We start from the raw sequence: 282453 nt of genomic DNA, 5'->3' as shown, positions 1-282453 counted from the left end.
CCGGGAGCTTAAATTGTTGGGTTCTGTTGCAGAACCACTCAAAAGAGCCATATGTTGCAAAGCAGCCACTTAACTCGGCTGCTTCTAAATGAAACAAACACGCATTAAACAATTTCATAGCACTTTGAATCTTAATGCTTTGTGTCAAATTTTCCGTAGCCTACTTGAATGAGTGTAATAAGCAGCTGTTGGTGTCGCTGCTGCAGGCTGGTAACAGCATTACCATAATGTTCTCTTTTCAACTCAATGGCATGGTAATGCTGACCTTTAGAGGGAGAGAGAGGGGGAGAGAGGGATGTTTTAATAAATCATTATTTCTTGCTCCCTGCGTAAAGCTCGCATGTTATTTTGGCCTTGAAGATGAAAGCGCTTTGAAAAAGACACAATCTAACAGTCGTGAGCCTATCAAAACAAAAGCACGAGCAAACAAAATACAAAGTAAACCCACCACTTTGCAACAATATTGGCCATAACACATTCTCATCCCCCAGAGCCTCATTTAGCAATATTGAGTCAGAGACAGACAGAATGAAGTGGTGGAAAAGCTACAAACACACCGTTAGTGTCAGATAAGTGCAATTGCAAAATGTGTCTTTTGTTTTTCTGTGGCCAGGTTTGCACTAAAAGCATTGTGTGTTGCACATCTAACCAATTTGGCGTGTCTGTGCAGAGCTCAGTTCAATTTTTGAAACCCCGGCGGAGGACCAAAATTGCCCTTTTGCTTGTGGTTTCAGGAGCCACAGTGACCTATTTGGCGTTAGAATGACATAAAAAGGTAATCAGGTTTATAAATACTTTATTCTGGTTAATTATCCTGACATGCCCACATTGTTTTGAACAGGCGTTTTCTTCACTGAGGAGGCTGCGGGGGAATCGAGAGCTTACTAAAACTTTTATCAACTCATAACAGTTACATGCAGCCAAGGACACTGTAATTAACAAAAGCCCTGTGATGTGAGCTGTTGAGATGCTGAGATGTATGTGGAAAATATGGGTAGAATAATAAAGGTTTTGTTTGAGTGACGAATAAATTATGAAACATTTTTTGCCGTAATTTCATGCAAACATGACAAAACAGCAGCAACACATCAAGATTAAATCATTCGAATCATCGCAGCATGTTTTTAGACCTTAAAGCTTTGTTTTTCGTCCCAGAGACGGGGAACCTCTGGAGGAATTAAAGGGTACCTCTGTCAATTTTACACTTTAAGGTGTTTTTACAGGTATTGGGGAGTACTTCATGCATATGTGAAAAAAATGGCATGAAACCTTTTGTGCCTCCAGAGGAAGCTGCATGTTATCTCATAAACTGCCTCCACTGATGTCACTCAATGGCTAGGTTGCATTGTGGGTAATGTAGGCGCCAGTTTTCGAAAAGGTTCAAGAATATGTGTATCAATTTTGAATATTTGTTTTTAAGCTGTCCATAATGAGTCCAACAGTGTTAAAGGAGTGTAATGCTAGACAGTACTTTTAAAAACCTGGCAACTTACCCACAATGCAACTTAGCTACTAAGTGACTTCACTGGAGCAATTTAAAACGAGGCTTCATACTATTTTTTTCACATATGCAGCAGTATGGTCTGAGAGACCCGTAGACACGTTTTAATGTTTACATTTTGTGGAGTTGCCCTTTTAAGTTCCAGATACATTATATTACACTCCTGAAGTCCCTGCTCAGAGGGAAGTACTTTAAAAAAAATGTTCAAGAAGAAGGAGTGGGGCTTATGGGCCTGAACATTTATGATCAGTTGAGCACTCGCAGGATTTTATTCCTGCCATCATTTTTAGAAATCCGCAGCTACAAAACACAAAGTGTGTTTTGTTTATTGTGCTCCGGCACATCAACGTGGCATAAGAAAGACGGGCCGACATTCATCGTCGTTGAACAATATATCTGTTGACTAATTTGGCCTTTCTTTGTGGGACAACAATGTGCTGAAGGAACCTTTTAGTGTCATAAAAAGTAGTCCCTTGAACCAAAAGTTACCGGTGCGTTGGAAACGTGGCTGTAGATACTCTTTGAGAGAATACAGCCGCTGTATACACACAATGTAGAAACACCTCTGTAAAGCTTTGTGTGACATAACTAATGGAGTTATGGCTCTGTTGTCTGTTGTGCCCACCAATCCAGCATAAAGATATTTACTATTTATGTGGCTGAACCTCCCGAGGAGGTCTTTGTGTGAGGGCACATGAATACACACACACACACACAGTCTCACTTCATCTGGTCATGCGGTCTTGATATAAATACATCTGGTGTTATGTTTTTGTATTTTCTCTGTAGCTGTGTCATCATTTTCACATCTCAGCTGTGGTTGCTGAGGATGTTTCCTGCCGCTCACCTCACCAGTGGCCAATTAGTCAGCACATGCTTCCTAGCACTTAAGACTCTGTTACTGCACTGAGTCTACATGTGTGTGTGTACCTACCTGTGTGCTGTATTTGGAGGTCATCCTGCTTCTCTGCATGCCTTTTTGCCTGCAGGCTCCACTTTGCCACCAGCCTCTGTCACTCTCATTTTGGCTTTCCTACTGACTTGCACAAAACAAGTCCTGTCCGTTCAGACATGTCGGGAGTGGCTGTGCCCAGTCACTGAGAACGTACAGCTGTCTCGCTCATTTTTAAGAAGCAAAAAAAGCAGTGTAGCAGAAAACTCCTTTTCCATCCCTGATTTGTCTTAGAATCACACCATAATTAGAGACCATTTTCTTTCTCATTTAAACCTCTGTAATTCCTAATCCATTGTAATATGGCCATTACTGGCTCATTTTTTACACTTGCTAAAGTCATTAGTCATTGCTAATTACCATATCGAATAGAGGAGGCCAGCCAGGGGAATTCTAATGAGAGTTTAGTGCTACAGCAGATTCTCAGGGAGCTGTGGGTGGAGATCATATAGCAAAGGATGAAGATCTGACAGAGATGAGAGGGAGAGGTTGTCCAATTCGTTTTGCTGTCCATCACCGCTATGTGTGAGCGCACAAGCATGTACTACAGTAGTTATATATAGTGTACATACTGTACTCGTTCTTTTTCTATTTCAGCCCACAACTTCACTGTTCTGGTTCGGTCCCACCGCTCTCATCAACACCGTTTCTAAACACAACAGTTGGCCTGTTTTCTCTCATAGCTATTGTTTTGATGATGCTCTGTTGGATTGGATATGCTCCCCCATCGCACTCATGTTACTCAGAGAACCAGGGCTTCTTAAGTAACCTATAGGTTTCACCAAAGAACACTAATAGACCTACTGTGGACTGCCTGCCCAGTATTAAACGGCTGATAGACAAAGTTATTGACTAGCTGGTTAACATGGCGGAGTGTTTAGCAGCTTGAGAGACACATGTCCCTCAGGGGTTGGTAGAGACAGAAGGGAACTAAAACTTAACTCTCCTTCATATTTGCTGGATGTTTAAATAAGCACTTGTTTGCTAACATTTGACACATGTTGATGATATGTCAGCATTACCTTTTTGCACTGCCCCCAAGTGGCCAAAAGGTAAGCTAGTTCTGATGTCCTGATCTCTCTTTTTTTGTTAACAAAGGGTAATGTTCAGTACTTCTCAGACTGTCACTTTTGTGTTGCACATCTCAAGGTTCATCAGTTTATTTTGGGTTACTACTAGATTAGGGTTACATGCTTTAATGCTCAAAAAATAACGCGTGATGCTCCGTTTTAGCTCCTGTATCTTTAAGGCCCGCCTCCTGAATACCCAGTCTCCTCTGATTAGTCAGCTCACACACGCCTGCGCCCGCACTGCTCGCCGTGTCTCCGGTTAGCTCTGTTGTGTTTTCAGCTTCCAGTCGGCTTCACTTCTACCATGAATATAGGCTTCGTTCATGCAAATGTGTGACATGACGACGTAGCGTGATGTCAGGAAGTCACGGAATTAAAGACTACTGGCGAGGAGTTTCAGGAGCAGTGTTTTCTGTGGGAAAGAGGAGCTTCTGTTGGTGCGGTCTCAAGGCATTTTAACTTTCAAGACCTTTTAAGTGCTTAAGGACCGATATAACACACTTAAAGAAAGGAAGAAAATGAAAAAGCATAGTTATTTATACCTTACGTCACCTGAAATTGCGAACAGCTAAACCAAATGGATTCAACAACGGAGTTGAAATCATTTACATTTGATAAGCAGACTTGAACTACAGATATGACTCTTTTTTTATTAATCCCTCTTAATCTTAACTTGATCACTGAAATGATCCCAGAGCTGGGACTGATGTCTTAAAAATTTAATCCAATAGAAAAAGAGAAAAAGGGCAGATCTTTGAGCTTTAGAAGCTTTAGAAGCTTTAAGCGGCGTTCCTTTGGTGTGGTTATTTGTTACATCAGTGATGAAAATTCATCTCCGCTCCAGCGACGTGCGCACGCAGTTGCATCGCGTTCCTGCAGATACATCACTGCCGTTGAGCTGGAGCCTCTGCTGCTCCCATTACCATTCCTTTTCTTCCTAATGCAATAAAAGAGGCAGAGTGAATAATTGATTAATCATTGCCTTAACGAGACCTATTGAATTGAACACGACTACTTGAAATTACAGTGCTGCTTGGAAGATTTCCCTCACTGTAATAAGACAGCTTAGTTAATGTTTTACCGAGGCGCCGAGGTCGGCTGCTGTGCAATAATGTATGAGGAGCGGAAAGGGGGCTCAAAGGAAGCGAGTTCAAAAGGAAACAAACAGAGACAAACAGGTCTGTGTTTGCCAGTCGCTCTGCTCGACGAGGGAGGAGGACTGCTGCAGGAGAACCAACACACACCTACACACCCGTACAAACATCTCTCTCTCTCTCTCTCTCTCACACACACACACAGCACAGCAAATGGTGACCCGGTTGTTCTCTTGCACACATTCACACATTGTCCTCAGGAAGAAAAAGTATGCATGTACGTGTGTGTGTGTGTGTGTGTGTGTGTGTGTGTGTGTGTATGTGCATGCATACTTGAATGCATCAGTGTCAGTGCCGAGGTGTAGGCCATTGTTGTCTTGGCCCGAAACAAGCCTCTGTCAGCCCCCTACCCCCCAGCACACGAGGAGACAGGCAGGGAGCACAGCTGAGATGCAGGAAAAGGAGAGGAAGAGATGAGAGAGAGCGAGGGAAAGAGAAAAAAAAGGACGATTGAAGGAGAAGGATTAGACAGCTGTTTACTGCCATCTCTGGAGGCCAGCAGCAGTCAAAGCTAAGGAGTTTGTCAGCCTCTGGTGGTACTATCTAGTTTACTTTTCATCTCTGCCATGTCTCTCTCTCTCTCTCTCTCTCTCTCTCTCTCTCTCTTTCTCACCCTCTCCCTCTCTCTCACACTTGCATTGCTGTTCTAACCAAAACCAACACTCTGTCTCTCTTCCCTCACTCTTAGGAGAGTTCTTTGTTTGCAGCCCAATCGCCAGAAGAAATGTTGGCAATTTAAGTTTCTGCAAACCGCGGATATGTTGAAACTTTACATTTCTTTGTGTTGTAACTTGACGTTTCTTGGGGTTTAACATTCAGTTTTATGTTGTGACATTGCCAGGTTTCGGATCTGGTTAAGTTTAGACGCAAAAAACGCTTGGTTAGGGTTAGGAAAAGATTGTGGCTTACCTGGATCTGTTGCCACAAACATGGCTGGAAAATGCTCTGACATCTTGTGAAAAATATCCAGTGGTTAGTGTAGTTACTGCACAGCTTACAATGTCAGAAAGCTCGTGCACACAGAAAAGTGACCATAACGGTGAAAGAATCAAAAAGATCCTGCACACTGTCGATCAGTTGTACGTATTTTATTTGCAATGTTTCAGTCCTCAAACCACCTTCAGCTAAAAAATATGTTGGATCCGCTCCTGAAAAGACGAGAAGATGTCAGAAATGATCAATTATTCTTAAGCCAAAAGGTGTCAATTAGCACTTCTCTCTTGGTGTGATGCTGTTATCACACCAAAAGCCTAACCAGGGACAAGGACTGCAAATCAGCCGTGGCCAGAAGTCCTGTATACGTTGCATCGGTTGCATTTTAATAAGATGTAACAATGCCTATATGCATTATCCCTGTCTAATAAACTGGTAAATAAATTAATACCGTGTCAGGCTCGATGAATGATTGTTCTTTTTGACAAAAAATGAACAGGCAACTACTTTATTTTGATAATCGGCTGATAGTCATCGATTTGTTTTCGAGAAGAAATGCCCAAAATTCACTCAAGTGAAGGGCTTTTGGACTGTTGGTCGGGCAATCGAGAAATCTGAAGATGCTACCTTGGACTTGTTGCTGACGTGTAGACAAAACTATTAATCAGTTAACTGATAATTAAGTTGCAGCTTATTATAGTCTCGTTTAGGTAAATACATACTGTATGATACCAGTGTTCTTTGCCCATATGAGTCGGAGAGTGGATGAGTGGATTCTCGTTCTCTAACTGTAGGGAGCTCAGATGTCGAGTTTTGACGCAGGAGAATCAACCACTTGCTTGTGAATCGTTTGCTGCAGTACTAAATATGCACTGAGGTATTTAGAGAAGCATGTTGCTTTCCTCACGGCACAGAAGAAGCTTAACCTTACCCACACCCCTTTTGAACAGTGATCAGTGAACAAGTCAAACACACACACACACACACACACACATACACCCTACAGACAGCTCCGCATTCTCCCCACTGATTTTCAAAGGCTCGGCATCCATTCTGTGTTTGCTCTCCACTCGCTCCCCGGCTGCTCTTTCATCATCCACCCGTCATCTGAAAAGCATCTTAAATGATTATGTTTTAGCTTCTCCCCCCTTTTTTTTTTCATACTTAATCTCGCCTTCATGTTCACGCTCCATTTGGCTTGACGGCACAAAGGTGAATCATGAAAGCCTTTTTTGTTTCAGATTTGTGTCATTTTCATTGCGTAAGCTCCGCCGCTCTGTGCCTTGTGCGCTTTTCGGGGACCCGATATGTAACGCAACATGATTTCTGCTGTTGCTGCTCAAGCTGGCTTCTCTTGAGGTGAAGAGATGTACAGAGAGAGAGAGAGGGAGAGGAAAGACGGGGATTTGACTCATGGGGATTTTGCTCACAAATCATCCAGTTGTTGTTGTTTTTTTTTTATTTTAAGTGCAATTAGAGCAGTGGCTAAGTGTTCTCCTCTGCCTATTAATCCCCAACAATTAATGTGCGTGGTTCCATGAAACATATTGGCAACTTTCTTAAAGTGAGATTAATTTGGCAGGCAGGAAGCTGAGTGGGCCTTTGTGGAGCTGGTTATCTTTCCTTAGCACATTGGGCTAAGCTCTCCAAGCATGGTGGAACGAGAAGAGTGTGTGAGTGCAGAGGGAGTGTGATGCAATGTAGGTCATTTGGATGGTGTGAACATCACAAGGCTTTTAGATTCCTGTTCTTGATTGTCTGCAAAATTGGCCAGGAAGAAACAGAATGATGCTATTTATTTTTCCGAGTGCCTCTGTTAACATAAAATTGTTTCTGCTGGAATCAGCTGTCATTGGATTGAAGATATGCATGAACATGTATGCACTCTGCCGCTGTTTATCTATATTTCTGACCAAGCAAACATCCTGTCCTGTTTTTTTAGCTCTCTGTCTGGCCGCATCGTCGGAGGCGTCTGGTGGTTCTTCACCCTCATCATCATCTCATCCTACACTGCCAACTTGGCTGCCTTCCTGACTGTGGAGAGGATGGTGTCTCCTATAGAGAGTGCTGAGGATCTGGCCAAGCAGACAGAGATCGCCTATGGAACGCTGGATGCCGGTTCCACCAAAGAATTCTTCCGGGTGAGAAGCCGACTTGAGGACATTTGTGCGATCCATCGCTGAAAGCGCTTCACTCTGTGTGACAAATACTTTGCATTACCTTCGCAATAAAGTCCCGCTGCTTCACCAGCAGGATGCTTTTGTTGTGAGGAAGCAGGAGTATGGAAGTTTGGGTTTGCATTATCAGAAACTTAAAAGACCAAATAAACGTAACATTGCATTGACGACAACAACTGGCACTTCCAGGTAGACAACTGTTTACAGGTCTTGGGGAGTACTACTGCATGTGTGAAAAAGCAGTATAAAGCATTTTGTGGCACCAGAGGAAGCTGCAAGTAATCTGATAAATTGCCTCCAGTGATGTTATGCAGTGGCTATTTGCATTGTGGGTAATGTAGGTGCCAGGTTTATAAAAGGTGGTGCCTACGCTGTGAAATCTGACAACATAACTCAAGGAAATCAATGACCTCAAAGTTACCAAGTAGAGTATACTAATAATTTGAAGTTGTTAAAACTTTTTAGCTCATACAACTTACATTTAATATTGTACTTTACTTGGTAATTCTGAGTTCTGGTTTCCTGACATTTTCATAGTAAAATAAAATACTTTAAATACTTTAAACTACATTTTTTTTTTGTCTGTGGCCCAAGGTCTCCAATCATTAGTCAAAGTTAGTTATTGTAAACAAGCATTGTGATTGGTTCTTATCAGCTCTACTGCAGCATCAGGACAGTTCACAGTAAACAGTGAGGCTGATATCAGTGAGAGTCAGTTGCAAATAGTGATGCTAGATTACAACTACCGTATAGAGTTTATGACAGAATTGACATACATTAAAGCAACATTATGTAGAAATTGGCATTTTAAAGCAACATTATGTAACTTTTTTTACCTTAAAATAACCTTCAAAAATCATGTTGATCGTTCAGTGTCTTGTAACAGGGTGAATGGTGTCTCTGTCTCAGCCACTCCGCCCCCCTATCACTTGTTTCTGCACTGTGTAACTTCAGTGGGAGGGTAGGATCACAGTGTTACATACATGTTTACTTCAAGATACCAGCTTTAAACACATAACACTGTTATGATGTAATGAGTTTTGTTTGAAGTTAGCACCTACGTTTAATCTTACAAATCATAACTAACACAGTACGATACAGCATAAAGATAGATAAAGTATTCCCACTGACACCGTCTCTTTCTCTCTTGTTACCAATTCTGGCTGTCAGAGGTCCAAAATCGCTGTGTTTGAGAAGATGTGGTCCTACATGAAGGCGGCTGACCCGTCCGTGTTTGTCAAGACCACGGACGAAGGCGTAATGAGAGTCAGGAAGTCCAAGGGCAAGTATGCCTACCTGCTGGAGTCCACAATGAACGAGTACATAGAGCAGAGGAAACCGTGCGATACTATGAAGGTGGGAGGAAACCTCGACTCTAAAGGTTATGGCATCGCCACGCCCAAGGGCTCCCCTCTCAGGTAAGTCCCTGCCACTGCAGCGTGGCTCGATAAAAGCCTCCCAGTGCTTTTATTGGCAGCTTGTGCATGAGCATCATCTGATCATCTGTCACCTGTTGATTTTTCCATCGCGCTCAGTTCCTGCACCATGTTCATTTCGATCATTTTGATTCATTTATGGATCTTTTCATTACAATAACATCACATATCAGTAATTGTATTGTGTTCTGCATTGTTTGAATGCATTTTAATGAGACATAGAAGGCCCAGGGTTACTTTTACATAACGTCATTCATCTTTTAGTTTTTTTCAGTGTTTGCATGCTCTCACAAGGACATTTACAACTTCATCATGCCCATCATCAACACTGACGCTCGTTCATGTCTGCATGTTTACCCAATGTATGCAGCAAACCTATTCATAGCTGACTTGTGAGCGCTAGCAGAAGTGTAAAGTATGACTGTGAGATTTCCCAACCTCTTTAAGCAACACTTGTCTTCCCGCTGCCCTCTAATTACATCCTAAACCTGCTTGATGAGCATTTGTCATGGTCTCATGCGGCGTGCTTTCAAACTGAAGCACCCCCTCGAACGCACAGAAACACACATACAAAATGTAAATGCGCCTCTTACAAACCAACAGGGCCCTTGAAGCGGGATTACAGCTTCAAGGACCAAACCCATATGTCTACTTTTCCACTTACGCCAGGGCTCACACCTTGAATGTGAAGTCAGCTGAGTTGAATTTATATTTGCCACATTCAATGTGATAATTGACGTAATGAATGATTATTCATAGCGGATGTACTTTTCTGCCATCGGTGTCCAAGAGCAGCAGCTGTCTTTTCACATTACATTAACACCTTAACCAACTTCCCATTCGTGTTTCTCTTGCAACTGCAGAGAGAGAGAGAGAGAGAGAGAGCGCAGGAGCTGGTGGCATCTGAAGCTTTTAATCTATCTCTAATAGGCCTCATTCATTTTAATGAAACGAGCCATATGGGGAGATTTTATTCAAACTCGCTGAGGATTCATTCGGGGTTCCACCTTGGTTGACAGCCAAAGGTCAGAGCGCCTTGGCTAGAAATGCTGCCTATGTCTTACCCCGTTTACAGGCTTCATTTAAATTCCATCCAAATTACATTTTATACAGGGAGCAAGTGCTGTATTATTGACAAGACGAGTGGTGAAATGAATCTCATCCCAAAGTCGTAAAGACAAATGGGCCCAAACCTACAACAGTGGAATGGGATGCATTGCTGATTGCTGAGGATGGCCCCATTATCCCTCTCTCTTTCTGCTAATTGTGATCAGGATGATGTGTTATTCTCAGGTTGCCATTCACACATGTCTGATACTGAGCTTCACGAACAGAATAAAGAACATTCAGGACTTCAAGTGTCGGATTAAAGGATGGGAGTTTGAAACGCTTAAAGCATTTTTATTTGCTGATGCAGAAGGACTTGTTCACATTGAATCAGGCATGAGTGAATGTTCAATGACTTCAAAGAGTTGATTTTGATCATACCTGCAGTGCATTGTTGATGCATCAGTGTGCACAGATGAATATTAGTTTGCCAACGATTCGATTTTTCTCTCTATATTCCAATCCTCTATCCACAGGGTATCTTCTGATACCAGGCAAAGATCTGCTCACTCAAAAAAAAAAGAAAAAAGGAAATGTTCCTTTGCTGTGTGGAACTTACTGGATGATCTTATTTAAGTTAAAAAGAGGCTATAACTAAAACATAACTTCTTAACTTAAGTGTAAATACAGACGTTCTCACACCATCTGTCTTTTAAGAACTATTAATATTTGAATTATATTAAAGTGCGAATTATACCATGACAATCTGGAATTTCCAGGACCAAGCTAATCAAAATAAGGGCTTCGAAGCAAAATATGACCAAATATACTCCTCAAACAGAGGGAATTACAACAGTACAGCTAGGTAGCTATTCTGCCAACATTGGAAATGAAAAGGCAGCCAGGCAAATGTTAGCTTCAAACATTTATCCATAGACACTATCAGATTCAGACAACTCTGAGGGTAAGAAAGTAAAGTCTATTAAACAAGCTGACTAGCTACTTACATTACAGCGTCGCTTGCACCAGGCACTGGAGCGTAGTCATACGGATGGCTCGCAAGCCACTGATGGGCGTGGCATGAGGCTGGCAGACGAGACTTTCAACTCACGTCAAGGTTAAGAAATGGTGTACATATTACAAGATCCTTCCAGACATGAATATGGAAAATATAGATTTGAATAGTCAAGATTAAAGGTAAGAGGAATATATGAATGTTGTCCAATACGTTGTTTATGATCAATACCTACCTGTTCCTATCAGACCTAGCTGTACTTTATATTATTTCTAATTCACAAATTCTAGCATGCAGACACGCTATACTATGGTTGTGAACATGGTGAACTGCTTAATATACCTGCTGAACAACAGAATGTTAGCCTTGTCATTGCGAGCATGTTAGGTTACTGACGTTTAGATAAAAGCACTGCTGTGCCCAAAGCCTCAAGCAGGCTGCAGACTCCTGCAGACAGAGGACAGACACGCCAGCTCGTTCATCTTTTCTAATAGATATAACACGTGTAGTTCTTAAAATGACTGGTGATGTGATCAGATTCAACTGTGGGAGAACTGGAATTGATCTGTTCCCCCGCTGATATGTCTTTCCCAGGCTGCTAGTGGTAGCCATGTTGCTAACGCTGTCTTTGTGACAGCCGTGCCAAAAGTAATACCTCAGGGAAATGCTAGGAGGGAGGGATTTGAAAAGTTGAGTGTGTCCGCTTTAAGAAAAATATATCACTTTCTGGACACATTAGCAAACTGGGAATGACACTTCCAACACTTCTGCTTTCACAATAAAAGCTTACCACTGTCTTCACATAAAAATGCATTTATTGTGCTTCTCAAGTGGAACAGAAGTGAGTTCCCTGCAGCAAAAGAACAGAGCAGAACTGAGAATAATTCAGTAATTAATGTGACTTGTTAATTTCAGTGGGCCAGTACCAATCCAACAGATCTGCCCTACTGGATATATGAACATATGTGTATATTTAAATATTCAGTTTGTAGTGCAGGCTTGATTGAAAGTAGCACTTTGAAAAGAAAAAAAAAAAAGTAACTTAACTCTTCGTTTTACAGGATGTACTGACTGCCTGCTTTCAGACTCAGTCTATGAAATGTTCTGTATATATTCTCTGCCTCATTTCTTCCATGTATGATGTCCTGCCACCCCCATGCCTTCCTATTTACCCCATCCCACCTAACATACAGCACAGAAACCTCCCTGACATCTGCACAAACTAACTGACCAAACTAACCGATCACCTGCAGGTCGCCGGATCATCCATCTCCACACACTGTGACTTCTTTCTTTCTGTCTGACTCCACTGGGCCGAGAAAGAATTCAGAGGTTTTACCAGCTCCGAGGATACCTGTGTTCCCTACAGCTGTGTTGTGCACTTGAAGTTGCGGATAAAGGCTCTCCTGCTCCGCTGGTGAGAAAGGCAGAACGTCACCAAACTAAATTGTTGCTCCACAGAAGAATAGACGCTGATTCGGAGGAAAAAGACTGACAAAAGGCTGTAATCTTGACCCCTTTTCACGCAAATTCTGATTGCAGTTTCTGCCTTTCGGTGATTTGTGGATGGAGAGAGTCTTTGTCTGCAGCCAGTCAGCTATAGGAAATACACACACACACTCGCCAGAGAGAGAGAGCAGAGCTCGGGGAGATGCTTCGGGTGAGGTGGCTCACAGTCGGTGGCACGGCTTTCCTTTCAGAAAACAACTTGAGCAACCTGACAGTTAACATTCAAAGCTTCTGTCTGCATTTGTCTCCGCTGATAGTTGTAAATTAATCAGCGCAGGCTTCTATTCACCAGGATGCCGTTATGAGTTGAATATTGATAGGTTCGTTACCATAGCAATCTGTATGCTGGTGCCACTGAAAGGAAATTACCATCTGTAGACAGACTTCCGCATCCAAGGCATCTCCATTTATAGTGTCTGCTCTGCCTGCCTCTGAGGCCCCTGCTTGGTAAAACCTGACTCTGCTACTGTATGGGCGCTCAGCACTTCAGCCCCATCGCAGATATACAGCTAACATGTGCATCCAAAGCCAGTACTCCTGCTTCATATCAATAATCACGCAGGAGTTTCTAATTGTATAAGTCAGTGTGTCATAATCACCACCACCATGCGACCAATCTCTTTATATCTGTCCCATAGAGTGTCTCCTAATGGCTATCATTTTACGTTATTTTCAAGAAACCCAGTAAACCTGGCAGTGTTAAAACTGAACGAGCAGGGCCTCTTGGACAAATTGAAAAACAAGTGGTGGTACGACAAGGGAGAGTGCGGCAGCGGGGGCGGGGACTCCAAGGTCAGAGCCAGTTTGATAAACCCTGCGGGTAACCCGCTACCACTGGGAGTGGGGAGGGGGTAACCGGCAGGCCCACGCTGCACTACCACTCAAGCAACACTTAATCTTTCTGTGGTGTGGCGAAGGGCAAAGGAGAGGTGCCAAGGGGGGGTGATTATTTGGCCAGCGGTGGCCGAGTTTGAGAAGCACAGAGGGGGACATTTGTGTCGTCTCTCCTCCTTGAACAAAAGGAACAACGATAATTTAAAACTGATCGATGTGTGGTGTTAAATCAGGTCGCCCCCTCGTGCTCGATGATAAAAAACGCAATCAAAACATCCGTGTTGCATAAGTGAGGGTAAGCAGTGTGCCGGTTACCCCAAGTGATATAGTAATACACATCTACTGCCTTAGGGAGCCAGCCAAGCTAGATGGAGTATTAATGCATATCACTTTGACTCTGATGTTTCTAATGATGTTGATGTTTTATATAAACGTGTGTGTGTGTGTGTGTGTGTGTGTGTGTGCTGGTGTGCTAAGTCGTATGTGCATATGTATTTGCTGCTCTTGCTGTTTCTGAATGAATAACATAAAATAACATGGTATAATATGTTATTTATGTTATTTCCTTATGGTTGGAAGAATCCCAGTAAACCTAGCGGTGTTGAAACTCAATGAGCAAGCCGTCTTAGACAAACTGAAAAACAAATGGTGGTACGATAAAGGGGAGTGTGGCAGCAAGGACTCCGGAAGAAAGGTTAGTCTCCAACCCGAACCCTGTCACCTCACAGCACCTCCCAGCACAACCCCCCTCCGCCCTGATCCTAGACCAGCCCCAAGTCCAGCCCTCAGCCTCTGTCACACTGAGCAGTTCTCCCCATGTGGCTCTAGCGGTACTGCTGAACTGGCCCGAACATAAGACGAGCACGCTGAATGTAACAATGTAGGCAGATACACTGTGTTTAACATATTTTAAACGTATGGATGAATCTAAATAAAATTGCAGTAAATTATCATAAGTTATTAATGAAAAATACAATCATCTAAACTTTGGGGTTATTTTATTCATTAATTGAAAATGACGGAAAGCCAATTCATAAATCTACTGAAGCACGTATTTTGATTGAATCGCTTTGGCTTCGGCTTTAATTAAAAGCTTGTTTTTGGCCTGACAAGCGACTGTCCAATCCAAGTCTGCTGTAACATTAACGTGAGGCAGCAGAAAACCTCTATAGTTCAAAGTGAGCCCATGTAACTTTTGCTGAACAGCAGCCACTGTGGCCACGGGTCTGTTAGAAGACCACGCTGTGCAGTATGCAAAAGCATAGTGCAGAAAGGTCACTAAGGCCCACATCTCAACACTCTCCTCGCCCCGACCACTTAACCACTCTAGGGGAAGGGTGTCCTGATTCTTGTTTGGAGAGAGGGGTACGGTGAAGTGTCAGGGCTACATGATGAATGCTGATTTGTGCACGACAGTCCCTGATTCTGACTTATTTCAATGTTGCATTCACTTTTTAATGGTAGCCTACGTGATGCTGAAATTAAACTAAGGTCCAGCAGCGAGGTTGCTGCAGTCGGCTATGCTCCTCTGATATAAGTGCAGACTGGAGGGGTAGGAGAGCTGGTTGCTAATGTTAGGCTATAAAGCACATAGTAATATGAACTGTATCTGGGCTTTGCTAACATTAGCCCCCAAAAGCTACTGCTCATGTGTTGTGTCTTACTCTTAAAGCAACAATTCTGCAGCACGTGGGCCGTTGCAACAGTGGAACAAACATCTGCTGTTGTAAATGCAGAAACATGTCTGGTATTCTGATGCGATACGACTTCGAGAAGAGACGCTGTCTTACATTCGGGCCAGTGCTCTGGTGGTACTCTGGAGTCTATTTGTTCCCACTGATTAGCTTGTGTTGTCAGAGATTTAATGTTCGTTACCAGTGTGCCTACATAAATATCGTGTGGTGGATTTCGTTGGCTTGTTGTACACACAGTGACTACACTTACCATGCTGGTGGGATAACTCCTCTTAAAATAAATTGTCCAAACCCTCAAATGCACACAGACACAAACACACAGATCAAGTGTGATGATAACCTTGAGTCTGAATGTGAATCATTCTGAAACCAATTTGTTAGACTGCAACTCCTTCCCAAGGAGAAAGAGGAGGGAGAGACACAGGGACAGACGTGAGGGAGACAGATGATGACATTAGGCCGTTGGGACTTTGCTGAACCCTTCAAACATGTTGAGGAGTAACCTTTGTATTCTGGCCCCAGTAATAATCCTACCCCAACTGTCTCACTGTCGAGTGTGCATGTATGGATGCTAACCCCGTCAATCTGCCAGATCGACCCGAGCCATACCAAGTCTGACAATGTGGTTGCATGCATTCGCTCTCTATGTTATCCACTGGTAGCTCTTCCTGACAGGAAAGGGTTTGCTCTTTAGCTCAGGTATCTCTGTATTTGTTTAAAATGTCAGCTGGCCTTTTGATCCTGTCATTACAGGTGTCAAGATTTTTTCTTTCTCTCCGTTGCTTATTTTTTGAGACTTGGCCAGTAGATATTGTTAATGGATATCCAAGCCAAGACTTCTTCTTCCATGCGATGATCGTTGTTTACAGTCCAATTAGCAACGTGAGAACGGAGACTGGGGTTGGAGTTGATAGGGACAACTCTGAATTTATCTGCATTCAGATGCAGATTAGTGTTTTTTAAAAGCATTACCATACCAAAAGCTTGTCAGACCGTAGCCAGTGAGTTTTGAGACTGCATTTCTGGTGCGATCCATCTCTTTTGCTCTCCACACGGACTCGCCACCTGCATGCAACCAAAGTCAGCTCAGACGTGATTGGTCAATATTAGTCAAATGGAAACTACAACACATCTGATACCAAATGTTTCCCCTTTCCTACAGATTCTGCATTCATACGCAGATATCTGTTTATAGAGATTAGTGCAGGGGTGTCAAACCATGTGCGTAACGGGCTCAGTGTCCAGGGAATATACAGTACTTAATGTACACACACTACATACAAATATTATCTGAGAGCTCTTCATTCAACTTAATGCGAGGAGTCAAAATCATGTGAGCAGTAGTAACAAGTTTATCTAAGTCTGGATATACTATGATATTTTAAATCGGTGTAAAGTAAAAATGTATAGAAAGTTTATAATAAGTGTTTTGGAACATTAAAGGAATCATTTGAAACTTTGGAAAATTTGCTTTCTTGATGAAAGTTTAATGAGAGCCCTGCCCTGAGCTAACGGGCCGCTGGCTTGATATTCACCACAGAGGGATGGTATCAATGTCCTCATCTAACGCTCAGCCAGAAGCGAATGAGCTATCCTTTAAATATCTGAGCAGCGCTCGCAGCTTGAATATGTGGCACTTTATATTTTCAGCAATGTTATCATGCGCTTAGAAAAACTCCCCGACTCTCTTAAACAACTCCAACTCATTACTCTAAACATTTATTAGCTGCGAGAAGGGCCGAGACACTTCATTAGCTTTTTCCTTTGGTTGGTTTTAATTATATTTTTAAGGAGGAAGTTTTTAACACGCACACATTGACTCTAAAACATTTTAAAAGTGGGCCACTAGGACCAACTCTAGGAAGCTTTCTGAATACTGCTCCAGGGAATAAACATAAATTCAGCCAGAGTAGAAACCTGCAGACTCTCAGCCCTCCGAGGCACATAGTCTGTCACACATGCACTGTATAAAACCTTTTACATTACATAATGCTAGTGAGTGACGGGGATAAAATGCAGACTTAATAGACTTCAATGCAAATTTGCCCTCTGGGTTACATAGGTGCTATTTAAGTGATCAGAACAAATAAAAACCATCCTCACAGAACTATTGCTTTCCACGTGGCATTAATCTATTCCCTTATTCCCCGAACGTATATGAAATAACATCCTCATTAGACCCCATCGTTCCACGAGAGCCCTTTAGATTGACTGATTTAAGTGATTCCATTTCATTACAGACTATAAATAGGCATCAATGTCAGTGGGTGCCACTGTAATGGAGAACAATGACCCATAATAAGGAGCAATGTTAAACTCAAGACGTGTCTGTGTTGTTGCTGCATGAACGCATGTGTCGTGGGGTGTTTGTGCACTTTACCTGTACCTCTTCCCTCACAAAATGACATTTTGAGGAAACAGTCATGTGTATCTTAAAAGGGTTAATATAGGTATTGTGTGAAATGTTTAGACTTGCATAAAAAGTCATTAGAATTCTAGATAAGCATCTGTTTTCAACATCTGGGGCCTGTCTCACAAATGTAATACAGTCTTTGAATCAGCATCTGGTTTTACTGATCTAATGTAACGGTCTTGATTGACGATAACTAGCAACTAGCTTCACATGCAAAAGGTGATGCGTCCAACAAACAGCCAATTACACTGCGGTTTAAGAGCACTGACTTTAGTATAAGACCAGCACAAAGTAAGTAGAAGTGACATTGAACACACTCAAGTAGGATATAAAAAGCTGTAGAAGATAAAAGTAAAAAAGAGTAACAACAGATGAAAACCAATAATGTTATAAATAAGCCTTAACAATGTGGCTGACATTTTCATTTGTAGTCTGGAATAAGTAGGTTTGTCTCTTTCCGTTATCAAGAAGAAAGTTCAGGATGAATAAATGTATGAAAAAAACTGAACATTCAGATGTTTCATTAATGTTGCTGCAGTTGACGTGGAGAGGAGCACTGCAGGAGTACGATTTGTTAAATTAAAAAAAGTCCTGATAAAGGCCTGTGACCAAAATGTAGCTTGAATAAATCACTGGGAGCTCATTTTCAGCATGCAGACATTCTTCCCTTTTTAAATTAAAACGTCTGATGGCTGCTCGTCATTAAGGCGCCGTCAGAATACGTCTTATTTGGATGACAGTGTCATCACGAAGGCGCCTCATATCCTCTGTTCCTGCGGTGATGGACTACGAGTCCAACAGTCTACATTTAACCAGGCACTGAGAGAATTTCGATGCAATTAATATGCAAGAGTAGATTTTATTAATGGCTTTTCCAGCCACCCACTGTACTTTCTGTTTTGTGAGAAGCCCTGGTTTATAGCCAGAAAGGAAGACTAGCTGTACTACAGACGATTTATGATATCATTTTATCAATACACATGGTTTAATGTGGAAAAAAGTTAAGGGAGCAGTCCTATGGAAGCCTATTATTCATGTTAATAGATGTTTTGACCTATCATTGCGTATCAGGCGGTGCCATCATAAATCTGACGGATGACACCTTTCTCTACTGTACCGTCGCATCTCCATCGTTTCTACTTCAAACTTAATGTTTTCTTAGAAGCTCTGTTTTATAGCCAGAGAAGAACTCTGACTGTACTACAAACCTTTAATACGTATATTTCTGATGAAATAAATTATCCTCAGAGTAATACAGTAAAGAATCACTGTGCTCTTTAGTATGGAGGACTGAAACTGTCAGGAATGAATTGATATGCAATTACATTTTCAATTGTACTTATTCTTGTTCTGTAAATGTATGTATTTGTTTATTTCTGTATAATTGTTTAGTGGAAAATTAAATGGGAAAGTAAATATATTATTGAATTAATAAAAGGTAAATAAATAAATAAACTAATTAAAGCAGAAATATTTATTTATGGCACATTTTATAGATTAATTGATGCCTACATTTATTTTCTATTTTATTTTTGGTGCATTTAATGGCATATTAATTCATTTATTTAGCCATTTATATATCTATTTCTGACTTTAGCAGGTTCAGTCCTCCACACTTCAGTAACTGCTGGGAAAGTTTTTTCTCAAAGTTGATGTGTTTTTGATTCTTAGCCTGGACAAAAGATTTTTCTCGTTAGCGACACTGAAAAGCCAGAATTGGAACCATAATTCAAAAAAAGTTGGGACGCTGTGTGAAAACATGAATAAAACAGTCAGTGTGATAACTTGCTAATCTTTGTTGACGTATCCTCAATCGAAAACACTACTAAGACGATATATTTAATGTTTTACCAATCAGCTTAAAGGTGCAATATGTAAGAATTGATCCCTTGTCGAATTCAAAACAAACAGGACGCAGTGTATCATTGCAGTGACCACTAACTGCTGCTTACTGTAGCTGTCGTTGGCTAGTTAGCTCAGTTAGCCATGCAGCTAGCAGTCTGGACTGGGAGTTTAGAGGACTGGCAGAGGGTTGATCGGGATGGGTCAGGGCTAGCTGGTTAGCATGCTAACTTGCCATAACGTCAGAACTGTTAATCTGTTGTATGCTTACTCAGAATTTGATGATAGCAACATGTTTCAGACAAGTCTGGACAGGGAAAACAAAAGAAAGCTGTGTAAAGCTCCAAAAACACCTGTTTGGTTGGTTCATTGGTAACAGGTGATGGTATCCTGATTGGGTATGAAAGGGCTTTCTTGAAAGGCTCAGTCGTTCACAAGCACAGATGGAACGAGGTTCAGCACTTTGTGAAACAGTGTATAAAGGATATTACCACATGGGCTCAGGGACACTGAGCTGACGGTAAACACAGTTAAATGGAAAATGATTGCATTCTGTTTTCATTACGTTCTACGCAGCGTCCCAACTTTTGGATCCAAAGTTTCCCAGCTAACATATTAAATCCTACTTTGTGAGACAGGCCTCTAAAATATGTTTTATTGTTAATGTTTGTTTGTGTGGAGTTATGTGTGTGTCTTGTACCCTAGATTTGAGTGTGTGTGTGTGTGTGTGTGTGTGTGTGTGTGTGTGTGTGTGTGTGTGTGCGTGTGCGTGTGCGTGTGCTCTTGATTGTGTCTCTGATACTTTTAAGTCCTTGCACTTCCTGTTTGTAAAACCAACGTTAGTCTGTAAGTACGTGTGTGTGTGTGTGAGTGAGTGTGTGTCTGTCTTCAGTTTTTGGTCACATGTATGTAAAACTCGCTCCTCACCTCTTGGCTAACCATAATCCCCGTCCCTCCCTGTCCCTCCCTCCTTCCCTCCCATCCTCCAGGACAAGACGAGCGCTCTGAGCCTCAGCAATGTGGCGGGAGTCTTCTACATCCTGATCGGCGGGCTTGGCCTGGCCATGCTGGTGGCGCTGGTGGAGTTCTGCTACAAGTCCAGGACCGAGTCGCGCCGAATGAAGGTGTCCACCGCGCGAGCTGCTGCTGCCTCAGCCGCTCAGGCCTTTCACTGCTCAGCCTTAGACAGTGGTGCTAGCGCCCCCTACACAGAGCTGCAGAGCTACGGCCTGTACGCCAACAACACTGTTAAGATATAAGGGCAGAGCACAGCCACGGGGTAGGAAATGCTGTGATCAAGCCATGATGATGATGATGATGATGATGATGATGATGCTGATGACATCCGCCTCCTCACCCCCCCGCCCATCTAACCGTGATCACAGTAGGGCCTCTCACGGCTTCCACCGCAGTGCAAACGCTCTCCTGTACCTCTCTCCTCCTCTGCCACTCAGTCTTTACATCACTGATCTCCTGCAGTGTTGTTGAATCACTTGATTTTAAAATTGCCATTATGCCTGTTACTTATTTAAAGTTGACATTTTAAGCACAGTGGCTGAACAAACCTATCATTATCCTTGTGTTAGCATTTAGGGTTGTTAGCATATTGCTTTCTCTATCAGTTTGGCTTTCTAGGGAGAGTTAACCAGAAAAAATCTAAAATGCATATTTTTCTTTAGACCTCTAGATTGCTATAATTGTTGTAGATTGAATGTGATGGAAGCAGACGGCATTTGGCTTGTGGTGCTCGGAGCGTCCATGTAAAATACACTCGAAAACTCAAAGAACAGCAATGTCTCTTTCCAGAAATCCAGACCTTGTCGTGAGCAGTTTTCAACGGGAGGATTATTATAATACTAGTAACAATAATTTTTTGCACTGCAGCAGATGGCAAACCTGAACACCAGCACACTATAGGTCAAGCAGTCAGATCAACTCCAGTCAACAACAGCAAGGAGATGAAGAGGGAGAGAAATTCCCCAGACTCCTTTATAAAATCGCTAAATTTTGTGAGTTTTGCAATTCCCTGGTGATTGGATCACCTGTTAATGTCACATGTTAATACCAGGGGGTACACAGCCTCATAGTTAATAATAATGCAGCGCATCGAGGATACAGACATTTCATAGAGGAAACGAGTAAGTGTAACGCAGATCTGCCTGTGTCTGCGGTGTAGTTCATAAACTTGATTGATAAACCACAGAACTGTAGAGAAAATTTAGGCTTCAGAAAGATTCCTGCATGAAACTGCTCACAACGAGGTTTGTAGATTCTCTTGAGTATCCAGGCCAAGATTTCTGGAAAGACACGACGCTATCGAGTTCCTGAAATGCCAAGTGCCGTCAAGTCCCATTATATTAACAAGAAGGCAGACAGCTCTGTGGCCGACATGTCAAGAAAATGGATAGATAGAACTGCAGGTAAGAGGAAAAATATGTATTTTTGGTTTTGGGTTTGAACTGTCCCTTTAAAATGACCCTTAGATGTCACTTAAAGAACACTGTATTACAATGACTATATGCAACATAAATATTTCATGTATATCAGATCATTTTAATGGTAAATAATGTAGAATCTGAACTTTTAAGCAAAGTTGCTCTCAGTCTTCTAGTTCAGTCCCATCACGACACTCATTACAACGATCTCGTAGCTCACATTCACAAACGAAGAACTTTCCCTCCGCAGCACAGGTATAAAGGCAATTTAAATCACAGTGGTACATCTATCTACTCTGTCGCTCTGAGCAAACCTCTCCCCTGCTCCTTCCTCTCTGTTTGCTGACTGTCTCGCAAATGCAGGGCCCATTGTGGTGAACATCCTTTATATGTATACCATAAGGCAGGCCCGGTGCGGCTCACATGTGTTCCATCACTGCTTTAACCTAGAACAGTCTAACTCTAAGTTGTTGTGTGTTGGGAGATCTGAAGGCACGGACTTGTTGCTTGTAATACTTCGCTGGGAGATGTGAGGTTTAGTCATCCCGCTTCGTGGATCAATTTACAACAAACAACCCTTCGATTCATTCCTCCAACATCAAAGCCCCGCGCTGCTCCGCTCTTTGTGTAAACAGCGAAAGAAAAAGGCAGGACCGAGACGAGGAGTGATCTTCTACATGAATCTCTTATGTTTTAATCAGCCCACGAAGAGACACCTGATCCGTATGCTGATGAGATTGTTGAGGAGCCCTATTAGTCTTAGCCTTTTCACTGTTGGGCTTGAGGAAGAAACAACAACCCCGCTCCAATTAGAGGCCGGTGTAAATCTCCAATCCCCACGCACTCACCGGTTGCTCCAGATTGCGCTCGCTATGACCAATTTAATCAGCTATAGAAGAGGGGATGCGGGCGAGGCACCAAAAAGGCACATACACACAAACGAGCACACGTGCGCCACACATCATTACGTCGGCTTTCGGGCCCAGTGGCTTTTATTGCGCTAGACTGGAGAATGGAGCTATTAAAGCAGTGAGTGAAGCCTCAGCTCCCCTTCTTACTGCCCACACTACGCTCTGCTCCTCCTGTTACAAATTAGGACATTGATGCACATCAGCCAGCAGCACGGTTTACCACCCGCGGTTATCACTCAGGCCCAGATAAAGAGGGTGAAAAGCAGCACCCTAGGACTCCTAACAGCTCATTCTGCTCCTGAATTTCTTGGCGCGCCAGCACCACATTCACATAGTGACACAAACAGCTGCTTATGCGCATTCTGCAGATAAATCTGTGCGCTGCTACCTCTTAACTGTTGCGTAAGATCTCTTTGTCTTGATTAGGAGATAATGTGTGTATGAGACCGAAATCTGGCATGTAGACTAATTGCAATCTGTTTGCTCCCGACAGCAATCCATCAACGACGCCATGCGCTGCTCCACCCTGACCCGGATGAGCGGCAACGGGAGCGGCGGCGAGAACGGACGAATCCTCACCCACGACTTCCCCAAGACCGTTCAGACGCTGCCCTGCATGAGCCACACCGCCAGCATGGGACTGGGTGCCTCCGGCATGTGATCATCACGTGACTGTGCTGGCGGCGAGGAATAGGCAGGGTGGGGCAGGAGACGGAGCACAAGACTCTGAATGACCTCAAAAATCATGGCTGTCCGGTTTGACCCATCTGCTCTCCTGGCTGTCGACGCGCCCGACTTGAATAAGACTTAACTTACTGCCAAAATGCACTCTCGAAAAAAAAAAAAACGCTCCTTCAAACCACGAACAGAGACTCGCAACGTTTTTTTTAAATAAATGGATGTTTGACAAAGAGATATCGGGGGTGGGGGAGGGGGACAGAAGGGAAATGTGCTGCAATAAAGAAGCCGTCACCGGGGGGCGTGTTTTTGAATTTTTTACGGTGTTCATTTACGTGGGGGAAAAAAAGAACTTTAATCTTCGGTGTGACGCCTGCGCTGTGCCATTTCGATGGAGCTGTTGACGTTAGTCTGCGTGTGCAATATCTTCACTTCCACTGCTGACCTTGTACTACCTAGATGCTTTCTGACGGCGGACGGCACACGTCTTTGCACGGATGTGTGGCAGAGGAGGACGAACACTTGTGACGACGATTTGATATTGTTTCGGGACGTTCCCGCTCTCTTTCACTCTCACATCTACACGCCATTTTCGGAAAGGACAACGTGCTCTGCGTAGCATAGCCAGTTTTTATGATATAGTGAATGGTTTACACTGTTGTAATAGCGCAAAGAGCTTAGTCAAAAGTAGTCTGATTTGATTTACGCTCGACTGAAGGTTGACGCTGTTAACCAGGCTACAACAAACATGCATTGCTGCTACACCTCATTTAACACATCATGCCTTGTCTTTGTGCCATATGACCATTCTCTCTCTCTCTCACACACACACACACACACACACACACACACACACTGTACACATGTTGCTACTGGGTCGTTTGTTCTGCCAGCAGGGTTAGAGTTAGAGTTTTAGTATTTAATGATGACGAAAGACAGTCGGAGCGCAGATGTGCTCACTTTGACCTGTGTGAGGAGGGTTGTAAAGGTTATAGAGAAAACACACTGACACATTATGTACAGTACTGAGTGACCTTACACTGTATTCTACTGTTGTGACATTCATAGCATATCCATTGATATACTAGGGAGTCTCTTTGCAGCACATCTCAGAGAACAAAGGTTGACGAAAAATACTCCTCAAACTTTTGTTCGAGCTGATGGCTGCATAATTCACTTACCCCTGTGATGTACTTTCAGCTGTGTTCGGTTTTAATGAAATGGGCAGCGCAGCTATTCGCTCTCGAATCATTGAGAGTTGGCATATATCCCCTGCAGATCGTGCGTGGCCTATAAAAGGAAGGGAAAAAAAGGAAAACACTGGCCTCACGCTGTTGCTAGCTAGTTCAAGAAGGAGGAGGGGTTTGAAGTCAAGGTGACGGTGGTCGCTGCACCGCACGGCCGCTGACTTCTCCCTTTCAGATCATGTCGAGTAAACAGAGGTCAGAGTGGCAGGCACTGGATGGTAGAGGGCAGAGATGACAAAGGCCAGACAGCCGGGGTTTGGCCTTAAAGGAAGATTCCACCTGGACACAGCTTCACTCCTGCAAACACAAAATGACTATTGGTGATGCACTTCGCATTTCTTGGCCATTGCTGTCGATATTGGTGTATTTCATGTTGAGGGTTAGAATCAAAAGACAGTTTAATGGATAGAAGAAGAATTAGACGGGCATGATGATATATTTTTCTTATTGTCAACAAATCCCATTAAAGGGCAATGACAACAATGCATTTGTTCACTACTCAAAGGCCCCGTAAACCTGTTCTCAGCTTCTTACAGTGAACACACAGGTTTCTGACCTTTTCAAACAGTTTTGGTTATTTCACATGAAATATTCCTTATTGTTGGTCTCGTATGTGCTCTGCTCTCTTTTCTGTTGTTAGTGGGACTAAAGATGATGTCACGCATATCTGTGAAATAATAAAGAATTCAACTGACGTGTTCAACTCTTAACGAGTAACAATTAAAGATACAGTATGTAAGAATTTAGTTGAGGACATTCAAAAAGTTTTAATTATCAACAGATTGTGAATAACAATCCTCATGTTATGCAACTATTTTATCATGTTGCAAAGATTATCTCCTGAAGTTAGCATGCTAACCAGCTAGCCCCATCTGGTCCCAGTCTGAAGCTCCCATTCTATTGGAGTGAACACCAACGCTCCCCGGCTCTGGAGACTGCTAGCCATGTGGCTAACTGAGCTTACTAGCTAATGGCAGCTAGAGATATCAGCAGTTGGTGGTTACTCTAGTTTGAATTTGACAGGTGGTCAGTTCTTACATACTGCACCTTTAACAATGTTTTTTTCAGCATTTAAACACTGTACGTTTTGTAGTGAATATGTACTATAATTTAATGAATTAATACTTTGTTTGTGAGTCCCTTGATTCCTACCGAGGACGTACGTATTTAAAACAGCTCATAAGTATATAGTTTAATTTTAAAAGGCAATGTGGGATTTACTCAAAATAAACTACAGTACCCTTGTTCAGGTAATGAAGGAAAAATATCAGCCAGTGCAACAATGTGGCTCATCAATACTTTTTTTATTAGTTAATAGCACCAAAGAAAGTGTTGAAGTATTGATTACACAAGTGATACTTTCTCGTAAGGTCATGTTATTGTAGGTTTCAGTGTTTTCATGGGATTTGTTGACAGAAAGACAAGTACAGAATTGCATCAGCCTTTAAACTCGACAGTCTCACAGGTGAAAATTGTCAAAGCAGGAGATAAACTGATAACAGTTCTTCACGAAGCCTCGCAGCCTGAAGCTATGTGAAGGGTACGCTGTGTGCCTTCTCCAGCACGAACACCTTTCCCTCTTACCTATCCGTGTCTTTACCTCTCTCCGCCTACACAGCTATTCCACTGCAGAGTATGACTATTTCAGCAACCTGGATTATCAGACATAATTCAAAAAAAATAATAATACAGGAAAGCATAAGGTGAAGTCTGAGCAGGTGACGCGGGTTGAGGGAAACGTGGGTGCATCAAAACGGCAAATTACAGTCCTGAAATGTACTGAGCATCACCACGCATATCGGAAAAAATCAGACGGTGTCCAAGGGTGTGATTTTATTTGAAGGTGACTCAAAGGTTGTTGCTTGAAAAAGGGATTCTCGCTGCTGTCGGATGCCAGAGGTCGGCTTCAGATTATGTACCGCACACTCTCGCCGACCTCTCGTTTCGCAGCAGAGGCCAAGCGCCTGTACAAAGGCAGCACTCATCCTCTGCTTCCACAGCTGGTCGTGTATTATTTCTCTTCTCCTCTGAGTTTCTGCTTTAAAAAATACGGTACCAAATCTAATGTATGACCTCTCTCTTTCTCCACATCGTCATACAAGCGAGGAAAATGGGCAGTCAGTCAGAGTTTACTGAAATCATACATATCTCCACCTATTATGTATATAAAAAGGCTTTTCTCTCCCCCAGTGAAAATGTTTGTTCTCCCAATCATGCCTCAGTGTACCTGAATTAGTTACCTACTGCGTGAGTACTTTTCCTTTCTTCCCTCATCTATGCGTCTTCTTTTGCTGATGTTGTATTAATTAGGACACAGCACAGCACTCTTCAGTGGAGGCTTTACCCTCAGAAAGATGATTTTATATGCCATAACAGATTTGTAAAAAAAGAAAAAAAAAAAGACACTCAATGTTTGTATTATAAAGGAGAGTCGGGGTGCCGGGAAAGAAAAAAATAAAACACACACACACACACACACCGATGTTGAATAAACCGTAGACGCTAATGTTCTTTGAAGCCAGTTTTTGAGTTAATTCCATTTAATTTTGTTGCAGTTTCAAAAAGGATTTCCTGTTGGTGTTTTTTGAGTGTTTGAATTCAACATCATTTGAATATTTCTCTGTCGCTTTTCCTTTCGCACAGTATTTTACTACTGGAATCTAATCACCGGAGTTTTGTTCACTGGCGACATCATTATTATTGTTGGTTTTTTTTAAAAGCTATGGACAGGGTGTTGCTGAGTTTTTCAAATTAAAACAATGGTCAGTAAAAGTTTGAAAAAAAAAAACGTGTAAAAAGAATACATATATTAGGAATCAGACTTTTGAGAAATAAACTTTTTTTTCTAACCAAAGTGTCCTGGAAGGAAGTCATCATGCTTTTGTAACTGAATAAAGGAATAAACTACGTATACTTGTTCATTTTTATTCCCATGGGAGTTGTCCTGTACATCTTGCACCGTGCCAAGTGGAGTATGAATTTAGATTTTCACAAGAAAGGAGAGGAATAAAGTGTTGCCCAGGTCACAGAGGAGTGCAGCGATCCCGAAAATAATCACAGGCTTTCCGTCTCGCATGAAAAGAAGAGGAAGAAAAAGCTTCAGTTGCACGAGCTGCGAGGCAATTAAGAAAGAACCAACTTGTGTCGGTTTAATGGTCGACGTCAGGGTCACACAGATTAGGGAATACAGACAACACTTAATTAAGGAGGACTTCCACATGCATTCCACTCCAGCTAATTAGCATCTGTAGGTATACATCATTTGCACGTGTAAACGTAGTAAAAGGGCCTGCATAATTAGGATGACTGAAAAAGGAAAACAGGAGAATATTCGGTGCAGATGAAGACAGGAAATGTTGGAGAGCGATGACATACAAGAAAGGTCCTCAACTCAGCACGGGTTCAAATCGGGGACATTGTGGTTTGTGGTACTCGGCTACCACTGGCTGTCAGTTTAGTTTTGTTTTTAGGAGGCAACAGAGGTATCCGGTTAGTGTCCATGTTAGTCTGAACTCAAGTCTATTCTCTTTAATCTTTTTTCTCGGACATGTTTGAGTAATCCAGATGCAGTCCAGTTTCTGCCGCTTAAAGCAACACTATGTAGAAAATGTGCGTTTGTTCGACACAGCATGTCGTAAATACAAATCCCAGGTCTGTAACAGCTGGTCAGATGTTATTAACATGATTTTGTTATGTTATTTAAAGGTTAAAAAAAAGTAACATAATGTTGCTTTAAATTTGCATTTATTGATTTTTGGCCACATGGGGGCAGTGCAACAACCTTTAAACACAGCAAAAACACATTATCATCGTATCAATTTGATATAGTCGAAGTGTTAGCAAGCTATTGCCTAACTTGGAGTAATATTAGCGTTCATTTTGAGTTTTATATTTTATTTCTAGACACCTGATGAATTCTGTGGCTATTATGTAGCTAAATGCTCCACTTTGTTCACCAGCTGGTTGCGAACTTTGTCCGTCTGAATGCAGCTACCTACTGCGAAAGGAAACAAGACTTATGAGAACTGTGAGTAAAACCAAAACAGTAAATGTAAAACAATATTATACATTAGACTATACCAGTATATTATACTCCAAACTGTTGGCTGTGATGCGTGACTTCTTCATTTAATTCAGTACAGCAAGCGATGCAGCGTAGACTTAAAATACGTACATTATTATTGTTTTTTGGTTTGGCACTGCCTTCATCACTCCCCACAGCAAACAGCAAGCTCAGCGCAGCAGGGAGTTGAGTTGCCTGCCTGAACTCGCTGCACTTCATTGATGCAGAAACTCGAAACAAGCCGCACCTTTTTAATGTGATTTTTGATCAGTGATTTTCAGGGTTGTGCTTAAAACTCAGAAGTCCCCGGCGTACTTACTGCGCATTTACAACATCGATGACAACAATTTGATGCAGTCGCATCGACGGCCATTTTGAGTTTCATCAAAACAGCGCTTCTGCAAAGTTGATCAAATCTTCAACTTGTTCATTATGAAACTTCTGCTGCATGGCTTTTTTTTTTTTTTAATATTGATTCACTAGACTGTTATCACTCCAGACACAAACTGACTTTGACGTGACGCCGGCACACAAACCCTCAGTGCGCCTACGTGTCTGTCTGATTATTAATTTTTTTGTCTGTTCAGTTGTTTATTTATTTTCTTGCCTGTATTACACGCGCTCGGCTTTGGCAAATTCCGTCTGTGTGCACGAGGGCTGAAGCAAGAAATATCTTTCATTGCTTGGCAGAGAGACGTTTCACGCAACAGTCGTTTCTCATTTTATTGTGCAGCCCGGAAGAATCATTATTATGATGAAGATGCAAATATAGAATGTGGCATTGTGCGCTACGGTGCTCGTCGTGTACGTTTGTGTCGGTGTGTGCGTGCCTGTGCCTTACACAGAGATAGCAGGGTGTCATGCTGTGTCACACCCCATGATTAGTGACATCAGCTACCGGAGAGGCCCCACTCTCTCTCGCTCTGACAGCCAAGGACCCGCTGTATAATTAACATCTCTCTTCCTCTCTTTTTCTGTCACTCTCTTTGCTTCTGTTTTCCAACTGAGGTGTTCCTACATTTTTAACATCTCTCACCTAATTCTCAAGATTCTTGTTTATGACTTTGAAAACAAAGTGTTTGAAGAGAGATTTCCCACATCACTTAACATCCCATATACAGAACTTCCTGCTGTCCTCGGCACAGGTCTCAGGGTAGGACTTCAGGAGTCGCCACACACCGGCGCTCTATGCTTGCGCCTCTGACTAATTTTATCGTAAGGGAATTAAATTGTGTCCTCGCGTTTTAAGAGCCCGAGCAATCACTCTCTATCTAAAATTAAATCTGGATGCGTCACCTTTCCTTGATGTTTGAGGACCAGTGAATCACATCCTCAGATTACGATGTCCTTTGAAACTGTTGAATGTATTCAGGAGTGCACTAAGAAAAGGCACCTTTCAACAGCAAAATCGTGAAGATTCTCAAAAACACCTGCAGGTGTGCTAATGATAGTGAGAGCGTCAGAAATATTATGCAGGAGCAGAAGAAGAAGAAGGATTTTAATGAGAAAACAGAAAGCATGAAATAAAGAGACGGAAAAGAAAAGGAAGCACAGGGAGGGATCGTCCTCCAGCCCGGAGAGCCTTCAAAGTGAGTACTGGTTAATTGTGTCCAGGTGCAGATTGCTCACACAGTGTCTGTCCCTCATTAGAGACGTGTTATTGAGCTGCAGCTTCATACTTACATAAGTGGACACACGCATACTGTACGTGCACTAAACATGTTCACAGTTTCTCTAACAGAGCGGTGTAGCGATGACGTATTTGTAGGCTAACCCAGAAGTTAGCATCGCCCTGGTTCCCCTGGACAAAAGCACATGGGTGTTTTGAACTGAATTTTCAGAATATCTCCAAAAATAAGCTCTGTGGGTGAGTGCATCTACACCCGTGTTTGGCATGATGGCTGCATGATCAATTAACGCTGCTGCTTACGTATTTTTGGATATGCTTATGAAAAAAAACACCACTCTTCCATCTCTTTCTTTAAGAACTATCACACCTCAGGATGTGGAAATATCCAAACTTCGGCAGGCTTTTTCCATTCCTAGTTAAGCTTGCTACGCTCTATAGTTAGACCTGTGACAACTGGGGGAGGGGTTTAGCAAATCACCACCAGTAGACTGGAGATCACAACAGTGGTCGACTACCTCTTTGTGATTAAACAACAACAACAAAGAATTTGGAAATATTCATTTTAAGGATGCAGTGAGCGTGCAAGTGGATACACTGGACTGTTATTAAGCTGCACGAGGATGACTTGATATCATTATGCCCCGGTCAACGGATGCTGTTGGAGGCTTCAGTGTGTGTGTGTGTGTGTGTGTGTGCCTTGGTTCTAGTGCTTGCACAAAGTCATAATTCTGGCTGGTTTGACTTTAGCTGAAATATTGTTTGTGTATGTCACAACGGTGCTTGCTATTGATTTTTGCCGCGGGGCATTTTGTTTTCTAAATGAGGTCTCTTTCTCAAACTCTCCTCTCCTCTTCCTTTGCATTTCAATAACGCTGTTATGAAGAGAGGTAGTCTAACTTGGTTGTAGTGTCTCCTCGTGGCATGTGAGCCATGTTTTCCCAAATGGAGGAGGAAAGGAAATCAATAGTGGTGAAGGTGCTGCTGCCAGCTCGTATTGGAGGGACGGAGTAAAGCCTCGCAGCCATCAGGGAGGAAATGCTCGCTCCTCTTTAGAGCAGCTTGAGTAAACTGCCTCAGTCACACACAGCATCATGAATGTTGACTCCTCCTCATTATTTTTATCTTAGAAGTCACTTGCAATTCACCTGTCTCTCTTTCTGTCCTCTCTTGCGCCTGCCCCTCGTTCACTCCGTGTGTGTTGCATACACCCACATCCAGCTGCAGGCAGTGGCTGTACACATTTCTACGTGGGAGTTTTCTCCCGCTCACATATGAGCGGAGACATATACACACACACACACACATGGACATGGGTGCACATAAGCCCAAGAACGCACTCTCCGCCCACAGAGATGTTGCAAGACTGAAGCCCCCTTCAATAGCATGGAGCACCTCTTGTCTCTCATCCATCCAGCCCTCGGGCGGCTTCTCTCAGCCTGAGTGACGGGCACTCACAGCAGGATGAGATCCGAGGACAGCATTTTAACGACACATTGACAATACGCTGAAATTGCTTCAGGACAGTCTTAGTACTCGCTACGCACACACACACGCACGCACACATGTAGTTCAGCCAAACAGCGTTATTAGCAATGTTTAGTCTGCATCGACCAGCTGCAACATTAAAAAATACCGATTACGATTTAATGCATCAGCAGCAACGAATCAATGATATATAAATAAATGACGCCGACAGGCTCCAGTGCGTTTACGTTTGATACTTTAAAGAAATAGTTTGACTCTTTGAGAAACACATTTATCCATTTTCTTGCCAGGAGTGTCTGGTGCTGAGCAGGTAGTGGACAGAGGTTTTTTTTTTTTTTTTTTTTGAGCTTTCTGCAGAAAACCAACTCCCTGCAGTGACAAAGATGATGCGTTGAGAGTGGTCAGAGTGAACCAAAACAGTGAAGTCGCAGGCCGGAAAGCTAAATGACGAGCTGAAACTCACTCGGCTCAGTGAAGATTCTCCAACAGCTCATCTTCTTTTGACACATTGAGATGACAAAGATATTGATTAAAGCCAGATGAAATCATGTGTTGATGGTAATTGCTATTTTTACCTGAATAAAGCATCTAAATTCTTCTTAAAAAGTTAAAGTCACTCCCCTGACTTCTGTCAAAGAAGCTTTTTTGAGTGTTAGTAACGCAAAATCGTCTTTTTTTCTTTTTAGATTAAAATATTTTTGAAGTCTCATCCTGAAAAACGTTTAACCAGTCAAGTGTGTTTTAGGGCAACAAGTTAACCCCTCTCATCCTGACGCAGGTGTGTGTTTGTCCACGGTGTCTTTTTTTACATTTCCACCGTGGCCCAAGTTGGAATTTTGTTTAGATCCTATGCTGGCTTTACATTGAGAGCAGGGAAGGAGCTGTCAAATCATTACATCAGTTCCTTGTTATAACATGTTATTCTTCACAAACCAATACTGAAAAGGTGTTTTGCAGTATTAATCAAGTTTATACAAAAAGAAATACGTGCTGTTATGTTTTTCAGTTAATTTTACTTGTGAGAACAATCCAGCCTGTCTTGGGCTTAAACAAGTGCATTGAAATCTGGTTGAATGTCTGAGGTGGATATGTAAAGGTCAGCTGAGAGGCGATCACAAGTGATAGAGGATCTGTATCTGGATTTGTTGAACTTCATCACTGAGGATGTCTGTTCACATGTAGGTGGATCCAAAGAGCACTATAATCTGCCTCCTCCATGTGTGGAAAGTCAGGAATGACACTCAAAAATCCACATTTCTTACACTTGTCACCTTTAATGTCACCCAAGACAATTGTGATTGGTTTGAATAAATAAAAACAAGCCAGAGCGCTCAGGACTTCTGGCTATGCGAGACTATTACACACAGCCAACAAAACGAAAAGCACTGGTGGACAGATACTCTGGCCTGAGGCAGGCCCCTCTTAAATATTACCTTGCCACTTCAGTGGTCAGTACACACATCAAGGCTCACAGTTTGAAGCTTCACTTACCCCATTAGCTGTTGATTTATACCTGGTAATGCAGTTATATTGCTCTGTAAATGAAAACGTATGAGGGTTTGATAAGTTATTATCCAGTCGGAGCTTTATTGGTCCCCTCCCATCTCTGTGGTGTTGAGGGTCACCAAGGGACCGACCGAACACGACAGTCAATCACGAGACAGAGCCTGTTAGTCCGACGCTCTCAAGATTAACTGTCCCTGTTTGAGATATGTGCCTTCTCATTGTTGAGGGAACAGAAAAGTTGCTCTGCTGCCAGACCTCCTGAAGTTAAGGGAAAGCTGGCGCCCTGAACCCTACTCCTCTTCCTCTGTTCCCCATCTGTCCGTCTCGGTGGACAGCGGCAGACAACGGCCTTGAGGGGAAGATGGATGGCGGTAGTAAACGTGCGCTGGAGACACAAAGAACAGGACAGCAGGAGAGGGAGTGAGCGAGAGATGTATGGCAGCACACATCGCCTCGGACAGAATGACAGATGAGGGGATTATGGAGCAGGGCTACGTTCCACAGTGATCAAAGTTAGGGAGCCTCCCTGCAAAACCCAGGTAGACTCCCGGCCAATCACTCCGGCGGAGTGGGTCGAAATCCAAGGAGCAGGAAATACCCTCCGTTTCAATGCAACATTCCACTCAATAGGCCAGAATTCCCTGCTTACATCTCTTCGCTGCGAAGCAATGCTTCGGTTGTCATCTCCATTTGTTGAAAAGCAACTGTTTTTTTTGACAAAAGGAGGCATTTTTCATTCTACCGCTGGTGATGCATTCGCTTGAAGCCGCGAGCGGGCAATCTCTTCAGTTTTAGCAGACAGGTTTTTTTTTCGGTTCTCATTCTCGGTGTCAGAGTTCACGTGAAAGAAAGTCGCATCGCTATAGAAGCACTCTAAACTCTAAATTTCATCATTCTCCTTACCGCAGGCCCAATGCATATTTAGTAGGCACACAAATCAAATTTTGCAAAGACAGTCGCATTACCTGAAATGCTTTACCGCAGTAATGGCGCATTTAGACTAATGCATTTATCTGAATTCGCGTGTGACTGCGTGTGTGCTTGTGTGTGCGAGAGAGAGCATCTGGAGAGAGCATGCTCATGAGCGCACGTGCAGGTGCATATGCATCGGTGTGTGAAGCGTGCAGGTGTGATTTCAGTAAACACACGGCGAGAAGTAAACCCTGAATAATGGATTCAGCCCCAGTAAGAGTAATCAGTGAACCCTGAGCTCAGCCTATTGAAGTTTAATAACATTCTGAATGTCAGAACACATGACAGCAGAGAAACATAATCTCCTCTCCCTGTAGAGAGAGGCCTCAAACTAACTCTCCCTCTGCTCGCTCGCTCTGTCACAAAGTGTACACACACACATCAGCGCTGGTAAAGCCTTTCAGATTAGCGGGTGTGATTTAAACAGCATTTAAAGAGCAGTAAATAAGGGAGAGTTCCAGTTGAACAGAGTTCACATGTCCCCCTCGCCTGCAGGGTTTTGTCACATTATCACAAGGTTTCCTCTGTTTGATCATTGCAATGAAAGGGACACGATACCCTGCGTGGCATCTTTGTGTTTGTGTGACTGTTGTATCAATGCTAAACACCTTTCTACTGTGAAATCAAAACTAATTGATAACTGAAGCCTTGAAATCCGGACAAGAAAGGGGCAGTTTTCCTCCTGCCGTGGTGCTTCTCATCCATGTAGATTCACGCGGTGTAAGTCGCCAGGTTTTGGAGATACAGAGAATAGCGACCCAGTTGCTCGATAATCGAGTAGGCTAGCAAAGTGAGCTAGCTAACGTTACAGCTCTGCCGAGGAGGATGGCATTAATGTTTCCATCCCGCGCTTTCACAGGCCGCTCATCTATGAGCAGAAGCATGTTTCCTTCGCCATGAAGATACGGTTTATGTATGTGGTTCTGTAGAAAGTAAATAGTTCTCACCAGAGGTCTAACGATAAGCTGTACAGAAGTCACAGTGCGTACCTTGATAAAGGGGTTATGGCTTGATTTGTGTACGATGGGAAAAAAGTCTTTAAATATAATTATTATTATTATTGTTTATTTTCAACTGACAGCGGTGCAAGTTACAGTTTGTTCCACCTAGTGTCCACCTGAGATAGTTGGTACAGCCTGTAGCCGAAGTTTATTCATATAGCACCATTCATTCATTCAAGGCGATTCAAGTGCCCTGTGTCAAGTGCTCGAAATAAATCAAAAATAACACATTAGAACATTTTTTTGAATTGCATTTAAAAGAAAAAGTTAGAAATGAAAATAAATTGCATTTAACAGTGACCTCAGGTAATCAGGAAGCGTGTCGGACAGGTGGGGAGCGTAGAAACGTAAACAACATAAGCTCTCACAGAAGTCATATTTTTATGCAGCGCTGATGAAAAACAAATGAAAATGTGAGGTAAATGCCAACTGCTTCAACTCTCGTCTTTGACCCCGTCTGCGTTCACATCCCGAGGCTGCTGAAAAACAGCAGGGAGAAGTTGTCGGACTCAGTTTTTTGCCTCGCTCCGGTGATTGACACATCTGGGTGATGCTGTCTGATATGTGTTAGTGTGTTCGACGTGTTTCCACTCACACACCGTCCTCATCCGATCCACCATTTGCTTTTTGAAACTTCATCTTGTTTCATTGTCTTTTTTTCTTCTGCTTTTGTTGTTTTATGGCGTGTTGGGAAAAAAGCTTTGAGATACAGATGATAATGTAGATACTTAAATTGCTTAAATACACTTACACTTAAATTTGAAGTTAACATGGGACAACCATATTATTGACAAATCATAATTCTCTGCGTGGAAGCAAAGTCGGATTGAACTGGAAGAAGGACACGTGGTGATGGAGATGTTGCTATCTATAACAGAAGCTCTCAGACACCTCTTGAACTTCCACTCCCTCACAAGGTAACCTCACAATGATATTCACACGTTTCATCCCACACAAGCTCTTCAATTAAAGTGGTCAGCTGGGTTTTTTGGAGAAACTCTTGCACAGGTCCAGCCTCTCTTTGGGATTATTTTTCCGTGGCAGTGGCCTTTGGGGATCCAGAGACGTGCACCTTCACTGTGCTTTCAATCTCCAGCCCAGCTGGAGCTCCATCACGCCAAAGAAATCATGTTCCTCTCTGTGCCTTTATACCAACACAAATTTGTCAGAGAAGCATATCATCTATAATTTACAGGCTCTTGCAGTATGCAATTCATATATGAATATATGATACAGTATGCACACTTTCAGTCTGCCTCCGTTGTGTTCGACTCAGTTCAAGCTCAATTTTGCAGAGAGAATAAAAGACCGAAGGAAAGATGTGAAATTCTCAATTTTTCTAAACAAGTGCAGCAGTGCAGTCAATACGCTGATGTTACTCTAATCTTATTTTCTTCACAGACATTGATCTAATTATAAATGTTTCTCATTTATAATACGAACAGTTGGCAGAATAAGCTTAAACCCACTCTGGCCAGCACCCAATGGCAGAAAGACAAAGTTAGCTGCTGAGCACAGTGGAGCGTTTAGCAGTTAAAGCAACACATGAGTAGAAGGAATATTGGACTTACGTTTATCAGGTGGCCAAACACGACTTCAAATGATCGCTGAGTGTGCTGGATGTTTAAAAAAAGCAATTCTGCTAACTGTTGCCATTACAGCTTGTGTCTGTGGCCAAAAAACGAACAGTTTAACTGTGTACAGTTGTGTTTACCTTGTGCAAAATCAGAAGCTGATCTCTCCCTTACATGGGCTCTATTTAACAATGTATTGACCCTATGTGAGCAGATTGCAACGTGACATGAAAAATGAGCCTTCCCCCGTCTCTCTCGGTCGCCGATACAAGCCTGCAGACAGTTTGTTTAATGGTGCTGGACTGTGGATTTCTTTGTGAAAGACTCAAGGTCTGATTTTTTGTGACAGACTTTATGTACGTTCCTGAGTGCCTCTCTCCGCTCCGCTAACAGGGAACAACAGTAGCCAGCGTTAGTTTAGAAATGTAGTCCGCCAACATTAACAGACAACCGGCTTTCCAGCACAGCACAGACGTTCCACAAAGCCCCTTTTATGGATGTACTCTTTAATCCTGCACACAAAGTAGTATAAACAAGATTGTTTTATCCCAGTCTGTTGTCTGTGCATATGCATCGCTAAAAAGCAAATATATTGCAAGTCTTAATGTCGCATTAACATGTGACATTTACAGGTAACCTAAATGAAAAGCACGGTGATATTTATCCCGCTCGCGCTGCTGATTTCGATAATGCATCTCCGAGCCCGCCGCTGATTGTTGACATTAAATAGGGAACAGAGGAAGTCAGGAATACTGAAATCACCACGGCTAATGACGCCGCTTGTATCCGAATGCCTCATTATCATGAGTTTGCATTAATTCAGCGCTCGTGTTTCATCCTCTTCTCCATCTCTCTGTCTGTGCCCCATGACGCCTTCTCATCCATCTCATCTTCTCTCCACACTACCCCCATCTTCACGTTTTCTCACTGTCCTCTCTCTAATCTGCAAAACTGCACATTTGGCTCGGCACAAAGAGTGATGAGAGGAAATGTCACATTCCAGTGCAGGCAGTGGACCGTCACACTGGAATGTCAATTGGCCTGCTGGTGTAGGGATGGAGAGACGGAGGGATGAATGGGCGGGGGAGCGGAGGACGACAGGAGCGGACCTGTTCCATTGTGTGTTTTTTAAAGACATGGCGTTTTTTGATGATTATTCTAATCCCACCAAGGACCTCTCAGCCCGAACTGGGCGCCTTATCTCCCCTCCGCAGTCTTTCTCTCATTAAAACACAATCACAGGCCACCAACTCTAATAAACCTTCAACTTCCTCTTTGAAAGAGGGTCGGGGGGAGGGTGTGTGGGTGAAATGCAGATTACAGTAGGTCTGTCTGCCGGTCCCTCTGTACGTGACACAGGGAACAGGAATGCAGTTTCTAATCACCCCGAGTGCAAAAAAGCCATTTAAAAATCATTGGATTTGGTGATTTTTTTTTTTTAAATCCACGCTGGAAAAGGTCACTCTTCAATAAAGTCTATGGGGATTATAGAGTGCCTAGTGGGATTTAGGCCGCATGTACCTTGATTGTTTTTTGGAGAGGTGACTTAGATCGCACTTCTGAAGTCGCTGCTCTTGGGGCAAGTTGTCCAAAGTTAGCATCAAGCCAAACACTGTCAGGCATTGACGCTGCAGCCCGCAATCCTTTTTGACTACCATATTCCTCTCTCTCTCTGTCTGTGACAAACACACACACACACACACACACACACACACACACACAAACACACACTCCAGACAGGGTTTTAAACCCTCTTTAATCATGAGCTCAAGTGAATATATCAACCCCTGCAGCTCGACTTAAATCCAAACATGGCGCAGTGAAGTGGGCCGGTTTGTCGTCCGCCGAACAACTTAAACATTTGGGTTTATGTTATGAGTGGATGTACGAGGGCTGCGCAATTTATTTTTCTAAAAGATCAGAATTTCCTCTCAAACGGTGTCCAATAAACATTTAGTCTGTTGCTCATGTAAATGCCAAGGAAGTAGCTCAGCTAATGACAAGTCCCTGGACATTTAACCAACCAGTCATTCCAAAGTCCAGTCGAGAAATCTCTCATTTTGAAGTGTTCATGTTGTAATTAATCCAGATAGAGGAAAGTAAGCCAGCAAGGGAAAAGAAAAGTCACTGATGTTAAAAAGTAACTTATCGTGAAGTTTTTGTAAATTTACTTCAAAAGTTTGAGTCCTCCATTCAAAAATTTACTTAAGTAAAAGTATCAATACTATAATGTGGTGTATATGTACTCTGTTACAGGCATCAAATATGGGATATCAAACCAGAGGTCGGAAGTAAAGAAGTACAAATACAAATACATAAATATATACTATATAAATACGAGTATTTATATTTCTGACAAGTTTTTACTTTCGCTCCTTACGTTGTACCGCACGTCTGTACTTCTGCTCAGATGCTGCTCGAGTTGCATCTCCTTATAAACTGCTTCTGCCTTTCAAAAATTGAAAAAAAGACACGATAAACAAAGCTTTTGTTTCAGAGTTGTGATTGTTAGAGAGAAAAGATTCTACATCAGTGACAGCAACAAGCTGTTTCTTCTTTCTGCTGATGACCTCTGCTGTTTCAAAGCTTAACACCAGTGATGTAGCTTGTTTCTGACTGATACTGGACCTCTGCAATGCACCAACCAGTTTTTAAGCATTCTTCACCAGCTCTCATTTATTCGTTCTCTCCTTCAGTCCTCTTCTCCTTCTCCGGAAATCAACAAGTCCACTAATCACCATCGGCCAATTATATCTGACAGAAAACTGAAAATCAATAGCGATGGTCCGCTATCCTTTACAGAATGCTGATGATCTAAGTGTGAAACCATTTTCTAATGTCACATTAATCATCTAAGGTAACTCTGGAAAATATTATGTGTCTCCAGTCCTTCGCCTCGGCACATTCGCCATATAAATTTAGCCAAAGACGTACGCCACTTCGGGCTTATCGTCTTCAAGTAAAACAATGAGTGCTTCTGTTGTTCTCTAAAAGTCATTGTCCCTAAGGCCGTAGCCTCTGCTTGCATGTCGGAGATCCAGCACTACGCTCTTAGGGTAGCGTCCGGACACAGCTTAGAGATGTAAGGAGAGGAATTTATGGAAATAATATGCATTAAAAAAGATGAGAGAGAAGCCAAAGTCAGAGCAGGCAGCTGTCATTGGTGGTGATTCAGAGGTCTATGAGGCCTCTCACTTTGTTCCTAAATTATTCATGCAATCTGTCAATGCTGCTGTCTAGGCAGACTCCTCTCCCCATGTGTTCAATGACGACTGAAATCCTGCGTTATGTTCACCGCTATCCTCTGCAAATCCCTCACGGGAGACACACACCGAACCCACAAAGCTCCAGCACATGCTTTTGTGTGTGCGAATGTGTGTGTGTGTGTGTGTGAGTGTGTGCATACTCCCACTCATACACAGTAATGATATGGCTACATATGTGCTTGAATGTGTGCTCAGTCGCTTCAGAAGCATTTTTCATCTTTGCTTTTAAGTCTTTGCGTATGTTGTCATATGTCTCTGTGAGTGTTCCCTCATGCAAAACAGATACAAAACTCACAGTAGCGTATGAATATTCACACACAAATGTGCACAAAGAGGAAGACGGACAGAGTGCTTCCACTTTCTCTCATCCCAGTTGAGCACTAGCTTTGCTGCATTCTCGCTGCTCTTTGTGGGGGACTATAAAAGACAGATATTCCTCAGATGTTGGAAAGCATGTATTATTGAAGCTCTCCCCTCAACAAGCCCTCAAAAGTTCCCTCCACCACACGATAAAACTACTAATATACAGAAAGAAACTTGAAGATAAACTTCCTCAAACAAATATTCACACTGAGTGCACTGTGGTCACCTGTGGGTCCAGGTAGATCTCATAGACCATACTCACACGGCGGCCATTTTTCTCTGACATCGTATTCAGGGTGGAAAGCTCAAATGCAAGATGTACAAACACAGGAAACGTGAATCGTTGTTATCACTACACCACTTCCTGATTAATCAAGATCTGGAGGGACATCAAGCGATATTTCAAGGCAAACCAACAAATCTGGTAACCCGTTAGCTAAAGTTAGCATTCAACCACTTTGTTCGCTAACATTACTGTTTGCTTACAAACATGTGTAGGCCACACGTACACAATATGTGCATTATTTTAGAGTTAGTTCCAGCCATTCCTATTGTATTGTGTAACCTGTTGTGTTTAGCGGTAATGTGAGCAAGGAAGTGGCTGAATGCTAACATAAGCTGTTGTCTAACTGAAGCTAATGGGTCAACAGTGAAATTATAACAAAATGAAAGCGATAAATTATAATTTTTTTAAGCCTGGAGGTGAAAAGCACTGGATGTTATCAAACAGTTAGAAGTGGCTGAATGCTAACAACATATCTGAGCTAGCTTCCGTGAGCTCAGAACCACTTCCTTGCTAATGTTACTACTGTATATAATACAATACAATACAATACAATACAATAGGAAAGGTGTAAATGAATTCTTAAAGTCAACACAAAACCTGGACATTTATTCTCTTATTTAAACATGGAAGTCCAACACACTGGATGTAATTCAACAGTAATGTTAGTTAGGAAGTGGTTGAATGCTAATGTTAGCTAGCGGGTTATCAAATAGGATGTTTTACCTTGAAATGTGGCCCGATGTCCTTCCATATTTTCAATAGCCATTGTCTTTTCACTTGCCAATCAGTGGGGAAGCTATGAAATGATAAAAATGTGTCAGGTTCCCTAGGTTTATACGACATGCATAACATTATCACAGCATTCGAGCTTCCCTTGGGCGAAGAGTCGGAGGAAAATGGCCGCCATATCCAGCCGTCTAACTCGCCTGCTGTGTTTTGAGTGGGACCATACAGCTCAGGCTGAGACAGATGTGACCGTGTGTCATGGTGATCCAGGCTACTGTCACTCAGCATTATGACGGATTGTGTCCCATCTATCGAGGATGACCACATTTTTTTGTTTTATCTTTATGCAGTCTTGAGTCTTGAGGACCTTCCATGAACTTGTGAATTTAGCAGAATACTTACGGAGCTCACATCGGAGCATTTACAGAATTTAAACACGTCGAAATATTGATAAATGAGTCTCATTGCGAGGGCTGAGTGCCTATTTAAGAAAAAGGGAGGACTGTTTGTTTCTATAGATGCTGACATCAGGTGTGTGTAGGCACAGCGAAGATAGACACACACACACTCTCATAGATGCATTTGTGCAGAGACACACCTTTGAATATTGTCCATGAGCACACAGGATGTCTGCGTCCAACAGTGATCTAATTAAGTAATGCCCAGTGAGCTGATTATCAGTGTTACCAAGGCCGACAGCTTCGCCTCCATGACAACCAAACTTCAAAATGAGAGAAACGTCCCCGCGCTCAGTGATGCCGAGATCCTTCAAATCAAAGGTGTTCGTCACTGTGCTGATGATGCTCATATTTCATGTTCTTTCTTTCTTTCTTCCATCCACGTCACATCTGACTTTTCATTTGTCTCTGTCGCTGTTGTACATTGTTCCTTTGTTACAGGACTTACTGTACTGATAAGACCCCGAAGCCTGAACAGTAAATATGATCTCATCCACAACATTTGGCTCCCGCTGTTTCTATTCAGACATCGCCTTATCTTCCGCACACACCTTTGCTTCGCAACAAACTTCAATCCCCAAACTCTCCCGAGGTGAGGCGCGCTCCCCCGTGAGAACGCTATGATGAGGTGCCGCTGGAAAATTACGACCACTGGGTGATGAGATGAAATAGACTGATATCACTGTATTTACTCAAATGTGCATATTTGTCAAATTGAACAGGCCTCTGAATCTCTCCATCCTCTTATCTCGCTTTCCTCCTTGGATCGCCTCTCCCCACTCCTTCTGCATCAGCTCCCCTTTCTTTAACAACTTATTTCGTTCTTTCATCATCTTTATCGCGATCGTTATCCACGCCGCAGTTTTGGAACTAGTAGATGCGATCTTTCACACAGTTTTTCATTATTCAGATGGTCGTTACTCAAAAGTTATCTCTCCCATATGTCTCCTGGCTTCCTGTCACCATGTCAGTTGAACAAAGTGTCTGTCTCTAGCCGAGTACGCTGAACTTTGAGAGTCTGGTCTGACCTGTTGTCTGCTGTCTCGTGTCACAGGAGTCAAAAGCTCTTGTCACTGGTTCCACCAAAGAGGTTGAAATCTTTTGAAAACAACATGGCTAGCAAATATAAAGGTAATGTGATTTTTAGTCTGGTCGAATTTAACCCTGAGCTGCCTAGTAATCTTTATTCTATATTATTTTGGCCGTTGACTGCAGCAGAACAAGTTGTAAACCCAACACTTACCTTAATAAAGTGGATACGGCTAACATGTTGCCTTTCTACACATCAAGCAGACACAGACCAAAAGCAGATGGGATTTTTACATTGGATTTTGGATTATTGCAGAAAATGTATACTACATGTTTTGTTCAGCAAGATAATCTTCACAGATGAACACTTTTATAGAGAACCAACCCTGAAAATTACACCACAGACGTTATTTCAGGCATCTTCCCAAAAACTCGCTAATAAAACCCAAACTTTTTTCCCAGGTTTTGGGGCCCACACTGCGCTCTATAAGCTAGTTGCTCCCTTTTCTGTTGATGCTGACCAGGTAGTATACAGTATTTTAGAGGTTTTACATTAAAGCAATGTTGCCTGTTGTCATGTTCATTTATTTGATCAGACTGAACCAAAACAATAGCAAGCAGTAAAAAGATGCTAAAATGCTCTAGCTAGCTTCAGGGGAACTGCAGAGTTGGGTTATAATTCCCAGTATCACATAGGTTATATATTCTGTATGAGCTTGTTCATTTCTGAACATCAGCGTGTCGCTAGCTAACGTCGCTAACAGCTAATTATCTATCTAAAGGATCAAAAATGCCTAAAACACTACATACAAAAATGATCTGTGAACTAATCACAACATATACAAAGCGAACTGTTAAAAGTGAAGCATTTGAACTAAGTTATGAATGAAAAAGCGGATATATAGTGGATATAAGTCATACTACATTGTGCAAATGGAGAATATGATATTGAGTAAAATACTCAACTCCAATACTCCAATACATAAAGTGAAAATATGTGAGCATCAGTTCATTTTCCCAACAATTCAGCCAGACGTATTTTGTATCTTTGAAATCTTTAGCATCTCTGCTCAGACCCAAAATAAACTTCTGTGGGCTTGAACAATGTTTAGCTGCAGGGCATGGGTTTGTAATGACTCACCCACGTTAGTGGGTCAGCGAGATTTAGGGGAATAATGATGTGCCTGGCAGATTGAGGACTTCGAGAGTCGAGTTTGAGGATAAAACGGGAAGGAGATAAATCATTCATCAATGAGCACAGCTAAGTTATATTTGATGTAACTGCTTACAAGTTGCTGGAGAAACTTCATCCTCGAGCGATGAAACCAAATTATGCTCGATTTCCTGTACATGCTGCTGCAGGTGAAGCAAAATGTGGCAATTTTGTTTGGTGGCAACAGCTTAGCCGTCTTTGCAAACACACTGAATGAATCACAGTTAGCTGGGAGCGGGCAGCCGGCCGTGGACACACACCTTAGAACGTTTATTGCTTGAACCTACAGATCGAGACTCAAGATGGCACACATCACACACACACTCGCATTGCTTTTTATGACCTCCCATTATAACATTTGGCTCTCTGTCTCTGTCCTTCAGATACACAGATGTACGCCAGCAACACCCCATGCACACAGACCACTCTACGCTGTGAGGACCATATGAAGGCAGCCCCTCAGCCAGGTGTGTGTCTCAGCAGGCAGCAACTCCACGAATCAGCGAGCCAGTAGCATGACATCATGTCTCCTGCGGCGGCCCCCTCACCGCTTTCTGTTTCTCCTGTCCTTCATCTCCCAGCAGGCGTTTCTGCTTCATTTGTGTTATGTTTTTTTTTCTTTCCACAAGAAATCACCAGAATATAAAAAGGACACTTTTTTTTCTCCCTCTAACCCACTCAAGCTGCTCCGGTGTTGCCTCAGAGAATTCTTCGTTGTAGGGTAAACGGATAACTCATCCATCTTTTTTTTTTCCATGACGTGTTGAACTGTCAATCACGCAGCAGCATGGAAGGTCAGAGTCTTCCGCTCGCCTCACAAATCACAAGTTTAAAGGGGCGCCATGTAGTTTTGACTCAGAATTTAAATATTTACAACATTAATGAAGTAGTAATATGTATGTTTCCATAACCGAATAAACAAGCTGTTCTCAGAGGAAAATAAGGTCCCCAGAACACTGTTTGAAGCTAGAAAGGTGGCAGGGTCCGCCACATATAAACAAAGTAAAACTGTATGAAGTCGTCCTTCAAGGTCAGCTTGTTTATTGAGTTTATTCAGTCATGAAAACAAAGAGAGTTTGTTTATTTACTTCGACTGAGCATAAACAATCTTCTGATTGAAATGTCGACCCTAAAACTACATAGTGCAGCTTTAAGGCTTGAATCATCAAGTGTCTTCTCCAGAGGAAGGAAGCAAAGAGTTTTGTAGTCTTATCCTGCGACACAATGCTCCTTCTCTCTCTCTTTTTCCTTGTCTCTGTTTCTTTATATCAGAGTATTTATGATGTGTCCCTCGGTGCTAACAGAGGCAGGTGGCCAATATGTTTACCTTGACTCTCAGAGGCACTGTCACACGAGAGCGTACTCACGGGTTTATCATCGTGTTGACACTCGAGGGGATTATACAAAGACAGAAACAAGCAAGGTTTATCAGCTTCAAACCCACGGGAGAACACAGCACACATAATGACACACACACACACACACACACACACTGAGAAAAACTCCAATCCTCCAAAGAAGGAAAACACACACACACACACGCTCAGATTTGGCGACTTGAGCTCTTTCCCACTATCTCCCCTCTCTCGCTTCAATTCACCACGCTTATATCAGCGGGAATTAGCCCTCTGCGCGTTGTCTTGCAGGCTGTAAGGTAAACAAAACGCTTTTCACTTCAAAGACAAAGTTTCTCAATTTCATAATTGATAATCCCGCTCTTGACACTGAGCTTTGCCAGGCTGGATTTGTGTTTCTCCGGCAACAGAGCCGCATTCATTCCCGCGATGCTCTCCGTGGCCCTCTCGCTGTTCTACATCGCAGCGAGAGCAAGGGGAGTCTATTTTAGTCGAGACCCCGGTGAGTCCCGCCATAATTATGAAGGATAATTATTAAAGACACACACTCATTTGTATTAATGTGCTTTCCAGGACTGAAGCGCTCGTCTTAATTCCAGTTCTCTCCGTTGCACTCTTCACCTTGACCCTTACCGAACATAAATTCCAACTTTAATCCCAAACCTGAAACTCTAAACTAGCCGAAATATCCTCTCTGCAGAGGATTTTCTTCAGCTTTCCATCCCTGTGAGGAAACGTGGTCCTCTTAAACAGCAGAAATACAAGAGCACACACACACATATACAAACACACACACACACACACACACACAGAGCCACAGCCGGTTCCCCCTTTGCGATAACTCCTACAAAACGCCTGTCATCCTTACTCAGTCATACACAAGCAGGGAGTCAGCGCAAGCCGATGGATCAATTTAGTACAGAAAAGCTGTGGCATTCTTCAAATGTAATGGGCTTTGATGTAGACGCTGAGCTGCATTACAGAACCCCGCTGAAGCCAGTGAAACCTCTTTTCATCTGCCTGCTTCCTATGCAGAGGAGGACGCTGGCAGGAAACGTGCCTCACTTCTGCTACGCTCCTTTTTTTCTTCTTCTTCTCCTTCTTCTTCTTCTTCTTCTTCTTCTCGTGCATAGAGGAGTGCGGCTCGTGGCACGCACACACCTACACTCACACATCCTCTTCTACTTTTGCTAATTTGTGTTCTTTTGAGCTGCATGGGAAATGACTACTTCCTCCCAGCTTGTTTCAGATGATTGGTTCACCCCGCCACCCGGAGTCTCACTTTTGACCCCATTTGTGACGCTGACATGCTCATTTGTAGCCTTTATGAGATGGAGAAGCCACACTCTTATGAGATTTCTCCTTGTTTATAAAGTATGATTCCATCTGTGCGACACTCTGCCATCTTTCCACAGCTACAGACTGTCCCCTGGTGGAAAGTTGGTTCACGACATGTGTTTGTGATGCGTTGTCTTCCTGTTTTCGACACTCTGTGGCAGTGGGTCTTGAAGTAGGGTCCTTGAGGAGGTTCCAGAGGGTCCCTAGCACTGAAAGGGAAGTAATTTATTTTCATTATAATGCCATCCAGAAGTATCACAATGACACAGTGTGTGAGGAATGGAGCCATGGGTTTCAACATTTCCAGTGATACAATATATAAAAGCAAAATTCTTCTCCGGTAAGGCCGAAGATATACTCGCTTTAGACAACAGGTGGGGGCACACTGGGCCATGGGCCATTTGTTCACATTTTTAAAAGCCTTAACAACATCAATGCCAGTAATGTCAAAATGTCATCGCCCGGAAGACATTTTTTTTGCAGGAACTACCACAGAAGCATTTTTTAGTGCTTCGACAGGTGTTTAAATGTCAGCATGATAATGTCACAACGGTGCAAAATGCAGTCATTAAAACTAAACAGGTGCACAGCAGAAACGAAGGGAGAGTTGGAGTTAGCGAAGATGGGTGAAGTCTGAGCATAACAGAACTAGGAAGGTAGAAGTTAACAGGGGCCATGGGCGCCCCATTTCATGCTAATGGCATGCATTCATGCTCCTGGAGTCACCTATTGTGGCGGGATCTACCACAGAAGCAGTTTTGAGTATTTTGCAAGGTGTTATTATGTCTGTGGACAGAGTTTGTCAACTGCAAGATGCAGTCATGACTTTACAGTTGTGTAGTTGGGATAAAAGCTATAAAATGTATGTGTTGCTGAAAATGCAGCGCGATACAAACTGGTGTTCTTGCAGCCCAGTGTGTGTTAGTGAGCTCTATGCTCTAACCTCTCGGCCACTGAGACAGACAGCAACATGTAAATGTATGTCAGACACTGTAAAAGTTAAATAAAAGTCATAATGTATGAACAATGGCCTGTGAATGAGACTCAACAATCAACTTTCATACACATTGCACCTTTAAATCTCAACAACTCAGCGTCAGAAAGGTGATATTCATTTCACAGATGTTACCTATGACAGAGCATAACAAATGTTATGATTTAAAATAAGGTAACTCTGATATCATTAGCCAGGCCATTTCTCTGTGGCTGCACAGTCGAAGCTCTTATCTAATCTAAATATATTATCCACTTGGACATTCACTGGGAATACCCATTTTCTCCAGGGCCAAAGCTGCCATTGAGGCCACTGAGGTCATGTCCTCAGTATTTTTTTCTGGGTCTTTGATATCTTAATACGTGTATATATATATTTGTTAAGACTTTATAATATCTATCATTAAAAGAAATAATTATATATTGTCAGTGGTTGTGTGTGTGGGTGTGGTCGCTCTCTTCTGTGTCCTCCAGGTGCTGCCCTCCCCCGCTGGAGCAGGGTAACTGGAGACAGCCATGCACAATCACCTGCTGGCTGTCTCCAGTTACTAATCAGGGAAAAGATTTAAGTTGGGCCGGCGTTGTGGCTGGTGCCAGTGGGTCATCCAGCAGCATCCATGCTGTGTGTGGTTTTTCTGAAGCGAGAGCAGACTGGGTCGTTTTCTGTGTTTTTCTGTTGGTAGAAACCTGTCGTGTAGTGCCACCGTCTTCCCAGTTTTTTTTAAAGGGAAGTTAGTTTTCAGTTTGCATTATCACTTTGTGTATTTGTAGAGGAAATCTTTGTTTGTGGTAATAAAACCTTAAGCTTGATTTGGGAGTTGTTTTATTTTGTAATGCGTTACTCCCCACAGTGCCTAGACCTCCCAGGGGACGTAACATATATAATTAGAAACGGCAAATTGAGTTATTTCACTGTTAACAAGCAATGAAATGCTTTATGAACAACTTATTAGAAATTGTTTATGGAAAGTTGCATTTGATATTCATAATAGGTGTATATATATGTGTATATATATGTGTGTGTGTGTGTGTGTGTATATATATATATATATATATATATATATATATATATATATATATATATATACACTATGGAAGCCCTAAAGGGCCATGCATTCATACATTTTATTTCCTCCATTTTCCCGTGATAACGAGTCAATTTCATTTGTTTTCTTGAGTTATTATCTCGAAATAACAACTGCCGTTTTCCCGAGATAACGGGATCATTTTCTCGAGATAACGAAACTTTGTTTTCCCCGAGATAACGATATAATTAATTCGAGATCTCAAGATAATGACTGTGATACTTTCCTCTCCTTCTTGGAGCTGCTGATGTCTTCCTCCAGTGTTGACAACGAGAAGTCAGTGTCCGCCATGTTGAAAACGTCGTTTTTGTGTTTGCAGTCGATATAGTTGACTCATTTGAAGAAAATGTGGGTGTCCTGCTCTTTCTTCAGCTTCTCTGTCTGTAGCTGACTTTAAAAAAAAGATTTGTCATGTGTGGATTAGTACGGAAGCCCCAAAGGGCCATGCATTCATACATTTTATTTCCTCCGTTTTCCCGTGATAACGAGTTAATTTCATTTGTTTTCTCGAGATCTCGATTTATTATCTCGAAATAACAACTGCCATTTTCCCGAGATAAGGGATCATTTTCTCGAGATCTCGAGATAACGAAACTTTGTTTTCCCGAGATAATGATATAATTAATTCGAGATCTTGAGATAATGACTGTGATATGATAGGCCTGAGATTATGGAGACGCCCGGGACCTCGTAGCTGGTCAGCTATATAGCTAATGACGACATCATAGTGTAGTATATTAAATCATTGCAGGAAATATCATGCAATGTCAGAGGAGCAGGAGCATATCGATCACCGCGTCACATATCTTTTCAATCAAGGCCTGACACAGGCTGAAATAGCATTATGCCTTGCTATTACAGATAATATACACATTAGTGTGCATAATCTAAAAAGGCTTCAGCTATATCGGCGGCACAACCTAAGTGAGCCTGATGTCGTCGTTAACTACATAGCTGACCAGCTACGAGGTCCCAGGCGTCTCCATAATCTCAGGCCTATCATATCACAGTCATTATCTTGAGATCTCGAATTAATTATATCGTTATCTCAGGAAAACAACGTTTCGTTATCTCTAGATCTCGCTAAAATTATCTGTTATCTCGGGAAAACGGCAGTTGTTATTTCGAGATAATAACTCGAGATCTCAAGAAAACAAATGAAATTAACTCGTTATCTCGAGTTATCATCTCGAAATAACAACTGCCGTTTCCCCGAGATAACGGATAATTTTGCGAGATCTCGAGATAATGAAACGTTGTTTTCCTGAGATAACGATATAATTAATTCGAGATCTCGAGATTATGACTGTGATATGATAGATCTCAAATTAATTATATCATTATCTCGGGAAAACAAAGCTTTGTTATCTCGAGATCTCGCGAAAATTATCCGTTATCTCGGAAAAAACAGCAGTTGTTATTTCGAGATAATAACTCGAGATCTCGAGAAAACAAATGAAATTAACTCGTTATCACAGGAAAAACGGAGGAAATAAAATGTATGAATGCATGGCCCTTTAGGGCTTCCGTAATATACCATTCTTGTGTCTGTTTTTATATTGTGTGTTTTGTGATTTAATGTGAATTGATGCTGCGACAGTGAAATTTCCCTTTGGATTAATAAAGTTATCTATCTATCTATTTTAATAAGTTCCTTTTAGCATATAAAGAAGTTTAAATACATCTGTTAATTTTAAGTCAAAATTGGCCATATTTGTCGCTTATCTTCATCTTCTGTTGGAATTTGAGTCCAGCTTTCATCTATGTGCCGGCACTCATATTATTTCCTAAGCGATTATTGGTCCTTTCAAAATGCAGAGAAATGCACAGATTTATGCCATAGTCTTCAAAATGTTCTGGATGTACGGGTGGGGGTATGAGAGAGGACCTCAGTATTTCTAAAATCCTGGCTATGACCCTGTTCATGACCTACAGTAAGCAGTTCTTGTTGTTCTTTGGTCTCTATGTAAAAGCCATCAAGGTCTTCCCTTCCCTTCTTATTTATTTATTTACCAGGGAAAGTGCCGTAATCAGTCCCATGCCGAGCTGATATGCAAATTATCATGCTCTTTGACTGGTATAGTTCCCCCCTTACCTTTGTTTGTGTGCATTGATATTAGATTGAGTAAAGCATGTTGTTAGATGTAAATTATGGTATCGTCCTCCTTTAAAAGGGGCTAAACACATTGTGTCGTGCTCATGTCAGCTCATGTTCAGTCTGTAGTAGATTAATTGTTACTAATTAAGGGCTGCATGGTCGGTGCTTAGCTGTGGTGCCTGTTAAAAGCCACCAGGTGACACTGCCTACTCCTCAGCTTGATTCAGTATTAGAGTACTGTGGTGATCTGTGTGTATGTTGTATTGAAAGAAAGGTTTTAGAGTATGTAGCTGTCAGGTTCAGTGTACATATTTATGTATATTGACTTCACTTTGGGTATATTATTATTATAAGTTCTACGTAATCATATCATATATATCATATCGTATATCATTTGATTAAAGTATTTCTATCATGTTAAGTTAATAAGCAAATAAATCAACAACTTTGTCTGCTCAGATTAAGTTGATGCATTTTTTTAAGTGTTGTATACAAGAGTAATTCACATGTAATGTATTACTTTGATGGACAATACTTGATAAATGGCTTTAAAGTACATCTAAAGCTCATGTTAGCTTCAGCAAACTACTATTCCACGTATCAAGAGCTCTGTATCTGTTCCTTTATAGGCCTGTGAAAAAGCGGCGTAGTGTACCTGTGAATGCTCTTTTTTGTTATTACTGTGTCCAGTTTGCTGATTTAATATACTTTTTTGCAGAAAAAACACATCAGACACATAATTTTTCCAAGCCAACTATTTGTATATGTCTCAACTATAGCCTTAGTGAAGTTTTTAATGTTGAATTTCTGATGAGAAAAAAATAAGGCTATAGCTTTTGAAATGTTTTCTCTAATGTAACGTATAGTAAGGTGTCCATGTTATTTTGTCCACCTCAGATGCCCTCCAAATAACCAATTGTTCTTATACTGATCTCATTTAGGGCTCAAACTAATCCTGTTGAGGATCTGGTTTTCTCACACAGCGAATTCATTCAAAAAGCTTGAGAAGCATTTCTCCATAGCGTATTAACTGAAGGCTCTTCAAAAAGATTTATAAGGCTAGATTATATGATAACCTATACTGTATATGAAGGACATAATACATTTCTAAAGTGCAGAGTGAGAAACTGCATAAATGTAGGATTACTGTGTTAGGCTTTCTTTCCAAAATGGTGTTGCAGCACAAACTGGGATGAGTAGATTGCATGTGATGATTTTAAAACTTTTATCTGCAGATTTTTTCATTTATTTTTATTTGTATTTTTTTTTTTTTTTTTTTACAATTTTCAAAGAACAAACATAGGTTTGGAGACTTCATACTTCATCTTTGGTTATCAGAGTTTAAAAGTTATTCACTGAATACATTTTAATGTATTAAATACATTCAGATTGTTTAAATGTTTTATTTAATAAAACTGTTAGAAAGGCCTGGACTGTAATGGGATTGTGATAACAGGAAGTTCAGAGTTTATTGTTGTAAAGTTGTTCTAACTGTATATTAGTTGTATTACCTGATTCCCACAGCTCTATGTGTATTTAGTACAAGGCCAATGCGCCACCTACTGGTCGACTGATTTAACACCCCTTGAAGACAACAGAGAAACTGAGGCTCAGCAGCTGAGGTGTGACTGGAGTTTTAGGAAGCTGATCCAGGTGGTGTTCAAGACCATATACATATATATATATATATATATATATATATATATATATATATATATACCATCTATCTATCTAGCATTTAAATAGTTAAAGTTTATAAATAAAGTTTAAATACGTTTGTTAATTTAAGTCAATATTGGCCATATTTGTCACTTATCTTCTTCTTCCGTCGGAATTTGAGTTCAACTTTCATCTGTGTGCTGTCACTAATACTATTTCTTAAGCGATTATTGATCCTGTGAAAATGTGGAGAAAAGCACAAGTCTTTAAAATGTTCTCAGTATTTCTAAAATCCTGGCTACAGCCCCCATTGTCTCTCTCCTAATTTTAATCTCTGAACCTCAAGAGCAAACCCAAGGCTTCTTTCACTCTGCTGCAGCTGCATCACTTCACACTTCTCCCAGTAATTATAACTGCTTTCATGCCAAAGTGTCTTGCTATCAGTATGTGAGGCACGTTTCCCTCTCATAACCCCTCTTCCCTACCAATTCCTGTCATGCTGTGAATTGCAACAGATCCCGTCACTTCCATTTGGCTTGTAATGTCACTTTAATGACCAAAAAATTGGTGGCATAACATTCAAATCACTCAGACACAGAACCAGCTGCATTAAATAAAGATAATGCAGACTTTGCCTTGGGAAGCTTTATTTATAATAACATTTAAAAAGTCATCCAGGGGGCAAGCAAATAAACAATAATCAGATCAAGATAATTTACTGCTCTCGGCTTGGAGGCGGAGGAATGAATACAAATGAGTCAGATAGAAATTGCTTAAGTTTCAGTGTCGCTTTAAATGTATCGAGGTATGTGAGCACAGGGTGTGAAGAATAACAACGCTATGTGTCGCTCATACAGCCCACAGACCGTTGACCGTCAGACCACATCAGCCAACGTTTCCTGCAAGCTGCAGCACATAGCAAGAACATGCCACCGTGCTGCCTTTCACAGCCTTTCCCAAGTACACAAGTGTAAGACTCATTCTCACGGGGGATCACTGCCAAAGATGGGTCATTCATTATGCTCATGTTCTGAGTTAGAAATGATGTGGATTCAGTGCTAATTGTTTTAACTGTGTTAATAGCCCAATTATAATGCAACTAATGGACATATGCTGGTTTAAGCAGGGGCAAGAGCTGCACTCTAAATTGGGTGAATCATGACTGTGCTACTATGCATTAGCAGTACCAAAGTTGAACCGGTTAAAAGATCATACGCTTGTGGTTTGATCTAAAATATGGGAGTGCAATCATTTGTTTCTTTAAACATATTTAGCATTTAATCATGAAGCAAATCACACACTGGTGCAGAGACTAAGTTCTGTTTTATACAGTGAATCAGTATGAAACCATTGGCATTGATCAACATGATGTTCAATGAAAGGCGGCGTCTTTAAAGGAGACATATTATGCTAATTTTCAGGTTCATAATTTTAGTTTGATTTACTAGTAGAATAAGTTTACATACTTCAGTGCTCAAAAAACACATCAGTTTCCTCATACTGTCCAGTGCTGCAGCTCTGTATTCCTCCTCTGTTTTAGCTCCTGTCTCTTTAAGGCCTGCCTCCTGAATACCCAGGCTGCTCTGATTGGTCAGCTCACACATGCCCGAGCCAGTGCTGCTAACAACAACAGAGCAGCTATGCTAAATCAATTCTTACATGTAGAACTAGTCACTAGGCCTTTATTATGCAAATGTATGACATGGTGACGTAGCGTGATGTCACAAAGTCACAGAACTAAAAGGAAACAATACTGACGAGGCGTTTCAGGAGCAGTGTTTTGTGTGGGAGAGAGGAGCTTCTGTTGGTGCGCACTTTGACCTTTTAAACTTTGGAGATTGTTTACATGCGCAAGAACATATAACAAACTACAGAAAAGGAAAAAACTGAAAAGGCATAATAGGTCTCCTTTAAGTAATAAAGTGAAAAACAGAAATAACCATGACTCAAGAAAGAATGAGAAACATCTCTGAGGATCAGAAAACAAAACCTGAAAAAGTGATTTAACTGTGCAAAAACATGAGGTCTTCTCTGACAAGAAGTAGGACGGGAGTGAAATCCACCTCGGTGAGCATAGACTATATGTCTTCCACTAAAGCTTATGAGGCAGGTCGTTAAAAAGTCCCATAAGAATCTCAATCCCTTTTGTTATGAGTGAGCTTTAATCGGAGTCCGGTAGCAAGAAACTGACCACTTTTAGTGAAATAGCTTTGGAGACATGCTGTGATAACTGGTACATTCAAACTCAATCCCAGATGGCCTCAGAAAACTTCACAATATTAACTGAGGTCTCAAGTAAAGGGTTAGTTCCCAGGTCTGAGTTCAGTGCCTGTTTATCAGGTAATCAATGCTGCCCCTGTATCCATCAGATCATCCATTGGTTTGTCCTTTAGCGGGACTTTTTTGTGCATATAAAGAGCTATATCTACAATATCACACTAGCAGGTTCAAACTGTATCTAGAAGTGTGTTTGCCAGGCCACTTCTCACTAAAGTTATATGTTGGCCATGAAGGGATGGTAGTTCACCATGCGTCATACAAAAGGCGTGAGGGTACTTCAGAGTCCACGATGCCAACAAACATAAACACAGTGACTATTTCCATAAAACACAGAACATAGAAAGATCTATGGCACATTTATCAAAGTAGAAAAACAAAAAAGCTCTTTTGTTTCACCCAGTCGAGCCCGTATTCGTTAGTAAATTAACTATACATTGCAGTTTTAACATTCCATGGAATGTAGCACTATATCAATAAAAATCAAAACACACACAATCCATCCTCTATGTAGTGTAGAGACTAAGACTTCTGTTGGTGGGCTGACCCAGGCACTCGAAGGCACCGACAACTAGTGGTAGAGACAGATGTAGGGGCCAGATGTAGGTGATAAGGCCTACACAGAGGCACCGCAGGAGGACTTAGCCCTAGTCAGACCCTAGATTAATTGTTTTACAGCATATCCCTGCTATGGAGATGTTAAATACTGGCGCCTGGGACTGATGCTTCACTGCACCTCGAGGGAGCGGACATGACCACACCAAAACAATCAGCTAATGACGAAAATGACTCCGTATTTACAGCTGGCACACATACATACAGTGCTGCATCCATGATTGTACATAATCACACAGATTCATAGTGTTATGTAAAGCTGGCCCACTTCCATCTCTCATTCAGTGGCAGAGTCTCCTCACTGTCAAAACTTCACAGAAAACCTTGTTTCTATCAGCTGATAGCAAACATGGACAGCTTTCATTCATTACAAAAAGAATCCTCCAGCTGCTGCCATTCCATGTGACACTATAAATTATTATTGCAATCATTAGCAACACTCAACAGGGATGTTGTTTAGATTATTCAATAGTATAAAATGAGCCATAGTTAACGGCTGCTAAGGCCAAAAGATGCAACAGAAATGCAAGCATTGCAAGTAGTGCCCTTCAGCTATTTCCAAATGATTACTTGTGACACACAAACTTTCTCTTATGTGCATAGTCCTGAAAACTCCAAATGTAGCTGTGTCAATGCAAACAGTCTGTTTGAACAGGCTTCTCATGAAAGTACAGTGAACTGTGCTAGTTTGGCTGCTGCTGCTGCTGCATGTTCTTCATGCTTTTAATAATTGGAGAAAAACAGTGACACCTAGTGTCTATTTTCAGCAATGCTATAAGGAGAAGAAGTTTAACCACAAATAAAAATTCACCACTTTCAATGGACCTAAATAAGAAGCATCTTTGGTCAGCCCTGTAGCTCTTGCTGCTGCAGAAAGTACAAAGAAACTACTCTGAAATTCCCGGGAAGAAAATGATGCGAGAGCGATAATGAAAACCCAAACAGCAAAAACTCTGTACATCTGCACTGTGTTTAGTCATAAAATCACTATCTTTCTGCTGTTGACCGGATGATTTGGCCTTGAGCTGTGACTTTTAAGACAGTCCCTTCGTGATTCACAGTCCAGAGCCAGACCTCTGTGGTGTGAGTCTTTATTTTCACTCCTTTCACAATATTTGACTCTGAGCTGATTGTGGCCACAATACCACTGTGACATGGGGTCTAACTCTGAGAGAAGTACTCCAGGACGAGGCGGAGGTGTCCCAAGCGGTCTTTGAGTGAGGCCAGGGACAGGACAGTGGTCTGATAGGCGGGGTCCAGCTGGAGGACAGAGAGCAGCCACCAGCACCAGGCTGGACCGTTGGAGGAGGCCTAGAGGACATATACGAAGGATTAGAAACAAATACCCTTGTTTTCACTTGGCAAAATTTACTGCTTGCATTTTTCAAGCATTCTGTAATGATTTGGATTTCAACATTGTGTCTTTAACACCTTCCAACTCAGCAATGTTTTTCTTTATCCCTGTGAATAAAATGTCTGTTTTATTGTTGTTAATGTTACCAATGTGCAGTAATAGAGCTGTCAGTCTAGTTAGATTGGAAAAATCTGCACTGCATTAGCATAAAACAACAACAGAATTTAAAAACAAAGCAGACATTGTCTTCACTGTGAATAATTACTTGTCAAAAGCTAGTCTGAAATCTCAGCAAGGTCATTTTCATTCCAAGCTGATATTGATAGATGAATGGTGCATGCATAAAACATATATTTTTAAAAAGTAAAAAAACAATGGTAGGCTTTGGTTGGAATGCAAGGAATGTTTAGCATACATGATTTGTAGGAAGAAGTGGACAACTTAAATCGTTACTGTCTTGGACTGTAATGTGTTGTTATGAAGTGTAAGAACTAGAAAACATCTCTGCCGAGACCCCAACCTGAATGTTTTCCTCCTTATCTGGCATGGTGCCGTACTGTCTGTTGATCTGCTCGCGAATGCGGCTGCCCAGACGCTGGTACCAGTCCTGAGCCTGCTGGTACACGCTGTCATGGAGATGCTGCAAAAGCTCCAGCTCAGTACCATCAACCTGGGAATGAGAGAAGAAGACAAGCAAAATGTCATGAGAGGAAGAGAATGAGGAGGTCCACTGATCAAGTTGTTGTACTATTTTCAGTGTGTATCTATAGTTTGTGATTTCTGTGACCCTGACCTTGAGGTCCTCCAGGTACTCAATGTCAGCGGTGTGGTATCCATCTCTCTGACCTCTCTTCAGCACCCTGAATCTGCTGCCACCCACTGTGTCCACATAGGACCGCCCATCAGGCAGCAGCTCCAGAGTGAGGATTTCCAACATGCAGCCATAGTCTGCAAACCTAAGGGACATGAGGCAAAACCATGAGGGACTTAAATTAACACAACTTAATTTATCACTTAATGCAATTTTTGTGACATTGTTCACTATAAACCTCGCTTTCAGTATGCTATTCAGGCTGCCACTGGGCTTGAGTTTTGCTGGAAAAACAAAGGTAACATGAAGCATGTCTGCCATTGTGTAACCAAAACAGGAAGAGGCATTGTTTTCCCTGGTCGCTATCCCCAGGTAACGCGGGAACAATTGTGGAAACTCTACACTGCAAAAGAAAATGAACCCTGAACCCCGCTGATGGAGGAGGCAAAGAAAGTGAAGGGGGAGATGAAAACCGAGGTAAAACAAGAGTGAATGGACGGGCATTTAATCGATGGAGAGCACCGGTGTCCTGTCAAAGTCTGTTCCCATGTTGATATGTGTTTCCTCTTACCAGCAGGTCTCAAAATGGTTCAAAAACCAGCTTTCCTTCCACTAGATCACAAGTAACAAAACCGGCCTACTTATGAATGCAACCCGGTTAAGGTTACGGTCCTAAATTAGGATTCTTACAGTTGTTTTTTGGACAGGCTACTTTGGACAGTAGCCAGGCTGCTAGTGGTAGCCATGTAGCTAACGCTGTCTCTGCGACAGTGGCGCCAACAGTAATACCACAGGGAAACGTTAAAGGGTTGTCTGTTTTCACTTTCAGGTTAGTATATTAATATGACAATTACATGGCTGCTACACTGATGTACATTCGCAATTAAAAGAGCATAAGGAACAGGAACACCGGAAAGTCAGAGGACTTCAGGCCTGATTTCCATTGTGCTCCTTGTTGTAGCTGGAATGCCGTGGAGAGGTGCACATGCACATGTGCATTAGCATTAGCAGTACATTAAAGCACACTTCACATTGGACATCAGCAGGCATTGTTCTGACAACAGGCTGAAGTACACACTTCAAATTATACAAAAATATGGTCCATTAAATGAGCTACATAAAACTCTGCCTACACACTTACAAGGGTACATTATCTACAAGCCTGTGTTTCAGTTTTGCCCTAAACATGGCTGGGTTTGTATCATGATTAATGCTCTTAGGAACATTATTCCAATCCTGGGCACTGGAGTATCTGACTACTCATTCTTACCAGAATTCGATTTGCTACAATGGACCTGATGTTGTGCCTGTGAGCCTCTCTGACCTTCAGGATGAAGCTAATAATAAGTCATAAGGGGCTATACCATTTACAAGTTGTGTGAACAAGGCAGAGTTTTAACTGTGTCACAGGAGCCAGCTCCATGAACTGGTTCCACACTATGTGCTCTCATGGACTGAGACCTCAGACAACTCTGATCAGTTTATTTTGGAAAGTTAAAGGGGGATCGGCTGCATTTTTCTAAATAAAGCAGTCTTTAGACAGAAGATGTATGAACTTGCAAAAACATTAACATAATTTGCTTATTTTAATATTATTTTGGATAACTGGATATACATCATTAATGATGGAGGGGAATTAAATACTATGACAACATTCAGTGGGACAAAGAACACAAATCTGGTGGGGGATGAAAATGCACAGCAGATCTCGCACCAGATTTGTGAACATGCTGCTATTTCCCACCCACTCAGGGTCACACATGACCGTTCTAAACTTTGCCCACTGTGCTGCCTGCTTGTGCTGCATCACCAGCGAACCCATCAGGCTCCACTGAGCCTGCTGTGAGCTTCACAGTGAGAGAAATGTCAAACATAGTCTCTCTATTCCCAGGCAGTCTGGTCAAAATAACTGTAAACACCTGTGTAAAAGGCCTGAACCTCACTTGGCTATATTTTTGTACCACTTAACTAAGCACAGCAGTATGCTAATTTCAAATAAACTTGCTTTGGATAAATGACAGAAGAATGTCAATTGCTTACCCCTTCCCATGCTCATAGCTGCACATGCCAAACTTCTTGGTGCCTGTTTCCATGCAGCGACGCATCATTAGCCGATATCGAGGCTCGAATATGTGCAGAGGGCAGGGCACTCCAGGGTACGCCACCGTGCAAACGAAAATAGGGATGTCCTTAGTAAGACTACAAGAGAAGAGACAGAGGAGAAGACAAAACAAGGAGAAAAGGAGAAAAAGATTAAAAGAAGAAAAAAAAAGATGGAGAATTGTGAGAATAAGGTGCGATGCTGACACACTGAATCACAAGTGTAGATTGTGTGAATTAGGTGCATACTTGGACAGCTCAGCCATCTCGGCCTCATGGACCTGCTTCCTCTCAGCCAACTGTGATGGAAAAAGTCGGGTCATAATGTCCTGAAGCAGAACTGTGGGGTTGTACTTCCTGTTTTTAAAGTACTGGGAAGGGAAAATTTAAAACAGTCAGTTAGAATAAAAACATTCTGATTCTTAGAAGCAGTTATCCACCACACCATTACTTTATGTTACACTAAAACAGTTCATTGTATTTCAACGTGAGCATTCAATCACTGTTACACGATAAGAGACGAAAGGCGTAAATTATTTCTTCAACACATAACTTGGACATGTTTATCTAAGCCTCTGAGTAAAATGTACTGGATGTAATCAAGCTTGCAACGTTACGTAAAGTTGTGTAATGAAGCAGGTTCGTCTTGCCAGTCTCTTCATGCCACACAAAGCACTCACTGTTACAGTGCTTGAAACGCGCTCCTGTGTTGGATGTAATCTGTATGAACATTACACAACAATATGTGTTACGGTGACCATAATGTCACTTAATGTTAAAGTTACTGACTTCACCAGGACATTTTTAAGTCAGCTGAAGAGACAGTTTAACAGGTAATGTTACGTTGCAAGCTTGACTGCATCCTGTGTGTTTTAATTCCTTGATAAAAAGAATTTGTCCAAGATGTACGTTTATATTTCAGAATTAATTTATGCTTTTTCCATCGCATTGTGTACTGCTATAAAACAGTGTTGTTAATGTTTGCTGGGAAGTGGTTGAACGCTAACAATAGCTGTTGTCTTACTGTAGCTAATGGGCTTCTGTGTTCCAAACATTTCCAAAATCCCAGTTTACCATTGTAAAGTTGAAAAGGTTCACATTAATTGAAAAAACACAGATGTAATTACTTCCAAAAAATAACATCATGTGTTTATCTAACTAAATATTCTGCTTCAATCCATATTTAATGCTGTTTAGCCTTTTAAACATCAAAAACATTTTTACTACATTAAAAAAAACAACCTGTTTGCCCTTCAGCTTGCCACACACAAAGGGAGGTATGCACCTGTGTTAAAGGTAGAAAGATAGTTGATTACTGAGTTTCATTCCCAGGTTGTCAAATACCAATGCTGGCTCGGAGCGAGCCATCAACCCAAAGTGACGGTAGCCTATTTGAGGACCTGGGAATAAGACTCAACAATCATCACTTTTCAAAATCATGCTCTACTTTAAAAGGTGTTTGAAAAGCCTCTGCAAAATGAACTCTTGTTTAGCTTCTTTTTACATCGCCTCTTTTCTCTCCCGCGGACGTGGTCACTTTGCACAAGCTGTTGTTTCAGAGGATGATAAAAGGCGTTTTTCTGGAGCTTTTGCATCTTTGTGTTTACTGAATAAATAAGTGAGACCGTTAACTTCTCTGTGGTAGTTCCCTCCAGCCGGCTCGACTCCTTCATATTCTCCCGCTGCACACTAGAGGCTACAGTGACTCACTATCGCCCTCAGGCCAGGAGGTATTATTACAAGAAGGGACAGCCTGAGAGGCTAGAGGGGCTACAGTGACTCACTATTGCCCCTCAGGCCGGGGGACTTATTACAAAAGAACGGCCCTGTCCCTGGCTGCTTAGCAGTGGAGATATCTGCAATACAATACATTGGCACTCCTTCACACTCTGTTGATAGGAAGAGTTCATTCCAGATCTTACAAAATGCACCTTTAATGAGGAGGTCTAGCAACAATCTAGATTGCGTTCAAATAGACAAACCAAAATAACAAAAAAAAGCTATTTCAGCTCTAATGCTACTATAGTAAATTACTTACATTGTAATAAAGACACAAAAAAAAAACATTTTATGTACCTGCTGGAAGCTCAGTGCTCAGTTTTATCCAATGACTCAATTTATTCAAATTGAGGATTTTGTTCGAGGACTTTTTATCATTTTTAGTATAATGATGATAAATGTGATGAAGTCCTAATGTTACAAAGCTAAAGCAGAGGAGCATTGGGCCTCAAGCTGCCTGAGCTAAATGTGGTGTAATTACAAAGAAAATTTGGCAGCTTTTTAAGTGGAGACTTTTTTGTGCTAAAAACAGGATCTAGCACCTTTTTTCCATTAGGTCTAAAATAGCTGTATGACAGTGTCTGTAGGTGGTTACCTCTTGTAGTGGCTGCTTGCAGAGTGGACAGCGAAGGTTGTGGTCCAGACTCCTCTCTATGCAGTTTTTACAGAAGGTATGACCACAGGGGGTAGTGACTGGCTCAAAAAACAACCTTCGAAGGACAGAGAAAAAGGCATTAGCTTTATTTAAACCCACCTAGCTGAGGGAGGATATCCATGCTATTTGCTGTGTGTCTGGTGAGTGTTTGTGTATGGGCTTTATGTGTGCTAAACATTAACCAGAGACGGAGAGGAGAGCGAGAATAGAAACAGCCTGTTATACGACTCTGCAGCAGACATGGTACAAGTAGCAATGCATTATTGATTAGAGCAAGTACTCTGGCACACTGACCTAATGCAGAGAGGGCACTCAAAGTCTGAGACAGTGAGAACACCTAGAGTCTTCTCTCTGCAGTGACTATTTTCACCTGAGAAAGGAGACAAACACAGTCACCTTTAAGCTGAAGACGAAGAAGTTGCGATTATTATGCAATTTCAAAACCATCTGGTGGGTGTCATGGTAAAGCTGTTTTTAGTGACAAATATGATTCATGATGAGGAGGTTGAAGATGTGCATACCTCTGCCATGCCCATCATCCTTCCTCATCATCATCTCCTCATCCTCCTCAGCAGCAGGAAGGAAGGAAACAGCTTGGCAGAGGCTGAGGCAGCACTCAGTGCCCAGGTCGTGCTTCACCTTGGAGCCCTAAAGACAGCTTCACCCGTCAGGATTTACATTCAACGAACATTAAAGAACAAATAAGAACAGTAAACTTTCTTACCTGGTGTGCCTCTCTCCTCCCTTTCCCCTCTTTCTCCCCCCCATGTGGATGTTTGAGGCCCTCAGTGTGAGTTGGCCCCTGGGAGCCACTGAGGCTGGTAATGGGGCAGGGCTCTTTCAGGTACTCGGACACCACTTGCAAGATGCAGGACACATCCTCCGGCACAGCCACGCCCTCTGCCTCCAGGATCTGCCATTTGAATGCAAGGTATGATATAAATGAGTCTCATGAAGGTCTTAAGTTAAATGTGTTTGTTCTCACCGGTGCTGTGAACTGAAATCTCACGAAATTAGTGATAAAAAGCTGCTACGGAAATGGAAAAGATGAAGTTAAATATGGCTGTAAACTTTGGATAAGTTTTGTAAACAAAGTTTAAAAGTGAGGATACTGCATTGTTTGATTTACTTTTAAAGGGGCAAGGAATTTATCCTCAAAGAGCCAAAACCCCACACGAACTCTTACTGTGACCAATAATGAAATATCACACAATTATGATACTGTTCAGATGGCGTCATCACACAATCATCCTTTATGCAAGCTAACAAATGCAATCGAATCATTTTCTACAAAGCTGTTTTTTATATTACATAATACATCTTCAAATTCCAATCTGTGTAGCTTTTCATGAAATTATCCTCTGAATCTCAGTCAATAAGATAAGCAAACCTTCTTGATCTGGGTCTTTGCAGGAACAAAGTCAGCTTGTAGATTTAGGCAACGGTGGAACTGGATGAGGGCTTCTGTCTGCTGACCCATTTCCAGCAGTACATTCCCTTTACGAAAGAAGCCCTGCAAAAGAGCAGAGGAGTCAGCACATCACTGCCTGTGGGAGTGAAAGACAAGGCTGCAGCGTCTCACTGCAGAGAATATAAATCTACTCAGTGTCATCAATAAGTTTATCTGAATTGTCTTGTAGTAACACTTCTTTCCTAATTTTGCACTGACTGTCATTTGCTACATGAATTGCTGGCAGCGAATCGCTGCAATAGTGGCATTGTGTGTGTGATATAACAATTGTCTAAGTGATATAACACATCTCTAAAAATACAATGGAACAATATAAATGATTGTATACCTGGAGGATTTCTGCTGCCACCCACTGGCACAAAATGGTTAAATGACATTGTGACATAAGTGGCTGTTTGCATAACTTTATGAATGACATAACATCAATAGAGCAGAGACAGAGGAGGTCAGCGCTGGTAAAATATAAAAAGATAAATAAATAAAAAAAACAGCACCTTCTCTTTGTGGTTACGTATGTGCCACTGCATGCATGTTACAAAACCAACCAGAGTGCATGTTAGGTTGAATCTTGTACAAAGGAGAACTGAAGTACAATGGGAGCTCTAAATTTGGTATTGTTGACGGATGACTACAACAGATTTGTTCATGCTGTGCAGAAAAAGACACAGTAAAAGCATGACATGATGTGTTTTGCCAACACTATCAACACCACACACGTCTCTCACCTCAGTCCAGTTTGGACGAAGGCAGCAGAGGTAGTCAAGGTCTGTCAGAGCGTCAGAGAAATGCATCATTCCCCAGTTAGCTTCAGCTCTGTACATCTTCAAACTCAGATCTTCTGGGACTGTGGACGGAAAACAAAAACAAAAAACAGAAGAGAGAGTAAGAAAAAAGAAAAAGAGGAGGGTTTTTTTTTTACACATACATATACTCAGCAGTCCCCTCCAATTCAATCAAGCCTAATCCAATATCAAATTAAGCATATTTGATTCTGATACATACAGATTTTGATTTGGATACACATCAAATTGTACTCACACATAGATACCAGCCACCTAAATTAACTTGAATTTTTGTCATCAAGATCCATGCATTACTTAAGAAATGAATGGAAATGCAAAAAACAAAAATAACGCTGTATCTCGCAAGATTAAAGAAAGTGAGGAAAAATTCCGGGATCCGTCCCTTCATTTGGATTCACACCAAAAGTTATGGGGTCTCTTCTGGGCTGAGACCAATCCTCCACCCAAGTTTCATGGAAATCTGTTCAGTAGTTTTTGTGTAATCCTGCCGACAAACCAACCAAGAACGAGACACGGTAAACCTAACCTCCTTGGTGGAGAAAATAACCAAGATTCTTCAAAAACCATGTCCAAACTACGCTCTCTCTTAATGTTGCAGACCGATGATGTGTCAAGACAAAGAAATACCTCAATCCACACCATGCTTCACCACTGGTGAACCAAGGCTCATAGAGACTGTATTACCTAGAGCTGTTGCTCCAGTCATGTTCATTGATGCTTCCGATTTGTTTTATTATCAATTTATCTGCAGATTATTTTTCACAATTAATCATTTAGTCTATGAAATGTAAATAAAATGTGAAAAATGCTCATCGTAATTTTCCAGAGTCCAAAGTAACGTCCTAAAATTGCATCTTTTGTCTATCCAACAGTCCAAAACCCAAAGACTCTTCATTTATGATCATTAATAATAAAAACCCTCACATTTAAGAAGCAATGTGGTTTTTTTCTTGATAATGACTCAAAACGATTAATCGATTATCAAAAGTTTGCAAACCTTTTTCTTTATGTTGACTAATTGATTAATCATTGCAGCTCTACTGTAAAGGCCTTGATTACAGACGGTGTGCTGGACATTGACAACATTACGTAATAACAAGAACAAAAGCTGCCAAGACACAACCACAAATCTCCAAAGACCAAAGAAACCTGACGAACACAAATCCCAACAAGTCATCATTACACAAGAACCGGGAGGGTGGAGAGGGCATTATTTAATTGGATTGCCAGGGATGGCAAACATGTAGGTAATTCAACATCATGCTGATTCACTTCAGCACAAATACTCCTACGAACCATCGGACGCCTACTGATCATATCAACTCATCTAGGGCACAAGTTGTCCCTTTTACTTCCTCGCTGCTGCTGCTGAACGCAGAAAATAAGGTCAACTGCACACACAGGCAAGTGCAGAGGATCAGGAGCTGTACCGATAAGATGGTGGATCTGATTGCAAAGGTGTTTTCTAGGAACCGAAGGCATAAGCTGTGAAAATATTACACCACATCCTCTTAACTATCCCCTGCCTTCCCATCCATGATTAGACAGCAGGAATACACAGAAAGCTTTCTGCGAAAACAGAAATGGCCTCATCCTGTGCCATTTTCTTTTCCAAACGACAGCTGTTATAGCTGGTGCTACTGCTTTGTAAACTGTGTGTTCATGACATAGACGGAGGGGAATTTTGTTAAAGCAGATGAACTTTTTCTATTGCATAACAAATGTTGGAGTGTTTGAGCTGTTTTTCCTAAAATGATCAATATGCACACACAGGACAACAAGACACTCGCCAAACAGGCTGGACGAAGGAGCATCTGGAGACTGTTTACTGACCCCGTTATACATTCAGGTCATGAACCGCCTCAGAACGTGGATGTCATGTTTGCTATGGTGTGTGCTTAAGACCCCAAATCCCCCTCTCCCTTCCGCCATCACTCCTCCTGTACTGCCATGCACCTTCAGACTGTGTCCTGGAGAGCAGGATAGGATGCACCACTACTGGGCACCTGCCAAAAACTGCAGGCAGTGCGTAAAAACGAACAAGTGTGACTCCAAACTGTCTCCTTACCAAAGTGTGATCTTAAGTAACTGTTTTCTTATCATACAAGCACAGGGCAACCAAACTTCTGTGTCTGTGTGTGCAGCGATGGTGGGGGTGGTGGTGGTGAGCCCCTTACCTAAGTCTAGCCCCTCGTTGGCGATGCGTAAAGCTTCCGTGAACTCCTCGGCCTTGAGCTTCTCCAGTATATGGCACTTCATCTTCGCCTCGTCCGGGCAGCACTTCTCCACGACGCTGATGAGCAGGACGTTGTTCTTCATGCACTTCACCTCCCTTTGTTTTAACCTCTCGCGGCACGACGGGCACTTGGACGGGAGGTAGCTCCCCACGCACCTCCGGCAGAACGTGTGGCCGCACGACATGGTCACCGGCTCGCACATCAGGAAGAGACAGAGCGGACACTCCAGCAGGTCCATGGTGGATGAGTTATGTCACCAGAGCAATGAGGAGAACTGTTTTTTTACGGAGTAGCTCTTCTGTGTAATAGTACTGCATGGACCATTTAAATAACACACTGACAGCTAGCCATACAGTACCCCCCACCCTCCTCCTCCCCCTCTATATCACAGCTACTCGAACCCGACCCGGTCCTGTTTAGCTAAACGCCTGCTAACAATTTAGCACTCAAGCGCTCTGCTCACAGACGACCATTTTGTATAAACTGTACACGCTGACATTATCAATTTTAAGCCCTAACTTAGTCTTTGGTTTGGGACACATTACGTCTTCCCTTCTGGCTGAATGAAGAAAAACTCAGCTTCCACTTCAACGCGACGCTCGCCCCGCCGCTCCGCACGCCACGAACCGCAACGCGAACCCCCCGCAGAATATTCACACATTAATACGATGCGTTTAAAGCGGTCCGTGTCCGTCTGTGACCCCCGTAACGACGTCTCCTCTCAGTCACAAAGCTGGGTTACTGTGTAACACCATTACATTACATAAATAAAGACCACGTGACGCGGCAGCGTGCCTTCCGATTGGATGAAAGGGTGGCTTTCCGCCCTGTTGTGAAACCCAAGGATGCTGAGTTTCATAACATAATTCCTGCGACAGAAGTTCATTCCCCCCCCTATTGCGGTTTAATTTAAACACCGGGTGTGAAATGAGTTGATAGTCTCGCATGTCTGGTTAAAAATAGACTCATAATAATTAATCTTAAGAGCACGGGCTGTAGATCACCTCGTCACAGTGTAGGGAATCCCAGCAGAGAATAGTAACAGCAGCCAGGGGGGCGGGGTGAAGGATCATGACATAAACCCGGATATGTTCATCTCCACCTTTTGCTTATATATATCATAAAATCTGGGCCACGTTTTGTAACACTAAACGAAAAAAGAAGCTAAAAAGTGTCGGTGGATGATGCAAACTGCACTTTAAGTCGCTGTTAATGTTTTCTGATGTGGCATAACAATGCTGCTGCTGCAGAGGTCAGTAAGGCAACACAACCACTACACATCTGTTACACAAGTCAGTGCATGTCAAGAGCAACCTGTCTCACAAAGCCACTCTTAACTAGAAAACCTCTGTAACATTGAGGTCTAAACTATTATTTGTATCAAAGGGGCTTTATATAACAATCTGTAGCAATTTACGTGTATTAATCACTTTATTATTGATCATATGTGAGCAGATTGGAAAGTGACTATCGGTTGCCTTCAACTACCATCTGTGGACTGTTTGTTGAAGTTGTTTAATGCTGCAGGATTATGGATTTCTCTTTGAGGGAAGCGATACAAACTAACGACCGGCTTCCAGCACAACACAGAAGCTCCACAGAGCCCCTTTAAAGATGCATTATGTAGTTTTGAGGAAGACATTTTGATCAGAAGAGAAAGATCTTCATTGAGTTTTTCTTTATGCCTAGACAAACTAAATAAACAAACTGTCTTCGCTTTCATAACTGAATGAACTGAATAAACAAACTGACCTTATAAGGACAACACAATTTCATACCATTTCATTTTGTTTATATGTGGCGGACCCTGCCACCTTTCTAACTTCAAACAGTGGTCTGGGGACCTTATTTTCCTCTGAGAACAGCTTGTTTATTCAGTTATGGAAAAAAATATGTTTATTACCTCATTATTATTGAAACTATTAAGGTCCTGAATTTGACCTACAAAACTACATAGTGCCCGTTTTTTTTTTTGTTTTTTTTTTACTGAATTAACAAATTGTAGACCTGGTATATTTCAATACAGATATTCCCCCGCCTAAGTATTCAGGTCTATGTTACAGTAAAACAAAATTAGGATTTTTCTATGGAGAAGTATACCTGGTAGAGTTTAAATAATAATAAAAAACAAACTGTTGCATGAACAAGGCAAGCATACACTAGTTATATTAAGTGCTTTCACAAAAACCCAATGCGAGAGGGCTTGAGCGACGGGTGCAGTGGCTCCGTAACTATGTAACTACGCTCTAAACATACCGACCTTTCTGTGACCACTTTCAGCAGAGTAGACAGGCATGCAGGTCGCAGTGCCAGAATACTTTGTGAACGTTAACAGAATGTAAACACATACAGTGGATTCAAAAACATGACGTTCACTTGCGATTAGATGCATTCCCTAAATTCGCTGCTAGGTTTAAATAACATCACTGTGCTACTTTGACACAATTTCACTCTTATTGCAATTGGAAAGTTCTTTAATTTGTTTTATTCCAAAAAACAAAAAGTTGGCGCCCCAGCTGATCCGTGTAATATTTACATTCTTCAAACATCTTCACAGGAACTGCTAAAAATATTTAAATGATAGCTTTTAAATAAAACACTGTTCAACTCCAGATGTGTCTTCAGGCCAAGCAAACATGTTCATATTTTATCCAAGTACAGCACCAAAAAAGACAAACCACCCCAGTTCGGATGTACAAAAAAGGAACACAACTACTCAACAGAAAACCTAAGCTATTTCATCAATAATACTGCACATGGCAGCGTCTTTGTCCCATATTTTGTCTCTCTTTGCAGAAGGGGCGCTCTTGTCCTGGTCACTTGCTGCCATACAGCTGGCACCTGCTTCTTCTACATCCATCGGTTCAGTTTTAAGTCTGGGGGCCTGCCCAGAGGAGCCACTAACACTAGCTACTGCTGACACACTCCTCGTCCCATCACCAGCACCATCCTGTCCCTCCATCTGTGGTAAGTCGTCAGGTAAGGAGGCGAGGCACCCCTGAATCATCTCCACCACCCTCTCCAAATGTTTCTGGAACCTCTCAGCTGTCTCTAGCCTCTGTCTCTTCTGCACCTCCATCATCACCCTCAGTGTCTCCCTGGCTTGATGTGGCCTGTATTCATTAATCAGATGGTGCAAATGAACAAACAGAAGCTTTAAATCCTCCAGCTTCTCCTCGCGCTTTATACTGCCAGGGCTCTTGATGAGGATGTCCAGCAGGTCCAGAAAGTTCACCAGAATGGACATGTTGAGCTTCTTAAGCTCCCGTTTGTGGTCAAACTGCACAGGATGGAGCCTCTCGATGCCTTGGCTCTCCAGAGGCCGGATGATGAGGTCATCGCACTGGAACTGGTTGCCAAACATCATGTAGCTGTCTCTGATAGGTGGTGGTGGCTTAGGAGCCAGACCCTTGCGGATGTTTTCATCTGTGTACTCTTTGATGTACTGCATAGGTGGAGGAGGCAGGGCACTAACTTGCTGTGGTTCACCCATGATGCTGACCTGTATCAGTGACAAAAATGTTAATTAGTCTGTTTTCATTACCAAGCAATGCTAAACAAGTTCTTCCTTGTAAAATAAGAAATAAGTTGATAAGAAATTGTACACTGGGTGTGCGTTTCAAATCCCACATAAGGCTTCCTTTTCATTTTAACAGCAGCATACACTCAAAGACGACCATTTTGTATTAAAAATGTACACACTGACATTATCAATTTTCAGCCCTAACTTTGTCTTTGGTTTGGGACACATTACATCTTCCCTTCTGGCTGAATGAAGAAAAACTCAGCTGGTTTGGAAGCATGTAATTGAAAACTGTCATAATAAAGTGTTTCTTTACATAGAGATGCAATACTGTCAAAACAAAATCCTGTTTTATAAGTGTGTAAGCATTACATGTCTCAAAGCAAATAGATGTTACACAAGTGCATGCACATTGTGCAACAGTCATGCACTTTTAGTCAAGCAAATACAATTTGAAGTATTAAGAGTACAAATTAGGGATACACCAAATTATCAGCCAAACATTGGTATCGGTCGTTATACAACTTGTTGAGTGCCTTCGGCCTATCAGCAAATAAGTTGACATTGACTAATAGCAGTAGCCAATGATTACTTGTTGTGTAACTTGTCACTTTGCGCTGGTACCTTCATGAGTTATTGGCTAGTCGCATTCCTCAGTTTTTGAGGCTACGTAAGTACTGGAAAAAATGTAACAGACGAAGAATAACAGCCAATATGATCACAGGAACAGAGGTGTGCTTACAGGGACAAGTGCTTTTCTTGCAAGACCCACCCTACTGATTGGTTGCCTTCGTGGCTTAAGTCATAATGATACAGAGACAGGATTTAAACATGCTGCCATCCAGATATTTTTGTCTATTTATTGTTTTATTTGTCGACATAATCCTTGACACTTTTAAACTTTGCAGTCCAAGCCTTCTTAGGTTACATCTGTACTCCTAATTCTTCTGGTATTTATTTAGCTGTTGGGAAAGGATTTTGGTTAAATTGTTACTTTAAACATTAGTACTTTTATCAACTCAGAATTTCACAATCTGTGCATTCCTAATAGAAGTATTCAAAAGAGGGCCACTTTCAAAGTATTGACCAAAATATTATTAATAATAAAAATAAAATACAAAAATATTAATGGAGCAATTTATAAATAAGCTTAGCTTTTATTGTTATGGTCAGTGTAGTGGTTAACCTTATGGTCTTCTTAGTTACAATAAGATATCAAAAACATCTTTCCACTCCACTCAAAATGAGTTGGGATATTTTAGTCTTTCACTTAATTGTTTATTCTGTGATATGAGTTTTTATTTTGTGTTCTGTGATTATAATGCGACACTTTCATTTGACTTTTACTGCATATCCATGCACATACATCTATGCACCCATATCTCAATATCCCTGACTAATTTTGAATAGTGTAAATATGTGGAGTAAATTCATTACATTGCACACGTTACTCAGCTAATGTACCAGTGACGTTACTTTAAAACTGTTTATCAAGGCAGCACCTGTGGTCAAGTAGTATTTCGTGAATCTAGTCAAGATCTGTGCTTTTGTTTTCAAAGAGGCAAAACTGGACTGCTTCTTACGTTACGGCGCAGACAGATCCTCCCCATGGAAAGTCTGCTAGGACGAGTTAACGTTAGCCTGCTAACCCAGATGTTGATAACGTAACAAGGGAGCGACGCTAATGACTTTAACGACTGCCTGCCAGAGCAACTGATGAACACATATTTGCATTTACCATATGAAACTTTTATTTACATCTCTGAATGCGTTGCTCTCCAGTCTACAACAACACGTAAACGTTTAAGAGACAAGCGTAGCTAGCGGACTTAGCTACGTGGCTAGTTTTGGGCTAGCAGCACTTAAGCTAACTAGTGTTAGTTACGTCGTTACCAAAAACCAACTAACAAATTACGGGAAGAAAAGAAGAGTGATGGTGCTTTTACAGACCTGTTAGTGACTCCTTAGATGCTGAATGTAGAAGTAAATACGAAATGTAGCAGAGGTAAGCTAATCGGACAATTAGCCCTAGCTCATGACTAGTTTGGCTCTTTCCAGACACTGACATGACGTTCCTGTCTGTCCCCACTCCATTGGCTGAACTGACCCCGTGACAAGTTTTGGTCGTTCTGATTGGACCGTATCTGATGAACAAAATAACGCTGATTGGTCGGAATATAATGAATGATTTGTCAGTGCTTGTCTTGTAGTATTTGATTTATGAGAGTGATTCTTAAAAAATAGTGGTGGTAGAGATACAAGTAAAGATTATTCATACTGCTAACTTCAGTTTAACTAAAATAACGATGACTTCTAACACATATTTTATCATTTTTAATTTATGATTTAAAAAACGCCTTCTTATGAACAAAAATCTACAACAGTGGACTGATATATAAAATAGGCTATATTACTATAATGTAATATAACAATATTTTATGATAATAATAATAATAATAATAATAACAACATAAAAATAGGATACTATATTAATTATAGTTTATTTTTTGAGCAGAAATACAGAAAATAGTCGTATAAATGGTCTTACATTAAAAAGCTACTGTTGTAAGTCATAATGTAAAAATTAGTATTAAGAGACAAAACTCAACATTTTGCACAAAAGCCCTGGTCCCAAACAGTGTGTAGGTATATGAAGGCCTTTTCCAGTTCACTTTAAAAATCAGATTTTGTTTTGAAATTTTTAAAGTCATTCATGTGTGCTTTAAATATTTCACCAAAATGTAGAAATCTACTGATTCTGTCAAATCTCCAAAACAATATCTAAACTTTACACATTTGTATTGTTTGTTGATGTGGAAACAGTTTTATACGTTCTTCTCCACTTTAATCCCTTCATTTGTCCCTACTAACATTATTTTAATCATACACTTGTATGATTAATTGTGATATTTTCCCCCACCTTATATTTCTCTTTGTGGATTGTGTTGTCGTTATTGTCTCACACATGCATGCACGCGTGCGTGCGCACACACACACACACACACACACACACACACACACACACACGCCACAAATACACATAGCACTCACACTCACACCTCAAAAAGTACTACACCACAAGGTCTTTTTTAAAATGCTCAAACAAATTTCATGTACCTTTCCCAATACTCAGCCTTCCATAATATACAGTACCTGAGTGAGTATATGTGGAATCAAACTTTTACACAGTTGTAAAAATTACAACAAATTATAGAAATGTGTTTATTTATGTATTTATTTTCAACCTCAGCTCTGATTTCCTTGTCTTTATTTTCTCTTCATTTAGACAAAAAAAAAACGCCTTACCCTAACTGAATATTGATTGAGACGCAGAAATTGTAGGGACAATATTCCTGATGGTGGTGCTATAGCATCCAATCAAATTTCCTCGCCTCATGTTGAAGCAACTCTATTGTTGCTTGGAGCTAAAAATCAACATTGTCTTTCCAACAATCCCAGCACAAATGTCTCTTCTTTGTTTGTCCGTGATTACTGTATGGAAAAGAGCGAGAGGGAACGACAAAAAAAAAAACAAGTAAGCTGAAGCCATCTCATGAGCAGGCCTGCTTTAAAAAAAAAACAGAGACAAAAGGATGACAGTGAGGCTAAATCAAAAAAGCAATAAGGGGAATTATACAGACAAGACAAAAAAAGACAAAATCTTCATTATGGCAGCGACAAATGTGGAAATGACCCTGCATTGCCTGTAACCGGTAATGTTGTTTTCAGGTAGTTTAAAGTATGTTCTTTTGACAGTGAAATTGAGTCTATGTTTGACTTAACACCGCTATCCACTCTTTACGTTTTTACCAAAACTAGCTCAGATACCTTCAAAGAGCACATTTTGGTTGAAAATGTCAAATGTGCACTACTGTATGCTTTATGCAATGGCGTATTGCAACATAGTCAGTGAAAGTATGAGAGTGAGAGAAAAAGAGTGTGTGTGTGTGTGTGTGTGTGTGTGTGTGTGTGTGTGTGTGTGTGTGTGTGTGTGTGTGTGTGTGTGTCTGTGTGTCTGTCTGTGTGTGTGCATGCACGGGTGTTTGTTTGCTTGTACAACCCATATCTTGCCGCAAGGATGTGGTTAACTGAGTGCAACAACTTCATTCCGGAAACTCATCGTCTTCAATCAAGTGATCATCCATTACTTTTTTTTTCTGTCGCTGTGAGGTGCTCAGTCTGTCTCAGTTAACCAAAGCCACCAGTGTTCCTCATAGTGTAGTTAACATGTTTCCCAGGGTGATTTTGAGGGGAACTATGATTAAGAAATCTCAACAAAAGAAAAGAACATCGCCGTGCAACTACAAGGAGAGGTTTTTTGTCTTGGACACCCAGAACCTGAAGTATTCTGAACGGCGTCCAGGGGTAAGTGTGCACTTGATCGATTCATATATCAGATTTAAACTTGAAATTATACAATCTGTACATTTAGCTTCCTGATAATAACCCACTATAATCTGAATCATATCCATGTGCCTTAGAAAAAGCCCATGGTGAAAGGTTGCATCGAACTGCACAGGATCAAGTGTGTGGAGATTGTGTGTAGTGAGGTCCCCATACCATGCAACTTTAAGTATCCTTTTCAGGTGAGCTTCGCTATTTCTCTTAAAAGTGCACAAAAAGTACATCTAATGTTTTATATAGTAAGTATAATATATGACTAAGTACGCAGTATGATAAAACATGAGAAAAAAAGTTGTATTCTTTTTTAATTCAAATGTCTCTACAGGTTTTTCATGACAGCCACTACCTCTACATTTTTGCCCCAGACAATGATTGCCGTCAGAGATGGGTCAGAGCTCTCAAAGAGGGTAAGCGCATTCAGACATTGCAACAGATTATTGTGAACCCTTGATTGTACATAATTCACACTGCGTCTTCTTTGATTCTGTCTGATATAGAGACAAAACATAACAATTTGGTTGCGAAATACCACCCAAACTTCTGGATGGATGGAAAATGGAGATGTTGCCAACAAACAGAGAAACTGGCAGCAGGCTGTCAAGTATATGACCCACTGGGCTGTGGTTTGTATTACTTCTTCTAATTGTTTCAAACACATTTCAATCATTGCGTAATGCAGTTATGGTTTTCTAACACGCAATTAGGGCAAATCTTGATCTGACGTGAGCGGTGTTGCATAACCTCTACGATGGTGGTAGTATAAAACTGCATTCACCACTTTCATTTTTCTAATTTCTCCACAGCTTCTAAAAAGCCGCTTCCTCAACTCCCAGATCCAGAGGTACCAGTTTGTAAAGCATAAATAAGATGTGCTGATGAAATATTTTGGGTGTGGTAGTCACTACCGTTCAAATTACAGGGGATAGACAAAATAACCTTTTAGATATTTAGTCTGTAGCTTGTTTGTCCAGAAGTTGTCAGAAGTTCTTTTCAAGACTATTTCGCATTTAAGCAACACTTTCAAGACTGATTCCCTCAACATTTTTAATCACCCGCAGTTTGGCACACATGATTTTGTGTCTTGTGCAACTCAGTTTGTTATTTTGCATATCTCATGTCTTACGATTGCTAGGCCTCCTCTATTATGTGATACCTGTTGGAAAATGTAACATGAATATTATCTAATCATGGTTGGGAGGGTTACTTTTAAAATATATTCCGAGTTACTAGTCACCTGTTAAAAAAAGTGTAGCCAGTTACGAAATCCAAGTGTCACAACATTAAAGTAACGTAACTTGATTTATTTCCGTTACATATACAAATAAAGACGAGCGACAAGAAATATTAACAAGATGACTTTAATTTAGTCGTAAAGAGATAGATCTTCATTGACTGATTTTGTTACGCCTAAACAAATTAAATAGACAAACTCTCTTCACTTTAACTGAATAAACAAACTGGCCTTAAAGGACAACACAATTTCATACTGTTTTACTTTGTTTTTATGTGGCGGACCCCGCCACCTTTCTAGCTTCAAACAGTGTTTTGGGGACCTTATTTCCTCTGAGAGCAGCTTGTTTACTCAGTCATGGAAACAATAAATGTTTCTGAGTTTGTATAATTACCTCATTAATGTCATAATATTAAAAATTCTGGGTTTTAATTTCTTCTCCAAAAACACATAGCACCCCTTTAACAAGTGTGTATTCTGTAGGAACACACTCCTGTGTATTTGATTTCACTCGAGACTAGATTGATGTTGTCATGTGTGCACGTGCATGGTTACAGAGTAGTATGCAATTCTTTATTTTAAAATTGTAGTCCTGTTGGTAATTGTCTTTTTTGTTGAATGTATGTGTAATCTAATTACATATTTTATTCTTTAACTTACCAGAATACAGTTACCGTTTTGCGTATCCTGATTACATAATCAGGTCACATGTACTCCGTTACTCCCCAAGCCTGTATCTGATGTAAACCAAATTGTATTATGATCTAATTCTCTGCCTGCGGTGTGTTTACATCTGTTTTGTGTTTTGTCTGCCGCTGTTTTGTTTTTGTTAAAGAAAATGTGAAATGTTTTTAGAAGTATTACAAATATGTTGCTAAAACAGACTGAGTGTGTAATTTTATAGCTCAATAATATTTATAACCAGGTTTTTTTTTGTTTTTTTGTTTTAAAAATCCCTGTTAGATGAGGCCGGAAGATGGACAACCGAGAATGGTCATCGCCCTGCAAGACTACACACCACTCAGAGACGATGACTTGCCTCTTAAGAAAGACCAGGAGTACGTCCTGATTAACAGCTCCCACTGTGAATGGTGGGCCGTAGAGAATGACAGGGGGTAAGGCACATAAAATGAAAGATCTCCAACAGCAACTTTCACCGTACCCGTAAGGTTGATTATGGTTCAATGATTAATTCCTATTTTTCCCCACCGACCCCTCATCAGAGACACAGGCTTTGTACCCAGTACTTACGTAGCTGAAAAATGTGGCAACAACTTTGAGAGATTTAAGTAAGTTTAATTTTGTCTTTCTCTGTGCATCTAACGGTTAACATGTCTGCAAATCCATTCTGTCATCTATAGAATGAATTCATTTGTGGTTGTTTTGTCTCGTCACAGGTGGTACAACAAAAACATAACCCGAGGGGAAGCAGAGGAATTGTTAATGAAAGAGGTAAAAGCAATGTCAGTGTTTAAGGATTCCATTATCATTTGTTTGTGCATCCAGCCGTCTTTTAAAAGAAAAAGAAAACCAAACAATATTTCAGATGATAATTAGCAGGATGTTGCTCGTGCATGCACTTCTGCTGCGACTGTGCCAGCCACAGCGATCTCACATTTGCAAAATTAATGCAAATGCACCTGCACACTCAGAATCCGACATGACATGGGACATGAAAAATGTTTCACAACCACAATGTTTCCTCCAATGTTGAATTTCCTGCAGCGGGGCGCTTTGTTAAGTTTTGCAAGTGGGAGGTTGAACAGTCATCCATCATGTATTGCTAAAACTGAAGAGTAGGCCGGTGCTGCTATTAGCTGCAGGTTAAACAAACCATCAGTAAACAGGTCTAACATGTTCATGTATTTATCTAATGTGGATGATCTGTCGTTGTTGGAACGCTCTACTTTTAGGGAAAAGAAGGTGCGTTCATGGTGCGTGACTCGAGACAGGCAGGAGTCTACACAGTGTCAGTCTTCACCAAAGCACCGGGGTAACTCTGACTCTTTTCTGACATACGCAACTGTTACAAATAATGCTATATATGTACATCAAATATATGTGATGGCATCCCTGGTGTCTACATTTGTATCACCTTATCTTTGAATGACTTGTTGAATAAAAGCATCACTTTATTCTCCTCAGGTCTAATGGGGAGAAGAATCCGAGAGTGAAACATTACCAAATCAGACAGACAGAAACAGGAGAGGCCATGTTTTACTTGGCAGAAAAGTACCTGTTCATCACCATTCCTGAGCTCATCCATTATCACCAGCACAATGCTGCCGGTAAGTGTGCTTTCTTTCCGCATGCAACAGATATTTATGCGAATCGCTGTAACAAATGGGATGATGAGATGCCTCATAAATGAATAAGTATTCATATGTTTGTGTGTTATGTGCGTGGCAGGCCTGATAACACGTTTGAGACGCCCAGTCTCTCAGGGCGGAGGCTGCTCCCAGGACATCACTGATCCCTCAAAAGGTTAGATGGTGGACTGTTGTATAAAATGTTGCATAAAATGGGTGAGGCTTGTTGTTGCCTCGAAGTGGGTCAAGTGAGTTGAAGTAGCGGTGAATGCAATCACAGCCTAATGCTGAAAATCTTGGTTTTGCTGACCTCTAGTGATTCTCACAGACGTATGCTCAGGATGTGTTCTGACTGGCGTTGTGCAACAACCCTGAGGCTTTCATAATTCTTTGACTGTAATCAGTAAAACCTGTTTCGTAATCTCATTGCCAACTATTTCAATAATTATGTTACTGAGTTACCGTCTAAACTTTCACATCTTTGTCATCCTCACCGCCTGTCTTCTGCTCCACAGATCAGTGGGAGGTGGACCCAGAGGAGCTGACCTTTGGCCAGGAGTTAGGCAGCGGCCAGTTTGGGCTGGTGCTGGAGGGAACATGGAACCAGAGGAGGGTGGCAGTGAAGATGGTACGAGAGGAGTGCATGTCTGACGAGGAATTTAAAGAAGAGGCTAAAGTCATGATGTAAGTGCAATTCATGACCTTACATCGTTCAGGCAGAGTTATCCAAAAACCACTCAGCTTATGTATGTGTGTGCTTTTAACAGGAGATTGTCTCATTGCAAGCTGGTTCAGCTCTACGGAGTGTGCACCCAGCGTTCTCCCATGTGTCTGGTGTTTGAGTTCATGGAGAACGGATGTCTGTCCGACTACCTGCGAGCCAACAAGGGGCGTTTGTCTCAGGACGTGATGTTGGGGATGTGTCTGGATGTCAGTGAGGGGATGGCTTACCTGGAGAGCTCCAACTTCATCCACAGAGATCTGGTACAGTGTAGACCAGCAAATGAGAAATATTTCATGATACACTTTTGTATCTCAGTAGTAATAGTTAATCCTGTGTTTCTGTCCCTTGCAGGCTGCCCGGAACTGTCTTGTCTCACAGAACAATGAGGTGAAGGTGTCTGACTTTGGTATGACCAGGTAATACTTTTCACAGTCTGCGTACTCTTTACTGAATCTTCTAACCGACGTATTGTGAAATATTTATTGTGTTTTTACAATGGTTAAACTGTTGTCTGTCTGCTCTCTGCACTGTAGATTTGTGCTTGATGATCAGTACACCAGCTCCCTATGCTCTAAGTTCCCTGTCAAGTGGTCGGCCCCAGAGGTCATCAAATTCTGCAAGTTCAGCAGCAAGTCCGACGTCTGGTCATTTGGTGCGTTCGTGTGTCTGTGCCGTCTGACTTGCTGTCTTTGTCATACAACATCCTTAATGTGTCTTATTTTTTAACCATTCATATCATTTGGAGGTTCCATGTATAGCTTTCACAGGAAAACATCAGATTGTGGGAGTTTTGCAATCATTTGGTACAATTTTGAATAGGACACATTTTATCTCAAACACACATTGCAAAAATCATGTTGTGGGAACCATAGTTACAGAAGCAATTTCAGGACACACATTTTTTTAACTTCTGAAAAAAATATTGCACTGCACCTTTTTAATTTACTATATTTAACTGATTTATTTATTTATACAAATGTGTACATGTGCCAGAGATGTAACTATTGGTAGCTAATTAATTTTCATGGAGTAATGCCAACTGGTGGATTTCCAGTAATCTCCAAGACGCTAATACTGCAAGGCCCATCGCTAAAACAGGAGTTTAAACAGGCAGCAACATATCAACATGGGCAAGAGTCAGTGTACAGAGGCTGTGATTTAATTGTATCCAACAGATGATTAAAATAAATCACAAAATACAACTTCTATTATCGATTTCAACCCATATAAGATCGAGTAGCAATCGGCTGGATTACACAATCTGATATTGCTGTGTTGGTGTTGTTCCTGGAACATCGTAATGAATGTTACTCCAGGACCATCGCTGAAACTGACAAATCATGTTATTGTAATGTCATAGCTTAGTGACATTACACCTGAAAAATACACACAGGGGAGAAGTTATTCTTTCAAACGTGTTTAACGTTGTGACAGGGTCTACTTTAACCCAAGCCCAATTTTCCTGAACCTTTTGTTGCCTTAACCTAACCAAGTATTTTTGTTTCCTAAACCTAACCAAGTATTTATATTTATATATTTACAGGATGTGTAAAATGTGCAACAAAAGAAAAAAAAGAAAAAAACTGTTTTTAAGTAGAAATAGTAATTTGGAGGGAAATACACAACTATATGTGGCTAAGAGTACTGCTAAATGGATGAATTTATTGCTCTAAAAGTAGTTTACAATCCAACAAAATCAGTCTGATCTCTTACTTTGGATGATGCATGTCATAATCCTTAAAAATAGCGCATGCATAAAAGCTAACATAGAACAAAGATGCAAATGATTAACCAGAGACACAACAACTTGATTTTGGTGTGTCCTCATCACATAAAAGATCAACTGACCTACAGCCAATCTTTCTATAGGTGTGTTTATTCTATAACTGTTCACCCCTGCTCAGGTGTGCTCATGTGGGAGGTGTATAACGAGGGGCGTCTTCCTTATGAGAACCGCTCGAATTCTGAAGTGGTAGAGTCCCTGAACACAGGCCTGAGGCTCCTCAAGCCCCGCTTGGCCCCAGATGCTGTCCACCTGCTCATGGAGTGGTGCTGGAAGGAGGTGGGCACAGGAGTTTAACATATTCTTAGAACAGCTGACATACAACATTACTAAGACAGCAAAACTTTTTGTAACAATGCTTTGTTTTTTCACGATTTCATCCTCAGAAACCAGAAGATCGTCCATCCTTTGCTCTTCTCTTGCATGAGCTGGCCTCTGTCTCAGATCTGTGAACCAAAAATTGTGGTTGATAACTATGAAAATATCTATATTTATTTTATTTATTGATTTATTGCTCATCAAATATCTGTAAAGTTGTTGGTATTAAGATGATTACAAAGCCTGGATTTTGCACTTTATCTGTTTCTTCTGTATACAGGCTCATTCACACAGTCCATTCATGCAGCTACTGCTGCTCACTGCAGGTTCATGTTAGCGTTTGAAATATTCTGTACATTAAACAGGTGAGATGGTTATGTTGTTTAATCCACTGTTAATTAAATGAATCCATGTGATTTGTGTTTTCTATATATTTTCAGCACCACAATAACTGTTATATTAGATATTTACAGAAGTAAGTAACACATTTGATTTTCAGAAATGATTCTTAAAGTTGACATAGATGTAATAATTGAGATTTAAAAACCAACTTGACCTCATATCTGTCTTTTGATAATCAGCCACCCCCTGTGAGCTTGAAAGGCAGCTGTAAAAAGCTTGTTATTTGCTATCTTGAATTCAGGTCAGATGCAATGAGTTCCAATGACAGAAACATCCTGAATGTGTCCATAAACAGAAACGTCTGCTGCAAGAACTCCTTGCTTTCAGCTCAGTACGTAAGCTTTGAATGGTCACAGTTTTGATGAATATACTACAACATTTTCTTCAAAGTTCCTGCAAAAGTGCAGTTTGGATATGGATACACATAAGTGGAAATGTAAAAAAAACAAAAACAATCATTACTTGGACCAATGTAGTGAGTATATGGGATCACAGTATAATAGATGAATCATTTTCTGTTCTGTCTACCAAGTCAGGTGTTCTGGTCTGTGGTTGTGGCCAAAAATGGCAGTAAAGGTTAGACAATGCTCTCTGGCCCAGAGAGACTTTGACACTCACACTGTCACAAAATATGTCAAAGTACAAAGTCAAAGCTGGATCTTTGCACTTGAGTGTAAAATACATTCTGTCATTTAGTCATCCACTTAATGATAATTTAATAATGCTAATAATTGAATATGTGGCTAGCCTGTAGGCCTACAATGCTGTATATAATATCCTTATGCATTATACATATATTTTTACAAGTTTGAAATGAATAAAAAACTGTTTCAAACACATATACACTGAACATACACTATGCTATACTGTCTCAATTTAATATTGATGTCCCAGGACCATCAGCGAGAAGATTGGCAATTTATGTATAGTTATTCTTAATGTCTGTCACTGGGTTGGATAAGTGTTAAAATTATATTTTATGGTGACTGCTAAGGATAAATTGAGGGGTCTCAGCCAGAGGAAGGAAACAGCCCTAGTCTGGTGATACAGGGCACTAAAACAAAGCTTGCTTTGTTTCTCCATCGTCATATTACAGTTATTAATCTTACATAGCCACATTTCCTCATCACCATGCATCCTCCAAACAACTGTGTTTCAAAAAAAGAAAAATAGAAATAAAAACACAATGGGTCTTTCTTTCATACGCTTTCAGAACAAATGCACACCCTAGCCTAGGGGTGACCAAACTTTTGTCCTTGGTGGGACAAAATTAGAAATTAATGTTGGAAAAGAAGAAGAAACCTACAGTATTGTATTGCAAAGATTAATAAGGTCACTAGGATCCTAAGTACCCCTAATGGCATGACTTCCTGAGCAATGTGTCACTCTGTCTGCCATGTTCAGATTATGAAAAATTATTAATAATTAGGATTTCCACATTTTTAAACAGCATTTTTACCTAAAAAAAAAAATAAACAAGCATAAATAGCAGTTAATCAACCCTTATGGTGACAGGCCACATTTTGGGCAGCTCTGTCCGATGGCCAGATCAAGATCCTTGGATGTGAAGCTGTGGACGCACTACCGCTTTTGTCCACAGGGGGCGCCAGAATCAACACATAAGTGAAGTCCCTTGTAGCTGCTTTAAAAAAATAAAAATGACAAGTAGGACAACATGGTGTCAATTTTGAATTATTATAATCAAATTTTGTCCTGCAACATTATGAGATGTTTACAGTTTGTTTCACTTCATTTAAAATGGTTTCGCCTCTAAAATCTATCACCATGAGCACCACAGATACACTATAATCCCAACAGAGCTATGCAAATATATAAAGTCTATTTATAATGTTTTATTTTTTTTCTCCCATATTAAAATGTACCAGTAAGAGGCTCAAAGGGGAGGGGGGGCCTCCTCCTTCTCCTCCTCATCGCCCATCGCTTCAGTGTGACTGTCCCTTTAAGAAAATGCACTTGCAGCCATTTTCTGCTCTTTGTGTGGGGTGGATTAGCACAGGGTAGGCACTGGGCGAAACTAGAGCATCTATCGGCACAGAAGACGAGGCTAAAAAAAAAAAAAAAGAAAAAAATCAGCAAACACTGGACCGCCGTCGCAGCCCGCGACACCGTCCGCCCGTCTTCGTGTCTCGCCGGACGGACATGCGATTTACAGGTATGTAGGCAGGAGCAGCGACGGATGGAGCCGCAGCGCTTCCAGATGAACGGGGCTGCTGATGTGCGGCGGGGTTAGTGATGATGGCTGGAGACCGGGGGGAGCTGTTTTTCTCTCTCTCTCTCTTCCTTCTGCTACTGTGCATCACTCGTTAATTCACAAACATGATAAGAAATAGATGCACGATAACGCCGAGTAATCTCTCGCTCTCTCTCCCTCGTGAGGCGGATCGAGCGACCCGGTTTTTTTTTTTCTTCTCGGGATTATTCTGACACATGAATGGGATCCCCGTTAGCCTACATCGGCACCGTAGCTCACGCTGAGATGGGTGGGGTGAGGAGAAGGGTGCCCGTTGGTGAGCAAGTGCACGCGGATGAAAGATGTGATCGCGGGGCGATTTTCTGGGCTGATAGAGAGGAGAGACGTCCGCTATGATCAGAGGAAGAGGAGGGAGGGGGGTTGATGCTTCTGATGGCTCCATTTCACATCGCTCTTTCATCATTTTATGGGCCTATTTTCTTTCTTTCTTTCTCTCTCCTCTCACACACATCACCGCCTTGACCCATCCGACCAGCAGGGCACGGCATGTAGATGAGAGCAGGCGGCGTTAGAGACGTTTTCAGGGCGGCCTGGAGCCGATCAACAGGCCTGTTCACTGATCCACCAACGACAGGTTCACCTACTTCCGTCTAAACGCTGCTGTTTGCTTTTTTTCACGATCATCATGTATCGTTGCGCTCCTCTACAACGCACGTATGGATGTGGATGCTTTTGCAGACTCACTGAGTTGTAAATGCCAGCCCCCTCACCAGCCAGCAGTGATGTAATGATGAGGCTGTGGGAGCTCTGCTGCTGCTAATACTCATCCAAACTGCATGGGGAGGATCACTGTCATATTCAAGTCATATATCTGGTCCATTTATATATATATTTTTATCTAAGATTGCCTAAACAGATGTGTCTCAATGGAAAAAAATGTAACTTTTAATTTGAAAGGAAGAGGACAGACATGCACAGGGTTCGTTATGTAAGAGATAGTGTCTAGATTAGTGGTTGATCACTGTGAATGTGTTGCTGAAAGATAAATCAGTGTGCAGACCAGCAGAAGATGAATGGCCACTATTTATTTTTTTTGATTAGGGATGCTCGACTTGACGAAAAATATATTTTAGGTTATCAATCGGTATCAGTGAAATTCTGGCTGATAAATCGAGCCCACAATGTGAGGCCACGTTGCTTTCATTGACTGAACGAGAGCAGCGTTTGCAGTACTCCAACACAGCAGATGGCTGTTTGCAGCGTGAAAGTTGGTTTACGATCCACCAGTAAGCAGTTGGATATTAAATTATCCGTCTGTGCTCACTACATCTTACCTTCTTACCCTCAGGTGTGCATAAACTATAGGTTAGCAGCTTATAGAAAATACAAACGTGGTGAAATGTTCACTTATCTTATCTGCATCGGCCACGAGAAGCAGGTGATGATTGGTTGTCGGCATCCGTATCACTCGTTTTGATCAGCAGTTAATTATTTAAATAGCAAATCCAGCCAACATGCCAAAGATTCACTCAGTCCACATCGCCAGAAGTGAGTTTTTTTCTATGTTCTCCATCTGATGTCATTGTAAAGTGAATGAATTACCAGAATAAACAAGCCTTTTGAATGGTAGAGCGCCAAGGATACTCACTCATACAGTAGATACCAGCCACATGAATACGCCAAACAACAATGAATTATTTCTTGAAAAACTGACAAAAATGTTGAAATTTTAAAGAAAATGAGAAAAAGATCCTGTAACCTATCTTGATCTGCAGCAATTGGGTCTACTCTGGGCCAAGACCCATCCTCCATCCTCCATGAAAATCTGTTTAGTAGTTTTTGTGTAAACCTGGTGACAAACCAACAAACCAACAAAAGACAGAGCTGAAAACGAAACCTTCTCTGTAGGGGTGATTGAAAGAACCTTTAGATTCTCCCCATAATGTGGCTGGAAGTAAGATGGTTTTGCTGTACAAGCTTTTTACTACTTTTATTTCTCAATCCAGTGATTTGAGAGGATAATAAGCACAATGCCTTTAAACAAACAGTAAATAACCAGAAGAACAAACAGCCAAGGAAAAAGGAAGTGGGGTTACGCAATGTTGAAAAACTGTGACCTTTTACTAAAACTTTACATAAGTTTCACACTTGCTCATGAAACTTTGTTTATGGACCTATAAAAGAATATCCTGTCTGTACAAAGGCTGGTGATGCAGGTTTTTGTGTACTATTCTCTACCTGTCAAGCTCGGTCACGTGAGCCAGGCTTATGTTGCATATTCATGTGACGGTCATTGTTGCGGGTCTAAAAGGGCAGCATGACATCATGGGGTATCATGAGACGACAGCAGTTTTGCGTTGTGGCTCTCTTAAAACGACAATCAGCCCGTCAAATACCTCCGTCAGCCGTCCTGCACATGATGACACACTGTAGACTGCACAGATGCTGCTGGAACACACATGTGACTGATGACTATGTGTGTGTGTTTGTGTGTGATCGTGTTGTAAACGATCATGTGTAAGTGCCTGTCCTAATGCTTTCCTCCACGCCGATCGGATCTCATCTTATTGTTCGGATGATGAATATATATTACAGAGCTAGCCTTGGGGGGAGATCCCTTTGAGTGGTGTGACCCTGGAGTTGACACACTTTCTCTCACTCTGTCTTCCTCTCAGGCGAGATGTATTACACAAACGGCCAGCAGCACATACCGGTCATGATATTCTTCTACAAATAATGTATCATGTGTTTCAATGCTGGTAATATATTGAGCACTTCCTCGATTCTTTGCTGGTTTAGTGTTGCCATGAGGAGATCTGACCACAGCTCTTAAAGGTGCAATATGTAACAACTTTATTCATAAACAAACATGGCAGCGTATCACCAGAGTAACCGCTTACTGCTGCCAATTCTAGCTACCGTTAGCTAGTTAGCTTTGTAAGCTGTGCATCTAGAGGTCTGGACTGGAGGTCATAGCACCAGGGGAGCGTTGGGGTTTGGAGCAGGCTAGCTTGTTAGCATGCTAACTTGAGTAGATACCTCTGCAACACAAGACATAGCAGTCCTTGACATAACAAAAACACTGTCATTTACTCGCTCTCAGTTCCAACTAAAATTCTTGCACATTGCTCCTTTAATGTAAGCTTTAGTTTCATCGTCAGAGTTGCCTGGGGGGAACTTTGCCGTGCATATCAATAAAGGTTCTGTGTTAAATTCTCCCAAGAGTCCAACTACTGTATGGGTTCTGTGAAGAGCTGTCACGTGTGGCCTACAGCTAGGTTACCAAGTGTCCAGAGGGGAATGAAGGGGCCCTTTGCTTTGTAAAGATGCACAGACACACCAACTGTTGAACAGAGTCGGGTACAGGGTGGGAAAGTTTATTCAGCCAATTCAGGCTTCAGTCTGTGTCTGTATTCCCAAGCACAGATGGGAGTTTAGTAGCTCTGAGCATGTTTATCTGCCTGACAGAACCCCTTGTAGCGAGCTGCATGTTTCCTTTTCTATAAGCTGAACAGTTAAAAATAACCAGTCGAGTCTTCAAAGAGGCAGAGAATGACTGAATCCAGGTTGTGAAGCCAACAGCAGTGGGAAGAATACAGGAAACAACATATTTATTTTAACATCGGCGTTACAGTGTTACAGCAGCACAGGGGCCTTCATTAGTGTACAAGAATAGAGTTTCAAATCTGCAGGCCTTTTAATCATTTTTATTCTGGCATCACGTCAACATTAGTGAGACCTCCATTGTTACTTGTACCCTTTTCACAGTGGACAAAAACCCCACTAACACAACACAACACCTAGGTGGACACGCTAATTTACTCCCCGTCCCAGAATGCGTGTTGAAGTTAAAGCCGCCGGATTGTTAATACTTTTCCATCCGTTTCCATCCAGGCAGCGCTCGAACATTGTTCAGTCGGCACTGAGTTTGAAAGAGAGACCGAAGTAAAACATATTGGAAAATAACTGCTGCTAACAATATCATTGGCTGATCCATACTGGGCATGTGCAACTAACAACAGAGAAAAGAAGTAAATAGGAAGAAGTGAGACGTGCCACTCCTTAGTCAAAACAATGTGTCTAATTTAGAATATTAAGACTAAAAGACAAAAGAATCCAGTAAACCTTGGTCTAGATGAGACTAGATTACATGTGAATACACTGACGTGTCACTCACTCAGGACCATTTGAATTTTGACGACTCACACACTGTTTGATTTTGGCCTCGAGGCACAGCTGGTGGTTCACCTGATGTAAATATAACTTCTGTGCATGTTAACTATGACAGTTTGATGTGACAGGAAACTCCACCCACCTCCTTTCTCACTTCATTTGTGATCATGTTAATGCGTCTGCACATTTGGGTATGAGCAACAACAATGTGAATGTATGATGTAGGCGTCCGTCTGCTTCTTTAAAGGTAACGTACAACCAATCTTACTACGACAGTTATTACAATGACTATCTCTAGTTTGAAAATCTATAATGATATGTCTTACTCTTGGGTAATTTAGTGAACACCTTGAAAAAGCAAATGCTTGATATTGTCACTCAGGGTCAGGGGTTGACATGTTGTCAGTATGCTGCTGCTTTGCTAGATGTATCGACTGCCAGTTGTGTGTAGACGTCTTACTGTGTTTTTCATCTGCTCATGCGATCATCAGTCTGTGGTTGACTTTCACTCTGTCTACCTGTGGCAAGGAGAAGAGAGACAGTCACGTTGTAGTTTTATCTGCCTCTTTTCTCTTTGCTGTTCGGCCTCTGGCCCTTTCAGCTCTAGTTGTGCTCTCTCTGGCTGTGAATATTAAGCTGATTATCGGGCCTGTCAGCCCTGTCTGCCAGGTCAGACGTAAAACACACATTTCTTAGAGGCACATGATATATGGGTGGGCGCGTACACACTGCTTTGGCTGGGCCGATGCTTAATAATGAGGGAAAGGACGATGCAATGACTGTGCTGTTTTAAGGGGGTCTAGTCATTTATTTCAAGGACGAATCAAATGTACAATGATAATGATAGCTGTGGATTTTTAAGCCTTATGCACGAGGTGCACGCACATTCTATGTTCATATACAGTATTTCACCATATTTTGATTTGAGTTAAAGAATATAAACTCACTTCTGTGATTTAACATCATTTAACGTCGACTGCCTTTGCAAGATCGCACATTTTGTGTTTGTCAGACGTCATTCACTGCCAGACCGTTCACTGCTGCTCTCAGATCGGTGAGATTTCCAGGTCTAGGCACTTCAAGAATTATACGCTTCAGATGGCCTCGAGCTAAATAAAAAGCTAGAACGGAAACAGTGTAGGAGCCTCTGCCCTTTACTTCCCCTGAGCTTAATCTGGTATTGACATATAGTGAAATGTGAGAGGATACAGGTGCAGGATGAACACACAAAAATACAGCAGAGCATAACTCAAACAGGGTTTCAGAAGAGGAAGTGGGGTCGCCTATACATTCAAAGAGAATAGATGGTGTATCTGTTTTTGGGTTTTTGAGAAAAATCATGTAACTATAGCATTTCAATTGTGATGTCACCTCTGTGTTGATCTATTGATTGTGCACCTTCTAACTATTTTACCATCCATCATGTTCCAGATGTATTAATCTGACCAGACTTTACGCTGCATATTAACTTTGGATTCTTCTCGGTTGAGTTTGTGTTCTTACTACTGTCACTTGAAGTTGAAGCAGTGGGACGTTTGAACCAATTATCCATTACTTTTACTTTTACTTTTACTTATTCAAGCATTTTCCCATTAATTTTAGCTAACAATTTAGCTAACTTTTTGAATGATTTCCCCCTTGCTTTAAACTAACTATTTAGCTAACTTATTGAACCATTTCCCCGTTATTATTATTATTATTATTATTATTATTATTATTATTATTTTTAGCTATTTTGCAAACATTTTCATTGATTTTCCCTTAACTTCGAGATAACTATTCAGCTAACTTATTCAACTGTTTCCCCAAATATTTAAGCTAACCTATTTAACCATTCTCCCATTATGTTTAGCTAACTACAAAGCTTACTTATTCAACCATGTTCCCATTACTATTAGCTAACCATTTCAACCTTTTATCGTACTGTAAGCTATATATTTTAACAGACTATCCATCACTTTTAGTTCTCTATTTTATCTATTTATCCATTGCCATTAGCGATCTATTTCTGTTTCAACTTCTCTGCTCACTTGCTAATTACATAATTTTCATACATTGTTAGTTGCAACACGTAATATTCAGTTGTTGTCACTCAATATGTGTATATTTACTTTACTTACCAAATTTCTGTTTTATCAAAGCTACTTTACAAGCTCTCCAAGTTCCCCCCTGGGGAACCAGTACCCCAGTTTGCATACTAAGTCCCATTATCTCATATCCTCGCTCTGTCTTCCTCTGTTTCTGTCAGACTGGGGTGTTGTGTGAGTGACGCCTTGTTACCATGACGACCCACGTGACCCTGGAGGATGCCCTGTCCAATGTGGACCTGCTGGAGGAGCTGCCCCTCCCGGACCAGCAGCCATGCATCGAACCCCCTCCTTCCTCCATCATGTACCAGGTACGCACCCACACACGCTGTCGCCGCCGCGTGCCACCATTACCCCCGAGTTGTTCATACTTTCTCAATGCACCCCTTTCACTCCGCTCTCCCTCCTTCCGCAGGCGAATTTTGACACCAACTTTGAAGACAGGAATGCGTTCGTGACCGGCATCGCTCGTTATATAGAGCAAGCCACGGTCCACTCCAGCATGGTGAGATCTGTGCTCCACTTTTTAAAACACACACATGCCGTCATGTTTATTTTTGCATCTGAGTAGCTGAATCAATTTTTTGTTGTCTATTTTAAATAGTTGCTGTTCCCCTTTCAATAAACACAAAGCTGGCTGTGGGAAGCGGCCTCACACCCTTAAAGAGAGCCTTGTTTTTCTGAATTGATTATCATTTGGCTCCTTTGTTGGGATTTGGCTCGGCCTGTGGCAGGACACACACACACACACACACACACACACACACACACACACACACACACAGACACACACACACACACACACACACACACACACACACACACTAGTACACTCATATAGATACACACTTCCCTCACACACTGGTGAATCAGGCAGGCAATGGACCAGTAAACCTCTTTCCCCTGATGGTGAATGAATGGAGAGTGTGATTGGACTGGCAACGAGGGGAAGTAGAGCTTTATTTAACCTTAGTTAATCAGGAAGTCCCATTGAAGCCAGTCTATTTGAGGACACTCCTCTCTCTGGCTAGTGATGGAGAAGTCTGTCTCACCTACTTCTGAATGAAAGAAATGTTCCCCTGCTGAAATATTCATCAAGCCCCATTCATCTGGAAGTTATGACTCGTCTGAGATATATTCCGTTTCACAATAATCCGATAATGCCTTGTTGTGTGTCTTTGCTAAAGTAAGAAATACAAAGAACTGAGGGATGTGCTCAAAGCATTGCTCCTTTTGAAATGTGCACATAACTGTGCATTAAGAATGAAGGTTGTCTCTTGTTGTGTTCTGTCCGTTTGTGCAGAATGAGATGCTGGAGGAAGGACATGAGTATGCCGTGATGCTTTACACTTGGAGAAGCTGCTCCAGAGCCATTCCCCAGGTAACACACACACACACACACACACACACACACACACACACACACACACACACACACACACACACTAAGCTTGAGCAGTATATCTGTTTTCTTATAGCTTCATACCTTCCTGACATTTCACCGGGGTATACGGTAGATGACGGGATCTGTTTTTCGCTATCAGCTAACAGCTTGCTAGGTCTCCTCCTGCTGATTTCAACATGGAGTTGTTGTCTCACAATGTAGTAGTTCAGTTTGTCATTTGCTAAGGGATGGTGAGTTATCCATACATCAAGACATACAGACATACATAATCCCCTTTCATCCTGGAGGCATCCTGGGGAGGATTTTTATTCATCCTAAACACATCGGTGGCACGTGCTGTGCACTGCAATTTGGGGATGCACGATATGGATCTTTTTTCAGCCAACATCGCTAACCGATAATTACCTGCTTGTCATGGCCGATACTGATAAGATAACAGATAATTTCACATGTTTGTGTTTTAAAAAGAAGTTTATAACCTGTAGTTTATGCACACCTGCGGGTAGGAAAGGCTCACATGTAACCTTTATCCCTTTTTTTCCTGAATGAATCATGTTGTCTTCCTTTGAAACTCTAAAAAATGTTTATACTGGTGACGACATGGCTCTCTTGTCTAAGTTTAAGTTACACACTGCCAACTACTGTATCAGAGTGTGCAGATGCCTCGTTGTTAAGTCAATGAAAGCAAAATTGCTTATTGGTTATAATTTTAGCGATACAGATAAATAGCTTCCCGACATCACTGGCCCGATATATATCATGCATCCCTAACTTCAGTACATCGTGTCTGTACCAGTTTAATGGTAAGAGGAATGTCTGTTTTTTTTTAATTGACAATGTTTAAAATCACATCTAAGGAACCTTGATACTGCCCATGCCTAACACATACACACTAATGCTTAATATGTCACCTTAGCTTCTTTTTTATTTCATCCATGACACATTTTCCATTCCTTCATGATTTGATCCTTCTCACAAGACTGAGACTCAACAAAGAAGAGATCTAGTATCAAACCAATCATGTCATTTCTCTGTTCAATGAAAAGTTTACTTGAATTTCTCTGGAAGTCCTCGACTGGCAAAAACACAGACAAGCATCTCGTAACTGTGGCAGCGGTTGCTAATGTGACATCTCTTACCACACCTGACATCATCGGCCGATGACTTAGAACCTGTCAGCATTTCGCTTCTACTCTGCATTTATTTGTTTGAACCAGCTACGTTTATCACACATTCGCCCTATCTTCATTATATGAAGTTCTAATCTAGTCATCGATGTGGAAAACATGTACCTCAACCGGTCTGCAGTGTTACCTGTGTGACCTCAAATTGGACAGTAACAGTTTGTACTGTACATACATGGAAACAAGACACTTTGGTGGTGAGAGAGAGAAAAAAACGCCTCATCACCAAGTCATTTTTTGCATCATGCTGCAAATAAACTATAATTTTGCATGAGCCAGCTGAACTCCTGTGTAACCACTTCTGCAAAATCAAGCTGTGTGATGGCACCCTCTTGTGCGTACTAGGTGAAATGCAATGAGCAGCCCAACAGAGTGGAGATCTATGAGAAAACGGTGGAGGTGTTGGAACCTGAAGTGACCAAGCTCATGAAGTTCATGTACTTCCAGGTAAGATTGATGGTTATATTTTTATAATAATATAATAACTGAACCTGACATGCCAGGAAAAACCTTAACTGGGCTCATATAATGCCATACAGGACATTTTCATTTAAGAGTTTGCATGTTGAAGAACGTTGTGTCTTTTTAAAATGTGTTCTTGAAAACCCATACATCCCTTTTCTTTGTCTTTACAGCGGAAAGCCATAGAACGTTTCTGTAGCGAGGTGAAGCGTCTGTGTCACGCTGAGAGAAGGAAGGACTTTGTGTCTGAGGCCTACCTGCTCACTCTGGGCAAATTTATTAACATGTTTGCAGTGCTGGACGAACTGAAGAACATGAAGTGTAGCGTTAAGAATGATCACTCTGCCTACAAAAGGTAGTGAACCACAAATAAAGGAGTCATTGTAGAGAGTCTTAGTCAGAGCCAAATTAACATTCGTCTCTTCCTCTGCCTCCAGGGCAGCTCAGTTCTTGAGGAAGATGGCCGACCCTCAGTCCATCCAGGAGTCCCAGAACCTCTCAATGTTTTTAGCCAACCACAACAGGATCACTCAGGTTGGTGTGCAGACTCTAGCCTGTCTTGTGTGTACAATCGTGTAACTATGTGAGGATATGGGGGATGGAAGTGGGACTGTGATTGAAATGACTTTTTGTACAGTGCAGCTGTAAGGTGCTTCAAGGGTATGTTTTCAAAAGGTGGCTATAGACATGTTCAGTCTGTAATAATACAGAAATACAGCAGCCTTCTTACCTAATACTCCAGGAAACCACTTTCTAGACAAGCTAAGAGGATGAATGACTCACATTTGTACTCTTCAAAGGTGACGTGACAAATTGTGCAATCTAATCGAAAGGGCCTTATGGAGCCATTTAGCTATTAACCTCAACATTAACATCTGAACTGCTGAACAAGCAGGATACAACTGGCCCATTTAAGTGTTCTGCTCTTCACAGCCAGATAGTGATGGCAGCGACAGAGGAAGATTGTTTTGTGTGTGACGGTGACCTGGCAGTTCATTTCAAACGTTGGTGAGCAAAGTCCAAAGGCAGACTAATTTAGTGTTGAAAAAGATTTTAGCTCGATTAAATTTTGCATGTTGTCATTATTATTCAGCATTTTTAATGACCCAAAGGCACATTAAAAGCCCATTAGAAACACAAATACAAAATTTAAGATTTTCATGCAATATTTTCACTGTTGATAATTATCCAGGGTTCAACATTGATGTTCCTTTTCATTTTCCCGGTCTGGCAAGTGGTCAGAAATCTACTTGCCCGATGTAAATTTTTACCTTTTTTGCCCTATGCAATTTGTCTTTTTATTAGCCGTTATCAAATAATAACAAAGACTAGTTAATTATCATGTTTAATCTTTGTTAGATTTAAAAGAACAAGAACACAGTGTGTCATAGATGCGAAGCAACAAACATAACCTAACTGAGCGGACCTTCCCGTTTCCATTTTCTTGCAAGTGCCCAATTGGTACCATTAACTCTCGCAGCTTACTGGCTCCGAACCATAGATGGGAGCACACTAGTTTATTTTATTAACTTAGCTGAGCTCGTACTTAGTTGGTACCTCACTTTTAGCATTCCAGCCCACTCTGCTGAAGGAACAATACGATACGATACGATACGATACAACACGATATAGTTTATTGTCCCCTTTGGCTAATTTCTTGGGCTCAGTGTAGATGCATTTAGGCAGCGAGGCATTCAAGTGCCTTGCACCAACAGTGACAACTTTGCAAGTGCAGCAAGGAACACATTACATGATGTGCTGATGTTATGCTTTAGCAATGAGCTTATCTGGACACTTTTGCACCAACTGTCACGTACAAGAGAGATCTGCTACCCACAGCTTACACTGATGAACTTTGTCACAATCATGTGTGTTACCCACAAGGCCGTCGCCCCCCAAAAGGCGGGGGAGGATTGCCTGGTAACTGTACTGTGCTCAACTTTAAACAGAAACAAGACGGAAGCTAAATGACTCACTCCTTAGCTACTTTCATCATCCATCATTCTTTTTTGCCTGATTTGCTTGCCAGACATGGCATTTTACTTAATCCTGAGCCCTGGTACTGTGTGTCTAGAGAAGGTGTAGAATGAGCCTTTTCTGTCTGTCAATGAATGTATCTGAAGGTGACCTGTTGTTCCATCTCTGTCTATGTGTAGTGCCTGCACCAACAGTTGGAGGTGATTCCTGGCTACGAGGAACTTTTGGCAGACATTGTCAACATCTGTGTAGACTATTACGAGAACAAGATGTATTTGACACCCAGTGAGAAACACATGCTGCTTAAGGTACCCGCATTTTAACATCTTTACCTGCCGCTGACCTATAACAGTCTGATGTTTAGCTGGCCAACTGTCCTGATGTAAAAACAAATCGCTCTCTCTCTCTGTGTCAGGTGATGGGCTTTGGTCTGTACCTGATGGATGGGAATGTGAGTAATATATACAAACTAGATGCCAAAAAGAGGATCAACCTGAGCAAGATTGACAAGTTCTTCAAAGTAAGCCTTTTGCTAATTTAGCATCTCTTAAATCCAGAGTTGTATTTGTATACGTGACGTGAGTTTGAACCATTCTTTGCCGTGTTTTTCAGCTTCAAGTGGTGCCACTGTTTGGAGACATGCAGATAGAGTTGTCGCGCTACATTGAGACGAGTGCTCATTACGAAGAAAACAAGTCCAAGTAAGAGGACCTACCTTGCGTATATATACAGTGTAGTTAACAATAATGCTCTTGATCCCAATCCAAAACAGCAATTCTTGACCACCACACCATCTGCTCCTGCCCACCCCCAACCCTCCATCTTCTCCATTCTGTGCCCAGGTGGACATGCACCCAGAGCAGCATCTCGCCACAGTACAACCTGTGTGAGCAGATGGTGCAGATCAGGGAGGACCACATTCGTTTCATCTCGGAGCTGGCACGCTACAGCAACAGCGAAGTGGTGACGGGCTCGGGCCTGGACAGCCAGAAGTCCGACGAGGAGTACAGAGAGCTGTTCGACCTGGCGCTGAGAGGTCTGCAGCTGCTGTCCAAGTGGAGCACGCACGTCATGGAAGTTGTGAGTAAGAGCGAGGGATCGCCTGTGTTAGTGTGTGGGCCCGGAGAATGTCTGTGTGGGTTTAGGTATGAAGCAGTTGGTGGTTTTGCCATTGATCATTTAGCTTTGATCTATTTATAACTCTCTTTGTCTCTTCCAGTACTCGTGGAAGCTGGTCCATCCCACGGATAAATTCTGTAACAAGGACTGTCCGGGCACAGCGGAGGAGTATGAACGGGCCACGAGATACAATTACACCAGTGAGGAGAAATTTGCCCTGGTGGAGGTCATCGCCATGATCAAAGGGCTGCAGGTAAAACACCAGTGACCCTGACAGGTGTCGAGCCGCTCTTTCATCAATGCTCTAAACAGTCGACGATTAAAGGATGTTTTAAAACCGTAAATTGTATCAAGCATGAAAAAATATCCACCAAACAGCTTTGATGTCATCCATTGTTAACCTCAGTGGAACGGTTACACATTTTGGGATCAAAAGATCAATCCCGCTTTCAACAAGGAGAAAATGTAATATAGGAATGTATATATAGGAATGATGGTAAAGTAATTGAGCTTTTTGTGGAAAACCACATTCAACACAAATTATTACTCGAGCTCCATATTTATATGTCTTAAAAACACAACTGGGGGACATCTTTAATGGACAGAGAGAGGTGTTGGGCTTCTCATCTAACTCTCCGCAAGAGAGCGAGTAAACATATTTCCCATGTGAAGTTACTCCTTTCATAGCGAGTTGATGGTCAGTAGCCCCTACGACCAAGATGACGACGATGATCATGTTGCTGTGCAATGAACGGTGCAGGTGCTGATGGGCAGAATGGAGTCGGTGTTTAACCAGGCCATTAGGAATACCATCTACGCAGCGCTGCAGGACTTTGCTCAGATGACCCTCAGAGAGCCTCTGCGCCAGGCTGTACGGAAGAAGAAGAACGTCCTCATCAGGTACACACCGACGGATGTGATCTGATCAAAAGCACATTAAACTTAATGTTATTGCTCTCGATCCTAAAAGATCTAAATCGCTTCTCTAATGCTGTTTTCATTATCTGTAGTGTTCTTCAGGCCATTCGAAAGACTGTCTGTGACTGGGAGGGGGCGAGGGAACCTCCAAATGACCCCTGTCTGAGGGGGGAGAAGGACCCGAAAGGTGGATTTGACATCAAAGTGCCCCGCAGGGCTGTAGGACCCTCCAGCACACAGGTAAGGCGCGGAACAGAAAAGGATTGTAGTGCTGTATTAGTGATAACATTACCAACATTTAGCTGCATTAACCTCTTTCTTGCAGTAGTTTGTAAGAACTGTCTGCCTCCTGACATTCAAACAGACTTAACAAGTGCTAAGGTTCATTATATTACAGCATAGTGAGGGCCACCACCATAGCCATTTTGTTGCCCCCTACTGGCCTGGAGTGCAAATGCCCAAATGAATTAACTTCCCACCCAAATAAACACCCACAGTGACTTAAATGTAACTCCCTAATGTGCTTTGGGAAAGACGCTGCAGTGCTGTTGGTTCTGAGCAAAGCTTATTTCTAAAGCAGGTCTAACGTGCCACAGAGACTCATCATATGACATGTGGTGTGCGAGCAGGGTGAGTGATAGTGGATGGTGTAACTAGGCAACGCTCTGCTACTTAGACCATGCAGGCACCAGAACGGAACAGAGAGGAAGCAGATTAGTGGACGTGAGAATGAATGAGACAGTAACATGTAACACAGTTTGGTGGCTGATGAATTGTTTCTCTGTTAGCGCTTTGAATTACAGCTGAATTATCTTTGAAATGTTCAAACTCTTTAAGGAAGGCTTTTATTCTGAAGGTCAGCAATTATTTTCCCGTTCCTTTTCCTCTCGAAATTCCACGCTACATGCAAAGAGTACACAGAAAATGACAGTAATAGGATGTTTTTCACTTTATATCTTCTTACCTTTGTCTTCCCTGTGCAGCTGTACATGGTGCGCACCATGCTGGAGTCACTGATAGCAGATAAGAGTGGGTCGAAGAAGACTCTCCGCAGCAGTTTGGATGGACCAATAGTGGTGGCCATTGAGGACTTCCACAAACAATCCTTCTTCTTCACACACCTGCTCAACTTCAGCGGTGAGTAGATCATATCGAAGCCGCTCTTGTGAAAATGATATGATGTGTTTGTAGACCCGTAGACATTCCTTCATTTTCTGATCCCTTCTTGTGTCCTTCCGCTGTTCAGAGGCCCTGCAGCAGTGCTGCGATCTGTCCCAGCTGTGGTTCAGAGAGTTCTTCCTGGAGCTGACCATGGGTCGCCGAATTCAGTTCCCCATCGAGATGTCAATGCCGTGGATCCTCACCGACCACATCCTGGAGACCAAGGAGCCCTCCATGATGGAGTAAGACACAACTCCCAGCGACAAACTCAGATTTTGTTTGTACATCAAGACTTTATTATAACCATTCTCCCTCCTGCAGATATGTGCTGTATCCTCTCGACTTGTATAACGACAGTGGCTACTACGCTCTCACCAAGTTCAAGAAACAGTTCCTTTACGATGAAATCGAGGCTGAGGTAAGGAATGAAATTCAAATGTGGCGACCTTTACCTCAGTGCTGCTCTTTTTAAAACAGCACCCTCATAGTGTTTTTCTTGGCCTTAGGTAAACCTCTGCTTTGACCAGTTTGTCTACAAGTTAGCAGATCAGATATTCGCCTACTACAAAGCAATGGCCGGAAGGTAGGAGAAGTGACTTCCTCTTCATTTTTCAGAGTTATTGTCAGATATTATTGCAGTCTGCAAAATTCCTCTTCCTCTTCCTTTTCACAGTGTCCTCCTAGACAAGCGCTTCAGAGCAGAGTGTAAAAACTATGGCGTGATCATCCCGTACCCTCCATCGAACCGCTACGAGACGCTGCTCAAACAGAGACATGTTCAGGTACTGGAAACATTAAAAAAAGTCCTCTATGGCTCATCTCAGGTGTCATTATTCCTGTTACCTTTTTATTTGCGTGCTGTATTGCATTGCATAACCGTTCCTTCTGTGTCTTGCAGCTGCTAGGTCGCTCCATTGACCTGAACCGCCTGATCACCCAGAGGATCTCGGCAGCAATGTACAAGTCTCTGGACCATGCAATCAGTCGCTTTGAGAGCGAGGACCTCACTTCCATAGTGGTGAGATCACCAGCGATACAAATATCAAAATGTAACAGGAGACACTATTGTCCTGTTACGTGGGTCTGCAACCCACTGATGCTTTGGGTTGGCTCGACCTACCAAGCTAAAGCGTCAGTATTTGACCTTTAATCAGCTTTCTAATACAAACTCTGTATCCCTCCGTGACAGGAGCTGGAGTGGCTGCTGGAGATCAACAGACTAACCCACCGACTCCTGTGCAAGCACATGACCCTGGACAGCTTTGATGCCATGTTCCGCGAGGCCAACCACAACGTCTCCGCTCCCTACGGACGGATCACGCTGCACGTCTTCTGGGAGCTGAACTTTGACTTCCTCCCCAACTACTGCTACAACGGATCCACAAACCGGTCAGTTTTGTTGGTGTTGTGTTTTTAGATATAAGTTCCTTAAATATCCTGGGCCTCCCTTTTGGGTTTTAAACATCCTTTTCTTTTCAGCTTTGTACGCACAGCCATTCCCTTCACCCAGGAGCCTCAAAGAGACAAGCCAGCCAATGTGCAGCCTTACTACCTGTATGGATCCAAGGTATGGTGCTGCTGATAACTTGTATTTGATATAGCAGGAAAGATTTAGCTAAAATCTTGCAGTAGCAGCGTGTGATTAACATTGTCTCTCTCTTTCTTTCTTTCTTTTCAGCCTCTGAACATTGCCTACTCCCACATATACAGCTCCTACAGAAACTTTGTTGGCCCGCCTCACTTCAAGACCATCTGCCGTCTCCTTGGTTACCAAGGCATTGCTGTCGTGATGGAGGAGCTGCTTAAGATTGTCAAGAGCCTGGTATTTATCTTCATTTTCCGTTCCCTAAAAACGTGTTTCCTTCCCCCTCAGTGTGCTAATTTCTTACAGTGAACTGTTTTGTTCCCACTTTGTGCCCCTTCTACCACGTTACCTGCTGTGTTCCATCCATCTTCTTTGTCACTTTGCAGCTACAGGGCACCATACTGCAGTACGTAAAAACACTGATAGAAGTCATGCCCAAGATCTGCCGCCTGCCGCGCCATGAGTATGGCTCCCCAGGTGAGTTTACAGTCCTCACAGTGAGTGCATGTGGGGTTATAATTGACATTTACAGCACCAATTCTCTCACTATTCAAGCTGTAATGAGTCACACATGGACACATAGAACAGTGGCAGCCTTCGAGAGTTGCAAATTTAGTGGATGACCGCCGTTGCACCTTTTGTGCCATCATGTCCTCGGTAAATAATATGATCACATGAGCTCAACCTGGTCGGTGGAAGATGTTTTTTTACTCGTACTCATGTCAGTGGTCCTCTGATTTTTCATCTCGTGCCATCATCGGGTCAAAACTTCAAAAGTACATTCCCATCAGCCTCTGCTGCATTTTGTGTTTTTAGCTTCTTAACAAATGTTAGCATGCACCTCAAAGCACCGCTGTGTCTGTAGGCTGTGGAGTTGTTTTTAACATTTTCCTCAAACAAAATAATAACTAATAATAAACTCATTTATCAGCTTTTGGAATCAGTTATGTCCTTTCCTCTTCTTTTATCCATTGCACTAAACATAAGACAGTCAAAGGTACAAAAACAAATTTAAAGTATGATTCCATGGTGCAACATGTAAGAATTGGCTCACTGTCAAATTTATACTCAAAACAAAAAGTGTAGCTGCCTTTAGCTAATTAGCTCAGTTAACCTTGCAGCTAGCAGTTCGGACTGGGTGCTCAGGGACCAGAGGAGTGTTCATTTTTACACTGCTTGCACAGGAGCTTTGGACTAGGACGGGCCGGGGCTAGTCATAATGTCAAAACTGTTATTTATTCACATTCTATTGATAATTTTAGTTGATTTTTGAATTATTTAAAGTAAAATTCCTACATATTGCCCCTTTAACCATGGCACAGTCTGTATATGTATACATGTACAAAACTGTCTTGTTGTTGCTACACTTCTGCACACGGTACCTCTTTGAGTGCATTCAGGGCTTTGAAACACTGCTGGAATAAAATATCACTTGGAGCAGCTGTTAAACATTTGCAGCACACAGCCAGCAGAGGAAAGTGCTGACGACATACAGTATGAACCATTACATCAGCGAGAATCAAACAGCAAGTTTTGTAAAACAGTTTGGGGGTGTGTAAATGAGCTGATTGGGGACACAGTGGGGAAAATAGCAACACTGCTACACTAGAAATCAGGTTTAATAAAGGGGGTTTAACCAACATGCAACACAGAGGTAACATTAAAATGAACATCTGAAAAGGACAGAAATGATCAGGTATACTTTTTAAAACAGGCTTTACTTTTCTACTTGCTTACTCTGCGTCTTTGTGTATTTACCGACACGCCTCCGAGCATTTTGGCCACAGATCTGTGTGCAGATTAGAGGCCAGTCAGATGGGATATCCCTATGAGTGGGGCTTAGTAATCTGTAGATTACTGATGTTCTGTACCCAGAGTTCTGTACCTGGCTTACCGCCTGTGATCTTACTGTCAGCAGTTAATGATCCTCCGCTGTGAAGGCCTCATGCTCGGCCAAATGCGGGTCAGGGCAGCTGGACAGACCCGCTGACACCATCCTGGCAGCAATAGATAATCAGTGACATAATGAGGTATTAGAGGGCGCTTACTGCTCGGTCTGTGCATTCGACTGTAGGAATAAAAGAGGTGGTTTAATGATCGATTTTTGAATGCGTTTCTGTCTTTGCTATCATGGCTGCATTTTTTCCCTTTCTGCCATTATCCAGGTATCCTGGAGTTCTTCCATCATCAGCTCAAGGACATCATTGAGTATGCTGAGCTGAAGACAGATGTCTTCCAGAGCTTAAGGGAGGTTGGAAATGCCATCCTGTTCTGCCTGCTCATCGAGCAAGCTCTGGTAGGACAGTTTCTTTACTAGTGTCAATTTCCCTTCAGACTGTTCTAGTGTTATACTCATGTTGCTATCTCTCTCTTCTGTCTTTGTAATTTTGACCACTTGTGTTTCTTTCTGTACCCTCCTCTCACCTTATTCCACTGTTAATGTGGTCCCTGAGCGTGCTCGGTGCTCAGGGGTCGGCTAATGTGTAGCTTTTCTCGACTGCCATGCTTTTGTGTCGCTGACCAATAAAAACCTGAGTGCCTGAAGGTTTCTGCCCAGTACATGATGTTGATGCTGTCGCGGACAGAAACTCTCAGGCCTACAACAGATGTTTGATCTTCTTTGATGTGTTTTTTTTCTGAAATACAACTCTATTTTTCATTTCACGCTGGCGTCTACCACAGGTGGTAAGGATTTAGGTCTTGTCGTTGGTATCAAAATAACACGCAGACCGAAAATGTCTTTTTCTCTTTTATCTCTTGTTGGTTTGGGCTGCTGTCTCTCTCTTTCTTCTTTTTCTTTACACACGGTTTGGCACACACGGTTTCACCTCCAATCAGCCATGGAAGCAGAAGGACTGACAGTTTTACTCAGAATTAAGTGAACGTATCGTTTTTTGGCATCAAAGCCCAAAGAAACTATTTGTATTTGGAGACACACATTCGATCGAAACAATGTCAAACACACATTCGGCTGCTATATTATAGAGTCTTTATGTCCTTGTCTTCCCTGGAAGAGGTGATGGTACATTTCTGGTTGGTTGTTGGTTCAGTCTTGTGCTTAACTCTGCACTTCTTCCTCCATACTCTCTTCTGGGTCTGGGCGCTTGTGATGCCTGTCTGCATAGCGCTGCTCAGCTGTCACTCTCTCCCATTTCCGTCTGACTGGTGTTTGTGTGTATGTTGGTTAGGACTGCCTGTAAGTGTGTGTGTGTGTGTGTGTGTGTGTGTGTGTGTGTGTGTGTCTTGCTTTTTTCATCATTGCATGGCTCTCTTTTCTCATCCATCACCTTTTAGTTCCAAGCTTCTTAGCGTTTAGTTTGACTCGTAGCTTGTTGTCTTGACTAGTAATCACCATGACTTCCATCTTGCTAAATAAGCTTGACAAGTCATTCTGTTAGCACGACTTCTCAAGACAAAAATACCACTAACACACTGACATTTTACCCAGAGGGATGAGAGGTTATTAGCAGGGTGTCTGCAGGTCCTTAAAAAGCCTTGATTCTACGTACAATTTTATAAATACAAGGCCTTAAAAGTCATTAAATAGTCTTAAAACTTAATTGCCCCAAATATTTTATTTAAATTCATTCATCCTATTTCTTTTTGTCAAAATGAGACAAGCTCAAAAAGTCTTTGTAAGATATGGCCAGAATTTTACTTTAAACTTACACACATGCATCAAAAATGAGCTGACATTATCATCAGAATGTAAAGAAACAATAGCGTGATTGCTGTGTAGAGAGGTCTGCCGAAGTTAGCATGCTAACCAGCTAGCCTAAGCCCGTTCTGTCTCGTAATACCACTTCGTACTAGCAGGAGGTGATAGCCCCGTAGTAAGCGTAATAATTGAAAAAAAAAAACCTTCCAAAATGTCAAGTTTCTCTCTTCTATCGAACTAAGACGAGCTGAATTTCCTCACTAATTCCTCATAAAACACACCTCAGTAGGTCCTGGTCCGGACAAGCTGTAGGGCCACTGTCCCCACGGCTAACTGAGCCATGAGCTAATTAGCTAACAGCAGCTAGATACAGCCAAGGATAGCTTCTATTGCCAAGCTATAGATCTGTCTAACTCACTATAATGACCATGTATCTACATAAAACCTACCACCGCACGGGGCTTCTACATATGTTTATACTAAGAGATAAGAAAAAGATGCAAAAAATATCTTTAAAAAGCATTAAATGTAAGTGTCGGCTGTCTGTGGTCAGTAGTCTGATTAAGACGGTTGTACAGTTGACCTCCTGCCGCTAAACCAGATTAGATGGGATGTTGTACCTAAGAGGGTGACAAATTATAATCCTGCTAATATTGGCCTGTCATCATGGCTTGATAAACATACACTCATTCAGTTATCCCATCTCCTTCTCTGCATAAGCTGAAGATAGTGGTGACTAATCCATCAGCATGCTCCTACTAGTTTAATCATATTTTATTATGCTTTAAAAGCTGTCGTTAGCTTTAGTATACAATCAGCATCACCTCATGGCTACCTGCATGTAAGGGTGTCTGAAGGTAGGCTGAATGCTGTTCCTTTACATCAAAATGACCCTTTCTCTTGATATGTTTGAATCCCAGTCCCAGGAGGAAGTGTGTGACCTGCTTCATGCCGCCCCCTTCCAGAACATTCTGCCCAGAGTTTACATCAAAGGTATTTAATAAAAAGGGTCACCGGCAGTACATTGAAGTCGTTTTTGTTCAGTATGTACAGCTCCCTGCTTGTGTTTGTGTGTTACACAGAGGGGGAGCGTCTGGAGGTGAGGATGAAAAGGCTGGAAGCAAAGTACGCCCCTCTCCACCTTGTGCCTCTGATTGAGAGGTTGGGAACCCCGCAGGTGAGTTCAACACCTCTCTGTCTCTACATCAGACAAATCTGATCTTTTACTCATCTTCTGTTTGTATCATACTTACTTAAACTTTCCTTTTCCCAGCAAATTGCCATTGCCCGCGAGGGGGACCTGCTGACCAAAGAGCGTCTCTGCTGCGGCCTTTCCATGTTCGAGGTCATCCTGACGCGCATCCGCAGCTTCCTGCACGACGGGGTGTGGCGCGGGCCTCCGCCCACCAACGGCGTGATGCACGTCGACGAGTGTATGGAGTTCCACCGCCTGTGGAGCGCCATGCAGTTCGTCTACTGCATTCCCGTGGGCACGCACGAGTTCACAGCAGAGTGAGTGAAACCTGTCCGGTGTTTGTGTTAACTGTTAACTGTAGCAGTGTGTTTTTTTTTTCTTGTCTCTTTAAGTTATCAACCGTACGTTCAGTCAAACATCAATTAAACTTAAAATACAACAATTCAAATTGAAATGCACATCAGAGCTCCAAATTAACTGTTCACGCCTGTTGCACTGGTGCGACTAAATTTTAATTTAATTTCTCAACAAATTATGTAGGTACACTTCTTATCACATCTTATTTATGTAATCTTGTCACATCTTCTGGAATATATTTGCATGAAAGTAGTTGTTGGAAATGTGCACTGAAATTCGATGGCTCCAACTTTAATGGAAACAACTTACGTGCCTTGCCTTCCAGGCAGTGCTTTGGGGACGGGCTGAACTGGGCCGGCTGTGCCATCATCGTGCTGTTGGGACAGCAGCGTCGCTTTGACCTTTTCGACTTCTGCTACCACCTGCTCAAAGTCCAAAGACAGGACGGCAAGGACGAGATCATCAAAAATGTGGTGGGTACACTGCATCTCACTGCTTTCAGTCACATGCACACACACACTTCTCTATATTATCAGACTCATTCCCTTTCTCTTCTGGTTTCTTTGACAGCCCTTGAAGAAGATGGCCGACCGCATTAGGAAGTACCAGATCCTCAACAACGAGATCTTCGCCATCCTCAACAAGTACATGAAAGCGGTGGAGACGGACAGTTCCACCGTGGAGCACGTTCGCTGTTTCCAGCCTCCTATACACCAATCCCTTGCTACCACCTGTTGAGATAGACCCTTCACACATAGTGCACACACACACACACTCACACACACACACGCATAGCTGTGATACTTATTTCTGCCTCCTCCTGGTCTCGTAGAGGTATAGATTACTACGATGGCTCCACGCTGGCTTCAAGAATCCAAAGACAAAACCCTCTAAAACTGTTGCTCTATCTAACGCGCGTCTGTCTTTGAGTTCTCGAAGCATTAAGTGGACCAGGCCGGAGGTGGAAGTGTATATTCACACCTTTTCTTTTCTTTTCTTTTTTTTTTATTCTACTCTCTGTGTGGCTCTCACTCAGACTCATGCATGCCTTCTCTTATTCCTCCCGCTGCACACCTGTGGGTCGGACCACCGACACAAATGCCAAAATCCCCGTCCTGTAATCTGAAGCCCCTCGTTTGAAGCCATCGGGGCTCGCAAACACCTTCCAGAATTTGCAATCAAAAGCTGAGGCGAAAGTAAATCTTAAATAAAATACTAAATAATGCAAGAAATAACTAATTTTTTCTAAGTTATATAAAGATCTTTTAAGTGAAACATGGTGCTCTTAAGTGCTACTACAGCGACACACAGTACTAGCACAGGCACCTGTGCTACCATTATGCGTGTCCTCTATTACGACCAGAACATGTTTATCGTGACACATCTCAAGCTCATCTGTATAATAATCTGGTCTGCCCGTGTTCATGATAAAGCAGTGTCTATCTATCACGATGCATTCAAATACTTCTTCCATATTCTTTCTTCACCTGCTTGCTTCCAAAGGAATGAAGGTACATCGCAGTTTTGATTTGCTTTTATTTATCTCCCCTCCCGTCTGGTTTTCTCGCTTCACTCCCTAAAACATTTTTTATTCGGTACCAGTTCCACTGTAAATCTCACTGTTGAACTAAGTGACGTGTCGAGTGTTGTAATTGTTCTTGTTTTTAATTATGAATATTTTTAATTTACACATCATTGGTATACTTGCCTCTCTACTACTACTGGCTGGAGACCTCATTACCTGTTTTATTTTTTTTATTTTTCTTTCTCTCTTCTGTCTGTTGGAAAGATTTTTATATTCTGTACATGAACACAGTGATATTATTTACAGTTTGGAAAAGACACATCTTCATCGGGGTAAATGTGTTTGCTTTTTCAAGAGTAAAGAAAAAAACAAGAGAAGAAAAACAAGATTAGAAAATACCTCTAGGCTGTATAAAGACAGTGCTGTACTAGATTAACCTGTTTTGAGTGTGAATGGATGATGTCGGTCTAGCAGACCTGTGAAATACTCTGCACATAAAGGAAAAAAAAAATCATAACTAATATGTCGGTTATAATTAAAGGGCAGTTTCCTAAATATAGTCAGTATTTACTATTGTTGGACTTTTGCTTTAGATTTAGCAGTGTTATCAAAATATGCAAAATTGGTCCCTATTTTTTTCATATGAAGGAAAACAAATGGATTATTAAGAAGTAACCCTCCCCAAACAGCTCTGTGACCTTTTTCTGCTCCGTTTTGAATGAACAAACTTTCTTTTGTAACTCCAGTGTCTTTTTATCATATTTATTCAACTCTGACGTATTGTTCATTTAAAGGTTAATCTAGTAACAATGAAGGTACCAATGTGTCATCTCAAAACCTTAGCATGGCAAGTGTAATTTATTGTCATCAATGGCTCCATTTGTGACATGAGGCTTTGTTTATGATATTGTTGTACAAGTGACCATGTTTTCAAGTACAAAAAAATGGAGAAAAAAAAAAAAGAGTATAAAATGTACAACAATGGTCCTGGAAAGGATTTGAAATTATGTTGTATTTCCATGAAATAAAAAATGTTTAACTGAAAAAAAAAAAAGAATCTGTGTATTTGATTTTGGTTACAGTATTGGATTCAATGGCTGTAAACAGACAGTTGCTTCTTCACTTGCTTCTGGTTTGTCGACCGACTGTTTTTAGACAGGACATGTTATGCTTTGGTTGTTTTTAGGCCCCGTAAATCGATAAATAGAAAATATTTAGTATTCCCCACCAGTTACACACCTGGCAATGTAGAGTTACATTCATTTATTTTTTACAAAGCATGACTGCACAGTTATAGAAATAAAATATTAATAGTGTTTTTTTTCTGATTCTTTTCAAATCCCTGGAAAAATCCACAGGGGTTTGGTCAGTGGCGAAAAGTTTTCAAAGTCAGTGACCTCAGTAACTTTGGCATACAGAGAGTCGACATTTCCACAAGGCAGAATATATTTCAAATACAGTATATGACCAAACGCCTCTGCATACATTTTTCTAGCTTTGACTGCAAATTATTTCCATGTATTTCAACACAGAATATATATTCAATTCAACAATTGATAGGAGCATAAGAAAGATAGTTGTAGATGGTAGTATAGGTAGCCCTACCTTGCACTGTTAAAGGAAGTGAGAAAATACTCCTGGATCCATCCCTTTATCTGGATCCAGACCAAAGGTTATCGGATTTATTCAGGGTCGATACCCAGCCTCATTAGGTCGTTTTTGTGTAATCCTGCAGACACACCAAACATTGCTGCTGGCTTTTTTCCATGTTGAATTGGTTTGATCTGTGCTTGGCATCACGGAAACTGGCACACAGCTGTTTTGACTGGGCTACTTGAACCTGTGTCACAGGGCAGGATCTAGGCACAGGCAATCTCACCACATGCCTGGGGCCTCCTTGCCAATAGGGACAGACAAAGGCAAGGGAGAAAAGAACATCAACTGCTGAGGTTAAATGATGTTTTACATTCATTTTCAAATATTTTTAAAAAGTACAAATATAAAAGAATCTCTAAACCTTTATTTTATTATTATATATTGTTTAAACCATACAACATTGGCTATACGTTGAATGGTGTGACCTAACTAAATGATTGTTGTTTATGGGACAGGCCCCGCCCCCGCCCCCGCCGGGACTGGTTGGGTGACGTATTCCAAAACTGGCTGTCTATTGGCCAGACGTACGTAAACGCACGCATGACGTTATTTTGAAATTTCAGCGGCGAAGCGTCTGTTGTTGTGTCAGACTCAACGACAGCTGCACTGCAGCCTCACCGATACTGCTGGAAACTCATTTTAAATTCAACATTTGCAACGAGCGGCGAATTTAAAAATGTCTTTCTCGAGAGCCCCTTTGAAAAGGTTCAACGACAATGTGGGTAAGTAACACGCAGAAGCTAGTAGCGAGCAACGGTTAGCATAGCACCACATTAAGTTATTCAACGGTAAGAAGCTTAACGTAAAGTCAGCGGAAATCCGCAACGTCACGGAACCTTAAATTGCTAAACAAACCTTATGTAGGTTTACACTTTAGTCGTGTTGGGAGTTAAAACAAAGCACGCTAAGCTAGTCTAACTTATTTAAATATGTAAACTTACAAAGTTTAGGGTCAGTAGTGTGGCTAACATTGTGCTGTTGCCCGAAGGTTGCGCCCCTCCACCGGGGTCCTATGAGATCAAGTCCGGGGAGCTGAAGGGAGCTGCTTCCTTCGATAAATCTGACCGATTCAGAGCCCTTAAAGCAGGTGGGTTCATTTGAGAAGCACAATGCAGCACGGAAAGAAATACAGTTATCTGACATGTAACGTTTTGTGCCACGTATTTTCATGATCTCTGTCTCTAGGTGAAATGCCACCACCATCGCCCTCCAGAAACGCCCTGGTGTCACCTGTCCGTAGGACCATGTCTGTGGATGGTCTTGTAAGTTGTCCTTTATGTCAGCATGTAATTACTTCACAAACAGATCTGCTAGTTCTTCAAATGCTCCTGGCAAAACTAACTCGTTTTGTGTTTTGCTAAAAACTAGGTTGAAGGGTCAAGTGTAAAGAGAGAGAAGAACGGCATGAGCCTGGAGAGGAAGCAGCAGAAACTCCTGGAGAAAGAGGTACGCCTCATCGAAGAAACATTCGTGCTATAGGCTTACCACGAGAAAGTTATTGTTAGTCGTCTGTAATCACTGGCTTGTGTTTAGTTATAACTGATCAGCAGATGTTCACATTGTTATTGTTTCTAAGTCCTAACCTTTTTGTGTCCTTCCAGATAAGGTCCCTGGTTCAGGAGCGAGGGGAGCAGGATCGTCGCCTGCAGGCTCTGGAAGAGGAGCTGAAGAAAGTGGAGGCCAAGATGCTGTCTGCAGTCAGGGAGAAGACGGGCCTCTCTTCCAGTGTTACCAGCCTTGAACGACAGCGGGCAGAGCTCAAGAAAGTCAACGAGTTTCTAAAAAACAAGGTCTGCTTTGTTTTTTGTATGATTATATACATGGTTTAGTATAGAAATCCTTCCTTGATTAAGCCTTGATGGGATGTGTCTTCGGTGCTTGAAAGTGTGTCTGAGTACTTTTCTTTTTTTTAGGTCTCTGCTGACACCACAAAAAAAAGAGTCAACTCTCTCACAATGGAGCTGATGGAAGCCAAGAACACTTTAGATGTTAAAAACAAGGTATAATGTACACACACCTATTATTTTGTATAACCCATCATTGGTTTAATCACAGCTGAATGTAAAGTCACAGCACATTTTCAGCCGCAGTAGATGCTGATGCTTATGCATTGTATGCGTATATGCGTGTATGTGTGTGTCCAGGAGTTAAAGGTACTACGGGTTAACACTGAAGGCCACCTGAAGGTGCTCGAAACTGACCTCCAAGCTGCCAGGGACACTATCACTGCTTTGAAGGACAGGAACACAGACTTGGGTAAGATTTAACAGCAGCGGATCGAACACGTTTAGATGTATAGAGGAGTAACAGTGGATTAACGGCAAGAGTTGGCTGATGATTTTTTTTTACTTTTTAAACCTTTTACAGAGGACCACCATCAAGTGACCCGAACTCTGAACGAAGAGTTGGAGAATGAGAATGCTAGACTGCATGGTGAGTCCTGTGTATTGCCTGCTTTTTCCTTGACACACATTTAGTTGTAAAAAAAAAAAAAGAGAAGATGACTTTTTGCTCTACTTAACACAATATAGGCAAAATTGTGTTGGGTGCTCTTGGGAAAACAGGAGAAAGTCCAGGCACTCTAAAAAAGAAAACGTCAAGAAACGAGGAAGGAAACACTAAAAAGCCTTTTATTCTCATGGCTTAATCCTTAAAAGGGCAATCGTTAAAAAAGCCCAAAGTGAATGATGAAGAAAAGCAGCAAATGTTTGACATTTTTGCTTGAAATATGACTGAATCAATTAATTAATTATCAAAATATTTGGAAATGAATTTTGTTTTGATCTACTAATGGTTGCAGCTCTAGTTAGTTTGCCTCCTGCAGCCACCCATAATCGTGTGTTATTTTCCAGCTGTGATAAGGGAGCTGAAGAAGGAAATCGGAGTCTTGCAGGGATACCTTGACGCGGCCAATGAACAGATCCAGGTATAAATTAGGGCTCTGTCCACATGTACATGGGTATTTCTTATTTGTGTTTTGGCCCTTCACACCATGTAAACTGGGTTTTAGGTCACCGAAAACAGAGCTTTTGGGAAACTCCTTCTTGGGTGAAGACATTCAGTCTGTTTTCACTTTTTACATTATCAGTTTATCAGTGCTTGTAGATCCACTGAGGGGATGTTATTGTTTAAAGTTGTACTTAGAAAGACACAAACGGACATTGATAATATAATGATGGAAAAGAGAGACAAAAACAGGTGTTTACGATGTTTTGTAGACACTATAGCATTATCCAGGAGGATATTTTCATATCCTCGTCAATCGTTCATAGTATTTTCTGTATCTAAGCAACCGACTGGAGTATACTCTCTGCTTCCTGTATACTCAACTGTTTCCCAAAATACCTGTGTATGTGTGGACTAGGCCTAGTTGTACTACAGAAAATCTTACAGAACTGGACATTTTTCCTTTATATTTAGTCATACTTTGTGAAAGTCATGCTTATCCTCTTCATGTGTTTGTAGGATCTCCGCTTAAAGCTCCAAGAGAAGACACAGGAGAGCACTGTTACTGGTTCTCAGGCTGAGAAAGTAAAGTAAGAAAATGCCTAATAGTTCCTTAAATGAAGTTGGATCCAGACTGTATACCATGACACTCATTTGTCGCTTTCTTCCGCAGGCAGCTTGAAACAGAACTAGAGCAGCACACTACTGAGCTACAAAGCACTCAAGAAGTGCTCAGACAAAAAGAGGAAGAGGAGCAGAAATTCCAACAAGAGCTGCAGGCATCAAAGGATGCTTTGGTGGAGGTGGAGAAGAGGTTGGAGAACCAAGAGCTGGAGCTAAAGTCTTCACAAAAGTCATTAAATGACATGGAGGAGCATGTGAAATTTGCCAACCAAGAAGTGGAAGACTCTCAGGCAACAGTTCGGCAGCATGAGGCAGAGCTCGCGAGACTGAGGGAGGTGCTCAGGAGGACGGAGAAGGAGCTGGATGAGAGAGTGGAACATCTGGAACAGAGGTATCTGTCCGCTGAGAAAGAGAGAAGTAAGTTCAACAAGGATATTTATCATGTTAATTTAAATCGCAAGAATACATTGACATGTTTTTGATGCATTTATTTGATATGTATTGTTTTTAGGCAAGACTCAGGAGGAGGGGCTGAGGAGAGTGGAGGAGTTGAAAGCGGAGATTGTCGTTCTAAAGGAGGCTAAAAGAGATGAGAAGAAGAGACAAATTGACCTCGAGCAAGAAAATGCTAGTCTTACTGAGGAACTGACGAAGGAAAAGGTCACAGATGGTTTTGTCTTACGTGGCACATTCTTTTTAGTTTTGAGCGCAGAATCACTGAAAGCAATGACTGACTCGTACCCTTTTTTTCTACAGGCGCTTGTTGACTCCTTGTCTGTGTTGGTGGAGCAGGAGAGAGAGGAGTCTGAGGAGAAGATGAGACAGTTAAAGGAGGAGATGGAGGAGGTGCTGGGTGAGCTCACTCTCCTGGAGGATCAGGAGAAGAAGAGGGAGGAGGAGGCGAATAGGAGTGAGGAGGCCCTCCAGAGGCTGCAGGAGGAGCAGAGCGAGCTGGAGAGACAGCTGAGTGATGCTAGGACTCTGACGGAGAGGTGACAACCGAAGGCCAAACATACTGATGAGAAGTGTTGACTGAGAGTATTAAAAGGACAGTTCAACCCAAAATCAGAAGTACATATTATTGTCTGGTTACTCAAGATAACTGTGATATGGTTGGCAGGTGTACATGTTCCCACATGAAACTGCTCACAACAAGGTCTGTGGATTATTTTGAGTAACCGGGTCATGATTCCTGGAAAGAGACTTTGCTGTTGAGTCTTTTTAAATAGATTTTTTTTATGTCGCTTAAGGTCAGGGTTCATCTTAACTGCCGATAGCTCAAAAACTCTGCAACTCGCACCAAAGCAAGAAATAGCACTACAAGTAAGAAGAAAAATATGTATTTTTGATTTTGGGTTGAACTGTCCCTTTCCGCTGAAGTCTTAAAGTTATACTTGGCATTGAATAGGTCCTGCCTGTGAGTTGCTATTTAGAGTCACAGCCAGCTGGGAGCATGTTCCAGGAATCACTGAGTATGAAGTAGAGGGAAATAATTGACAGGTAGCCAGTCCATTACAGGGTTGACACTGACAGTGGGTCACTGTCTATTTCTGTTTTGGACCAATTTCAAGTTTGTCTCACATCCTCATCCTCAGGGGAACTAGGACACTTGGAGGGGAAGTTGTTTTCTTGTTGCTTTTATTAGACAGTGAAAAATAATGCTGAGAAAATGTAGCATGCATGACAGTCAACAAACATGGCAGACTTTTTATTCGATTCTGATTAGCCTGTTAAATACTGTGAAGTTCACCGTCAAACATGACAGACAGAGCAGCAGATTATCACTTTTTAGAAGCTTGAAATCAGATGCAATGTTTGGCATTTTTCTTTGTAAAATTATGTAAATGAGTTATTGATCACCAGAATAGCTGCAGATTAAGTTTCTCTTTATCGACTACTTGATTAATCAGCTAATTGTTTCAGCTCTGCTTACAAAAGCATTGTTTTGTTGTTACAAAAAGCGGTATTCAATTATACTTTCAGATTTGATGGATTGACGGGGACCAGTGTTTCAGAAATGAGGTATTTTTAGAAAATATATGTTTTAAGGGACATTCCCACAAGCATTAGACGTCTTTAAAATGTTGAAAAAGACCACACAAAAAGAAATATGGATATAATAATCTTATGAAGATGCCTTGTATCTGTTGAATTATGTGTTTCAGGGCAGTAAAGTCATCCTACTTTTCTCGCATCAAAGCTGTGCTTGTGATTTCTTTTTTAGCACTGATGTGGCAGCTTTAAAAGAGCAGCATTCTGTGGCCATGAGAGAACTCCAAGAGGCACACACGAACTCATTGAACAAGATGGCAGACATTGTCGCAGAGCTGGGAAGGTGAGCGCTCGCCTGTCTGTATTTCTTGAAGTTTGCCCAGAATGTCAGTTTGATCCCTCTTGGCGTTTAGCTTCAAACTCTGTCAGCGTGTAGGGTTCACAGACTGCTTTTGTCTTACTTTTCAGCACCAAAGAGGCTCTGAAGGCAGCAGAGGAAAAACGGAAAACACTGGAAGCAGAGGTGGAGAGAGTGACCCAGCAGATGGAGGAGATGGACAAAGTGGTTCGACAGAAAGATGAGGAGATGAAAAGAGTGAAGGAGGCGTTGGAGGAGCACCAGGAGAGACAATTAGCTGAAGCGAAAGCCAGGGAGGAGAACTCAAGGTATGCTTTAAATTCACTCTGTCTGTGTTGAAATAACCGTCACTTTTCCACCCTTCTTTTAAATTCTCTTTTCTTCGACTTGATAGGATGTTGCTGGAGGTGCAGACTCGCTTTGCACAAAAAGATGAGGAGATGAAGGCCATGGAGGCGAGACACGCTGCCCTGATCAGTCAGCTACAGCAGCAGACAAAAGAGAGAGAAGAGGCACTGGGGCAACTGGAGGAACAGAGAGGTCAGAGTTCAACTCGGCTTCAAAATGAGAGGGAAAAAGCTCAGAAACTGCTAGAGCAGGTAAGAAAGGAAAAAGAGGAAATGATGGAACAGCTTCAACAAGAAAGATACGAGAAAGTTCAAATTCAGACAGCACTTCAGGAGGAAAGGGAGGCGTTGGAGGTTGAAAGGAAGGACCACCGGCAGGCCACGTCCGAGGTGCTCAGACTACAGGCCGAGCTAGAGAGAGTGGACGAGCAAAGCAAGAGTCTCCTGTCTCAAGTAGAACTGAAAGAGCAGTCCAGGCTTGCTCTTGAAAACCAGCTGGTCATTGCAGAGCAGGACAGAAATGCGCTTCAGTCTCGCTGGGTTGAGGTTGAACAAGGGACTTTGAACTACCAGGCCCAATTAGACCTCATAGAGGAGAAGACACAGGCATTGCAGCACGAGCTTGAAGACCAACGGCATGACAGACGGGCTCTGCAGGAGCAGGTTGAAGTACTGACGCAGGAAAAGGTTACACTGCAGTGGGAGATGGAGGAGCAGCGACAGGAACTCCAAAGACAATTAACTGAAGCACAGGAGAAAAGGTGAGCGAGGTGATTTCTTTTTGTGTTTGTTTTGTGTTCCAATTTGCACATCTTAACAACTCTTTCTTTTCTTCTTTGCACCCAAAGTTCAGACACAGACAACTGGAGGAAACAATATGAGGAGCTGTTTACAAAAGTCAGGCCCTTCCAGGTCAGTGACAGCAATTAAAAATAGCGCAGAATGTCTTTCATTAAAGCTGCATAATCAATCTTTTTTGTGTTAACAGAGGGAAAAAAATACTGTGTAATGTCAAAGGTATTACTTCTAGTTATGAAACTACAGATGATTTTAACCTGACTGAAGTGGCACCCAACTTTAAAGCAGAGCTGCAATGATTGTTGTCCATTTGAGTTAATCGCCAACTATATTGATAATCACTCAATCTGTTAGAGAACAAGTCAACATTCTCTGATTCTGGCTTCTTAAATGTGAATATTTTCTGATTTCTTCACTTCTCTAACGGTAAACTGAATTATCTTTGGGCTATCTTAGAGGTAAAACCCTCCCAATGTTCATGTGTTTGCCTACAGGAACAGCTCAACGCCTTCGCAGCAGAGCGAAAGGCACTACTCAATGAAAACGGAGCCAACCAGGAGGAGTTAAACAAGTTGTCCGACGCTTACGCTCGCCTGCTGGGCCACCAGAACCAGAAGCAGAAGATCAAACATGTGATGAAGCTGAAAGATGAGAATATCACCCTGAAACAGGTGAAACAGGAGAGCAACACTGCCTGCTGTCCGAACCACACACACTTTTTTCTCGAGCTACAGTGCCTAAATCTTACCCACGGGTTTCTTTTCTGTGTGTGTGTGTAGGAGGTTTCCAAGCTTCGGTCCCAGGTAAACCGACAGAAGAGTGACCTGGAGGAGCTCCGGTCGAAGCTCCCCGGTGCTCCTCACCGCAGATTTGATCCCAGCAAAGCTTTCCAACACAACAAGGAAAACAGGCGAAGTGAAACAAGTGAACCTCTTAAAGAAGGTGAGTACTAAACTGTCCTCTCGCTGCAGCATCTTGAACTTTTTGAGATATCAATAGATGTAATGAGAATTGAACAGTTGTCAGTTTTTTATTGATTATTTTCACCTCATGTAATTACAGAGATATTTGAGTGGAAACCTGATTCTTTGTTTGTTCTCTCAGGAAATCACTTTGTGTAATGGAGCTCCTCTACAAGACAAGAACTGACAACTAATTGGCTGCCAAATTTATATTTTGTTTTTAATACGACTTATCAACCCACGTTTTATAGTCTTCGTGTCAAATTCTTACATATAATGCAAGGATTAATGTCATTTGTTTAGATTTCAAAAAGAAGTGTTAGGGGCCGTGCGTGCGTGTGCGTGTGTGTGTGTGTGTGTACAGGATCAGTATGTGAAAATAATGAGGAAATAGATGCACACAATCCAGAGAACAAAAGTTTAAGTAAGCATTAAATTGTAAAATGCTCTTTATTGTGAAATCTGTTTTAGATTTGTATCTGTATAACTTTGCTGTAACTGCAGTGCTTATGGTAGAAGAACCAGCAGCTGCTTGGAGCAGGGTGGCTCTTCATGGATCTTAATTCTTTGCAAATAAATAGTTTTCTTAAACGACTGTTACTAAGATTTACTGACTTTTATCATGTACAATTTAAAGCCAATGCTCCCTAATACTACGTGTATGTAAACTTCTGACCCACTGAGAATGTGATAAGATGAAATAAATAAGCTGCTCTACTATTCTTAAAGTAGTGATCCTAATTGACCGTAGACGTGGAACGTTTACGAGGAAAATCGTGAAAAAAACGAGTTCATATGATTCTGCCGCCTCACCCTGCGTGTTTCAGATGTTTCCCTTCTCCTGACTCTTCTGACTCAAATGATCAGCTCGTCATCGAGCTCTGCTGACGCCTGATAACGACCCATTCATTTAAATCGGGTGTCATGGTGCAGGGAAACATCTACGACATGCAGGGCAGGGGGCCACCAGAGGTGTATGTAAACTTCCAACCTCAGCTGTATGTGATCTCAGCCATGTCCACCGTCAGCCAGTAGAGAGCACTCTAGGACTGCAGCCACATGTTGGAGCGCAGCAGAAAGCTATTACGACCCATGTTTCATCCACACTATGCACCAGCTACAAAGAACACAAATTCACATCTTTGCAGAGAGGAGCCCTGGGTTATGGGTCATGAAGCTTTATTTCCTTCGGTTGATAAGACATAGCCTGCAAGTATTGGGCCAGAAATTGACTTTATACAAGCTATGAGTGGTGCTGGTCGTGGAGTGACGAGTCAGTCGCAGTAGCCCTCCAGGTGGTAAATGCTGCATGGCTTATGGCAGCACTGCTCCACGATGCCTCTCTTCACCTTGGGCTCATCGTGGCCAGACAGGACCCTCCACACACGCTGCTCCTGTCTAGCTCTTTTAGTCAGGAACCCTTAGAAGTGGAGAAAGTTTTCCAAAGCCATTTGTTAAGTCCTGCAAACCTCCAGTTCATCAAACTACCGTTGAGACAGGTCACACTTAAATGGAGATTTAAAGGGAAGGTAATCTGATCTCGCCCAATCCATTTAGTCGTGTTAGTCTCTGCTTCAAGCAGAGATATGATGGTGCGCCGATGGATGCATATCATAGCTCAGACCTCTAACTTCAAAACATCAATACGTCCTTTGAGGCGAGTGTTCCAAATAATGCATTTTGGGAATAAAGTGATGAGGAATTTGGGGATTTTGCAAGATTTGTGATTATTGGATTTGTCACATCTTAGATGTTGAAAGCAACAATAAGAAACCAAAAGCCCGGCCACACCACTGAATTCAAAAGAGGCCAGAGACGGGCTTTGCACACTAATGATCGTTTGGATAAATTCATAGATTCAGTTCAGGGAAGTCTCCAGCGTGTTTTCACTATAAACATTTTTCCTCTAGCCAGGATCCAAATTGGTATTCTCATTAGACTGACTCTGGACTTTGAACATTGCAGGCAGTGACTGCAGTGACACAAAGCCTGCCCGGGGTCTCTGGGCAATGTCATGCTGTTCGCTTCTGAACTCCCACCATTAAAGACACAATTAGAAATTATTTCACACAGAAGTTAAACAGAAGAAGAGCCAACGTGGCCTTACCGAGCAGATGTTCCAGATCCCGTTTGTAGGGCCGGTTTGGCCGGTAGAAAAAGCCCCTTTCCCCGCATACGAAGTAGAGGGCGTCCACCAGGTGGGAGCCACACAAATGCTGGGTGGGGGCCGAGGACACCCCTGGGGAGTAGAGAACCAGCAGTAGCAGCATGGACACTGCCCATGGTATCCTGGCCATAGGAAGAAGACCTCTTGGATGGAGCACAAAAAGAAAAGCTCACACATAAAATAGCACACATCTGATCAAATTTTTATTCTGTTAGGTTTCAAAGACAGAGAAAAATGAATCCACCCATCAATAATTAACACCTCAAGGCAGATGCTTGAAAGCTTAAGGATGAAGCGATGTTCAAGTTTGATCAGACCTTTCTTGATGACACTCAGGCATTACAAAACCACTTTCTTTTAACAGCTTTCAATATAGATATTTTGCAATGTTCCTGCGCAATTCTGCCAGATATAGCTTCATGCTTTGGGAGTTTAATAGCTCAGAGACAACACTGTAGGCACGCAGCAATACCCCGACTCAGAACAAGGGCTTTGAAGTGAGCAGAAAACTGAACAATCCATTCAGTCATTGGAAATCAAAAGCTGGGATGAAAAGCCGCGGTGAAACGAGGTCTGCAGAAAAGCTATTGGGTGATATTTGGCTCAAATCTCTCAATCTTCCAAATTAGCGCGAGCCTAAGCAGAGAAAGTCAAAGATTAAGAAAAGTGATGAGTGCAGAAATTACATCTTGATGACCCAGGTGGTCTTCAAACTGTCTAAATGATACATCTAAATTCCAAGAAGTGAATGGTTTTTTAAAGTTAAAATCGACCCCAAACATCTGTTATCTTTTTGATGTTGGACATTTCATGGCTCACATTTACAAACAGCATTTTTTAGATGAGCCATCCAAGGTTATGTTTGTTATTTCTCGCTCCTATTGAAGTAAATTGAAAATTGATTTTATTTTGATTCCTTCTGCTTTCCTTTTATCCCCAGGTGAGCCTTATTTTATCAAAGCATCATCTATTACAAGCCAGAAAGAATGCACCTGTCCCTAAATCACCGCTGTGGATACTGTCAGTGTATCCTCAAGGTCAGCGCTGTCCAGCTTTAGCGGCTCTAGTGCTCAAGAGAGGGAATGCTCTGTCCAAGATTACCAAATTGTTATTAGTGTTATTAGTCAAATCCCATTTGTGATAGATAGTCTCCTGGGTTGGAAGTTCAGCTCCATTTTCAAGGTGAAAAACATATTTAGCAGTCATTTAGAAACTATATAGACCTTTTGTGGACATCTTATAGTGTACTGCAGATTATTGGATTGAAAATGAATCATTTTAACAGTGTCTTTAACAATGCACCCGTGCCAGGCATTACAAAATTGGCAGAGTGCTCTATCTGGCCTGCCACTCCTCTATCCCTCTTGGCTGTATGCCAGGCTCCTTGGCACACAAGATTGGTTGAGTTATAGATCCTGCCCGTGCTACTCTTTACTTTCATCCCTGGTTATTATACACATAAATTTTCAAAGTTGAAATCTGGAGGGAATACAGAGTCTTGCTTACCTGTGTTTGAGGCCTCAGTGCAGCAGAGCAGTTGAGAGTTGCAGATAAACAGGGCCTAGGCCTGTAGGACTATACAGCTACAGAGAACATCTCCAGTTGGCTACCTTTCCCCTCTAACTCCCCACATCCACCTGGCCTTTGTCAGGCTCAGCGGAAAACGCTAAGGTCCTCTCATTAACACCCTGACCCGTAAGCATGCTGATCTGTTCTTGCGTGGCACTAATTCATTTAACTGCAGTGTGGACCAACAGTAGAGTTGAGATGAAGTTGAGAAGGTCAGTCACCCGGAGATATACCCCGTACAACCCCTGCTGTGTGCCGGCCTGACTGGCACGGTTCACATGCTGACGGACAAACACCATATGCCATGTTCCGAACACAGTGTGTAGATTAGACAGCTTCCAGGCGCGTTGGTGTCAACAAGTGGTGTGTTTAAGGTCGAGCTGTGTGCAAGACTAGTGACTCATGGGAACTGAGTTAATTTTGATATCAATCTGTCTTAATAATCTGAAAATGTCATTAAATATGCAGTCTAAAATTATTATTAAATCAAATATAATTTCTTGAGACTACAACAATGACATGTTCAGACTCATGGTGAGTTTTCTCTGTGTGGCATAATGGGCTGTGGTGGAAAGCAACTTAGTACATTTATGCAAGTACTGTCCCTAAAGGGTAACTGCACCAATTTTACACTTTAAAGTGTGTTTACAGGTCTTGGGGAGTACTACTGCATATGTGAAAAAAGCAGTTTAAAGCCCTTTGTGGCTCCAGAGAAAGCTGCACGTAATCTTATAAATCACCTCCAGTGATGTCACTCAGTGGCTAAGTTGGATTGTGGGAAATATAGGCGCCATGTTCTGAGGTTAAGCTTTTCTGCAATATATCAATTGCAGTTTGCTGCAGTGTTACAGCAGTGTTACCTTGAAGTATATTTTGTAATAAAGGATTCCCACAGGTCCTTGAAATCCTTGAAATGTAATTTGAGGAAAGAAATCAAGGCTACGGACGTTTTTGAAAAAAGACATAAATAGGAATGGTTCATTGAAAGTGCTTGTGTGTATATCTATATATATATCTATATATATATATATATATATTTCGTGACAGAATTGTATTAGAGTTTAAACATTTTTTTATTAAATAGGCTACGTTAATTGTTGTTTGAGTGCTACACATTGTTGCTTGGTGCTCACACGCAGTTGAAGTTGATGAAGTTTCCCGGATGTTGAACTTTTTGATATGAAGATGCCGGCCACATTATCATCACTGTCTGCTGTTTACATACACCCTGAAGCTGATTCAAAAGATGCACTATGTGTTTATGTCTATTTGTATATAAATAACTGTATGTATGTTCTGTAATCTGTGCAGCATGAAGGTGTTACAATCTTTCATTTCGTTATGCAAGTCCGTGTTGCATAATGATGAGTAAATTACCTTGTGCCTTGTAGTAGATAATTACTGAAATTTCATTTTTGTGTGAACTTAACCTTTAACAGTCATCTGTGTCTCAAATGAGCTGTGCTGGGTCCTTAAATTCGAGGGAACTGAGCGTGAAAAGTCGTTGGAAATTCCTTGAATTTGATGTTAAAGCAAACCTAGCAATAGCTTTAGTGTTTTACTGCTAATTTACAGGATGTACTTTTTTCAATGTAGCATTATATCACTACATACAGATGTGACACATCAATACTAAAAAAAAATCTATTCTGCAAAAAGCCATGATGCTACTAAATTAAATATGATAAAAAATGATTTAGTTACTTGTGTCCTTGTTTTATTGCGTAGGTTTTGACTGGTGTCGTCTCGTGCAGCAGCTGTTCTTTATAATTTTAATGTGTCTACAGTATCTGAGGGTGGGCAGGACTTAGATGAGAGGTGACACTGTGTAATTTTATATCACATGATGACTCAATTGTCAGGCCCTGAGGACGCAGCACAGCTCTGTACTGTCAACTCTTTGTTTCTGTCGTTTAATTTCCCTTTTAATATTTATAATTGATGCTTTGTGCCACTCCATGGACACCGTGCTGTCAAATTAAAAGCCATGTAGAGGGACACCAAAAACAAAGTATATACAGGAGGTAAGAAAGGTAGACTATCAATATTTCTTGAGCAGATTTATATAAATAAACTAGTTTTTCTGGGGTAGCTTGATTTCTTTTCTTACTGAATACCATTTTCTTGGCATATAAAATACTTTGACACATTCACATAAGAGTTTGGTGAAATGTGGGGCTGATTTTGTAGAGCCATTTCTAAAAAATAGATTTTATAACATGTACAAACCATCTTAGAAATGAACAAACTCGGGACTCATTCATGTGTATGCAGCCGTGGCAGATATTACATCTTTCAGTGACTCTCCGGGGTCACTCCTTCAGTTTAAAGCTTCAGGTAATAGCGGTGCATGTTCCTGAGAATCAGGCCATCTGTCCTCGTAGCAGGACTAATGTGATTTCTAAAAATGTGTCACGTTCTCCTTTTAGCTGTCATTGCAGCATCGAATATTTAAATGTATTTACCGGCTTCGTGCTCACCTTGAAAAAGATCCAGCAGTGGTCATAAATCCAAACACATTTTAATAATAGATCATTAAAAGACAGATTTCTGTAATTTAACTGCAACCTGAAGAACTTTTAGAACCAAAAAGCCTCGAGACTGATGGAGCTATAACATGTAATAACTCCACTAATCAACTTCTGAAACTCCTGGATCACGTCACATGTTATCTGAGGTATTCTACTCTATTTGCATGCTGCAACGTTTGTCCTGTCTTACTGCAATGATCACATGGACTGGGCAGCTTTTGGTATGGGTATGTGACACAACAACAAAAGTGCTCCACAAATAATCTCATGCAGTCATGTCAGCAGGAGTATACTTTTTTGTGAAATGTTGTGTTTTTCACAGTGGCGTGCATCCTTTGAAATGGATAAAGTCAGTTGTTTATTCAGATCTGATGTTTGTCTTAAGTTCTGATCAAGAAGCTGCACTGTTCGATCAAAGCTGCTGCTTTTCGCTTTGGTTGTTCTTTCAGTTCTTTTCCTCTGAAGGATGACAGAGGGAGCCAAGCCTTGTGATTTTATGGTAATTACCAGAAATGTGGACCCGAGTCATTGCGACTCGAAGTCAGCTGGAGTCACTGTTTTAATGACTTCCAACTTGACCTGACAGAAACTAAACGACCTGAGACTCGACTTGGACTTGAATGTTAAAGAATCATAACTTGACTTGACTTGAGACACGACAACTCAAATGACTTCTTTGTTTTCATTTGATGTTTTCCGGTGTTCGGTTTTTTTTGTTGTTGTTTTTTCATGATTTCACACTTTAGAAGTGATGGGGTTTTTGATTGAGAAGAAATAAACAAGCTTTTGTAAAATATGTATCATTTGTCTGATTACATTAGCTTCACTGAATATCAAATATTATATACAACATAAAGAAAATCACTTCTTTGTCATAATCTTTGAACAGGCTGGATAAACTGGCAATTAAGACAATTACTACCACTTCATCTTTTCTCTTTATGAAGACTGGACTTAACTTGACACTTGATAACGCTAGCTGACATTAAAAGTTGCTGACGCTAGAAAACACTAGCTAACATTAAAGTTGCTTATCCTGGCTAGTATTTTTATGCTTTTTCCTCTATCTGGCAACCATGAAGATTCCTGATGCTGATGAAACACATCCGTATTCTGCATCTTTCTCCAAGCTCTGTAGATGTATTATTTTTGTAAAAATGCTTTGTCTTTAAAAGACGTCATAGATGCAGACCTGTTGTGTGATGTAAGCTGTGAGGTGAGGTGATGTGTTGGTAACAGGGTTGCAAAGCCTACATTTACATTCGCATTTACATTTAGGGCATCTAGCAGACTTTTGTCTAAAGCGACTTACATTAATTCATACATTCATACACTGATGGCGGTGGCTGCCGTGCAATGTGCCGACCAGCACCTTGCATGTTATTGGAAGGTCGCTGGTTCGACTCCCCTGGTCTGCATGTCGAAGTGTCCTTGGGCAAGATACTAAACCCCAAAACTGCTCATCGGGAGACGCTGGTTCTACCCCCTGAGCCACAGCCGCCCCTTACATACATTAGAAATATAATAGATGCTGTTAAATAGGATGAAACCTCTTAAATGACGTATCCTGATAGAATAAACAAGGCTGCAATTGCAACATACATTTTCACTCTGACAGACTGAGAATTCACAATTCATTTATAAATGTTTCTAACTGTGTATTTAATGATTGGCCTCTTTGTATATCCTGTAAGTGGCAATTTGATGCAGAAAAAAGCCAGTAAACCAGAGCCAATTAACCTACAGTTCAACTTGTTTCTCATTTATTTGCCACAAAGGGGATAAAAGCTGTTTCTAATGAGCTGACAGTGAAAAAAAAACCTGTTACTTTTTTGCATTTTTGATGTATAATAACGTTATCAAGCCGATGTGATCAAATATCCTTTTAAAATGTAAGACAAAGAACATCGGATAAGGGTCCAGGTGTGTTAAAGTGGCTTTTGGGCACTATAAAAATTAACACAAGCAGATGTTAATTCCCTTAAATGACAGGTTTCAGCTAAATGATAGCAGAGGGAAGGCAGCTCTCCCGAAACCTTACTAATAAAAGGAGGGTCTTTGGAGGAATGATAAAAGAGAAAGGTGGGAAGAAAGCTATCCAGCACCTTGGCACTGCGATTTGAGGATGTGTTAAATGTAGAACCAGGAAAGGTCCAACTTTGCCATGCTTTGAAAGTCATTCCTCGAGGGAACAGTGCAAAGCGTCAAGAGCTGTGAACAACAGGCACATCCTCCTCTCCCCGGTTGCATGGCAGCTTCAAACACACACATCAAATAGCAGAGGACTAGCAGACGCCCTAGACATGCAGAGACAGACAGAAGTTGGGTGGAAAGTCGGCTGGGTCCCTAAGGTGGGAGTTGCGTAACTCGTCTTCTCTTCTACTGCGTTTGAGAAGATAAAAGGGAGTGAGGAGTTCAGCCGAGTGAGATGTTGTTAATCTGCTCTTATAGTGAGCCTTTTTACTCCCATAATTATCCCCAACTTTGTGAGGATGGAAACTGAAGAGACTTAGAACATCAAAAAAATATATATATAAAAAAATAAAAGACTGGTTGACTCACGCAGCAGACAACAGAAACAGCTTGGATCATTATGTTTTTATGTGAGAGTCTGAACCGTAAGGAGGCAGAAGTAATGAGACAGATTTCCATAAGTCAACTTTGAGAACTGGATACTGATACAAAGGCTCCGCGCAGATTCATCTGTGCTTAGACTGAGCAAATCTTTGAATATTGAATGAATTCCATTAAAAATCACTGTGCGCCGGAAAGAGAAGGCATCAAAAAAGTGTCAAAAAGAAGTTGGGAACCTCTTTTTTTCCCCCCTCTTTCCTTTTTCTTTTTTAAAAACCTTGGCAAGGGCAAACAATTTGGATTCTGGCAGGTCAAGCAGCCCTGTCATATGCAAACATTGTCTCATGCATGTGTGCGCATACACACAAAAGACAGACTGAACACGTCCGCCTGTTCCAGACACTGGCCTCCATGTGTGTCACGGCCTGCTGGCTCAGATCCATGACAGAACGCCACGGACTCATCAGAAAACGTCGGTGCGTGTGTGTGAGAGAGACCGTGAGTGAGAGAGAGAGGGCCGCCCTGGTGTCTGCACTCTCCTGTCCTGCCAGTGACAGTCGCTAATGCAGTACTAACCTCTGTCATGACCTACTTTGCTATGCCACCACTGTGTGGACCCCTACAGATCACACACACACACACACACACACACACATTAATAATGAATAATAGGAATCTCTTTGTAATTCTGAAGACATTTTTATCTTTTTTTTTACTGTACTTGATTCATAGCACACACACGTGCGCACACGCAGAGACACTTGAGCAGATTAGAATTAGAAGTTGACAGGTTGAGTTGGGGAACAGAGCTTGGTAACGGCATGGTTTGACAGCTGAGAAAATGACTACTTGTTATAAATGTGACAAGTCCCCAAGAGAGAGGTGAGGCAGGACAGAATGATGGCCAGTTTGATTTTCAGGCCAGAAAAATAGATTTCTATTTAAACCCTCGTGTGACCGGCCTTTTCAAGTCGAGCTCGCGGCGCGAGAGACAAGAGAATTCAATTTGCAATTGGCACTTTTCTAGTTTGCGCGTGCCGTCCTTTGGTTTGATGGATTGATTTGAGAGCGCCTGGCTTCCTCTCTGAAGGGATTTTGTTTTCACATCTGAAGGGAGAGGGTTGTTGTGTCTCTTTGTAACGTGACCCTCCCACCTGGATATTATAACCCTTCAATGCCCCAATGAGAAGTGGTGTCAGCTTGAAATGTGCTTGATCTCTTACGTCTGTCATTGGAAGAGGGTGTTCATTCACTTCACCTGAGGATTGGCGTGACACAGTCTCCGTCTTGTTGATGCCGACAGCATTCGAAATCAGTTTTGTGGTTGCATTCGTCTTAAGGCTAAGAGACAGTCGTGCTAGCAGCTCGCTGAGGCTGCATTCATGTGCTCCTTGGATGGTCCCACCTCCCCGAGGTTGAAAGTAGTTCTTCCGACTTTGATTTGTTAAAGTTGCATCAAAGTTGGAATGCGGGAGGCACATGGACGATGTTTTGCATTTGGTTGCTCAGAGCATTTAAACAACACATTGACAGTTGTTTCCAGTATTTGAGTGACAAGGAAGAGCAAAGGAAACAGATCATGTGAACCATGAAATATATTCCACCAGTATGCAAGTTACCATCAACTCAAAGTTTACTTTCATGCGCCACGGCAAATGATGTCAACCCGGCGCTCAAAAGCCGGCAAAGTTTTCTCAGACTTTCTAAGTGGTTGCTCCAACTTGAGGTGGGCGTTTCACGTGAATTTTCTTGTACTGCCACCACATGATCAACACAACAGTGCTTTGGGCTAAATACTCACATCTGCATGCTAACATGCTCACAACGACAGTGCTATGTGACCTTGCTGGATCCTCCGCTCATCAACACCTGTTGTTTTTTGTAAACGCTGCTGTGCCGGGGGTATCTTCAATTTAGAAAGTTATTCACTTAGAGTTTGCCAAAAGGGACCCGAACGCAAGACGCTGGCTGGCTGTGCGTTTCTTATTTTCATCTTATTTTCATTATTGATTTAATGCAATTAAATAGAACCTAATGCTACATATCAGCGGACCGTGGACATGAATGTCTGTACCAATTTTAATGGCAATCCATCAAATAGTTGTTGAGATATTTCAGTCTGGACCCACCGACCGGCTGACATTGCCCTCCGCCATGCTGATAGTGTAGCTCAAATCCAGTATCTCTCTAGGTAAGAGCATTACATGGTCGAGTATCGCTAGTTATTTTGATGTCAGTGTGTGTATATATTGATAATAAGAACTTGTTTTCATTTTATTTATCACAAATAAGCTAGTAACGGTGTAGGATGGATGGAGTTAAATCTGGTGGATTATTGCCGAGCTGTGCACAGCCACCTGCTTAAAGGAATGCCTTTGTGTGTGTGTGTGTGTGTGTGTGTGTGTGTGTGTGTGTGTGTGTGTGTCTGTGTGTGCGCGTGTGCGTTTGTGTGCGTGCGCATGTTTGCACAGATCGATACGGCTGGTATCACCCCCCTGAGCCTGTCTCCCCCGTGCTCTTAGAGATAAAGTAGAGAAGGCAGACCTACAGCCAGACATATGAGTGGGATTAACAAGAGGCGCTTATTTGGGAGAAGAAAAGAGGCAAAAGCTAAAGATTGAGGGATTTCAACACTTTTCATTATTTGGTGCAGAATGTGTACAGCAGGTACTGTCAGGGAAAAGGTCAGAATCAATCAATCCAATGTTGTCTGCCAACCGGCCTCAAATTGCATATTGACTCAGTGTAACGGCCTCCGAAACCAGTGGATTGGATGCATGTTGACAACTTTAATGCTACAGTGGGGCCTCTCTGGAGAAGTATCTGTGTGTTGTTATTGGGTATCTCAGGGAGCTTGAGTTGATGTTACTAAGCCAGAGCTGTTCGTCTCACTCCTGTCTGCGATATCTCTTCCTCGAAAAACTTTCCTTCATACATTGTGCTCGTGTAAATGTGAGCCAGAGAGGTGCTGGTGGTTATGGAGCTGAATGCCAAATATGTCCGTGTTTGTGTGTGCGTGTAAACCTGACACCCGAGAGTTATCTCGATCTGTAACTGTCTGCTATCTGCAGGAGCTGTCAGCGCGATATATATAGGCAGTGTGTACTCGCAGAGAAGGATTGCATGTTGCCTTCGCGGCTTCCACTGACTTGGCATAAAGCATGTTGAACAGGAGGAACTACAGCTTTGATATGTTGATGAGGACCTTTTATGTTGTGCGTGCGTGTGTTGGTATGTGTGTCAGCCGGCGCATGTGCTTTAGTCTTTTGCTCGAGAGCAGGAGGGAGATGCTTCAGATGTGTTGTCCTTTCATTCCAGAGTCCTCCTTTGAGGTAAGAGGATCCCATGGAAACTTAACATTTCATTGTGGCTTGCCGCAGATAAAGATTGAATTATCTGTGTGTTCTCCTTAAATCCCCATTCAATTTTTTTTTAACAGGGATGAAAGATTTTGTCTGTGGCGCCCGAGGAGTTGTGTACCCCTCGCTGTTTGGTAATATCTGAAATTAATTCCTCCACCCGTCCCTGTTGTGCCTAAACAATTCAAGGGCAGTGTTAGATCCTCAAATTGAGAATTTACTGAAAGGCCTTTGTACCACAGCCAGTGATAGCTTTTTTGTTAAGCATAATTCCATTTATCATTACTGTGTCCTCGCGCAAACTGGTTTGTATTGGCCGAGCAACAAACTATATGTGACGCTCAATCACAGGGGTTGTTACCCATTAATGGAGGTAAATTTTCGCCCGGCGTTAGAGAAAAATAAAGGAGAAGACAATTCTTTGAAGTGAACTCCCCTCTGAGTCGCCTAGAAAGGAGAATTTCAAGGAACAGAAGGCCGGGTGGGAAAGGAGAAAGGGAAAGGCAGAGGAGAGCTTTCTGATACTGTGCAACAATACTTCATTCTGTCCAGGTAGGGCTCGCTCCATAATTCAACAGTATCTACGCTTGAGCTTCTCATCCACTTTATATTTCCACCACACACACACACACACACACACACACACACACACATTCACTCAGTGTACTGTGTGACTGACCTTTGCCCTCGCCCAGTGGATGGCTGCCTTGTGATGAGAATCCTTATGAATGCAGATTGTAAGTGGTGTTTTTCTGTTTAATCTGCAAATATAACTAAACGTAGACATGGTTAACAGAGTTGCAGGTTAAACCTTTGGATGAGGTTAAAATGGCTTCAACACGTTCTCACTCCAGCCCGGTCAGTGGCCTAAAGCTTCAAACTTTTGCACTGAACTGGTCCCCCTAGTGTGAGTTTCGCATGTTAATGGTAACCAGTCAAGTTAGCAATAAAACATTGTTTGGTTACACTTTCAAAATAAAGCTTGCTGACATATTATGAAATATATGAGTTTTGGTTAGTTAAAACTGTTAAGTTTTTACGTATGGTAAATTAAAGGTTAACTCCACCAATTTTACAAATGTGTTTACAGGTCTCGGGGAGTACTACAGCATTTGTTCATTGCTGCTGTTAATATTTGGTTAATGTGGCGAATGATACCACAAGGTCCTATGTTTTGAAAGGCTTTTGAACGCCTCAGGTTTCTCTTACTTGGGGTTCTCATTTGTTTGGGCAGGTGTCAATCATTTTCTCTGTTATTGGGGATTAACCTGTCGGATTGTTAGAGGGGCGGGACTGGAGGAAAAGAGGAGAAAGTGCTGCCTAGAGAAGTTAAGACCGAGCAAACTTTCAAATAACTGTATGAAAAAGTATTATTTACTGTTATCAACCTGGAGTTTATGCGAGTGTTTGCTTATTTTGTTAAGAGTGTAACCAAGCGTGTTTTAGAAGTGAAGGCTCCTTACTGGCACAAGCTGAAGACCAGATGAGACTGTTGCTAGCGGTTAGCATCGCCAGCTGCTAATCAGGAGATGCCACCTGCCACGTGCCGCTGCAGGACGGAGGAGTCGGTGCAGGACCGAGCCTCTGGACGGGTCTCTGGTCACGTCGCTGCCTCTGGGAAGAGGTTTTGGAGGAAATTGCTGGATCGCTTTTCCGGGTGTGAGTATCCTGACCTTTGTATATGAGCTCCAGCATGTGCGCCATATTGCTAAATCCTTGTTTGAAGGCGTTTTTCATGCTGATGATGTTTATATTGAATAAGAGCTGTGGTTGCAGTTAAAGTAAACTGCATGGGAAAATGAATGCTCAATAACAGTGTAGTTGCAATCAATAAACTAACCAGGCCTCTCTGCAGTTTAGCCAGAGTCATTTTCAAGGTGTGTTAATTATTGTAAAACATCCCAAATTATACATTTTAGTAGCTGTCACCAATTCGCTCCCATGCAGTCTGATACATAAAAGGGGTCTCCATGAAAATCCTAAAACAGAGTTGAGTGAGAGGGCTACATGGGTAATGTTGGCATCTGGTTTTAAGAAAGGAAGAGGAATGTGTGGAATAAAAAAAAAGTTGATATCTCTGGTCCTGTTTTATAAGTTTCAGTCATTTGTTGTTTGAGTCCATAATGAGTCCAGCTGAGTTAAGGGACTGCAATGCTAGATCAGTGGACTGTTTTTCAAACCTGGGGCCACATTACCTACGAGGCAACTGAGAGATTCCACTGGAGCTGGAGTCACAAAAGTCTTTATACTTCTTTTTTCAAGACCTGTACTTTATTGTGTAAAATTAGTTACCCCTCTTGGTCACACCTGACGCAAACGCCCATCCAGCCACCCCCACCCCCCGACTCAGACTTTTCTCGCTCTTTATACTACTGCACCCAAAGTGACACTAGAGGTGTAACTACAGCATCATACTTGGAGGCATTGGGCTGCTGACCAGGCTGCTGTATTTAATGCGTTGGAAGTGAGATTGGGCTGCTATAATTCATAGCAGGTCTCTGTTGATTATACCAGTAGCTCATTTCTGGGTTGCCAAAGTAAAAGTTTTACAGTTCTTTCTTTTCTATCTTTTTCAAACAAACAAATAAACAAATGCATCGGTTTATTCAATAATTTTTTTGGTCATCTCGGGACAGCGCAGCAAGCTGTAAACACAACCCTGACATATCATTACTTGGTAAGGGGAACATGTTTGCAAGCAGTGGCTTATTTGCACATCAAGAAGAAGTGGGCAACATTAGCATTCATCTGAAGCTGTGTTTGTTTCCACCTGATGAATGTAAGTCCAATATTCACTCTCCTTTTAGCTCTGTCTCAGTGTCAACCAACTCCTGAGAAAAACACCTGTCTCTTTAGTTGCTAAATGATCTACTAAGTTTACAAGCTAGTCTCTAACTATGTGTGTCTGCAGTTTGGCACTGGTCAATTAGCATACAGTGAGTTTGTCAAAGTCTTTTCTCTGAGTAAAGACAAATTGTTGTCTGCTTCAGTTGAAAATATACCAAAACACTGAGTTAAAGGATATTTAAAAGCTATGTTTATCTGAACGAAATTGCAGAGGTGGGGGAAAACTCTTTGTGGATTTGTCACAGGAGCAACAATTTTCACATTACACATAGTTAGTAGATCTTTTGTTAATATAGAAATGCTTATTAGAGCAGTTTTTAGTTAGAATATGCTGGTTTTATCATAGTTGTGGTACACATTTACCAGCGGTGGCAAAATTCACACATTCTTTACTGAACTAAAAGTAAGAAAGTACAGGCTTTGAAATGTACTCAAAGTATAAGAGTAAAAAGCATTATTTCTTGGAGCCACTAACTTCAAACACTTGACTTAAATAAGGCCATGTGGGGAATGTCTTGCTTCTCAGAATCTGATCTTGCGTCGTCAGCAATGTCGCCTCATCAACGTCGCTGCCTTTGTCACTACGCGTCTTTTCTCCACATGCTAGTCTCCCTCTCTGTCTGTTTCCATCTTGTTGCGTCTTTTACTTTGTTTAGTTTTGCTACGTCTGCCGTGCCTGATATTCACTGATGGGTTGAAGTAAGTCTTGTAAAGTTGGGAAGGCGGCGTGCAATGACTCAAAATAAAAGCAATCGATAATTCCCCTCAAATGCACTCCAGCTAAAGTGACGAGCCTGAAAATGTAAGGAGTAGAAAGAACAGATATATGTGTTACAATTTAGGGAGTAAAAGTAAAAAGTTGTGAGAAAAATAAATACTCAAGTTAAATACAGATACCTGAAAAAATCTACCTTGGTACTTTGTTACTCCCCACCTCTGACATTTACCTTGTATGGACTCCTGGATGTCTGGATTCCTGGATTCCTGTTAGTGGGGAGCTTTTTTCCCTACCACATTCATAAAGTTTGCTCAAAACCGAGAAAATGGCAGACTGAAGTAGGTGATTTTTTTGTTGCTTCACACGGAAACAAACAGGCTAAAGCAACTGGAAAATACTACATTTTGGAGAACTGGACACATTCTGCTGCAGCAGATGTAAACAAGAAGAAATATCTAAGATTGAATTCCTTAAGTGAGAGAGCCAGAGGGCAAATATTAGTTCAGAAGCCTTCACACTAAAAACTGGCTAAAGGACAAAAAGGGATTGAAATATGACTCAAACCGTGTGGGAAGTTAAAGATTCCAGCTTTAAGTATTAAAACGGGCAAAAAAAAAAGAAAAGAGGTTTAATAAAGCAAACAGCGCGGGTGATTTAATGCGGCCAACCTGACTTGTCACAGAGGCAATCCTTCTAATAGAACCGCTCTGATTTATCACCGAGACTCTCCACAATAGAGACTGTAATGGGCTTTATTCATATTTTTATTTTATGAAACACGATGAAAGGGGTCATGGTGGCCATTAAGTGGATTAATGGTGTGTGTTGGGTAAAGAAGATGCTATAAAGTCTTAAAAGTTAATGCTGTCATCTGCGGACTGCTGTTCTGATGGGGAGGGAGGGGCCTCGCGCAGCTAATAGACATATTTCAGCCAGGTAATGTCGGATCACTGGGGGACAAGATGGATATCACTTGGCAGTGTTACGGGGTGTGTCGTGGTGTGCCGGCACATTAACGCAGGTTATTTATGCTCCATAATGAAGAGCATAATGAAAATTGGACACAACTATAAATATGAGCAGGGAAAGCGTAATATGGAGGGATAATCATTGATGCAATTAAGGTGTCGTACACATGCAGTGTGAGCCTGGCCTCCCCTGACTTTCTCCTCTTCCTCTCACCGAGGCTGTTTTTCATCCTGAAACATCACATTCAATCAGCCGGGCGGTGTCAGCGTAAATCCCCTGCTCTCGCACAAGGAGGCTGGCGTTTTAAATATGTTAATGCCAAAGCAATAAAGTCGTTGGTTAATCTATCTCTGAGGTTATTGACAACTTCTGTTACACTGTTAGTTGTATTTCTCTGTCTTAATTGGTGTCCCTGTGGACGCCGCTTTCACTGTGTGTTTATGTGGGGGAAATGAGAGAAAGGAAACGTGGACTGTGCATTTTGGCGTTGTCGGCGCTGTCAGCGTATGAGTGAGAGGGAGCAGGGAGGGAGGAGGTGAAGGAGAGAGACGGGTCAGGAGATCTGGGAGGGAGAGGGATGGAGACGGATGAGGAGGGGACTCCGCGAGCTGAAGTGACCCTGCGGACCAGATGCTGATAAACTGCCATCACTGAGCGCTCTGTCATCTGTAGCTCTCATCTGTCACTGTCACCCTGCTGCATTTCACCCTCTTCTCCGCCTCCTCCTCCTTAGTCTCTTCCTTCACCTTCTCTGCATCATTTCCCCCCACCTGTGTGCATCCTTTTACTTTTTTTTTAATGCTATACTTACATCTATATGTCAATACCATTTGTTTGCTTCCGCACAGCTCCCATCCTCCTGTAAAGATTTCTGCACTTCTCTTTGCTTTTTCTCTTTAAACACATCGAACGACTCACAGCTGAAGCCATTATTTCCTCAGACTCAGACAGGGATGGAGGCTATTCACTGAATATCTGGAATTCCTCCTCCATGTTGGACAACCACAGTGGTTGCTAGGTGCGAAACAATAGTTGCTTTATGTCGCAGTGGAGCACAAATATGTTTCTTTATGTTTTCTTATTCTCTTGAAATATATGAGTAGTTACATTTGACATGAATGAGAGAGCCTGTATTGACAATAAGCTACAGAGTGGGTAAGTTATGATATCCATTGTTAGACTGCACTGCTGGTTGTAAATGTCAATAGATGCAGAGTTGTGAGGATTAAGTGGAGTGAGCATAGCCAGGTGGGGATTTCCTGCACATAAAGATATTTGACTGTTATCCCCTGACTCTCAACCAGAATGGAGCCAGGTGCTGTAATCATACAGGGCTTAGCCCAAACTCCTCCTTCAGGGAAATGTAATGCCCGAAAATCTATACATCATTCAAGACAAAAATGCAATAGTTGTTCTTCAACTTTCTTCATCATTCAAAATCAACTCTACAAATGTTGAATATAACTAATTTGCACTCCTGCCACCCAGAAAGAGGTAGAAATTGTCTTAAGTTATTATTTTTAAAAGACCATAGTCTAAGATTTAGTGTCATCGAGCAGATTGTAACAAACGTCCTCTGCATTTGCCACGAAAAACACTATTGGACTACTGTGGAAACCAGTCCATCCTCATCAGAAAAACGAGCGTATAAGTAATCTGTGAAAACTGCTTATTACAACCCATATTATCGTTTGTTGTTTGGCAGCAACACCTAGTGGCCTAGTAATTATGACGGCAGCAAAGGAGGAAGTCAGGTGAAAAATACGGAGGCAAGCCTGTTGTCATCAGTAGAACGACCATATAGGTAAAGAAATGAAAGTATCTTATCAGGAGCCCATACTTACCTTTGTTGTTAGGGCACAAAAGAGTAAATGTCTGTTCATGTCCAGTGTGAAACCAGAAGTCAACTGTGAGTTCTGTTAACTTACTAACACAGTGGACTAACATCAAGAACATAGGTAGCGCAGGTAACTTAGGTAATGTAGGTACATTTGTAACGGAAGTAAGTGATCTGAACCCAAACTGCAATGTTTTTCTAAACCTAACCAAACTGTGACTGTATGACAGAGGTCCTGTACGTGTGCTGCTGTCATGCTGTCATGTTGTTTTGAAAACAGTGATATATATGTCATTTTGGGAGAGGTTGTCAGCCATTCAGAAGTGAGATTGTGTTGAAGGAGGAAGGTAGAGGTAGATGGTTGGGACTTCTATCCAGAAGACCAAAAGTCAAAAGTGAGTTATTTTCACTTACTTAACGTGATTGTTACATCAGGTATGAATGTATCTTAAGTTATGTATGTAATGTCAATACAAATGTAACGAGATGCACATGCACTGTAGTCAATTAAACCCAACCGCATAGTTTTAGCGCCTAAACCAACTGCGAATGTACAACAAAGGTCCAGGTCTCCTGCCGCTGCAATGGCCATGTTCTGTTGGGAATGGTGATATATGACATTTTGGGAGTCACTGGCATTCGATGCATTCAGTAGTTTAGGTATGAGGATGTGTTCGTAGAATAAATGGCGCTGCAATATGGTCGACTCTGGAATTTAAAAGGCTTCTTCGAAGGTAACGGAAACACAATGATTCTCAGTTTCAGGTGATTTTCTAATGAAAACACAAATATGAATATTATGTAATTTCTCTCAATAGATCCCCCTACATTGTACACACTGAAGCTTTAAGTTAAATAGCAGAGATACAGGGCAGGGATTTGGAGTAAACAGCATAACTAATCTTGAATCTTGTATGCCGAAGTGGAATTTGTAGAATGAATGTTAAGCTAACAAATCTGCTACATTTGAATGCACGCCATGATAATATGGGCTGCTCTAATCGCAAATCAAGGATCCACAACAATGGCAAATAAATGTGGTCTTCAGTACTGTGAAGTAAGTATTATCTTATCTTGTATCATAAGCTTTCTGCAGGCGAGGAGGATAAACAACATGGGTATATATCTCACAAGCCTTTATATGATCTACTTCTGGTCTCTCTGTTCACCTTTTCTTCTATTTTCTTCTCAATTTTTCTCTTTTAGCTACTCACTGAAAGAATAATAATAATAATAATAATAATAATAATAATATATTCTGATCACATACTAAGGATGCAAAAATGATTAAATGCATATCTTATTCTCTTACATTTGCTCATGTCACCTCTGCTCTCCTTACGCCACTCTTCTTGACACATTTTCACCTCTTTACCTGCTTTCTCCACAAGTGTTGGCATTTCATTTCCTGTTCTCTATTCCTTTTCTCACTTTCTCTTTTGCTCCTCCCTTTCTTCTCTCATCCTCACTCCTGAAATCCAGCTCTGCCCTCTTGTCACCAGTTTTCCACTTCTCTCCTGGCTCCTCATCACACATTTCCTCCTCTCTTCTTAGCTTCATCTTCACTCCTTTCTTACTCCCCTCATCATCTCTCCTCCTCTTGACCTGCTTCCTCTCCTGCCCCTCAAGTTTTCTCCTGTCCTTTCCTATTCGATCTCACCCCCCGCCCTCAAACCGGACCAACATGGCGGCTCGTTCAGAAACTTTCTCCTATATTATAAAAAAATAGCTCAGTGAAATGTGTTTCTAAAGACATTTTGGGTGAGAAATAGATTCTGTCCTTATTTTAACTTGACAATGTTTAGTTTGTATAGCTGACACAGTTATATTATTATTTTAAATACTAGCAGCATATGATCTGATATTATGTGACAGAGGTGATAAAGGACAGAGGATTCCAGGTATTTTGTCTTGAGCTTGAGTGTTTATTGTAGTGCAGTTTTAAGATATTCAAATCAAAGATTGGACTTATTATCTGACAGACTTTGACTTTGTTATCGTTATTTTCTTCCTCTTATATTAACACAACAAAACAATATAATTCCAAGATCGTGGGCCTGTAAATAAGTCAATTTTTGATTATAGGACATCAGCCCAGGCTGACATATTGGAGCCATGTATCCTTCACTCTAAAATGAAATATGTAAAGGGACAGAGAGTTCTGTGTCCTTGCTTGGCAGTAGGGGTTGGGCAGAAATCCCTCAGGTTAATCTGTCTAATAGCAACTATCCTGGCTGTCACTACCAGGCTGGGACAGCCACTTGCAGGCTCAGATGACTTTGTTTCGTCCCTGTCTGAGAAAGCCCGACTGATTGGGACTGTGTGTGTGTGTGTTTGTGTGTCTCAAAAATAGAGCCACATAGACATTGATTTGTTTTGGGGGAAAAGATCAAATTGTCCCCTCATGCTTGTACCCACTTTTCCATGGCAGTGTGTTTGTGTGCTCTGAGCATCTCTGTGTGAGGATTATCTATGTATGTGTGTGCGCACACGACATGGCATCCTGATTCTCGGGCCAAACCCCGTCATTTTGCGCCTGTCACATTCTGTTAAGTGCAGCTCACATTCCTTCCTTAATTCCCCACAGTCCCTTGTCGCCTCCAACGTCAATCCAGACGCTCATAAACAGCATCTCTCAAAATGGCATCCGATTCATTACACCCCGCTACACACAAAGAGGGGAGAATACAACCACCTCCACCCACACAAACAAACACAGCAGTTCCTGGTATGGAGCCAAATCTTAAGCTTAATTTGTCTTGCGAGCGCCTGTCTTTTAATAATTTGTTTTGATGCTGTCTACCATGCCTTCAACATATATTATTGGCTGGACACTTTCAAAAGAATAATGTTTAAAGTGTATAGATTTTACCACTTGGGACCGAATTAACTAGATACTTGTAGTAGTACTTGATACTAAAGCCCAATTTATACTACTGCGGAAAGTGCTGTACACGGACACGGAGAGCCCTCTCTGTCACCGGAGAGCCTATCGAAGACCCGCTTCGTATTCTCCGGGCACATGAAATATTTTTTAAATGTCCGTCACTCAGAGATGGCAAGGGCTGTGATTGGTCCTCTAAAAACATCATTTCTGGAATTACTTTTCCGGTTTGACTACTCTCTCGGCAACATAAACACCACCACCGCCGTTTTTCATAAGAGTTTGACCGGTTCGCAATCAAGACGAGAATGAATCCGATCGAAGAACGCCTAGCAGAAGAAATTAGAAAATACGAGAGCCTTTATGTAACCTCCTTAAAGACATACAAGGATGCTTGTATCGGGCGGGAATTTGCATTGCGTATCCGGCACCACGATGGAGAACTGCGAAGGCTCGAGGGGTCTCTGTGGTTACGGAGTCGGATTACGTATTACGTAGTAGGAGTAGTATATTTGACCCTTTAGAGTAATCAGAAACAATAGTTGCACATGGAAACTCTTCTATTATCACAATTGGAGATGTCTATGGGAGATCTACAGGCTTGTATACTGTAAATCTCCAAACTGAAAATCTGTTAAGATTCTCAGTATAAAGAATGAATGTCTAATCTGCCCAAAGGCGCCTCTCGCTGTTAAATGACAGTACATGCCCTCTACTGTCTCCAGTGACTAGCAGGGTGACTTATTTAAGGGGCCATTCTGTGATTATACCTTGTTACAACCATAAACAAACCATTGTTCTGTTTCACACACGTTGTGCATGGTATTGGCAGTGGTTAAAGAGGTACAGCCCAGGAAATGGATCCTCTGTTTCACTATCTCATAACAACACAGCCTTAGGACAAATGATGGAGCCAGATAATGTTTAAAATGATAATAATCCTTGAGATGGTCGCCACTTTTTTTTCAGCAAAAGCTGTTGAGTGCATTTACATTCTGTAATGACTATTATTTGCCAACATACAGTCAGAATCTGGCATAAACAGTAGCTCTCATGAAAAGAGCATCCTTTTAAACCTCTCCCCACTGATAAAGCACAATTTGATACATCCATAAACCAACATGCAATTGCTTAAAGCCACAATGTGTAGGTTCTGAGAGTGTTTGACTTTGGTGACTTGAGCTTAAACCATAAATGTGGGAAATGTATTTGAGTGTTAAAAGTTCTTTTGTAGCTGCTATTCAATTATAATTTAGCTTATAATGTTAATAATGGAAGTATGACATATACTGCTTTAATTCTCTTGCCGTGCTGACAGACACACAGCCCTGGTAGTACTTCTGCCTTATAAGGTTGTAATGGCGAATGTGTTAGCAAACTATTGTGTGTCAAACTATTGTGTACTTACAGCCTGTTCCCGGTTCTCCTGTCAGTGGCCCAGTGGTTCTACGTTTGGTGCTGTGGTTACCCCTTTAGCCTCACTTGTTGAAGCACACTCTAGTGCAGTAGTACAGAGCATGAACTTCTGAGCTGGGGGGTGGTTTGGGGTGGTTGAATGGGTCACACACTGGACTTTCCTTACTTGATGTTATGTAAACTATGAGACCAAACATTAACCCAAAGCATGATCTTTTCCTAAACCTAGCAAAACCGCAACTATCTGACAACTTTAATGACAGTCCAAATGTCAAAATATTTAAAAATATATGAACTGTCTAACCAGACGTTGCATATTATGTATTATATGTAACTTGACCGCAGAGGCTTCATTTTGAAAGTCTAAACAGATGTTTCATATTACGTATTTTTGCTGACATGACTAGGGAGCCTTTATTTTGAAAGTCTATGTGGATGTTGCATGTAAGTTATTATTGCTAACTTGACCATGGAGGCTCTATTTTGAAAGTCTAAGCGCACATTGCATATTACGTATTATTGCTATCTTAACAGCGGAGCCTTTTATATGCAAAACTGATGCTAGAGGGGCAAGCAGAGCGTCATATAGCTTAAGGCCTCTGACCAAGCTGCCTTATTTGACGAGATGGGAGTGAGAACAGCTTGGTACTTACATATCCAGCAAACAGAGAAAAATATCATCCTACTGGAGCATATTTCTGACCACCTAAAAACTGTAAGTCCAATAATCACTGGAAAAAAGTTTTGGAGAAAAATATCTGCAGCTTACACTTTTTAGATACTCAGCTTTCCTTATCAGCTTACTGACTAACTTTGTGTGGCTGACATTTGGTGTCAGGCGCTGTGTTACCTGCACAATCCAGTCAAGTACATTTTCTATCCATCCATCAGTCCATCCGTCATCTATGCCAGCTTATCTTTGCAGCATCCCAGGTGGCTGGAGTCTATTCCAGCTCAAATTGGGTGAGAGGCAAGGTCAGTTTTATATATATATATCGCCCAAAATCACAAATCACACATTTGCCTTCGAGGGATTGCCAATCTGCACAACATTTCAAACCCTCTATCCTTAGACATGGCCCATTCTTTGAACTGGGTCACAGGACTAAAGTTCCACATACTTTGTGTGCCGAAGGCCTAGGGAATAGTCGATCTATAGACATGAAGGATTACTGGGAAAGCAGCCCTCCAGAACCACTGGTATTTTACCGTCTTGTACTGAGAAGCAGCTGCACAATCCACCCATGCAGGAGAGATGAGATCGGTGTAAATAATGGTAATATATTAAGATAAGAAAAAAAAAAGATAAAAAAAGAAGTTCTGTCACACCTAGATCTTTAAAATGTCCACATGTACTCCTGCAGCAGGTAGGCAAGTGCTCAGACCCACCATTCACAGCTGAGTGGCACTCGGCAGCTGGAACAAAAGAAAGAATGTGATCATGAGTGACACCCTCCTCAATCAAAGTTTAACAGGGCACTCAGCCACCTCAACTAAAATCCCACTTTATCCCATAAAAGTGTCAACAAGTTATGGGCCTGAATGCAAGTCGTTTGTTATTTACTTGCAGTGAATTTTCTTTCTTGCGTTTGGTAGTTTTAGTTGTGTGGTTAGAGGTTCACTCATATATTTCTTTTTGTTCATTTTCTGTGAAAAGCAGAGGTTGTGGTGTTTGTTCATTTCATGCCCAGCCGCCCCCGACTTTGTGACTTAGTCTAACAATATATGAATGAAATCTTGAGTACACCAGTGCCACACTATAGTTGAGTCGTATGTATGCGTGTGTCAAAAATATTTCACTCAAGGTCTCCATTTATTCTCATGAGCAAGGGTAAGGCAGTTGCAATCTTTTTGTGTAGAATCTAAATACCCGGGTTCCATGACCTTTTGTTCATTCAAACAGGCACGGAAATAATTTTCTTTGTTCCCTACTAACAATGTGACTCTCTGTCAGTCTTATGCAAAGCTAATAAAACACCAATTAACCCACATGCATGCAGACACGTACTGTACATTATAACTGTGTGACAGAAGCTAGCTGATGGTCTGCTTTCCTGCACAATGCAACTGTTCGCTTAGCAACTTTGCAGACTTCAGTATCCACAGCCGGTGGGGAAGCCGAGGGGGGCCGTGAAGTATTTTGGTCAGAGGAGCTTCAGCTCACTGCTGGGGCAAGGATATGAGACAAAAATGTATACGCCACTTACACACCAGTGCCCCGAGCTAAAGAAAATGAAGGGGATGGACTAGCCACGGGAGATCTGGCTTGACTCATTCTTGGGGGTTTCTGTCTCACCCGCAGGGAAGCAGCGATTACTATAAAGCACTGCCGTTGCTATACTCCAAGAAGAATGTGCCAGAAGATGTTGTAAAGTTGTTCTCACAGCAGGCAGTGCTCTGCTTTCAGTGAAGTCAGCTCAGTCCTAAACTGGGTTGCACCGGCTATTTGTAAATCCATCACGGAGTTTGTGTGTAAAGAATCTCCTTTGGTCTTAGAAGCTACTTGCTAGTTTCAAACTACAGTTTTACTAAATCAGGTTGCACTTTTAAAACTTAGGATAAGATTTAGCTAGACATAACAGAATATGGAAGCCCATAGGGGACATTATCAAAATGAGAATGTAAACTTGAAAAATAAAATGTAATGCCCAAATGACATAAAACTTTTCCACATATGTGTGTTATTCGAGAAAAAAAATGTTTTTTTCAGAAAGCAATAACATGCTGTGTTGTTGTTGAGCTGCAATATTGCTAGCAAGTACAAGCAACAAAACACAAAAACAAAAAAGCAACAAACAAAACAAACATGCTGCAGACACCAGTCACCACCTTGCAGCGCCAGGAGGTTCAGGTTGTTGTTAAAGTAACCAAACAACTGCTCCTGACTGTAGCTGCCGTTAGCTAGTTAGCTCAGTTAGCCATGCAGCTAGCGCACAGCTGATTGCCTGTGCGTGCAGCTGACTCTGCCCAGACTGGGAGTGTGTGTGATTGTCTAGCTAAGACTTCATAAGTTTTAATAGTGCAACCTGATTTAGAAAAACACTAGTTTGAAACCAGCTAGTTGCTATTGAGTAAAAATCTAAATATAATTTAACTAACATGATCATTTTCACACATGTATGGGCCTTCTATATCTGTATTAAAATTAAAATGCTGTTTGACATTTTGCTTCCTCTGCTTAACCTGCTCTACAGTGGACAATATTCAAATTGAATTAAATGTCAAACAGTTCTTCCGTTTTCATTTTAAGATAATCATAGGACGCCCATACAAGTGTGTGAAATTGATAATACGGATTGAATTAGTGCTCATGTTACTTTTTTACTCAAATAACAGACATATGAGGAAAATTATAATGCTATTGTGGAATTAGATTTTAATTTGAGTTGAGAATTAGTTTTCATTTGGTTTTATGTTTGTGTCCACTTGAGTCCAATATTCACTCTTCTTTTAGCACTGTTTTGGTCTCCTCCAACTCCCGAGGGAAATACCAATATATTTAGCTGCTGCATGATGGTCAGCTTGTCACTCACTTTGCTGCCTGTTTTAGCGCACTGTTGGTCGGTCAGAGCTTTTTCTTTCCAAGTAAAACAGAGCGTAAAAGCAAAACAATGAGCTGAGAGATGCAAAAACACGAATGTACACAAAGCCATTTGATCCATTGTTAATCAGAAGTATGTGTACCCATACAAATAATTTGACTTTAGATTTTATATTGCTCTCAGCAATCTTAAATGTAAAATACAAGAGAAAAATACTGATATCTGGGATGGATGAAAGTCCTGCTGGAAAAGGACAGAGTTGTGACGGCAGAATAAACAGTTGTGAGTTAGTATACATTTTAAGCCATGTATATGTATAAGAGCTGATAAGGCAAATATCCTTGATTAACTAAACGAGAGAGTGACTATCCATTTAATCACTTCCACAGATGCTGTAGGACATAAACTCCTTCCAAAGGCCTGTGTGTTATGATAGTGATAGATGAAGCTATGCCAGGACTGAGGATAAACTAAAAATATTTTATGTGGTTTGTTAGTGTTATGATGACACACCGCTGTAAACATCAACAAATGCTTTGAGGATTTGGAGGTAATCATATCATTATTGTTGATAAAGATGCATGACATTTGCTGAAGTTCCCTCCAGCCTCGAGAGGCTCACAAAGTACACATAAAGTTGCCACTGATCTTTAATCAATTTATCCTGCAATAAGCTGCAGAAATGGCTGGTGGATGGTGCTGCATTAAAATTCTGTTTCATTTCACTTCAAAAGAGGCTTTTAATGTCTGACGTATTTACCTTTGAAAGTGGACCTCTTTGAATCAGTCCTTTATTAGAAGTTGCTGCTGTATAGTCCCGAGGAATGCGCAGGAGAATACTGAGTGGACTACCTCATGTGTTCTGTTTGGCGGCCTCTCTTAACAGCTCAAAAACAATCTTAGCGTCATATAATCGGCATCATAACTTAGAATTAGTTATAAATCTGATTTTGATTAGATGACATGTTTCAGAAAGTCTACGAAAATGACAAATATTCACATCTGTTTAGTGAGTCCAGCTGGAAAACATGGTTAAGTATAGTAGATTTTCATATCTCTCTACATCTGATTGGTGATGGCAGTACTTTTTACACAGCACTACTCCCAAATCCCAAAGAAGTCTATTTGAATTCATCTTATTGGACTTTCTTTGGAGTTAGCACATAAGAAGTCTGATAAGGACTCAGTAGAGCGCAAACCTACACCAAGGCCCAGCATTCAAGTCTGATCCAATATCAAATAAAACATATTTAAATCTGCTAGATCTTTGTTTGAATCCACATGAAATGTTACTCAATCGTAGATGCCAGGCAGGTTTTTTTCATCGAGGTCCATGCATTATTCCTCAAGAGATTAAAGATAATGTCGAAGAAAAAAATGTTAAAGAAAGTAAGAAAACAATTCCGGGAGCCGTCCCTTTATCCAGATCCACACCAAAAGCTAATGGGGTAGTTGGACCTCTATAGGTTATAGCTGATCCAAAACATAAGATACTATGTAGAATAACATGCTGTACATTTCTTTGTTTCTGAATGAATTTTTGGCGAGCAAAAGGAAAATATAATTGTATGTTAGAAACATGACATTTTGTAATTTTGTGTAACAAGAAGGATTTATGGTCATGTCCATATTTTGTCATCTTTTGTTGTGCATGTTCGGTTTGTGGCACAGGGAAGGTTGTCACTTCAATACACTACATATTAGGATTTAATAAGGTCAGAGGAAAAGGAAGTACTTAAAAGGGAGGAAAAAAGGTTGGTTTAGTGATTATTATAGCAGTCTGTGCCCAGATGGTAAGGGATGATACCATGAGAAGCCAAGAAGTGCATTAATATTAACAGGATAATAATTTTAAAAATGTGACAGAAATATAAGGTAGTACATCTGTTATTTGCTCCTACTTTTATTTCTTAATACTGATACTTTAGCCCTTTTATTGTCTTTAAACATCAAATCCATTCTAATTAATATTATTATCATTTTTATATTTATTAGAAATTTACTTTGCAGTGCATCTAGAAACAGACTCAATATGGACTGTTGGATGTTAAGTCTGATACATATCCGTATGCTCAGAATCAGACTGCTTTCATATATTCCTTTCATGGGAAACGGCCCAATTGTTAATTCCACTAACAGATTGCTGTAAAGGTTGCCGGCAATTGATTCCAGCAGAACCAACAACAGGATTTAATCCATGTATCCTGCATAAATCATACACTAACCTTGAACGAGGCTCAAGCCAAACTTTCCATCTCTATTAAATCTGTGAATTACAATTAACATCGCTGGCAAGTCCAGTATTAGTTACTGTGGCCATATGCTCATTTCCCTCAGCTTCACAACAGCTGAATCAGTGGTCGTCTCTTTTAACCAGAAAACGCAATATGACAGCATTTGGCAAGGCCTGTTTTCTCATCTTAATGACACTGTTGGTGCCAAAGCCTCTCCTACTTTTTGATGAATTAGAGCAGAGTGCCAGTAGGTGGCAGTGTTGCTCTTCTGCAGTTCTCTCGCCGGTTTCTTGGCCTTTGCTAAGGCAAAGCATTGATTAATTAGTTTATAAAATGTTGTGTAGACTTTGGTGTATTGGCTCTTGCCTGCACCTTTGGTCGCAGACAGATTAGCAGATAAATGGGTCACCATAGTGTATTCCAATGTGTGCTATAAGAATCAATATCTTCAGAAAACATAAAAGAATCTCTCTTTCTCCTGATTTCAACCCCAAAGTTTTATTCTTCAAGACACAGAAGAATGGACAATTTAATAACAAATATTTTCATTCGCTTGAACATCTAAAATGATGTGTCATTATTCATCAAAGCTGCTCCACAGACAAATCAAGGCTTCTTCACTGCCTGTAATAACCAATGAATACTTCAGTCTGAGAAAAATCTATTGTGCCTTGAAAATATTCATACATGAGGTGACGGAAAACCTTTCAAGCTTTGCTAAATTGCCATTGGTTGTTAAGCATATTGTTAATTTCAATGAAAATTAATTTTCTTTCATTTCAATTTTGTAAGGTCAGCTAACTTTGAATAGCATAATGAGAGTCCACCATTATCATTAAATGTGTCCTGATTGGGATTGGCCTCGAATGAACAGTTTATATGCTTGAAATAGAACAGGAAATTGTGGGTGCAAACCTTCTGGGAAAATGATAAGGAGAATCCTCTCTTTTTAATGAATCAATTGTGTTTCCAGCAAAAGAAATTAATTACATACCTAAATATCGCTTATTGAAATAGACAAAGAAGTTAAACACTTGGCAATCAGTCGAGATAGAAAGGCACTTAATTTGTCATAAATGAAATGCTGAATGAAACATCATTAATTAGCAAGAACAATAAGCGCAGTTGTTTGAAGGATACAGTGAAGGGTAACGGCATATGCTCTTGATCAAAGCTCTCGAGTTGAATGAAACTTTCGGATCAAACAAAACACTTAAATTAACAGCTCCATCAATAATGGATAGACAATGAAATGATTCCCTTTCAGAGTGACTGGGCCACGCATACCGGTGCACTGTGTTCAGGATCGTGTGTTCAGATGCTCACACACTCACGCTTGGCGTCAACATGCATCTTGCATGATCCAATGACAAGTGGACAGCTCTATAGAGCTACTTATAAGTACATGTGTGAACACCCTCGAGACGCATTGAGGACATGTTTAAGATCCTATAACCACATTTGGAGGCAGTCTGGGCTGCATGTGACCACATTCTTTTAGCAGTGTGTACACTCATGTCCTTGGGCAACTTAGCTGTATTTATATGGACAATATTTCTTCATTTGGTTGAAGGTTTCAGGTCAACTGTTTACATGGGGATGAGATCAATAATGCCTTTCTTTATTCTGAATGAGGTGTTTATACGGAGCATTTATCATAATCGGCATATAGGCTCCATGTAAACGCGGCTAATGAACCGCCCACTCAACTGCCGTCCTCTGTGAAAGAAGAAGAAGAAGCCATATTAACAGGTAGAATGGATTTCACGCTGTCTGATTCCCATGCGGTTCACTATGATGTATAATTACATTTATGGGTTCTCTTAACCTGTCTGTGTTTGCAGCAGATGTTTACGAACGCACTGTCGGTTTCAACAAACCATTGAACTAGTAATCGTAATAACCCCAGAGTTGTTGAGTGAGGAGAAACCGAACAAAGTTTGCAAAACTTTGCTATGACAAATTCAAAATGAATCATGTCAGATTGTAAATTCGGCATGAAATGCTATACATTGTGTTGTTTCTTTCCCTGTAAAAAGTGTCAGTTTGTCACGGCACTGCTGTACCTGCCTGTCTGCTTCTGTGTGTCTGAAGTGCATCCCACCTCCAAACATTAAGCATTTAATTTATTCTAAATTCATGAGAGAAGACAAATGTGAGATTTTACAAGTAGAGTAAACAGAAACCATATAGGCAACTGCTTTGACGCCTGTGGAGAAAGTCCCCAGACTCCCTCAAAGACAGCTCAATTTTGTGAGTTTTTTGAGAAAGTTGCTAAACTTTGAGACGCTGTCTACCACAGATTATTAACTATTTGAGCCTTTGTATTAATTAAGCAAATGTTCTCCATGGAGATATTTGTCTCTAAAAACCATTGTGATGTACGATGAGCGATTGATGTTAGCAGCCCAGATGTATACCCAAATCTGCTTCTGTTTTATAAATGTGTGTCTTCTCCCTGTCAGAATGGGATGATATGAAGATGTTAAGATTCTGGGGGTAACATGGCCTGCTGAGTTTATCCTTCCTTCTCTAAGGAGAGAAAATATTGTGACAGATCTGATACTATGGCTGTGTTTTCCTTCCTCCCTGACAGAATGTTGTGCACTTTTATTTATAAAACCTTTCCTCGAGTTTAACAGCAGGACCAGAGATTCTACAAATCTGTTCAAATCTCGTTCTTCAGCATGGATTGTTGAATAATTGCTGAAGCACCGTTTGTATTAGCTGGACTGAGTGGCCTCTTAAACCTGGGCTCTGACTTCGAGACAGCCACTTTAAGAGAGTCACGCCATGAAGGTCATAACTAATTCAACACTCTGCACCCTGACCAAGCAACAAAAATGGCCCAAAGAAAGAAAAGAACGCCTCTGTTTAACATATTTAATACCAACCGTGTGCGGATCTAATCACACCCATTCTCTTTGAAAACCTAGAAAATGGTAATTAATTTTTCATAGTGTGAATTAGAATCCTAATTTGGAAATGTGAGATCAAAAGAAACAATTTCAATAGCTGGCTAGTGGAAGTAATCCTTAGTGGCCAAGGACAAGAGGCTGTGGTGTTCAAGATATCCCCAGTGGCAGCTTCACAGCAGCATGGAGAGAGGGATTTACTGTTTTTTACTGAATCACATTAATAAACCATGTACTTATTAAACCACAGCAACACTCATCGGAGGAATGAGTCATGCTTATTTTTTCATCGTCATTTATTCTTAGAACCCTCTGCTGGCTGTAATAACATACGTAATTCTGTATTCCTAGACCGGTCCGGGCACATACATCCCTGTTAGGTCGTACAGTGCATGTTTGACAAGTAGCTAAATAAGCAGTGCACACATTCAGTACGTTGCAATAGAAGCAATTGCATTAGGTCGGGATCAGTTCTGCAGGCGGGATGGAAAGGTCGCAGAGGTTGTGAATCACAGAGGAATCCTAATCAGGCCTTGTTGCAACTCTAATTAATTACAGCCCAGAGGGCAAGAGATCATACGGAGACCTACAAGCTAGCACACATGCAAACAGTGACTCTCACATGCAGAAACACACAAATACAAAAAGGAAAACTGTATCGCTGGATTGTCTTACACTGCTGTACACACACAAATCTGTAAATGCTTTCCAAGAGTTAGCTGATTAAGTGTTACTTAACCTTACATTAACACTTTCCCTCAGCCTTTTGCCCCAGTTAGAAATGTCCTATATTTCCAGATAATGACATTTGACAATCTCCAGTACTTGCCTGAGCGTGTTGCATCCAGCTGTTTTATGTGTGAGATACAGCAAGACAGCAGCCCGAGCAAGCATGAGAGTCACACTTGCTTTGGGCCATGGACAGTAATCAATTCAGAAATCAATGTCAGCATCTTTCAGTGTGTTTTTCATCGGGCAAAAATAGTCTAGAGAGAAACATTTCTATCAGTTCTGAAGAACTGACACTAACACTTGACATTGTTATGTTATTCTTCTTGTATTAGGTTAACTCCTGCTGTGGCTGCCATGGAAAAATCTAGTTGATTTTAAATCAACTACTAAAAAAATAAAGTATCAAACTAACAGCTGTTAAAGGATAGTCCTACATTTTGGGAAATGTGATTGTCTGCTTTCTTGCTGAGAGTTAGACAAGGAGATCAATACCACGCTCATGTCTGAGCTATAAAAATAAGAATGGAGTGGGCAGCCGGTTAGCTTAGTTTTGCACTCGAGACTAGTTATAAACAGCTGGCTTGGCTCTATCCCAAGATGTAACATCTCGCCTACCAGATCACCAGGGTTGGGGTTACACTTTGTCTGTCATTTATTGAATTTGTACCAAAACTGAAGTGCAAATATAACAAGTTGTGGTTTATGTGCTGGACTGTCGCTTTGCTGGGAGGAGTGACTTGAAGCGTGATTATGGATCCTAATGCATTTCTTGCCAGATTTGCCCTACTTTGACTCTGATTGGTTGCTTTTCTACTCTTGACTCAAACTGTTTCCCCAGTAAACACACCAACCCGTTTGGCCTCCCTCCCGGTCTTCTGCTGCTCACTCACCCTCCGGAGCACATGATCAGAGGCACAGTAGAGCGAGTTTTGCAAGAAATGTAGTGGGTTCCATAATAACACCATCATGAAGTCTCTGCTGGCTGTCTGGCAACTTCATGGACACAATAAGACTACGGTTTTGGACTAAACAAGATATAACACAATCATTTGTGAATTTAAGAGGTGCTGGTAGGCAGATGTTGTTAACCATATAGAGTCAGGTTTACTGCTGTTTCCAGTCTTTATGCTAGGTTAGGTTAAGCTAACCGTCTCCTGCGCTTCATTTTTGCTGGACAGATATGAGACTGTCATCAAACTTCTCAGAGAAATCTTGGTAAGAAATCCAATAAGTGCATATCCTCAAATGCCTCCTGAAATCACTTTGATATGTGCTTCGACTCACATATTCTAGCCCTGGATAAAAGACTTAACTATACAACATAAAATGATGGTACATAACATATTGACCGCATTCTTAAAAAGCTTTTCAAAAAGGTTATATCTGTTTTAATATTGGATACTGCACTTGCGTTCGTGGCAGCAGTATTATAAAGGCCAGTGTGTGGGAGCTCTGATTAGCGGTGGAGAAGCCAGCCAGAGGCTTCCAGGGCAGCTCTGTTTGCAAACAGTGAGAAGAGCAAGGGCAAGCCAAAGCAGGAGATCACAGGGGTGTGTGAGTTTGTGCGTGTGCATGCATAATGATATTTTTTTGTAAATTAGACAGTGATGAGTAAAACTTTGCTGACTCAAAATTCTGGAAGTCACTTCCAGATCATCATTCGCTGTAAAATCGTGATCTTTGACAGGCCCGAGATCAAAATATAAAATTAAGGTGATGAATCATTGACTAACAAAAAGGATGACCAATATGAATATGTTAACCTTGAGTTTAACATTTTTGCTAATGTGCTGAGTAGGTGAAAAACACTGACTTAACTTCAATAATGCCAAGTTCTCAGACTCATACTGATGCAGAGTACATATTTTCCTAATCGATTTGGGAGCAAATCCTCCACTGAAGGCAAACAGGACTTTAGTATTCACGGGGGCATGTGTGCCTCTCACTATGTTAATAATGCTGTCTTCAGACAGGCTCAGGCTATAATGAGGATTTGCGAATTCAAATCACAGCCCGCTACATATGTCAATGCCATCAATATACCACAGCTCCAGCTCTACAGTTTCCTCTCCATCTCTGACATGGGCTGACTTCTTGACCCTTCCCACCTCAACAAGGAAGCAGTAGGGAAGTTATCGGTGCTCCCATCAGATAATGACAAGATGATGACTGGCCTCTGGCCCCGTCTTCATGGTTTACAGGAGAGCTGTTGGCAAGCAAAGGGCATAAAAGGAAAAAAAAAAAAAAGAGAGGAAAATGGAGAGGTCTGAAGCACTACTGCTATTTACTACTTGTCAACATATCAGCAAGTGTGATGCAAGCCGTGGTCGGTGGAATTAAATTCCCTCCACTTTTCGAAAATAGACTTCTTCTTTTTTTTCAGTTTCTCTGAATTGGTTTTTTGACTGTGTTTTCTTACAATCGAACCCCATCTCTGCTTTAACTATGTTTAATAAATGTTTAATAGGATGGGTACATGAGAGTCAATCTAATTTAGCCTTTCCCTCGCTCTCTGTGTATTGAACAGTAAGTGTTTATGTAAATGAGAGCTGGCTGGCAGCCCTCCCTCCTGCCTGATCTCAGTGGATGCTGTTTATTCACATGAAAAAGAGGCAGTTTAGGAGAGGATTGTTTTTACATCAAGTCGCACGCTTGTATGAATTGCGATTTTCGGAGTTAAAGCGTTAGCATGTTGGGTAGCTTAATCACATTTCCTCTTTCTCCACATCATCATTATACAAAAGACTACCAAGCTGCGCTGTTTATTTGCTACAATATCCCTAGGTCTCTCTTAAAGCTTCCCAAGCTACTCCTCTCTTTTACCCGTTCTCTTCTAAATAGTTACTTTGAAGAATGAACTTCAGGTCATTATAGCCAAAGTACTTGATTAATTAAGTAGTTAAAAGAGAAAGCACAAAGCAATGGTTTTGCTGCCTTTTGGTCAACACTTGTTTGCTGCTGTTTATTAAAAAGGATCCTTTGGGTGAGGAGACCTCTTAAATGGGGTTAGAGATGTTGAAAGGAGCATTTCGCAGTGAATAATTGGATTGCGGCTTCGAGCACGCGTGTGTTTAAATGTTGGGATCGAACAGTGCCTGGGGTGTGTTTACCTGAGAAGGCTCTATCCCCCCCTCCTATCCTTCTTCTCTCCCTCCCACCGTCCGTCGCTCCTCTCCTCCTCTCTAATCAGTCTGATAAAGGATATCCTCTGCAGTCCCCCAGCCATAGCTCTGCAGCAACAGATTAGGCAGTCTGCACGTACACACACACATCGTCTGCTGCGGGGAGCCGGTGGGTCCACTGAAAATGTCCAGGCAGAGACGGACAGAATTACAGATGGACAAAGGGACAAACACCGAGCTGGGGATGTGGAGTGCACCCACACAGATTGGTAATTTTCATCCTTCTCACATGTAATGAAACACACTCACACTCTTACACATGCATGTAAAGCACACTAGAGGTAACAAACTCTCCGACTTGAAGTACTCGGCTAACAAGCAGAAGTGAGAGGCTCTGACAAATTGGTGCGCGCTGATGAATTGGCGCGTGTGTACTTCGGCTAACAACACTTGGAGTAATGAGCAGGTTGCCCCTAAGGTAACCTCTGCATGTTGAGTCACGGAGATGGATGCCGCCTCGGAAAGGCTCACACATCTGGGTGCCAGTGTGTTTGCGAGTTTGGATGAAAGGACTTTATGTCGGAACGCATGGCCAGAATCCTCTCGAGGTCATCGCAAATGTCCCCGGACTTTTATGTGATCACTCCAGCGCCGGACTATTTGTGTGCCTCCATAAACACGGAGTAGAGCAGAAGAGCTCGTTCAGCGGCTTTTACTATTCTAGGGATGCTGTATGGAGACCGTTTGCTCATCTGCAAATGGCGTGCGAGATGCCAAGTCAGAAACATTAGTAGATGGTGTTGCTGATTTCAGGCACGATTTTATTTACTCTGAGCACGAAATTACACCACTCAAGCTGTTTGCGGTGCTAGAAAGCACCTGATTTTGTAACCTCCTGGCAGCACTTGGAGGTCTCCAAAACCATTGTGCCTAAAATACACATGCCAACGCCGCTGCTGCCTTTGTGACAAACCTATCATGCTTTACTTGCGATGGCTTTTACAGCTTCATGGAACAGGGCAGAGGAGAATACAAGCAGCGTCTGTCTAAGGGCCGTGCGTTCATTAAATGCAGCAGCTTGCCGGTTTATGCGATTCTTTATCAAAACAATGAATGCAGGCATATCCTTTTGTATTGGACAATGCTTGTTCACTCAAAATACACTCTCTCTCTATGCTGGCTCCCAAGTGAGACAAGACTTGCTCCGTGAATCAGCTTGTGCATCATCGTGCCCCCATTTAGCCTTCCCCATTGCTGAACGGAGGCTGTTACAAGCCCAGATTCTCACAACTTTGATAGCTGGGCAATGAGCTTAAATCACACACTTTTATGACCCAACTTCCTATAACCTGACACACTAGACTGAATAAGATGACATGCTTTATAATTGGAGGAATGCTGCACCCGATTCAGCTCTCGGCGTCAGTGTGTGTGCGGTTTAAGTTTTACAGTTGATGGAGTTATTAAAACACAAGCCAGTGGTGCCTTTAATGCATGCGGCTGTTTGTGCGGTGCGAGGCTGCTGTTGCAACACGACACGAGAGACTAAACACACTGATTCACAGTGTTGGCGCCGTCATGGTGGCATCTCCCCTTGACTGCTGGTTTATTCGAGCCGTAAAAAACACAGCACAACTGTTAAAAGTCAGAGGTTGTCATATTTAGAAAGTTACCTTGAAACAAAGGAACAGACAGGCTGTTTGAGCTGAGCCTGAAATATCCTGGGACACACAGTGAAGCCAAGCTGAGAGAGAAAGTTTTTGTTGTCGATACTGGCAAAATTGTACATGTACAATTACTGAGTCATGTGGAGAAAGGTTACACCTCCACACTGTCGTGCTGGGATCACAAGGCAGTTTTTCTTACGCGAGCACGTCGGCATTTACACACACGTATGAATTCTCTTTAATAAGGGCCTGATCTTCATCAAGACACACGGCATGGTGCTATTATCTGCACCCAGAGAGCCACGCGGGGCCCCAGTGGCTGATGGGATTAAGGAAGAAAGAGAATCATGGGATTAGTTGTGTGCCGGAGTCTGGAAGGCAACCATTTTGTTTACCTTTGTCTTTATTCTTTTATTCCATTTCCTCGATGTTGTGTTGTGACTCCCTGTCGGGGGGCGGGCGGAGAGTGATATCTTGTTTGGCTCCTGACAGCACCACTTGGAGAGGAAAATGAAAAGAGATGGTGATAACACAGAGACTCACGCATTCACACACACCTCCTGCCGGCCTGTCCACCCCACGCTGTTCATAGGGCAATTCAGGCCTGGCAATTTAGGGCCGAGTTAAAGTGGAGGAAAAAGCCTAAAATAGTGAGGCAAGGCGAAAGAGAGGGGGAGAGGAGGGGGGTGGGAGCAGACCTGGGGAGTGATTGGTGGAATGGTGAGGGACAGATGTAATTTTCAGACAACGGCAGGGAAGTGATGTAATTTTCTGGATGCAATTTGTGTGTGCAAGTGTTTGTGTGCGTGCCTGCGACTGTCTGCACGGTGTGCGATGTGGGCCGATGCAGATGCTAAAGTAGCACTCGGATAGAGGACTCATCAACCGAGAGAAACAAAACATATCATTTTGGCACTTAGATCTTTTCGGGTGACAGAAAAAAATGGATGTAAGTTTGCGCGATATAATGGCCACCTTCAAAGTGGAAGGGGAGTTTTCATTTTGTGCGAAGCTTAACTAGTTTGGTCACAAGCACATTTGTCTACAGACAATGTTAAATGAGCTTTCACTGTAAAACTGATGATTAAGTCACTAATGTATTCCTCCTTTTCTTCTTGCTTTTCATCTTAACAACCCAGTGATAAAACAACATGTACAGCAACTGTAATCTCCAGCAAATGCGATTTACAATTTGGGAAGGACACAATTGATATTGCTATCAATGTAAATTGTGACTTTTATTTTGTCTTCTCTGTTGGATTTGCCAAACTAATGTTGTGCCGGGACAACATAGTTTGATGCATTATGCTCCTGGCTGTCTTGGTAGACAATTAGTGTGACAGATGAATTAAAGAATATGAGGCCATTTTCTGCAGGAGATGGATCCCTCCTGCAGCATGCATCCATTTATGGGAGGCCTATTTTCATATCATAGCAAGGAGAAACATTAAAACTTTAGTGTTTGGTAATTGAATGGTTTAATGGCGGCACTCTCAAAGTGAACCAAGGACATCTTTGTTTTTCAGTTTGAACTTTGAATGCAAACTTTCGAATGCTATGACCCTGAACAAAGTGTCACCGTAAAGGATGAGGTCGGCATTGTTTTTCTTACTGTCAACAAATCCCAGGCTGAAAAGAAACCGAAGATGAATTGATTCTATACACACAGAGTGCATGTGAAGCCAAAGCCCTGATAGTTTGTTGCTGCACTGAGGTTCGTTTTGGGTTAGTTAGAAGTAGAGCAAAAAGGGTGTGTTAATACACAACTAAATGCAATATTCACCCCTATTTATACCCACCGTCATTGATTCTTTTTGGCCACTTGGGGGCAGCACAACAAGTGTGGAGACGTCATTGCCATATTATCACGCTATACGGTTGATGCGGCTCACGTCCTCGCCAACATCTTACTTTGTTAGACTATACTGTACTACAATGAACACGCACATGCAATTTCTGCCGCTACAGGTCTCGCAGTCAATCAATAATAAAAGACAGACTTTGTTGATGGTGTTGTCTTCATTATTTAACAACCACAACTGCCGATTAAAATCTGTATGAAAATCTATCAGAGCAATACAAACACTTGTAAACCATTCTGCAGCGGACTTCCTTCTTCACTCTCTGATGTATCATGTCTGCTACGTGTTTCGCTGTGTATGCCGCAGCAGCCATGTTGTTATGGAAACTGTGATTTTCTGTATGTCGTTTTTGGAAACGCCAATATATGTTGTGCTGGGAAATGCAGAGAATCGACCTATTCATTCGTTTATGTGTTAGGATGTGTTGGGTATTTCCCGTGTTTCCAGAGAAGTCATAGCATTTGATGGGATGAAGGGAACGTCACTGACCGGCAACCAGATGAAATTCACGTTTAGACATTTTAATGTAGAAATGTTACATATTATGCCATTGAGTCCAATATTCACTCTCCTTTTTGCTCCATTTTTAAATATCAGGCTCTTCAGCTTCTGAGAGCTCCACCATGTTCACCGGCTAGACGCTAACTTTGACTGTTGTGCTGTTAGCTGTTAAACCAAAACAACAAGGTTGTAGGTTTATTATTCAAAAACAAATTAAAGTGCAGCTTTAAGTAGCATTTACTGAAAGCTACAAAGCCTGCAGCTGTTTGAGGAAAACTGAAACTGCATATTGTGCCACAGACAGATGAGCATAGACAATTATTTGAAAGTGTCTATGTTATGTATTGTTGGTTTTGGTCTTTTCACAGGATTTGTTTGCAGGTATAAATTCACTCTGTGCAGTTAGGCCATTAGCATCACTACATTTTCAAATGTTTAAACCTTCAATCTCCCACTCGAGCCTCCCTTCCCTCTCGTCCACTCAGTTTAATCTCCAACCTTTAATTAAAATCAGGATTTAAGGTGAGTGTCACATTTAATTCCTTCCTCTATAACTGTGACTGATGGTGTTGAATTAATCTAGATAAGGCTGGTGATGTCATGTGGTCACCGCGAACGTGACTGGGCCGGCTCGCGTTGTTAAACTGTCCTCTTACCTCATCCTTCCCTCATTATGTCGACAGCAGGTCAGCTGTGGGGTCAGGGGGTGCTAGATTGAAAAGACAGATTCTGCTGGTTACACCTCCTGCTGGTCTGCGCATTAAATGGGCTTGATAAGCTTTATTGGGCTGTGTCATCATGCGACTGAGTGCTTGATTTAGTAAAGAGGTTACAGTGAAAGGCAGATATATTACCAAACCCCTCATAATCTGCCCAGATAATTGGGTAGTTTAAAATAAGACCCTATAACCAATCAGGGATGTGAACCAGTTTTTAAAGGTGTAAACACACAGGTCATGACCACGTGAAATCACAAAATCTATGCAGCCGAGCAGATTTTATTTGCGCATTCACCTGAAGATAAGACAACGTTTATTGGATCCTCCTGTGACCCCCTCGTCCTTGTGAATCTCAGCGGGACTGTAAGAGTCTTGATGGAAGGTTACCTCCTAGTATAAAACACTCAGCCTCTGCAACAACAACTTTATAGAACACCTGTGGGAGCGGGGTTTTATGAGCTCATCGGCTGCATGATTTTACATTTTGCAGTTGGCAAAGTGACATATGCTGCGGGGAAACAAACACAGAGTCCTCGAGACACCTGCACCCAAACCTCACGACCCGCATGCAGATGGCGGTCAACCATTCAGACATGTTGCCATGTCCATACTAAATTCTCTGACCTTAATTGTCCCGCTGCGGCGATACCACTAAGATTTTAAAAAGGACTGTGCGTTAAATGAGTCGTCGTAAACCACAGGGACAATTCTCGTGAAGAATAATCGATGATTCTGCATTAACCGCATATGCATCATAATCAAAGTCAAACGATGAGTCAACAACAGTTGTCCGAAGTGTTAATACTCAATTAGCACTCTTTTTTAAGAGCCTCCAATAACTAGGCCCATTTGCATGCATTTTGCATAACCAAGCTGGCAGAGGCTGACTAAAAAGAGCTGTAGTTATATATCTCCTTGCGGCAGAGCACATCGATTCTTCTGGGGGCAGTTGAAATTCTGCAGAAGCCCGGTTTTCATTTTCATAGCTGCATTTACATGCTGTCCCACTGTCGGCCCCTTTGAGTTATATCAGGGGGCTTTATCACCTGAAATAAAGCAGAGATAAATGTTGCTGAGAAAGTGTAAAAAGCACAGGCCCCTCAACAGCATCCATGTGTATTGTGCATGTACACGCAGGCGGGCATGTGTCCTCCTCAAAGTGCGTGTGTGTGTGTGTGTGTGTGTGTGTGTTATTTAATGCTCTAAATCTTCAGCCCGTGTATGTGTGTGTAAACTATGAGCATTCTGCAGACTCGGCTTCTCACGCCGTTCCTGCCGTTCTGCTGAGGATGCACTCTCAGCTCAGGGCTGCAGGAGGTCACTGTCTGACAGAGCACAGCACACACACATGCGCACACATACACATATAGCCACGTTTGTACCTTTCCTGACATTTGACACACATATGGATCCAGCTGCCACTAAAAAGAGTCCGTTCCCCCGGTGACATTTACCTGGGGTTAGCAGGAATCATTAGTTAAGGTCAGTTTTATAACTCCTGAATTGGGAGGGGGGGATGACAGAGATGACTCCACGTATACCACCTCAGTTGATACTGTATAGCCATCTGGGTGGGTACACTGAGCAGAAATGTCATCTGAAATAGATCTGGCACATTTTGATGAACACAGTGTGGAAAATACCACAGCTTTCATCCCCTAATGGAACCGTGCTTATGCTGAAATGTGAAAGCTGTTTTTCCATGTATTCCCTCCATTAAGGCCTGAGATTCTGTTTGTTTGCACCTATGGTGCCTCTGTTATCTTGTTTGTACTTAAACACTTTTCCCAGACTCGAGCTCCTTTATTTGGGGATGTTTTGGTGAACTTTGGAGCTCTCCTGAGAGGCTGACTCAACTCCCTCTGAAAACCCAGCTCAGGAGAAAAACAGGGGGGGAAAAAATCAAAGCGCTGTGCTCAGAAATATATGGTAAATACAAACGCAATTGTGTTTGTGTTGTTGTCTATACGTTTGCAGCTGAGAAGTAATGAGTACCAGTGGGGGGATTCAGGAGAGGCTGACGCACAGAGGCCTTTATGAATAATTATTTTTCATTCTATATTCCTAATAGATAGGAAAAAAAATCGCTTAATATTCCCTCTTTACTTTTTTCTTTCTACACAAGCTTCATTTCTCACAATACACCTACATACAGTAGAACATCCACTGACTTGGGATTCTGTGAAGTTTGCTATGGTGCATAGTAATGAGGAAATCTACGGACAAAAGGAAACCTTCACAGCTCATGGATGCAAATGGATTCATTAGAAAGCAATCTCATTGGCTCACTTAGAATGAGTTGACAGGAAGGGACAGAAATATTCTGATCATGTACCACTGGCGTAAGTTAGTTCTTTCTCTCTCTCCCTCTGATCTCTCTCAATGGTCCACTTCTCAACTGACTGGACTGGAGTGTCCGTGCAGACTCATAAGTGGTTAAAAACTGAGCACTGCAGAGGATCACCACTCATTTAATGACACGCCATGAAAAAAACACCAGGACATACAGTAATGCAATATCACAGCGGAATCCAATTTAATCATACCTTGGGGGTAATTGATGGAGTGGGCAGTGAAACAACGACAAATAAAATCCAATAAAGAAAATAAAAGTGACATTTTGAAGGTACAGTGATGATAAACTATATTCTTAACAGCCTGCCGGAAAACACACTTTCTTGACACGCATATACACGGATATCTGCACTGTCAAAGGTGCAATATGTAGGAATTTTAATTTAAAGGTGCAGTATGTACAAATTGGCCACCTGTCGAATTCATACTCCACACAACTAGGGGGCAGCGTATCAACTTAGAAATCGCTAGCTGCTGCTAACTCCAGCTGTTGTTAGTTAGATAACTCAGTTAGCAGCGCAGCTAGCGTTCTGGACAGTTGCTGTCAGTGTTTACACCACCAGCACACCAGAGGTACAGTAGGAGGGGGTCTTCAGGCACGGATCACGGGGGACCCAGTGAGGAATGCTAGTGGGGATAAGCGCCATATAACATAATGTCAATTACACCATCATAATGTTATTCCTTCACATTGCACTGATAATTTTAGTAGAAATCCTTTATTTTATTTTTTTTACATTTTCAATTTGAATTTTTACATGTTACACCTTTTGAACATAAAAAATAACCATAATTGCTTTGTAAAGATATCTATTGAAGTTAGCATGCTAGCCCCTAGCCACCTTGTACCTTAAAGATTTGACAGTCTGATAGCAAACAACACCAACACTCACCACCAACACCAAACCAGATGCTCAGAAGTCCTGGCAAAGTCTGCTAACATGACTGCTAACTGCACGGTTTAATGGGCTTACTAGCTAATGGCAGCTGCAGTTAGCATTTACTCTGGTGGTATTCTGCCTCCTATTTGCTTGGTCTATGAATTTGACCGGTGACTAACAGTAAGTTAACAGTATGCAGCCGAGATGAAACTTTGTCATACTCACAAACATATTTCTTTCTGACCCAGCAGTGGCGGGACAGAGTCAGAGAGCAGAAGACACTGTTCGCTTGCCAAGCTGTGCAGAGCTGAGCAGAGTGTGGGACCTTTGCCAAGCCACACAGGACAGGACAGGACAGGACAGGACTGGATTCACTTGTCTTGTCGCTGTTACGCCACATGTGTTGTTTAGGGAAGGCGGATCAGAAACAGGCAGGTAGGAGGCTGGCTTGCATGCTTTAGGCTGTGTACAGAGGCTTCCTCTTCTTCTTCTTCTGTACTCAGCAGTTCCCAAGGCTTGTGGAAACAATCTTTGTTCCAGTCCAGCACAAAAGAGATTTCTGTCAGCACAATTCTCTGTTGTGTCGGGTCTGAAATAGCCTTTCGATGTACAGTATACACACACATTGTGGAACTCTATTGTCTATCATGCTACCATGTAGTGTACATTGGTTGATCATTTCATTGTAAGTGTACACACAGAGTGATGCAAAGATGTGTTCAAGAGAATGAGAGCGCTTTCTCAATCGAGAAACAAGCAGTAAGAGTCAGGGATTCCTGCTCTTTGGACAGAGAAGAAACATTAGTCAGAGCTTAGGGAGGTGATGGAGAGGATGATTGAGGAATTTAAGAGATTTCTCAGCATGTACCTGTCTGAGTTCTCCTTGTGGTGAGTGGAATAAAACACTATTCAAAACGGTAAATTTAAATGATTTGATAATTATATGGTTAGACTCCTAATTAAAGTAACAAATACTGAATACTAATGTCAAATTTTAACTTCACATTGTGGTGAACATTAAATGTTGTAATATTATGCCCACAGCTATTTTCAATATGTAGTTAGGTAGAGTAAAACACTGTTGCCCGACAGTTTTCTTTCTAAGGAGGTATTAATTTATTGTTATGCATCAACATTATGCCAGTAAGCGAGGCTGTTACACTTATGAGGCTTGCCTGAAGACAAAAATGCAGCAGTGGATGTACAGCACAAGTTAATAAACATGCAGAGATTGAACGTTATCCCCCAGGCTTTATGTTACTTAGTTATGCTTCCTGTGACACCCACTAATACACGACCTATATAATTCACAACTCTAAAAATAAGGGACTGGCACTTATTAGAAAGTTAAAGCTTGAATAAACAAGACAAAGTGTGTTCAGACTGAAACAGAATGGCATTAGGGCCTTGAGTCATTCACATAAATGTTTGTGCCGCCTTCAGTTATCAGTTTTATTAGGTTTAAATGGGGTTGATGGTACAGTGAAACTCATCGTCTGTGATGGCACCCTGGATGTTGTCTCGTGTTGTCAGCTTGGTTGAACATACATAAGTAAACACGAACAACAGGAGGGGGCTGACAACACAGCCAATGATGATTCTAACCACCTGTGGCTCGCCTGTCAGAAAGTCAAATATCCAGCTGCAAATGGATTAAACAGGAGGTCGCTGGTTTCTTAGGGAATCATTTAATAGTGGTTGCCCTCAAGAATGTGGGGACCATGGACTGAGCCACTGAGAGGTTCCTCTGTAAGTTCATCAGCACAGTAGTGTCCGGCCAAGGGGCCATTTGTGCGTTGAACCTTTTGAAGGAACGTCTCACAATTCTAGGATAAGTCCCTGTCAACTCCACATGAGTCTGGGGTGAGAAATGTAGATGGCTACTTTGTCCAGGTCGTCCCTCTTAGCATCCTTGATGGACTTCTGGAGGATATATCTACCTGCTTTGTAGGCATTTGGGTCCCCTTAGTTAAGATGGTGGTCCAAGTGTAGCCTAGTGTGCGTATAAAGCCGATGACAGTCTGTGTATTCATAGACATTGCCATCAGCTGCATCCTCCACATAGTCCACAGCCATGAAAGCAGTTCTGTGTGGTGGAAAATGGGCCAGTGATGCTTTGAGCTAAATGCTTAAAGGTTTTTTATGCTAACATGCTCACAGTGCCAATACTAACATGTTGACTTTAAGCAGGTATAAAGTCACAATCATGTTCATCACATCTTAGTCTTGTTAGCATGCTAACATTTGCTAAATAGTACTAAACAGTAAAGCTGTACTGACGAGGCTGATGGGAATGCCATTTGTCTTGCAGGTATTTGGTCATAAACTAGAGTCGGCCTATAGGACAAATTAAGCTTTTGACCTGATGGTGGCGCTACACATCTTCTTGAAATACAATTTTGTTTGGTATGGCTGTCTCTGTCTCTATATTTCTATGCTCTATAGAGATTTATTCACAAGGCATTGTCTAAAATGAACATCATCCTACAGCACACACTGTGAGAGCAAAGAGCTATCTGCATCATAAACACACAGGTACATCTAGGATCCAAGACACTGTGGACATAAACTTTGGAAAAACAAGTGGATTTCTAAAATTGAGCCAAATAAAATGAAGCAATTGAGAGGTTATTGTGAGGACGCTGGTGAATTCAGAGCATTTGTTGCTCGTAGTGGTTTATGTCAACTGTTTTGTACAGATATCCCTTGCAAGTGGCTCGTCCAGGGGAGTCTTCATATTTTATTCACAACAAGACAACACTGGCTGATCTTGTTTCTCGTTTTCTCAGAGAAGTGTAAGAAATAAATATTTTGCAAAAAGGAAATCTGGAGAGCTGAAGTGTCTGCATGCATTTATCAAGTTCGTCAAACTTGCCACACCGCTCCACATGGGGAGTTTCCTTGGTGTTCTCACTGAGCTGCAATGTCACCCTGATAAATTAATTGTCTGCATTTCTCATGCAGAGACAGGGAGAAAGAGAGAGACTGGGATGAGTATAGTGAACAGTAGGGGACAGTAATTGAATCCAAGTTATTGATTTAGCCGGAGTATCACTACAGGAGACCTACGGCCAAGATAAGTTGTCTCTAAAACTCTGATTAGCATTTACTGCGCTAATAGCAGTCTAATTATGTTTTTGTTTCTCTAGCGTTCTCTCTGTTTTCATTCCCTCTTCTCTTTCCTTTCCACTTCCCTCTCACATGACTTCTTTCCTTCAACATAATGCACTGTAAGTCCTCATCCTTGTCTATTCCTCCACCTCCCACCTCACGTTTTCCCTCTGCCCTTTATCTTGCTGCCCTCAGCCGAAGCCAGCACCCCACAGAACCTTTCTGCTCTCCCACCCCGTGCGTCTAATTCCCTTGGAACTGCGGAGGACATATATATGCTTGCGAGGCTGCACACTTCTACTGGCAGCAATAAAGTCATGTTTCTCTCCCTGGGCCTGAAGCCAAAGGCCAGCGCCGGTGTTTTACAACGAACCGCCATTGAAGCATGGGTGGAACTGCAGCGATGGCACTTTCCCACCCCAGTCCCTGGCCTCCCCACCACTCCCCTCCAGCCCCTGAGCCCCTGGGGATCTGCGAAGATAAGGATTGAACATCTCCGGATGCCACTTTGCATAAATGTTTAATAGCAGGGAAAACATTAGCATCAGTAATTAAAGCAGTAATTTAAGCCCAGACGCCATCAACAGGCAACTACTTCCACGCTGGAATAACACCACTGAAACACAGTAATTAGCTTTGCTTTGATTGGACGGGATACTGGGTTAAGAGAGAGTGTGTATGTGTGTGTGTGTGTGTGTGTGTGTGTGTGTGTGTGTGTGTGTGTGTGTGTGTGTGAGCACTTTTGCACATCTGCATGCACGTTACAAACGAGGACATACTTTTTGTGTTTGCCTACCTTCCGTCCAGGAGAGAGTTCTGCAAATAGCTTGTGCTTGCACCTGATTCACGATTGATCTGCTGCTCCCCGCATGGCTGTGCTCGAGATTGATTGCGTGTGAATGTGTGTACACACCCCCAGTGCGTGCATGTGTGCTGAATGGCATTTGACATTGGTTTGGACAGTGTTTAACATTGGCCCGAGGAGGTCAAATATTGTCTAGGACTTCCCTAAGGAAACTGATGTTGTCCTATGTCATCATCCATGTCCAGTGAGCCTCTCCCCTCCTTCTAATTCCCCCTAAACTCTAGACTCTAACCTTTCTATCAGTCTTGGACCTCTGGGATGGTACCCTGCATTCTTTTTCATTAAAGTGCTATGATAGCAATATGGCTGTGAGGGGGGATGATATGTTTTGCTTTTTTCCACTGGCATCAAAAATCGTTAGGAGTGCAAGGAGGTCAGCCTGGCTCGTATCTGGCTTTTAATGGGTCCTTAAAGCTAGGCCCCAGGGATGGGTGTACAGACACACACACACACGCACGCACACACACACACACACACACACAAAAGCACACACACAAAAGCACACAAACTGCAGGGTGTCTGAAACCAAGCCAAGACCTTGCTCTCATCTCCCCTCTCTCTTTATTTCACTCTTTTTTTCTCATTCTCTCCCATTCTCTAGCCAAATAGCTGCAGCCTTTGATGTATTGCAAAGGACTATTGCCGGAGCATCAGCGCTATTCTATGATTCTAACTCATCCTTGGCTCTAGTTGAATCTGCACTCATGATTGTTTCTCTCCCTATTCCATTCCATCTTTTTCTTGTCAGTCCAAAGCGTGCATCGGTGCCACTCACGGTGTATTTCTATCAGGCTGCTGTCAGATATTCTTATTCATGTATCAACGCGGTCAAACCCATGACCTTTGACCTTTTATACTGGGAGCACTTTTCACTTGTGGCGGCGTCCCGCTGCGCCTTCTCAGTATGCTGATAGAGTTTCTGCGCAGTTTAATTAAGCGTATTGAGTTTGCATCAGCAGTGGGGTGTTATATGGCCAGCTGGATACGCACACACTCGCGTAAACTCGGGCGCAAGCTCCCAAACACACACTCGCGCGCTGCCATGCACACGCCTATCCATCCCAGCTGACAGCTTGTTAATTGCCAGGGGGTTAACTGGAAGTGGTGGTGTAATTGCATCAGAGTTTTAATTTACCCAGGCCTCTTATTTATTTACCTAGCTGTAGATTTTAAAGCAGCATTAATCGTCTGGGTGCGCCAGGACAAAGTGCAGATCGACAGGCTGGATGTCAGTCCAGACTCGGTCCAGACAAACCTGTGGATCATTCAGCTACACTTTGCAAGAGGAAATCACCTGCATTGTGATGAAATCTAATAGAGCGCTGCATACATTTGAGGCAGAATATTTAAAGCTTATTGAAAAAGAAGATAATAATTGAGTCACTGCGATGTTCTTTAAGGCTTCAGGGTCTTTTCTTCCTGAACTGCTAGTGTGTTTTATAATCTATGGCAGTGATGAATGAGCCTCTGCATAGCTGTCTTATTATCAATGCTTTGTGCTGCTATACTATTCTGAAAAATACTGAATATTGCGTCTTATGAGGCCTTGATGCTTGAATGCGTGGCATTTTATGACTGCATTGACTTTTTTCCCCCTCCTGTTTCGTTTTTTTTTCACTTCTGACCTCGGGGAAACAGCAAAGCAGGAAGGCCTTGGTAATCAAATTTATTTGACAGAGAAGCAACTTAAAAGCTCTGCTGCAGACTTGCCTTTAGTTCAAGGCTTTGAGAAAAGAAGAGGGGCAGACACTCGAACACCTACAAAACACAGTATAGAAAAATGTCATCTCCTTGATCTATCTGACCATGTTGGCTTTGAAAAATGACTATTTTAATTGGAAATTATGAAATCTGTTTGAGTTAGGACTTCTTTTTGATGTTGAAAGGTTTCTCTGTATTTCTCTGTGTGCGTGAGAGAGAGAGGATATCTATACTGTGTGTGTGTGTGTGTGTGTGTGTCAGATCTATGTGTTTGCTCACATTGTACATCAGAATGACATCGGGTGAGGAATGTTGGGAAAGAGGATATATTCCCAGAAGCAATCCAAATCTGCAGCTTGATGCCTTCTGCCTTTATCTAACCAACCCCCTACGATACGCTAACACACACACACACACGCGCACACACACACTCCGATGAGACCATCCATCCATCTCCCTGACATGATTGTTCCTCTCTTGTTACTTTATGTTCTAATCCATCAGTTATGAGTAAAACGGCAATTACACCCGGCCATCGATGCAGCCAGCAGACAGAGTCAGAATTATGGCATGGTGCATTACTGCAAATTGCTATTAAAGTTCCTTTTTTTGCTCTGAAGCATGGGGAGCAAGTGGAGAGTAATGGACACTCATATTAAGGCACATCATTAGGATAGATTTAGTCATCCCACGGTTTTAATTGCAGCCTGCAAATTTTCCATACATGCAAGAGTATCCTGCAGAGTTTGAGTTGTGGGTTTCCTACTGCTGCCCACTTTGCCCCCGAAGTCAGAGTTCTCAATTTGTCTTAACCGACTGTGCTGCTTCTGCCTAATTTCATCTCTACTTTCTCTTTTTTTCCTCATTATTTTAACCACATATTTTCTTGTGAAGTTATTTGCAGTCAGCCAACAGCAGCTGGGATGCATCGCTGCCAATTTACAAGCGGACTGTTGGTGAACTCATCTGGACTAATGCACGCTCGAAGGTGTAACTGCAACATGAAATATTGCTCTACCTCTTGATATATCAGAGTGATACATGAAACTCTGCGAGAACAGTCCTGAATCCAATTACTTAATGAGCAACAGAGTAACCTACCAGCATCGCGCATGGCCGGGAAACGACAGCGTATGGTAAAAGAAAAAAAAAAAAGGAGCAGAGTGATAGAGGATAGATGTAGAGAAAGGTGAAGCGATGAGCAGTGTCCTATAAGCCAGTGCTCGAGGAGATGGATGGTGCGTGTGTGGGTGGAGTTGTCCTTGGTGTGGTGCTGATTGTGTATGAGGTGGTGCTCAGCAGGACAGATGGTGCTAGTGGGCAGATGAGTGAATAATGATGTTTCACCACAGTGCGGTAATTACCTGCTCCGAGGCCCGCACCGCCGCATGCATGCGTGCGTACGGATGCTTGCAAACACACAGTGGTGATGCATGCCCCCATGAAGGTTCACATACATACACAGTTTATCCATATAGGCACATAAATACTGACATAAACAATACTGACAGCGCCGTTCTTCCAACATCAGGATTGATCGAGAGACATATCTGATGCAACACTGTATGATGCACTTAGTGATGTGAAGTGTGTGAGAGATGTAAGCACACATTTTAAATCTATGCACCTGCATGCAAAGCCACTTCACTGAAATACCAATGTATATACACGAGGTGATTTTATACCTACTTAATGGATCCCATGGTTGGAATTTGGTGCGTGAAGAAATGATCTGTAATGCGAGCATGTAAACACACTCTTTAAACCCTCAGGGCCTGCACAACATTATCCAAACCGACAGTAAACAGCAAAACCACTTGACCTGAATCTGAGTTTGGCTCTATGGGTTTTTATAATACAGTGAATTCAGTTTCAGTGGGATTAATGCCGTTCTGATCAAAAATCTATATCTACTGATTGGGGTGTTTAGGGATGAGCGAGTGCATCATTATCTGTATCTGTTCAACCAACTAAAAATCTTTATCTGTACTCAAACCGGGCGTGGCTTAAACCAGAGATGGGTGGTGGTTCAACTAGATGTGGGTGGGACTAACCGGAAGTTTTAATGTCTTATTTGTAAGAAAGTTGATTTTTGAGCCTCATTCTCAACTCGTCAAATACTGACGCTTTGTAGGGATTGTAGGTCGGAATTTGACGAGTTGGGAATGAAACTGAAAAAAATCAACTTTCTTACAAATAGGATCTTTAAGCTTGAAATTAATATGGGTTGATCAGAAGTTGCTATATTTATATACCAAACTATTTGCAGAACAAGTTTTTTTTCTTTTTTCGTTTAATAAATTCAAATAAATAAGCTTCAGTCAACTTCAGTCAACTTGATGATACTCACACTCGTCAAAAGTACATTATCTGTAATGGATACTTGTTTCAACAGAGTACTCGCTCAACTCATTTAGGTCGGGGAATTGGATTTCACAGAGGGAGAAAAACAAATGATCTGATGGGAAATGAATGAAATGAAATGATTTCTGATGGGAAGCCAGCGAGGGATCATGTCCTTATTACTGCCCCTAGTGAATCCTACTGGTTGGTTTTGGTGAATGGCAAAATGATTTACAAATCATGCTCAATACACTGAGACATTATTGCATCAACTAAAGTTATTAGTACAGGAGTGTGTGTGTTCATGGGTCTGTGCTCTTTGCATTTAAGTCACATATAATACAGTCCAGTTGCTAGAATGAAATGTTGCCAGTTATCGTTTCAGATGACACGCGTATTAGCTTTCTTTCACGCCCAGAGGTGGAGGGGATGGCGGTAGAGTTAAATCTAGGTGACAAAGCTGCTAAGCCAGTGACCACAGTTCAAGTCTGTGTTTCAACATTTATTTAAGTGTGAAACCACTGGATATTTTTAGACAGACCTCTGGAGAATGTCCAGCCGGGTTTCCAACGAGACATTGTGACATGTCCAGCCTCCTTTGTGGCAACAAAAACAAGGTATTTTAAGACAAAACGTGACGTCATCCTAACCTTAACCAAGTGGTTTTGTTCCTAAACCTTACCTGAGCAGTAGCACAGCATTGTTACAACATAAAATAGAAACTCGAAGCTATAAAAACATAAAGTTGCAACATATTCGTCATCACTGAAAATGTGTCCAAATAGCAACTGTGTGTGAATTCTACAACAGGATTACAATCTTAGTTCTCTCAACAGCTCAGTTCACACAGTACTGACATATAAACAACAATTACTCGAGACATAGATTTTTGCTTTTTCAAAGCTGCTAATCAATATTTTAAATAATCAAATAACGATGTGTGTTAAAGTCCCTCATAGTGACACATCCACAGATGACTATCAACACCAACAACATCTCTGCAGGTCCCCTCGGCATATGGGCCATTTCAAGTTCCAATGCATCGTCGTTTCAGTTTAATGGCCCCCCAACTTTACTATTTCAATTTACTTTCACTACTCTCATCAGCGTCATTTCCATCTACAGCGGGCAGCTGTTTTCAGTGAAAAAGCTGTTATAAATCCACTGTACACTACCTGCTCAGCAGCCGACAGATCATGTTAGTGACGAGCTTGTGAACACAGCGGAGCATTTAGCAGCTAAAGAGCCTGATATTTCCCGAGTGAATATTACATTTATCAGATGGCCAAGCACATGACTTCGAATGACGGCTAGCGTTGCTCCATCTCTGCTGGATATGTTAAGAACTTTTTGCAAACAAGACAAGGAGATGGCAGTCCAGTCTACGGCCAGACAACAAACACACTTTTTTTGACTGCTGGACTCACTTTCAGATAGCCAGTCTTGCCGCACTCTTCTCTACCCAGCGCTTTGTCCTGGCTACGGATCAGCGAGGATTTGATTTTATCCAGAATAAGTTTGATTTGACTTTATTTATTTATTTACTTGTTTACTTGCTTACTTACTGGGGCACAGTAAAGTACTGCCCCAATAAACGAGGTCTAACAGCACCCCCGGCAAAGACGCACATACAGGAAGGGAGGGATATTTCTCTAAATGATTAATGCTCGACCGTCTAAACTTCACACAAATGTTTTCAAGAGCTAGCAAAGTGTGTCAGTCCATCGCAGGTCACGCAGAATAACAACAACATCCTGAGAAGCTGGCAAACTGCAACATGCCAGGCAGCAGGCACTCTGTCTGTAAAACAAAGTCTTCTGAAACACGCTCATATTCAAACTGTCAGTTTGTTTACCCTGGTGTGTAGCCAGCACTTATGGCTGCTTGGAGCTGCTTTATATTTTATTTGTTTGCATTTTCTCTCCGGAACCTCAACGTCCTGCCGGCTCATTTCCATAGAGTTAGAGTTACTGGTGTGGCTTGACGTGCTGGGGATGTGTGAGTGGTGTACTCCTTTGACATGTAAATACCGTAAATAAAATATTTCGTGGCTGTGATATGGCACACTGGCGCGTAATGAGAAGAGGTCATTAAAAGTTTAGTTTGAGTTTCATTTTCCTCTCGCATGTGTTTTTTCTTTTTTTATGATCAAGGCTTAAAGGGTAGTGAACAAAGAAAACGCGCTCAAACACACATTACCAGACACCCGCTGACTGACTTTTATGGTTGATAAAATATTTAAGGTAGTTGCTGCAGCGCTGACGATTCCCAAGTGCTATTATGTGGAATTTTTAATAAATCTCTCGGTTGCGCTGGATTTAGCAGCCCCCCTCTTTATCCAATCCTGCATGGACTGTGTCTTATTCACATGTTATTCAAGTGTTCAAGTTGGCCACGTTCAGTTGTTCAGTTTTAGTATCTCTACCCTTTGAAGAGAAGTCTGTTTCTAAGTTGACAGAAAAAAGTTTGAATAGTGTTTATGCAATGCTGTGAAGCATGTTTAAATCGTTTGTGTCCAAGACTTAAACCTGGTGATTTGGAAGTAAATTCTTATACCTTTGTTGACATTCAGGTAGAGCTGAGGATGCTTATTTATGTATTTGCACAAAACTAAAAGTTAGTAATCATGATTCATATTAACAATGGATCCAGTGACTGTGTAAATAGAATGAAGGGTGTAGCTCGTAAACTGTTATAAAGTTATTACCTGTGGGTCCCCTGGAGAGTTTAAGCATCTTTTAGCTCGCTGTTTTATTTACTAATTTATTTTTTGGCCCCCAATACCTACGGTTTTGATTACGTCTCCACATCAACCTCATTTCTAGCAGGCAGTCATTTTCGATGAAAAAGTTCTCAAAAGCCCAAAGCACGGTACCTGCTGTGCTGATAGGTTTGCCAGATTGGTTTGTGATGTTTTCCAGCCCAGTAGTTGCCCAAAATCCACCCAAGTCTTATATATAATCAACAATACAAATGAATTTGTAAGCTTAGCAACTGTGGTTCTCCTAATTTTTCAACACAACATAATGTCAAACAACAAAAGAAGGTTATATCGTAGCTACAATGCCCATATAAAACTATATTCCATGTTGAGGGAGCCAAAGTAACAAAAATATATATTTTATCTGAATTTGTAAACTGCAACAGTCCTTGATTGTAGCTTAAAGTCCTCACACATACACAGACCTGCACATACATAAAGGTGGAGCGAATGACAGAGAGACAGAGGAGTTATCGTAATGTTGCGAGCGTAGAGGTTTCTGTTACAATGAAAATACAGATGCGCAAAAACACTTCAGCTCGTGTGTTTTGTAGTTGCGGCTGGTTGGTAATGATGCTAACTCATGTCTCCTCTCAGCAGAATAACTGAAAATGATGTCATATCAAAGTTCTGCTGAATGACTTGATTGGTTCAAATAACTAATGTATAGAGTTTATGAATGTGTTTTTATCTATTGTAATTTTCTATGTACTTAAAAACCTGCCCAACTCATAGTAAACCATCCCACATTCTGGTCATTATACTCCAATCCATCTGGCAACACTGCCTGCTGAGTACAAAAAGGCAGCCACACAATGTTATTACCTAGCAGGAACACAGTGGAGCATTTAGCAGCTAAAGACCAGGTTCCTCCAAGGAGCATAAACAAAGAAGGAAGGGTACTTACTTGACCAAATCTTGCTTTGGTGCCAGACTGTGGTGTCGGCTGTGTCATCCTAAGTCTATGGTAGATGCATAGAGAAACACACTAAAACCCAAAGTATGACTTCTGATGAAGAAATGCCTTCAGCAAATGAAAGAACACAATTCAGACAGAAGGTTAACAACTGATTTTTATTATTGGCATGTTGTTCATCCCTCCATTTCGATAGGGAAAGGCTCCTGTTCACAGTGCAGTCTCAACAGCGATATTTGGTTGGACCTGCCCTGTTTGGTCACAATATTATCAGCCTTGTCAATCATTTGGAAAAAGAATTAGTGGTTAACCTTCTGTCTGAAGTTTGTTCTTTCCTTTTCTGGAGTCATTTCTTCATCAGAAGTCGTATGACATAGATATGCTGGGTTTTAGTATTTTAGTGTTTCTCCATAGACTTCAATACAACTGACACCACAGTCTGGCACCAAAGCAAGATTTGGTGTAGGAAGTACCCTTCCTTCTTTTTGTATGTTCCTTGATTGCTTCCAGGAAATGGTGGGGACCCAAAACAGCACAGGAGGGAGAGTGAATATTTGACTTCCATTATCCATGTGGCCAGAAACATGAATCCAAATAATTTCTAATGTTGCTCAGGATCTGCGTGCTGTGTTAATAGGCATGTATTAACCACCAGGTTGCAACAGCAACATTTAAAGATGATTATATGTTAGTGCTGTTGCACTGCCCCCAAAAGGGCAAAAAAACAATGAGTCCAAATGAATTACTTTTCCTTTTTTTTTGTATCAAGCAAGAACAATGTTTTTCTGTTAAAAAAACAACAGTGAATCCTCTGTCTTGTCCTTGTCCTTAAATATGGTGAGTGCAACATCTCTCATCCTTTAAAGCCAGCAGATCCCAGGAGTGGTTACTCTTAGATACTCCACACATCAATTAGGAGCTGGTTTCCAGAGCTGTGCAGCACACTCACTGAGTAAAAGCTCACATCTGCAGTGTGGATGCGAGGCAGTGCATCACTTGCAGGTCACCAGTTTGCTATTCCACATTCTGCAGCTGTCGTCCCCTGGTCCAGACAGCGAGCACTTCATCAAAATCAGCTGCTGGAAAGTCACACAAATTACCCACAGGAACCTACTACAGAGCCTGAAATAGCAATCAATTTCACTGCTATCACAGCTGATGTCATATGCGGTAAACACTGCTGTGCATAGCTTATGCTAATGACTGAGACGGGGAGGAGGGAGCAGGAGAGAGATGCTCCTTAGATGATAACATCCTTTATTACGATTGGTTAAGTGATGAGTACTGGGGGAAGATGCCAAATAAATTTGCCCTTGGGACGCAATAGTAGATTCTTAACAGCTGATCAATTGTAATATTGCTCAATATGACTGCCTACAGATCATAGGATTGGGGTTTTCTGTTGCAATGCATAGAAAAAGACCTCCGGGAGCTTTTCTCCAAAACATCTTAAAGACAACAGAGGGGATCATGTTAACACTTTAATACGCCTTTGTAGATTTATAACACTGGCTGTTAGTGCCATCCTGCTTTTATACATGCAATGCGCATCCCAAGAAAAGCCTTTTTTGTTTTTTTCAATCTCTCATCATTATGATTAAATAGTACTGCAATCTCACATCATTAACGAGGTCTCTCACTTTCACAGCTCTTTACAAGTTTGTTGGCGGCAGCGATTCTAAACAGGATTTTCAATCTACGCCACTTCGGGCTCAGCATATGAAAAGAGGGAGGGTAAAATTCAATTCAGACGCTGTTTCTCTCGCAAGATTTTTTGGAAATGAGAAAATGAAATCGGCTGTCAGGATGTTTGTGATTAGGCTTAAATGGGGATGAAACAATGTGCAACTCTGAGCCCGCAGAGGCAATGACCTGTCAACAAGCTGGGCTGCAGAGCACAACTAGAGCCTCCTCTGATCCTCCTCCACCTCCCTCCCTGTCTCCTCTCGCTCTCAGGGGGGGATGTATCCTCATCTCAAAGGCCACTGCGTCACTCACTCGACACATGCTATTTTCAGGAGGAAGAAAACTTGCAAGTTTGTTCCTCCCTCTGATTTCCGTCTCTTTTCATCTTCACGCTCGCATCCCCCCGTGGGCTATGAAGTGTTGGTGGACTTGTTGCAGATATATAGCATACTCTCTCGTCAACACAACAGAACCGACTTATATCTTCGAGGAGCATCACAGAAAGCTCCCTGGAAGATACCTCAAGGCAGAGCGACTCTGTAGCTGCTGAGCTGTTGAGAGCTGCTCGAGTGAAGTGGTGTGTCAGATAAAAGTGACTGTACCACCTGCGTTTAAGGCGAACACGGCACCATGCGACGATCCACTCTTGTCAGTATTGTTATTCGTAACTGTGTGTGAATTCAGAAAATTGTCTTCAATCAGAAACACAATAATTTGCTGCAGATGTGAGGGACGGATGAATAATAGCTGTAAGTGTATTGATTTCTTTTGCAGCTACCTCTTTTGTTAATGTGTCAAACTCATAACTTCAAGCTGCTTCCGCTGGCTTACTTGTCTTTTTTAATTTGTCAAAAGCCTACAGTACCCTTTTTGCTTCGAAACAAACACGCATGAAGAAGGACGCACACACTAACAGGTGGGACGTGTGGGAAAATAGAAAATGGAGGGATGCTGTTAAAGTGAAGAAGAGGTGTGTGTGTCCGTGCCTCTACCTGGACTGATCTGTAACTAAAGTGGCAGGTCTGATCTTGTAAAGGTCATCCATGACATCAGGACTCGGCTGCTTTAGGCTTGATGCGTATTGGTGGTGATAGCTGCACCACTGGTGAAAACTCTGTCCTCTCGCTCCCCGCCTCTCTTTTCTTTTCTTTCCCTCTCGCACGCACAAACACACACACACACACACACACCAGTGAGGACAGAGGCGTGTGCATAAGCAAGCCTCAGGTATTTAGTGTATCTGAAAAGGTCATTCCCACTCATTCACTCTCTTTACTGCTGACCGGTGGGAGTGTGTGGTAAAAGCTTTCATGATGTGTGTGTGAAAGTGTGTGTGTGTGTGTGTGTACCTTTCAGGCTCCTCTTACTGGAGCAGGAGTTCGGAGAGGGACAAGTGAGGACAAAGTCAATGCAACAAGCACAGTTGCTCTTGTAGAGATTTGGAGCTTTCATCAAACACATCTTGAAGCAAGTGGGGTGAGTTAGATGAGGAGATTGAAAAGACTCTCATGCGGCGACATTCTTAAATAGAGACCTGTAATTACCTCAATGGCAGAGAAAACCTGCGGCCTCATTACAGAAACTCAGTCAAGAAATCCTATCCTATCTCAGGTAAGGATGACGTTTAGGTTTTATACATTTTGGTATTACAGAAACATGTTTTCTACCTACATTTAGGAGAAAGTCCTATATTATCTGAGGATAGGAATTTAGCTTTTACAGAAGCGTCCTAAATGAAGAACTGGGGTGATGTGGTCCGCATGGGTCGTCTCTTCTTCAATGAGAACTGGATGTTATTAAGAATTGGGTTTACAGTGCTAGTTAGGATTTCTTAAGTCAAGATAACATGTCTTAGATCTTCTCTATCGCAGGATTTTTTCAGTCTTTTCAAACTTAAGTTATGACAAGCAGTTAGAAAGTTATACTGTCATAAGACCTCAGGCCTTTATTTGGAACACGTAATAATAAAATCTGAGTTTTATTCCGTATTTGTCCTGTTCAGTATTCAGTATGATGTACATTTCCACCAGAGCAATTTCATCAGTACAACAGAGTCATGTCATACTCAACACTCTGCTGCTCCCAGTTTTTCTTCTCATACAGAAGTACCTTTTTCATCCACAAATTAATTCCAGTCCCCTCACTTTCAGTTTATTATGATCCATATTCAGCTACCATGAATGCAAGTCATCACTCCAGAAGATTTCTCATGTTTATAGGCTTCAGACTTGTGAGTAAACAGTTTCCTAAAGAGAGTATGGTCGCATTCTCTAGTTTCAAGTCTTTTTCAATACAAATTACAATCCCATTTAGAGTGAAATACAGTAGACAATAAAGCAGGGTGTACTTTAGCTCGTTGATACCTTGTGATTGACAAGTCGCTACCAGAGCATGTCCTCAGGTTCTCAGTCAGATTCACCCAGGATCCTCAACCAGCTCCATCCTCACATCTGAATATGGTCACTTCTGGCTCCAAAAAAAACAAGATGCGATGGCTTCAATGCCAAACTCAAAATGTCACGGTTGATTTACATTTGGGAAATGTGGAAAGACATTTAATAGGTAGATGAAAGTGACTTCACAGACTAAGTGGAACAGCTCTTACGTGGCTCCGTCCAAAGGTAACAAAAAAATCTGCCACTTGTTGCTCGCAACCTTCCAGCGAGTCTTGTCGTCAGGAAAGTTTCTGCAGAGCCAGGCTAGCTGTTTCCAAGCAAAGCTGGCTCCTTCAGCCTATGAGATATCAGTTATTTATATAAAAAAAACTATTTCTTTCATATAGACACTGTGTAGATCTCAATTATTCAATAGAGATATGTCACATGAGGATACGAGTTAGTGTGCAGCGTGCTTGCTAGTAATCGTGAAAAGGAACTGGAAAGGGAAAGCTCTGATGTGCTCATTCATTTTACTCAATGGCTCAAGGGCAGCAGGCCTTAAGAGGGAACATGCAAACAGATTTAAGTGTTTCCTTTGTTGGCCTAAAGTTACCTCATTGTTAGCCCCCAATGCCCGGCTGGTATGTACACACTATATACGTTCTGTGCATTTCAATAAACAGCGGATTGTACTCAACTGTCAAATTAAGGCGAAGTTAGGGACCTTCTCTTAATGTTAAGTAGCTTTTTTCCCAGCAGGGCCCCCCGAAGCTCCAAGTACTCCAGAATGGGCTGGCTGGACCTCACCATGACAGCTATACTCAAGGATTACCCAGAATGCTCGCTAGGCTGTTGTGACTTTTCCCCCTAAACATGAGGAGCCAAATGTATAAAACTCTGAAATCTGTCTACACACAAAACAGTAAACATGCACACAGTCTTTTTGTCAGATTTATAAAACGCCACGTACGTCTGTTCCCACTTGTCTTTTCCACATACATCTCAATCATCCTGAAATTTTACGCACAAGCAAGCTGTCTGACCATCCCCCCAATTCACTATAAATGGCTCTAAACACGCCCCAAACTACCTGGTTTGCATATAAAGGGCCAGAATTTAGTTTTGTGTTGAGGAGAAATGTTTGAAGCAAAGAAGCAGTTGAAAAACAGGTAGCGTAACTTTTTGGACCGTGACCTTGAAGTAACGTTTGATCAAACTTACAGACGAAAAAGAGTATTATTTGGGGGGCTCATTTCCGACTTTAGCAACGAAATGAAGTGAAGTGAAGTGAAACGGCAGAAAGTGACAGAAGTGGTTAAAACCACGGGTTCAGAGCCACAGACTTTGGAGGAGTTAAAAGTGGTCTGATTTCAAGGGAGAGTCCGAGAGACGCAGCTCTGCGCACCGTGAGAGTGCGTGAGCTTCTGTAGGAGGATCCCCGTGCTCTCTCCGCCTGATGAGCGGTTATCATCATATGGGCCAGAACATCAGTACGGTCCTTGAAAACTCGCTCTAGCCTAAATTGTGCATTTGCAATGTCCTTTGCAACACCAAAGCAGCTATTGTATCATGTGGCACGGCCATTACGCACGGCTGCAGCCCTTATAGTGCCGGTGCACCTGAAGGATTTTTACTTCCCAATTATACAGGAAAATAATCTTTATTTACATATATAAAGATCATGTATTTCTTTATTTACATAAGGATCATTATTATATAATTATCATAATGCATACTGACAAACATATTTACAGATGACAGTCAGAACAAGGGTAACAACTCGTGCATCACTGTTTAATCATAGTGAAGGGTTTTTTTTAAAGTATAGATGTAAATCTGACACCTCGTGCATGGTACGCATGATGTTAAAGATGTGTACCAGTACGCACATTCTCACTGCTCGTAGACTTTTATACATTTGGAAACCTGTGTAGAAAGTGGCGCAAGTACTTTTTTCCTTGTGTACACATTGGTTTATACATTTGACCCCAGAAGTTTCCATCCGCTGAGAGCTTCACGTCTCTTTGTTTTCTCCTCTTTGGCTGAGGATGATTTTTGAGACATTTTTGCTTAACCTTCATAAACTGTGATGTAGGGACTACTGCTGCCACCCGTTTTAAAGAAAGCTGTACACGCCATACATACACACACGCACAAACACGCACACATGCACACAGTCCATCTCCCTTTCCCTCAATGTCCGCTTGTGTCATGATGAAGGCTCCGTCACTCCATCCTTATTACCAAAAGAGAGGTCAGTGCAAGTTCACTCTTACATCACTCAGCCTGTGACAGCAGCAGCACTCTGTGCTAAGAGAGAAAAAGGAACAGACGTACAGAGAGAGGGAAAGAGAGGAGAGAAATGATTCTAGTTTATGGAGGGCTATATCCATCCAAGCAGCCCTGTCTCCCACCGTCAGCCATTGTTGGTGCGAACTGAAGGAGTCAGTCAACCAGCTGAGTCTTGTCTGTGTTCGCCTGCCATTTAGTGAGATGTGGAGGCGCAGAGGAAAAGAGGAACGAGAGCAGTACAGCACATATCACAGGAGGAAGCTTGGGCCTGAGTGCTTCTGTGTCCAGAATACCAAGAGGAGAAAAAAAAAAAGCACCCACAGAAAGGAAAAGCAGCAGAGAACGGAGAAAGAAGGATCTCCCATATGCTTTTATAGGAGACTGTATGCTATTTGTTGTTAGCCAAAACTTCAGAGGGCATTGATTTTCAAGGAACTGGATATGGGGAGCCATATTTTTCTGCTTTACCTTTTCAAGTGTTTGTTTGAAGAGAGGGTATTGAAATCCTTCCTCTGCTACGCTATTTTCAGCACACCTGGAGGCCATCCAAGCACTGCTGTTGAACATATGTAGGCTCCGAACCCTGTTTTCTCACTCTCCCCACTTGATCAATCCCTTCTTTATTCAACACGACCTCTATTTTGAGCCCGAGTTTCACTCCTCTCTCCAGGACCTGCCCTCCATCCCTCTTTCCTTTTGACTCCTTGCCTCTAGAAGTTACTCTGCTTCCCTGATGCTCTTTCACACCCTGTGTAGGAGAAAGGTAGCTCTGCTGAGATACCTGCGCCTAGGTTTCTTTCATTTCATCTCCCCAGGTAACCACACCTTCTGCTCCCTCCCTGGCTTCCTCCGTCCTCCTACTCCTCTTCTTTTGAAGGATATAAGCCACAGAGAGAGTCATAGAGCAACACACGGGTCCTCTGCTCGCCTGAAGAGAAATGCAGGATGGGGAAAGGCCAAACTTTGTTTTATTATTGACATAATCCTAAAAGCTTGTGCCTGTGAAGCCAGATCAATTTTGCGCACCTTATCCTATTATTAAAAGCTGGCCTGAGGGCTAAGGACACCCGATCTTACAAGGAGAAACAGATGCAGAGAAAAACACGCAGCGATGAGAATGGAGACACGAACACAGAGCCTCTCTGCTGCCAGCTCGAGCTGATAAAACATGTATCTAGTATGAATTTGATTTTCCAATACTGTCATTAATAGATGAGCTAGCTGGCGCTGGGGTTGCGGCCTGTGGAGCAGGCAGGCCCGCTGTAATACTCGTGGACAGGAGTGAAGATAGAGACAATCACTGCTGCTATGAACAACACTTCATCACTGTCACGTTTGGGCAGAATTCAATTTGCAGATGTCGAACTCGCCCCCCTCTGTCTGGATTGTGTGAGAGGCGCACACAGACACACGTGCACGCACAAACCCCTGCGGAAAACACAAATGGTCCGTGCTTGCTTATTATGTGCTTCTTTACAGTACAAAACCACATCAGGTGGAGATAACTGTGTTGTTCAGAATAGTCGGGGGGGAAAGGGGGGTTGAAGAGGAGAAGAGATGCACTCCAAACCCTTTCTGGTCCAAACATATGATCAATGTGCTCTTTTGTGTGCTTCAGGCTGGGCCAGCACATATCACGAGTGGTGTATCACTGACATTATAAGCCGGAGAATTGAAACTGAAAATGTACACATCTGCCCTACAGCAGTGAGAAAATAAAAGATTTCAAACCAGGGGAAGTTGCTTCTTTAAATTGCACGATGCACAATGTGTAATCAGTAATCAGAGGGATCTTTCAGTGCAGGCTGCGGAATCTGAAAGCGGTTTAGTGCGCACATTCTTCACAACAATAAAAGACAGAATTTGTGATATTCTTAATAGTTTGATTTAGGAGACTCGGGGAAAATTGCCAACCAGGAAACAGCGGAGTATAAAAAGAAATCACCCATCCTGCAATTAACATAAATGATGGAAAGTTTAATCAACCAACAGCAAATTATGATGTGACACTGGGCGAGCATCAGCGTCAGCTGAAATTGTGTTGTAGCATGTAGACATGTGTAGTCTGTGTTAACAATACCTGTCATCTGGATGATGTGTGTGCTGGATAGTGTAGTGATGTTTATAGATTAGTTCAGGCGACTGACAAGGTTTTCTCTGCTTCATTATTATTGATTGTTGTGATTATTGCTCTCTGCTGACAGCGGCTGGATTTAATATTGATGTGCTCATATGCTAAGTGATTACCTCCAGACAAACAAATCTGAGAAGTAGTATGTGAGTGAAATCAAAGATAAGACACAGTTAAAAGATAAATGTGACCATGCTTTATATGGAAGTCCTCCAGATTCAGTGTTTCAATGATTTTGTACACGTGTGTACCAATGCAATATTTACTGGGCACCTACAGATGCCTGTTTATTTTTACAGATCCTGAGATAATTATTATGTTATAGCGAGATAACAATTGTTTTCTTGTGATAACAGATTGTTTCATCTCGTTATTGTGCGAAAATGAGCTTTTTCCCCCTGAGGTAAAGTGATACATTGACGATCACGAGAAACGAGAAGGAAAGGTTGTTCCCCCTTATTACTTACAGCTTAATGCTTATTAGATCAATAATAACATGCATAGATGGTGTTCTGACAAGTGCAGCAACTGATTTAGGCTGAAAATGTCAGATCAAGAATCACCCATATTGATGAATGCATCAAACTGCACACCAATCTCACTAATTTATATACATCCCTTATTAGGCTGTATCATTTAAAGTCTTGCCTGTCTGTCTTAGTTTTTATCGCAACATTAAAAAGATAGGCAGAGCTATTTTACAGCTGTTTATAGCCATAAAGGTTATCATCTGCATATGCGTAAACATGTATTGTTTACCATAAAAAAACAAATTGAAAATCTGAAATCTCTTTACCAGGTATATTTGGTATTATGACTACAGAGACTGTTATGGCTGGGCCACATATCAGGCGTGAGTGGCGCACAATGGCTGAACTGCTCCGGCTCACGTATGTGTGTTTGTCCACACAATCAGCGCATCGCTGCTCCTGCCTGCCCTGTGTTTCTACATTGAGTTTGCATTTGATAATGCTCACTAAAGAGGATTTTCCTTTACCTGCAATGAAGAGGGAGGGAAAGAAAAAGAGAAATACCACCCTTCACCTTTTGTGTGTATTATTTTAATGTAGAAATAGACGTTGACACTGAAGTGAAATATATATGATATGACCGTCCGCAGACAGTCAGCATGCATCACGCAGAAAAAAACAGGCGGGTCTCTAAATCTCTGGATGATGCGCCGCTGCAGCCTCGCCTGAAAATGAAATGACAAGCAAGACGATCCGCCACACGCCGCTCACACAGGATATGTGGCCGTTAAGTTTCAAATGAGCTGGCCAAGTTCAAAACCATTCAACTTGAAATGAGCTGGCCCTGTTTCCTCTCATTACTCGAATAATGAAAATGGCACGGTTGTCAAAGTGTTTGAAATAAAATCGTGACAAAAAACATTCAAGATCTAATAATTGTAAATCACCCTCCATCCCGGCTTGTTTTCCTTTTATTGCACCTTGGTTTGAAGAGACTGGACAGGAAAACTGTAGGCTGTGAGGCTGTAATTCTGATATGACAGTGTACCATTTCCCTGTTAAACTAGGACACATTCTTCCCACCGGCCTCACTCTTCCACTCAGATTGTTAAATCAACACGTTGAGAAAACTTCACGTTGCTTTGTGCGTGTTTATAATTTATCCCATACAATGGATTGTTTTTCTGTCTGCGAATTGACACGGTAATGGTTGCCCTGTGATGTATTTGACCACTTTGCTTCTTACTTTCAAATCAACACACATAATAGGTTGTGATTACGCCAGCCGAGCTGCACCGCCACGGCAAATATTTCCTCTAAAGAATGGGACTGTTTGAACCCTTTCAGCCCAACACAAATGGAATCGATTAATAATTGCCTTTTCTCCTCCAACGATGATTAGTTATTTCATGTTGCCATTTGTGTACCGTTTGATTTGTGTGACTGCCGAGGCAAAGTTTATGTGCGTGCGTATCCAGGGACTCAAGCCTGTGATTTGTTGCGCAGGTACCTGGGAAATGTATTCTTAATTGCGTCGAAACCTTGTTACAGCCGCAGACTGGCAGGTCGCAAATAACTGGCCAGCTGCTCTGTGGCTGTGGGCACATGAGGAGAGAGGAATATAAATGGATGGATGAGAGAATGTGAGAGTTTGGAGGGGAGGAGTATTTCATCCCCTCATCAGTGAGGCTGCAGGTGTCCTGCTGTCAGGTCTGGGTGGGCAGGAGTGTGATGTGAATGCCTGAGCTACACCCCCTTTCTTCGGAGGAGAGGCCACCTTCAGGCGTTTCCTAGATTCAGATTTACTCGCTCACAGCGTGGAGTACAAACAATACAGTAGATTAGTACAGTGCAATTTTAAACAAAAACCGCGAGCAGCTGTGGAATAATTTGTTTTAGCCGTTTTCTTATTGATGCATCCAGCGAGCCATTATTTATGTTGATTTATTAATGCACATGCATATGTCCGGATGAGAAAACGCTCCCCCTCTCACTTCCTTGATCAGGCAGATCAAACGCTACACCGGGGACACCTTGTTAAAACGTGCCATTGATTTCCAGCCCTATCCATGTCTTGGTGATTATGAACAAGATTGGAGTTTTAGCTTAAATGGAAATGACTGATGTTTATTGGCTGCTAATAAGCTATTACCTCAACCTTGCTGCAAGCTAGAAGTCAATCCGTGCTCATTTCACTTGTAAGGGGAAGGGAGGGGCGGGAAGAAGGATGGTGGGGGGTAGGAGGTTTGGAAGCATTAAGGAGACAGAGGGCAGAGTGAGATAAAAAGGAGAGAACATCCGTGTTTGTATTTCAATGTGCTGAGAGTAAGCTGCAGCTTAAAGCAATTTATATACCTGTGAAAAATGTGCCAACCATTTAATGGGTGTGGAATTAGCTGGGAATGGAACAGCACCTATTTCAAGGGCAGGGCTGCTTGCAGATAAGCATCACCATTTACTGTAATATTGGAGCCAGAGGATAGAGTCCTGTTACAGAGGAGATTAATGAGGCCGGCGTACGGGTGTGTGTGTCTGTGTGGTTATTGTATTTATATCTTTCCTGGAAATGTTAAGGTTTCCAGGAGCAAAGAAATTAATATTTCCTCGTTTTTGACACAGTACACCACACATGAATTGATTGTTGCTCCTGCTTTGAAAAAAGAAAGAAAAACTCATTACAGTGCCATCCAGTGGACGGAGCTCTCCTGTGCACCTGTGTGTGTGCCAGCACACATGACTGAGGCAGCAGTTTTGAACTGTCCTGCGTTAGCTTGTCTGCAATATTTGTGTCTGAACATAGACACACTCAAACATGCCGCAGCACAGACACACACAATTTAGCCTATTTGCTTTCCCTCCCCCCCCTTTTTTTCCTTTTTTTATCAAAAATGATAGATGAGAGTACAGTTTCTGCTGTATTGATTGCATGCTTTTATGGAATTACATCTTTGGAGCAGGTTGGGCTTTATAGGGAAGACAAATAGGCCTGACTAAATGAGAGTAAGCACAATCGGCTGTGAGCTGGCTAAAGAGAGTGCACGAGGGGGCACCTAAGGGCCAGGACCGGTTCCAACACCACAGACAGACATCCATCCTTCCTCCCCTCCTGCATGTCATCACTCCGGAAAGAAAGATAGCGGTCCCCAAGTAGAGATTTTTGAAATGGAATCCACTCCCCTTCTTCTTCTTCTCTTCCTCTACACGCCACGCTCACTGATATGGCAACACACTGCAGCGGCTGAGAGCAACGGTTCAGCTTGATGGGCTTCTCCTATTGCCACAACATTTAAATGGACCCGCTCTATTTCCTTTATTGATTATTATGAAAGCATTTCATTATACAGGAAGTTATATGGCCAACAAGCAATTATGAATTCAATACTGCAAATGTAAACTGAAATGTGTCTTCGAGGCACGTGCGTGAGGTGAAAAAGTCATTAAGCTCGCTCTCCAACACAAGCTCCCCCTAAACACACACACACACGCACACACACAGAGTAAGTGTTAGGGGAGAGCGAAATGTCGCCATGTTTGGACATTAATTCACTCACTTGGCTGGAAGTGTGGTGTCGGGGTAATTTGGTGATGGCAAGGCGGTCCATTATCAGAATCAAAAATATGGAAATGGAGCTTACTTAAGCTGTTTCACATGAAGGGGCTGCAGACGTTCACCGAAGCCACCCTACCACCACCTGCAGCAGTGGAGAGCTGATGTGGGTGAGAAAGCTACATCTTCTATTATGTGTAAGAGGGTCATACAGTCATTCATAAGCAATCTGAGATGTTTAGTGCATCCGAGCGCAGGAGGCACTTTGCGATGTAGTGTTGCATTGAGTTTCTTTTTAATTGTATCTACACCACATGGACAGAAGTATGTAGACACCTGTGCAATATGCCTTTACTCTATGTGATAGTTTAACACTCATTCCAAAATAATGTGCATTTGTTTGCTGCTATAACAGCCTCCACTCTTCTGTGGACATGTACTCAAGTGTGCATGCAAGGATTTATAGGTAGGCTATATGGATTACGTCTTGTCTTATCTACATGTCTATATCTGCTCACATATATGCCAGGTTATATTAAAGTATACATCGATATGCATGTTTGTTTATTATTTGCACGGTCTGTTGAGTTTTATGTATATGCACAATGTACCATAAATATATTAAAGGAGACATATTAAGCTCATTTTCATGTTCATAACATTATTTTGGGTTACTACTAGAATAGGTTTACATGCTTCAGTGCTCAAAAAACACATCAGTTTTCTCATACTGGCAAGTGCTGCAGCTCCGTATTCCCCCTCTGTCTGAAACTTTCTGTTTCAGCCCCTGTCTCTTTAAGGCCCCTCCCCTCCTGAATACCCAGTCTCCTCCGATTAGTCAGCTCACACACGCCTGAGCCAGCACCACTAACAACAGCAAAGCTGTGCCAAATCAATTCTAGATTAATTCTTAGAAATTATGTGTGACATGGTGAAGTAATGTGATGTCACAAAGTCACGGCATTAAAGGCGGGACTACTGATGAGGCGTTTCAGGAGCAGTGTTTTCTGTGGGAGAGAGGAGCTTCCGTTGGGCTTTTAAACTTTAAAGATCTTCTTTAAGTTGAATTACTTAAAATGATGTCTGTATATGTATGCATGTTCTTTTCTGTCAAAATTAACTAATAAAAGCTTGTTTACAAAAAACGAAATGGGAACCCTGCTGCAGGAATTTGTTTCAATTCTCGTTCCGTTTCAGCTGCACGTTCCGTTTCAGCTGCACGTTCCACACCAAAGTGGGAAATCCATATCCTTATGCACCATTTGCACATAAGGACATTGTCATGTTGAAACAGGAGGGGGGCTTTTTATAACTGCCACAAAGTTGAAAGTAAACTATATCTTAAAGGTAGTTCCCAACCCTTGGGCTTGTGACCCTTTGTGGTGAAGCATCGCCTACACTCACATGTTGCAGGTTACACATGTCCCTGTGCTGTGAGAAGCTGAAGCAGTGTTTTGTTGCCAAATCAGATCAATAAAAAAGAGATAAGATGACATGAATTCCATTATGTGTCTATGTATGTAATATCTTAAGTGTTATCTTTCCTGTACTGTCAATCATCTTGTAATCTTTTTGTCCAGCCCCAACCACCAGGTTGGGAACAACTGGTCTTAAATATCATTGCAGGTTGTAGCATAAAATTGTATCTTAATCGTAGCTGAGGGGCCTACATCCTCAGTGATAAAAGCCAGCTCTGGACAAATAGCATGTGTGTGGAAGCCACTGACTACATTTTACCTCAGCATACCTGAGATTCCTCTCCTGAAGTCATTGATTTCCTGTATTATCTACAATAACCTTCAGCAGGTATGACCGAGTGGAATGAAGTTAAATTCAACCTTCATGTTAGAACTTACATAAGATGGAGGAGGATTACATACTGGATTTACAGCATTAAGCTACCTTCTCTCCGTTTTCTTTGGTGGAAAAAAACAATAAACAATAGTTATTGTTCACTGTCCTTCAAGACAAATTCAGAGGCAGTGACAACAATCCTTCTTTTGCTTCTTACAGCACAACATGAAACATCCCTTGTGGCTGCTTCATGGACTATACTGAGGCTGCTGTCAGTGAAAGAACTGGTATCCCTGCCTCTGCTCTACTGCTTTCATGTGGCCAATTATCCACATGAAAAAAGAAAATACATCATTAAACAAATTTGACCCATGAATGCAACTCAAATTCCCCAAGAGCTGTTTTCACCCAACCTTATTAAATGTTTTGGGTTTCCTTTCATCATACTTTTTGGTAAATCTGGGTGGAAGCTAGGCACACGCCGACTTCACATGTCACATAAATTCACTACAGTCGTGATTGGGAATTTTGATGAGGTAGAGAGGGGACGCATTGAAGGAGGATATTTAACCTAGAGTCATTTCAGATGGATTATGCAGAAGCTGGATTACCTAATGCTGAATCATACACTGAAAACTGCCATCAATTGAGTATTAAATATAATGTAAAAATCCGTGCCGCTTAAAAAACAAAAACGTTGGTTAAAAAAGTTTCACGCTTTGCAGAAAATGGACATGTAACTTTTATTAGGTGTGAGGGGAGAAAAGTAGAAAAATCAGAGGTAGAGGCGAGGCAAAGGAGGAAGTGAGATTTGTGCTGTGTTCTTAGCGCCTCAATCCCCTCGAGTGATCCTGGTGAGCGAGAGCAGAGAGAAAAGGGAGAGATGTTCCTGCTGCAATGTTTCTGCCTGATTTGTAACAGACCGATAAGCTTGGCGAGCATCCCTGCAGGACATCTGACCAGCGGCGGCACACTTCTTAAGCTGAGAAGGACAGGGAGGGGAACGAAACCCGCGCCGTATCACACAGGCAGCATTCCCCCATCTCTCAAAGTCTCTGATTGTCATACATGAACCGCCTCCAAGGACATAAATTTTTCAAGTGCGCCGTGCCGATGTTATTTGTTTGCAGTGATTTGATATTTCTCCATATGAAAGCCTGTCAGGCGGCGTGTCTGCGAGCGACGTGGGGTTATCACATGCATTGTATAAACATAAACAAATGGAAATGAAGCAAAGAAAAACAAAGGAAAATGATAGCTTGTGCGTGTTTTTTTTCCTCCAATGCAAACAATACAGTTGGTGGTAGTTAATGCAGTGGCTAAATACGTGCATTCTAATAACGCCTGCCGATATCTGCAAATGGAAAAGGATTTAAACTGTGTCTACTGAAGCTGAAGACAGAATACAGGACCACTGTGCGCAAAATTGTGCACTGGCTGGAGCCCCGTTGCTTCGGACATAATTGTATTTACATGTACCAGCAATCGTTGCCAGTCCCCTCGGGCCACTGCTGGTAAGAATATCTATTGGAAGATAATATTGATATTCGATTTACTTCACTGAAATCGCTCTTCTTAAATAACATCCGTTATACACCGCCTCACACCCAGTGCGTGAATGTGTGGAGCAAAGCCACATGAATGATTTGAAAGGTTGGTCCTTCATCAGATATATCACCGGGAGCAAATTAAACCATGTGGAGTCAAATAGCCTCAATAAGAGGTCTGAAACGACTCAACACAATATTCTCCTTCCACCAGGAATCTATAAATGGCCCATTTAGCATCTGTGACCCCAACACCTGCTACTGAAGGAGAGTTATGGCCTTTCAAAAGGAAACTATCATAGATTTTAGTGAAGTAAGAAAATGTCCCCAGGTAGCGCTAGAGCAAATGAAATTATGCATGACCTCCTCATTACTTGGCTTAATAAGTGATCTATGGACTGGGAACAATAAAGATCCAGATGTCATGGAGACATATGAACAGAGGAGAAGAAGAAAAAAAGACGATGATAAAATCCTACATATCCAGCACTGTAGGAATGCATGAAAGAGGGAGACCGGTTCTCTCGTCTCATTCTCTTTGTCATTCACACACACACACACACACACACACACACACACACACACACACATGCACATACCAAGGACTGTGATAGCTGTCTCTCATTGGTATTCATTGACCCTGGGATGGAGAAATGGGCACCACAGTTTTCATTTAATCAGACTCTTATGGGGATCAGGTGTATGCTTGTGTGTGGGAGGTGTGTGTGTGTGTGTGTGTGTGAAGTGTGTGTGCGTGTGCATGGTGGACATAGGCTGTCAGCAGATATTAACGCAGACTTGTCAAGGTGGAGGAGCAAAGAGGGTACGGAACCTGAATCTGGGTTAAGTAATTGGATTCTTGTTCAATAAAAGTTGGGGTGAGAGTGTGTGTTTGTGTGTCTTTGCATGTGTGTGTGGGTTCATGTGTGCTTTGTATAATCAGTTTTGTGTGTTTTGCATGTTAAGAGGTATCAGCATGCTTAAAACTTCACTTCTGCTCAAAGATTCGCCTCGCAGGTGTTACCAGAGGTTTTGAAACCATGAGGCACCTCCACGGGGGAGTCGCAGGGGGAGATGTGAGGCAAAGATACCACATGAGGTGAAAGGGACAGGTGCATGCAAGTGTTCAGAAAACAACAGGAAGTTGGTTATTGGAGTCTGGCCCCCTGATTTGGCCCACTTAACACAGTGAACAGTTGGAGCTGCAGCTGTGATACACAGCTCATTCAAAGCCCTTAGCGCCCCATTGCCGCAATTTGCATCAAAACCTGCACTTATTCTTAGAGTCATAGCTCAGTTGAATCTGAAAACACAGACACGAGACACACATATTTGATAATTCAGCATGACTTACACTTTCTAGTTTGGTCATTATCGCAGGTGTCCTAATCACATTTTTATGTTTTCTTCAGCATCAAAGCAATCCAACATTATACTGCCTGTTGACATCGCCCAGTGGTAGTTCCACAACTTGGAGCACTCCCAATGACAGGAGTGACAAAAATATTAATAATAACTTAATACTTACTTTGTCATGTTTTAATCCATATGTTCTCATGTGTTCACTGTGTAAATCCAGCAGCTCTCTCTGCATAACAGTTTGTTAACAAATTAATCAATACCACTTGGTGCCAACCAGCAGTCATAACTTTGTTGATTTGCTCCAACATACACCAGCCCAAAGGGACATATCAGTATATAGATAACATGAGCGGCGACAGCGGTTTATAAATGACTGGATTTTGATTTCTCCACCATGAGTGGGTGCACAAACTTCTTCACATCAGTGGAGTTGGAGCAGTGAGCACACTGACCACGCTGATAAAAGCTGCCAGGGTGAGATGGTTATCGGAGTGGACAGCAGAGGTTTGGAGAGATATGAATGGACGAGACGGTCTTTCATGTGACATGCTCATCTGAATGAAGTTAGTGGGGGTTTGAAAGGAAGGGTTGCTTTGTAGGATGTGACCATGCTTTAAGCATCGTTTCTTTTATATTTACAGACGCTGGATTTTGCAGACGAAAAGAGAACTCCTGAGGAGGTTTGGCATTTGAGCTTTTTTGTCCAACAGGGAATGTCTGTCAGTGCTCTCTGCTCTCTGACTCTAAATCTAATGTCTGAGTCAACAGGCCTTGAAGGATTCATTTAGTTCACAGGCTTTTGACTGGAACAACATTGTCCTCACTACTGTTTCAGTGCAGCCTGAGAAATTGTCCTCGCAGGGTGTTTTTAATAAGGTTCTTGAGCTGGTGATTGGTATCTGCTTTCACATATAGAAATCTAAAAAGTACATCTAAAAAGTTAACATGGTTAGTATTGTGATCCGTAGTGAAGCATTAGATTATTGTAAAAAAACAAAAACAAAACAACAACATGCAATTCATGAGTGCTATCTTCAACAAAATCACTTAAAGTGACAGGTCTCCTGAAAATCAAAAATACATATTTCTTACCTGTAGTGCTATTTATCCATCTAGATTGTTTTGGTGCGAGTTTCAGAGTTTTGGGGATATTGGCCTTAAAGAGGTCTGCCTCCTCTTCAATATAATATTAACATGACATAACATTACCAAATACAAAGTCCAAAATACAAAAGTCAAAATGCCAAGACACAGAAAGGCAAAGGGCAAAAAACACAAGAAGTAGGCGCAAATCGGAGAACTACAAAAACTAAAAAAAACTAAATGAAGTACAAACCAAACAGGAACTGGGTACAGAGACAGGAACATGAGGAACACAGGACTGATGTGGGAAAACAAAACAGACAAATTGACAAAGAAGCTGTGTCCCAATTCAGGGGCTGCATCCTTCGAAGGACACATTTGAAGGCCAATTATGTCACAGTACCGCGCCAAGGCTGTCCCAATTCGAAGGCTCCTTCAAATGCACCCCACAAATGCAGCCTTCTCGTGACGTAAGAGTTAGGGAGGGAACATCTGGTGACACAACCAGGAAGTACTCTGAAGGCTAGACCGTCCCATTTAACAACGGTTGACGCAGCTTTCGAAGGTAAGGCCACGTCCTTCGAAGGATGCAGCCCCTGAATTGGGACACAGCTAGCGAGAGGGGAGGGGAAGTCAAGGACTCCAATACAGAGGGAGCGATTAACTAATGAGATGCAGGTGTACAGGAAAAAAGGCGGGAAAAGGACAAAGAGGGAAAGTGAAAAGCAATACATCATACTAGAGGAGAGAAATACACCACAAAACAGGAAACTACAAAACTAAAGTGCAGGATGTAAATGTGAAGGGCATCCTCCTCAACATATCTGTAAAGTTAGCTAGCATAGTTAGCTAGCCTCTTGTCCAGGTGTAGTTTGATGAAAGAAAACAGCTCCTAAAAAAAAAAAAAAAGGTCTGTGGATTATTGTGAGTAACGGGGACATGATTTCTAAAAAGAGACATTGCATTTGAGTTTTTCCAAACCTATTGTTTTTTGGTGCTTTGAGCACCACAAGCCAAATTCCATCACGCTCCATTATATTTGAAAGGAATCAGATATCTTCAAAACTCAGGATTGAACCTCTTCAGTACATACACGTTTCCTTCCGTGCGGGGCACAGGAGCTTCCTATGGCTGTGCCTTGTGACTGCAAAAACGTACTGTATATGAATATTTAAAAGGGTTCACAGAGAAAATGATCTCAGTCCAGGTCAGCTGAGAATACGCCGGCACGTGTTTCTTAAGATAACACCTAAAGGCCAAGGTTGTGGATACAAGTGTACAAACTCTGTGCATCGAAAGTCATGGGCATTTCACTGTCATTGCAGCCGCACTCTTTTGCCCAAAAAAGTCTATGTCCAAGCTATTTGGGCCTTTTCACTTGCAGCTTTAATTCCCCGGAGCTAGATAGGAAGTCTCCCATGTGCTGGCAAATGGTGGACAGAGCAGATAAGCAGAGTATCACTGAGGCACACTCCTGTAGGCCCCAGTCAAGCATGAACCTGTCTCTCTGTCGCACACACCGGACAAACGCACACACACGGCATTTGACTTGAAGGAAGAAAAACTGTCAATACCTCTGAATAACTCCATGGTCTTAATATCACATTTCCAATATCTTGAGTTCAGCGACATAATTGAAATCCTCCGTTGATCCACTTGCTGTCTCATCCTCATTAGTGTCAAACAGAGGAGAGAGTGTGAACGCCTTTCAACTGCTCCATAGGAGTCTCCACACACTCCTACACCAGTCCTTTCAGTACGTACTGGTTGCTCCCAGCAGGCGCCCGTGGCCTTCATCCCCACAGCAGCAGTCCCAGGAGGTGTCTTTACCCAGTCTCCGATCCACCCCGCCTGCTCACATTAGTGTGAAGTAGTCACAGCCCGACCCTGAGGCCGTCTCAGATCCACACACTGTCATGGAGGGTGAAGCCAATCAACCTGTGGATAAAATTCATTCTGGCTACGTGTGTCCAGGACCTTATTCTTCCAGTTATTGTCAAAACTTGTGACCACAGGTGAGGGTCAGAACAAAGAATTGAGTGGGAAAATCAGTTTGGCTTTGTGGCTCGGCTCCCTCTCAGCCACGGCGGTCCAATACAACAACTGAATTACTGTAGCCCTTGCACCAAAATGACAGTCAATTTCATCATCTATTTCAAGGAGAGAATCACAGTGTCAGATATCAAAGAACAGAGCATCATCCCCACATAGCCGGAGACATCCTGTTACAATTGGACAAAGACTTTGGTTTGTTTTCAGTGAAGTTAGTTGGGCTCAGGAGGTCCTTTGCCTTTATCTTACATTAGTCATAGGATTCGGTGATGTCACATGTCTTAAAGTTAAAGCTGCAGTGGAGAGATCAGAGTAACGCTCACACCATGAAATGAAACAAGGGCAGTACTGCTAGAAGACGCTGATCCTTCTTAGCAGATGGAGCTTGCCCAGTTGTGATTGAATTGCAGGTGTTCAAATGTCTCCTCGTCCATGTTGACTTAAAATGACCTGGATCCACCGTGAAATCCTGGCTCAAGTTGCTGCACTTGAAGGACAGACTGGGTTCCAAGCTGTCAGAGCCGGACTCTGTGTTTTAAATCAATGATGCTTGATGCTCAAAAACAGTTAGAGGTAAATGTTTCCTTGATGTTGAACTTTTATTGCAAAGATGAAAACCCTAACCCTTTTAATCGCTATCTTGTTGCTGCTGTTTACATTCACCAGTATGCAAAGTCAATAAATGCACAGCAGATTTGTTTCCTGGATGGATTTTGGATAGACTGAATCCCAGTGACATTGTGCAAACAACAACAGTCACTTCCGGGAAGAAAAGTGGCAGTTGATTTGCATTGCAGAAATATGTTAAATCAGCAAACTTATTTGAAGCCTGTTTTAGCTAACTTCCTGTCCGTTTTGCTGTTAGCAATCCCCTCCCTCTTCTCTATGTCACCACATGAACGCGCAGTGGTAATTGCAAACCATAGCAGCCAACAGGAGGATCCTGCTATCTGCATGGTCACGAGCAGACAGGACCGCTTCTTTATAGAGTTCTCCATCCTGATTGGATAAAGTAGGCAGGGATACCAGAAAGTGTCTCTTTTTTTCTCTTTTATTGCATGAGCGATGGGAGGAGAGACATGGGTTAGGAACCAAACACTCGGTAACAGCGATTACTGTTGGAATACAGAGCTATTTAACACTCATTTAAAATGAAAATATATCACTTACAGCAGCTTTAACTTTTTTTAATTTTCAGGCACAACTGTAACACTTAAAGATCTTCAGATAAACAAGATGGTCTGACCTTCCTGACGTTTCTGCTGTGCTTATTTCATGTACTGTGTTGCTTTGAAAGCATCTTTGATATCTACCCAACAGTTACATCTCAGACTAACTTCTAGTTTGGGGCAAACTCAAGCTGTCATTTTCTTTAATTCAGAAGTTAAATAAAGTCTCCAACCTAACATTAGTGAAAGTGCTGTTATAAATGAGGAAAGAAAGCATCAGAAATGCATCTTAGATGAATTAGATGTAAACGCTTTGAAAAAATATTCGTAAAAAAGGCGATACAATAAATTGTATGTAAGTTTGTGCATGATGCAGGTGTTTTCTACCTGGAAGTTATTGTAAACAAACAAAATCGTGATTGGTTGGTGGTGACTGGCATTGTGATTATGAATACATTCATATATTTTTTTATATTAATTTCTGTATTTTATATTTCACCCTATCCTATTCTAAATTATCATCTATAAATATCTTCAATGTGTGTGTAGCTTGAAGAGAAGTAGTATTTTTTTTTTTTTTGGTTTTGTTATTTCCTGTTTTATTTTGTAGTTATCCTCATGTGTCTTGTTGTGACTGTCCACTTCCTGTCTTTGTCTTTTTCCCCTCCCTTTCTCTATGTGCACCTTTGTTTCATTTGTTAATCATTCCTGTGTATTTAAGCCTGTATTTTCCCCTCACTCTTTTTTTCAATTCCCGTTTTCATTCTTTCCTGTGCCTGTTCCTCTTCTGTGCTCCCTCTTTGTTCCTCGTGGCTTCTGATTTGTCCTCAGTTTTGTATGTCTCTGTAGCTTTTTTCTTGGACTTATTTTGCCTGCCTTTTGTTGCCTGCTTTTTGGATTTTTGGACTTATTCTGTAGGTGTTCAAGGAGCAGAGAGGGGTGAAGGAATAATTTAATAAACCTGAGGCTACTTGATATTGTTTCCAGAATTTCTGATAAATGTCCTTTCATTTTATGCAGTTGGTCTTTTTCATAGGAGACATGTTGACATGTCACAGTAGGAAAATCACAGGTGTAGTTTATAAATCAATGGTGGCTGAATTCCATTTATCTGCTCCAGTTTCAGGGTCCTGGTATTGTTCATGCTGGCTCGCTGACACACTGTCATGGCTTACTGGGATGCTTGAATTGAACGGTGCTGTCATAATGTTAATAGTAATGGCTGTGCTTTTCTTATTATGACAAGTCAAGATGTCTGCTTTGAAAAAGGCCGTCCCTAATTATGTAAAGTTAGAAAATGTTGTCATAGTGCAATAAAGCTAAGTTGAAATCAGTATGTTTTGGGGAAAATATGCACAATGCACTTTGTTTTTACATGCTAGTTTTATCTAATTCACAGTATAATTCATTATATATAATCAGTATAATTCATATTATTTATTGCCAGTCACGATGACAATGTTTGCCAGTGCGTCCAGCTTCTCATTACCATATTGTAGTAGCAGTACATAAATTCACTCTGTATCTGTACTGTATGCAGGCAGTGCAGTGCTGGTCCCTGGCTTGGTACAGAGCAGCACTCAGTCTCTATTACTGGAAGAGCAGGAGTGTCTGACTGCAGCCAGGGAAGCTCAAGGTAGCATCATAGATTTGACCAGTCAGTCGTGTAGAGCACTAAGTCCTTCATTTACTCCCCCTGCCTGCCAACCTCACGCCAGTGTCCTCATGTGCACACAAACACACACCCAAACACGCAACTGCATGCACTAAACGCGACATGCAAGCACACAGAGACGTTGAAATGAAGGCACTATGTCTGCTCCTCTCTCTCTGTCACACACACACACACACACTTACACAAAGCTCCACACACCGTCCTTGTTTCCCGACTCACTCACTCCACCTCTTCACACACACTATTTTAGCAGCCTTGAAAAGCTAAATGGTGTGAAGTTGAGTGTTGGTCCATCTGTCTCCTGGGTGTTTGGAAGGGATGAGAAAGACAGTGAGCAGTGGGAGGAACACGGGGGAGAAAGATTGGAAGTAGAAAAAGGAAAGGAGGGGTTGGGGTCAGGTCCATTAATATGAATCACCAGCAGAACCCCACAGCGGATCCATCTGTGGCTGTACACCGCCCAGAAACAATTCACAGCCTGGACAACAGGACATTAAAAGGTGAATGGGGGTAAAAGAAATACTTATGTCATGCATGAATTCCTGTCAGTTTCTGCCCATCTTTCGAGGTTTCGGTCGTATCACAGTCTTTTTTCCATCACTGGGTTGCAGGTAGTGAAAATCAAATGTTACTGTGGCACCTTTGTGGAATAAGACCTAAAATTGCAGAGTAAAGAATCCTTAAACTTGCTAGTTTTAAGGTGAAACAATTCTTTGGTACCTTTAAGAAGCTTCTTATATTCAAGAGAAGAAAGGACACTTGAAGAGACACTTTATGGTGTAAATTTATTCAGCACAACATGACAGCAGAAGGGCCAGACTACTGGTGCTGAAATCAATATTCTCCTTTCACGGGTACTTTAAACAGTAAATGCCCCTCTTTGAGGCTGAGCTACAGAGCCAGGGGCCAGTGTCTTTAACACACACACATTCACACACAGGTGAATGTCAGATTACTTGATGAGGTCATCTATGGATATAATACAAAGCAGAGTAGTCGACTTCTAGAAGGAGGATTTTGCATAATACACTTAAGAGTAGCTATGTATTATGAAGCAAACCTGTTGTCTGAAGGCATTCATAATGCAAAATGCATGAGAGGAAAGAGCAGAGCTAACCCTCAGAAACCTGAGTCTGAGTCTTCAGTGTTGTAAAAAAAAAAAATGCTTGTAAAGAAAATATAGAGGGCTATGGTATATGTGAAGGCCCTTTCAACTCAGGTTCACCTGTGCAGCCACAAAGCACTTTGTTATTCAGCATTATTCAGCCAAAGGAATAAAGGGCGAGATATTGTAATGAGAACTAACAACCACACCATTCTGGTCTATTCAGTATGCCTCTGCCACAGTTGAGACCATTGTTGATTTAGTCACACATCTGCAAGTGTGTTTAAAAAAATATGGGTCACTATCAGATAGGATAACAAAGGATAACTTTAATCGAATTCTTTAAAGATGAGCAACTCAATTGCCAGAATTAAGATTATGATTAGCACAAAAAACAAACTTGGTTCTGGTTAGGGAAGCATCATGAATACATCTTTTGGTCACTACAAACAAGACTGAAAATTACCCCAAGTCTCCTTAACAACACACGGTTTTGTTGCCACGAACACGGCTGGAGATGGCCCAACGCTCCATGAAAAATATCTGGTTTTGGTCACAACAGACAAGACTGGAAATTGTCCCAAGTTCTCCTTAAAAATATCCGGTGGTGTGACACCTACAAATGCTGAAACACAGTCTCGAACGCCCATTTGGCAGCCTTGTCGCCTCTAACGCAATTAGTTTACACAAAAATGGTAGCCTATATTATATAACCAATATTATTAGCCCCCCTGCTACATTATTTTGCAGACATCCTTGCAAATTTAAGGGTTTTTGATTGGCTGTCATTTAACAAATCAATCTGAAAGTGATCCAAGTGATATTGCTCGCTGCTCTTGTTGTTGTTATAGTTGCGGTGTGGGCTCAGCCAACCACTTGAGTCAGGAAGATTTTTGAAATCTATTTATTTTTTCAAATATATTTATAGTTGTTGTTATAGTTACCATTCTTGATGTGAAGCCCTCTTGACAGGCAATTACAGAATGCCAATTCATTGCCTGGGTATTGCTGAAGAAATATACAGTACGCTGTGAAGATATAAAACTGGGATTTGATATAAGAGAAGGGAGTTTCTACCAGGCACAGCAGGAGATAAAACGTTTCAGTTTATCCAACTAAAAATGCTGTTCAGTTCATTTGACATGTGCCTCCACCGCTTAACTAGCAGTTCTCAATTTTCTTTCCATTCTGGAAATGTCTCTGTGAGAAGGTGCTGAGGTGAACCTTCTTGTCCTCAGCTGATCTCTGAGAGAGCATGATCAGAGGCAGCAAACTGACAAATATGTCATTAGTTCTCACATTAATGATGATCTTTTAGACGCCTGGATGGTTTTGTATCATTTTATGGTCTGAATCACAAAGTGTGATGATTGGCAACATTTATAAGTTTGCGCTTAACATTTCTAATTAGACAAGAGGCATTAGCAATGGCATTGGTTCTGTCCTGCTTGTGTGGGTTGCTTGTGATGTCTGGGATGAATTTCATCCACATCCTCAAATGAGGTACAGGTGAGTAGGTGCAAGTTCTGTTTCAACACCATCCTTGGAAGGAGATACTGGAATCTTTGAGTCAAACATTTACCTATCAGTATATATCAGTGGTTCCACAGCCCACAGGCACCAATCCAAAGTGAGATTAAAGTGAAAGGTTACACAAACCTTAACACCAGAGAACAGGCTGTGTGTTCTATTTCCTTGATACTACATAAAAAAAAGATGGTTTCCTTTCATGACCACCATGTCTTCTTGTCACAAAGCAGTTTAGCTACTTCACTTATTACATCCTACCTGCAGAAGTTATGGGATGGCGGCTAGCATTGATGCGTCTTCAAAGCCGTTAGATAACCTACTACTTAGCTGCTAGCTAGCTTTGCCTACATGTGCTTGGTAAGGCAGTTAAGCATTTGAATGTGGGACTTCTCAGTGGTGCACACGGACAACGTTAGATGTTGATGGTCTGGAAATGGTTACTGGTTGCTTGGTAAACTACAATTTCTTGCTTTCTCTTTCTACATGTGTTAAATAGAGGAGATTTAACTGTGTATCCCAACACTAATAATGACAATAACCTGTTGGAAAAATGAACGCAGACTTTAAGGGGCTCTGTGAAAGGTTAGCTACTGTTGCTTTACTGTGCATAAAGACACATCTTTGGACTGTCACAGGCGTGTATTGGCAACCGAGAGAGATGGGGGAGGTCTCATTTTTCACGTCATGTTACAATCCACTCACATAGGGCCAATAAAAAAGTTGTTAATACATGTGAATTGCTGCAAATTTGAGTAAGGAACCCCTTTAAGACAAAAAAGACATTATTTCATCGCAGGACAAAAGGCCTTGGTGCGACAGTGATAGTATAGTTAGGTGACGAAATGCTGTCCTGAACCCACTTTCTTGATATATTGAAATAACCTGAGCTCTAGCAAAATCCCATGACATGTATCTTGGAGACTGAGCACGTCTTTCTGAAAATATGTTCTTTGGCTCTGCATGACTTATTTGACAAAGTACCTAATGGCCATACAATCTCAGAACAAAGGACTACAAGGACAGAAGGTGAATTACAAACCTTGAAGTTTACTCACAGATGAGAATAAATGCAGAGCCCCACTGCTCGTCAGGAGGGTGATGCATCATGTCTGCAGAGTGCTTTAGGTATACTATAAAATTGTGCTGACTAAACAAGGTGGGAAAACAAAGATTGTGCATCCAAACTGATCATGAGATGTGGAGCACACAGCCTTCTTCAAACAGTAAATCTGCATTCTCTGTGTTCGCGATCCTCAGAAATTTGTTCCATCCAGGACAGCTTGAGAAAAAACGACCACCTTGGCATCCTCGGGTTTGATAATCACAAAGACTGTGTGAGGGCTTTTGCGCCAGTAATGTGCATCCAGGCTAAGATTAAATCTCCCTCAGTCCAGTGTGAGTGAAAACATTACTGGGCGTATTTAGGGAAGCTGTCAAAGCTGTCCCTTCCAGACTATGTTCAATTCCACCCTCGAGCCCCCGAGGGTTTGTGTCTGGGAATTAGAGCTGTCTCGTTCTCTCTAACCCACCCACCTGCACATAAATTCACACACACAAACACCCCTGTTGGCCATGACCCATCTGGTTTCTTTCTTCTTCTGTGGTTTCCCATGTCTGATAAGGGAGCCAGAGCTGGTTAGCTGACAAAAATACATTTAATTACCCTCCAGCAACCCACCTACCCACATAGCCAGACAGGCAGATGGACAGACAGACACAAACATGCACACTCTGTCTCACACTTTGCTTTCTGGCCTTTCCACCATTTCATCACCTGTCTTGACAGTCTTATGTAATTGTCCTAAGGCGGGGGAAATCTCACTGTGTTCGCACATACAGTATATGTGCAGGCAGGGATACACACACACACACACACACACACACACACATGCACATACACACACACATGCACACATTTGAGCACAGGCTTGTCCAGAACTAGTTTCTTGTGGAGGGGTGGGGGCTTGGCCTGTGAAATGGCCTGTCCATCCACTTTAGCTTGTTAAAGTCTCGGGGGAGTAGATTGACTGTGACATGTCAGCTACCTGTCTGTGTGGAGATGGTTACATAATGATTCAGTGAGAAGGTCTGCAGAATGGCTGATGGGTCAGCTCAGAGGGTGTGCGAAAATGTTTGAAAATCTAACATGAGGAGTGCAAAAATGTGGAGGCAATGACTAAGAAGTTAAAGGGCAGAATAAGTTTTATGCAACTAAGGACATAATGTTTACATGTCACTAGAGGATGACACGCTGAGGCAGTCTTGACTAGTTTTCTTTTACTTTACCATCAGCAAGATTGGAGCAAAAGAAACAAATGTATCAAAGAAACATCACAAACAGTGAGACTTACTAGTTTACACTGTATTGGAGGATGTTTTATACTCTTCTACCTTAGGCCGTGCCATGAGATCCTACACATGACAATCAAAAAGAGAATCTGTGACAAAAGTACCAAAATGCTGACTTTTAGCCAAGAATACAGACACAACTCAGATCGTTTGTAGCAGCTGTCCCAGCACCATATACTCCCGTGATAGCCCCCATAAGACGACAGACATTTTCGTAAGCTGAAGAACAAAAGACACAGGAAGACTGAATCGGCAAACTCCCATTCCCCCCTTAGTTACCTTGAAAATCTAAAGAACCGGCCCATGGTATCCAAATTGCTTCTTCTGGATCTGAGATTTGCCAGTTGGTTTGAGCCACCTTTCCAAAGACCGGGTGGTACAACAACAAAGTCGATCATTGATATTTTGCCGCAGGTTTTTGTTCGATGTGCACTCATAAATCACCCTATGCTCAAACATCGGGTTTGTTATGGCCAATCTATAACGATCACATTAGTCTAATAACAAAGCATCACTCGGGTTCAGATCCGATCAGGTAAGCCATTCCTCTCAATAAACCACGTCCGGGTATCCTTGGCATGCCTTGATAGTCTTGCTCATGTCCAGGACAAGATGATTTCCATAGCCTCAAGACCTTTTTGGTCCCTCCCATGACCCACGGCCCGGGACAACTGACCTGATGTCCCTCCCCCTGTCTGTGGCTCTGTCTCTTGGTGATATCCTTTCCACGAACCCACCCAGATGCTCTAAGAACAGTCGATGCCTTCCTTCCAATGACTCGTAGATACGGAGATGACACTCTTGTTAGTATCCCCACACCCGCCTGCCATCTCTCACGCTGCTCAACTCTGGAAAAAGAGTCCTCCATCAATTTCCCTAGATTCCCTGTTAGAGGTGCTGCAGTTCCTTCAGTCAAAGTATGTCAGATCCATTCTATATTTAAATAAACTGAAATGGATCATGGAATACTGCAAAAATTAGCTATTTCTATTTAATATGGTGAAAAGTATGAGGTTGCAACTTGTACAAAACAAATGTACAGACATTTATTCTACTTCATTGGTTGTTTTAGGATAAGTAAACATAAGATGCTCTGCTCAGATCAAAGAGTATGTGGTTCTGTTCTGAAAACTGGGAAAACACCTACTGAGCAGTGTGTTGGACATTTTTTTTTACACACAGTGTTCTTTATCAAAGCTAAGAAATTCAAATTGCCAACAAACATTTGTCTTGAGAGAGTTTTGGGTATGTTGCTGCTACAAAAAAATAAGAAAAGATGCAATTATGTACCTTCTGGTGCTAGATTAATCTGTCAGTCATTTCAACAACAGGAATTGCATCCACATCCCCTTTCGTAAACCTTAGTGTTGCTAAAAAGAGCACAAATCTATCATCCTTTTGAGCAGTCACATAGTTTCCTGAACTCAGTTCACATAACAGCTGCTGGATATGCAAGATCAGATAGGGAGGTCAGATGGACTGGCACTGACCAGTTGGGGGTCTGAACAAGACTCAGAGTGAGCCACTCTATCAACTCTGAGGCTGTTAGAGTGGTATTTTGAGCATGGTGGCGCATTGTTACCTCACAGCAAGAAGGCTCTGAGCTCAAATCCTGTGGGGGCTAGGCCTTTCTGTGTGGTTTGCATGTTCTCTCCATGCTTGCATGGGTTTTCTCCTGGTACTCTGGTTTCCCCCATCATCAAAACATGACCATTCATTCTACAGTTAGAGCCCCAGACCAAGGTACTGGCTTTGATCTGGACTTGTACATTAGGTTAATTCTCCAGTCAGTGCATAAATAAAGAGTCTTATTCTGCTTACATGCACACAATGACAATACTGACATGCTGACATCTAGGTATAATGTTAACCATGTAACCAGCTTTAGCAGCACAGTGGTTAGCCTCACAGCAAGAAGGTTGTGGGTTTGGGGCCTGGCTGGGGCAGGGCCTTTCTGTACAGAGTTTGCATGTTCTCCCCGTGCCTGCGCGAGTTATCTCAGTGTACTCCGGCTTCCTCTTACAGTCCAAAGACATCCAAGTTAGGTTAATCGGTCACTCTAAATTGTCCATAGGGTGTGAATGTTGGTGTGAATGGTTGTAGGCCCCTATATGTCAGCCCTGTGATGAACTGGCGACTTGTTCTGGGTGAACCCTGCCGCTAGTCCAATGTCAGCTGGGATCAGCTCCAGTCCCCCCACGACCCTGCAAAGGATAAGCGGTTACAGATAATGGATGGAGCATCTTAGTTAAGCATTAGCTGAGACTGATGGGGATGTCATAAAATCCATCCAAGCTTTATTTCAGCTTTGGCCAAAGTAGTGGACTGACAGCCCAGCAGCCCAACATTGTCCTCCCTGAATGAGCTTAATTTGCACTAGTTAGTCACAATCATGTTTTTTTCCTTCAAACTGTCCAACTTCATGTGGAAGTATAGATTCTGTGTTCTGGGCTTGACTTTATGTAACACATTTAGTTTGCATACGGCTTGCACACATTAAAAATGTAATAAACTCCTTACTAAGATTGAAGAGTGAGTGACAGCACCATTCTTTGGAGCAGTAAATCAAAGGTGTGATTCAAGAGCTTGCAGCCTAGCAGAGCTAATAGCCTGGTAACGCCCCTGCCTATGGCTATGTGCAGCCTGGTGACCTGGATAAATCAGTTTAGGTGAGCTATAAGCAGCTGTGAATTGTTGAATTGTGTTGAGAAGGGTGTTAAATGGTGTGGTAATGCCCTTGGTTAAATTTAGGACTAAACCCTCCTGCTTAGACGTCTATATAACATTTTTTTCAAGTGGCTGAATGATGGCGCTGAGTGCCTGTTTTTGCCATTGGCCACCTGTTGTATACTAAATAACTCATGAAATCATATCCCACTACGAGACAACTTCAACAAATCACACACAGATCCTTCAAAATACACCTTGCTACAAATTCAAACGATGCAAAAAGTTATTCACAACAGCTCACTCAATATGTTCCAGGCCACAACACACAGAATATCAAGTACCTTGACAAGTATCTTTTATCTACTTTGCAACAAATCTGATTCATCTCGAACAATAGCACTTGCTTTCAAATCACATCATTCCAAACAATGCTGAAAAAACAACAGAAAAGAAGAAAATAAAAGAAGAAACAACTGTTATCTGGTGGGCGTGGGAGCATATATTTTTTATCAAGATTTTCTAGCAAGAAATTGTCTCTGCCAAAGCCACTCAATTTGAAATAGTATTAGATTTTCTGACAATGAGAGTGTGCAGCGGAAATACACAGTTTTATGCTGATTCCTAACAAAAACAGGCCTAAAATTGTTTGTAAGATTGGGACACGAAAAGCAAAATACAAGCAAAAGTGAGTGATTGAAGGCCAGAGGAGAAGAAACTGACGGCTGGACATTAACAGAGTGAAAAAAACTGCAGAGTGATGGCTGGGCTTAGACAGGTGGATGCTAATACAGAAATGGTGTGAAGGCAGCAGACTGTGGAGGATCTGCATGTTGAGTATCTTAAGCAGACAGGAAGATGTATCAGTCTACACTCTGATGGGCGGGACACGACTGTATCTCTTCCCTGAATCTCATCTTTCAGTCAGTGTTAGGGCGGAGCTGAGGTCAACATGTCTGTCTGTAGCGGGACAGGCACATCTGTCACACACTCAGAACATACGCAACCAAAAGTACACAGCAGTATGGAAAACATCACAGGTGACGTATCTGTTTTTTGATAATATAATATTTACGTTTAGTTTAATTTCACCATTTCTATACTTAACAAAACCTGTGTCCATCCTCGCACGAATCCATCGGTGGATCATTAAACACATCAGCACTTATAGTAACCAGCCACAGCTGTGATTTTTCATATAATCAGTGGTGCATGGTAATGCTTCCGGCCTTGAGGACAGACAAGCCATACACTTGCTCGCACACACAAACCGTAAAGGACAACTTAGCTCAGGTAGCGCAAAGCAATGTTGGCAGCCAGCCTTGGCATATTCGCAGCTTTTTACTATCAACACAGTGAAACGGAGGGCTGACTCTCACAGCGCGCTGGCAAGGTAAGGTGTCCTTGGGTATACCAACGTACAAACAGCATACAGGAAGAGATGGTCTTCCGCTCGTAGATTGTGAGGCCTCACCAGCTGCTTTATGGCTGCCTTAATTTGATGTTGGCAAAATGACAACTCTAAGTGTCACTCAGGAGAAAGACCGATGGGGAGACTTAAAAAAAAAAAGTTACAGCAAGAATGAGCAAGAATCAACAAAAGCTAGAGAGAAAACGCAGACATAAAGCAACAGATGCTGAATATTGTGCTCATTTATTCAGGGCCCGCTGTGTTAATGGCTATGTAAATCTGCTGGTCTCACAGAGTGGTAGAAACCAGCATTGGCAGGCCTCAACAATGCAGCCTAATTGGAGATAAGCCTGAACAACAAGCCTATAGCATGGCCTCATAAATTACCACTGCTGCACTACCCTGTTCATTCCTGTTCTCTTTTTGTACAATCCTTCCTCCCTTTACTTCTTCTCTTCTTTGCATTTCGCTCCAATTTTGCTCAATTTTCCTGCTTATTTGCTCTCAAATCTTTTTTCTCTCTTCCTCTCTCTGTGATAGGACCATCCACAACTCCTCCTCCCTCCTCCCTCTCCTTCCTGCTTGCCCTGGCCTTCCCAGGGTTGTAAAGAGGGCTGTGCAGATTGAACAGTAAATTAAATTAATGTAGGCCATTTCTCAATCATTTTTCATCCCCCTAAAATGATTAAGGCTGACGTAAGAAGTTCATTAAAACAGAAAACATTAGGCTCATTAAAAAGCCATTAAAACTATCGCAGAGAGGTGATTTATGCTGGAGTACGACTGGGGGAGGAAATGATTGGACAGGGGGGAGGCGAGTCCGAATAGGAGGAAATGGGAGACTGAAGAGGCTGATGGTGGGGAGTCAGCTTTTTTAAAAAAGGGAGGCCACAAATAGTAAACTCCCAGGAATAAAAGAGAGGAATGGAAGCAAAAAGGAAACAGTGGGTGGCAAGCATTAGAGGCTTTTAAGTGTCTGGACCCTTCCTTCCCACTGCACCTGAACCTCAGCTCTGCCTGTTAGAGAAAACAGGTCCCTCCGTCTTTCTAATGTCTTCACACTAAGTCAGCAGAGCTTCACACCAGACATCATTAACTGTTCTTAACTCTGCCCATTACGCTCTGGCATTTACCAAACTAAATGTCATTGTTCCTAATCATCATCTGTAAAGCAAGACACGATATGTGTGGATGGGAGTGCATGCACGTGCAGATGCACTCATGCATACTAATGCTTGGAATTTCACCCTTGTCTAAGTAGCGAAACTCGAACACTCGTCTTGTTCTATATATTCCATCCTTTGTGTATTACATCTGTTCGGAATAGGGCGCGTTCAGCAAGATAGCATCTCAAAGCCCATTCTCCTCGTTTGACAAGGCAGAGGGAGAGCTTTCAGCCTACTGTTGCAGGTACAAAGTGGTAGAGAGATCGCTGGAGATGGAGAGGCGGAGGGGAATATTTTGAAGAAGGTCTTTGAAGCAGCAGGCTGCAGCTCTGTGTCGGATAGATTCGGTGGTGTGCTAACGTAGCAGCCGGTGACTCAGACAACACTGAGCCACGTTTCCAGAGCTCAGCTCACCTGGAGAGGCTCAGCAGATCGGATGGTTAGATTCTGCTCACTCTCCGTCTAGCTGGAGGCAAGGTTTCACTGATATGTCTGCCGCTATCAAGCAGACAAGCTGTCTGTGATACTAATGCATCACCGCATATGTAACATGGCAAACATAGCAGAGTGCTGCTTCTATTTCTTCTGGTATTTAAGCTTTTGAAGCAATTCGACAGGAGTTTTAGTTAAACATATTAGTGTCAGGCTTGGAGAGGAAAACACTATTATCTGTTTATAATGTTAATTTCTCGTTTTTGGCTTTAAATCATCATTCAAAAGCGTTCTTTTTTTTATTTCTCCCTCCTCAATGTGTTACTTTCTTCTCTATCTCATCAGAAAAATGGTATAGAACAAGCTGAACATATCAAGGAAGAAATCCCTCGCACATTATTCATTCTGATTCTCTAAAGCATGGTCTGTCAGTTTGCAATTTATTCAAATATTCACTGGTCTCTTTGAATGTGGAAATGCATACATATTGTTACCGTCGGACACATAAAGCATGCAGAGCAGGCTTGAAGGGCTGGTACACTGCAGCTCTTTTGCTCCCTCTAGGTATGCTCGACTCTGTTGCATTTCCTCGTTTGAAGACAGAAGAAGGCTTTACATGCAAATGCGCGAGTGCGTGCGCGCGCAAACAAACACATGCAGGCAAACAAGCTCCCACTTTTCATGCGGATGTTTTTGTGTTTAAAGAGAATTCCAAATCGCGCCATACGCAGGCCAGTTGATGCTTTTAACCCGAAGGGATCCCGTCGCAGGCTACCTAATTGTGTGTGAAGCTGCCAACTGCTTTTTTCATGGCTGTGTGTTTAGTGTCTAACCATCCAGCTGACAAAGACACACTTTGATTTATTGGCAAACAGTTGAGCTAGTTAGCAGTCTGCAGACATGGGCAGAGTTTGTGTTTATGAGTATGTATGTGGGGCTGGAGAATTTGTGTGTGACCAGTGAAGCCCCACACAGACAGAATGTCAAAGATGGAGTCGGCTGTTGGTCACATATCTAATTTGCAAGCTGGCTAACAGTTCAAAGGTACTTCACTGAGTAGCTGTGTATAAATTCTGTCTCCCAGAAATTACTTTTCTATATTACTAATGTGCAACAGCAAATACTTTTTTGATGGAAACAGCTGCTTCATTCACATAATAGATAAACACTATTAACATAATCTGGAAAGTAGCTAAATGTTGGTGTAGAAAGCATCTGCAGAACATTTACTGACAAGGTTTTTGGTTTGTTTTCCTGCAATTTTCACTTGAAGCAACTACTGTAACAGTTTTTATGTTTCAGTTTAGTCAATCACAGCGAATTGGTTAGGTTTAAGGAAAGATTGCTGTCTTGGTAAGATATTGCAGAAGTTGAAGTTTGTTAATTTACATTTAACCAATCCCACAATCTTTCCAAAACCTTGAAGCAAAAGATTGACAGTTTTGGGAAATATACTGTTTGCAATGGAGGAAATCAGAAATAAATAAATGGCTCAATACATTAATATGCCATTAATTGATATATAAAATGTGACATAAATAAATATTTCTGCTTTAATTTGCCTCTGTATTTACCTACCTTTGTATTAATTCAACTATTTAAAGGTGCAATATGTAAGAATTTGAGTTAAAACAATAAAAAACTAAAATTATCAACAGAATGTGGAAATGACATTATTGATGTTATATCAAAGGCGTCTATGCACCGTGTTGCAGAGATATCTACTGAAGTTAACATGCTAACCAGCTAGCCCCTGGCCTGAAAACCTCTTTCTCCCAGCAGTCCACCGTGTAGCAGTGTAAACACCAACCATCTCCTGGTTCTCCAGCTACCTGCATGGCTAACTGAGCTAACAAGCTAACAATTAGCAGCAGTTAGCAGCTACTGTGGTGATATGCTGCCCCTATTTGTTGGGAATATAAATTCAACAAGTGCCAATTCTTACATATTGCACCTTTTTAATAGTATTTTTTAATTTGTTCATTTACCTCCGTATTTCTGTGTTCTTCTCCCTTTGCACCCCCACCTTTAATTTAGACTTAACTAATTCTGTATTTTCCTTTTACATTTTTTTGTTTTTACATTTCTTTATCGATTTCTGCTTCATTATGCAAATAAGGGGCTGTCAATCATAGTGAGTCATGGGCTCAACTTATTTGCATAATGAAGCAGAAATGCATACAAAATTTCAATTACAAATTATAGATGGGGGAAATTGCAAAGGGAAAATAATACATAGAAAAGGTCAAGCTGAGAAAATAAATATATTCAAAAAATTAATGAAATAATAAATAAAATGGAAAATTAAAGCAGAAATATCAATTCATGTTGCATTGTATGTATTAATTGATGGCCACATTTATTTTCATTATCATTTTTCCTGCATTAAATGGCATATGAATATATTTATTGAGCTATCCTGATTTTGGCAGTTTCAGTCCTTCACAGTTCACAGAGTTTGGTACCATTCACATGTACATGCTAATTATGAAACTACCATCAGAAGCGGGCTAACTTTCAAACAGTTGCCAGTGGCCAGGCAACCAGCAGAGACTCCAGAAAGTTACTGGACCTGACCAAGAGATGGACCAGCATATAACTCCCAATAAATTGCAGAATTGACAGTCCTCACACAAAGGTTGGTAACAGTGGGACAATTCTTGGCTACTAAGTAACTTCCTGGAGTCTCCAATGGTTGCCTGGCCACTGGACATAGCCAAGAAATAGCCTGGCACTGGCACATAAACTGACAGTTTGTTGTTAATGTCTGATTTTGCTTGGATTAGACAAAGAAAATAACATGTTAATTAGTGAGTTTTAGAGGTTCTAGCTGGCTGATTGTGATGCCATTGAACACATCCAGGCTACCTGTTCCCCCCTCAGCTCATTGGCTGTAACATCAAAATCATCTCACTCCAAACAAGAAAGTGTATTCACCAAGATGTCCAACTATTTCTTCAACACACTTGCTTTTGTTGACACTTTTTCTTGACTTTTACTTGTTGTTGCCACTCCTTCCACAACTTCTCCCTCTTTCTTCTGTCACCCTCTGTCTAAGCTTTTATTGCATAATTTGTCCACAAAATCCTCCGATCTGTTCAGCTCCTGTTGACACATGAATTATGGAATTGGACATTATTCAACATGGTTTCATGCTCCTCTTTACATTGTGTTGCTATGCATTTATTGGTAGGGCTACAAAATGGAATAAAACATGACGGGGACCCTGATTTGTTGATGCAAAGTCTGATGTAATGTTTTCTTACAGCGGTTCTGAGCAGCTACTGAGAAGTTCCACTTTATACACACCGCTCCCCTATGGAGTTGTGTGTAATAATGCATATTCAAATGTTCGCATACTGTCACGCTTAAATACAACTCACTTACTCTCTGCATATATACTACAAACATGCCCCAGATCTCTATGGGGTGAACGCATCAGCGCTGCTTGTGTGTTATCTTGTGGTTTGTCGTTGCTGTGCAAACATAGTTTAGAGCTTTGCAGAGTCCCACAGAGTAAAGCCACACTTGGCTGCACATTCACGGCGACTGTGGATGTATACATTTGTGACTTTATTTTATTTATTTTTTTGAATAATTACCACTGATTCTGGGAGCAGAATGTGGTGTGTGTGTGTGTGTGTGTGTGTGTGTGTGTGTGTGTGTGTGTGTGTGTGTGTGTGTGTGTGTGTGTGTGTGTGTGTGTGTGTGTGTGTGTGTGTGTGTGTGTGTGTGTGTGTGTGTGTGTGTAGCACATCCTGTGAGGAGCGGTGGTGTAGTGGTCAGCATTAAACAGAAGTTTGCCTGCCCTAACTCAAAACCATGTTTCACTTGACTACACACACAAACACACACACACACACACACAAAGATGCCCCCACCCAGGCTGAGTATGGCCAGTGGACTCCCTCGACCCAAATGAGTGACATGCACGACCAGCTTTAGCTTTTTAATGAATTAGTCATAACTGCCATCATCAATCAATCAATCTATCAATCTCTCAGTCACTCCAGCAGGGCTGCCATGAGGGAATGCATTATGCATAGTCTGTTAGTCTGAAAAGGGATACAAACTGCTCATTTCACATGCATAAGTTTGTGTGGAGCTCTAAAGCACCTTTTGTAGGCTTATGAAGCGTTAAGGTTTGGTGATGCTAACTGCGAGGCACCGGCTGCATGAGTGGTTTTAGCTCTGTGATGGAGTGACTAGCAGCTATCTTGACTTCCTGACAGCGGTCCATCACTTGATTTTCTCTCTGCTCTCTCTGTTTCTCTGTCCAGGCTGATGCCTGTCGCCCTTGATTTGCTAACTCGACAACTTCTACCTGTTCGTGTGCTTGTTTTTCTGAGTGTTTTTTTTTTTTCAGGTGAGTGATATAATTTATTAATGTTCAAAAGCTGAATAGATTCAGAATTTATATGCAAATGTCTTCTACACAAAATAATAATTAAAATTAGCTTATTTATTTTTTGTTTTTTGTAGTAATCATTCATTTTAACTCATTTTTACTGAGGGGTACAATAATCTCAAGAGTTTATGTTTGTTTATGACCCCACACTGTGAGTGGGCTCTGAGTCTTGAGACCCCACAAATATCCAAAATAGGTACAGGTCTTTTTTCATCTTCTGGGGACATTCCTCAGATTTCATTTAGATTCATTTTCAGGAGCCTTACCCTAAACCTAACCCACCACTACTTGCTGAACAAGTGATTAAAACAGTGTGTGTGTGTTTGTGTGAGTGTGGGTGCTTGTTTTGCTTTGAGTGGACGTATCTTTAAAACAGCATTATGAGGACATTTTTGGCTGGTCCTTACAAAATGTAGAATTAGGGTTAGGGTTAAGGTTAGGCATTGAGTTGTGATGGTTGAGTTTAGCGTAAAGGGCGTGGAAAAATTAGAAACGTAGTGCCCTGTCCACACAGCCTGCCTGAGCAGTGCGTCACACGCACGTCTTACTTAGCCTGATGTAGCTTACTGTGACATAGAGCTCCATTGTGGTCCAAAAACTACTAGAAACACATCAGTGAGCCACACCGTTGCACTGGCTGGACATGTTCCTTCATTACCATGATCAGGACCACAGTTAATTTTGACTCAATCCCACAAATATACTCTGCTTCCATAAATACTCACCTGTGTAGCAATCCGCAAATGAAAGTAGTCCCCAGCAAATGCAGTATCAGCTCATGTTTAACCTGTTGGTTGTTTTTGCTCTATTTGTGGGGTTAGTTGCCAATAAGAAAATAGCAGTCTTATCCTCCAGGGTAAAGTTTTGGCTTAAGCTTAAAGGCTAGAATTATACAGAGGTTTAGTGTGCAGCACAAAAACCTCCAGGGAACCATCCGCAGAATTAAATCAATACACTGTCCTCACAAGTATAGCAGTAAAAGTTTGTGCGTCCGCTGAGAAAGATTCATACATGTGGAGGGTAATTGTTCCAGCAGTTCATCTTTACCACGCCATAAACAGGGCAGCGAGTGTTAAAAAAGAAATTGTTCTACATTAACACAAAGAGTGCAATTCCAAAAAATACAATGCTGTTATTTCTCAAAGACTGTTTCAAAAGGGTTATTCAGATGTCAGTGGATTCCCTCCTGAGAGATGAATGCAGCACATATTTAAGAAGTGAACGTGATTATGTTCTTTGTTCTGACTGTCTCAACTCTTTGGAATCACACGGAGCTTGTTACAAACTCTGAGGTCAAACAGCGAGATGAAATATGTAATGTGTATCCTCAGCAAAAATGCTTTGACTCGCACACTTCACACCTCGGACTCCAATCCTGCTTTTGGTGGATTCATAATTAATGATCTATAAATGAATAATGCATTTTCATTTCATCCACTCCAGTAAAACAAGAATTTGTGGCGTGTGACCATGTCCACTCAACTTAACACAACTGTTTGGCTTCCAACAATGGATCCTCTCCTCTCCTCCCCTTTCCTCTCCTCTCTCTTGTGTCCTCCTCTCCTCTCCCCGGTTGTCCTTGCTCCCCCTCCTGCTCAGATCTCTGATCCTAGCGATGCATTTTCCCCACACCTGCTTACCTCTATTCACTTGAAACACCTTTTTTTTGTGCCCACACCGATCATCCACTTGCTCATACCATCTCTTGCCCAGAGAGAGACGATCCATTAATCAGCAAATAGTGCATTACCTTTGTAATTAACATTCAACTGAGTTTCACCCAGTAATATTTCATTAGTTTATATGCAAATAATTTTGAGCGATTGCCTCATTTGGTCTGTGAGTGCAATGATATATTGGTCTGGTGAAAGATTGTGCGTATGTGTATGTGTGTGTGTGCACGTGTGCACCCGCACGCACTCATACTGTAGGTTAACGCATTTTCATGAACTCTCTCTATCGCTCTGTCTCTCGAACACACATACACATATACTTTCCTTCCGACGCAAACACACGCAGGTACACACACATGATAGATGGCCAGGCCATATATCCTTGCGCTGGGTTTTTAAAGGCATTAAGCTCTTTACTCACATCGCACTAATTTCAAATTCACTGCACTCCATCAAACCTGAGCTGACTGTTAAAACCGGCTCGGTCAATTCCTGCTCAGTTTACCTGAACTCTACCTGCTACTGATACTGGAGGGTTGCACCTCAAAACAGCTGCCAGGTCTTCATGTTTCTTCAACTGGTGCATGAGATAGCTTTAAAAAAAAAAAAAAGGTTTAACATTAATTCAGCATTCTCAGTATCCCGGGTCCTCCTCCTGATCCACCTCTCAGCTCCAGTTTTATCTCAGTTTTCTGTCATTATTAATGAGTCTAAAAGTCTGTATTTACTGTATGTCTGTACTGAATAGGCTAACACTCTGAAAAACACAATTCTGAGTGATAACTGATTTTATTTCTGATTACACAGTACATTTTGTTGTTAATATTCATGCACTTTTACTATAAAAGAGTCTTTTTTCTTGTGGTATTGCTGTTTTTCCTTCAAGATAATGAAAGTGTATAATGACTCAGGTCATAAAGCTACTAGGTGGAACTTTATTTTGTGTTGATCCTGGCAGCTCGTGAGGACAAAAGATGACAAAGGAAATATTAATTGCCATACCGTACCATCAGACAGCAGAGCAGCTGTTCCTCAATTCATCCTCAGCACTACACCATAAAAACACTTTGAATCTTATGGCCTATCTGACCTGGATAATTTGGAATCTACCTGGGTGACAAGCATTAAGGACAAGTGTAATAATAAATCAGAAATGGCCAATCTTTTCCTTGCTGATGGTCTCGTTTTCTTATGTAGTGACAGGCATCAGTATTAAATTGAGTCTGCTTCATAACCAGTTGGAAAGTTACTTATAGAAAGTTCAACATTGAAGTCAAGTAATGTAAAAGGAGTTGAATTAATTGACATTTTGGGGAATATGCTTCTTCTCTTTCTTGCTGAGAGTCACATGAAAAGATTGATATTCATTTTAATGTCTGTAGAGTAAATATAAACCTACAGGCAACAACCTGTTAGCTTAGCTTTGCACGTAGACTAGAAAAACAGAGCTAGCCTGGCTCTGACCAGCAGTAACAGTATCCATCATGCAGTACCTCTACAGCTCACTAATTAACATGGTACAGTGTATCTTGAGTACTTTGTGTCAGGCTAAGCTAATTGGCTGCTTGCAGTGGCTCCATCTTGAACGGATACATACAAGCGCAGTATCAAGCTTCTCATCTAGCTCTCACCAGACTAAACAAGTGTATTTATGAAAATCTCAATACTTTCCTTTAAATGCTGAGATCTGCGAGTGCAGAGTCGAGTGGAGCAGAAAACATGCCGTCAGACATCGTACAGGTTCTAAACAAACCCCTAGTCTAGCCACACTATTTTAAAGACAAAACTGGTAAATGGTAAAATTACCGAAGCTGTTTGTTGCGAACATCCATCACAGTTTACAGACCAATTTCTTGGGTCAACTTCAGGGTCAGCCTGTGTTTTCCTTTGCCAAGAGCAGTTATGAACAACATTTCAGGAGCTCTCACTTTAGAAAATTTGACCGAACTATTGACTTACTTCCAACCTGTCAGATCATATCTGTGTTTTTGTTGCAGTGATCTCACCATGCTCTTACATTTCTGCAATTGCTATAGTCTTGGGAGTACGATATTGGAACAGAAATGATGGTGAGAGCTACCAAAAAAGGTCCAAGTCATAATAAAGCACAAAAAGTTACTGAAATCTGATATTTCTACCACCGCTACTTTATTTGTTGTGCTTTTTATTTGTTGTAACTTGGGACATGACATTTCACTCTCTAGTACTTTGATGAAAATAAAAAATGTAATACTGGGATTTGTATTTAGAGCCCTGACACAGTTATATATACAATTACTGTCAAGCTCCAGGACTCCTGTCCGTCTCTGGAACCCCTGAATCATTAAGGGCCCCCTGTCAGTACATATGGTTTAGTTTGACATATGATTTATTTCTACTTATCCTGTTTTCTTAAACAAAAATCTGATAAATCCAATAGACTGATCTTAGAGTGAGGGAGAGAGAAACTCTGTGTGTGTGTGTGTGTGTGTGTGTGTGTGTGTGTGTGTGTGTGTGTGTGTGTGTGTGTGTGTGTGTGTGTGCGCACAAATGTGTGTGTCTGTGTACTCATTTATAATGCATCCTGTCAAAGAAGTGGAATGATATTGAATGTGATGCACGTCAGAAACTGGTCGTCACGACAACTCAAGAAAAGACTTAACGGGAGGGGACAGATAACTCTTCCGCGTATGTGTGTGTGCGCGTGTGCGCACGTGCACATGATGTGTGTGCATACATTCAGCCGGGCCATTTTCCAGCAGAACTTAATGCATGCGGCTGCACCGTCATACTTTTGCTTTGTCAGACTAAAGCACTTTATCGGCGGGACTCAGTGAGGGTTTATAATTATATGAGATCAGGCGAGGTGAGGACAGGAAATAGATGGAATTGAGATCACCTTTAGTGAAATGTTACAGAATTCTGCAAAATTACATTCAATTTTATGTCTAGTCAGATCTAAATTGCCTGGCTCAGTAAATCTAAAATGCTGATAGGTATGTTCAAGTAAGAATATTATAGCTTCTTTGTGAACAAAATGTTCAAAAAAAAAAGTTATAAATGGAATCTATATGCTTCAAAACAGTCTTGTAAAGGAAAAAATCTATGTAGTTTATGCAATTGCAGCCAGAGAAAGACTGCTCAAGGTTCATACAAATGACTGGTCCTGGCTTAGACGTGCTTAAAATACATGTGACATTTAAAATTGTTATCCTGAAGACTTTAGTCCGGGACAATTTGGTGACATTTACAGTGAGCAGGAGGTAAAAGTAAGTGCGGTTTAATACTACAGCTGATTTTGCTTCAGTTGCAAGAGAAGAAAAACTGTCTGTTTCGGGGCTGGGTGATGTATCCTTAAAATAACCTTGTGATAATTTTAGGCTTTATCGTGATAAACAGTACATATTTTGACATTTTGTTACGTTTGCTCAAAAGCACCTCATAAATGATATTTTTGACCAAATATCTCCATATTGATGCTGGTACATTATGGTAGGGATGACTAGTTGTACTTTCACAAAAACTTAAAACAAAGTGATATTTGATTAATGATTATCAGTAACATGGATATAATGACTATGTATAGTATAGTAGTATAAGAACAAGTAGAACAGCCTGGTAAGTTCAGAAAATTACATCGCCTTACTGTAATGTAGTCTGTAAGACAACACCTATGTCATATCACGATATAACAATATATTGTCTCAAATCACTATAACAATATAATATCATTATATTGCCCAGCCCTAGCTATTTCAGTATTCCAACCAAGCAAACTCATGTGCTGTGATACTCGCTTGTTTCCTTACCAAAACTGATCTGATTACCAAAGAAATGCCAAGAATCACTGTCATTTTAGGAAGCCAATCTGGTTAGCATTATCGTCATGCAACACATTGTGCTTCACACTAAAAGCAACCTTGGGCTGAATACAACTGTTGGCTTGAAGTAGGACTGAAGGCCAAAACGTCATCATATGAATAAATTAGAAATGCATACAGAGCCGATGTGTGCATCACTTTTTTCCTACTCTCTGAATGCCAGTTAGACACCTTTAAAAGCACAATATGTAACTTCTGCTGCAAGGGGTCTCAATCAAAACATTGAAAATAAATAACCTAGTTGGATGACAGTGTGATACAGTAGCGAGAGATCATGGGATCAAGTAAAAAAATTAAGCTTAGTTAAGTCTAAGATTTTGAGTTTAATTTTGTGACGTTCTTCTGACTTCCTTCCTCACTGTCGGACTGTCTCCCGGAAGTTATAGTAAGAGGTGACCAAATAAAACTGGCATTACCCTTTTCTGGGTTTGAGCTTTGTCGGAAACATTTGGGATGATGTACGTGCACAACTCAACAAAACACGTGAGCAGAAATGTTGCATATTAAATATTTAAATAAAAATGTGGAAAAGCAGTGGGAAACGTTGGATTGCATCAGAGTCAACAGTGAAGCTGATATCATATCGCTAGAGTAATTGATAACTGCTGCTAACTGTAGCTGCCGCTAGCTAGTTTGCTTATTTAGCCGTACAGCTAGTGGTCCAAACTGAGAGTTTGGAGAGATGGTGTGTACATCACATGCACAGGACGGGTCGGGGCTAGCTAGATAGCATGCTAACTTCAGTAGATATCTGTGCAGCACAATACATAGATGTCATAATGTCAGAACTGTTTTTCACATTTCTATTGATACATTTTTATTAACTATTTTTAATGTTTGAAACTAAAATGTTTACATACTGTACCTTTAATCTCCAATTGTGTTCAGGTGCAGCCAAATCAGCGACAGTTTTCCCGTCCTCTCTCCTCACCTAGAAACATGGCGTGCACCTCCTGTGTGTCTCTACAGCATGTTCAGCTTCTGTTTGTGCAGCATGTGTGACTGTGTTCTGCCGCAGCTGACACCGAGGCAATATCATTACATGACAACTGCCAGTGTGTCCACTCGGGCTGATTCATTGTCCCCGAGTCCGGGGGCTTACCCGGGAAAAGACGGCTCTCCATCAAGCTGAAAGTGAGCACACGCTGGCCTGAAGCTGACAGCTTTCCAATATGCAAACTTTCTCTGTTTATTTATTTGCTTCTTAATGACCCCAGGTTCAAGCCAAGAGGGCATTTTTTTTCCCCCGTCTGTGAAAAAAAACAACAACAACGCAGTCATTTTTCCTGTCGGATCATTTGTCACTGGCACATCAAAGTCAAGGACTGAAGTAACTTTGAATGGAAAGTTTTCTCTACACTTGAGATGGATGCCTTTGAAAGTTTACCCTTTAATACCAATAAGTGCTCGTGTCATTCATGCCCCGTCTGACACACATACACGCACACTTTCCTTACCTCTGCCTGCACACCTTCTCCCCCTCCTCCCCTCTCCACTCAGCTCTCCCTCCATCCCTGCTTTAATCAGAGTAATGCCAACCCATCGCAGCACTATGGGCTAGGTTAGACAACAAGGCGGGTAATGAGATTACACACAGACTACAGCACTGCATGCAGTTAAGTTAGCAGGGGCGGAGGGGGGCAGCCTCCCCTGCTCTGCCTTTGTAAGCTTTTGGAAGGACATTCAAATGAGTTGGCTGAGCACAAAACGTAGCTTGAGTTCTGTCACATTACGCCTCTCTCTCTCTCTCCGTCTCTCTCTCTCTTCCTGAAAGAGGCTGCTAGTTACCTGTGTCAGTTTATCCCGACACGTCTCAATTGAAGAGAGGATCGGGCCAGCTGCTACTTTGATGTGTTGTTATAACTTCCCCCGGCCCCGTCTTCGAGTGACTCTTGAAGTTGCACTGTCTCAGTCTGTCTATGCATCAGACTCTTTGGCTCTTTTCTGCATGTTAATGAACTCGGCAATAATCCGCGTTGGGTTTCTTGGCAGGGGTTGGCTCAGGACAGACAGCTCACTGCTTCTCTTATTTTTTGGGAGGCTTTCAGTATTGGCATGCATGTGTGCTGTTTTTTTTTTTTTTTTTTATGGGAGTGTACGTGTGTGTGTCTGCCCACTGAGGCTGATTCAGAATAAAAAAACATGGCGTCCTTGATTTTTTAGCCCTGAACAAGACTCATGAAAGCGCCCTGTTTGCTCTTGCCAAAGATCATCGCCTCCATGTCTTATTGGAGGAGAAGGTTGCTACCATCAGGCCACTAGAATAATCATACAGCAGCTGTTAACCACGATCTGCCTTTTCATCATTCATCAGCACCTGAACTGTGTTTGATCTGACTGCGACACCCCCCTCCAGTTGACATGTGTATGTACCTGGATGTGTGTGTTTGCATGTTCACAGGAGACATGGCGGGTGGCGCAGAGGACACTATTTCACATGTATCATGAGTAATGGTAAACATATTAGGAATGCTGCGAGAGTTTGCATGTTGATTTGTTCGAATGTATTGCACCATGCGGGCGGATCCTAATCTCGCAGGGGGTCAGACTATAGCAGGATTAGGTGGAGGTGGCGGGGGGGTGCAGAGGGATACAGGTGCAGGAGCTCTTGTTCTGCATGCTGAGCAGAAACATCAGGTTTGTGTGTGTGCATGTGTGTGTGCAAGTAAGCTTCTTCCTTGTTCCCAGAGGACAGAACAAAACTTCAAAGGCATCCAGATTATCTTTCATTAATGCAAATCAGTGCGTTTGAAATGAAGTGAAATATATGAATGCAGCGACAGAGATTGTCGTGGGGTGGGATAGCTTGGTCTTTTAGCAAATTGGGTTCGCTCTTTCCACTGGGGTGCCGGGGGAGGCCCCCATGTTTGAGAAAACGCTGCAACAGTGCCCTCTTGGATGCCTATGGTAGATTAAACATGATAAAGCGGCCTCTAGGGTGCCCTTCCAGTGGAGAAAACATGATAAAATGCCCTCTAAGGTGCCCTTTCAGTGGGGAAAACATGATAAAGTGCCCTCTAAGGTGCCCTTCCAGTGGAAAAATGAGGTGAAGTGCCCTCTCTTCACTTTAAATATAGACTTTCTGCATGCTGGTGCATACAGCTGGTGCCCATTTTATATTTTTCGCCCCTGCCCCTCAAATATCCTGAGACCGCCGATCTCTCTCACTCTTGCAGCTTCTTAATGCACCTTTTTCTGCTGTTCATTACGCTTGAATACCTACACTGTCAACATCATGGATGGGGTTGTCTCGCCTGGGCCTTGAGCAATCTGCACCCTAGTGTCACAGATGACCACGGCGGATACCCGCAGGTGATCCATCACCATGGTAACTGGGCGACGGGGACCAACTAGTAACGCAACGACTGATCGATGTGCAAACTGTAATTAAAAGCGCTGCACTAATAAGTACCGTGGGAGCAATGGGCATTCCACATGCATGGCCAAAGAGCAGGAGAGGGAAGAAGATGGAGAGAAGATGGAGGAGGGGGGAGGAATGGAACGAGGGATAAGAGGGATGGAGATGGATATGGGAGGTATTAAAGATGAGTAGAGTTAGAGTGAGGGAGCAAGGGATGCTGGAGGGCTGGAATGAGTAGGCCTGGGTGAGAAGATCAAAGCTCAAGTGTTACGATGGACAGATTGAAAAGCATGGGGTCGGGGAAGGCAGAGGAGGGTGCTGCTGGCTGAATATCTAACAAGCAGAAAAAAGCAGGAAGGAGAGGAGGCCAGGGAGGAGGTTGACATGAATTGGCTGCAAATATCATCTTTGAATTATAAAACATTTTAGAGGCCTGTTCGTAAACTAGATGTGCGCGCGAAAGCGTTGCAAATTTAACACCGTTCCCAGCGACGACCCCGAATACGGAGTGAAGAAGAGTTAAAACGCTGCCCTTTGTCTCCTAATCTCTTGCCATATCTTATGAGGCTGCACCCCCGTACACATCCTAATTAAATCCCATCTCCGACAATGAATCACAAATGCGTTCTCCCCAACACGTGTGGGTTGGAGTGAATGCAAACACGCGCGCTCACGCGCCAAAGTCATAAACCTTGGGTGGGATATTCTTCTAAATCCCTTCGTAAACAATTAGGCAAGTTATAGAGTGTTTAATGAGATAAAAGCAGATAAAACCTTGTCTTTTGTTTGTCTGTCCGCTGGGACCAAGAGCTAGGAGTTAGTTTGTGTTATCAGGATGTCTCCCCTGAGGAGGCTGCACGGCTGGAGAGCTCCAGGCATTAACACACACCGCTCCGTCTCCGGGTGTGCGGGTCTGCGAGTGTGGGCGTGTTTCTCAACTTCAGTAACACGCTCCAGGTATGAACGAAGTATCGAGTTTATTCAATTTGTCTTTTTTATTTAGCTCCGCTTCTCTCTTTCCCCCCGTCTCTCCCGGCTTCCTTCTCCCCAGCCCTGAATGCATGTAAGGCATCTTCTCTGAACCTCACACCCCTTCAGAAAAACAGCACAGCGGAGGCACGTTTCAATTGCCCAGGAGGCGGCAAATTAAACAAGGCTGTGCAGGAGAAATTCCTCCCTCTCCCTTTTCATTTGAATTTGTGATTGCTCGCCGTGGTGTTGCTGTCTGCCGCTACACATTGGGAAGCATGAAATGAGAAGTGTTTATTGAGACTCATGCAGTGTTAAGCGGACAGGATACAGTGAAATCTCATTTTCATTCATACCAGCCAGAGCTCATTCAAAACAATGCGCCAGGAGCTCTGCTACAACGGGCCGAGAATCACCCCCCGAACAAGCGGCTTAGAAAATGACTGCTGCTTTTAGCGCCGCCACCCTCTTTCTCTCTGCCCATCTGCCCGCCTGTCTAGTTTATCTCTGTCTTCACCTCTCTTATCAATTCCTCTCTCATAGTCCGCGCCTGCTAGTTATCACACATCATCCACTAATCGAGAGAAGGGGGCCCGTTCTGTCAACAACCTCGCAAATCTAAAAGATCTTATCTGCCCTCAACACATGTCTGCAAACATTTTGTCCCATAAATGATTCATGGGTCTTTGCATCTGATGGCGGAATTCATATCCTTGTTTACTTGTTCTCCCCCCCCACTTTAAATGTGATGTGGCTTTTTATATAAGACTGCAATTACCAGGGTGCAGAATAGCCAGGGAGGAAATAGCAGAAATGTCACCACACTCGACTGAGCTAAACTGGCTAAACGATGACAAGCACTCTCTCCCCCCCCCCCGTCAGACAAACAGACTAACAGGCATCGGGGTTTAACGTACACTTCACGATCCTCATTAGGGGAGGCTAATGCGTACGTTCGCCTCGGCAAATTGGCAAGGCTTCAAAACCTCTTGTGATATACGGTAGGAAGTGTGTGAGCGCAGCGGTGCATTAGATCACAGACCGTCACGATCATATAACGAGACGGACTCCCCCCAACACCCGACATCAAAGGATGGATACATGTGAGGGTCATATATTTCACTTCATCACCATCATGAGAGATTAAAGATCATACGTTCTTCAGATTATTGTGTGCTTGACAGTCGCACTCACTGCCACCTTCAAGGCGACGGGTCACTGCCCTTTATGCAACAAATGATAGCTCTGGCTGGAAGGTCAACCTAAAGCTTTAATTCCTGCACTATAGCTTTACTACGACATTGTTGTTCCTTGCCCTGTCCCAGAGCTGCAGCTGTCTTTTTCTCCTTTACCCTCTCTACTCCCCCTCTACTAATTTGTGTCTCGGCTAATGACACATTCATCTTCGGTCACCTTCAACGCGCTGCCTCTCAAAGCGGCTCTTGACAAATGCTCTCGCTTTCTACAGGCCGCCAGTGTCAAAACATCAGAGGCTAGAGTGGCAGTGTAAATACTAACAACTGATGCTTCCTTCAGGATAATCACCACTGCTGCTGGCCTGCTCCTGGCACTCAGCACCCCGCTCGGCTTCCCTCTTTGATTTGCAGTGGTGGGGGGTTGTCTTATCCGCGTGCGTGCAAGCTTGCATCTATGTGTGATTAATCTATACTGAGCGAAAGGTAGGGTGCAATCAGCGCTCCATTTGCGAATAGGAAAGGGCTCTGTGACCATGAAGGGGAAATGGGAAATGGGAGATGGCGTGTCCAGTGTTTTGGCAGGGTAATGGAGCCTAAGAAGTCATTTAGGCCCAGCTCTGCCCTGTCACATGCCTGTCACACCGCTGGCTCGGCAGTGTCAGATCCGATGTGCGTCTGGTTGAGCGCCGCGCGGTACGCTGGCATCTCCCATAGTCCTGCGTCAGTCAAAGACAACACACATCACAATCAAAAGTACACACTCGCAGACACACATAGCGTCACGGAAAAAAAAGGGAACGGCGCCGCAGCGGCCACGTCAAGCCATCAAATCTGTCCCCGCCAGATAAACATCCTCTCGACACGGTGACATTTTCCCCAACACAAGCCGAGTGTGAAGGCTGCAAGCGTGCGTGTCCGCGCGCGCCTGTTCCTATGCATGTGTTTATGTGTGCATGTCTGTCTGAGTGCTTTATTTATGCATGCAGAAATAACAGGCCTTTTATATAAAGAGTGAAATTAATGTATGACCCTGCTGTACTGGGTAATAAATCACCCCCTCGTGAAGGATGATTTTTATTTTTTTTTTTAGCTCCCCTCCCTAAAATGTTAGCATTAGCATTTTTGTTGTGTTGTGTCGAGATAAATGATCGCAAGATTTATGCAAAGAGAATTAGATGATGCCAAGTGTTTGTGGCACGGTCACGTCAAACTCTCCTGTTTTTGATCAATGAGAAAAGAGCGGCAGGATGACTTCATTCGACTTGACGTGTACTTTCAACTCCCTGTCAAGCTGAATTTAATTACTTGATATTTGTCTTTTTTTATGCAATATGAGCTGCAATATTAGTCTTGCTGACGCACTCTGGGCCGAGCAGTACACAATCTAATGGCTGTGACAGCAGACAGTTTTCTCCGGTCTCAGAAAAGTTATCATCCCCACCAATGTCTGCCAGTATACTTTTTTTAAGGTCCTGCATAATCAAGTCAAATCAAGTCAATTTTATTTATATAGGCCAGAATCACAATTCCCAATTTGCCTCAGAGGGCTTTAAAATCTGTACAGCACATGACACCCTCTGTCCTTAGACTTCTGATATGGCCTTTTTTCATTTCAGTGAAAATAAATGGAATAATTTCGATCCAACCACCAGATTGTAAGCCAATTTATGCCTTCTTATCTTTCATTTTTTTACTCAGACTCCAGTAAATTCAAGCCAGACTCAGAGAACGTAAAGGAGACCTATTATGCTTTTTCGTTTTTTTCCTTCCTTCGGTGTGTTATTTATGTTCTTGTGCACGTAAAAGATCTTTTAAACATCTTAATAGTTAAAAAGTCTAGACTCTGTGCCGACAGAAGCTCCCGAAGAGCCTGAGAACACCTGGTCAGTAGTCTCGCCTTTAACTCAGTGACTTCTTGACGTCATTATGTCACCATGTCACACATTTGCATAATTTATGCCTTTATTCACGGTAGAATTGAAGCTAACTGGAGACTGAAAACATGACGGAGCCAACCCGAGACATGGTGAGCAGTGCTGGCTCAGGCGTGTGCGAGCTGACCAATCAGAGTAGAGTGGGTATTTGGGAGGAGGGGCCTTAAAGAGACAGGAGATAAAAAGAGCATTTCAAACAGAGGGGGTGATACAGTGTTGCTGCACTAGACAGTCTAAGAAAACTGGTGTGTTTTTTGCGCATTAAAGCATATAAATCAATTCCAGCAGTAACCCAAAATAAAATTATGAACCTAAAAACAAGCATAATATGTTTCCTTTAAGCCCAGAAGCGTATGTCTCGGTCAGACCACCTCCAAAGGTTTCACTTTCACTCTCCAAAGTCCTTCCTCTTCCCTGGGCTCCATTTGTCGTCCTCCTCCCTTTCCACACCCTGCGCGAGGTTGAATTAATGTTTGACTGTGGGAGACTTGTAGATGGCAAATGTTCACATTCATTATGCATGACTTCCATGTTGCTGTTAATTTCTCGGAGCCAGCCAAGTCGAGGAAATGATTTTGTACATTATGTTTGTTTAATGAAATTGTCACACTAATGGAAGTGAGGCTGAATAAGATGGAGATGACTGTTTCTATTTGTCGTTTTTATGACCTCTTTTCTTTTTTTTATCGCAACCAGTTTTCACATCATCACCCGCACCGAGTATTTATGGACCAATGCAATACTCAAGGAGTTGAGACAAACAGTGGGAAAAATTCTGTTAGATCCCTGAAAATCATTCATCTGCTCACAGTTGGTGGTGCCCTCTGCAGTTCTCAATTATTTCTGGTAATAGTGAATGTATACGTGTGGAGATGCAAACCTGTTTGTAGGTTTACATACGTTCCAAGCATGCATCAGTGTGAGTTTGTTTACAGCATGCTCACATACTCGCATTTCCTCAAGGTCTGCACGTTTTCTCAGTGCTGATTCCTATGTGCTGCTTTGTGAATAATTTAGCTGTCTGTACTCTGGCCATAGATCTCTCTAAGCAAACATGCCTTATCTCATCCCTCACGGCACCTGGAACTAGACAGAGTAAAACTATGATCCTAATCACAGCTCCGTGTTTCTTTACCCGCGAAAATCATCCTTTACACGCTCTTGCATCAACTGATAAACACTAAATGTCGATGACATTTGCAGGGCAGCTCTGAAGATAATTTAAGGAGTCTTGAAAGACTCCTCAAACCATCTGGATAAGAACATATTCAATGTAGTAAAGTGCATGATAAAAAAAGATTTTTAACCAGTTTCTCAGGCTTGACTGTATTTCTTATCCAGGTAGACAGAAATTACAACATGAACGACGACAAATATAAGAGTATTAATTTGTATGAAAATAAAATAATATAAAGTAACAGAAGGACAGAAAAAATAAAACCAGTATTAGGCAACTTCCTCCAAGAATTTAACCATTTTCTCTTTAGATAAAGCTATTGATTGAAAAAGTAAATTTACCAATAACTCAAACAGCAAAAGTTATCAGTTACATCACTTTAAGGTGTAACGTGTAAGAAAGTAGCTGCCGTTAGCTAGTTAGCTCAGTTAGCTGTGCAGTAAGCAGTGGAATCAGAGCTCAGAGTGATTTTACAAGAAAGGACAGACTGGGGCTAGCTGGTTAGCAAGCTAACATCAGTAGATATCTCTGCAGCACAGTACATAGATGTCTTTGACATGATGTCAAAACTCTTATTTCTTCACATTCTGTTGACAATTTTAGTTACTTTTTAACTTTTTCAAACTAAAATTCTCACATTTTGCAGCTTTAACTTTAGATTATCAGTCTAGCTATGTCAAAGTTTTCGCTAAACAACCCCAAATCCAGTGCAGTCACACGTCTAATCTTCTGTTGTATTATGTTTGTTTAATTTACGTTAACCTTAACAATAAACCTTAGTTTATGTTACCTTAGTTATCGTGAGCTTAGTTTATGTTAGCTTAGTTAACGTGAGCTTAGTTTATGTTACCTTAGTTTATCTTCCCTTAGTTTATGTTACCTTAGTTAACGTAAACTTATTTTACGTTAGCTTAGTTTACTTTACCTTACTGGCTGAACGCATGACGCACGGCTAGCAGCGATGTGATCTTTGGCTGTGAGCCACCCTCAAAGATGGCAGCAGGGTGCCTGCTCTTTATGTGGTACAGCATAATGCTAGTAGTAACTAAGCTAAAGAGTAGTATACAGTGTGTCTGTATACAAATTAACCTATAGATTGGCATGACTTAGTTTAACAGTTAATCGTTGAGATCCCTCATATCAACTCTCCATCAACGCATGAGAAGACAGCAAATTAGTTTTAGTGTTACTTGTTTAGTCACTCTATTATAAATACAAATACACCTATTACTTGGTCTCAAACTCTACTTGGTACAATAAGTAGGTAAGTTGTTAATGCTCTTTATCCAAACATTAAATATAACTGATTAGAAAACCTTTCCATTTTGTTTTACGTTGTTCAGATTGAACATGGACATCTGTAATCTCTGGCTGGAATCTGTTTGGATTATAGGAAAGCAGCAGAACTCTGAAGCAGAAAGAGATTTTTCTGTTTTTTTGTCATTCAGATGGTTAGAAAAGTCTTTGAGGATTCCTGAAACAGTTTTGCAACAGTGCTAAGTACTTTACTGAGCTTCTGGGTTTTTGAAAGATCAACAGCTATTTATTTTTGGGAAGAACGAATGTTTGGCTCAGTGAAAAAAAAAATAAATTATGGTTAAACATGAGAGGCACAAACTGGGGCTACTTGTTAGGTTTAATGAAGGGCTGCCTTTCAGAGAAATCACAGGATTATAAATAATGCATGTGTGCTCATTTTTTCAAACACGTAAAAAATAAAGGTGGCATCCTGTTGCATTAAGGAGCCTGTATCTACACGAAAAACCCTGTAAATGCAAATATCTGAGAGTTTTTTGTCGCTGTAAAAATATTTTTCTTGTAGTCTATAGAAGAAAAACAAAACAAAACAACCATTATCCCTCATATGTCTTTTCTATTTAACTTCCACATATCAGCGTTAATCCTTTTGTACACAGAACCTTCTTTGCAAACATAGTGTATGCACATGTGAATGGTACATGTGTGTGTGTGTGTGTGTGTGTTTATTGCAGTGGTGCTGATGCTGCCTCTAACCCAAAATCCATCACTGGGTCCAGCCATGCGATTACAGCCTGCCATGGGAAACGCTGACTACTGCTGCTACTCTATTAGGCAAAGTGCTTGTGTGCGTGTGTGTGTGTGTGTGTGTGTGTGTGAGGGAGAGAGAGAGAGAAAGAGAAAGAGAAAGAGAGAATGGGTATTATCCCAGACCAGGTGCTAAGTGCTTCTCAGTACCCTCTTTTCGGTCCAGGACCATTTTCTCACATGCCGCACCAATCCCTTGCCACTCCAGGGCTGTGAATCAGTCCGTCCTACAGAAGAGTGAGATTACCGTATGCTGCATTGCAACGGATTGATGTCTACTCTGCCGCTTTCCATCTTCTTTCACCCCCATCCGTTTGGTGTCTCCTGTTCTAGCTTTGTAGATAAATACTTTGTCCAAAAAAAGTATTTTTCCCACTGTAGGGTTTTTTTAAACATCTGTGAGAACAGATATTCGGAAATGACTGCATAGTTTCTGAGTGTGTGCACATATTATATTGCATACCGCACACGTGTGTACGTTTATGCGTGTCAGTGTAGGAGGCCAGGCGGGCTGTGAAATAGGGATTGATGTGTCCATTTGAAGACAGGTGTTTAGAGTGTGACTGAGGGCTGCGGCAGCGTCACTCCTCCTCGGTCTGCTGCCTCTGTCAGCGCGGCTCCACCACTGGCTTTGATTACTTGTTGTTATTGGAGTGTGAAATCTGAATATGCTTTTTCATTACTCAAAGTTTGGCTTGTGTTGGTGCAGCTAGGTGCGTGGGTGACAGCAAGGTGTTTGGTTTTATGATGTGTAGTTGGTCTGAATTTGTGTTCTTAGTTGTGGCGTTGCGCAGTTTGAACTCTAGGGTTCTTTGGAGAAGTTGTTTTTTTAAATCAAAGGAGACATTCAGAATCAACGCCACATCTGCATAACTGCTTTGGGTTTTCTGTTATTATGGGGCTGTTGGTCGTACAGCTGTTCCACCACCTCGGTCCTTCCTATCTGAACAACTACAGTGTTTGTTTGTGACTGCTGGCTATAAAAAAAAATGTAATGTAGTCAAAATCTACTAGATGGATTGGTACAAACTTGCGAAAAAGGTATCCATGGTCCCCCTGAGGATGAATCCTTTGCTCATCCATTGATGATTCCCTGACTTTTCCCATAGCTGCCACACTATGGGATGGCTTGCGATGAAAAAACATTGTACAGGCATTCATGTTTGCAAGACGATGACGACTGGCTTTCATTATCCTGTTCCACTTGCAGGTCAAGGTTTTCACTTCCACCTACAGCAGGCATTAAGGCAGGCATTTAATTAGAAATGTGTTTTAACAATGGATTTATTTTTTTTCTCTGCTTTCTTTATTTGTTTCTCATAATTGAAAGGAAACATTACATATTCAAAAGAACAGGGAAAAATCAATGCACTCTTTTAATCTTAAGTAGGTTATCAGTTTGTTTCTTGTAAATCTCCTCCACTTGAACAGCCTCGGTTTAAACTTTTTAATGAAATAAGAGTATTTCTGTGCATAATAACAGACAATTAGTCTGATTAGCCTACTAACAAAATGATCAAAGGGTCGGAATGAGGTTGTTAAAGGGCCCCATTCGGCCCCAGGGCCGCCAGTTGAATAGGTCTGATTAACACAATGGGCTAGCACAAAATTGTGTGCAGGCTTTCATGGTCCCCTGAAATCAAATCAGTTGATCTTTAACCTTTTTTATTAAATCCTTACAAACCAAACTAAGATGGTAAACAGGGTAGACATTATACCAGTTAGCATGCTATTTACTGTAGCTCATAGCATCATTGTTCCTAAGTAGCTAGCATTAGCACATGGTTTTTAGCTTTTTTTAAATGTACAGTTTTTAGGATTTAGGGGGAAATCATAAAATTTGGCCCAAATTGAATTCAGTCATCATAATTTTGTTTTCATTAATGCGCAATCACCTGAAACTAAGTACTGTTGTGCTTTTGTCACCTCAGAATGAGTCTTTTATATCTACAGAGGGAGTGGGACCTCTTCCATGTAGTCCGTCATGTTTCTACAGTAGCCCAGAATGGACAAACTAAACACTGACTCTAGAGTAGTGCTGTCACAATATCACATTTTCACTACACAATTTTCGTGGCCAGAAAACTCACGATAACGATATAATCAGGATATCTACCTGCACTACGGGTAGATACGGTTGTCTGCTCTCGACCAACATAATTTTGTATGGCAGTAGTAGCCACACACTGAGGTAGTAACCAGCTTCATGGCGGGTGGCAACCAGATGCCTGCAATGACAAAGGGAAATACCACGATGAGGGTCGATTGGGTATATTGCGTCACCCCCACTGTGGAGAGGGATTTTATTGTTTTCGCTACCTCTTAGCTTAGAAGGAGAGAGTGAGGGGGGTTCAGTTGGTTGCAATCTGCAACCTCACCGCTAGATCCCATTACATCCAAGACACCGGTCCTTTCAAAGTATTAAAATTTAAACCAAAGCGCTTGCAAATGTTAAAATCAAAGGTGTATTTGAAATTGATTTTCTATTTTTTCTCACTTACAACTCTCTCTACCTGCTTCAGTGTCAGGCGGTATTTGCCATTCCTCTCTGTAAGTATATCCATGGGTTAAGACTTCCTCTAAATGACCTCATGCTGTAAGCTGACAGCCAGACAGCTGAGCGTTTAAATAGCTGGAGTGTGTTATAAAAAGACAGAGAGCACCTGGTAAAAGTCTATTAATCTTCAGGTGCTTGGAGGAGACATTCGTTATCAGAGCTTGGGAATTAAACATGAGCATGAATTCTTCAGAGGCGCAATATAAAAGAGTTGGATAATTTTAGAAGGGATCACTCCACCTGTAATTTTAGCTCCCCTCAAAGGCCTCTCTGTCTCTGCCGTTTAGAACTAATCCCTTTTGGAATTTGAAAGCTGTGTTCTCCAATAAGTATTCACAAAGTGGATTAAAGAGACTCAATAGTTCAGGTTTTGTTTTTCATGTGATTAAGTGAAACCTGTGAGAGTGATTAGAATTTTTCCGGCAAAAGGGAAAACGTGAAAGGCAGAAAACCCATGTAAACACTTGCTATTGTGCCAGCAACAGAAGGAGACATTTTTTCGACTATGAAATGACAAAGCTTTGCCGGCGCGATCACCGTGGCTGATCTTGAAACAGGTTGCAAAATAAATGCCTGGTAATTACGGTAAGTCTGGCTATTATTCAAGCTTTGTATCGGGAGGTGAAAGCTGTGTGTGTGTTTTTTAAAATGCACATAAACGCAGCAGGTGTGTTTGTAGGAGGGGGATTTCGGAGTGGTGTTTACAGCATTATGTGGCACCTGTGATACCGCAGCACCGAGTGATTGATCACTCTGACCATGGCACTGACTGCTTTACACCGATTAGCCTTTGACCTTATAGGTGAGAGATCACATCAACAGCTGAGAGGATGATAGGTGGGAAACGGGATGGTACTAATTTACTGTCCCATTATCACAGACCTGTCAGCAAGCGCTGGGGGGGGGGGGTGAGGAAAGGAGGGACAAAAGGATGCGGAGAACAGCAGAGAGAGAGAGAGAGAAGAGAGGGATTAATCAACAAGGAAGGCGGATGAGAGCGAGCAAAGCGGCTGCAAAACGTCGCAGAAGCGGGAGCCAAAACTGCGCCCTAATTCTGATGTTTATTTTATCTGAGGTGGCAGGTGTGCCGGGTCCACAACCTCGCACTGCTTCTCTGGCCCGTTCTCCCTGGCTGTGTGGCTCGCCTCGAGATAAGACTGTAATGAAGCCGGATGGGAATAACACAGACCACCAAAGGGAGCCTTCGGCCAGACAGCCGGACCCGACTGTTGCTTCCATCCCTCCTCCCTCGGCTACCCTTTGTCTCACAACATAAATACGGTCCTTCATCCCTGTCCTGCTGGCTCTGTTTGTTTAGGGACTGTCGATGAAAGGAAATAAGTTGCACTGATTCCCCGTTGGTATCAAGCCAACCGGACGCCCCCCGTGTTTGTCTTGTCACACAGGCTGCTTCAAAGCTGGGAGGTTTACGCAGTGAGGCTGAATGTGGACCGTCAGAGCCAAATGATCAAGTCTGACATCAGTTAGCTTTAAATCACCTCCGGCTAATAGAAGGCATCAGAATCACTGGATGTCATTCATTCCTTCGAGGAACAGAAGGTTCAAGAGGAAGATCTAATGAGCAGAGGTCTAATTAACTGCAGCTTAATGAGCAGAGGTGTCTTCTGAATTTTAGTTTTAGTGTTGCCGCTAATGTTTGTGTCACCAGTGTGATCCCACAGACCTGCAGAGAATTAAATGTCTTAAATTAGAGATTTGCTGAAAATTTAAAACGTGTTACACCTTCGGGTTAACTTTTGATGCCTTAAAACCAAAAGTTATGGCTTTTTATTTATTTAGAAAAATTCTTGGTTGATTATGAGTTCAGCAGAGTGATGTTTCATGTTTCATTGCAGCGTGTCGAGGTGAAAAGTGCCTAATTTGTTTATTTGAACCAAAGTGTTAACCCTTACCAGCCAGTGATCTTGTTTCTTAGTTCCCAAGATTGTAATTATCCAGGAATTTTTAAAAAGGAGTCTTGTTTTTATTACAATAACAACAATAATAAGCTTTATTGATAGCTCCTTTCAAAACAATGTTCTAAAGCCTTTGCTTTACAAAGGGAAAACAAAATTAAAACAAATCCACCATAAAATAAAGATCCAGCAAATGAAATACAGCGAATACAATAGATTAGATAAATAAAATACCCCCAATAAAATAAAAGTAGATAAAAACAGGAAAAAAAACATGATGGATTTGAGACTTCAAACAAGTTATTTTGGATTTAAATATTAAAACCTTTTCTGTTTTCAAGAGGAAGATCAAAATGGATTAAAGAGACACTGTGATAAACTTCAAGGCTTGAAAATGTAGTGTTGAAACAGGAGTTGTCAAAAATGATCTCAACTACTGTACAGCTTCACTTACTCGCTGCTTCTGAAGCTTTTGAATTTAAAAATGAATTGAAATGTCAAGGTTTACACCAGCATTTAAGTCCTTAGGGCTCAAAAACATGGAACGTGTCAGCGAGTGAGGGGAAATGCTCATGCTCAGTGTGGGAAGATTGAATGGTGGGGTAATGTTATGCTGCTGTGTTGCAGGTTGCAGGTCGTGTAAACATGTGGAATTACTATCACTTACAGTACCAGTTGAGTAGCAACTGAAAAGTAGTTGGACAATGAAAATCCAGAGGGAAATTGGGCCATATTTTGAAGTAAAACTACATATTTGATAACCCATTCGCTAATGTTATTCAACCACTTCCTAGCTAACACAAAATGGGTATAGCCAGAACTTTGCAGCTGGCAGGGCGCTGTGGAGATTAACTCTGACCTAACCTAATACAAAACAGGCAACAAATCATACGCTGTCTGTCTGACTGGATGCTCATGTGTAATTTGTTGCGGCCTATTGCTGTCATTACTTTGCAGTGGCAGGTCGTACGTCCCAATAAGCCATGACATTGAGAACCCAACACTTACAAACATGAACACAGCAATGCCTAACCCGTTTAAGCTCTCTCAAATGCATTTACAGCTGAGATATGTAGTTCAGTGTGTGTGCCTCGTTCGCACTCTTCCAGGTTGGCACAAAAGGCGGTTGCAGTGAGACTGCTCGGTGTAGCAGGTGTAAGCACAGACGCACTGACAGCACCGTGGGTTTGAAAGCTGGCTGGTGTGAGGCTGTGTGTGTGTTTTGGTGTTTTTAGGGAGAATGGATTTTGCATTAGTGCCCTTGTTTCCTCTTCCTCCCCTCCTTCTCCCTCTCTCCCTCACTCTTGTCCCTCTATCCCACTTTCTCTCTCCTCCTATTATTCTCATTCTGCACTAGAGGGCCGTCAGCGAACCCTGAATGCATTATGCTGTCTGCTCCATTGTTTGTGCTGTTTCTCTGCGCCTGTGCCCCACTCTCTCCCAATATTTGTTTTCATTAATCACAATGGGTGCCTGCTGCGGGTGTCTTGATGGCTTTTTTGGTCGTCTTTTGTTCCGCAGCGCAGCTTTTGTCTTTAGGCATCGGCTTTCTGTGTTTTTGCTTGTGTGCCTCCGTGTTTGTGCACATGTGCATGTGTGCCCACGCGCAAGGGCGTAGACAAAGATAGAGGTGGGAAGAAGGAGCAGGGTGTCGTGCACATTTCTCTTTCTTCACACATGGTAATGTATCCCTCACTTTCATGTTTGTCTTTTATCTGGGCTCATTACTGCTGTTTTCAGAGAATCTGGTGGGCACAGAATGGCTGGATTTTCTGTCACAGTGCTCCAAGCACACAAAGGCTTTCTAACAGTTCACTGACATAGTTATACATATCACATTAACAGTCAAATATGATTTTTATAGCGAAGATTTATATTCAGGAGAGTCAAAAAGAAAGTATTAAAATGTAGGTGCAACAGTTTGAAGCCAAGTTGTAGCCTAAACACAATGTATTTTACGACAAACAGATGGTTGTTTTTGGAAATCATATATTTTTTAAGCAGAACATCTACGAGCTGAAACTAAACACCTCCTCTGCCCCCTGTGCCTCCATTATTGAGGATCTTGTTGGTTTGGTTGGCCCAGACGGGTGGTGTTGCCATAAGGTGGATAAATAAATCATCTCTGAAGAAATATTAAAACTTGTCTGTTGCTTTCCCACCTCCTGCTCTCTGTTTCTGTGTTGCCTACATTTCCACCTTCTTTTTCTCTCATTAATCCGGGGTTTTTTTACCTCATTTTCCTGTCCCTCACTAACTCCGCTTTCTCTGATGCGTGACTCACGGGGCTGTTGCTCGCTCCCCGCCTTCTTTTTTCTGTTTTTCTGTTTCCAGACTCTGTATCTCCACACTGAAACGGTGCATGGCATCGCTCCATGTCTGAAATGTATGGATTTGCCCACTGTTAAAATTTTCAGCCGCTCCACAGGATCAATTCCAATTAAATATCAAATAGGGCTTCTATTTTCTCTCCTTCTCTGGCTGCTCTGCAGTCTCACAGCAGCGTGAGGTCCAGAGTTTCTCTGCTCTCCTCTCTACCCCCAACTCTGATGTTACATCTTTCTATATGCCCTTCACTCTGTGTATTCATACCAGGGTTTTCTGAAGTACGGTACAGTGAAGCATAATCATGACAAATCCTGTGGGTATCCATAGAAGAAGAATACTGCTTTTCTTCAACAATGCAGTCCTGCTTTACCAGACAAGCTAAGATGCAACAGGAAAAAAAGCAAAAGAAAAAAGTTTGACACAGTGAAGCGAAGTGTTGTCCTCTGCGTCACATACCATGCAATTCATAGCAAAATTGTGCTTTTACTGGCAGAGAAAGGGATGGGGAAAAATGGCATCATCAGCAGCACAGTGGAAATCGGTAAATAAGGCTTTGACTGACTTAAAGAAAAGTGGATTTGAAAAAGTGGCATCTGGTGGCAGCTCCACACTTACCTCTTTTCTTTCACATTTGCACCTGCAAGTTGCATCATGGTGAACACAAACCTGCAAGTGTGTGTATCAGTATTCATGTTCAAGTGTTTGTGTCTATCTGCATTTATGTATGAGTGTGTGTGGGTGTACTTGAACCTACATTCAGTGTGTGTCAGATGATGTGGCAACAGTGGACTCGGCAGTGTGAAACCTTTTTTTTTTTTTTTTTTTTTTTTTAATATCTCACCCAAGGCATTTCTTCTGGATAATAGTGTGCGTGTGTGTGTGTGTGTCTGTGTGTGTATGCCTGCAAGTGTGTCAGTGTGTATCAGCTAGAAGCGAAGCTGATAAGAGCTCTAGGGATATCTCTATCCTCACACTCTTTTCCAACAAGGACCATTCTTCCAAAAATGGATATTGAACATCGAGGCCTTGACCTGATTACATCACCAAGTACCTGTTGCGCTAATCAGTAGGTGAGCTCCCCACCGAATTTTAAAACGTTCTAATGCGATCTAAGTTTGAGTCCTTTCAGTAAATCCAGGGATTAGGTCGACTGCATGGCCAAAAGTATGTAGACACTCAAACATTACACCCTTATGCGATATGCTGCTGTAACAGACTCAGCTCCTCTGGGAGGAAGGCTCTCCACAAGAGCTTGAGTATTTGAAATCTATCCCCAGACAGCGGATCAGAATTCCTGCTTTGTACAATATATTGTTGAGGGAACAGAAATACACTTATCCACATGCACTTGTTGCTGACAATAAGATGAGATCAGAACCATTCCCATGTATGGTAAATATGTAGCTGTAGCCAGCAACTGTTTAGCTGATTGGAAATAGCAATAACTAAAAGGATTTTGCTGAAATTGTTACGCTTACTATGTCAAAGAAGGGGTTACCACTGAGCTCATCATCAACAATCTCACATGTGACTACGGATATGTAATAAACGACAAAACTAAATATCGCTGGAAAGCAGCTTGTTAGTGACTTACCTACTTTTTTTGCCCATACTGTCTTGCTAGTGAGGGCGTTCGTGTCCCTGAGAGCAGCTTTGTAATCCAGTCTTGAACTGTAGTCATTTTTCGGGGACTTTGTAAAATAAATCCATAATGATAACCCCAACGCTGAATGTCCTCTGTGATTATGAATCCATTTTCCGTGTTGAAAACCGTTATTGTTGTTGTTAGCATGACTGTTAAGCGTCCACTGGCAGTCCCATGATACCCTGGGCTGCGCATGTCGACCAATCAGAGGCTGTGCTTCTGACTGAGAACCTTCAGTGTCCACCACTGCATTGCAATAAACTTGAGCTTCGGTGTTTTGATGACTTGATATAAAACATAACCCTCTTCCATTTTATAATGCCTCGTCAAACTTATGTGCATCATTAACTCTCGCGGGAGTTAACGATGCTGGCGTTCATTAGTTGCAAACGGTTATGTTCAGTTCACCATTCGCCAAAAATATGAGGACGCTCGTTTAGCGCTGTCATGCACAACACTGCTAATCAACACAATGTATCATATTTCTTTTAGTTTGTACAACATTTTATTGGTAATTTTTTGTATGGACTAAACAAATTAGATCAAAATGTTAATCGTTGAGCTTTCAATGTGCTAGTAGGTGGATTTTCATAACTTTGGACAGAGCCAAGCTAGCTGTTTCCCCCCTCTTTCCGGCCTTTATGCTAAATTTAGCAAACCAGCAACTGGATAGACATGAGAGTTTTATCGATTTTCTCATCTATGTCCCGGCAAGAAAGTACAATGAAGCACATTTGCCAAGATGTCAGAAAATTGCTTTATATTATCTTCAAGGTTAAGCAACTAACACACTTACTGTCAGGTTAAGGTAAGTAAAGATGGTGGCTATGGGTAATAAAAAGGCAAACGCAATCTCAAGTTAGACAGAAGGCGAGCTCCAGACTCTGACCTCCACACATTCTTTCTTTCTGCCTTGCTACATATTGGACACACTACTCTCAGCTTTGTCCTGATTGTTGGAGTTGGACATAAATCGTGAGGTGCAGATTGGTCCAATATGGATTTAGTTCCAAGGGATACTGGACTGTATTCTGCCACAGGAGCTTTAGGGAGGTCGGCCACTGATGTTGGAGATTAGGCCTGGCACACAGTCTCCAATCCCATCCCAAAGCTGTTGGACAGTGTTGAAGTCAGAGCTCTGTGCAGGCCAGTAAAGTTCTTCCACAACAAACTGGGAAACCCATTTCTTTCGTGACCTGGCTAAGTGCACAGGGGTATTATCATGTTGAAACAGGGGAGGGCCCTCCCCAAAATCTCAACACAAAGTTGGGAGCACACTTTGGTCTAAAGTATCATTGTATGCGGTCGCATTAAGATTTCCCGTAATTGGAGCTAAGAGGCTTAGCCCGGTCCTTGAAAACCAGACCCCTGCAAAAACACACAGAAGTGTATGGACTGGGATCCCATCTAATATTCATCTAATATATCTGCAGATACTTTAAATTTATCCTAATCTGTAATCTGTAACAGGCATTGTTACACACATATCTCTATGTGAGCTAAGCCAAAGAAAAGGCCTATCTCCTCTGCACACACACTGTACGTGGCTGGGTGAGGTAGTGGACATTCATAAGTCCCTCTGATCCCCCTGATTAAAGAAATCCCTCCAAGCTTCTAAAAACTAGACAGAGAGAGTATGAACCTCGAGTGCGAGAGAGAGGCAGTGAGCTCATTCATTTGTGCATGTTATATTATGCCTCAGTGGATTGACCTTTGACTTCATACTCGCTGTCCTCCCTCCCCCCGGCTCTCTCCTGCCACATCCTCAATACTAAGCAACAACCATCGGAGCTACAGAGAATTAATGAATTATAAATCCCCCTGGATACATTAACTAGACCCACTTTATATGCCAGGACTCAAATTACATCAATATACGCTTTCTGCATTTGTAAATGCCCATCAATTATTGACGTGATGTCATTACACAAGCAATATCTGTCGTGAATGAGCAATATGTGTCGTGCAGCAGTATTACCTAATCTTAAGCTTGTTTTGACAAGCTGGATTTTAGCCACTTGGGGGCAGCAGAACATGCTGTAAATACAACATGCTGACAAATGACATATTGTCACTTTAAACACTGGATATGAATAATATTTTAGCAAATTGTTGCTTGCTTCCACATCAAGCAGACATTTGTTGTCCTGATTTTAGCCAACAGTCACTTTTTTCTTAGCTTTGCTTTGGTTTCCGCCGACTACTGAGGGAAGTATGTGGCTCTGTGGCAGCTAAATGCTCCACTACGTTCACCACTTGCTAAATTTGGCTGTCTGCTTTAGAGTGCTGCAGGAGTGAATCCTAAAACCCAGAAGAGAGTTTGTGTTTTTGCTCTTCTGGTTCCATCACCTCAAAGTCAATGGGTTTTTTGAATGGGTTTTTGGTAAGATGCCTGAAATAGGGTCTGTGGTTAACACAAGCTTAAGAGATTTTCACATTCTCTTCTATGTCATAAAACATATCAGCAAATACCTCACTTGTGAGATTTTACATCTTTAAAAAAGAGATTGCTATCAAGTGGCATCAAACTGCATCATGCCAACATGGAAACTCATCTATCTACTCATATCTGGTGGTGTCATTGAAGCTACCATGGCCATGGTTGCATGTTATGACATTGTAAAAACATGTAAGGATCTTAAACTTTTGTTTGCCATAGAATGTATTAATTGCTAAATCCTAACTCTAATCCCATGGAAAAATCTCTTAGGCTCTTTGTCGAGGGGACCAGGGCAATGCTAGCATTTGGACTAGTCAACAAAAATAAATCATTCCCTTGGCACTCTATATGGTACATGGCAATTAGCATACAGTTGGTTTATCTGGTTTTTTTTTTACTGTGCAGTAAACAGCTGTCTGCTGTGTCTTAAAATGAGACTGTTTAAGGTGACAGTGAAATAAAACATAGTGCAGATGTGGGATATAAAACCAAATTAATGATCTAAAAGTTGCAGAAACGCAGAGTCGGGTGTCACCACTTTCATCCAGTAATCATCTGAATCATTCTGAATATTAAAAATATTGAGTAGAGCATCTTTATAAAAGTTATACACTATGTAGTTTTGGGGAAGAAATTTTAATCAGAAGAAAAATATCTTCATTGATTTTCCTTTTTTTTTTACAAACCCTCTTTGTCATGAATAAACTGAATAAACATACTGAGGACAACACAATCTCATACTGTTTGACTTTGTTTATATGTGGCGGACCCTGCCACCTTTCTAGCTTCAAACAGTGTTCTGGGAACCTTACTTCCCCCTGAGAACAGCTTGTTTAATCGGTTGTGGAAAAAAAAATGTAATTGAAAAAAATATTATTGCCTCATGAATATTGTTAATATTAAAATTCTGAGTTTGAATTTCTTCTTCCAGACTGAGAAAATAACTCAAGTGACATCTGGATTACAGCTTTAATCATCTAAATTTGAGATTGTAGACTTGTAAACGTTATAAATGTATAAGAAGCAAGAAAGGTTGCATAATGAACTGAGAGACGGGGGTTGAGCTGCTGACACGAGGTGTATTTCCATTCACCTGTTTTGATGCACATCAAAGGTCTGAGTGGAAAAATAAGGTTTTACGCTTGGCAATTGAAACAGGCTGAGCAAATATATCATGGCGTACATGAAACATGTAACTCGAGTAACCACTGGAGAGGCGAAATGTCGGCAGATGAAAACATCAGGTTTGTGCGAAGAGATAAGGAGGCAACCTTCCACAATACATATTTTTATCACATTTTCTACATTGTTTTCCACTGTTTGTGAGGGCTCTTTTAATTACATCATCTTGTTGAACCCTCTTCTTTTGCAGTGGTTTAATAGCACCTGAATGAAGAGTTGGCACCACTAACTGTGCTTAACTCTTAACTTTTTTGCATAACAGTAGTGGATGGAAACTGACACAAACGTGCATTTTCTTTTGCAGACTTTTTAAAATTGTTGTTGAAATTTGAGTCACATTTGGATGCAAACCGGCCTACTGTGTACTGACGGCTTTCTTCTCTGGCACATTAAAATGAAGTGAGGTGAAAGATGACTATGGGAGAGTAGATCCTGGGATTCTGGCGATTGATCCGTACAAGAGACTAAAGGTTTGGATGTTATGGCTTCTGCTGCTTTGATTTTGACCACACTTTTTTTTTTCTTCTAGCAAATCCTTCAACTTTATGGAAGTGCAATATTAAAGTCCCTGAAGTCTACCTCGAAAATTTCTTCAGCTTAGAAAAACAACATAACAACCCACCTCAGCCCTTTGAAGTTACACATGTTAACTTCAAAGCAGTCCATATATTTCTATTTAGTTTTAAAGACATTCGCTGTACTTGTGCATTGAAATTGCCTCTAAAAATCCCATTTTGCTCGCTCTCGGTCTCCCTCGCTGTCTCCCTTTGTCTCTCACTCCTCCCCTCTGATGCAGAAATCCATAGCGTTGTAAATGAAGCTGTGAGGATCGATGCTGCAGGCAGGGTAATGCCGGAGCGCTGCCACCAGTGTATTGCTACAATGATCTAGTGGTTAAAAACACATTCACAAACAGAGAGGGGAAGATAGATCTGAGCCAGCAGCACGCCCACATTGCTCTCGCTGGAGACATCATCAAATTAAACAACAACTATGATGTGTTTCTGCTCTGTGCCCCTGCTACCACACCACCGCGTCTTCCCCAACACACACTCCTCGTTCTCCTCTCCTGCTATTGACAAGAACCTCCACTGGGGTAGATTTATAATGGAATGCATGACATGATTTGTTTCGAGTTTAGGATGAAGGCCAATTAGTTTAACAAGTACGAGACAAATCTTGTTTGACAAAAGTTATGTCAGGGCATGTGCAACTTATCCACTGGGAGATATTTTGTTAGCCGGGAAGCAAGCGCAGACACACAAACCTGCACACACACACAATTCGAAATATCAAAATATGCTCAGTTTTCTCTCCACTTCGAGGTTTGCTTCTAGGAAAACATCTTTTTATAACATTGAGGAGTGTTTTGCAGTTTGGTTATTCTGCTACTGTACATTCATCTTTTCCTGAAATAAACATGACTGCATTGTTACATTGTTCACAAGCATAAAGAGGGACTATAGCGGCATTGTTGCCAGTTCTGAGTAAGTCCTTGGACGGCCTCCAAGAACAGATTCCTAGAAAATCTTTTTGACTTTGGATGATTCTCTTTCTGTATCTCTCACCCTGCTCCCTCCTTGTCTGTGACCTTTACGTTTCACCTCTCCTTATTTCCCGCGGGATTAACGTCACTCTGCCTCTGTTTCCGTGTTTCCACAGCAGCGCTCTGGATTATGGAGACTCCTCATCCTTACAGTAAACAGCGCACAGAGGCACAGATGCTCACGCACAAACACACATCTATCAGGATGAGTAATCTTTCGGTGTGCAAACAGCAGATGAGGGGGACTCCTGTCACGTCTGCACGGGGACGATTTATTTACCTGCGCGGTCACATAATCATACAGTTTCTGAGGCCAGTTTGTGGTGATCCTGATGTGTTCATCATTTGATTTTGTCATGACCAATTGGTGGACAAAATAATAGGAACATGTTGTCTATATACAGGAAAGTCAGAGGGCAAAGGGTCATGATGTTCCAACTCTGTCATGCTGGGCTGATATGATTCCTTATCCCTGCTCATATCAGATCAGAAGCAACACACAAACACATTCACAGCTACACTTTTTGCTGCTAGCTGTGCGGACGAGATGTGATCACGGACCCCGACCTTAAAACCACCGCAGAGAGAAACAAAGTGCGTGTTATACCCTTATTGTCATCACTGCTGCTGTTTGTGAAGTTAAACAGCAGGTTGACCAGCAGGGACTGAGGCCCATAACAGACCTTATCACACCGTGCGTCCTCTAGTGTCTGCTAGCATACTGGGCATTATGAACACAAGACTTTGACGTGAGCTGCGGTCTGATCCTTGTCTCAAATCCAGTGAGCAGCAAAGTCAACAGGCGATGGGAGCGCAGATAGCCAACTATGGGGAGTGTCAACAGGCTGCCCGGCTCCGGATAAAAGCTCTGTTTGTTTGGCAAGGCTGATCCCCTCTCTATTCATCTGCTCTTGGCCTTTCTTCTACACTATTTTGGACCCTCGGCTGAACACGACAGATTATGTCTGATCTCACAGGTATTTCAGGTCAACATCATCCCACCGCTGGAGTGTAAAGCTCATATTCTCGGCTCTGCACTCTACCTTAATCACACTCCCTCTCGCTCCGCCACTCTCCCTCATTCAGTGATTTTCATCCCCTCCTGTGCCTCGACGCCGACCCAGCTGATTAACATTTTCGACGCAAATGCGTGTTGTTCCAACAACACAGAGTGGCGAGTGCTTGAGATGTAATTAGAATTAAGGATATTGATCACACAGGGCCAGACGATGGCGTTATAAATAATAGCTAGCATGAATAAGTGAAAGCGATAGGTGAGCTCTTGGTGATTTATGTACGGACTCCAGTGGTCTGCAACATAAATCACCAACAGTCATGTTCTTATTGAGTTATGAAGCCCCACAGTTGCAGCAGAATAATAGCTAACTCCATGTCCTGTGTGTGTCTACTCAATCCATAAGATAACACCCAAGGACCAATGAGCATGCAGCAATGTATGCTCTGTTGTACTGGATGAGTTTGCGGTACTGTATTATATATTCATCAGACTGTATGCCACTAAGGTCCACAAAGACTTGGTTTATGTGTCTGTGGGCTTGTCAGCATTTTTACAGATGAAGTTAAAACCACCTCAGTTACCATACTCATGTTTGTGTTGAGAATTATTGTACCAATATAGTATACGACTGCCGTCAGAGATCCTAGCACTATTACTGACTTGACCTTTCTAAACTGACCTTTCTAAAAGACAAAGTTATAAACACTGTCGTCCTCGGAGTGTTACTCTCAGGGGTTGATTTGTAGAAGAAACACATTTTGAATTAATCAAATTATTTTCTTCAGAAAAGAAAAAAGAAAATCAGACAGCTTGAAAGTTTTCTTAAAGGCCTTTTCACACCTGAAAGTCTGAACCAATATCAGAGTCAATATCATTTGGGTTTTTGTTTATTTTTACACATTTGATGATGTGACCTACCCATGCTCCTCATCACCTGGGTCAGCTGCAACTCCCTATACTTGGTCTGTAGACGGTTGTAGGGTTGGGTACCGAACTCGGTACTTTCAACGGTGCCATCCAAATTACATCAGTACTCCCTAGTGCCAATTCACATTAAATCAGTCTGTGTCAAATTTCAGTACCTGAGAGCACATCTTTAGAGCATAGGAAGACAGAGGGCAAGACGTCAACCCCTGTAACAAGTTGCAGTGAGTCAGGGCAACACTCGCTGCAATATTTGTGAAGCAAAATATAAAGCCGACCAGGGCGACACATCTAACTTGAGGAAACACGTGGTCTGCAGTCAGTGCTGCAGTTGTTGCTGGAGAGAACTTGGCTTTTTCAACTGTCTCGGTTGATGTTATCCAAGCATTTTTACAAGTATTAGCCAAAACGTAGCAACTGAACATACCTTCACTAAAACAGTACTTGAGATTGTACCTGAGATGTCCATAACCTTAGTATGAAACTTATAGTAAGTACATTACATACTATTGAATGCAAGCACTGAAATAGTGACATCAACAATGAAATAACAGACAATGCCAGCCCTTCTTCTTCTACTTTGGATAAGGGTCGCTAGATGTCATATGGCTGCCTTCTACTCTTATAGTCATGTTCCTTTTGACAATTATGTATATTTTTATATATGGTCTAATACTGTGTTGATATGCCATCACTTTCAGGGTACTGGTACCGAATTCCAGGTACAGGTATTTGTACCGGTTCAAATGTCAATGCTAGCCAAACCCAGACGGAGCGTGCGTCTAACTTTGGCTTGTCGATTCAGCTTTAGCTTTCTATAGCAGTTTGAATGAGTGGAGAACAATGAATGAACAGATTCATTTGACTGATGCTGTAATAATATCATTGACTCTTTGCAAAGTCATTGGACTAAATGTCAGTTAAACAGTTGATCTCTTCTATGTTCTTCCGCTGCCTGTTTTGTCTTGTTGCGTTGTATTTACTTTTTCGTGTTCTGACGATGACCTGACAACATTTCCTGCAATTGATCCAAAAGTCATACATACCATGGTTTGATTTGATCATGACTACCTGTTTTTTTCAATCAAGATTGGTCCGGCCTGTGATCTTGGGGAGGTCTCACATCTGTAATTTTGGTTCAGATAAAACTGTAAAGTCTGAAAATCCAGACCAAACAATGTTAGACTGAAAAGGCCCTAAGCCACCCAGTGGACTACACCTTGTTTTGTGCTACACAAGAAAAATGGTCCTCAACAGCAAATGGAACTGTACAGCAGATTACAACAACCTGTCTTGAACTTCTTGTCTGTTCATTCTTGTCCTTTGAGACAGTTGACAAAAAAATCTTAAAGGCCACTTGCTTGTGTCATGCAATCCTCATCAGCAGATGGAGTTCAAATCTCTGTACTGTACTGGGATTTCAAATGACCACAATATACTCTGCCAAGGTTAGAACCAATCAGAGTTTAAAAATCTGAATCAGAGGTTGCTGGGTTGTTTGCTTATGTTGCCAAGAAGAAACACTTAGCAACATAACAACAACATTTGTCATTTGTTAGAACTTTTTATGTTCCCTAATAAGAGAAATCTTAATCATGTCTCTGAAGCAAAGGCAGAAGCAGTGTGACAGTTAAAGCACAACAAAAACCTCTTCAGGAGGAGGTTGGTGTGAACTGGCTGGACTTTGTTTCCTACTTTGGCTCCAGAAACCATGTTTTGCATCCCATCTCCAACCAACAGTCAGAGTTTCTTTTTAGCCATGTGGGAGGCATGACTTCAGGGATGGCGATGTCCGTCTGTTAGTCCACCACTTAGGTCTTGGCTGAAACATTTCATCAACTGTCAGGAGAATTGCCATGGGACTTTGTGCAAACATTCATTGTCCACAGAGGATAAAATCTACTCACCGACCGTAACTTTAGATTTTTTGCTAAATATTTCAACAGCTTTAGGAGGGATTGTAATAAAATATGTTTAATGTCCATGGTGTCCAGATAATGAATCATGATTCTGGCAATACCCTGACCTTTTATTTAGTGTGTCATATGGTCACAGTTTCAATCTGTCCAATACTTAAGTTTATGACAAAATACTTTTTTATTTTTTTGGCTGAATAATGACATTCACATCAGCCTCAGCTGCATTTAGTGCTGCGTTTAGTGCTTAGCGTTTCCATGCTAACATACTAAACTAAGATGGTGAACATGGTAAACTGTATACTGTATGCCTGCCTAGCATCAACATGTTAGCATTATCATTGTAAGCATGATAGCATGTTGAAGTTGGCATTTATCTCAAAGCACCATAGTGCCCAAGATCTGCTAGGCTGACTGTAGACTCTCAGTCTTAACATCCCGACATCAATCAACAAATCAAATCCTCTGACAAATAAAGGGAAATAATCCATCATCTGTGGCTGCAGGTCTCTCATAATCCCATCCAATCAACTCATTCAGCCTGTATGAAAACAATTGATGGTCTACCTGTCTGGCTACCTAGCTACCTGCTTCCCTGCCTACTCTGCACTCATTGCACAGTACCACAAGGCCAGGTGAATGTATTGCTAAAGCTATTAGCGAGCTAGCGGCAAGAGAATGTAATTTCCCAGTACATAAAACATACTAGGTTGAAGGTGGTGAGCCCTTTTAATAGCCTTGCTCATTGTTTACGTTCATTATGGTAATGTCCATTTTCTGACATGTGAGTGAGGCTTGAGCTAGTTGGTACAGTACACAACCTCTGATCTAGCCTGTTGTTCAGCAGCTTGCTAACTCAGTATTACAAAGCACACAGCCCCTGAGCCAAAGAACAGAGTGGCAACTGCGGCAGCAACACCCTCGTTCAGTGGCTGACAAAGCACATTAGCACAAAGCACAGTCTCTAAGCCAAGCTAACCCAGTTAGCACAAAGCACACAGCAGTAAGACTTGACTGTTGGTAAGCCTTTTTGAACTAAGTACGTTGGAGATGGCTAATTTGCTTGTGTTTATATAATTTTGTTTATTTATTATTTACAATTCTAAGAAAGCTTGTTGAACATAGCAAGCTTACTTTTAACGCATGTCCCTGCTTGCCAGTAAGAGTTACAAGGCAGATGGTGTTGCCAGACAGTGCACGTTCATGTGTTTTGGAGGAATGGCTCTGGAGGGAGGGAGTGGGATATTTTTCGGTTGGATACTTTTAAAAATTGAGCTTGCTTCTGCTGGTTTTTACAATCTTACCTCACTCACTTTAAGTTTGCTTAAACCTTGCCAGACCTTAACTCTTGTCATCCTGTGTGTAACGAGAAAGAGCCTATGTTTTCATTTAAGTACCACAAAGTCCTGATGAGGGTTGCTTCTTAGTTAAAATATTAATCCATTTATCTCTTGAACTTTTTTTCTTTAAACTTTAATTGTGAAATTTGCTTATTCATTTCACAAATATTTAATGACGTACTAAAGTTTTGAAACCAGGTCTCCAGATGCTTTAAAAGCTCTTCTTTTATCATATTACACAACTGAAAGAGATTTGTATTGTTTTTAACAAGCCCTACAGAATAACACATTTTTCATACATAAAAGTGAGCAACATAAACCTGTATTTAACCTGTTGGAGGTTTAAATGGCCATTAGAACCTTGTTATTTCTCTGGACAGGAGCTTGTCTTTACAGTTGGCAGCCATCTAGTTAGAGTCCCCGCAGTTTGTGCTGCATCTTTCACACCCTCCTCCTAAGTGACACTAAGCCTCAGCAACAGGGGAGGGTTTTTAACAGGGCCCACGAACAGCCATTACCCTGAGTCTCTTAAGTGCTGTCTGTATGGTGCGCTGACAGATCAGTATCCCCCCTCCGCTACTGTGTCGCTGCCATCGGCAGGGTGAAGGAGATTTCATCCAACCTGATCAAGCACGGGGAGGAGAACAAACAGCGCTTCAGACAACACACATCACGAGCGAACATGCACCACAACAGTGAAGCGCTTTCGGGGCTGGTGTGTCGGCCCGCTTGTGTGTGTGCGTGTGTGTTTGCTGGCGGTGATGTTATCTGTCTTTAGTATGAAGCACTCACTTTCTGTTCTAAACAAACACAGCAGTGCAGGGCAGCTTAGGTCAGCGTCGACTGCTCTTTTCCATCTCAAATTCGCTAGGTGTTCCAATGACACACACACACACACGCCCGCGCACGCTCACGGAGCTGCCTCCCCCCTCAGCACGCCGCCTCTCTGGGGCTGTGCAGAGAAAACCTTTCATCAGACACACTCGAAGGGAAAATATTTTAGCCCATGAGGAGAACAACAGGGGCTGCGGAAATTGATTTTGATTTGAAAGTGATGGCAAATAATGGGGCTTGGAAACTGTCCCTGAATTTGAATCTGTTTCTCATTCCAGAATGTAAATGGCCCATATCGAGACTTTTGAGGGGTAAACAGGTTTGAGTTCCAACACACAGCTACGAGGGCACCGCGGTAACACATGTGAATAGCTGCACACGTGCACGCACAGATACGCAGTTGTGGACACGCAATCAATCCAGGGTTCGACAGAAGCATCGCTGCGTCTTTTTCACCGTGGAATCGCCCAGGTCAGAGAACGCCTCGTTATCTCTCAACGTCTTTCTGGGCCTACCATACAAAGTGTCCATTTCATGCAGTAAAGGTCATAACACAGAGACATTTAAAGACCGTGCTCATGCAGATCAGCATTTCCACACAGTTTCCAGGCAGATTCTGAGCTCTGGTACGTTTCCAGTTGCTACATGATGGGTAATTTGTGTCGAGGACATTCGCTTGTGTTTCACTTTTTTTTTTTTTTTTTCCCCGACATGATTTTAAGCCAGTCTGAGCAGTGGATGTGCTCAGGCTTTGGCTCAGAGAATAGGCGTGCGCACACACACAAAACCACATGCGAGTGAGCACATACACCTTACCGCAGACAAACGCAGACCGAGGTCCAAACAAAAATTCTGTTAATATCTGTCAGAATCTCGTTTGCAATAATTGAATTGTTAAAAAAACAATTCCAGCAACCTCATCACAATTAGTAAAACCCAAACCCAGACTCCCCCATAAGCCCACCTCCAGACACATCTTTCCAGTGTTGTCAAGTTGACAGCTATTTAAAAAAAAAAAAAAATGGAGTTGCCAAATTATACATCATTAAATTCAACAAATTAATCATGATTTTCAGTGACAATAGTGTGGTGTTATAAAGGAAGACTGACAAACAAAGCCAGGCGCATCACCACTTCCAAATTAATAGTGACTGACACCAACACCCCCACACTTAATTAATGGGAAACAAAACACAACAAGAACATCCATCTAGATACGAGAAAACAAAGAATGGGTCGGCTTGTGTCATTCTACATTTGCTGCCCGTTGACAGCGAAATGTAACACTGAGATTGATAGTGCTTGCGTGTGCGCGCGTGCACGGCCGTGCTCGAATGTTGTTTTTCTAGACTGCGATCTCTTAAGCAGACACCTAACACGCCCCGGGCCCCTGACATTGAGTTTATAAGCAGACATTATTTTTAGCGTCGCTGTCATGTTTCTCGGAGTGACAGCTCCTAAAAGCTTCCACAGGCAAACCCATCTCCTTTTGCACTCTAAAGCCATGTCTTCTTAACAGCGATGACTGGGCTATTATCTTACAAGATGAAAGCTGACGCGCCGCTATGCTTTTCATTTCTGCAAAGACAGTCGCTTTAAAGCTCGGCTTTTTGATGTTTGATTCGTCCTCTCGTTCCTGCCCGCCGTGTGGCCACGGTCAATATTCAGCGATCATAATAATATCCGGTCGTCGGATGTCAAGTGACTTTTCTTTTTCTTTTTTTTTTTACCCCATTTAAACCGCACATGTTTGTGAAAGGAATAGCATACAAAAGGACAGAAAGAGGGTAGAAAGAGGTCGGAGCGGCGTTTTAGAAAACCACTCCGGAGAAACGGGACACTCCCGGGCACTTTGTCACATCAATTAGGAATTCTATCTGGGCTGTGGGATCATGGCCTGCAGGGCAGTGGACAGGACAGCCATTATATATCTTGCTGGGGCGTGTGTGCACGTCTGTATGTTTTTGTGTACATCGGGAGAAGAGGAAAGCGAGCTCATCCTTTGAACTATCGACTCTTGCCTCGCTGACCCCCGGGAACGCTAATTTTAGCTGGCGTTTCGCAGTGGTTTTAATTGCCTCACATTGCTAATTTCCTCGTCACTGACAATGAGCGGAGGCAGTGGGCGTCCTCTCTTTCCTCTCTCTGCCTCTCTTTCTCACCAACAGTCAGTCAGGCAGTCAGGCCTCGAGGCTGTCAGAGGGGGAACAAAGTGACTGGGTGATGAGCCAGACGCCCGTTGTCTGATCACATGGACTGATGCTGTGCCAGACACCACAGCCACTGGCTCACTCAACAAGGTTCCTCTCACAACAGAGGAGCGTACTCCTGACCTGGGCCTTTTATACTTTTCCTGTCTTCTTTTTCTCCCCCCCTCCTCCCCTGCTCTGTCTGTTTCAATCTTTCCCATCTGCTGGTTCCTCTTTTTTCTCCCATCTGTCCCTCTCTGTTTACTCTCTTTCTTTGCATTTGCAAACACTCGCACGTTGTTTCTTCCTGCATTATTTAAATGTTACGGAGGTGAAAGGCGCGTGTCTTCAGTCATCCCCTCTCTTCCTCTCGCCCTCTCTCTTCTTAATTGTACATTGAGTGAGAGGGTGGGCTTCCTGCTGCGTGCAGCATTACCGCGCCATGCGCAGACAAGTGTATTACCTTTATGGGGAATCAGCATTTTTAAAAAGGCATAATGCGAATGTAGAAAACTGCAGAGCATCACCCATCCTCTCTAAAGGCAGCGTGATACAGACACACATATACTCGGAGAATGTCATCAACTGGCATTGTTTTGCAGACTTACAGTACATTTGAGTCTAGTTGCCACCCACCGCTGCACACTGCTCTGACAGCCCTCATCTATACTGAATCAAATCCTCTGAGGTGTGTGTACGAAACAACTATATTTTTGTTCTATGAATAAGCTGACTTCCCCTCAGATTTGTAGCTCCCAGCTGCAGTAGGCTATGTATAAATCAATGCCTTGGTGGGCTAGAGAGGGAGCAGTTATATTTACTCTGTTTCCTAGCTAGCAGCACTAGCTGTACTAGGGGGGTAAAGGAATTCGATACACACCACTGGAAGGCGAAGGGTTTTTCACTCACACACAGGAATGGCAGTTCTGCTGATAGGGATAGACTAATGAAGGAATACCAGTCCAGTCAGGCAAGAAAGCACACTGTGTTACACATCAACAGAAAAATAAAACTGATTCCTGTCATGCACCGCAGGAGAAGGGGTGAGAAAAACTGGATTGTATACATGCAAGCATGGATACACACACATGCACATTAGCATCAGATACTGGTAGCCTCGCATTTGTCCTCACAATCGATCTGATATATTTGATTTTGAATCCATAGTGGTTTATTGATTCGGATAAAGCACTTGTGTGCTTCTGCTCTTCATTTGCAGTCTGTGTCTGCAGCACTGAGCACTGGATTAAGGTTGATGGCAATGAATTAAACATGCAGTCTGAAATGTAATTCTCTTCATTAGATGACAAATCTCTTGTTTGAATATTGCATACTGTGGTAATAATACTGCTTTTATCATTGGCCACTGGAGTCGTGGGACTGAGGAAAAATAGTCTTGTCATCACTGTAATGCACCACTGCTAATTCATTAATTCAACTACCAAATTAAAGTTAAATCAAATGTCGTTGTTGCTACATTAATTCTAACATAAGAAAACATGCAGTGTCTGCTTATCTCCGGTGAGGAATCGGCTGTACTGCCAGCGTGTGTTTCGAGGGTGTGTGTCGTTTTCTGGACTTTTTGTTTGTATGTGTGTGTATGTGTGTGTGTGTATGTGTGTGTTTCTGTTGGCCCTGAGAAATGAGGGCTGGGCCTGGTTAATAATAGTGGCCGAGAGGGTCTGTTAGCGTAGCCCACTACATCACTCCTTAGCAGGGAGACATCTCCAGGGCTCCATGCTGCTGTGATGGAGTGTTGGAAGGGGAGCAGACTGGTACAGAGAGCTGGTGATGGAAAGGGGATCGGAGGATGGAGGCTGGAGGACAGATGAGATTCAGGCAGTGGGGAGGCAAGGCAGTGAGCAGGTTTTTTTTGTTGTTGTTGTTGTTCTCTGTTGTTTCATCCTCTTTCACACCAGGATCTGATGTGCCGCAAACTATCCTAACTAGAGGGTTACAGCTTTTTTTTTACCTACATTCACACATGTTGCACTCAGTTTTGGTGACTCTCTGAACTGTAGGCCTACAGTATATGTAGATTTTAAAGGAAAAGTTTGACATATTTTCTTGCTGAGAGTCAGATAAGAAGATTGACGCCACTCTCATATCTGTACGATAAATATGAAGCTGGAGCCGGGGATCATTAGCTTAACTTAGTTTAGCATAAAGACAATTAGCTGAAGGAGACAGCTAGCCTGGATCTGCCCGAAGGCAATTCATAACATCCACCTACCAGCACCTGTAAAGCTCACTAATTAACGCTTGCTTGTGCATTTTGTACAAAAACAGAAGGACTTTTATTTAGACCTTGGACAAAACAGATATCTGTTTCTCCCAGGTCCCTTCTTCATGCTAAGCTAAGCTGACCGGGCTCTATCCCCACCAATAGCAGACAGATATCTTCTCATCACACAGGGGGCAAGAAAGCGAATAAGCCCATTTACCAAAATGTTCTTACAGGCTACTGCCAGCAGCTGGGTAGCTTAGCTTAGCAAAAAGAAACAGTCCAGTACATAACCAAATAGCAGATTGATTTTATACTTTGGTATTGTTTTAAACAAATGAAAAATAATTTTAATTTATTTGGTATCTTTGAAAGGAGTCAGGCTAGCTAGCCAGCTGCTGATAGTAGCCTCATATTTATCGTAGCGACCTGAGAGCAGTTTCCAGTGGTGAAAAGCAGCTACATAGCCTGTCATACATTTACTCAAGTACATGGTACAATATACCACATTGAGTTACCTCTACTTTCCTTACTATACTAGGCTACTGTATCAATTTTATGTTACAACAAACAACTTTTCCCCCCTTAGCGTTTCCAAGTGGTATAATTGTTAGTGCTGCTGCTGCAAAGACACCTTAATCATTTCTTTGCAAATAACAACACAAGACAAAACGTGAGTTTATTAAATCTTTTAGTCTATTCATGATTGAATAAACTTGCAGGTTCACAATACTTTTCCTGGGTATTGCGTGCATGTTGACAAACAAAACTGTATAGTGATAGCAAGGTTTATATTGAAGCAGTGTAACCCTGACGGTTTGATTATTCTATTTCCATCACATTGTGCTATAAACAGTTCATAATGATACGTTGACGCAGAAAACCTTCTACTGCCAGTTTAACTGCACCACATTTCAGAGGGAATTATTGTGCTTTATTACTCGTATTTTACATTCACTTGACTGCTGTAGTTACATAAAAAAATCTGCAGGGCCGGTCCCCGACATAAACACCCTATGTTGTTGTGGTCACCGATGACACAGCACCCCTCTACACCTATCTAATATCGCACTTGGTTGCATTTCAATAAGAAAAGATGAGTAAAAAATCAAAAAACTGGAAAAAAATGTGTGCATCAGAAATAGTTTTTCTTTCTCCCCTCTTCCGTTAATTATCTCACAGCCCTCCCACTCTTTTTTAGAAGGGCGTTACCCTGTGATTGGGACCTACAAGGATTATTTTAAAAGCATAACTGGAGAATGGTGAAGCTACCTCAGACGACCTGATCTCTGAATGGTACAATGGTCAAAGTATAGAGCATTAGCACATACAAAACAGACAAAATATGAATATAAAAGATGTCACGTGAACTCTTACAGAACTGGAGTATAAATGTTACCACATGCTGAAGCTGACAGCTCCTTCCTGCAGATGTGTTTTTTGAGAAACAATTAACCTGTTAAAAAATCTCCACAGATGGAGACATCATTTCATTATCATGCTGTGAACATATTTATAGACAGAAGTACTGTGGCATATGTGTGGTAATACAGTTCTGTCCAGAGGTGCTAACTGAAATTCACAGATTTTACAGAAATATGTGTAGATTGGAGAAAGTGCAAGATTTTATTGTCATGAACAACAAATAAGAATACATTTTTTTCCCCTGTATTTTGAAGCACATTGTACGTCTTGAATTTCCCTTTAGCTGCTGTCAACGGTGTCTGAAGTGCCCTACTAGAGAATATTTTTGATGTAACCCCTTCCTTGACATCCCTGTCATAATTGAAACATGATTGATGAGGTCTTCCTTGAACCTGTCGGTTTCGTCTTTGTTGTGCTTTATTTTCTTGAAGCCTCTTTTTTTTTTTAATCAGTTTTCTGGTGAAAAGAGAGAATTGAACTGAGGACAAAGTCTGGGCGACAGAACAGGAGGAGTGTCCCGTTAAAGGATGACTGCAACAGACCAGAGACAGAGAGTGAGGCCAGGCACAGGGACTTAACAGAGAGCACGCTGAATAGAATATTGTGCTAGAGAGAATGAACAGATTTGTATGGATGAGACTGAATGCGGGGAATTATGTGAGGTTTTGAATAGATTCCTCTAAACCAAGACTGCAGTGGGGGAGGATCGAGGAGCCGCGATGATTTGATTTTTTTCTTTCTTGACACTGACTGAACACTATGCTTGTCTGAGTCACTGTTTTTTTCATATTCTCCAAATGCAGCCCGTGTCATTTCTCTTTATCAGCCAAGAGCTGATGGTGATGGATAATATCATTTGATGGATACGCAGAGACCTCAGCGCTGAGGTGTGGCAGGAGACGTGAATGTGACCCCCCTCACCACACCGCCAACCTGCTCCACCTTGGTGCCCCCCCCCCCTTCAATATGCTCTCATTTTAGATAATGAAAGAAGTCTGGAGGGGGAAGCCACTGCAGAGATCACTGATCCACTCTAAGTGAAAACCTATACTCAAGTTAATGTGAATACCCTCTGGGGACGAGGACTTCTAATTGATTAACCACATTACCCGGATAAGAGTTGAACTCTCCTCTATGAGAGCAGCTCAATATGGGCATCCACGAGTGTTCAGGAGATATAGGTAATGAACATTTTTTTCACTGCAGCATCTGCTCTGGACTGTACTGCAGGTGTTTATAGCGTCTCACCGGACATACAGACTCAGTCCACTGGAGGCAGTGTTGAATCACAAATTCCTCCGAGCTCCAGCCAGGTTGTCACAAGTGGCTGGAGCATGAAAAAAGCATCATGGGAATAACACTGCAGCACAGAACGGGCTCAAGATGCACTCTTTTTCTGAGAGGAGAGGTGCAGGTGCGTGAGGATCAATGCTCCCGTGGAATAAAAATCACTTCATCAGAGCACAATGAGCAGAGCTGAATGTTGCCTCAGTCTTATTTATTATAGGAATTTTAAAAAATACAACTGAATGACTTTAATTCACTTCAAACATTTGGGGCTCATAACCTTTTTGAGGGGATTTACATCTTCCCCTGTAAACATTGCATAATCAAAGCTCGGAAGACGACGTTTCAATCATCAGTGTTAAGCTTTAAATGTATTCCTTTCACTTCCTCACAGTGTTGACACAGACGCTGCAGTGATTAATAAAACTTGTCCTCCTTTGAAGATGCTCATGCAACCATCCTCAGTGCTCTGAAACAAGGCGCCGCAGCTCAAAATGCTCTTTGATCTCCCAAGGCAAGACAATACAGTGACTTTGTGAAGAGGAAGACACAGAGACCTGGTGGGAGATACTTTGGCCCTTAAAATCCAGTAGACGGGTTTTTACGCCGCTAGAGTTATAATAGAGCATATGCCGCAGCGTGTTCAGAGTCCAAGCCGTATGCAAATGCGGCGTCCTTGGGGACGTCCTTATAGTATGTACTCAGGGTGTCATCATGAATGCTGCTTTGAAATAGGGAACATTACCTTGGGTTTTGCAACATTCTACACACAGGTAAGTGTCAAAGAGTCTGCTGGTGTCCTTTGAAGAGGAAGTCTTTTGAGTATGAAAAGCCATCCCTGTGTCGACTTGAAATGTGGCTGTAATAAGTCGGATGGCTTCTTGAAAGAAGAAGTCAACTTGGATTCACTGCGGTTGCAATTGTTTTTCACTGCTGACCACCTTTTGCTGCAACCTTCAACCAAAATAAGGCACCTCCATTTAACATCTTATCTTCACATCAAACCTGTTGAGTATTTTGGTAATAGTAATGGTTAAAGGTGCAATATGTAAAAAAAAAAACACCTTCACAATCTAGTGAACCGACAAGATTTTTGATGCCAATGTCAAAGACATTTAAGCATTGTGTTGCAGAGGTGTCTACTGAAGTTAGCATGCTAACCGGCTAGCTTTCTCGTAAAACCACTCACAGTCTGGACCACTAGCTGCACAGCTAACTGAGCTAACTAGCTAACAGCAGCAGTGACAGTTAGTTATAAAGTCAGTGAGATATCATGTTATATAAGGTCATACACTGAATGAATATAAAATTGATTATTTCAATCAAAGTAATTCAACTGGTGCTCTAAAATGTACCAACAAACCAACATCCAATCCTGGTCCAATATTCAGCACATACAAGTGCGATGTAGGAACTTGAAGCCTCCAGTGCACATAAACTGAGAATGGACTTCACACTTACTGGAAGCAGGAGAGATCTTGTGTGCAGCAGTTGGACGTTTGAAATGAAATGAAAAGTATTTGCATATTCAATTATTCTGGAATTTTTAATGAAGGAGAAGAATAGGTGCCATTCAAGGATTTGAATGTGGTAATTATACATTTTCCTCATAAAATACACGGCAGGCACACATTCAAGATTTGTTATGTGTGTCTTAATACATTCGTGGAGGAATTTAAAGGTGCACTATGTAGTTTTGGGGAAGAGAAAGATCTTCATTGACTGTTTTTTTTCCAAATTAACAAACTCTCTTTGTTTTCATGACTGAATAAACAAACTGACCTTAAACACATTTTCATACTGTTTTACTTTGTTTATATGTGGCGGACCCTGCCAACTTTCTAGCTTCAAGCAATGTTCTGACCTTATTGTCCTCTGAGAACAGCTTGTTTATTCAGTTATGGAAAAGATAAATATTTTGTCTTATTACCTAATTAATATTATAGATATTAATTCTAAGTTTGAATATCTTCTCCAAAACTACATAGTGCCTTTCTCTTTTTACTCCACTTAATTAATCTGACAGTTACAAAACATAATCAAAACCTGATCAGCACATCAAATATAATGAGTGCATCTATGAATCAGTCATATTAATCCAATAATAAAGTATGTGATAAAAGACAATTGCCCCTCTGCTGCAACATGAGTACTTTTACTTTTGAGTACCCTCGCTTCTGTACCTTCATTTGGATGACATTTTCAATACAATACTTTCTTCTAAAGAGCTGGAGGAGAAGATCAATACCACTCTCATGTCTGTCTGTTTATTACGATGGTGGATCCGGGACATGGTTAGCTTATCTTAGCATAGAGAGTCGCAACAGGTGAAACACCTGCTGAGCCAATCAATAAACAAAAGAAAAATTCACCTAACAAATGGGCTGGAAGTATGGGTGCGCTAATGACTGAGCTATAAACGATAATGTGTGACCGATAGGCGAGCAAGAAACTCTCAAGTGCAAAATAAATGTACAGTTGTTAACACTTGAAGCTCAGACCCAAGGACACAATGTGTAAAGGATTTTTATTTCTTTTGATAACATGTCTACAGAGGGCAGTTTTGAATACGACAGGGAACATCAAGGTTAAAGAATATCTGACATTTTTCAGTGGGAGTGAGTTTATGTTGTAAGTGCACACACCCACTGCAAATCAAATAAACATTTTCGCTTTCATATCTTGTACAGGAGTAGAAAAGGGCTGCCATACCTGTATGGCTGTTGATGTTGTTAGGTTATGTTGTCATGCGGCAGTGTTATGACAGTGCCAGATGAACTTTTGTCCACCAATTCCCTGGTTGGTTTTTAAGCCTGCCCGCAGACTGTGCCCTTTTTTTATGGGCTTGTAGATTGCTGGGAAACACATCAATCTCCTGTGGGTGCGATGCTGTATGTCTTCCCCCTCCGTGCCGCGTGACCCCATTGCCCTTCCTCTAGTGTCCACTGGGTTGCTCATGTCTGCTTCCTGAACCTTTGCTGCCCTGGTTATTAAAGAGCACTGGGCGATATCCACCCTCGTCTTTACATCTTTCTTTATCTCTCCATCTGCCATCGCTTACTTTCTTTCTGCCTCTTCCTCCCTCAATCTCTATATTTCTCTGTTCATTCGCCGAGAATAGCAGAGGAGATTGCTGTTGTTCTATTCCTGTTCCAGCACTTCTATCTCACTGTGTTGCACAGAAATCCCAACATCCACCAGTCACACACCTACACTACCTGCAAAACCTGTAAGACAATTACCAATGGGAGGTTTTATTAATTGAAATGTATTTATAATTCTCATCAGTAATCTTGGTCCCTTTCCTTTGTTCCTGTTCCATCAGTCACAGTGTACTATGGCAGGCTGGCCCACAGGTAGAGAGGTTGACTAATTAATGAGTGAGAGGTTGCTTATTCATTCCACACAGAAGAGTGTGCTCTGGCAATGAACAGGAATAAAGCAGATTTTTCCTGCCTCTGTGGTGTTTTTTATTTCTCTTCCTCAGGTAGGTGCATTTCTGTCACCAGCTGAAGGTGAGAAAAATATGAAAACGAATATGTGTGTAAACCAATTGTTAGTTTATTGACAGAGAGCCAAGATGAAATCAAAAATGGCTTCTTATCCCTTTTGGACCACATCCAATGTCATAAAGTACAAAAAATAAATGTATTTGTATTCATATAACAAAATAATAATCACTGGTGTTGGCTGGTAATGTCGGCGCCTCGTGGTCCTGGAGACACCTTCTGCGGCAGGAACTAACACAGCAGCAGTTTTGAGTGCTTTGCCAGGTGTTTATATGTCTGCCTGCCTGTCTGTGGACAGATTTTTGTCAGCACGATATCAAGATGCAGGCAGGTTGGTAGTTGGGATCAAAATGAAGGCAAAGTTCTATTTGCTGCAGTACAACAGGAGCACTACTCCTATGGTCGTAGTTTGGTTAGTTAGTTTGTATCTTCCGTTACAAATGTACCTACGTAACTTACATGCTACAACTTATGTTATGTACGTGACGCACACTGGTCTCCTGAGTGGAAGCCCTGTGATTGTTTTACCTGACCCCGCATCCCCAAACTCCTCCCTGTATGGAAGTTTCCCTCTTTATCACTTCCTCCTTTTCTGTTGTAATATTCACTACAGCCACTGGAGGTCGCCGCCTAACAGCAAATATAGATATGTGTCGTAAAAGCTGCTTTCATGGAACAATATTGTGCCATGCAGTACACGTATGAACATAGGTCTTTATTGTCTGTATCTATAGACTTCTACTTAGACCTCATGAGCCCAAGGACACAGTACAATACATTTGTGAGACACCACAGTTTCTTCAACTACATCTAAGGTGTGACATGCATACATATGGAAGGATGTGCATGCATGTGTGTGTGTAACTATATAACTGTCAACCATCCAAAGAATAAGGTCAGCAGCATCATTCTCTCACCCTCACAGCTCTCTATTTCCAACGATAATGCAAAACATTTGGGTTTTCCTCTGCCTTTTGCTTGCTTTATTGTATTTTGTTGTCCATTTTACATCCCAGTTTTCACTTCGAGCCTAAACTGTTTCCAATTGCCCACACTGACAAGATGTCAATGCAAAGTCGCGTCTGTCATTCGGCGCCTAATTTGCTTACAAACCGTTGATTGCTATGTCGTGACAGACGCTATTACTGTGGCTGTTCTGCTGGATTTCACCCTGAAAGCTCTTGGCATTATGGGTTGCTGAAAGTTTAGAGCCGGGCTTAACATGATGTACTAATGAGCAGCCCCGGTAAGTGTGATGAGCGGGAACAGTTGATCCATAGAAAACAGTGTGTGTTGCTGTGGTTTACGGTGTTGCTGTGCTCGTGTCAGTGTGACCCTGCTCAGACATTCACACATTAAAACCCATCTCAGGTGATCTAATAACAACCAGACGGCAGAAAATAAAGGGTGTAAACAAACCCAGTGAAAATCTGATCGCCCAAATCGCATTTGGAGACGGGTGCGACCTCATTGTTAGTGCAGTGCGAACACAGTGTATGCGTTTTAAGTTTTATTAGGCTACTTCTTGCTCCGAGATGCTGTCTGCTTGATAGTCTGCGCTTGTAAAATCAGCCAAGTGTTGGTAGCTGGATTGTATGCTGTGTAAAATCCTCCCTTTTATGTGCGCGGGTACAGTTTTCTCTTTGCAGCCTAGCTCCGAAGCGGCGTTAATAAAAAAATAAATAAAAAAAGCGAACCACCAGCAGTGCTCGTCGAGCTCATTGAGCAAACTGCTTCCCTCCTAACCCCCTGACGTTTGGTTGAATGGAGCAGCCTTTGATTTCATAAGGCTTTCAGTGTCACCGTCGTCAGATTGAGCACAGGATTTGCTTAAACTGGTCCGCTGGCAAACCTGCTGCTCTCCCGCTCTCAGTCACTACCTTTTAATGAAGATCCTCCTGTCCTAATAGAGTCCTCCTGTACTCCCATCAATTCAACTGCTCTTTACCCCTCCTCCTTATTCTACCCGGGCCTTCCCCACACGACTCACCCCACCCCCCTCCGCGTCGCTCTCCTCTTTTACTCCTCTGCTGTTTTAATTGCCTGAAGGTCATTGACAATAATGTGACAACTTATTAGAAACCCCATCTGATGCCACTGATTTTATACCTCACTTTGCCACAGCGCTTGGTTTCCAGGCAATTACTGAGCATGCTATTTATTAATTTCACGGTTCACAGAGCATCACACGCTATAAATAGTGAAGGATGATAGCTCAGTCATTCACAATGACGGTGGCTCTTATCGATTTTGAGTGAGATGCTCTGGCGGGATGGAGCCTTCATCTTTTTCGGGGCCTTAAATACTGGAAAGTGGAAACGCACGGTGCGAGAGAGCAACGGTGGCAGGAACGACGGTTGACACCGGCGCACGAGAAACCTGTTTAAGCGCCCCTTTTTCTGCTGCGACATGCTTTAAAAAATGTCATGATTGTAATTACACAGGAAAATCTAACCGCACGGCCTGCCCTTTTTATTTCCACGGGAATCCATTTATCCCCAAAGATAGCTGACATCCTCATACAAGTGTTATACAGCACTAACAGTACAAGTGCTGAGACCAATTATGTGTTGTTTCCTTGAAGCAAGCTGTTCTTCCCAAATACTCTCTCCGTGCCAAAGTAATGCGTCTCTGTGTTACGGCAACCATTTAACCTGTCAAGGCAAGAGTTCGGTGTGTGTTTGGAAACAGTCCAATAAATTAGAAAGAGACTAAACCTCAGCCAAGAAGTTTGACTCACACATCTTCTGCTAAGCAGACAAAATGGTCCATCCCTTTTGTGAGGAAACAATCCAGCTGTGCCATACGCTCTGTCGAATTATCTGTCCTTCTCAGATGCTCGAAAAACAGTCAGAGTTGAGTTTTTCTTTTGAATTAGCGCCACACATAAATAGATGTGTTTGTTTTCTCCCCCGAAGAGTCCTCAAATGCTTATTCCACGCAGCCTCCGGCTTTCTCTTTTCAAGTCACACTTCACATGAGTGGCTCTCTCACATCTGCAGCTCGTGCTTCCTGCCTGAAGGTGTGAAAAAGGCGAGGGAACATGCACGAGGCTTTGACCTTTAAAGTCAACAGCATAAATGTTGACTCTGACTGTCACTGTTGTCTTGTTATCATCTCCGAGCCACAACACGGAAACCGCAGACGTCTCCTCTATCCGAGCTGATGCATGGGTTTGATCACAGAGCTTATATGGTTTAAAAATAGCAGAGGAGCCAAAGAAAAACAGAAAATTAAGTCGGTAAAAGGTTCAAGGTTTTTTGCATGTCTCTCCAATCAGGATACAGCTCTGGGTTCTTTTTTTATGCATGCAGGTGCAGTGTAGCCTATGGTTGGTGTAAATCAAGCCCATGAGCACTTAGTGTGTTGACAGTGTGTTGGGAGACACTTGTGCTTCAAAATCCCACTTTAATGGTTTTCTATATGAGGCTATATATCTGCGGTGTTAAAGTCCTGCTCGAGGGCATGTGTGTGCGAGCTTTTCCTGTGTGTTTTCATCACACAGCTCCAGCTGTAAAGGCCTCCCTGCCAGAGGCTTTCCTGATTGAGAAGGCGGCTCCTTTTACGGTCCGGAGCGCCCTGAACTTTACGAGAGCGACAGCGGTCCCCTTCCGTCCTCCTGTAGCTCCCAGCAGAAATATCATGTTTGTTTATCTCTGGAGAGAATTTATTCTGCTGATTCATTGGCTGGCACTCCTGCAACGGCTGAAGGAATTCGATTTTCTCTTTATTTATTCGCTTCATTTTTCCTCCTGTGGAAGAGCAGTCTCTTGTGTGATACCACAGGAAAAACTTCCTTCCCTCTCGCCGTGGTCCCTCGTGAAATGAGATTAGAGGGAGGAAGGGAAACGAGAGATAGAGGACAAGGGACATAATAGAGTTGTTACTCATTGTAATCTCGCTTCTCCTGTTGTTGCGTCTCGCGTTCACCTTCAAAATAGGCTATTATATTAAATAAACATGTCAATGTGGGCATTCATCAGTGATCGTATTTGAACAACAGAACAGTTAAAAGTGTTTTTTAGCAGACTGCTTGAGACTTTTTGGGTTGTAACTGCATATGCTATTTACTCTGCTCCACAAAAGGACAAATATATGCAGCTGTTACTAGGCAGAGGTTGAAGCATATAATTCAGATGGATTGTCCAATATATTACAATTACAGAGCTGGTAACAGGCAGCGCAAACCCCGACTACCATGAACGATCTATTCCAACTTATTATGGAGGTTTATGATTTGAGACGGATATGACTTGATGTGGTCTCAAATTCATTAAAAGTGACATTGAGAAATGATAAAGCACTGGGCAAAATGTGCGTGCACGTGAGCGTGCGTGCAGAAATGTGCCATGCGTGCCTCGCAGCCGGTGCGGGTCATCCATGCTGAATGGCTCCGGAGGGGAGTTAGCCTGGCTGTGAAGTGGCTCACAGACCTGTGAAATAAAATAAGTAAAGGATACTAAAGCAGGTGGCCTGCTGTGATTTACCATGCAAACACATTTCAAACACAGGCTTCTCTAAATCCCTCTGTCTGCCTTCTGTCAACAACAGGATACGGAGGCAGCCCGAATGTACAATCGATCCCCCCCCCTCACCACCACCACCACCTCCACCTGTCTGTCTGTCTGTCTGAATTGGTTCGGTTCAGTGGTAGGACAAGCCCACAGTGCCGGTGTGAGGCCTGCAGGGGAGTGCACGACACACCTTTGCCATTTCATGACTCTTCCTGCAGTTTTTCACGCATCTGATGTGCAATCAGCTAGACGTGTGACCGCTCGGCGTCACGTGTCCCTTAAAACCGCAGGGAGGAGACCTCTTTCATGACATGTGCCTCTGCGGGCACAAGGTCACGTGGTCTTCACATGTACAGTAGGTCCCTGCATGTCTGGTTCCACTCCACCGCGAAGAGCTGCATCGCAGAGAGCGAGGAGGAGTTTTTTTGGTGTTGGCAAAGAATGAGCACACATTTTTCAAGACAATAAAACTGTTGGTTTCTGGCAGGTTTTTTCCCGCCTGCCCACCTGGAATGTGTTGTTACCTGGCTACAGCTAGCATCTGTGCATGTTGATGCATTGGCTGTTTGTGGCTAAAATTACAAAAACACTCAAATTAACTTCATATTTGCCTCAAGGCTTGTGGGCTGTAAATCAAGCAGGACAGGAAACAAGTAATTTTCGGCAAGACGTTTTTGTGGCTACAATTTTCTCTGGACAAAGTGAACGCTTAGTCATGTAAACTGAGTTATTATCAGGTGTCATTTTATACAATCATGAAAATATAACAAAATTACCTTCCTTGTGGAATTGACAGCTCATGTAAACACATTTGCTTCCTTTTGCATCTCTAATGTGAGACAGACAACAACAACAACCAACAAAATGAAGTGGAGCTCCAAATAAAGCTTTGGGTTTTGAGTGCAAATCATTTAAAGGAAAACATGTTCAGTGTCTTCAATATCTGGGCAAACATTAAAATAAAGTCAGGAAGAAGTGGCAGCTTCTATCCGTATGGTGTAGAACAGAGAATATTGTTTTCATCCTGAACTAGTACACAATCTCCTCCCCCCCCCGAAAAATGAAATGAAGGTCACGGTTTGTTTAGCAGACAGACAGCAGACTGCAGACGAGAGGAGATGATTGGCCACGTTTACGACAGACTTTGACCAGACCGATTGATCATTCCTTTAATTCACCCTGTTGCACGATTCCACCACCAACGGTCAAGAAATTACCAAAAATCCATCTGTTGTGCCACATGGAAATGAAACTTTAAATGCCTTCGTATTGGTATTTGTGCTGTTTCCAGCGGGAGTGCAACCGATTAATGAGTGTGTCCTCTGCAATTTTTGGAGCAGCGGGGGTTATTGAGAGTTTTGGCTCTCGGTCCAGAGCCAGCCAGTTGCTACGCTTCTCAGGAAATGAAAAGTAATTACAGCTTGAAAAAATATTTTTATTTCTATACTTTTGTGTCACAAGTGATAATTAATAGATGCTTTTTTTATTTATTTGCTGTGAGAGTACCAAAGATACCTAATGCTTTTTTTATTCCCATTTTTTTCTAGGGTGTATGAATTATCAGTAATGCAGTGGCGTCCCCAAGTAGGGGCCACAAATGTTGGCCAAGCCACTGGCCTGCACACTCACGAGTGCCCATCACCCATAGGGTGCCGAGGTCGCGCCTCTTCCGGTGCACCTCGTGGGACAGTATTGCAGAACAGTAGTCAATGGGGAGAGTCAAATACGTTTTTGATCCCTTTTGAAATGTGCCATGAATCACGCATATGATGTTTGTGAACTGAAAAGATGATTTTCCAAGTCAAGAAAGTCACAGTTTTTTGTAAAAACCATCTAGTTTTGTGTCAAACGTCACAGTGAACTACACTGTCTTGCTCAACACACGTCACCAACAACATCATGGCCCCCAAATCGCCACTGAAAAGGTACCAAAGAAGATGAAAATCACAATAACACTGCTCATATCTACAACTGCAGTTATGTGGAAGTGCCGTTTGTCAGTTCTGCGAGCTGCTAATAAATAGGACCAACTCTACAAGGTTTCAGTTACAGGTTTTGAATTTTATCTTTTAATTATCTTTTAAACTGACAAACGTGTGTAGTTCATGGCACAATCCAAGCAGGATCGAAAAGTTATTTGTCTCTCTCCATTCACTACCATACATATTTCATCCCAAATAAGGTCCCATGAGGGAACCCTAACCCTAACCCTGAACATGAATTGCATATGCATAATATTCTTCTTGGTAATACAGCAGTACAGTTTCTTGGTAGTACAATATGCATAATATGCTTCTGATATTTCACATGAAGTACTTACCGTTTACAATAAATCTATAATGAAAATTAATGCAGGAATTATATATTTATTCAATGCGTAACCCTCACCCCAAGATTTCAGTGGCTTGTTCTGCCCCCCCTATAAAAAAAACCCACCCCTGCAGTAATGATTAAATAACCCAAATACAGAAAGAATTGCATTATGCTGTAATGGCTGTCTAATGACCCAAAGTATATAAAACAAAGGACTTAATTTATGAAACAGTTACACTCCCATACTGAAGCAAAACGTGCCAAAATGAAACCAGAATGTTTAACTTCACATCTTCGCTTCTGTATTTTTCTTTTGATCTTCCCCCTTCAACAGTAAATCCAGTGGCAAGAGATGCTGGTTACTTAATGTATTTTGAGTCGGGTACCTGTAGCTGGACTATAATTGTCCCTGAGGGGCACTTCCGCAGTTTTAGCTAGGTAAACGCTTTGTGGCTGTAAGCCTATTGTGAATTATATCAAAGGAAATTAGATTAAAGCAATTGGATTTTCATGGTAAATTACTCTTTACCCCTCAAATGACCCACTGAATGAGAGAACGGAGCCACAGGCTGATCTAAGTAACTGTAAGCTACTGTGTCGTGCTATGTGTTTTGTATTTTCACGTGTGTGTGAGAGAGATGATTATATTTTAAAGCCATTCTTCCATTCAGTAACTTCATTTACAAACAAACGAAAGCGGCGCAGTTATGGTTGCGGGCTGTGTCTTTTAGGAAAGTTGTCACACTCCTCAAAATTCCTCTCTCAGAGATAAAGTTTATGTGTAAAAAGGCTTTCTGTTTGTTTGTCTTGGGATGAAGTGGTGGTAATGGATGCACCACTTGATCAGCGGGCGACATGAGAAAATAATACGGCATGAAAGTGACTTTTCATTTGCTGGCAGCACACATAACCACATTACACGCTAAACACAAGAAAAGCAGAAGGACAAAATTAAGGGTTGTTTTCTCTGATAGCTGCGTATCTAATTTGCATGACTTTGCATAATATAGTCCATAAAGGCAACAATATTCATAATGTGACAGCCAAATCATATTTTCCTTGATAGGGCATCAACATTAATTTGACTTCAGATGCACGGTAAAAACGGCCCCAGTGTGGGACGCAGAGAGGAAGAATAAGGAAGAAGTAACAGCTCTGTTGAGTCATGATTGTATCTTTAGCACTTTGTAGTCGTAGTAATGTCTGTTTCTATCAAGTCAGGCGGCGCAGTCTTTAATTTAGTGTCATTAACAGAATTAGAAACTGAGGATTTAACTGGGAGGAAAGTGGGTGATGGGATTCTTTGAACATTTCATATGCAGCGCTACTTTTTGTCGAGATTAACACCTGTTCGATGTTCACTCGCTCTACGAGTTTTTAAGTGAAATGTTACTTGAATTCTACCTCTGTTCCCCTTGCTTAACCTCCCCCTCTTTATCCATACTGCAGGTCTGTCTGACATTGGCGGCAAGGGTGTGCGCACGAGAGCATGAGATCGAGAGCGTTTTGGCATCTTGGTGAAAAACAGAAGACTAATTACCTCCTGAAATAATTTAATGTCAGCCCTGGTGTGGGCTCCCCCTCAGCAGGACAGCTGAACAGGCCCAGCCCTCTGCTGGGAGATTCATCTCTGTCAGCTTAGATAAACCTGCCGGCCATCACCGCGTTGGCACACACATCCTGCTCCTGGAAAAAAAAAAAAAAAAACCCTGATGAAGCTGTCCTGTCTTGGCTCCACTGGAAAAAGACAGGAGGCCTAAATGAACACGAGCTTTCATTACCGCTCCCTTTTTTAGCACTTAGGAGGTGCATCTGTTTGGGGTTTTTTTGCAAATCACCTTTATCCTCCACAGGCATAACCAGCTGCCAGCACTCTCTGCGATGGTCCTTGGAGCTGTCAAGTTGGGGTAAATAGGATTTTCATGGGTGTGATGAGATTGAATAAGTTCTATATGTTTTACATGTACACTTGAGGGGTTTCTATCACGAATGTCAATCATTCATGCTATTTTCAAATGTGTTCTTCAACTTTCATACAGTACACATAAGTGAAAAAAATGCTCACTTTGATACAATTCCTTGATGAATACCATAATCCATACAGTTTTCAATACCACTGGGAAAAACTGACAAGACATTGAAGGGATAACATTTCTTATTTTCATTAGAAGATAAATATAGCATGGCTATAATATGCAACGAGACATATATTTTGTTTTCTTGGCTAGTTGCAGAGAACAGCAGAAAGACTGTGGTAACATTAAATATCACACTTTCTTTAAAAGCAGTTTTTTTTTGTTTTGTTTTTTCAGATTATGCCTTTAAAAATAATGTTCATGTGTCAGCTCACAGTTGGAAGACGGGAGAGGTAGGAAGCGCAGCTGTACAGGTGTATGGATACTACAGAAAATGAGTATTGAAACCATTTCAAATATTCAGAATCAATATTTAAAATGTTTGACAACACTAGTTTATATTATATATTCACTGACATGCAAAAAAATATATATTACATATATTTATCGTTTTTACATATCTTGTGATAAATGATCATTTTTGTGGCAATTTTCACACTTCATGTTCCCTGAAAAAATATAGAACATGATGAAGTTATTTTTGCTGGCGTCTATACAGAACAAGTGTTCCCCCTGTCATCTGGAGAATATGATTTGTAGCACCACAGTACTTTGTAACGGTATGTTGTGACACATTTTTAAATTCCAGCTCCTGTGATTATGGATATTGCACTTGGCCGTATTGACATTTTGATAATATTTCAATTAATTGTTCAACCATATTTTATGTGTTGACAACTGGGTACTCAGTACGAACCCCTCGATGAGAATAATGAGGACTATATGGAAATGACAACGGTGGGGAGGAGGTGTTGAACCGTCTGTATCAGTTCTATGAAACAAAAAGAACCACATCAACATCATTAACATAACCTCAACACCCTCGACAGTGCTGAATGAATACAATTTGTTTTATCATTCATGACTAAATGTGCATAAGGTTAAGTTAGGTTACCTCTATTTCACCTTAACATCTTAATGGAATTTTCATTACACATTAGAGGGAAACCAGAATGGCATTCAGTAGAGACATTCTTCTGTGCATACTTCTGTCAAGGCCTAACACTCCCTTTGAATTCAATCAAGCCCACAGTAATTGAATTTCTCTATTCAATTACTGACCCCCCCATCCTGTGAAAAGTATGATGGAGTCTCAAAAGTTTGCAGCTCCAGCCCTTTGCCTGACAATGGTTTGATCCATGGCCTTCATTTGTTCTCAAGTGTGACCGACATTTCTTTACTTCTACCACTCAGTGCATTTAAAAACATTTGTACCTGGCACCAATCTTCATTTTTCGCTGCATTAAATTGTGAGCTGATTGAATTTGAGTCAATGAGAGAAGCTAGTAATGTCATGTAGTGTTCCTTAGCTGATAGGGTGACAGAGAGTCAGTTACCACTTCTTTTTTCGGTGTCTCCCTCGACGTGCTCTACTGCTAAATTCATGTAATTCTCTCCTCCAAAGTTGACATCAGTTTTTCACCCTTGTCCAGATCTAGGATCCGCATCAAATTGTACTCATAGATACCAGCTACCTAAATACACTTGATTTTTTTCATCAAGATCCATGCTTGATTCCCTGAGAAATTAACAAAAATCCTACAATGTTAAAGAAAGTCAGAAAAAAATCCCGGATCTGTCCCTTTGTCCGGATCAACACCAAAAGGTAATGGGGTCTAATCTGGGCCGAGAACTATCCTCAATCCAAGTCTGGAGGAGATCTGTTCAGTAGTTTTTGTGTAATCCTGCCAACAATCCAACCAGCAAACAAATGGACACAGGTGAAGATTCAAGCTTCAGTTTACTGTCATGTCTTTGCACACTTGCATATATAAAAAAACAAAACGCTGTTCCTCCCAGCCCATAGCAGTGTGACAGAAGAAAAAGAGACACCAATAAAAATCTGAAGGTATCACAGGTATCATAAAAACAGAACAATTAGCACTACAGTCGGTTAACATATGAGAGAACGTACAGTTCAGTCACAGTTCTGACAGTTCAGTGGTTCAATGTTAACAGCTAGTGTCTCTAAGCAAGTGCTGGTAAGATTGACTTCCTTCGCGGAGGCAATTAGCTAAACAAAAAAAAATTGGCTTTCCCATTTACTGAATATTAGAATGAAATACACTGGCACCATCTCTAAACCTGCTGAAAAGCTTTCTGAATAATTAACATAAAGGTGAATAACATACGATTTATTTAACCTTACCTATTACTTGGAATAGCTGGCAATGTCTGACACTCATCTTACATTAACTTTACTTTGCTGTACTTCTCCTTTCTGTATAGAAGATGGGAGAAATTACCTGCTCTTTGGAAAGATAATGTTCCATCTCTAATAAGTACTAATTGCGTCTGCCCCGTGGCCCACATGAATAACATTCCTTTGATGTAACAATTTGACTTACTTTTTAATTTTTATTTAATCTCACAAGGGAAGAATGAATTAAAATATAAATTTGCAATGAGAAAAATCTTTAAAAAAAAAAAAAAAAAAACTCTCTTGCGCCCAAAAAACTATATACTACCATCCCTTCAGCAAAGAGAAAAAATTACCCCCCAATAACTTCTGTACAGTTCCTTAAGTGACTAATATTAAAGTAACTGCCTAATGAGTTCATGCTAATCCCATCAAAGCGAGGAGTTTGGACTGATTGATAACGCACAGTGGATCCGTCACATGCAGCAGCCGTGGCTCCTTTTGGTTGTGTCCTTGCAGTCCAATCAAACTGCACCTTCTGTGTCGGTCACAGTCCGGTGATGGATGGCTGCTTAAGATCAGCCATCCTTTGAAAATTAATGCTGAAATATCTTCCCAGATATTGGCATACTATTAGAATCGGAGGTGAAGTGCACCTAAATGCTCGTCTTAGGAGACAAACACGCACAAGGACATCAGCACGTCGTCATCAGCATCATCATCTGGTCCTTTCAGTGTTTCTCTTTGATCATAGCTTTTTACTGGCATTAGCATTAAGTGGCTACGCTACTTATTTCTAAAGACGGAGAGGCATTTGGACCACTGAATCACCGCCTTCGGCTTCAAGGACGTGTGCTGCTGTGACGTTTGAGACTGTTTGAATGTCAAGAAAGATATGTTGCACTAAACATAATGCTAAACATTTAAAGGAGACATATTGTGCTCATTTTTAGGTTCGTACTTTTATTTTGGGTTATGACTGGAATATGTTTACAAGCTTTAATGCTCAATAAACACATCAGTTTTCTCATACTGTCCAGTGCTGCAGCACTGTATTCCCTCTCTGTCTGAAACGCTCCTGTCTCTTTAAGATGCCCCCGCCCCAAATACCCAGTCTCTTCTGATTGGTCAGCTCACACATGCCTGCGCCAGTGCCACCAATGACAGCAGAGCAGCTCGCCAAACTTGCTGCGAGGCATAAGTTACGTAAATGCGTGACTGTGCGACGTGGTGTGATGTCACAAAGTCACTGAATTAAAGGTGTGACTGCTGACGAGGCGTTTCAGGAGCAGTGTTTTCTGTGGGAGAGAGGAGCTTCTGTTGGTGCAGACTTTGACACTTTCAAGATCTTTTACATGAACAAGAAGATATATAAAACACTAAAGGAAAGGAAAAAATGAAAAAGCATACAAGGTCTCTTTTAAGTCATATGTCACCAAATTCCATTCAGTGTTTGTTTGGGCACGAATCACCACTGTGCATGAAACACGCTAGCTTTTACAGCCAAGCAGGCAAAGGGATTAACTTGTTGGCGACACAATGATAAGCATGAAGGGATGCAGACAAGTAGTTTTTGTTATTTGATGGGCATGAAAAACACACAAACGAGAATCACCACGATGCCCGACGCCTTTTTGTTTGGTGAGAAACGGACATAAAGGGCAAAACTGAAAAGCATCGTCGGTGAAATTTGTCTACACAGACTCAGGCTTTTGTTTCTGATTGATGGAGCAAGAAATTCAGACACGCGGATTTAACATTGTCCATTCATTTAAAAGAATTTCATCTTGCCTCCCCTTTCTTTCACTCTCCTTTTTTTCCTCTATGCGTTTTTCACACTTTTGTCTTCTTAGATTTATTTTTTAAAGGTCAGCCGGACTACCACGTCCTCTGTGCTTGCACACGCTTTCGTCAGATCTAAGGACCGTAGCCACGAATGAAAACGTGGAGCCGATACACTGTGACCACTTTGTTGTGCTCAAGGGAAAAATAATGTTCCTCTGTGCCGTCCAGGGAAAAGTTTGCATCTTAAGTTTCTCCTTTCCGATCAGGTTATAAGACACATCTAGTGACAATTTCTGAATTCCTCTTCGGTGAGCACTGACTTAGAAGTCTTCAAGGACACACAAGCAGTTTTATTAGCAACATATTCAAGTCAATGAAGGTAATCATGTTTTTTTTTCCAGATCTGAATATTTCACAATTGCGTTTGGCTCAGCAGTTAGATCTCACAACATTATTTCCCAGGTGAGTGTTTAAAAGTCATTTAAAGGATACTTGTGGAAGCTCAGCAGCTGAGACAATAACCTGGATTACATTTCACCAACCCAAATGAATTTACCCTTTGTTTTCCAGCAGAGGAAGAATGAATCATGGCAATGTTAACGCTGAGAGATGCAGGACACTCGCGAAAAGACTCAATCTCAGCTGTGAAATTGAATCCTTATACTGTGCGAATGAATGAAACAGCTACGAGCAGGTGTCATTCAAACGCGAGGGGGGCCGGAGTCAAACACTGAGGTGTATTCATCTCGCCCCTCACCTCTTCATCCATTTATCGCCTTTCTCTTCTCAACATAATTCCTCTTCGTTTTTTTGTTTTTTTTTCCTTTCTCAACGAGACCCCCTGTCTTCTTATCCCACAAATTAATCCCTTCATGAACAGCACACAGAGGGGGGGAAAGGGGAGAGGAATTGAGAGAGTGAAGAATGATGGAATCCTAAAGCTTTAAGGCGAACAGTACTACAGTATCTAGGTGGTGTCGAATGAGCTCCATTATTGCTCTCAGGACTCAAATTGAAAACATTACTGCTCCCATTCACAGTCCTCAGACACAGAGGATGGTCTTTATTTCCAATCTCAGTCTCCTTTCTGGTTGAGGGAGCGCCCGCCCTCTGTGTGTGCGGGTGTGTGCGTGGTTGTGTGTGTGTGTGTGTGTGTGTGAGGTAGAGACACAGAGGCACAGATTGCGTGTTTTTGTCTCCACGCGAGTGTCTCCATAAAGTCATCACCGCGGCTGATGCTGTGCATATAGGTGACCTCTCCCGAGCCTCTTCTCATTACCCCCCGCCACTCGCAGATGGAGACCTCGGTGCATTTTTAAAGACCGCCTTTACATCACAAAAGCTGTGGCATTAGACGCCGTGTGCTGTGGTGTTAACCTTGGTAGGTGAGGACAACATCAGTATGCATTGTGTTTCACTCAAAAGGACATATTGCCATATTCTGTGTTGAGGTCGCAAATGAGCGAAATCACAAGTTACTCACAAAGACTAAGGAAAACTAAGCAAGGTTTAGTCAGGGGACCTCCGGTCCTTCCATCTCAAGATCAAGGTTTTCACATTCATGTTTTATGCTTTATTCTTTATGGAGAAAAACTAAAGTATGAAAGCTTGGAAATGTGATGTACCACAGATATCAACTTTATATTCGCAGTAAGGTTGAACTAGTATTCTTAATTATGCCATTTCCCATATTGTATTGTGTTTTAATTATGATTTTAGATCACACACATTAAATATTTGAGAATTTGAATAAGAAGGATTTATGAAGTCTCCAAAATCTGCTAAAATTTAAATGGATCCTGGCATAAACCCTCCAACAGAACAACGTGTGCCAACCTGTCGTTTGGCTCATTTCTGAAAGGCTGTTTACCTAAAAACAATTCTCCGCAAGTAGAAAGGTCACATCCCTCCCCCATCCCTCCCCCACCCTTGTTTCTCCTGTCACCCCTCCCTTTTATCCGGGGGAGGCTGCCAGATTGCTTTAGCCTTTTTAGTGCAGCTAGCTGACAGACAAGGCGCCGGCAAGGTCACAGTCAGGAAAAGCATTCATGATGGAAACACCAGCTTTGAGGGAAGACACCTGCATGAAACCAGAATTTACAACACGCACTGAGTAGGATTCATTATCAGTTCTAACCAAACTAAATAAATGTATACCAGATCTAAAATCATACTGTTAAGCTACAAAGATGGTTACTGAAAACTAGCAAACTCTACATTAACAGTGTCAGGCAAGTTATTTAAAAATAAAATGGTTTCTTTATATTGGACAGTCTAATAATTTGAGTTATTACTCTTTAATTACAGCACCAGTTACATCATCCTTGTTACTCAGCCCAGCTCCACCTTTGAAGACCTCAAAAGCCTCCACATCCAAACATTGCATCTTCTGTACTTAAAGCAGCTACGGGAACTTTCATTTTCTGTTGATTCTGGTGACACCTGTGGACAAAAGGGGGAAGTGTTTCCGCTGCCTTGTGTCTAAAGATCTTAATCTGACTAGTGTGTGCATTTGTTTTGGAAGCAAGTGAGAGAAAGACGCAACATGTTGTGTAACTATTTCTCTTTTTAAACGCAGTTGATTGTAGCATGCATGGCGATGAGGTAACGTATGTACGTTTGTGGCTATGTAAGATAAATAACGGTAATATATTAATGGTGAAACAAAGAAAACTTTGTTTGAGTGCCATCCTGTGTCGCCAAACTAGAGCAGCTTCTTTCCTCAGGCTATGAGACTCCTCAACACATCCTCAGCACTCTGCCATAAAACATCTTAATAATAATTCATCTTAATGTTATGAATCAGACTCAGCAGCTACAGTAGCTTAGCCCTGCTGACTGCACCCAGAAGTCCTGACCAACCCTCCAACTCTGAACACAGCTGTGCTGCCTGAATGTAGGCTGCCAATGTTTCTCAGCCAGTAACAGAGGGTTGCTGCGATTACCGAATATATAATTACTGAAATTGAAATTGAAATCCTGTACACTACTCGCAGTGGTAGAGTGTAATTACATTTACCCAAGTGCTGTACTTAGTACTTAATACAATTTTGAGATATTTGTTCAATTCCAGTTCATTACATTTTGAAGGTTAATGGTGTACTTTTTCTTTCACTGAATTATTTAATAACTTTTGTTACTTTGCAGATTCAGAATATTAAATAACAACAAATTGATGCGTGATTATGGATTAGGCCTCCCAGTATAGGGCCTATATGAAATAATTCAAATGAACCTCACCTTTACCAGCTGCAATATTAAAGTGATGGACACATTAATGAATCAATCACTATAATCCAGCAAAAATAGTACCTTAAGCATGTTTAGATGCTAATACTCTTTTGGACTTTTACTTGTAACAGACTATTTCTACACTGTGATATTGTTACTTTTTTCCAGGTAAAAGATCTGAATACTTACCAGGTAAAGTAATGCATTTTATGCCTGTGTTACATGCCTGTTGTATCTCAGTTTTTTACCAATCTTTGACATGAGTAAAATCATACACTTCCACATTTTCACAGCAATTGTCACTCTTCTTCCAGATCTCTGTCTCAGAGTGGCACTTCTCATCATTCTGAAATGCTTCATGCTTGTGTGGCAGTCAGCAGACTGGGACGAGAGACTCACTTCCTCATCGGGCCTGGAGCACAAACACAGGTTGCGAAGGCTAATGCTCCTCCGACTGACAGCTCAAATGGAAGTGTGCGCTCTGGAAGAAAGGCTAATTGGGCTGATTGGAGGATTTGCATTAAGGAATGGCAAAGGTGTTGTATTGCCTAATCGCCTCTCATCATGGAAAGAAAGAGGATGTGCTCCTCCATCGAGCTTAAATTGCGCTGTTAAGTGGTCCCGTGCACATCAGTGGAATGACCTCAACCCTTGACCATTATTCCTATTTTATAATACTGTTGGAATGAGGTTGACTGAAAAAGTGCCGTTTCGTAAAGTTGGAAATAACCTTCAGTGCCACTGTAATCTAATCCAGAATGACATCTAATGTTCAGCACAGCGACAATAAAGAGAATAACTAAATTGCCCGAGAAAAAATGAAGGCAGAGGGGTTTATCATGTATCTGTTTCACCAAGTTAGACCTCTCCTTGAAGAGGAATGTTTCCAGCACTGAAAAATTATCTTACGAGCTATCTGTGGGCAGTGGCTAAGAACCTTTGGAGCACTCCTAAGAATATATTCCCATTTATTTTATTTTTAGCCTCTCAGATGTTTCAGGGCTTTAAGGCAACATCGCTCATTGCAAAACAGTGGCGGCCAAAGGACTGAGCAGATACGTCCGCTTTAAAGCTGACCAAAAGATAGATGACGAGTTAAGAGGGGTGAAAGACAATGATACAGTCAAGACAGAGAGAGATTGGAAAAAGACAGAAAACTGACAGTAAAAGATGGAGTGGCACACTGCCAGTCCATTGCCTTACCTTGTTATCTTCATCCCCACTCAGCTTTTGATTTATCTTGACAGGAAGTATCAAATGCGACAGGGTTTCCAGAATTTTGCCCTTTCACCACTGTACACAGAAAAAATAACGACAGCGGTTGTTTGTTTGATTGTAGTGTTTTATACTTGATTCATTGGGACATGAGGAAAAACAGTCACAGGAAATCAATCCATGTAATCAAATGCTAGCTAAAAATATGATCCCATTTCTCAAGACTTCTGTGTACAAACCAAGTCAGAATGACAGTACCATAACAGGGCTGGGTATTATGGTCTTAAAATAGTATTGCATTATTTCCAGGCTTTATCACAATTCAATTCATCTCGATATATATCTATATTTTTTAAATCTCCTCAATAGCTGCGCAAAAGACAAAATCAGATATTACAAGGTTTTTGACCAATTACCTTGATATCACTATTGAAACAACATTGACGGGATTATTATTGGCATTATTGTTGTTTCTTGTTTCTTTATTTCCTCATATAAGAAAAATATAAACTATACCGTGTATAACAAGAATAGATTGTGAAGGAGAATTGCCTAAAAACCCTCCCGGGATTTGAAAAGTGGCTCCAAGCAGCGATTACAAGAAATAGTAACAGTAATATGTATCAGTTCAATTTACAGCATAGTAACAGACAGGGCCATTAGATTACAACATTTCATCCCATAAACACCCGTCGGTTAGACAAGCATAATGAATTAGACAAGGTCACACTCACACACAATAATTCATTCATGGAGTATGCACCAACACTATCGTTAACCGTCTAAGAACATACTCTCATGTGATATGAATGAGAGATTACCCAAGACAAGAAAAAGAAAAGAGAAAAAAAACCCACAAGTAATTACACGAGGAAAACGAGCAATATTCATAAAAGGCCGTTAAACTCGAGGGTGAGAGAAGACGTAGACTCAACATTAAAAATGAGTCGGCATTTATGTCATACCATGATATAACGGTATCCAAATTGTAAGACAATATATTGATTCTTATGTCAGAATAAAGATATACACCATACATATTGTTATACAAAATGCTCTGGAGCCCATGTAGCTCTTTGTACAATCATGTATTTCACATAGTGTTGAACCTCGCCCAATCCTTGCTTGTGTACGACCTGAGCCTTGTCGATGACGCCCCTTTCATACCATGTGTTTTTTGGAGCATTCCACAACCGTCCAACCTTTTGTTGCCCATGTCCAACTTGTTCGAAACGTGTTGCTGGCATCAAATAAGCGTATTTTTACAAAAATCTATGAGGTTGATGAGGTAAATATATTGTATTGTGTACATAGTGCATCCTATTTTTATGAAATGAGCTGATATGTTGCCTCATATCCACAGTCTACAGTAAACCTGCATTGGTTTCACAAAATACACTCAGTGGCAACATTTTTCAGATGAACAATCCTTCTCTACACACAGACTGAACTTGGTATACATTCCTTTGTAGATTGACACTGTATCCATAGTCACTGCAGTGATGCAAATACATTGTGAACCTGTTATGTTCGCGAGTTCACATACATTATCGTAAGCAGCAGATGAAGCGTGGTGTTCATATATAGCAATGTCAAAGTGCATTAGTGAAACTCTCACTCCTGGTGGGATCAAGTGCCTGATGAAACATTAGTTTAGCAACAGTGTCAAACCCTGTTTACTGTGAGGCAAATACATTGCCGCACAGGGGGAGAAATATAGTCATCCTGATCACAGGTGGAGCCCTCGTTTGGCTCTGTAGGCCTGGCCCCACATCTGGATGTCTGTGCCCAATGTAAATGTGCATGAACATACTACAAGAGCCTTTGGGGAGCTGCTCGTCACACCATTTGTCACCTGCTGATTCTGCAGTGACCAGTATAGCAGTGGGGTGAATCAAACAACTCTGCCTCGATTTCAGTGAACTGTCCCCTCATGTTGTGGTCACACCAAAAATTGCTATCCAGTCTTTTCAAACAGCCAGACTGACTATGGTTGAAGAGAGAATGGGAGCTTAGGTTTCCTCATATAGTCCCCTAGGGTGTCCTCGGAGTTACTGCAGGGGAGGCACCAAATTTTTTGTTTGTTATTTCTAAAGTTTTTGTTTATAAAGTTATTATTTATACCCTCCGCCTCAGAAACCACCAGAGAGATTGCAGAGGGTGAGGCTAACATTAGCCATGCTACAGCTGCTGCCCACTTGTTTACATGGCACTACAGGTCGCCCTACACGCTATTGTAAAACAACGTTGAAGGCCCCTAGTTGGGGTGAACTGGACAATAAATGCAACAATAATTTGCCTGTAGGTGTCAACATTAGTGTGAATTATTGCTATGACGACGGCAGCGTATGCAAATGCTGCGGCCAGTAGCTCCTTTAATCCTCGCTACATTTTTTCTTGTTATACTAGTGGTACACAGAGAACAATCTACTACTATCTACTGCTAAACGTAACTTTCATACCGACGGCGAGGCTGAGTAATGGCGCAATCTCCCGGCCTTGTGTGCGTGTGAAAGGGGCTAGTGTGTTTCAAAAGTTTCAAAAGAGTAACTTGAATGCAGGAGTTTACTTGCAGTGGATTTTCACAGTGTCATTTTCGTTTATATAAAGGATCTGAAAACACTGCTGAAAGCTGTGCTGTAACATGCTGCAGCTGTTCTTGGTGTTTCATAAGCCACACCTCCACCCCCAGCATCCACCTGTGGGCTCTGATGCCATGTTTCCCTAGGGGGGAACTTGTTATCATCACTTCCCACTCCCGGCTGTGCTGAGCTTTGTGTTTCTTTGTGCAAACATCAACACTGTACACATTCTACAGTCACATCTATTACATGACTAGACTACACTACATCAGATGTTTCTGGTTGAGCATGGAGAGGCAAACCTGACTGTAATGGTGGTTGTTCGGCATTGGAAGCGCAGGATTCGTGGACTCAGTTTCCAGTTTATTGGGTAAACCTGTTCTGCAATGAATTCTATCTTAATTAACATTATATGGCTCAGCTCTTGTTGAAAATATTTTAGACAGGTGTTGATTCATTCTGAATATCAATCATATTCAATGAGGTTAGGTTGAATAACAAAAGAACCTCTATGTATGATGCAATACAGTTTAACAGCACCTTCAACGCGTACAACTGAATGAAAACATTTTGAAATAGGTGATGTTAAACATCAAACTGCACAACTGACTGCATACGTATTAGCTAAATAAACTCCAAATTGATTGTATAATCATATTAATGAACGTGTAGTTGATAAGACTGGCCAGTAAAGGCACAGTATTTGTCTCCAGGCACCACCAGCTGGCTGATATTCAGTTCTAGTTGGTACAATGGACAGCTCCAGAATCAGCACTCTGGACAGAGGTTGTGAAACAGGGTTAAAAAACAGGCTGTCTCTGTACAGCGCATCAGACTTCTTGGAAATGTATGTTTTTATCCTGTAAACTTCCTTTCTTTCTCTCTTTCCCTTTTTTTGTTTAAACAAACTGGAACATAATAATGAACAGCGAAAATAATAATGATTTAAGTGCCCTGACAATTGTGAAACACTTTGTAGGAGGCTTGAGCAGTCTCCCATCTGAGTGCTAAAATTCCCACCTAGATACCACTTTTATCTTACACATTGCTCTTCAAGGTTATCTCAAACATGGAACACAAAAAATACTCCTACCCAGCAAAGAGAGGAAGCAGGAAAAGAACCAAAACCATCAGTCACTAATTCTATTTCCCAGCTCGGGGAGGTGGTACAGCCGGAGGGGGAGGAACAGTGACTTACACACCTCCACTTAGCCCCAGCTGAGGGCCCCCCACCACCCCTGAGATAGAGTTACCACAGGGGGCCACTTGGAGGCTAAACGCCCTTCTCCTACAGGCACCTCAGGGCCCCATTGTACATTCGTCCCTCAGTGGGAACCCTTGCCACCGCAATCTCCAGCCAATCACCTTCCCAAGAGACAGTCTCATTTGTGTAGACCCTGAGTGAACTTCATGTGGATGTGTAGAGAAAATTCACACTCCAAGGACTTGCTCAATAGAGGCTTTATGATTTTTTTTTTACCTGTCTGCAAAAAGTGCAAAGTATGATATCTTACAGTACGGTGTGTCCCAGCTTTGGAGTGGAATGGAATATGTGTATATCAAATGCTGTGGCTTGGTAATGACTTCAAAACTGCAGATTCATGAGCATCATGACCTTAGTTACCTCTCTTGCAACCAGGGCCGGTCCTAGCATGTTTGGGGCCCAGAGTCTAGCCTCGCCCCCCACCACCACCACCAATTCCTGACCCATGCCCGACTCTCTAAAATTATGCAGCAGATAGATGTTAGACAAAATAGGCATAAATGCAAAGATATAAACTGGATTTGTGTACATTTGTAGATTTGTGTTTGCATTTAATTTATTCAATCACTGGCAAAAACCTAAATATCTTTTAGTTCCAAATCAAACTCGTTTTAAGCGCCTGGCAAGGCGTTAACGCAAAACACATTTTCAGAATATCTCATTACATATTTTCATTGAAAACTAACCCTGGTTTATCCCATTCACAAAGTTAGTTCATGCCCACTGGTAACTGTAATATATCAAGTCAAAGAAAGGCAAACCAGTAACAACAGGTTGATAACAGGGAGCTGATTCATCAACAGCAGCAGCTCGGCTGCCATCTTCCATGCTAGCTTATCATGGTCACAGTGTGAAGAGGCATACCCTTCACACTGTGACCATGACTGACGCAATCACGCACCTCTGCTGCTGCATGAAGTTTAATTAGTTCTATAGGGTCCATTTTCACCTTTTTACGTAACGATCGCTTTCAAGCTTGGCCGAGGCAGACATCACCTTGGCTGTGATGGGGAAACAAGGTCACTCAACCACCCACCATAAGAAATGGCAAGGGATATGGATAGAGTATTAGCTAACTGATAAACTTAAATAGCAAGCTTCACTTGGTAAATAATGATAAAAGGCATCATTATACTCATCATTGTATTTAGCTTTTTCTTTTCATAACCTTCCATCTTCTACTTTCTTCTTTGTGCACCAGACAACTTTGACCTCTCCATCCTAGATAAAAATAGCCTTTTGGTGTCTGACATTTTAAGCTGTCACTTCCTCACCTCTTTCGCACCGTGTCAGTCTTCTGTTAATGTACACCCATCACACCCACACACCAGTGCTGCTGCTGCTGCTTATAAAGCCGTCGCTTATTGGATTGGCAGCACTGCTGTTGTGCTGCACAGTCACGCCATAAAACAGTATCAGGAAAACCAAACACAATTATTTTCTAAAAACTTAGAAAATAAATATCAGATCAGATAAAAACAGACATTTCATATCTTGATTTTTTTTAACATGGTTTTCTTTGTGTGTGTTTTTTCCCTTGGTGGCATGACTGAACCCTGGGCAACCGCCTTTGCTTTCTGCCTAATTCAAGTCAGTGTTTCACTGCCTCTAACTAATGCCTATCCCCTGCTGTTTGGCATAAGATGTGAGATTTATTCAGTGCCATCATCGGTAAAGAGCTGCAACACATTATTTTTCTCAGTGGAACACAGCTTTGTGAAGGAATTTGCTTTTAGAAGATAGCTTTACTTTTTAAAAGGGATCTGACCCTGCAGGCTCTGCGCCCCGTGGCCTCAAGCAAAAGGCCAAGTCTGTGTGGCTTTGCCCAGAGATTGGGTCTCCAGGCAGGGGATGGATCAGGCCTATCCTTTCTCCTCCCTGTGCTGGCTCATGGAAGAGATAACGCCTGGTGTACATCCTCAAAGTCCGGAGCAGGATAGCTGCTCCACAAAGCGTAATAAGCCAATATAGCAGCTTTTCTTTGCATTTAGCTTCCTTATCATAAGTCCTTTCTCCTCTTCTGTCTTTGTCACAGCAGGGGAAACAAAACAAGACAGCAGCGAGGGCTTAAAATACTTCATGTGACTTAGACTGCACTACCTAAATTCACACATTTATTTATTTATATGATTCAAACTTCTCAACTCAAACAGAGACTTGAAGGACGGTTAAAAAGGTCAAACACATCACGCCTCCATTCAGTCATGTTCAGCAGTATTACATGATGAAACTGTATATATCTCCTGTCTGACTCAGTGTAGCCAGTATAGTGATATATTGTCATGTGCCCTGCTTGTCTGCTGTAGATAAAAATATCCTCGATCTGCTATTCCCACATGTGCTACCCATACATCCAGCATGAATGTCACATGTCACTATAGTCAGAAACATATACGTAGTTCTGTTTTGATTTGCGCCTCAAACTACTGTCATGGATCAATTGAACACTGTATTCCAGCGGGACTTTGCGGCTTCATCTCCCTCCTGTCCTGCTTTTCCCAGGCTGCAGGGTCTCTGACTGCCTGTCAAAATGTATGTTGTATATAAGTGTATGTGTGTGTGTGCGCGCGTGTGTATGTGTGTGTTTGGGTCTCAAAAGCACAAATCTGTCAGTGTCATTGCAACAACACTCCCTCATGGACTCAATCACTAACTAGGTTACTATGGATCACTTCCTTTCACTGGAAATCTTTCTAAATGTGTCTTTCTGACGATCCTTTCAGCCCTCTGCTTGTGTGTGTGTACTTAACGCCCCCACACACACTAAATCAGTCACAATTACACAAACAAGTACATCACAAAATAAGAAATCTTTTGTGTTTTAATGTCCACAGGTTCCACAATTTGTCATGCAAACGTAAAACAAAACACGATGCAGTCCATATACTTTTAGAAATAAAGGTGCCAACTAGAACCATAAAAGACTCTTCAGATGATCTCCTTATGATTATGATCTGGGTTCCACCAAGTACCCAACATAAATGGTTATACCTATAATATAATATAAGATTCCACTCAGAAGCCTTAAGAGAGGTTTTCCATCTTGAACCTTTCCGTGTTTCTAAGGGTGCTAACAAGAAAATCACACAAGGGGTTCTCCCAAGAACCCTTTTACATTCCACAGATTTCATCTAGAACTCACTCAGAGGGTTCGAACAAAGCTCATTTATATTCAAAGTGTTTCCCCTGGAACCCACAAAGGGGGGTTCTACGCAGAACCTGTTTATATTCGAAGGATTTCATCTAGGGGGTCCTTATTTTTAAGAGTGTACTGTAAAACTGTGTCTGACAGATTGATCCGTCCTTGGAGTAAATGTGTACAAATAGGTTATGAGAGCCCTGTACTGTATTTGCTAAGATAAGCATTGTGTCGACTAGCTGCAGGCCTGGTTCGGTGTAAAAGGTTAGCAATGTCATTGTGCTGCAGCCCGATGCGATGTTGCTGCTGCAGCATCCGTCTCTGTGAGAGTAATGTGTGCACTGTGACATTTCCGTGGTTTTAGTGAGGGCACGGAGAAAGATATGGTCTGTCAGCACGACGCAGATTGGTTGCTAGATGCTAAAGGTGGGACGCTGTAGAATGTGCGGCTCTGCACTCAGTGCCCCTACTTTGCATGAAGTAGTTTGTATTCCAAAGTGGTTTGTAAAAAGATGAGCGAGTAAGAGATCCATGTGTGGGTACGTGTGCGAGCTACTGTAAGGTAATCACTTATGAGCATATATGCAAGAGAGCATTTGAACCCCTCTTGCTTCTTCCTAATCTCTCTCTCCTTCCCTGTCTCTTCTGCTCACCAGAAACAGATGTCCAAGCGACCGGCCTCCATTAACCAGAGCTCCTCTGGAGTATAACTCAGCGCTGCTCCACACCCTGCCCAGCCTCCAGACACCATGCCCAGCCCTCGCCATCCTTCTGCCCAGACGACGTGGGACTTGCAAAGCGGACTCTGAAGACTGTGACGGCAGGGCAACAAGCCAAGACTGGCTCTATCTTCATATAACTCCCGCTGGAGGTGGGAGAGTGCGAGCTGGTCATTAAAGAGCCGGCTGACAGCGCTTTTCTCTATGAGTAGTGGTGGAGGTGCCCTGTTCGCTGCACTAGCTACTCCACTCAACACCACAAGGTTCAGTTTAATGGTGTCTGCTGGTTAGTACTGATCCATCTGTCACTGTGTGAGTGTGTTAGCTATCATCATGGTCTGCAGCCCTGCGCTGTGCAGACTGTGTCATCTCTTCACTGACAGTATTAATCTTCAGGTTTGGATTCAGTTTTGTGCAGATAGGACAAGAAGCGACATGTTAGAAGAAGATAGAGGAGGTGAAGTGGGTTTTTCCCATATCTTTAAAAAAAAATAAAAAATCATCTTATTTTGAGCTTAAGGCTGCAGTTTTCCTCAAATGAACCTGATTAGTATTAGAGATCAAGAAACAGAAGCAGAACAGAGCAGGGTGACAGGTTGATCCGGAGGTAATCTCGGTTAAGGCCCATCTGTCTGATTGCTGTGGACTGAATGCGAAGCAAATTTGAAAATGTTCACTACAAGAGGCCGTTAGATTGCTGCAGATGAATCTCTGAACAGCACTCATTTCACAGGGACAGACTCATTGAGATCACGTGTGTGGCCCTAAATTGATTACGTATGCCTGGCTTCACGTACTGTACAGCTCTGTGTGCAGATGTGAGCAGGTGGCATTTCCAGAAAAGGTATCAGTTTGAGAAGTGTACATCCCGAGGGATGTGGTATCCTTTCAAGCAAAACTCCCAGTTTGTGTATCGGAAAATAAGGCTAACACAGACTCTTACTACTAATCAGGTGCCATTGTTTTTCCTTCCACCACATAATCATCAATATTGATGAGGCGTCATTTGATTACCATGGTAGTATTATCCTTAGAGTTAATGGCAGATGTAATTTTATACCCATCAACTACAACATAATGTTCTATTTCTTTTTCATCCTTCAAT

The 282453-nt window shown here is 41.8% G+C and overlaps 8 protein-coding genes across 10 annotated transcripts in view; 5 read left to right on the top strand and 3 right to left on the bottom strand.

Moving 5' to 3' along the window:
• Positions 1-27757, top strand: part of gria1a (glutamate receptor, ionotropic, AMPA 1a) — a 205847-nt gene extending 178090 nt beyond the window's left edge. The window contains exons 13-17 of the mRNA XM_084352846.1: positions 7553-7751; positions 8958-9205; positions 13472-13586; positions 20567-20701; positions 23417-27757. Of these exons, the coding sequence (XP_084208972.1) occupies positions 7553-7751; positions 8958-9205; positions 13472-13586; positions 20567-20701; positions 23417-23584 (865 nt within the window). The 3' untranslated portion in view covers positions 23585-27757. The remainder of the gene's footprint in view (positions 1-7552; positions 7752-8957; positions 9206-13471; positions 13587-20566; positions 20702-23416) is intronic.
• Positions 27758-53557: 25800 nt separating this feature from the next.
• Positions 53558-67813, bottom strand: lonrf4 (LON peptidase N-terminal domain and ring finger 4). Its single transcript, XM_084353946.1, has 12 exons — positions 66991-67813; positions 64736-64854; positions 63930-64052; positions 63264-63452; positions 63061-63187; positions 62834-62909; positions 62480-62594; positions 60355-60476; positions 60046-60204; positions 57988-58150; positions 57715-57864; positions 53558-57151 (listed from the first exon to the last, which is right to left on the bottom strand). The coding sequence occupies exons 1-12, from the start codon at positions 67286-67288 to the stop codon at positions 57002-57004; spliced, it is 1791 nt and encodes a 596-aa protein (XP_084210072.1). The 5' UTR covers positions 67289-67813; the 3' UTR covers positions 53558-57001.
• A 1702-nt stretch (positions 67814-69515) lies between these two features.
• Positions 69516-72647, bottom strand: med7 (mediator complex subunit 7). The gene is made up of 2 exons (XM_084352813.1): positions 72524-72647; positions 69516-70552 (listed from the first exon to the last, which is right to left on the bottom strand). The coding sequence occupies exon 2, from the start codon at positions 70541-70543 to the stop codon at positions 69779-69781; it is 765 nt and encodes a 254-aa protein (XP_084208939.1). The 5' UTR covers positions 70544-70552; positions 72524-72647; the 3' UTR covers positions 69516-69778.
• Positions 72648-74800: 2153 nt separating this feature from the next.
• itk (IL2 inducible T cell kinase) lies at positions 74801-81758 on the top strand (the record flags this gene model as incomplete). The annotated part of the gene is made up of 17 exons (XM_084352495.1): positions 74801-74938; positions 75055-75159; positions 75303-75384; positions 75475-75600; positions 75781-75818; positions 77172-77323; positions 77432-77497; positions 77606-77660; positions 78122-78201; positions 78354-78496; positions 78618-78692; positions 79033-79201; positions 79285-79501; positions 79593-79657; positions 79775-79893; positions 81146-81303; positions 81411-81758. 17 exons carry the CDS (start codon positions 74801-74803, stop codon positions 81474-81476), a joined length of 1854 nt encoding a protein of 617 aa, XP_084208621.1. The 3' UTR covers positions 81477-81758.
• Positions 81759-83721: 1963 nt separating this feature from the next.
• On the top strand, positions 83722-107810 carry cyfip2 (cytoplasmic FMR1 interacting protein 2). Of its 3 annotated transcripts, none has more exons than XM_084352255.1 (30): positions 83724-83917; positions 90378-90527; positions 90632-90721; positions 91520-91597; positions 93151-93252; positions 93441-93622; positions 93705-93801; positions 95424-95552; positions 95660-95764; positions 95857-95945; positions 96087-96324; positions 96464-96616; positions 97124-97263; positions 97374-97521; positions 98265-98418; positions 98528-98684; positions 98764-98860; positions 98949-99025; positions 99116-99224; positions 99341-99460; positions 99632-99831; positions 99922-100009; positions 100121-100264; positions 100414-100504; positions 102193-102323; positions 104606-104678; positions 104768-104862; positions 104959-105197; positions 105563-105710; positions 105808-107810. In XM_084352255.1, exons 2-30 carry the CDS (start codon positions 90411-90413, stop codon positions 105973-105975), a joined length of 3759 nt encoding a protein of 1252 aa, XP_084208381.1. In that variant the 5' UTR covers positions 83724-83917; positions 90378-90410; the 3' UTR covers positions 105976-107810. The 3 variants fall into 3 exon arrangements, with proteins under 3 accessions (XP_084208382.1, XP_084208381.1, XP_084208380.1); XM_084352254.1 differs by lacking the exon at positions 83724-83917 and adding an exon at positions 84269-84590 and having other exon boundaries at positions 102193-102325; positions 104605-104678; XM_084352256.1 differs by lacking the exons at positions 104606-104678; positions 104768-104862; positions 104959-105197; positions 105563-105710; positions 105808-107810 and adding an exon at positions 102710-104597 and having other exon boundaries at positions 83722-83917.
• A 1153-nt stretch (positions 107811-108963) lies between these two features.
• hmmr (hyaluronan-mediated motility receptor (RHAMM)) lies at positions 108964-117045 on the top strand. Its single transcript, XM_084352775.1, has 20 exons — positions 108964-109140; positions 109407-109505; positions 109604-109680; positions 109787-109864; positions 110020-110208; positions 110332-110418; positions 110563-110674; positions 110786-110851; positions 111271-111344; positions 111884-111954; positions 112038-112405; positions 112500-112648; positions 112745-112980; positions 114213-114323; positions 114449-114646; positions 114733-115446; positions 115534-115597; positions 115978-116154; positions 116263-116425; positions 116588-117045. Exons 1-20 carry the CDS (start codon positions 109095-109097, stop codon positions 116602-116604), a joined length of 3096 nt encoding a protein of 1031 aa, XP_084208901.1. The 5' UTR covers positions 108964-109094; the 3' UTR covers positions 116605-117045.
• A 481-nt stretch (positions 117046-117526) lies between these two features.
• On the bottom strand, positions 117527-118742 carry insb (preproinsulin b; the record flags this gene model as incomplete). The annotated part of the gene is made up of 2 exons (XM_084352636.1): positions 117527-117865; positions 118553-118742. 2 exons carry the CDS (start codon positions 118740-118742, stop codon positions 117720-117722), a joined length of 336 nt encoding a protein of 111 aa, XP_084208762.1. The 3' UTR covers positions 117527-117719.
• Positions 118743-129986: 11244 nt separating this feature from the next.
• On the top strand, positions 129987-281526 carry LOC311256918 (uncharacterized protein; the record flags this gene model as incomplete). The annotated part of the gene is made up of 3 exons (XM_084352331.1): positions 129987-130304; positions 160098-160281; positions 281286-281526. The coding sequence occupies exons 1-3, from the start codon at positions 130175-130177 to the stop codon at positions 281524-281526; spliced, it is 555 nt and encodes a 184-aa protein (XP_084208457.1). The 5' UTR covers positions 129987-130174.
• Positions 281527-282453: the final 927 nt, after the last annotated feature.

This window comes from Pagrus pagrus, assembly GCF_965226575.1.
Source record: "Pagrus pagrus genome assembly, chromosome: 5".
Taxonomy (NCBI): domain Eukaryota; kingdom Metazoa; phylum Chordata; class Actinopteri; order Spariformes; family Sparidae; genus Pagrus; species Pagrus pagrus.
Note: the sequence above shows the minus strand (reverse complement) of the source record. Positions and strands in the feature narration are given on the sequence as shown.

Excerpts from the sequence above, each read along its gene's own strand:
- lonrf4 (XM_084353946.1), bottom strand. The coding sequence starts at position 67,288 with ATGGACCTGCTGGAGTGTCCGCTCTGTCTCTTCCTGATGTGCGAGCCG. Across the intron at positions 63,188-63,263 it reads GGAGGAGAGAGGCACACCAG|GGCTCCAAGGTGAAGCACGA; the intron begins GTAAGAAAGTTT and ends AGCTGTCTTTAG. Across the intron at positions 62,910-63,060 it reads GGATGATGGGCATGGCAGAG|GTGAAAATAGTCACTGCAGA; the intron begins GTATGCACATCT and ends CTCCTTTCTCAG.
- med7 (XM_084352813.1), bottom strand. The coding sequence starts at position 70,543 with ATGGGTGAACCACAGCAAGTTAGTGCCCTGCCTCCTCCACCTATGCAG.
- cyfip2 (XM_084352254.1), top strand. The coding sequence starts at position 90,411 with ATGACGACCCACGTGACCCTGGAGGATGCCCTGTCCAATGTGGACCTG. Across the intron at positions 90,722-91,519 it reads CCACGGTCCACTCCAGCATG|AATGAGATGCTGGAGGAAGG; the intron begins GTGAGATCTGTG and ends CCGTTTGTGCAG. Across the intron at positions 100,505-102,192 it reads CCATGAGTATGGCTCCCCAG|GTATCCTGGAGTTCTTCCAT; the intron begins GTGAGTTTACAG and ends GCCATTATCCAG.
- hmmr (XM_084352775.1), top strand. The coding sequence starts at position 109,095 with ATGTCTTTCTCGAGAGCCCCTTTGAAAAGGTTCAACGACAATGTGG. Across the intron at positions 110,209-110,331 it reads ACGAGTTTCTAAAAAACAAG|GTCTCTGCTGACACCACAAA; the intron begins GTCTGCTTTGTT and ends TCTTTTTTTTAG. Across the intron at positions 112,406-112,499 it reads GTCCGCTGAGAAAGAGAGAA|GCAAGACTCAGGAGGAGGGG; the intron begins GTAAGTTCAACA and ends TATTGTTTTTAG.